This window comes from Vicugna pacos, chromosome 14, assembly GCF_048564905.1.
Source record: "Vicugna pacos chromosome 14, VicPac4, whole genome shotgun sequence".
Lineage (NCBI taxonomy): Eukaryota > Metazoa > Chordata > Mammalia > Artiodactyla > Camelidae > Vicugna > Vicugna pacos.
The window spans coordinates 29552670-29822322 of NC_133000.1; the positions used below are offsets into that span (position 1 = coordinate 29552670).

Here is a 269653-nt window from a genome sequence, read left to right on the forward strand (position 1 = left end):
TTGTCATACATAGAATTTGTATTTCACAATATTAGCAGCTTTACTTTAGAGTAAGTTTGAACATTGAATCATTTCTTGTCCTACATATATACTTTCAATAATTTATTTGGTTTCAGTGTGTTCTCTGCATTTATTTTCTTTATGGCAATTTTTTTTCTTATTATAGCTATATTATATCCTTTCAAATGGGAGAAAAGATGACAACAAGAGAAAGGAGCTTCCAAACCTCTCTATCAGAAATATAGTAAAAATGCTAATGAGAAAAAGGAGAGGAAAATATTTTCATACTGGCTAGTTTAAGGGAATTGGTGACTGCAAGGAATATACACATGATATAGCTCACTGGAAATAAGATACATGGGAATCTCCTCCTGTAATAGTTTGCAGTTGTTCTTCCATAAAATGCAGTATATTATTTCAGAAAGAGAGAGAGGTGGAGAGAGAAAGGGTTAAAGAAAAAACACTCAGCAGAGTCAGAGCTTAATTCTCTACAGCTAACATAAATATAATTTTAAAAATAATAAAGATATAAAACAATAGAGACATTGAAGTTGGTAACTTAAATTTATAGCCTTTGAAAAAATCATTAAAAATTCATTTAAAAACCTCTGAAAAATATTTTATTAAAGATGAAGATCAGAAATAAAAATGTGAACTTTCACCGACAACCTTTGGTGAAACCTACCCACCATAAGTGATTAGAAAATACTCAAGATATGTGAAATAAATAGAACTTGAATTCTTCCAGGGAAACTCTTCCCTATATTTGCTTCACTTGCTCACTAGAGTTGATCTCTTACTTAAATTTTAAGTTCACTGTTCATGTGTTTCATTTTTTATCCTTATGTATGTGTTATTTAGTTTTCCTTTGTTTTAAGCTACAGCAAATAAACATGGAATCATATATTTATCTGTAACTTGTGTATATTTTTTCGAGTTTCTGTTGATTCTGCATTTAATTTTTTCCTAATCTGCATAGCTAACAATTTATTTAGCTATTTATCTCTTGATAAATAACAAAATCTAAACACAAACAAAATAAAACTTGCTTTTTGGTTGATTTATTTTGGTCATTAGGCATAATTGGTGTTTTGTAAGATCCTCTGTGATACTATGTTCAGTGAAAATACAGTTATGTATCTCTTCACTAATTTTTTGAAGATTAATTATGAATTTAATGTGTATCATTAGTTAGTGTTGATATCTTAAACAAGGTCAAGTACACATATTACAATGTCCTTTAACTTTTGGCCACCTAAGTATACATATATGTGTTTATTTGTCCCTGGAGGTGCTGAATGAGACAGGCAATGAACATGGGCACAAGAGATTCACCTCCTCAACCCTGAACATGTACTCTCAGTCTTGACCCAATAACCCTTTTTCCTTTTTTTGTTCTGTAGTAAAATACAGGGAAGGAAAGAAGGTAATCGATAGAAGCTGTGGTAAAGACACATGAAAATATGAATTCTCTATGTGCAAACCAATCTACAGTATTTTTGACCTTGTCCCATAACAGCATCTTTCCTCTTTGGTTATAAGACACAAGCAGAGAAATATGATCTTTGACCTGTCTCCATAAAGCTAGCTCTGCTGCTGGGAAAAATATCAGTTTTATTAGTTTTATTAATTATTAATTATTAGTTTATTATTAGTTTTAAAATTAGACAATATTTTTAATTAATCATAATCTAATCACTTAAGTGGCATTTCACTATTATTTGATTTGGTTACCAAACTAAAATCTCATAGTCTCAAAGTGTTACTTGTCTTTTAAATAATGAGTAAAGTTTTTAACCAATTTTATTGAGGTATAACTTAAAATGTTTCCTCAAGTGAAGGGCAAAATTTGAAGATCTTTGATAAATGTACAATAATGTAACCACCAGAGAAATCATAATATTGAACATTTCTTTCACTTTGAATTTCACCAATTCTTTTATTAATGTTATCTTTTTGCTCCAGCATCCAATAAGATGTATTAATCCCTAGAGCAGCCATAAGAAAATAACATAGAATGGGTGACTTGAACAACAGAAATTTGTTTCTCACAGATGGCAACACTGGAAGTCCAAGATCGATGAACCATCAAGTTAAATTTTATTCTCAGACCTCCTTTCTTGGATTGTAGTGTGTCTTTTTGCCCTGTGCTCACATGGTCTCTTCTCTGCCTGCACAAAGAGAGAAAGAGATATCTCTGTCTGTTCCTCTTGTTATAAGGTCAATAGTTTTTACTGGATTAGGTGTCACTCTTATAAACTCACTCAATATTAAGTATTTGATCAGGGCCCTGTCCCCAAACATAGTGACACTGAGAGTTTGGTTTTCAACACATTAATTTGTGGAGGATACAAATCATCCCAAAGTACCAGGTTATCACACTAAATTTATTTGTGTTTTCTCCTCAGTCTCCTCTGGTCTGTGATACTTAAAATTTGGTTTGTTTTTTGTTTGGGGCTTTTTTACCTTTTTTTATATCTACTTTTATTTATTTATTTATTTATTTATTTATTTATTTATTTATTTAACAACAGTATAACTTTTTTATTGATTTATAATCACTTTACAATGTTGTGTCAAATTCCAATGTAGAGCACAGTTTTTCAGTTATACATGAACATATACATATTCATTGTCATATTTTTTCTCTGTGAGCTACAATAAGATCTTGTCTATATTTCCCTGTGCTACACAGTATAATCTTGTTTATTTATTCTACAATTTTGAAATCCTGTGTATCCCTTCCCAGCCTTCACCTCCTTGGTAACCACAAGTTTATATTTATGTCTATCAGTCTGTTTCTGTTTTGTATTTATGTTTTCTTTGTTTGTTTTTGTTTTTGTTTTTCTTTTAATTTTTCTACATTCCACATATGAGCAATCACATATGGTATTTTTCTTTCTCATTCTGACTTACTTCACTTAGAATGACATTCTCCAGGTGCACCCATGTTGCTGCAAATGGTGTTCTGTTGTCAGTTTTTGTGCCTGAGTAGTATTCCATCATATAAATATACCACCTCTTCTTTATCCGGTCATCTGTTAATTGACCTTTAGGCTGTTTCCATGTCTTGGCTACTGTGAAAAGTGCTGCTATGAATATTGGGGTGCAAGTGTCATCCTGAAGTAGGGTTCCATCTGGATATATGCCCAAGAGCAGAATTCCTGGGTCATATGGTAAGTCTATTCCTAGTCTTTTGAGGAATATCCATACTATTTTCCACAGTGGCTGCACCAAACTGCATTCCCACCAGCAGTGTAGGAGGGTTCCCCTTTCTCCACAGCCTCTCCAGCATTTGTCAATTGTGGACTTTTGAATGATGGCCATTCTGATTGGTGTGAGGTGATACTTCTTTGTAGTTTTGATTTGTGTTTCTCTGATAATTAGTGACATTGAGCATTTTTTCATGTGCCTATTGATCATTTGTATATCTTCCTTGGAGAATTGCTTGTTTAGGTCTTCTGCCCATTTTTGGATTGGGTTGTTTTGTTGTTTCTTATTAAGGCATATGAGCTGCTTATATATTCAGGAGATCAAGCCTTTGTCAGTTTCATTTGCAAAAATTTTCTGCTATCCCATAGGTTGTATTTTTGTTTTACTTACAAATATCTTTGCTGTGCAGAAGCTTGTAAGTTTCATCAGGGCCCATGTGTTTATTCTTGCTTTTATTTCCATTGCTTGAGTACACTGTTCTAGGATAACATTTTGAGATTATGTCAGACAATTCTTTGCCTATATTTTCTTCTAGGAAGTTTAATGCATCATGTCTTATGTTTAAGTCTTTGATCCATTTTGAGTTTATTTTTGTGTATGGTGTAAGGGAGTGTTCTAGCTTCATTGATTTATATGCTGCCGTCCAGTTTTTACAACACCATTTGCTGAAGAGACTGTCTTGATTCCATTGTATGTTCTTGCACCCTTTGTCGAAGATGAGTTGACCTAAAGTTTGTGTGTTAATTTCTGGGCTCTCTATTCTGTTCCATTGGTCTGTATGTCTGTTTTTGTACCAATACCATGCTGTCTTGATGACTGTAGCTTTATACTATTGTCTAAAGTCTGGGAGAGTTATTCCTCCAGCCTCTTTCTTTTCCTTCAGTAATGCTTTTGTATTTTTAGGTCTTGAATGGTTACATATAAAATTTATTATGATTAGTTCTAGTTCTGTGAAATATTACCTGGGTAATTTGATAGGGATTGCGTTAATCTGTAGATTGCCTTGGGCAGTGTGACCATTTAAATTATATTGATTCTTCCGATCCAAGAGCATGGGATATCTTTCCATTTTTTAAATTCTTATTTAATTTCCATCATCAATGGTTTATAGTTTTCTGTGTATAATTCTTTCACCTCCTTGGTTAGATTTATTCCTAAGGATTTTATTACTTTGGGTGCTATTTTATTGGGGATTTTTTTTTATTTTATTTTTCTTTTGACTCATCGTTAGTGTAAAGAAATGCAACTGAATTTTGAATGTTAATCTTGTAACCTGCTACCTTGCTGAATTATTTGATCAGCTCTAGTAGTTTTTGTGTGGACCTTTTAGGGTTTTCTATATATAGGAATATGTCATTGGTATAAAGTGACACTTTTACCTCTTTTTTTCCAATTTGGATCCATTTTATTTCTCTCTTTTGCCAGATTGATGTGGCTAGGACTTCCAAGTCTTTGTTGAATAAGAGTGGTGATTGAGGACAGCCTTGTCTTGTCCCAGATTTTAGTGGGAAGCTTTTGAGTTTTTCACCTTTGAGTACTATGCTGGCTGTAGGTTTGTCATATATAGCTTTTATTATGATGAGATATGTTCCTTCTATACACTTTGGAGAAAGTTTTTATCATAAATGGGTGTTGAATTTTATCAAATGCTTTTTCTGCCTCTATTTAGATGATCATGTGGTTTTTGTCCTTTCTCATGTTGATGTGATGTATTACATTGATTGATTTGCATATGTTGAACCACCCTTGTGTCCCTGGGATGGACCTCACTTGGTCATGATGTGTAATCTTTTTTATGTGTTGTTTGATTCTATTTGCTAATAATTTGGTGAGGATTTTGACGTCTATGTTCATCAGTGATATTGGCCTACAATTCTCTTTTTTGGTTGTGTCTTTGCCTGATTTTGGCATCAGGGTAATGGTGGCTTCATAGAATGTGACTGGGTGTATTCCCTCCTTTTCAATCTTCTGGAAGAGTTTGAGAAGGACTGCTATAAGATCTCTGTATGTTTGGTAGAATTCCCCAGTGAAGCTGTCCGGTCCTGGACTTTTATTTGTAGGAAGGTTTTTTATTCCTGTTTTGATTTCATTTCTAGTGATCAGTTTGTTCAAGTGTTCAGTTTCTTCTTGATTCTTATTGGTGGATGATATGTTTCGAGAAACTTGTCCATCTCCTCTAGGTTATCCAGTTTGGTTCCATATAGTTTTTCATAATATTCTCATATGATATTCTGTATTTCTATTCTATTTGTTGCAATTTCTTCATTCTCCTTTCTTATTTTGCTAATTTGTGCTCTCTCTTTTTTCTTCTTTGTGAGTTTGGCCATAGGTTTGTCAATTTTATTTACTTTTACAAAAAATCTGCTTTTGGTTTGATTCATTTTTTCTGTCTTTTTAAATCTCTATTTAAGTTATTTCCTCCCTAATCTTTATAATTTCCTTCCTTCCACTGCCTTTTGGGGATTTTTGTTCACTTTTTCTAGTTCTTTCAGGTGGTGGGTTAAATTGTTTATTTGAGATTTTTGTTCTTTTTTGAGGAAGGCCTGTATCGCTATAAACTTGCCTCTTAGTACTTCCTTTGCTGTGTCCCAGAAATTTTGTGTGGTTGTGCTTTCATCTTCATTTGTCTCAAGGTATTTTTTAACTTCAAGTTTGATTTCCTTATTGACCCAATGATGTTTTAATAGCATATTGTTTAATCATATTAATTTTAAACACAATAATTTGTGGAGGATACAATTCAGCCCAAAGCACCAGGTTATTATGCTGCATTAATTTGTATTTTCTCCTCAGTCTCTTCTGGCCTGTGATATTTCAAATTTGTTTTTGATTATGATGTGAGCTAAAAATTGATATCCTGTATAGTTTCTTCTTTTTTTGTGAATAAATGTAATTTTTAAAATTTATTTAAAAGACATTTCCCCATCAAATTGCCTTTCATTCAATTGAAATGTGGATCTATTTCTGGATTTTATATCTTGTTCCATTTACTAAAAATCTACCCTTATGCAAAAACTACAGTATCTTCATTCCATAGCTTTATAGAAAACACTTGTTGACTAAAAGAAAATCACACTATGTGAGAATTGTGGGTTAAGTTTTATTTGGGGCAAAATATGGACATTATCCTAGGAGACTGTGTCTTAGAAAGCTCTGAGAAACTGTTCCAAAGAGACAGGGAGAAAATTCAGTATTATTAGTGATTTCAGTGAAGAGGGGTACATGCAGTGAAGCTCACTTTTAGGCAGAGGCTTGTTATTAGTCATGAGGAACAGATGTCACAATTAATGATATTAGTGCTTTTCTAGATATAAGAAGATACACAAATTTGGGCTTATAAAATTTTCTCCTGAAAATATGTAAATATCTGAAGGTCTGTTCAGCCAATTTCCTCGGAGCACAGAGCTCCTCATTCTAACTTTCCATTCTGAACCCTTTTTATGGTGTGTTGGAGGTCAGTGCCGCAGAGGCTTTTGATTTAATACAAGCAGAGGTAGATATCAAGTGCTTATGAGGTCCAATCCTTGTAAAGGCAAATGGCAAGTGACAATTTTTAATTATCACACTGATATCAAGTATTTTGGATATCTAATTTTATTCTTTCTTTGAAATATTGTTTTCAATGTTTCATTTTATTTCACTTTTGAATGTGATTGATTTCATTGAATGTAAATAACAGTTAGGACAGAATTAACATCTAAACCATATTGAGTTTTCCAATTTCAAACATGGTACCTCTTTCCAACAAGATGTCATCTTTACTATTTTTCCATGTTTTGTGCTGTCATTTGTACACATTAATAAAAAAAAAAATTCAAGCCTGATGTAAGAGTCCTGAATTAGAGGCAGAGAGTAGTAAGATAAAAATTAAAACAATGAGGTGATCAGCCAAGAGGCAGAGTAGAAGGACACTTGTAGCTCACCCTCCCACAAATACATGAAAACTCATCCACAGACCCACACAGCCAACTAGAGCACAAGCTGAACTCTGAAAGAACATCACTTTGTTCAAAAGACCAAGACACCATAAATCTGGCAGAAGAAAATGGAAAAACAGAAGAAAGAAAAAGCAAAACAGTGTGAGACCGGTCCCGCAGGGAGAGAGTGGCAAAGGAGTAATAGTGCTCATTTGCTGGGTCTCCCCCTCTCTAACGGAGAGGTCAGAAGGACAAAGGGGGAAGCCTGGAGGCTCAGATCTGTATGGAACAGCCCTTGACTGACAGAACTAAGTTAAATGGAAACAGATGGTCTCTGTAACCCCCAGCACTAGACGCAAAGCAGCAGTTCAGGGGACAGGCTGCTATAGCAGGGTTAAGGTCTGAGGCTGGCTGAAGAGAGGCAACCCCAGGGGACTGCAGGGTGCTGTGCACCGTGGCTGGGAGGGTATACAGAGCAGAACAACCTGGGTTCTCCATTAAAAAAAAAAGAAACACAGCTGGTGTGCCCTTTGGGGAATTGTGCCATAGACTCCATCTATGGAAACCCACCAAACCAGTTTTCAGGAGTAGAGAGGTGGCTCGGGCAAATCCACAATATCCAATGTTTAGCACCCAGGTGATGGTGGGGTCTAAAACCTGAATCCGATTCTAGGGGCTTAGCAGTTTCATAGGCGAAATGGACACTTGTTACAGCTTAAGGAAGATAGGATATTTCTTCCCTGGTACCTCTGAGAATTGTGCCTCCAAGATAAACAAACAAGGAGCTGAGATCTGGCATGGAGCAGGGGCAAGTGCTGTTCTACCAACTCCCCAAAGCCTGCCTATGAAGCACGGATCTGATGCAGAGTGGGCAGCTGCACAGAGCAGGGTAGTGACCAGCACAGGAAGAGAGCAGGACCACCCTCACCCCCACCACCTGGGCAGAATGCACCCATATTTTGTCCAGAAGTGAAGCACCTGACTGTGGTGCTGGGAGGGGGAGCAACCTGACTGTCTACCTTGTATGAGTGCACCATCTGACCCTGCAGTCAGGAAAGATAGTGACCTGCTCACCTACCTGGCTGGAGCACAGCTTCTGATCACAGTATCTGGAGGTGATGTGACCCGCCTGACCACCATGTAAGAGTGCAGCACCTGACTGCACTGTTGGGAGGGATCACAATCTGCTTGCCATCAAACAACAAGTGCACCAGGAGAGGGCCTCTGGAAGCAGCAAGTTGAGTTAGAGCAGCAGGGTGAGGACAGAAAGACTGCTCAATAAAATCACTTAGTGCACAGAACATATCTACTTTTTATCATTTTTCTTTTTTCTCTGTTCTTATGCTTTAGATAGATAAACAAATAAACTCCTTAAGGACCACAATAGGTAACTGATACTCCAAAAGCCATAGTGCCGAGACACATGAGCAAGATGAAGAAGCAGAGGAACCACTTCCAATTAAAAGAACAAGAGAAATCCCCTAAAAGAATGATCAATGAAATAGACTTGATAGCCTACTAGATCAAGATTTCAAAAAAAAAAAAAAGGAGTGATCAAAGTACTGAAGGAACTAAAAGAGATAGTATTTTAAGACATACGATATGACAAAAATGAAATTGAAGCTATAAAGAGGAGCCAATTAAAATTAGAAACTTCATTGTCTGAGACGAGGACTGATCTAAAGACTGTATAAAGCAGGCTAGATAATGCAGAGGAACAAATAAGTGGCCAAGAAGACAGGACATCCAACCAGGCAAAGATACTACCAAACAAGAGAATTAAAGACCAATATCACTGATGAATATAGATGCCAAAATCCTTAACAAAATATTAGCAAACAGAATCCAACAGCACATAAAAAAAGATTATACAACACAATCAAGTGGGATTCATCCCAGGGACACAAGGGTGGTTCAACATATGCAAATCAATCAATGTAATACATCACATCAACAAGAGAAAAGACAAAAACCACATGATCATCTCAATAGATGTTGAAAAATCATTTGATAAATTCAACACCCATTTATGATAAAAACTCTCGCCAAAGTGGGTATAGAGGGAACATATCTCAGAATAATAAAAGCTATATATGACAAACCTACAACAAGCATAGTACTCAAAGGTGAAAAACTCAAAAGCTTCCCACTAAAATCTGGGACAAGACAAGGCTATCCACTATCACCACTCTTATTCAAAATAGTTCTGCAGATGACATGATTCTATACATAGAAAATCCTAAAAGGTCCACACAAAATTTACTAGAAATAATCAAAGGATTCAGCAAGTTAGCAGGTTATAAGATTAATGTTCAAAATTCAGTTGCATTTCTTTACACTAATGATGAATCAATCAACAGGAAAAGAAAATAAAGAAACAATCCTCTTTAAAATATCACCCAAAGTAATAAAATATCTAGGAATAAATCTAAACAGTGAGGTGAAAGACTTATACATGGAGAATTATAAATCATTGATTTAGGAAATTAAAGAAGAATTTAAAAAATGGAAAGATATCCCACGCTTCTGTATTGGAAGAATCAATATTGTTAAAATGGTCATACTGACCAAGGTAATCTACAGATTTAATGTAATCCCTATCAAACTACCGAGGACATATTTCACAGAACTAGAACTAATCATAATAAAATTTATATGGAATCACAAAAGACCTAGAATTGCCAAAGCATTATTGAAGAAAAAGAAAGGGGCTGGAAGCATAACCCTCCCAGGCTTCCATCAATACTACAGCACTACAGTAATCAAAGCAGCATGGTATTCATATAAAAACAGATATATAAACCAATGGAACATAGTAGAGAACCCAGAAATGTACCTACAAACTTTTCATCATTTAATTTTTGACAAAGTTGGCAAGAACATACAATGGGAAAAAAAAAAACAGTCTTCAGCAAATGATGTTGGGAAAACTGGACTGCAGCATATAAATCAATGATGCTAGAACACTCCCTTACACCATACACAAAAATAAACTCAAAATGGATTAAAGACATAAACACAAGACAAGATACAGCAAATCTCCTAGAAAAAAACATAGGCAAAACATTATCTGACATACATCTCAAAAATGTTCTCCTAGGGCAGTGTACCCAAGCAATAGAAATAAAAGCAAGAATAAACACATGGCACCTAATTAAACTTACAAGCTTTTGAACAACAAAGGAAACCATAAGCAAAACAAAACTACAACTTACAAAATGGGAGAAAATTTTTGCAAAAATGAAACTGACAGAGGCTTGATCTCCGGAATATATAAGCAGCTCATATGCCTTAATAAGAAAGAAACAAACAACCCAATCCAAACATAGGCAGAAGACCTAAACAAGAAATTCTTCAAGGAAGACATACAAATGATCAATAGGCACATGAAAAAATGCTCAATATCACTAATTATCAGAGAAATGCAAACCAAAATTACAATGAGGTATCACCTCACACCGATCAGAATGGCCATCATTCAAAAGTCCACAAATAACAAATGCTGGAGAGGCTATGGAGAAAAAGGAACTCTCCTACACTGCTGGTGGGAATGCAGTTTGGTACAGTCACTGTGGAAAACAGTCTGGAGATTCCTCAAAAAACAAAGAATAGACTTACCATGTGACCCAGGAATCCCACTCCTGGGCATATATCCAGAAGGAACCCTACATTAAAATGACACTTGCACCCCAATGTTCATAGCAGCACTACTTACAATAGCCAAGACATGGAAACAGCCTAAATGTCCATCAACAGGTGACTGGATAAGGAGGTTGTATATTTATAGAAAGGAATATTATTCAGCCATAAAAATGACAGCATAATGCCATTTGCAGCAACATAGTTGTCCCTGGAGAATGTCATTCTAGGTGAAGTAAGCCAGAAAGAGAAAAATACCATATGTAATCACTTATATTTGGAATCTAAGAAAAAATAGTAAAAATAATAACATAAATACAAAACAGAAACAGACTGATAGACATAGAATACAAACTTGTGTTTACCAGGTGTGAGAGGGGTACAACGGGACAGGCTGTGAGATTGAAATTTGTAGATACTGACAGGTATATATAGAATAGATAACAAGATTATGCTGTATTACACAGAAAAATACATGGAAGATCTTGTGGTAGCTCACAGTGAAAAAGTTTGCAACAATGAATATATGTATGTTCATGTATAGCTGAAAAATTTTTATTCTACACTGGAAATTGATGCAACATTGTAAACTGACTACGACTCAATAAAAAAAATTCTAAATATTTTCATGCTTCTGTAAGTGATTTTTTTATTCTAGTTTTTAATTTTTCATGAAAATATACAGACATTTTGTATTAACTTTGTGATCTTAATCGTACTCCCTAATTCTAGTAATTAATTTGTAAATTTCTCATGAGTTTTGAATAAAGACAATTTTATTTCCACTTTTCTCTAAAAGTCTGTCTTTTCTTTTTGCTGCCTTACTACAATGGCTAAAGCGTCCAATAAATATTGAATAGAAGTGGTGAGAGTGGATATCCTAATCTGTCCTGATATTCTTATCTTAATGTTATCTGGAGATTTTTCATAAATAACTTCTTAAAGATTAAGTTTAGTATCTTTATACCCCTAGTTTGCTGAGACTTATTGCAAATATGCTTTTAACTTTAGAAAGGTTTTAATTTTTTTCTAGGTAGACTAAGATAATCAAATGTGTTTTATTTTGTATTATATAATTATAGTAAACTACAGTCAAAGATATTCAAATGTTATATAAACTTTGAATTTTGTGATAAAACCTCTTGATCATAGCATAAGATCCTTAAAATTTATATTTATAAATTTGATTGCTAAGGTTTTATTAAGGATTTTTGCATTTATATTCATAGTTCTTTTAATTCCTTTAGCTTTGATTTCAGGGTATTCTGGGTCTATAAAATGAAATAAAAATGTTTCCTTACTTTTCCACATTTTGAAACAGTTTTTGTAGATTTCTTCTTATTTCTTTTCTTATTAATTTGTTAAAATTCATCTTTGAATCTATCATGTTGTAGAGCATTTCTTTTTTCAGTGTCAATATTTTAAATGGAAAATTTAATTTATTAAACATATATATAGAAAGAGACTGCTTAGTTGAACTGTATTTTCTTGAATGAATTTTGTAGTTTTTGTTTTTAAGTAAATGTATTCCTTTGATCTATCTTCATAAAAATTTGAATAGTTACTTATTCAATTGTATCCATTTAAAATTTATAGGATTTACTATTTGTTCCCCCTGATTTTCCTGAGAGTGTTACCATGTTGTTTTTCTTTCTGTTTTTTTTTTTTTTTAAGAACTTATCCGTCTAGGTTGAAGTGTTACAAAAGGCAAGTTCATATATCCACTGAAGCATGAGGCCAAACAACCTGAAACATCAAAGTTTGAAACAGAGAAAGGCTTATTGCATGTTTGAGCAAGAGGAATGAGGTTGCTCATGCCTAAGCAGACCCCAAGCTCCCTAAGGGATTTCAGCAAAACATATTTAAAGACCAGGTAAAGAAAGGGGTTGCAGGGTATGTGATCAGATCATGCACAATCCTCTGATTTGTTGACGTGGAAGTAGGGCGCTCAACGTCATCAATCCCTAGGTGCCAGAAGGTGTGGAGAAATGTACCCTTGATCATCAAGTAGTTAATTTCTTCCCTTTGATGGTGGTTTTAAGCATCTGGAAAACTCAGGAAGTGTACATGAGATACTATTATCTGGGTGCTTCAGAGAGGAGCTACAGTAGACGATATGGAGGAGGGGTCTGACCCTGAAAGGCCCCACAGGGTCCTGCTCAATTACAGAAGTTTATTACTTATAAAAATATTCAAATAACTAGTATTGAAAAACTAGAAGCAGCTTAGATGATTGATTGAACATTAGATTTCTCTTTCTTTCTAAGCACTAGTTTAGGTACATCCAATACATTTTACATTGTGATTCATTTTCACTCACCCATATTAAGTGGAAAATTGTATATATAAGCATATAACATATTTTCTTCTGATTGCTTTCATAAAACATTGGTTATTTAAAATGTGCTTTTTAATTTCAGATTATTTGTATATTTTTCATGTTTCCATTTTTGATTTGTAATTTAATTCCTTTTTTGATTTCAAACATTATTCATATTGCTATGTAATTAGATAAGTTGGGGAACTGGGCAGATATACAGAAGTGAAGGAGGCTAGTCCAGAAGATGGTGCTTATGCCTGCCTCCAGCATAAAGGGACTTTTCTTCTTTTAAATTAATGCCAGCAAGAAACTTGTCAAAACTTCCTACCACCAGCCAGGACTGTGTGGTAGGAAGAAGGACTTAACTGAACAGGACCCAATGCTCACTGTATTATAATTAACATTGCAGCTTAGGCCTACCCCATGGGTTCTCTTTTTTTTTTTTTTTCCTCTCTCTCTCTATACACCATGTTTAAAGCATGTGCAAATGGGCCGAACATGACTAAACATTCTAGTAACAAAAGTCATTAATATATCAAGATGTTGCTGGTGGATGTAGCTGGTATTCCAGGTTCTTGCTCCATCCCAGAAAGAATTCAGAGACAAGAAAATGTGGTTAAAAAAAGTAAGAATTTATTAAAGAATGGATAGCACATCCTCAAGAGGAAAGCAGGCAGGCTCAGGTGAGTGGCTGCCCTGTGTTTCTTTGGCAAGTTAGTTACATAGGGTGTAAAAATGAGTAGGGAGAATATTCATTATGGAGGGAAGGGTTTGGGGTCATAATCCCTGATTATCATCCCAACCCTGCCTTCCCAAAGGGAGAAGGGATTTTTGTCTTTATTTAGTCTGGATCAGAAGTGCCATGGGATCAGGGAATGATGGGTACTTCTAATCTGCAAGGCTAATGTTATTGAAATAAGGGCATAATGACAAAAATGTTACATTCAGACACCAGAAATTCTTGCCTTTTTTCACCTTTTTTTATTGATCTCCAGGTCACTCATTACCGCAAAAGATGTAACACTCCTTATCATCCCAAAGGTTGCTGCTTTCCTTTCTCTACCCAGGGACCCCTGATGCTTACATGATGTATGGTTCCCTGCATTTGGCCTGTGCCCTTCCTTTCTGCCCATTTTCTGCCATTTGGCCTTTGTCTCCTTTACTCTGCTCATATCTAGCTATCTCTCTGCTCTAATAAATAGACTGCCTCTAAACAAGTTTATAAGAGAAAGGGAAGGTAAATATCACTGCTTTTCCTCCCTTGGAGCAGCACACCTCCCATTCTTGGAAAGGTACTTCCCTTTTTTAAATAAATCTTTTAACGTCTTTCAATACATAGTTCACAATTTCCCCAAGGTAAATTTATCTTTTGGGTATGACAAGAACAAGCGTCTTTACCTATTAGGGTAACAATATGATTCAAATATCTTTGTAGTTTATTGAGATGTGGTTTATTACTCAGAATATAGTCTACTTTGGTGAATATCTTATGTAAATTTGAAAAAAATGTAATATTGTTAAGTTGAGTATTCAGTATCTAAAGAGACCAGTTTTTTGTTGTTGTTGTTAACTTCATTCCAGTTTTTCAGTTTTATTTATTTTTTTCTCTACTTGTTGTTCAGTTATTTAAAAAGGAGGTTTAAAATCTCAAACAGTAATTGTGGACTTACATATTTCTCCTTTTATTTCTTTTATTGTATTTTAGTTATTCTAAAGCTGCATTATTGGTTGCATGTACAACACTAGAATTGTTTTTGATTACTTTATTATTATGAAATATACCTCCTTATTCCTGGTAACATTTCTGGTTCAGAAGTCTATTTCTTCTGATGTTAGAATAGCTGCTCTAATTCTTGGCCAAGATTGTGGAGTAGTAGGACAATCATAGCTCATCCTCTCCCACAAATACACCAAGACTCAAATCCACGGACCCACTCAGCCAACCAGAGCACCTGTGGGACTCCAACAGAACATTGTCCTCTTCAAAGGAAAAAGACACCAAAAATCTGGTAGGAGAAAAGGAAAAAAGAAACAAGAAAAAGCAAAACAGTATGGGAACGGTCCTGCAGTGAGGGAGTGGCAAAGGAGGGCTAGTGCTCATTTACTAGGTCTCCCCCTGTTCAATGGAGTGGCCAGTAGGACAGAGGGGGTGCCTCTGAGGCTCAAATCTGTATGAAACAGCCCTTGACCAACAGAACTAAGTTAATCAGGCACAGAGGGTCCTTGCGACACCCAGCCCAAGACACAAGCCGGCAGCTGGGTGTGAGGACAGGCTGTCCAAGCTGGACAGAGGACAGGGACAGCTGCACTGAGGCAGCCCCAGGGGGCTGCAGGGTGCTGTGTGCCATGGATGAGTGGCCGCACAGGGCCGAATAATCTGGCCCCTCCATAAAACAACACAGCTGATGTGCCCTGGGGATAAGGATGCATACCCCTATCTCTGAAAACCCGTGGAAGGTTTTTGGGTGAAGAGAGGTGGGGCTCAGGCACAGCCACCTTATGCTGCTCTTAGCACGCAGGCGGGGGTGGAATTAAAACCTGAATCCGTACCTACAGACTCAGCAGCCTTAAAGGCCAGATGGAGACTTCTTTACAGCCCAAAGCAGAAAGGATCCTTCAGCCCTAGTACCTCAGAGAACTCAAGCTGCCAAGACAAACAAGGATCTGAGTTTGGGCACTGAGCACGGGTGGGGCTGTTCCACAGTATTTCCCAAGCCCTCCTACAGAGTGCCGACCTGAGGTAGAGTGAGCTGTTTCACAGAGCAGCTGAGCGACCTGCATCAGTAGAGGGCAGATGGCCACCCACTTTCCTGGCAGGAATGCAGCACCTGACCTCGGTGATGGGGGGAGGTGCTACCTGCCCACCTACCTGGCCAGTCTGCAACATCTGTTTGTAGTGTCGGGATGGGGAGTGATCCACCTCCCCACAGCGAAGGTGAGAAGCACCTGACCCAGTGTTGGGAGGGGTCATGATCTGCTTGCCTGCAGGCACTGGGAACAGCACAGATGAGGGTAACAGTGGAAGGCCTCTGGAAACAGAAAGCTGAGTTAGTGAAACAGGGTAAAGACAGAAAGACTTCTCATTAAGAACACACAGGCTCCAGGAGAACACCCCTTCTATTTTTTTTTTAATCTGGTTTTATGTGTTCTATTTTCTATTACCATTTTAATTTTTACATTTTGAATGAATATATATGCTTCCAGTTTTAATCACTTTAAAATATTTCTTTTAAAATATTTTTATTATTATTATTTTAAAAAATCCACCTCATTTCATTTTTATTTCTCTTGGTTTTGATCTCCTGTTATTGACTATACACAGGTTTCAAATATTTTTTTCCTCTTTTCTCCTTTTTTAAAGGATTTCAAAAGACACCTCAACCCGATAGCTATTCTGCTTCAACTTGCTCTTCTACTATTCATTATACATGATTTTCAAATCATTTTTTCTCCCTACATTTTAAATTATCTCTTTATTTTATCTTTTTATCTGTTCCATTTTCTATTACCTTTCTAATTTCTACTTTCTAAACAATTGTATATGCTTCTAATTTTAATTCATTTAAATTATTAAAAACTATTTTTATTATCATTATTTTTAAAAATCCACCTGATTTCATTTCCATTTCTTTTGGTTTTTATATCCTGTTAGTGATTATACACATGTTTCAAATACTGTTTTTTTTTTTTTTTTGCATCTTTCCCTTTTTTTAAAAGGGTTTTTAAAAAGTCGTCTCAATTCAATTGCTACTCTGATTCAAATTTCTCTTCTATTATTGATTATACACTGTATTCAAACCTCTTTTTCTTCCTTCTTTTAAAATACTCTCTCTCTCTCTCTTTTAAGTTTTAATCTTACATAGGCATTAGATAGTAAAATAAATAAAATCTTTATGGACCACAATAGATACCTGATACACCATAAGCCACAGTGTCAGAGAGATATGAGCAAGATAAAGAAGCAGAGGAACTATTCTCAATTAAAAGAGCAAGAGAGAGTCCCTGAAAGAATGATCAAGGAAAAAGAAATTGATAGCCAACTGAATCAAGATTTTTTAAAAGGATTGAACAAAGTACTGAAGGAATTAAAAGATATACTGCTGAGATATAAAATATTTCAAAAATGATATTGAAGCTATAAAGAAGAACCAAGTAGAATTGGTAAACTCATTGGCTGAGTTAAGACCTGATCTAAAGGCTATGCAAAGCAAGCTAGGTAATGCAGAGGAACAAATTAGTGACCTAGAAGACAGGACAATAGAAAGCACCCAATCAGAAAAGCTGAGAGAAAAACAAATAAAAACTAATGAAAACAACATGAGGGACCTATGGGATATAAAGCATGCCAATCTTCACATAATAGGGGTCCCAGGAGGGGAAGAAAGATCAAAGGGGATTGAAAAGGTATTTGAAGAAATCATGACTGAAAACTTCCCAAACTTAAAGAAGGAATCAGATATCCAAGTACACGAGGCTCAGAGGGTTCCAAACAGGAACTCAAACAGAACCACACCAAGACATAACATAATCAAATGGCCAGAGTCAAAGATAAAGAGACGATTCTAAAGGCAGCAAGAGAAAAGAAAAGAGAAGTTACAAGGGAACCACCATAAGGATCTCAGCTGATTTTTTACACAAACACTACAGGCCAGAAGGGAGGGGCAAGATATATTCAAAGTCCTGAATGAAAGAAAAGATGCAGCCTAGGATACTCTATCCAGCAAGTCTATCCTTTAGAATAGAAGAAGAGATAAAGAACTTCACAGACAAGCAAAAACTAAGAGTTTAGCAACACTAAACCCATGCTAAAAGAAATATTGAAAATTCTACTCTAAATAGAAAAGAAGCAAAATGTAACAGAATTGAGAAACTCATAACTAAAAGGCGGTAACTCATGAATTACAAATAAAATAAGCACAAAATTGTAAATGAAGACATCTAAATAATTAAGTGTAGGAGAGGGAAGCAGGAAAATATAGAGTTTTTTTCTATCTTTTTAAAGTTTTTATATTCTCGGTAGGATGTGTTTGAGATTATATTATTATCAGTTTAATAAAAGCAGTTATAATAATTGACTAACAGACTTCCAAAAAAAGGTAACCACAAGCCTAAAATTTACAAGGGAGTCACAAAAACTAAATAAAATCCATGATAATACAAAGGAAAATTACCAAACCACAAAAGGAAGAAGAAAGGAACAAAGAGTAAATACAAAATCAACTGCAAAGAGAAGTTCAAAATGTCAAGAAACACACATCTATCATTAATTACTGTAAATGTTAATGGACTAAATGTTCCAGTCAAAAGACATAGAGTGGCAGACTGGATAATACAGCAAGAACCTTCAATATGCTACATACAAGAGGCCCACTACAGGAAGAAGGACACGTATAGATTGAGAGTGAAAGGATGGAAAGGGATATTCCATGCAAATGGAAAAGCCAAAAAAGAAGGTGTTGCAGTACTGATTTCAGCAAAATAGACTTTAAAACAAAGGCCATAAATAAAGATAAAGAAGGACATTTTATAATGATTAAAGGAGTCATACAAGATGAGGATATTACACTCATTAATATATATGCACCCAATATAACAGCACCTAAGTACACAAAACAGTTACTAACAGAGAAAAAGGGGGAAATTGATGGGAATACAATCATAGTCGGAGATTTTAACACCATATTAACATCACTAGACAGATCTTCCAGAGAGAAAATAAATAAGGCAGAGAAATTAAATAATACAATAGAAAAATTAGATTTGGTGGATATTTTCAGAGCATTACACCCCCCAGAAATAGGATAAACATTCTTTCCAAGTGCACATGGAACATTTTCTAGGATTGATCATGTACTTAGGCACAAATCAAGCCTTAAAAGTTTTAAGAAGTTAGAAATTATCTCAAGCATCTTTACTGATCACAATGCCATGAAACTACAAATCAAATACAGAGAAACAAAGGAGAAAAAAAGGATAGCATGGAGATTAAAAAACATGTTAAAAATAAAATGGATCAATGAGGAAATCAAAGCTGAAATTTAAAAATACCTGGAGACAAATGAAAATGAAAACACAACCACACAAAATTTATGGGACTCAGCAAAGGTAGTGCTAGGAGGGAAGTTTATAGCAATACAGGCCTTCCTGAAAAAAGAAGAACAATCTCAAATAAACAACTTAACCCACCAACTAAAAGAATTAGAAAAAGAAGAGCAAAACCCCCAAAAGGCAGCAGAAGGAAGGAAATAATAAAGATCAGGGAGGAAATAAACAAAATAGAGATTAAAAAAAATCACAGAAAAAAATTAATCAAGCCAAAAGCTGGTTTTTTGAAAAAGTAAATACAATCAACAAACCTCTGGCCAAACTCACAAAGAAGAAAAAAGAAACCAAAAATAAGCAAAATAAGAAAGGAAAATGGAGAAATTACAAGAAATAACACAGAAATACAGAATATCATACTATAATATTATGACAAACCATATCAAAACAAAATGGATAACCTACAGGAGATGGACAAATTTCTGGAAACATACAGTCCACAAGGACTGAACCAAGAAGAAACTGACCACTTGAACAAACCGATCACTAGTAATGAAATTGAATCAGCAATAAAAATTCTCCCTACATATAAAAGTCCAGGATCAGACAGCTTCACTGGGGAATTCTACCAAACATACAAAAAACTCATACCAGTCCTTCTCAAACTCTTCCAGAAGATTGAAAAGGAGGGAATATTTCCAAACTCATTCTATGAAGCCACCATCACCCTGATATCAAAACTGGCAAAGACACCACCAAAAAAGAGATTTATAAGCCAATATCACTGATTAACCTGAATGCCAAAATCCTTAACAAAATATTAGCAAATAGAATACAACTACAAATAAAAAAGATTATGCGTCATGACCAAGTGGGGTTCATCCCAGGGACACAAGGCTGGTTCAACATATGCAAATCAATCAATGTAATACATCACATCAACAAGAGAAAGGACAAAAACCACATGATCATCTAAATAGAGGCAGAAAAAGCATTTGATAAAATTCAACACCTATTTATGATTAAAACTCTCTCCAAAGTGAGTATAGAAGGAATATATCTCAGCATAATAAAAGCCATAAATCACAAACCTACAGCAAGCATAGTACTAAACGCTGAAAACCTCAAAAGCTTCCCACTAAAATCAGGGACAAGACAAGGATGTCTGCTATCACCACTCCTATTCAGCATAGTCTTGGAAGTCCTAGCCACAGCAATCAGGCAAGAGAGAGAAATAAAAGGGATCCAAATTGGAAAACAAGAGGTAAAAGTGTCACTATATGCCAATGGCATGTTACTATATATAGAAAACCCTAAAAGGTCCACACAAAAACTACTGGAGCTGATTGAAGAATTCAGCAAAGTAGCAGGTTACAACATTCAAACATCAGTTGCATTTCTTTACAGTAAAAATATATGAACAGAAGAAAAATGTAAAGAAGCAGTCCCCATTAAAATAGCACCCAAAGTAATAAAATCCTTAGGAATAAATCTAACCAAAGATGTGAAAGAATTATACACAGAAAACTATAAACCATTGATGAAGGAAATTAAAGAAGACTTTAAAAAATGGAAAGATATCCCAAGCTCTTGGATTGGAAGAATCAATATCGTTTAAATGGTCACACTGCCCAAGGAAATCTACATAGTTAATACAATCCCTACCAAATTACCCAGGACACATTTCACAGAACTAGAACAAATCATAATAAAATTTATATGTAACCATCAAAGACCTAGAATTGCCAAAACATTACTGAAGAGAAAGAAAGAGGCTGGAGGAATAACTCTCCCAGACTTCACACAATACTATACAGCTACAGTCATCAAGACAGCATGATACTGGTGCAAAAACAGACTTACAGACCAATGGAAGAGAATAGACAGCCCAGAAATGAACCCACAAACTTTTGGTCAACTAGTCTTTGACAAAGGAGGCAAGAATATACAATGGAATATAGACAGTCTCTTCAGCAAATGGTGTTAGGAAAACTGGATGGCAGCATGTAAATCAATGAAGCTAGAACACTCCCTTACACCACACACAAAATTAAACTCAAAATGGATCAAAGACTTAAACATAAGACAAGATACAATAACCTCCTGGAAGAAAATATAAGCAAAACATTATCTGACATACATCTCAAAAATGTTCTCCTAGGACAGCCTACACAAGTAATAGAAATAAAAGCAAGAATAAACAAATGGGACCTAATGAAACTTACAAGCTTCTACACAGCAAAGGAATCTCTAAGTAAAACAAAGTGACAACCTACAGAATGGGAGATAATTTTTGCAAATGAAAACAACATAGGCATGATCTCTGGAATATATAAGCAGCTCATATGCCTTAATAAGAAAAAAACAAACAAACAATCCAAAGATGGGCCAAAGAATTAAACAAGCAATTCTCCAAGGAAGACATACAAGTGATCAATAGGCACATGAAAAAATTCCCAATATCACTAATTATCAGAGAAATGAAAATCAAAACTACAATGAGTTATCACCTCACACCAGTCAGAATGGCCATCATTCAAAAGCCCACAAATGACAAATGCTGGAGAGGCTGTGGAGAAAGGGGAACCCTCCTACACTGCTGGTGAGAATGCAGTTTGGTACAGCCACTGTGGAAAACAGTATGGAGATTCCTCAGAAGACTTAGAATAGACCTACCATATGACCCAGGAATCCCTCTCCTGGTCATATATCCAGAAGGAACCCTACTTCAAAAAGACACTTGCACCCCAATTTTCATAGCAGCACTATTTACAATAGCCAAGACATGGAAACAGCCTAAATGTCCATCAACAGATGACTGGATAAAGAAGAAATGGTATATTTATACAATGAAATGCTATTGAGCCATAAAAACCGACAAAATAACGCTATTTGCAGTAACATGGGTGCCACTGGAGAATGTCATTCTAAGTGAAGTAAGTCAGAAATAGAAAGAAAAATACCATATGAGATCGCTCATATGTGGAACCTAATTAAAAAAAAAATACAAAACAGAAACAGACTCATAGACATAGAAAACAAACTTGTGGTTGCTAAGGGGATGGGGGTGTGAAGGGACTGACTGGGATTTCAAAATTATAGAATAGGTAAACAAGGTTATGCTGTATAGCAGAGGAAAATATATATAAGGTCTTATGGTAGCTCACAGAAAAAAATTTGACAATGAATATATATATATATATATATATATATGTTGATCAATATATATATGCTGATGTAAAACTGAAATGCTGTGCTCTACATTGGAATTTGACACAACATTCTAAAATGATTATAACTCAATAAAAAATGTTTAAAAAAAAAAAAAGCAGATGCATGTAACCTAGGAACTAACCAGAGTGGTTGTATTGTTCAAATGATGCATATATAACACTACATGTATAAGGTTCATGAAGGATAGAATAGCTGCATCACTGGGCATTAGATGTCCAGTGAGGGAACTTGAGTGACTCAATTTTCCCTACATTTCACCCCTTTAGGATCACTCAGTATACATTCTACACATCGTCTTTCACAAAAGCCCCTTGATGAGGAAGGTAGATGCTTGCATCCATAATTCACAGTAACAATAGAGACTGCAACAGCAGGCCAGTAATATACAAGCAGATCCCCTCAAAATGGCGATTGCCAAGTGCCATTCAGAGGTTAGTGATCACCACCATTTTTGTAAAGGGTCTCCAGTCAGGTGTTTAATTGATTTTGTCTCTTTTTCCAAAACCATCAGATACTGGCTGACATTATGGTGAGCATCTGAAACATAAACACAGCAATTAGATTTTACAAGGGACACATCCCACCCTCTGAGGCTGTCAAAATATCAAATGTCATATGGTTTTGTAAAGCTAGCATTTGCGGCTGTTATACCTCATCATTAAGAAGACCCAGGGTTTTATGAGTCTGATTAAATATCCTGGCCATGTGCACTGCTAAAGCAGTGATCTTTTTTTTTTTATCATTATGATGGTTGCTTGGTTAGAAAGTATTGCATAAGTGTGAGCCTAATCAACTAGGATTTTAGTCCACACAAACCTAAGGGCATAAAGACAGGGCTGTTAGTGGTACACGCAGTGGTAGGTCCCATCCCTCAAGAAAGATGCATGCTAAATTCTTGTCAGCTGATAATATAGTGGCCATGAACATAAACCTTCCTGGACAGGCATACTACATTTGTTTAGCCAGAAGAGAGGCTTCTGCAGGTTTAATATGCAATAACAGAAGAGAATTTATAATAGGCTATATAGCCAACATAAAGTTTACCTTTAGTGGCTTGGTCTGTCACCCTTGGGTAAGTTACCTGTAAATTAGGAGGCCATTGTCCTGTAACCCACGGGGTTACTTGTAAATTAGCTTTTAGTCTAGGCCCCCATGGTATTATAAGGGCTACTCAGCACATGTGGGGTTCCCAAATAGTCCAAGACCAAGGCCACATTAAGGTCTGCCCCTTCTCAAATCTGGTTGGTGCCAGTAGCAATATATTACCTTGTTGTCCAAATCCAGGTTTTAGAAAAATATTCTTTGTCTGGACTTGGACATGTATGGGTGCAGTGGCAAAATGGATCAATGTCTCTACCAGAGCTAGGCCATTGTGTCCACAGCATTCATTTAGGGTTCACAGAACATCTCATAATATTTTAGTCTATCTTGCCAAAGTTGCTGTTGTTGCACTAGATCAGTTCTTGTTTCAATAGGATATTGTAACATTTTATAATACCTGTGGTCTTTGGGTTGTAAGGGACATGAAACCTCTATTTAGTATTCATGTCCCATGCCCACTTTTGTACTTGGGCACCAGTGAAATGTTTCCTGATCACTTTAAACCACTAGAGGGCTTTTGTATGCCCCACATAGTTGTACTAGCTCTTGAAATACAGCACTCTGAACTGGGTGTCGAGACGGATAGGCTGCCAACAGGCCTATAGCAGTTGTGATGGCATAACCTTCAGAGAGGGGTAGTGGGTCAATAATATCCACTTGCTAGCAAGTTAGGGGGATCTGACCCCTCAATACCTGGCCTGAGGTGCCTGGAGGTGGCCTGGTGTGTTCTTTAGAACACATCGCACATTGTTCACAGGCATTTTGCTCCTCTGCCAAAGTCATTGGCTATCCCCAGGCAAGCACATTGGCCCACATTGTCTTTTGACTCACATGTAACAAGTGTCAATGCAGCCATTGCACCATATAGTTTCCTGGAGCTCTATCACCCAGGGCAGTCTCTAGCCACCAGGATTTTGACAAGGTATCAGCCTCATCATTCCCCAGTGAGGCCAAATGTTCATGTCCATTCATAGGACAAAGTCACCTGCTTTTGATAATCTAGCTCCCATAGGTCCTGACAAAGGCTTAGCCTTGCAAGGGACTATATATGACTGATCATTTATTTAAATGCCAAGTAGAAATCCATAGGATCAGTCTTCTGTAGACTGCCCAACTATCAGAGCAGATTGCAATGCCTGATGCTTTATTGGCTACAACCAACCATACTACATGTAGTTCTGCCCATTGACTGCTTTGATCAGTCCAAGTATCATACCAAATGGTATCAGACTCAGGCTGGATGGAAACTGCCATCCAAGCTGGGGGCTACCCTCAATTTGAGCATCTGTATACCATGAATATTTTGGCATAGGAGTCCTACCTTCTTGGTAGGGACTAGCTTGTGGCTCAGTCTCCAAATGGTGCTCAGAAGAGAGCATGCTATCCACATAAGTCACTAACCCCAGGATGTCCTGGAGTTTTTCATGCAAGGGGCTAGTGGAAAATGTACTCCATTGCTGTAAAATATGCCCTTCATTTTGTGAGTGTAGGCATTTGGGCTGCTCCACTTTGGGGTTTTGTGGTCTACTCTTTACCAATCCACTATGGGGTGGATGGTATGGACCATAACAGGCATTGTGCCAGCAATGCTGCATATGTAGCAGCCAATTGTTTCTCAACAAGGGAGTACCAGTTTTCTGCTTCCTTTCATATTTGGGACCAAAACACTATGGACTGTTGCAAATGCTCTGAACACAAAACCTAGCAAAATCTCTCAGGAATAACATGTATGTCTAATTTACAGGGCCAGGCAGGGTGAAAAACATGTAAGGCTTGAGTTGCCTTAATTGATTTTTGGCATCAGCAAAGGCTCATTTTACCTCTAAGGTCCAATCCGAAGTGGCTCCCTTGTGCACCAGGGCATGCAAAGGCTGTATCAACTGAGCTAAGTGGGGAACAAAAGCTTTCCAGTACCCCAGAAAACCCAGAAATGATTGTAACTGTTTTACTGTAGCTGAGGTAGGACAGGCCTATATTTTATCAATAACTGTATGAGGAATAACTTTAGTCTTACTTGACCATATATCCCCCAAGAACTTGATAGACAATTCAGGTCCTTGCAATTTGCTCTCATTGAGCCCATGGTTATGTTTTAGCTGTGACAATAGAGGAGGACAGCATTCTCCAAATCTATAAGAGAATCACTGATTAACAAAACATAATTGATATAATGGTACATGGACACTGTAGGGGGCTATTCCCACTGGGCTAGGTCAGAAGTTACCAAATCATGGCACAACGTAGGATTATGCAAATATCCCTGTGGTAGGACTGTAAATGTCCACTGTTGTCCTTCCCAGGTGAAGGGAAATTGATCTTAACTCTTGGGGGTGATATCAATTGAGTAGAAAGCATTTGCTAGATTGGTCGTGAAGTGGTGTGAGCCAATCCATCAATTCAGCCACTGAGAGCACTGTGGCATGCAGTGGAGGGACCCTTATTTCACTCCTAGTATTCTACAGTCATTCTCTAAGAACCATCAGACTTATACATATGCCATACAGGAAAATTGACTGGATTATGGGCCAGCCTTATAATATCCATCTTTTAAAATTTTGCAATAGTATCTGTGATTTCATCATTATCTCTTGGAAATCTAAATTGCTTGGTATTAGTGACTCACTGGGGAATGGGCTACTGTACTGGAGTGTACTTTGTGTGCCCTCATTTTACTGCCTTAATCACCTGCACTCACAGGTGGAACTCACCAGGGGTTGTTCGTAGCCACAGGCCTTGAAGCACATATGTGCCCAGGTACTGGAGACACATGAACTTTATATTTTCTAGGGGGAAATCAACTTATTTCAAGGGGAAATTGTATAGCATTTGCCTGGATACTTTTCCTCCTATAGCCATCTATATATGACACCAGGCCTTGAATTTTATGTGGATTGCCATGTAACAGGATGCATTTAGCCCCCATGTCCACTAAGGCCAACATCCACCGCACATTGGTAGGGGGCCAGTATATAACAAGCTCTACTTTTAGTCTCCAGTTTCTGCTTGTCCCCTGTAGATGGTTTCTCAGCCTTTATCCTATTCAAAGGCAAATAAAGCATCTCCTCCCCTGGATACTTCCTGGGTAGCATGTAGTCTTCATGGTGCCCTGTTTACGTCCCCTGGGACTATATAGTGCTGTTTACAGAGGCATTACTTCTCATAGGAGTGAACTTCTAGACTTCCTTCAATCACTTTCATAACTCCAGTAAATGAGAGTTAGGGTTTTGTCTATCTTTCCTTGTCTACATCAGCTTTTACAAGGTCAACCCACAACTGGGCACAAGTGACCTTGAGGGTTTTAGTCTTTATTGTTAACTTTCTCATTTGTTGTGTGACAAATCACTTGCTGGTGATGGCTTTTTGCCTCATCCAAACATGCCATTATCATGGTGATGTTGTTAATCCTTGGCCCACATACAGGCCAATATAGCCACAAGGAACCTGAAGAATGCTGAGGGGGCATTTTGCAACATCAAATCCCTCATCCCTGTTGTAAACTGCTCCTCATCAGGGCCATGCACATCTGAATTGAACATGGCCTGTAACATCTCTAGCTCTTAGAGCACTTGCATTAGCTCCCTCTATGACTGTAATTTACTTACAGTGTTGGGCATGTCCCCTGTGTTGGCCCATACCATCTGCACCACAGCCATTACCCAATCCAACAAGGAATGGTTGCCTTCACCATTACACCAGCTAGTCTATAGCCTTTGCTGCAAAGATGGATGCAGGATCACTGAGGTTAATTTCTCCATTTCTTAGGAAGTACAATTCTGTTTAGTCCTAAATCCCACAGGCATAATAATCAGGCTCTCAGTTGCTCCTCAGGCTTCTGGTGGAACTGCTCACTGAATTTCATCAGTTCTGCCTGAGTATATGGGCAGTACATTGTGAAATCAGTCATCTGTAGGGGAAAAGTAGTCTGCCCTCCTGGGGCCATTGGCTGTTGCTACTTCATCTCGTGTGTTATGATTGATTGGACCTGCAGCCATGGCTCTTTTTCTTTTCCTTCAGAGGAGTGCACTATCACCATTGAGGGCAGTAGTAAGCTCTCCAGGGCCCATAAATCTTCCTTCAGGGCTCAAGTGTGGTTTTCCATAACCTGCTCCCTTGCTTGCAACACGTGGACCTTTGTTGCTTCTTGCAGCAAGGTCGTGGTCAAGGCCAATTCTTTATCTTGTAACTCCCTAACCTTTGCTGCCTCTCCCAGGAAAGTTTTGGTTTTTAGCCCACAGGGCTGTGAGGAACACCTATCCCAAGGCCCCGGCTGCCCTGCAGGCACTCTGCTTTTCTAGGGACTCTCCCCCCCTCATGTAGGGCCTTTTCTACCTGGGCTGGAGACCCATCCACCTCCAGACATCCCCAGGATGGTGCCTAAGCAGAAAGGATGTTCACTACAGAGTATCATATACTTGTCAGTGGCCACCCCTCAAGTCCATCCCCTGGGGGTTTAAAGGCCTCCATATTAGTATGTAGCAAATCCAACCCACTAAGACACACGTATTGCAAGTGCTCAAGGCCTGGCAGGTTCACTAGGGATTTGGGCAGACCAAAGAACACTCTTGGAGCTATATTATCTCTGACAAGCAATGAAGATTGCAGAGGAGTACACAGGAGATAATGGTGGCTGTGGCATAAAACCCCATCTGCCTTATATATCAAAGCAAACAAACCTGGCATTTAGCCAATTATTACCTAGGAGCTAACCAGTATGCTTGTATAGTAACAACCATGTTTATATAACACTACATGGGTGATACACATGTGAGGTAAGCTGAATCACTGAGCACCAGATATCCAACGAGGGAGCCTGAATGACTCCATTGTTCCTATACTACTTAAGGTTAAAAAGGCTAAAAGGACTGATACAGGAAAAATGGATGTGGGGCATGAGGAGGACCATAACCCTGGTCTTGGTTGAGTCCCAGGGATGTTCGCCACCAAATGTGGGTCCTTGGCTTCATGCAGGAAAGAATTGAAAACAAGTCACAGTTGAGTAAACATAGATTTATTTAGAGAGATAAATACTCCATAGAGTGTAAGCTGTTTCAAAAGGCAAGAGAAAGACCATAAGATGTGGGGATTGGGTGCTCAGATTAAGGTAAAAGTAGGTACACACTCTATAGACAGAGTGCAGGCCTTACCCAAAGAGGACAGAGAGAGGCAGCCATGAGGCACTGTGTTGCCAGTTTTTATGGTCTCCAAACTTCACACACCTAAAAGTAGGACGACTTTTCCAACTACCCTGGAGAAGGGACTGGGATTCCCAGGAATTGGGCCACCACTCACTCCTTGACCTTTTGTGGTTAGACTTGAGACTGTCATGACACCTATGGGCATGTTATTTATCATGCTAATATGTTTCAATAAGCATATGATGAATCTTAAGTTCTACTAGAAGTCAAACTTCCCACCATCTCAATTCTCAAGTTCAAGTGGGAGTTGAGTTTTCCACCACTTTGGTGTTAATTGCTGTCATTCCTTGAATGGCTGTGCCCTGCGCCCTTCACTCCTGTCTCAAGACTACCTACTGGTCCCCAACATTAATGTTTAAACAAGTTTGCTCTATTTACCCCAGTTTAAAATACATATATCTATAGAGCTAGAAAAAAATACACACTGAGATACTTGATCAACAATTGGGGCAACAGTTAGATCAATTACTCATATTTAAAGATTGACAAGGGTGGGATCCCAGAGACTTTTACATAAAATTAGATAAAATGGACAAGAGATAAAAGGAAAAAGCTTCTAGGACTCCTTCTATAAACAAGACTTATTGATTAAACTTAATAAAAACTGAAAGTAAAAGGGTAAGAGTTGATAAAATTGAGATAAAATTTTATAAACTTGGTATATTTAAATGGGCTTTATATAAAAATTTTTGCTTAATTATGTTTTGTGATCGATGTTTCAATGGGGAATGCTTCCCCTTCTTGGTATTTTAAGACTGGGCACATAAATCTGCCCCTCAGGAAATATTAATTAAACATACTAATACTAAAGGAAACCAATAGACTTGATTGGGCCTGCAGTCATGGATCTTTTTCTTTATAGTATAAAGTAAAATTAAAAACTAATATTCAGGGGCTAACAAAAATAACAATAGAGATTTACTCTGGGTTTAACTTTGTTGACTAAAATAAATGCACAGCTTAAAAGTTGAGAGTTATGTTTTATGTTGCAGGAGGACTCAAGCTGGGATGATAGCCTTTCAGATCTTTCTGAGGGACTGCTCCTAAGATGTAGAGGAGGAGCTAGGATATATAAGAATTTTAGAACAAATACCAGGTAGTTGGACCATTAAAGATATTACTTGTTAACTGAAGAAAACCAGACATTTCAAATTAAGGAATTTAGTGATTTTCTGTGTATGAGAGGGAGAAAACATTTGGGTTCATTGAATTCATTTCTTTGACAAGCATCTAGGTATCTAAGGTCAGTATCCTGTCCTTTCTTATTTTGAGTCCCCTCAGAGTGCACCATTGTGTGTGGCTGCAGGCTTGTATTCACTGGGGGGTGGCTGCAACTGCTGAAAACTTGATGTTTTCAGCATTTTTTGTTTACTCATAATTTGCACAACTTTTTGTTCACAACTTGTAACTCAAGAAAGTGAGCCTGTTAAATGATGTATGCAAGAATTTTAAGACATGATAAACACTTAAAACATAAAACTCTTTATTTAGAAATCTTCTCAATGATACAGAAAAGTAAAATAAGGAAATACAGTTGGACTTAGGTGACAGACCAATTATTTGGGGAACTAAAAGCAACTATCTTGTACTTACAAATCAAAAATATAAATACAATAAACAATGACCAGCCTAATTAGCTCAGTGAGGTAAAACTTAAAACCAAAAAAAGAAAAAAACCTGGCATTTTACAACTCAAAATTCTAACAAGTCCTTCAGTAAGGATTTAACTGTTGAGGAGTTACATTTTTGGGTTAAAATTTTGCTTGTGTTTCTGACTGAGCTTGAGTGATCTTATAAGAAAATTCATATTCATGGTCAGGCTCAGAGCAGGTATTATTAATTGGCAAGGTGAGGTCTCCCATCTTGTAATGGCAATAGTGGCCTAAACAGAACTATAATTTCTTTTTAGAATACATTTCCTGAGGGCTATCTAGTTAGAGCCTTGGAGAAGGGAAATCGACCAAGCTAACACAGAAGTACTAGATATAGATAATTTACCATAAACCTAGTTTATGATTAAAGGTATGAGCAATTATCAAAGTAACTATATACAGGACTGGTCTGGTGTCTTGGGTCAGCTGTCTACCTTAGATGCTGTCCTCTTCTCATACTGGCCTGGTAGCTTCTTCTCCACTTGAGAATTATTTTAAGGTCAGCAGTACTCTATAGGCCAGTCCACTGCAGGGGATCTTTAGGACTGGAAATTAATCCAAAAGTCAATTTCCTTTAGCTTTCACTGTGCATGGTCTAGTTAAGAGTACCTGGTAAAGGATCCTTCCATTCAGGTTGGAGACAGTTCTTTAAATTGTGTCTGTTCCAGTGTGTATAATCCCCTGGTTGCAAGCCATGGGGCATCGGATCTTTACCCATGGATAGATTACTGAGCTTCAGAAACAAACCTAGAGTGTCCTTTTAATAATTCAGTTAAACTTTGCAGCAATGCAACATAACAGCAAGGAATGATCTGGGTAAATATAGACATCAATCAACAAAACTAGAATTTAATATCCACTAAAATATAATCTTTTTCTCTCTAATGTTACCCTCATTTTTATAAAATATAGCCAAATCAAGATTAATGTTTTTAATAATTAAGTCTGATTATTTGATCATATAGGCTCTTTTAAATTGACTGTGTTGGAACTTTTAATAAAGAGTCTCAGACTAGAATTTTAATAAGGTTTCCTAAGACCAGAAAGGCACATCAACAGCTTGTCATAGATTTTTGTCTTACAGATTTAGGAGAATTGTTTTCTCTTTAAGGTCCTTAAACTACCTAGAGATTACTATATCTGTTAGGAAATGATCTTTCTAATTTATCTGAGAGAGCCACTGGGAACCTAAGTGTTTCCAGTCTCTGGAGGGATCAGATAGAGAGAAAAGATAACTGTTCCAAGTCTGCTTACATAGGTATAATTTATCAAATTGCTGTGAGTCATAATTCGCTTAAGGAGAAGAGTTTCTTTATATCTGGGAAACAGACTAAAAGCCAATAATATTTCAGACAAAATAAAAAATTATAAACATATTCATCAGTTTGCTCAGTTCCATGTAACTAATCCTTTTGTTAACAGTTTTATGAAATCAGAGTTTTCATTAGACCTTTAAAATTTCTTACCCAGTTTAGTTCAGTGCTATAATTTAAATTTACTACAAACCAGTAAATATCCTTGAAGAGAAAGCATTTTTTAAAATCATCAGAATAAAATAATAACTGTCTATAAATGACAAAAGATTTAAAAGTATGGTTAAACACTGGTACACTGTAATCGATAAAACACCCTGGTCACCATAACCAGAATTATGACTGGTAACATTTCAGATATACCGGAATTTTAAGGAGTCCATATAAATTCTAGAATATCTATATTAATAATATTTTCTCATACAATATAATCTAGGAAGATTTATTATTTATTTGACACTACTTCCCATGTTATTTAACATACAAAATGAAACGTATAACTTTACAATCTCTCTTTGCGATGTTCCGGGGCCTTCTGTAGCCTCCCAAAGTTAACTGGAGATCAAAAGAACTTTAATCAGAAATTGATATTTTAGAAGCTTGTTAAAAGGTTTTAAGACACTTGGTCAGATAAAAGTATAGATCACTGCAAAGTAGTACTTATTCATGAACAAGAAAATATTTCAAAGGTAAAGGCAGAACAAGTTACTTAATGAGTATGAGTAGCTTTACAATCTGTTACTGAAGGCAGATTAACATTTTTAGAAAACTTTGTCCTCTTAACAGAGAGAAAACCAAATCTAGTCTTGTACCGGCTTACTTCTAAGATTTATATGCTTTGACCAAATTTATTCTAAACTTAGACAATTCCGACCATGTACAAAACCCTTTCCTCAGTGTTCCTCTTCCACAAGCCTTCCACAACTTTCTATACTCAAATAAGCTTGTCCCTTATTTTCTCCTCCATTCAGAAGTAACCAGCTTCAGGACAAGGTCACTATTTTCCATTAATAAAATATAATTCTATTCCTTGTATCTTCCGTTACACATTCATCTTACTTTCCTAGAATACTGAGATGTTTCCCTTAATAGTAGAGAATATTTCACGATGGCACCATTTATTAAACCACATTTAGTTTCTCTGTAAGAGGAAGTCATATGTTAAATAATTAATATTCAATCTTATTTTATCTGAAAATGGCATAGCTTTTTAATAAACTGCCACCATTTAACTTAATTTAGCAAAACTCTAGAATTTAAAGATACTAAAAATTTACAGAGATTATCTTAAGTATACACTTTTAAAAATATATTTTTAAAGAATTTACCCAAAAGCTCTCATCTCATTTGCATTTAATTTACTTAGAATTTTATCACACACTGCTATTATTTTTTTTGACAAACCTGTAACAGTTATAATAGGGTCTAACTTGACTTTCATTAAACCTATGTACAGTAAAGGTATTATACTTAATATTGATGACTCTAAAGATGTCTATATTAATTAGAACAAACTTAAACTAAACTTAATACCAAGCATTAATTTAATATTGAATATTTTCCAGTTTACATGAACCTGAAAGTCAATTTGGTCAGTTTTTATTTTAAAAATATTTAACTTGTAAGCCCTTATTTTTAAGTCAGTTAATCAGATCTCTTTGACTGATTTTTTTTTTTTAGCAGTAGAAATACCTCATATGTATAATGTGTACACAGACTTATAAACAGACAAAACCTAGAGATCTCATAGCTTCACTTTAAAACTTACTTATGAGTTAGGTAATACAATATAAATTTACTGCTTATAAATAATAGTTGGAGTAAGCTGAATTTGCTTGCTCAAATCACTAAGGCTTACAATTTATGAAAAAGACATTTAAGATTCTTGACCAAGTCTGAAGGACTCCTCAGAGTTCTGAGTTCTAAAATGCCAAAAATGTCTTTGGCCTGAAGTTTTATCTCATTGAGCTAAGTAGGATCAGTCTTATGTCATTGTTTGCTGTATTTACATTTCTGATCTGCAAGACAAAAACAGTTGCTTCCAGTTCCCCAAAGAACTGGTCTGTCACTTAGGCCCAATTATATCTTCTTAATTTGTTTTTCTGTATCAGTGAGAAGAGCTCTAAACCAAGAATTCCATGTTTTAAAAACTTTAAGGTTTATTTTATCATGTCTTCAAAAGCTTGCATAAGGCATTAAGTAAGGTCTCTTTTCCTTGAGTTATAAGCTAAACCGAGGGTAAATCTCTTTTTTTTTTTTTATTAGCCCCTGAATATTAGTTTTTAGTTTTACTTTATATTGGATGGCTGAGATAACTGTATTGGTCTTCTTTAGTTTGTTTAATATTTTCTGAGGGACAGACATGTGCCCAGCCTTATAATTTCAAGAAGGGAAAGTGTTTTTCCATTGGAACACATCTATCCCACATCCTAATTAAGCAAAAGAGGTTTATGTAAAGCCCATTTAATTATAGCAATTTTACAAAATTTCCTCAATTTTATTCTCTTTAATTTTAATATTCATTAGGTTTAATCAATAATTCTTATTTCTAGAAGGAGTGCCAGAAGACTTTTCCTTTTATTTCTTGTCCATTTTGTCTAATTTTATACAAAAGTATCTGGGATCCCCAAGTTTGAGCTAAAGGACTTAAGACTTTGTCAATTTTTAATTTGATTAATTGGTCTGTTGCCCCAATCATTGATCAAGTATCTCAATCTATATATATATTTTTTCAGCCCTATAATATATACATTTTAAACTGGGGTAAATAAAGCAGATTTGTTTGATCTTTAACGTTGGAGACCAGTAGGTGATCCCTTTGGCCTTTTTTTAAACTTTAAGTAGTGTAGTATCAAAACCTTGTATCTTAATCCAAAAATGTCCATTTTATTTATCCCATTCAAAATAACCATCTAAAAATATTTATCCATTTGGAATAAGCTTTGGACATATTTTACATTCCTTTTTCCAGTTACTCAACCTAATTAACATTAATTATCCTAATTTTTTTATTAGCATCTCTAAAACCATTGAAGGGAAAGGGAAAACACAAATGCAGCTTTCCAAACCTTTTTTTTTTTTAAACTAATTTCTTAGGTTAATCATTAGATATATGTTTCCACCTTTAAACTTGATTCACTTTAATATGTACCAATAAAACAGCTGTTTATAATGAGAGCTCTCTTAACTTTCACCAATTTAGAAGTTTTCCAAATTAAAGGACCCAACATATGGACATCTATATATACATATACATATACATATACATATACATATACATATACATATACATATACATATATAGTGATTTTAAACCAATAAGAGGAAGAGGCTTTTCCACATGAGAGTGGGGGGTGTCACCCAAATAAAATTCAAAAGTACTCCCCAAAAGGTAAAGGCCTATCTGGTCCAGGCTGATGCAACAAAGGTTAAGATGGCAAAATGCCTGAGAATTGGTACAATCAAAGGATTTTTGAGAATCCCAATTTATTTGCTTGGCCACCATATGCACACAATACTTGTAACTTTTGAGTGTCAGAGTCCAAGTTTTCCTTAAAAAAAAAAAAAAACACACATATACATACATACACACACATAAGATGTCCAGAGAAAGATAAAACGTTTACATTTCAAGTACACAGGAAGAGAAATACAAATTCCCCCTAAAGGGGCTTTGGTTTTTATAAGGTCAGAATTCCAAAAAAAATAATGTTTTTATCAGGCCTGGTTAGTTATTTTCACGATGAGATTTTTTTTAATTCCCAATTAAAGTTGTAAGTTTTGTACATACATAAACCTGGCTGCAGTATTAGTTGGAGGCTGGCGATCTATCATTTCTTTTTCTTCTGTTTTGAAAGTTCATTTCCCCATTTTAAGGTCGGGTTGTCAGAATTAAATCACTGGTAGGTTTTCCCACAGGGACACCTGCAGGGCATGAGGCCTCTGCCTCTATCACTCCTGAAAGTTTCTCAGTCACCTGAGAAAGGTGTTGCCAGCCAGGAGGAGGGTCCCATTTTTGGAGTTGAGAGGTTCCTCATAAGATTTTTACTTTTATCCTGACAAATTCAATGGAGGTAGCCAAACTGAGAAAAGCGTTAGACCAGCCTCTTACCAAACCACTCAGTCCAGACCCCAGTATCGTTCAACCGGACCCCACCTGGGACATCTCCACTGAGTGGGTATTTCTCTGGTATCTTTCAACCAGCTCCACCCATGAAGTCTCCACTGAGTGAGTATTTCCCTGGTATCTTTCAACCAGCCACACCTCGGAGGTCTCCTCAAGGTGGATATTTTCTCCCAGTATCTTTCAACTGGAGGGCCAGATACCTGGATACACCGCCAAATAAAACTCAGGACCATCAACCAATATGGGCGATCCAAGAACCAAGAGAGACTCACCCAAATTCCTCTGGAGTCCCCAAGGAGGCAGATGGGAACAAAGGGCCACTGCTGGTACCAAGGCTCTGGTTCCTCATAGAGTTCAGGCGAAGGAGAGAAGTGTGATCTGGGTCCCGTCATGGTCGCCAAAACTGTCAACTGAAATAAATGCACAGCCTAAAAATTAAGAGTTATGTTCTATTTGACAGGAGGACTCGAGCCGAGATGACAGCCTCTCAGATGGCTCTGAGAGACTGCTCTGAAGAGGTAGGAGAGGAGCTAGGATATATAGGAGCTTTACAACAAAGACCTGGTAGTTGAAACAATAAAAGATTGCTTGTTAACTAAAGAAAACCAGTCATCTTAAGTTAAAGTATTTAGTGCTTTTCTATGTATGGGACAAAGCATACATTTGGGCTCACTGAATTCATTCCTTTGACAAGCACCTAGCTATCTAGGGCCAGTATCCTGTCCTTTCTTATTCTGAGTCCCCTCAGAGTGCACCATTGTGAGTGGCTGCAGAAGCTGGGCTGCAGGCCTGTCCTCACTGGAGGGTGGTGGCAGCTGCTGATGACTTGGTTTCAGCATTCTTTGATTACTAATATGGTTGCAGTATGTTCATTCACATTGCAGTATTTTAGTTCACAGAGTAAAAGTCAGTATTTTTCTCAAAAATCTCAGAAAAAAATCATATTATCAGCCATAGTTAACAGTTCTTTCAGTTCCATTTAATTAATTTCTGTTTACCTAGATGAAGTTATCAGGTTTCCATTAGAATTTTATAATTTACTCAGTTTAGTGGTATGACCTAAAAGTTATTAGGAACATATTTGTTTAAAAGTCCCTTTTTCATGAATCTTCCTGAAGATCTTCATTTTGTAAAAGCAAAGTAAAATAATGTTTATATAAATGACAGGACTTAAAATGGCATGGTTAAAGATTTGATTATAATGCAATTAAGAAGAAACTAGGATATGTTTGATATAAAATATTTTTAGATAATAATTAGTATTATGAATGATACCAGTGAAGTGGGAAGAAAAGGGGCAGGGCACAACCACTGAAGGAATGACACAGCAATTGAAGACAGGGCAAACTGGTTACAAGCACGATGGTGGAAGACTCACTCTCCAGCAGACCTTGAGCCTCATGGCACACCCACAGTTGACATGACAGTTCCTAGGCTGACCATAAAATGTACAAAAAGTGGGAAGATTTCCTGGAAATCCTCAACCCTTCCTCTAAGTAGTTGGAATAACCCCCCTACTCATTAGCATGTGAAATTACTGAGCCCAGAATAAGTAAATGCAGGAACTGTTAATTCCTGTGCCTCATAGTTACTCTTGCTTGCTCTGTCACTCTCGCTCTTGTTGTCACACTCACCCTCTGAGATGACCAGCACTCTATGAAGTGTGTATCTAATTTTATTTTAAACACCCCATACCTCTTGGCTTCTCTCCCTCTCATTTTTCTGAGATGGCTCACATTATGCCTATGAAGAGTGTATCTCCTAAGCCATTTTCCCTTCTAAGGGAGACAGACTGCACTCTGTCCACGGAATAGGTATCTCTATAAATAATTTTATGTTCACTTTAATATGTCTTGCCTGAATTCTTTCCTGGGTGAGGAAAGAATCTATTCTCCCCCCAACACCAATGTTAGAGCAGGCAGATAGCTAGCCACGAGCAGAGAAAGGGGGGCACAGACCAAATCGCAGGAATTGGACAGAAAGGATGGGCACAGGCCAAATACAGGAAACCACACATCATGTAAGCAGCAGGGATCCTTGGGCAGAGAAAGAAAAGCAGGAACTTTGGGGCTGATAAGGGATCATGCTATTTGGGATGACAAGTGGTCTGGAGAAGAACAAAGAAAGGTGAGAAAAGGCAGGAATTTCTAGTGTCTGAATGTGATCTTTTCTCATTATGCCCTCATTTCAATAAAATTAGCCTTGCAGATCAGAAGAACTCATCATGCAACGATAACATGACCCTTCTGATCCAGACTAAATAAGGACAAAAATCCCTCCTCCCATTGAGAAGGTGGAGTTGGGATGATAATCAGGGAATACGACCCCAAACCTTCCCTCCCCAATGAATATTCCGCCCATTCATTTTTACACCCTATATAGCCAACTTGCCAAAGAAACTCAGGGAAGCTCACCTGAGCCTGCCCGCTCTCCCCTGAGAGTGTGCTATCCATACTTTAATAAATCTTCACTCTATCTTTTTTTTTTTTTAACGACTACATCTTGTCTCTGAATTCTTTCTGGGACAGGACAAGAAACTGGAACACCGGTTGCGTGCATTGGCAACACCAGGACATACTATATTTTCAGGAATTGTATACAAATTTTAGAATAACTATATTAGCAACTTTATCTCCACAATATAACCTAATTTTTATCTCCAATTATTTGACAAACTTTTTTAAAAGCAATTTAACATACCAAATATGTCCATTTAGTTTACTATCTTTCTTTGGGATGATTCAGGGGCCCTCTGAAGCATCCCAAATTTAACTGGAGGTCAAAAGAACTTTAATCAAAATTTGATATTTGGGAATCTTGTTAAGAGGTTTCAAAACACTCGGTCAGAAAAAATCATAAGTCACTGTTAAACAATACTTATTTACTTAAAAAAAGTGACAATGGTTTTAAAAACAGATACAACTCATCCAAAGCACACTTACATAATCTGTTATTAAAAGTAGCACTCTAAGAAACTTTGTTTTCTTAACATAAAGAATTTAAACCCAGTCTTCTACCAGCTTACTTTTAACAAAATCCATTTAGACAATCCCAACCATACACAAAGCTCTTTTCTCATGATACCTTCCTCACAAACCTTCTATTTCTGTATCCATGTTTCATCCCTTAATTCTCCCAACTAGAAACTGCCAACTCTAAGTAAACAAATGTATTTTTATCTTTTATACTGTGAATGAAAATACTGCAACCATATCAGTAAACAAAGAATGCTGAAACCAAGTCATCAGTGGCAGCTGCCACCACCCAGTGAGGACAGGCCTGCAGCCCAGCCTCTGCTGCCACTCACAATGGTGCAATCTGGGGGGACTCAGAATAAGAAAGAACAGGATACTGGCCCTAGATAGCTAGGTGCTTGTCAAAGGAATGAATTCAGTGAGCCCAAGTGTTTGCTTTGTCCCATATATAAAAAAGCACTAAATTCTTTAACTTGAGTTGCTTGGTTTTCTTTAGTTAACAAGCAATCTTTTATTGTTCCAACTACCAGGTCTTTGTTGTAAAGCTCCTATATCTCCTCCCCTAACTCTTCGGAACTGTCTCTCAGAGCCATCTGAGGGTCTGTCATCCCGGCTCGAGTCCTCCTGCCAAATAAAACATAACTTTTCATCTTCAGGCTGCGCATTTATTTCAGTTGACAATACATTCTTTTGCTAAATATATACACTCTATTTTTCTACTGTATACCAAAAATGATTTCACTATTATCTGTAATAGCTTTAATTACATATTTAAATTAGAACACTTAATTCTTAAAATCCTTAATTTTCAATGCAAACTAGGGAAAAAGCAATTATGAACTGTCTTTAACATTAGCGTTCTGTATATTGACAAACATAGATACCAATAATTTTTAAAAGCATGTGCTCTCTGAAAGGAATCCCTTAGGGTGGCACCAAACATATTTATCAATAGTCCCAAATACCTTTAGCTTCTCTGTAAAGGGAAGCCTACATCTAGTAATTAATGTTTTAATATGTTACTTTATTTGAGAATGACCTAGTTACTTAATAAACTCCCATCATTTAACTTAATTTAACACAATTCAGAATTTTAAGATACCAAATATTTGTAGAGATTATCTTTAGCATGCATTCTTAAAATACAGTTATTTTTAAAGAATTTACCCAAAAGCTCTTATCTCATTTGCATTTAATTTATTTATAAGCATTTTTTCACACCAAATTACTATGATTTTTTGACAAATCTGAACCAGATATAACAAGATCTTATTTGACTTTCATTAAGTTAGGTCCCCTGAAAGTGTTACACTTAATATTGGTGACTCTAATGATGTCTATATTAATTAGATCAACAGATTAAAACTAAACTTAATACCAAGTATTTACTTAATATTGAATATTTTTTTCAGTTCATGTGAACCTGAAAGCCAATTTGGCCAGTTTTTATTTTAGAAATGTTTAATTTATAAGTGCTTACTTTTAAATCAATTAAATAGAGTCTTTCATAACTTTAATTTTTGTAATTTTCAGCAGTAGAGACATCTTATATCGATGATGCGTACATAGACATATAAACAGAAAAAAACTAGAGATCTCATTGCTTCACTTTAAAACTTAGCTATGAATTAGGTACTACAATATAAGTTTATTGCTTATAAATAACAGTTGGAATAAGCTGAATTTGCTTGCTAAAATCACCAAGGTTTGCTATTAATGAAAAATAATTTTAAGATTTCTATTTGTCCTTGACAAATTCTGAGGGACCCATCAGAATTCTGAGTTCTAAAATACCAAAAATTTCTTTGGCCTTATCTTTTATCTTATTCAGCTAATTAGGCTCAGTCTCTGGTCATTGTTTGCTGTGTTTAAATTTCTGATTTGTAAGACAAAGATAGTTGCCTTTAGTTCCCTAAAGAACTGGTCTGTCAACTAAATCCAACTGTATCCCCTTAAATTGCTTTCTGCATCAGTGAGAAGACAACAAAGAGTTCCATGTTTTAAAATTTTAGAGTTTATTTTATCATGTCTTCAAATGCTTGCTTAAAGCATTTAACAAGGGCTCTCTTTCTTGAGTTATAAATTAAACCCAGAGTAAATATTATTTTTATTAGCCACTGAATATTACTTTTTAGATTTACTTTATATTACACAACTGAGATAACTCTATTGGTTTCCTTTAGTATCTTTAATTAATATTTCCTGATGGACAGATTTATGTGCTCAGTCTTATAATACCAAGAGGGAGAAGCATCCCCCAATGAAACATATCTACCCCACAATGTAATTAAACAAAAGAGGTTTATATAAAGCCCATTAAAATATACCAATTTTATAAACTTTTATCTCAATTTTATCAACTCTTTTACCTTTAATTTTAACATTTATTAGGTTTAATAAATAAGTCTTCTTTTTTAGAAGGAGTGCTAGATGCCTTTTACTTTCATTTCTTGTCCACTTTATCTAATTTTATATCATTCTCTGGGTTCCCCAAGTTTGAGCCAAAGGACTTAGGCCCTTGTAAATTTTCAAATTTGATTAATTGGTCTAACTGTTGCCCTAAACGTTGATCAAGTATCTCAGTGTGTAATTTTTACCCCAGCCCTATAACTATATATTTTTTAAACTGGGGTAAATAGAGTGGACTTATTTGAACTTTAACATTGAGGACCAGTAGGTGATCCCTTTGGCCTTTTTAACTTTATGTAGTGTAGTATCAAAACCTTGTATGTTAATCCATAAATATCCATTTTTTATCCAATTTTAAATATTTATCTGAAAAATATTTATCCATTTGAGATAAGTCCCTTAATTTTTCCTTGTTAGGAAAAAAAATCTTTAGACATTTTCTACATTTCTTTTTCCAGTTACTCGACCTAATTAACATTAATTATTCTAATGTTTTTATAGCATCTCTAAAACCCATTGAGGGGACAGGGAAAACACAATTATAGCTTTTCAATTTTTTTAAACTAATTTCTTAGGTTAACCATAGATATATATTTTTCCACCTTTCAACTTGATTGATTTTTATATGTACCAATAAAAATAGCTATTTATAATGAGAGCTCTCTGAACTTTTAATTTAGAAGTTTCTCAAATTTAAAGGATCCATCACCTGGCCATCAAATATATATATATATATATATATATATATATATATATATATATATATATTTAATTTAAAACAAGTAAGATGAGGAGGCTTTCCCACAAGAGGGGGGTGTCACCCAAATAAAATTCAAAAGTTTACTCCCCCCAAAATAAAGGCCTTTGTGGTCTAGGCTGATGCAACAAAGGCTAAGATGGCAAAATGACTGAAGATTGGTACAATCAAAGGATTGTTCAGAATACCAATTTATTTGCTTGGCTGTCATATGTAGATCATACTTATATCTTTTTGATGGCAGAGTCCAAGTTTTCTTAAAAACAAACAAACAAAAAACATACATACACACAAAATGCCCAGAGAAGGATAAAACGTTTACATTTCAAGGACACGGGAAGAGAGATCCAAGTTCCCCTTAAAATGGCTTTTGTTTTTATAAGTTCAGAAGACCAAAAAAATTTTTATCAGGCTGGCTTTTTTTTTTTCTTCTTCTTTAATTTAGCTTCATACACAGTGAAAGAGCCCTGGCTTAGTTATTTTCAGGGTGAGATTTTCTTTAATTCCTAACTAAAGTTGTAAGTTTTATATATACATAAACCCAGCTGGGGTATGAGTTGGAGGCTGGAAATCTGTCATTTCTTTTTTCTTATGTTTTGAAAGCTATATTCCCCATTCTAAAGTCAGGTTTTCAGAATAAAATTACTAGTGGGTTTTTCCACAGGGACAGCTACATGGCATGTGGTCTTTGCTTCCACTATTCCTGCAAGTTTCTCAGTTCCCTGAGAAAGCCATTGCCAGCCAGGAGGAGGGTCCCATCATTGGAGTCAGTTTCTCATAAGATTTTACTTCTATCCTGACAAATTAAATGGAGGTAGCCAAATTGAGGAAAGCATTAGACCAGCCTCTTACCTAACCACTCAGTCCAGATCCTGGTATCTTTTAACCAGGCCCCACCTGGGATGTCTCCACTGGGTGGGTATTTCCCCCCAGTAGCTTTCAACTGGAGAGTCAGGTACCTGGATACACTGCCAAATAAAACTGGATTGTCACCCAATATGGGAGATATGAGGACCAGGAGAGACTCACTCAAATTCATCTGGACTCTCTGATGAGATTGATGGGCACAAAGGGCCTTTGCTGGTACCAAGGCTCTGGTTCCTCATAGAGTTCAGGCAAAGGAGAGAAGTCTCCTCTGGGTCCCTTTATAGTGGTCTCCAAAACTTTTGACAGAAATAAACGCACAGCCTAAAAGTTCAGAATTATGTTTCATTTGGCGGGAGGAATCCAGCCAGGATGACAGCCTTTCAGATCACTCTATGGGACTGCTCCAAAGATGCAGGGGAGGAGCTAGGATATATAGGATTTTTGCAACAAAGACAAGGTAGTTGGAATATTAAAAAGATTACTTGTTAAACTGAAGAAAACCAGACATCTCAAGTTAAAAAATTTAATGATTTTCTATGTATGGGAGGGAGCAAATGTTTGGGCTCATTAAATTCATTCCTTTGATAAGCATCTAGCTATCTAATGCCAGTATCACATCCTTTCTTATTCTGAGTCCCCTCAGAGTGCACCATTCAGAGTGGCTGCAGAGGCTGGGCTGCAGGCTTGTGTTCTCTGTGGGCTGGTGGCAACAGCTGATGACTTGACAGCATCAGCATTCTTTGTTTATTGATATAGCTAGCAGTATCTTTTGCTCACATTGTGAAATAGACATGTTTCACTGGGGAATATCTCCCATACTTGATATTATAAAATAGGGTGTATGAAACTGTCCCTCAGGAAATATTAATTAAACACATTAAAGGAAATGAATAGGGTTACCTGAATCTATACAATATAAAGTAAAATCTGGGATCAATACTCAGGGGCAAATAAAAACAATAATAGAGATTTTGCTCTGGTCTAACCTATACACTCCGATAGAAGGCCTTTGTTGAATGCCTTATTCAAGATTTTGAAGACGTATAAATTGAGCCCTAAAATTCTAGAACACAGAACTCTTGAATTTCAGTTGAGTTGGAAACCTCAGTGATATTAAAAAAAAAGTAAATTTAAGAAAATATTGATGGACAAACCAATCTTAATATCATTTAGTCAGAAGACCAGTTCTTTGGAGAATTAAAAGCAACTGTCCTTTTCTTGGAAATATCTACAATCAGAAATGTAAATACAGCCCACAATGACTTGAGACTGAGCCTAATTAACTCAATTAGATGAAACCTGAAAAACATAAAGAATGAGAAAGGGGAAAAAGGCCTTTTAAAACTCAAATCACTGGAAAGGCTTCCTCACCCAAAATTTAATTCACAGCTTATTTCAGGGTTTACAAAAGACAAATACAAATTTTAAGAGTCTTTTCTGCAAATAATTTTACTCATTCATCTAAGTAAGCAAATTAAACATATCCCACCTGTTACTTACAAGCTATTAAGTTAAATTATGGAAATTCATTGACTATCCAGGCCATTTCAAATAAGATAAAATACTGGAACATTACAAACAGGTCTAAAATCACCTACTTTTGTCTCCTAAGTAGAAGAAAACTAAAGATGTTTGGGTTTATATAACACATTGCTTGTATCCTATTTAGGAAAGAAATTATGCTATGAGACAATGTATGTTTCTAAAGGTGCTAGGATATTCCAATCAGAAATTGCTAGTATAACAAAGAGTTTACACTTCACTACAGATTAGGATTTTTAATGGTTAAAATTGTATTGTGTAATTAAAGCCACTAAAGATAATAAGGGGGACATTACAGTATGCAAGGGGTGTAGGATGTGTGTTTTCAGCAAAAAAGGTATGAGGAATGGAAACACATTTTGTTAATGGGAAAGAATGACTTTGTCCTAGAGCTGGCTGTTTCTGTATAGGAAAATAAGTGACAAACTAATATTAATACAGAAATTTGTAACAGGTTTGTAAAAAGGGAACCCAGAAAATCTTTGTACATGATCAGACTGGGATTAGATTAAATTCAGGTAAACCAATTTTGTTTTTAAAAGTAGGCTTATGCAAGACTGGATTTGTTTCCTTTCTCTCTTAACAGAATGTTTTATTTAAATACTGCTTTGGTTACAAATTGTGTGAGTTTCTTTACCTTTAAGTGTTCTGTATCTGTTTTTGAAATTTTTTGTCACTTTGGTTAAGTGAATAAGTATTGTTTTACAATAATTTATGATTCTATTTAACCAAGTGTTTTGAAAACATTTTTGATATTTTTGACAAAGTTCTCAAACATCAAATTCTAACTGAAGTTCTTTTGACCTCCAGCTAACTCTGGAATGCTTCAAAGAAATCCTGAAGCATCTGAGAAATTTTAAACTAACTAGATGTATTTGGTATGTTTAATTATTTGAGAAGCATTGCCACATGATTGAAGATAAACCATCTTAACTTAGATTGTATGGGTCAATGTCATTAATGTAGATCTTTTAAAATCTATATGGAATTTCTAAAATTCTGATATGCTCTGGTATAATATTATCAGTCATAATTGTAGCCATTATCTGAAAATATTACCTGTCACAGGAATATCCAAGTTTTTGTCAATTGCTTTGAAATTGATATTTAACCATATCATTTTTAAATTTTTGTATTTACACACAATCATTGCTTTACTCTGTTGCTTTTATTAAATGAAGACCTTCAGTAAAATTCATAAAAAGGACTTTTTGATAAATACAACTTTCTTATAGCTTTTAGATCACGCCCTTGAGCTGGGTAAGGAATTTCCAAACTCTAGTGAAAAACCTGATGAATTTATCCATATCAACAGGAATAATCTGGAATTGAATGAACTGAGAAATATGATTTATAATTATTTTATGGCATTTTTCTGAAATATACTGGCTTTTATTCTTTGTTTCAGAAAAAAAAAAACTTTCCTTTACACTATGACATATATGTTGATAAAGTATACCTGGTAAACAAAAATAAAACATTTATCTTTTTCTCTCTTCCTGATCCTTCCAGAATTTGGTTTCCCCAGCTGGCTACCCTGTGGAATTGATGGTTTGCTGTAACCACATTACAACTAGTTATACTAATCATTATTTTACTTTATTGTCTCTGGTTGTTTTTAAATTATTTATGACTTGTGCCTTTCTCTGCTCTACTGTGGCTTATTAATGTCACTCACTCTATTGCTTGTATACTATCAATTTTATAAGATTGTTGTCTCTAACATTACCCAATGTGCAACAATACCTCTGACAAAATTTATGTCAGCAAAAATATCTTGAAGTAGTTGATCATGTATACAGCCCTACATAGAAAAATTATAATACTGCAAATCTAGATATGGGAAGAAGCAAAAAGGGAAAACATAATTCCTGGATCATAATGGACTAGTAAGACAGGTGATTCAGAGAATTTAAGTTATCAACATGGCTTAATCAAAAGAAAAAGAATCAGCACATTGAAAGGCCTAACAAAGAATCCTTGCCTGAGCTAGGAATAAGCTTTCCTGGGCCCTTTTCAGAAGGTGAGAGCATAGCAGTAGGAAGATTATTTATTTGTTGTCCATTTTTATTTGGGTCACACTGAATATAAGAAAAACTCATTTGTTTCTATAGCATCTCAAAGTCATTGATTACCCAAAGTTATACTACCTATCTATATAAATAATTAACAATTTAACCTTTTGTTAACTGGCATGCTCTGGGTAAGACATGAAGCTTGTTGGGCTAATTTAGCTTGTGGGATATTGTCTTACTTAAGTAGTTCATATTGGGTAGTAACAGAACAGCCAGCTTGGGAATTTCCTTTTTTGTCTTTACAGTATGACCCAACAAAATTAGTTAAATGAGGTCTTGTAAATTAGAATACGGTGTCACAAAATGGGACTTTATTACCTCATAGTCATTGGGCTCACCTTGATCAGGCAGGGATAGTAACAAAGCAGGATCAAGAATGTTGCAATATTTAAGATGCAGATTAGCTACTGAAAGGAGAATTGTCTCATAGGAGGTTACTTTACTTGTAGAGAAATGTTGAGTCAAATCAAAATTAAAAAGAATTTGGACTGTGTGTGAAGTTTGTAAAGAAGTGTCATTTCCTTATGCTAAATCTGCTAAGGCTTCTACTAACTTTGCAGTTGCAGTTATAGCCTTAAGGCAGATAAAATAGTCATGAGCAACTGAATCAAGCTGGATGCTAATAGGTAATAGGCCAAAGTTTATTACAATGTTTTTCCATAAGAATTTTCAGGGCTTGTCTTTCTCTCTCATGCATAAATAAGAGAAAAGATTTTGAATAGTTAGGTAGTTGTAGTGCAAGTGATTCTTGCAGGTCTTGTTTTAGTCCTATAATTCCTATAATAGGGCTATTCATGATTATTTTTCCAAGGAAGGGGCTCAAGGACTGAAATCTTAGTAATTTCATAGAGTGGGGATGTCATTAGGAAAAAAATTTGGAACCTATACTCTGCAATAACCAGTCACCCCCAGGGATCCATGAAAATATTGCTTAGTTGTGGGTCTAGGAATCTCCTGAATTACTTTAATTCTTTTTAGAGGTAGCTGAAATTCTTCAACATTTAGGTTATGATGTAGGTAATGAACAGTGTCTAGAGATAATTGTTATTTTACCTTAGAGATTTTCTGTCTATTTTCAGCTAAATTGTTGCAGCATATTAACAAAATGTTTTGTGGATGTGTCTTTATAACCAAAACACAGTAAGAGGTTATCTACATATTGTAAAATAGTAGATTTCTCAAGGAACTGGATAATGTTTAAATCTTGGTGGAGTGCTTGGGAGATAGAAGAAGAGACCTCAATGAACCCTTAAAAGATATCTATTCAGGAACATTGTTGATTGTTCCAAGCAAAAGCAAATAGATATTGACATTGGGGTCTACAGGGATACATAATAAGACTAAACAGAGGTCCACAACAGTGAGCCATCTTGCATCTGAAGGAACTTGTGAGAAAAGATGTTTGTGTTTGAAACAACTGGGAAATGGAGAACAACTATCTTGTTAATACATTTCAAGTTATGAACACATTGCCATCCTCACCCATTAGATTTCCAGACTGGCAAGATCTGTGATATAGGGGCTAAAAAAGGGAATAGTTAGCCCGTGGGCAATTAGATCTTCTAGTATAGGTGTGAGGCCTTGTATGATATCACACTTTAATGGATATTAAAGCAAATTAGGAAGGGGTTTAGTTATGTCCATCTGAGCTTTTATAGATTCTGCACTTTTTATTCTCCCAATGTCATTATTGGAAGTAGCCTATAGATTTTGGGGCACCTCAATTAAAATAGGGGATTTTGTTGGATGTTTTTCTTCTTCTATGTCAAGAACAGATTGTAAAGAAAAGGTTTGGATTGGCCAGGAAATTCTAAGATGGGTTCTTCACTGGAGGCAAAATGTAATAGATATTTTTAATTTAGAAAGGACATTTCAAGCTAATTGACTGACTAGGGCTGTATCACATAGCAAAAAGTAATGTTTAATATTTTTCAGTAGAAGTTTCCAGAGTCATTAATACTGATTGAAATAGAGATATCCCTGACTTTTCTTAGACATGTCTACTATGGAAATTTCTTTTTCACTCTGAGGGATTTTCTTTTTTGGTCCTATGAGGCTAAGTAGAAAGTAAAAAGTGTAGCTCTGGTTATCTAACATAATTTGGCTAAGTTTTCCATTCATTTTAATTTTAATTTTTTCTTGACTTCTTATGGGTATTACTGGTACCAGTTTACAAAATGGTCCCTTGGATTTCTATCAGTTCTGAGAGGGTCCATGGGAGGACCTTCCTTTGGGAGTAGATATGACAGTATTAGGGTTGATGTTGAAAATTTTACATAGGGCCTTTGAGAACAATCTCTTTTCCAACATCCTAGTTGATTACAACTGAGACACTAACCCCTGGTCCAGTGTTATGATAATGTACCCCAGGAGGGTATAATGTAGGAGTTCCAGAAGTTGATTTAGGTCTCTGGACTCTTCTGAGTTCTTTTCTGCTTGCTAGATGGAGCACTGCTTGATTCATGAATCATTGAATTAACTCAATTTGATTTCTAAATTTGCTCAGTTTTGAATTTTGGCTTTTAACAGATTTTATGGTAGTGGAAGGGCCAAAGGAGACTTCTAATGACTTCAGAGACAATGAGAAAGAAAGGCTGGATACACTCATTGAGTTCTCTTTCTCTTACTTTTCAAGTTCCATAAGTAAGTTCCTCTTGGTTCTGAGCTTTGTTACACTTGCACCAATTTCTGAAGTCTAATTGACTTTCCACAGTTCCCCATTTGTTTGGAAACTTTCAGCTCTTTTTTCCTCTCCACATTCTGTGTTGGGAACTGCTGGTGGTTCAGCTGGCAGTTTCCCATTTTTCTAAAACCTCAGTATGTAGCCCACATTCTTTGAAGTCTGCTGGTTCTGTCCTTACACCATTTCCTAGATTCCATGTTGGATACTGCTGGTGGTTACCATGGTTATCAACCAGAGTCAGACTGTGTCTGAGTTAAAAAAGAATCTGAGTCTGGGTTTAGACTGGGTATGAATTTGGAATGAGTCCAGTATGTTTTTTGTAAGTAAAATCTATTGCTAATGGAAATCTAGGAAGCCAAAAAGCCACCAAAATTGGTGAGCATGGGGCTAGCACTTAAAAACTGTTAGAGCACTCACCATGAAACTCTAAGATGTTTTAGGATAATTTATTCATGAAACAAGTTAGAGTGATGGAGTCACCGGCCAAACTCAAGAAAATTTCCCTGCAACAATGTACATTGTAAAACATCACACAATCTTCAACCCAGCAGCACATCTTTCTTAGGTACTAGTTTGGCTTTTAGAAATATAAATGCTTAGTTAAAAAAGAATGGAATCCTTAAATTCCACAAAGTAAAGTGTGCCAACTTCCAGCCCACTTGCTTATTGTATGCCTAACAACTATGGTCCTGAAAGCTATGAATATTTACAAAATTGGCAAAATCTTACCAAAAACAACCTAGAATTACAATGGCTATTATGGGGAATATTTTAATTAGATAAGATCATTTATTTAAGAAGCACTCTTAACAGGAAGATTTCCTAAACTTAACAAATGGAATGAGGTAGTTATTTTAATTGGCATGCAGTAGTTTGCAGAAAGCTTCAAGATTACAAAATTGCTTTATTAAAAGATTTATTGCAAAAGGCTAGTAAAAAAAGACACAAAACATACCTAAGACAAAAGACAGTAAGGCTGATATGACTAATACTGTCCCATTCTATCCTGCTTTACCCACTACTGACATTTTAGTAATGCTATGGATATATTGCCTTTCTACTGAGGAGACTATTTAACAGTCTTTTAAAATAAAACCCCCTGAGGTTTCAGGCATTCTCCTCAGGTAACTTTCATTCCATGGTCAAAGGCTGAAATAAGGAAGGGCCATAGTTTAGAAATTTCCTAAACCCAGAGAGTATCTGCCAAAGTTTTTTTTAATTTAGAGTTATTATCAGGTTCTATAAACATTGGAGCCGTTGTCTCTTTTTTAAATATACAAAATCACAACAAAATTTTTATTTGTATTAAACATTAAAGAGGCTAATACAAATGGATGCTAACAAGAATGTTACTAGTATTTTAAGGTTCCCAGTTAAAATACAGAAAGTATTTTTAATTTTGCATAACTCCCTGAGATATTTCTATAGCTATGTTTCCCTGATTTGTTTTAGAAACAGAGATATAGATCTAACAAAGAGTTTCCAAGAAGTGTTTTTGCCAATACTAATTTACAGTGTTTATTTTTCTTATATCTAATCACTGGAAAAATTATATGGGTTTCATCCATCTACTGAAGACAAAACCTGGCCATCAATTTCATCCTTAAATTTCTACCTCTTAGAATTAAATGTGATTATTTTTTTTATCTTTTTATGAAACAAGAATCCATTTTATAGAATTATGTAGTCTAATGAGCTGTACAAATAAGTACATAGTTTAAAGTAGCCTGATAAAATTGATTAGGATAAAATACAGCTTTCTGGGAGAATTAATTTATTCATTTATTCAACAAGCAATTATTCAGAATATGTATATAAATTTTAGGAAGTTAGAACTCAAATATGAATAAGACAAACAAAATCCCTTCTTCCATGAATATTATACTCTAATAGGGATAAAAGGAAAAATAAGAAATTAAAAATAAATCCATATGTAATATAATTTCAATGTGCAACTAATGTAAAATGAGAAAGGAGTGAGGCACAGGGGTTGTTTGTTGTTGTTGTTGTTGTTGTTGTTGTTTTACTAGACTGCTTAAGGAAGATTTTCTCTTTTTTTAACATTTTTATTGATTTATAATTTTTTACAATGTTGTGTCAAATTCCAGTGTTCAGCACAATTTTTCAGTTATTCATGGACATATACACACTCATTGCCACATTTTTTTCTCTGTGATTTATCTTAATATTTTGTGTATATTTCCCTGTGCTATACAGTGTAATCTTGTATATCTATTCTACAATTTTGAAATCCCAGTCTATCCCTTCCCACCCTAGACCCCCCTGGTAACCACAAGTCTGTATTCTCTGTCCATGAGTATATTTCTGTCCTGTATTTATGCTTTGTTTTTGTTTGTTTGTTTGGTTTTGTTTTTGTTTTTTAGATTCCACATCTGAGCGATCTCATATGGTATTTTTCTTGCTATTTCTGGCTTACTTCACTTAGAATGAAATTCTCTAGGAGCATCCATGTTGCTGCAAATGGCATTATGTTGTTGGTTTTTATGGCTAAGTAGTATTCCATTGTATACATATACCACCTCTTCTTTATCCAGTCACCTGTTGATGGAAATTTAGGCTGTTTCCATGTTTTGGCTATTGTAAATAGTGCTGCCATGAACATTGGGGTGCAAGTGTCATCCTGAAGTAGATTTCCTTCTGGATACAAGAACAGGAGTGGGATTCCTGGGTCAAATGGTAAGTCTATTCCTAGTCTTTTGAGGAATCTACACACTGCTTTCCATAGTGGCTGCACCAAACAGCATTCCCACCAGCAGAGTAGGAGGGTTCCCTTTTCTCCACAGCCTCTCAAGCATTAGTCATTTGTGGATATTTGAATGACGGCCATACTGACTGGTGTGAGGTGATACCTCATTGTAGTTTTGATTTGCATTTCTCTGATAATTAGCGATATTGAGCATTTTTCATGTGCTTTTTGATCATTTGTATGTCTTCCTTGGAGAATTGCTTGTTTAGGTCTTCTGCCCATTTTTGGATTAGGTTGTTTATTTTTTGCTTATTGAGTCGTATGAGCTGCTTATATATTCTGGAGATCAAGCCTTTGTTGGTTTCACTTGCAAAAATGTTCTCCCATTCCGTAGGTTATCTTCTTGTTTTACTTCTGGTGTCCTTTGCTGTGCAGAAGCTTGTAAGTTCCATTAGGTCCCATTTGTTTATTCCTGCTTTTATTTCTTGTAGGAGAAAATTTTTGAAATGTATCTCAGATAATGTTTTGCCTATGTTTTCCTCTAGGAGGTTTATTTTATCTTGTATTATGTTTAAGTCTTTAATCCATTTTGAGTTGATTTTTGTATATGGTGTAAGGGAATGTTCTAGCTTCATTGTTTTACATGCTGCTGTCCAGTTTTCCCATCACCATTTGCTGAAGAGACTGTCTTTATTCCATTGTATATTCTTGCCTCCTTTGTCGAAGATGAGTTGACTGAAAGTTTGTGGGTTCATTTCTGGGCTCTCTATTCTGTTCCATTGGTCTATATGTCTGTTTTGGTACCAATACCATGCTGTCTTGATGACTGTAGCTCTATAGTATTGTCTGAAGTCTGAGAGAGTTATTCCTCCAGCCTTTTTCTTTCTCTTCAGTAATGCTTTGGCAATTCTAGGTCTTTGATGGTTCCATATAAATTTTATTATGATTTGTTCTAGTTCTGTGAAATATGTCCTGGGTAATTGCATAGGGATTGCATTAAATCTGTAGATTGCCTTGGGCAGTGTGACCATTTTAACAATATTGATTCTTCCAATCCAAGAGCATGGAATATCTTTCCATTTTTTAAAGTCTTCTTTAATTTCCTTCATCAATGGTTTATAGTTTTCTGTGTATAATTCTTTCACCTCCTTGGTTAGATTTATTCCCTGATATTTTATTACTTTGGGTGCTATTTTAAATGGGATTGTTTCTTTACTTTCTTTTTCTGTTGGTTTATCGTTAGTGTAAAGAAAGGCAACTGATTTTTGAACGTTAATTTTGTAACCTGCTACCTTGCTGAATTCTGCGATCAGCTCTAGTAGCTTTTGTGTGGACCTTTTAGGGTTTCTATATATAGTAACATGTCATCAGCATATAATCACACTTTTACATTTTCTATTCCAATTTGGATCCCTTTTATTTCTTTTTCTTGCCTGACTGCTGTGGCAAGGACTTCCAGGTCTATGTTGAATAGGAGTGGTGATAGTGGGCATCCTTGTCTTGTCCCAGATTTTAGTGGGAAGCTTTTGAGTTTTTCACTGTTGAGTACTATGCTGGCTGTAGGTTTGTCATATATAGCTTTTATTATGTTGAGATATGTTCCCTCTATACCCACTTTGGCGAGAGTTTTTATCATAAATGGATGTTGAATTTTATCAAATGCTTTTTCTGCATCGATTGAGATGATCATGTGGTTTTTGTCCTTTCTCTTGTTGATATGATGCATTACATTGATTGATTTGCATATGTTGAATCACCTTTGTGTCCCTGAGATGAACCCTACTTGGTCATGATGTATAATCTTTTTTATGTGTTGTTGGATTCTATTTGCTAAAATTTTCGTGAGGATTTTGGTGTCTATGTTCATCAGAGATATTGGCCTACAATTCCCTTTTTTTGTAGTGTCTTTTCCTGGTTTTGGTATCAGGGTGATGGTGGCTTCATAGTATGAGTTTGGGAGTATTCCCTCCTTTTCAATCATCTGGAAGAGTTAGAGAAGGACTGGTATGAGTTCTTCTTTGTATGTTTGGTAGAATTCCCCGGTGAAGATATCCGGTCCTGGACTTTTATTTGTAGGGATGTTTTAAATTGCTATTTGTATTTCCTTTCTAGTGATCAGGTTGTTCTAGTGTTCAGTTTCTTCTTGATTCAGTTTTGGTGGACAGTATGTTTCCAGAAACTTGTCCATCTCCTCTAGGTTATCCACTTTGGTTCCATATAGTTTTTCATAATATTGTCATATGATATTCTGTATTTCTATTTTGTTTGTTGTAATTTCTCCATTTTCCTCTCTTATTTTGCTAATTTGTGCTGTCTCTTTTTTCTTCTTTGTGAGTTTGGCCAGAGGTTTGTCGATTTTATTTACTTTTTCAAAAAACCAGCTTTTGGTTTGGTTGATTTTTTCTATGGTCTTGCTAATCTCTATTGTATTTAATTCCTCCCTGATAGTTATTATTTCTTTCCTTCTGCAGCTTTTTGGGGCTTTTTGTTCTTCTTTTTCTAATTCATTCAGGTGGTGGGTTAACTTGTTTATTTGAGATTGTTCTTCTTTTTTGAGGAAGGCCTGTATCGCTATAAACTTCCCTCTTAGCACTGCCTTTGCTGTGTCCCATAGGTTTTGAGTGGTTGTGCTTTCATTATCATTTGTCTCAAGGTATTTCTTAATTTCAGTTTGATTTCCTCAATGATCCATTGTTTTTTTCAATAACATACTGTTTAATCTTCATGCTTTCCTTTTTTTCTCCTTGGTTTCTCTGTTGTTGATTTCCAGTTTCATGGCATTGTGGTCAGTAAAGATGCTTGACATAATTTCTATCTTCTTAAAATTGTTGAGGTTTCTTTTGTGCCCAAGTACATGATCGATCCTGGAAAATGTTCCATGTGCACTTGAAAAGAATGTATATCCTATTTTGGAGGGGAGTAATGCTCTGAAAATATCCACCAAATCTAATTTTTCTATTGTAGTATTTAATTTCTCTGTTGCCTTGTTTATTTTCTGTCTGGAATTTCTGTCTAGTTATGTTAATGCAGTGTTAAAATCTCCAACTATGATTGTATTCCCATCAATATCCCCCTTTATCTCTTTTACTAATTCTTGTATGTACTTAGGTGCTCCTATATTGGGTGCATATATATTAACAAGTGTAATATCTTCATCTTCTATCACTCCTTTAATCATTGTATAATGTCCTTCTTTATCTTTCTTTATGCCCTTTGTTTTAAAGTCTGTTTTGTCTGAAATCATTACTGCAACACCTGCTTTCTTGGCTTTTCCATTTGCATGGAATATCCTTTTCCATCCTTTAAGCACTCTCAATCTATATGTTTCCTTCTCTCTAAAGTGGATCTCTTGTATGCAGCATATTGAAGTTTCTTGCTTTATTATCCAGTCTGCCACTCTATGTCTTTTGACTGGAGCATTTAGTCCATTAACATTTACAGTAATTAATGATAGATGTGTGTTTACTGCCATTTTGAACTTCTCTTTGCAGTTGAATTGGTATATCCTCTTTGTTCCTTTCTTCTTCCTTTTGTGGTTTGGTAAATTTCCTTTGTATTATCATGGATTTTATTTAATTTTTGTGACTCCTTTGAAAATTTTTGACTTGTGTTTACCCTTTTTTTTAAATCTATTAACCAATTACTATAACTGTTTTTATTATAGTGATAGTAATATTATCTCAAATCTGTCCTATTGTTAAAAAAATTTTAAAAAGAAATAAAATTCTATATTTCCCTGCCCCCCTCTCCCACTCTCAGTGATTTGTATGTCTTCTTTTATAATTTCGTGTTTTCTTTATTTGTAATTCATGAGTTATCACCTTTCCAGTTGTGAGTTTCTCATTTCTGTAGCATCCTGCTGCTTTTCTATTTAGAATAGCCCTTTCAGTATTTCTTTTAGCATGGGTTTAGTGTTGCTAAACTGCTGCAGCTTTTTTTTGTCTGTGAAACTCTTTATATCTCCTTCTATCCTAAAAGATAGCCTTGCTGGATAAAGTATCCTTGGCTGCATCTTTTTTTCATTCAGGGCTTTGAATATATCTTGTCACTCCCTTCTGGCCTTTAGTGTTTGTGTAGAGAAATCAGCTGAGAGCCTTATGGGTGTTCCCTTGTAGTTCACTCTTTGCTTTTCTCTTGCTGCCTTTAGAATCATTTCTTTATCCTTGACTCTGGCCATCTTGATTATGATATGTATTGGTGTGGGTCTATTTGCGTTCTTACTGTTTGGGACCCTCTGAGCTTCTTGTACTTGGATATCTGATTCCTTCTTTAAGTTTGGGAAGTTTTCAGTCATGATTTCTTCAAAAACCTTTTCAATCCCCTTTGATCCTTCTTCCCCTTCTGGGACCCCTATTATGCGAAGATTGGCATGCTTTATATTATCCCATAGGTCCCTTTTGCTATTATCATTATTTTTTATTTGCTTATCTTGTAGTTCTTCTGAATGGGTGCTTTCTATTGCCCTGTCTTGTAGATCACTAATTTGTTCCTCTGCATTAACTAGTTGGCTTTTCACAGCTATTAGATCATTCCTCATCTCTGTCAATGAGTTTACCCATTCTGCTTGGCTCTTCTTTATAGCTTCAATTTCATTTTTGACATATTTTATTTCTCTAAGCACTATCTCTTTTAATTCCTTCAGCAATTTGATCACTCCTTTTTTGAAATCTTGATCTATTAGGCTACCAATGTCTACTTCATTGATCTTTTTTTCAGGGCATTCCTCTTGTTCTTTTAACTGGGAAAGATTTCTCTGCTTCTTCATCTTGCTCATACCTCTCTGGCACTGTGGTTTATGGAGTATCTGTTGTCTATTTTGGATCTTAAGGATTTTATCTATCTAATGCTTTTTTAGGAATAGAACTTAGGGGAAAAAAAAGAAAGAGAAAAAAATAAGAGAGAGAGAGAAAGATTTTCAAAAGAAGGGAGAAAGAGGGTTTGAAAACAGTGTATAATGAATAATAGAAGAGCGAATTGAAGCAGAGTATTAATCGGGTTTAGACGTCCTTTTAAAACATTTAAAAAAAAAGAAAAAAAAAGAAAAAAAAGAAAAAAGGGGTGGGGAGATAAATAGATGTATTTGAAGCCTGTGTCTAATCAATAACAGGACATCAAAACCCAAGAGAAATAGAAATGAATTAAGAAGTAAAAATTAAGAGAGTAATTGAAAACAGAACAGGTAAAAACACATTTAAAAACAAACAAACAAACAAAAAAACAAAAAAAAAAAGGGGGTTTTCGGTGTTCTCCTGGAGTCTGTGTGTTTTAATGTGGAGTCCTTCTGTCTTCATCCCGTTTTGGAAGCCAGCTTGTTTTCATAGGCCCTCTGTTGGCGCCCTCTTCTGTGCTGCTCCCAGCACTTGTCGGCAAGCAGATCGCGCCTCCTAACACGGGGTCAGATGCAGCTCTCCTCTGCTGTGGGTGGACGGGTCACTGCCCCTCCGGATGTTGCAGTCAGATTTTGCAGACTGTCCAGGCAGGAGGGCGGGTCGTGCCCCCTCCCAGCACCCTGGTCAGGGGCTGTGTTCCTGCCCGACAGGTGGGGGGGCTGCTCTCCCTCTGCCTGCTCTGCCGGTAGCTCTGCTGCTCTGTGCAGCTGTGCGCTCCGCCCTGGTCGGCACTCAGCCCTGGTCGCGCTCCGTGGGTGAGCTCGGAGGGGCAGCCTCGTCCCTGCTCTGAGCCAAGACCCAGCTCCTTGTTTGTCTTTGTGGAGCAAGTTCTCTGAGGGACCAGGATGGAAGGATCCTATCTGCCCTGGGCTGTAGGCCCATCTCAGTCTGGCCCTTGAGGCTGCTAAGCCCTTCAGTGCGGATGCAGGTTTTGCCTCTGCCTCTGCCTGGGTGCTAAGCGCCAGAGAATATGGCGGCTGTGCCTGGGCCCCGCCTCTCTTCCCCTGAAAAGTTTCCACGGGTTTTCAGAGATGGGGGTATGCACCCTTCCCCCGAGAGCACAACAACCTTGCTGTTTTATGGAGGACCCAGGTTGTTCTGTCCTGTACACCCACAGCCACGGCGCCCAGCCCCTTGCATTCCGCCGGAGCTGCCTCCCTGCAGTCACCCCCGTCCTCCGCCCGGCTTGTGCAGCCTGGCCCTGCCCGCCGCTGCCAGCCCGCGTCTCAGGCTGGGTTTCGGGGGGACGCTCTGTGCCTGTTTAACTTCGTTCTGTCAGACAAGGGTTCCTCTGCAAAAATCCGAGCCTGGGAGGCTCCCCCTCTGTCCCGCTGGTGTCTCAGTTGGAGAGGGGAGACCCAGTGAGCAAGCGCCAGTCTTCCTTTGCCATTCCCTCCCAGCGGGACCCGTCCCATGCTGCTTTGCCTTTGTTCTTTCTTTTTTCCTTTTCTCCTACCAGATTTTTGGCATCTTTATCTTTTGAAGAGGGCGATGTTCTGTCAGAGTTCCACAGGTGTGTTGGTTGGCTGAGTGGGTCTGTAGATGTGAGTCTTGGTGTATTTGTGGGAGAGGGTGACTTACAAGCGTCCTTCTACTCCGCCATCTTGCCTCTCCAAAAAGATGGTGTTTTTTAAAGTCAGTTGAATTGAACAAAGCTAGAAATAATATTTTTCCTATTTTTTAAAGGAAATATATGACTTCTTGGGATAAGACAACTTTGATAGGTATTTTATATGTACAATTTTTAGCACCCACAAGATAGTATTTTGTGCTAATTTGATACCAGTTAAATCAGAAATCAAAATTGGATGTGGAACACAATTCCTATTATTTTGTATAACTTTCTCAAATTCTTTAACTTTAGTTAGTCATAAAGACAGTAATTCTCTATTGATGGTTATATAGATATGTGATACATATAGCATGAAGCTCAATAAATGTATTCCTCTTCATTGAAAACAGTTTATATTTCTAGTATTCAATTACATTTTTTCTCTTCAGTATAAAAATATGCAGGTAACAATTATCTCAGAAAAATGGCTAACACAAAATATTATAGTCATAGCAATATTACTTATACATTTAAGATTAAAGTTATAAAATTCAGGGCCCCTCCGTGGGAGGTAATTAATTAAACTGTTCACAAGGGTTATATGTTTCTATAAAATATGCATATAAAATGATTTTGTATTCATTGGTTTACAGTACAAGAAATTTATATATTTCGTATATATCGCATAAGCTTTAAGCTTTACAAAACTGAGACCTGCTTTTGGGTAAATAATAGACAAAAATATTATTGAACTACTGATTTTTTTTCATTTTCAGGTGAAGTTATAGATTCTTGGATTTCAAGGAATTTGAAGGAATCATTTACATAAGCCATACTTTATGACTAAATCTCTTTAAAAGTAATTAATGTGGTCACATTGATCATAAATTTCTATAGGGCAAAAACTGATAATACAGTTAAATTTTAGACAGTGTTTTTTTTTTTTTTTAAATTTAAATAGCTGACTGGATAACCACCTACCAGTTGATTAATGAATAATAAAATTATGTGAAAAAATGATTACAGTTATTTCTGCCATCTTTGTAACCAGACATGACAAATAAAGCAGTGCAAGTTTATAAGCAAGTATTGAATAATACCATTGGTTTTACTTGGTGACAATATCCTGTTTAGACAACAAAAGTACAATATAGATAATAGTTTAAAATATGTTCATTTCATGTATACATTGTGAGTATTTTATTAAAATTTTTCATAGAACTAAAATGTTGATATATTGATTTATTCAGTGTGTTAATCCATAAATAATTTATTGGATGTGTACTTTGTTCACAATTCTATACTAAAATCTGTGAGGAAAAACAAAATTTTCAGTCTCTAAGTGGCCTGCAATTTAATTGAAAAGATAAAACATGAGTGATTCTTCAATTAATCAAAATAATTTTCTATTTTTTCAAAAAGAATCAAAAACAAAACCTCCAGGGAAATAAATTGTATACTAAAAACTCAGAAAGCATTAAAACCTGAAAAATCCTATTCTAAATGTTTTTCTTTCCACTCTGTGGACATACTATAAATATTTAAAGCTGGTGAACATTAAAAACAGCCAGATGCCATATTAGTCTATTGTAATTTTTTAGGAGAACTGAATGCCTGTATTAGAAATGGCAGACACCTTGATATGAGCAGAGAAAGGGGGTGTAGGCCAAATGGCAGGAATTGGGCAGAATGGAGAGATTAGGCCAAATGTAGGAAATCATGCATCATGTAAGCATCAGGAAACCCTGGGCAGAGAAAAAAAAGCAGAAATATCTGGGATGACAAATGGTCACACCTTTTGGGTTGATAAGTGGCCTGGAGGCTACCAATGATAGGTAGGAAAAGGCAAGGATCTCCAGTGTCCAAATGTAACCTTTTGCTCATATACCCTTATTTCAATATTATTAGCCTAGTAGAATAGAAGTACCCATCATGCACCGATGACATGGCACTTCTGATTCAGACTAAATAAGAACAAAAATCCCTCCTTCCTTTGGGAAGCTGGAGTTGGGATGATTATCAGCGAATAAGACCCCAAACCCTTCCTTCCCCAATTAATATTCTGCCCATTCATTTTTACAATCTATGTAACCAACTTGCCAAAGAAACTCAGAGCAGCCACTCACTTGAGCCTGCTCACTCTCCCCTTGAGAGTATATTTATCCCTTAATAAATCCTCACTTTACTTTCTTAACCTTCCTGTCTCATTTCTGAATTCTTTCTGGGACAGGACAAGAACCTGGACACCAGTAACATCTACTGGCAACACTTTAACTAGAATGATTTTTCCCTCCTACCCAGTATTTTAGGATGTGTAAGTAGACAGAAAAGATATGAAAGGGCTTGATAAATCTAGGCATAAAAGTTAAAGATACATTGGACCCTCACAAACAGTAGTTTAAATAAAGAAGACATTTATTTTTAATTTAACAGAAAGTCTGGGGATAAGCCCTACTAGGTTTGGTGAATCCATTAAAGGATATCATCCTGGTACTTGACTTCACCATTCAAACTTTCATCCTAGTGTTTATATACTCATGGCTACAGAATGGTTGACTCCAGTCTCATGCTCCCATTCAATCCAGGAAGCAGAAAGAAGTGTCACATGCTTTATTATTGCAAGCATTCAACTTTTTATAATAGCTTTTTGGGTGGGATACTGGGAAGCTTTATAAATGCTTTTGGGGAAAAATGAGACACATATATTCCTCTTCAATCCACTTTGAGTACACTCATTGTGAAATAAATTACAATTTGGCTTATTCATCACTGAAACCAAAGTACTTATAATCTTGTTTTCCTCTGCTGTAGAGTGTGGAAAGTTAAATACTTCTCCTCTAGCAAATTTCCAGCTAGATATAACTTTTAAAATGGTGTTGGACATTGAATTGTATGCATTCATTTGCTTTCCTTCTAGATAAAAAGTTGATGTGCTAGCATGTGTAACCTCTTCTCACATGCTCTATTTTATAATTATTATTACTTTTGTATATATTATTTGATTACTTTGTCCTATACATTTTCAGAGAGAAATATCATTGCAATCGATAATAGCTTTCAGATTATTTCATATAATTTCAGTTACAAATATATTTTTTATAATAAATTGATGTCTTATATGGTGGTTACTAAAAATGGATGTGCAAAATGGTTTTAATAGGAAAAGGATTCCAGAATAAATAAAAACAATCTGAGCAGCTATATCTAGTTTATTCAATTACCAATTATAGATCAAAATGAATATACAAACATACTGAAAGATCAGATAGTATTTTTAAATGTTCTTTAATAATGACCTTGTGACGAGTTAAGTGTGTATACCTAGCTTAGGGAAAATCTATTTTATCCTGGGATAGTTAATTTTTTTAAAATATCTTAGGTTGAAATTGGAGCTTAATATAATTAAAAGATTTTAGTCCATAAATGTTCTTGTTATTTAATAGGCTCAAGCATCTTTGGTTCTAGTGTTCTTGATTACTCAACATTGTAGCTAACATTTAAATTGTACAAATGTTATACCAGGTATTGTTCTATGTGCAGTACTTATATAAACTCATTTAATTCTCCTAACAATTGTGTGAAGTAGTAACCATTATTTTCCCCATTTTATAAATTAGGAAACTGAGGCACAGGAAAGTTAAGAAAATTTCCCAAAGCCACATAGTAATTGGCAGGCTGGAGTTAAACTGAGGAAATCTGCTCCATGATCAATGTTCATACTCTACAATTCTGCTGATCTATAACAGGAAAGATGGTATTCTAAAAAAAGAAAATATTTTAATGCCTTATTAATTACTTTTCTCTGGACTGTATGAATAACACTTTTTAGGCATTTATCTTATTTATAGAAGAAATTTTTGTAACACTTTGCTAATGTCTGGAATTTAGGAAAAGCTTTACTCAGATTGTTTCCTTAAACATTTACTGGGACATATATATCTCATATTTATGATATTCATAATTTATAAACAAGTAAATATGTTTTGCCAATGGGAAACAGGAGTAAGCAATTTATATATCTTGCTTTTCTATTGCTAATCCCTTTGTGAAACTTCAGTAAACTGCAATAAAACCAACATATGGTAAATTTAATACAGTGGGAGAGAATAAAACATTTGCCACAAAAATATCCATCACTGTCTCCATAGACTCAATGGCTTCTGCAAGCTGGTAATAAGGAAATATAAATGATTTAACTCTGCCAATTTCTAGTTGTTCAGTGAGTGTAAAATATAGGGATTATAAAATGTTCCTCTGCCACATATTTTAGTGGTGATTGGAGTATTTAGTGAAATATGGGATTTTATTCTTAGCATTTTAAGGTAATAGCAATAACTCTAAAACTAATATTGTTCTATCCAGTAATTGCCATCATCCATCATACTGCTGAGTAATACAGAAGCAAATATGTGCTACTGTACATCAATGCAGGTTCCTAGGGAAAACTACAATATTGTTACTAATTTTCTTCTACTTAAACCATTAGTTAAATAAATTATATAGTAATAAAATCATATGTATAAAGATAAGCACAAAACTAAGGGTGTAATACCGATTTTATGTTTTATAGCAACCTTGCCACCTACACTCTGAACTGTTATTCTGAGACTTTCAAGTTCTTATGAATACAGTTGAACTCTTTGCAAAATAGTGGGTAATGATAAGGCTTTATCCAAATTATAGCTTCTTAATGTACACTGTATTTTTCAAAAGAGGAAATGAAAAATGCAGACTGTGGAATAGATTGTTTTTCTCAGAACTCTTACTCCCAAAGCAAAGACATTTAAAAAATCTTAATAAAATTATTTTATTTGAGTGTAAAACTATTACATAATTTTCTACTCTTTTAAAGTGGCCAGATAGAGTCATGACTAAAGAGGGAAATGAAATAAAGACATGTTTCTTTCTCTTGTTAATATTTATGTTTATAGCAAGTTATTAAGCAGAACATTTTTGGCTCTAAGTGCTGCTTCTTTCCCACTAGAGCTAGTAATAAGTGACGTTGTTAATGTGCAGTTTAAAAATAGCTCACCAGTCATATCAAATGCCAATTTCAACATTCATTTGAATTTTTCAAAGTATCTTGAATGTTAAGTCTCATTTCATAATGACTTAAAGATGAAAGGGCAGGTTGCTATGAAAAAGTAATTCAGTTTTCTCAGAAAAGATCAGTTGTGTAAGTTTAAGATCAAAGATAAATTAATATAAAGAGTTAGGGTAATAAAGACCATAGTCAATCAGGATTGGACTCAGAAAATAGCCAGACAAGGGGTCCTAGGTTATGAACAAATAAGAGGTTATTATTTTTTTTTCTAACTGGCTTTTATCACTGTTTCCTTTTGTGTAAATAGTAAATTTTAAAAATAAGCCAAACCAATTCTGGTAGGCACAGCACAGGATGTGTTCCCCACTCTCAGCACAATCAATGCTGGTCAAAGTAGTTGTAGTGAGTGCTCTAGTCTGGGTCTTTGAGATCCTATCTTTGAAACCCAGTTTGTTACTATGAACTTAGTGGTTCTGAATCTAAGAATTGAAGTGCTCTATTAAACTCTGAAGGGTGGCACATTTGGCTAAAAGCACTTGGAAAAAAGTAAATATAAGCAAGGTATTCTAATCTAATCTTTTCATCCTGAAAATGAGATAAAAACTCCAGTGTGAAAGATGCCCTCCCTAAACTAGGAAAAAAAGAAACATTCTTTGAAAGGGAGCCACTCACAGATGAGATAATTTTGTACAAAATAATTGTACAACACTTATTTTAAAATATTCTTGTTAAAATAATTCCTATCTTATTTTAGCATTTAGGTTAGTTACTTTTCCACAATTGTTTCTTTGTGTTCAACATATTATAAAGCATTTAGGTTTTACCATTTCTTTAGGTCTTCATTTCCTTATAAAAGCTTCCATATCATTTAAAGCATATATTACTTTCTATGTTTTTCTCCTGTTAATCTGTTGTCTTATTTCAATTTAATTCTCTGAGCCAGTTGATAAGAGGATATAGGTTTCCTATGTCAAGAGAACAACAGGCAAGAAAATAAGTTATGATCCTGGAAGGAGTAACTAATATGAGATTGTTGTAGTTTAATGTGATCAATAAAAAATGTATCTGGAACTCAGGTAATCCTCTTGAACTTATCTTGGAACTTCTCTGCTCAATTAAAAAAATAAATAAACATACAGCAGTCACAACATGAGAGGCTATGGTGATCAGAGTTCTAGCTGTCACAGAAATGGGGATTCTGGATCTCTCTCCCCAATCAAGGGAAGCAAAAGCAAAAATAAACAAATGAAACTACACTTAACTAAAAAGCTTTTCCTCATAGAAGGAAACTATTAACAAACAAAAATGAAAAAGCTTACTGGATAGGACAAGATATTGGTGAAGATAATTGATAATTATTATCCAAAATATAAAATGAATTTACACAAATCAACAGACACACACACACACAAAACAACCCAGTTGAAAAATGGAAAATGGGCAGAGGTTCTGAATAGACATTTTTGCAAATGCTATGTACATATAGCCAACACACACATTAAAAGACTGTCAACATCACTAATCATCAGGGAAATGCAAATCAAACCACCTCACACCGCTTACAATGGTTATTATCAAAAAGACATCAAAACATTGTTAGCAAACATGCAAAGAAGAGGAAGCCTCTTTGCTAATCATTATGGAGGTTACTAAGAAAACTAAAAACAAATAAAATAAAAAATAATAACACAGAGATTCAAAAAGTCTTAAAAGAATATTACAGTTATATGCCCAAAAAATGGAAAATTTAGGAGTAATGGACAAATTTCTAGAATCATACAACCTTCTAAAACTGAATCAAGAAGAAAAAACAATGTGAACAAACCAGTTACTGGTAGTGAAATTGAATTTGGAATCAAAACATTACCAGGAAGTGAAACTCCATGACCAACTGGCTTCATAAGGGAATCCTACCAATCATAAAAAAGAACTAATGTCCATCTTTCTCAAAAAATTCCCCCCCCCCAAAAAAAAAAACTGAAGAGGAGAGAACACTCCCACATTTTTCATGTCAGGCCACCATTATTACCCTGATATAAAAACCAGAAAAAAACACACAAAAAAAGGGAAAAATACAGGCCAATATCCTTGATAATATAAATGCAAAAATCCTCAACAAAACAACAGCAAATCAAATCCAACAATATAGAAAAAGGATCATACACTGTGATCAAGTTGGATTTACTCTAGTGTCACAAGGATAGTTCACAAATCAATCAATGTGATACACCACATTAACAAAAGGAAGGATATAAATCACATGATTATCTCAATATATGCAGAATAAGCTTTTGACAGAATTCAACATCCATTCATAATTTAAATAAAAGCTCTCACCAAAAGGGCATTAAGGGAATATATTTGAATATAATAAAGGTCATTTATGATAAATCCACAGCCAACATAATATTCAGTGGTGAAAATCTGAAAGCCTTTTCTCTAATTTCAGGAAGAAGACAAAAGTCTAAAAAGAAAAAAGTGTTGGAAAGTATGTGGAGAAAAGGGAATCTTTGTATACTGTTGGTTGGAATGTAAATTGGCACAGTCTCTGTTGAAAACAGTATGGAAATACCAAACTTACCTTGATCATCATTTTGTAATGCATAGAATAATCAAGTCACTATGTTGTACACTTGTAATTAACATAGCTTAAATATACTTCAAAAATGTTGTAAGGTGTTAACTGTAGGAGTTGCACTGGATGCATCATCCAGATCCTCCCTTTTTAAAATAAAGGCATTGATTCCCCAGGGCCAGCAGCATGACATGCTGATGGTTCACAGCAGAATATTTCCCCAGCAATTACCCCAGTCTAAGGTACTTCTTTGATCAAAGACATGGTCCCTTCAGTGAGCAGCTGTAAAAATGGTTGATCTATATAAAGAGGTACAAATTATGTCTCCCTTTCTTTCATTTAAATCTGAAGTGGTCTCTGGGAGACCAGCTGATGCCAACTGAGAAGAATTATTTGAAAAAAAAATAGAACTCAACTTCTCTATTTGCCCTTTACTGTCCTTCTCAGTAGGTTCTTTCTGAGAACACTATCCATTAAACTTATCTACACAAATTTCCATCTTAGTGTTTGTTTCCCAAATCTACAACCTGTTGGAATAATGCTGTGAGAATGAAGTAGTACACCATAATATCTGAAGTTTCTAAAGTTTTCAGTGTAAGATGTTGATGTAGGAAGATACTGAATTTATCTACGCCTAAAGATACACTGAATCTACAGTTATATGTGAAATAATTTCCTCTAGAAAAAACCATAAGACTGTTAGGTAGTTAGATAAGTGGAGGCACAAGGCAGATAGGTGGAAAAGAGGGAGGATGGTCCAGAAGATGGAAGTATGTCCCACCTCCAGCATAAAGAGACTTTACCTCTTCTAAATGAGTGCCCACAAGAAACCATTTAAAACCCTACAGCTATGACTGTGAGGTAGCAGAAAGGACTTGACCAGACATGACCCAATGTTCACTGTGTTATAATTAACATTGTAATTTAGTCTCCTCCATGGGTTTTTCTGCATACACCGTGGTAAGGGCATATGCAAAAGAGACCAAATGTGACTAAGCATTCCAAAGATAAGAGCTGTCAATTGATTGAAAAAAACCTCTAATTGAGAATATAAAAGAAAGAAGACAAAAGCTACCAATTTTCCTTCCTTGAATCAGCCCACCTCTCATTTCCTTTCTTAAGTAAATCTTTTAAAAATATTTTTGCTACACAATGATTTCCATCTTCCATATATAAATCTTACCTTTCAGGTAAAACAAGAACTGGCATCTTTACCTTTTGGGGTAACAAGACTAATTAAGAAACTCCAGTAAACTGGATAAATACAAAACAAACAAACACATTATCAAAGCTGATTGAAGAAGCTGAGTCTCATCATAAACTCCATTCCCAAAGTAGTGACCCATAATCAGAAGGAAACTGAAAACCCTGAGCTTCTCCCTGAGGAATGAAAGGTTTAAATACTACATCAGGTACCTCAAATTTTAAGATCTCCACCTGAGAGACTAGCCCATAAAAATTTAACTTTCAAAAACAATGGGGTTTGATGTCCACAAGACCCTCATGGCTATAGTGAGAAACAGTTAAAGGAATATTTTGTGGACTTACCCACCCCAAGGTTCAGTGCAGCAGAAGCCAATTTAAAGGTGCCCAGCCTTTCTGTGAAAGAGGCTCATTTTCTTATTTAAAGTGATGGCCTTAAATTGAGGGACTTACTGAAATACTCTCCAGGGACAGAGGCTGTCAAGCACCTTTTTATGCTTTCTCTCTGACTTGCTCCAGCTGACAGGCGCCATCTTTGCATTTCCCTTGTGCTGATTTCCAGAGCTCCAGTATCTTCTGGAGGGATATTTTACTAGAATTGATGCCAAATCTTTTGCAGCTGAGACTCAGGGGATGCCCCCTCATTAGCCTAGCTCTGTTGGCCAGCAGGGCTTGTGATTCTGGATCTTACGGAACCGTAACCGTCTGAGATAGTTCTTGGCTTGCTGCTATCCCTACAGATAACAGAATGAAACACACTCCTCTGTGAAACCGGCCTATTTCCTTATCCTGGAGTTTCATTCTGAGGGGAGGCCTTCTGTTATGGTATATAATTAGGGGCCTACTGAGCCGTTCTCAGGGAATAAAGGATGGTGGATGTCATTTTAGAAATCTCCCTCTACCTCACTCCAGCACACTAGTATCTCCCACAGAGGAGCTTATACCACCCAAAATAAGTGGCTGCTGTCTATGTGAGATAGGATGCAAAGGGACAGGGCACAGCCATTTAAGGAATGGTGCAGCAATTAAGATTAAACTGGTAGAAGATTCAACTTGCATTAGGCCTTGAGGCATAAGATGGTGAGCTATTTCATTTCTAGTAGAACTTGAGATTCATTATATGCCCATTGTAATATATTAACATGGTGAATGACATGCCCAAAGGCACCATAACAGTTCCGAGGCTAACCATAAAAGGTCAAAGAGTGGGCAATGGCCAACTTCCTGGGAATCCCAGCCACTTCCCCAGGGTAGTTAAAATGGTCCTCCCACTTGTTAGCATATGAAGCTACAGAGCACATAAAAACAGGCAACATGGGGATTTGTGGCCGCTTCTCACTCCTTCATCTTCAGAGATGGCCCACACACTGTCTATGGAGTCTGTAACTACTTTTACTCTAATCTGAGCACCCAACACCTTGTGGCCTTTCTCTTGCCTTTTGAAACAGCCTACACTCTATGCAGTATGTATCTCTGTAAATAAATCTACCTTTACTCAACTGTGGCTTGCTCTTAAATTATTTCCTGCATAAAGGCAAGGACCCACAATTGATGGGGCACATCCCCAGGGACTCAACTGAGACTTAGGACAACTGAGACATGAGACCTCTTCTCACACCCCAGATCCATTTTTCCTGCATCAAGTGGACATCTCTAGATTACTGGTTTTGGTGATCAATGAGGTGTGTGTTCCTGGGTCCCATGGAATTGTAATAAACAGGGAGTTCTTGGCTGGCTACCATCATCAGGGTACACAAGGGTATACATTCTTTCTCTGAAAGAGGCCTATTAGCTTATCTTTATAGCTGTGGCCTGAGGGGCAGCCTTCTACTTAAACACATAATCAAAAGCCTACTGTAACCCTCTCCAGAGACCTTGAAAGTCAGGCACAATATTCGCATTATTCCTCTACTGCCTCAAACGTGCCATTATCTCCCAGAGAAGAGCTTGTTCACAGGTGTATTTGCCCAGGATTTTATATCTGGTTCCCTGACTTATGTGGCTGCTGCCTAAGGAAAGCCCATTCTTCACCTGTTGTGGTGGCCAATGAGGTTTGCACCTCTGGGTCCCTTAGTACTGTAAATAACAGAGAAACAGATTTTGACTGGCAACAATCCCCAGGGAACAGTGCAAACAGCATGCTGAAGCACCTCATTCTTTCTGTGAAAGACGACTATTTGCTTGCCTAAATATTTGACCTAAGATGAAGGCATCTGGTTTGACATAGATCTAGAGACTTTCTGAAGGTTTCCCAAGGATGTAGGCTGGTAGGTACTATCTTTTTGCTCTCTCTCTCTCTCTGTTTCACTCTAGGTTGCTGGTTTCTCCCCAGGAAGAAGCTTTAATACTCATTTGGCAAGGCAATTACTGGAACTCTTTTCCAGGGGAGAACTCTACATTATCTAATTCTGGCCAGTGGAATTTAGGCTTATGGTCTCATGGGATTACAAATACATACATATTTTTAAGAGCTGCTGCCTGAGGGGTTCTGGCTTTCATTCAGCTTGAATCTAGGTGTTGACTGAGATTCTCCCCTCTGGGACACTGACAGGTCTTGACATACTCTCAACTCCTGGGAGCCACTAAAAATAAAATAAGCTACCTAGACAATAACAACATTCTGAAAACAATCAAAAGTTAGGGTAGAATTGAACTATAAGTTAATCTCCTACATGAGGTCATCCCTCAAGACTAAGAGGTAACTCATTTATCTTAATACATATAACCAAACCATACAATTAAGGAAAGTAAGAAACAGAGGGATATGCTTTTAAAAAGATAAAACCTCAAAAAATTCTCCATGAAACAAAGGCAAGTGATATTTCTGATAAAGAGTTCAAGTTATTGGTCATAAAGATGATTACCAATCTTGGAAAAAAAAAACAAGAAGGTATAAACACATGTGAAAATGTCAGCAAAGATAAAGAAAATGAAAAATTGCAAAATAGAAGTCACAGCTGAAGAACACAAAAACTGAACTGAAAAATACACTACACAGGTTCAACAGTAGACTGTATTAATAGACCAAAGAATCAGTGAAATCAAAGACAAGGCAATGGAAATCATCCAATTAACAGCAAAAATAGGCATCAGGAGGGGATAAGGGACTTATGGGACATCATTGGGCAAATCAGCATTTGCATTATAGGAGTTCTAGAAGGAGAAGAGAGAAAGAAAGGGGCTTTTTAAAAAAATTAAATGGCTGCAAACTCCTCTATAATCATAAATTAGACTTGAACATAAGATACAAAACAATAAAATTCTTAGACAAAAACATTGGCAATAAGCTCCTTGACATCAGTCTTGGTGATGATATTTTTTATAATTTGACACCACAAGTAAAGACAATAAAGCAAAAGTCAGCAATTGAGACTACATCAAAGTAAAATATTTCTGCACAGGAAAGAAAACCATCAACAAAATGAAAAGGCAACCTACAAAATAGAAAGAATTTGCAAATTGTAACTAAGTTAATATCCAAAATATATAAAGAATTCATCTATCTCAATAGCAAAAAGAAATCCAACTTAGAAAAGGGGTGGAATATCTGAATAAACATTTTTCCTAAGACAAAGAAATAGTCAAAAGATATTAAAAAGTATTTAACATCATTAATCACCAGGGAAATGCAAATCAAAACCACAATAAGATATTACCTCACATCTGTTAAAATGGCTATTGTCAAAATGTCAAGGAATACCAAGTGCTGGTGTGAATGTGGAGAAAAGGGAACCCCTGTGCACTGTTGGTGCCATAAAAAGGGAAATCTTGCCATTTGTGACAACATGGGTAGATTCTGAGGGCATTATGCTCAGTTAAATAAGTCAAGAAAAGAAAGCAAATGCTGTACAATCTCATGTACATGAAAAATGTAAACAAACAAACAAACAAAGCTCATAATACAAAGAACAGATTGGTCATTGTTAGAGGTGGAGGTAGTGTGAACAAAATGTGCTATGGGGATCAAACGTACAAACTTCCAGTTATAAAATAAATGTCATGGAATATAATGTACAGCATGGTGACTACACTGAACAATATGGTATTACATGTTTGAAAGTTCCTAAGAGAGTAGATATGAAAATTCTCATCACAAGTAAAGAAATCTTTATAAGTATGATGTGATGGATATTAACTAGACATTTCAGCAACCACATTCTTTATATAAAAATGCATAGTAGTGGATTCATTCCAATTAACTGCCTATGATATTTCCAAAGAATGTATAGAGTAACTCTAAGACTTAGTTAAGTATTTAGTGTATTTACATTCAATTGATTTTACTTTGATTTGAAAAGTCCATCATGTGAAAGTAGAGACATTTAGTTGAATGACATTTCATACAAGGATAGGTCAATTTTTGATCTTTTGTATTGAAAATATCTTAACACTCTGTGGGCTTTTCAGAAGAAGAATAGCTACAGTATTAAAAATTTCTAATATATCTTACTCTGTTATATTTGAATTGCCATGCTTACTACTGACAAAATATTTTATGAGGAAACAAACAGAATAACTCATAAAAGCCAATTATATATATGAATGACATCTACTATATAGAATATTAAAGATATAAATTAAACAAGTGCCATATTTTAGCATATTTTAATTTGTGCAGCTTTATTTTTTCAATTTGACGATATTGTGTGCATTTTAGAGACATAATGGTTTAATTCTTATTTTTAAACTCATAGTTATGTTATTCATTGTTACTATAATTTATGAAATATAAGTGGAATGTTCCCACTTAGGGAATCGTAGTGTTTGTAGAGACAGAAAATTTAAATCAGAACAATTAGATCTTACTTGAATTATTCAAAGCATATGAATCCATATTTACATAGAAATTACTTAAAATTCCTTTCTAGGAAATTAGTATTCAAAAGAAAATATCCACACTCTAAAATGGTTAGTCTGTATGTTCCTTTCAGAAACAGTTCATTTAAAAGAAAATGAATAGATACATTGTCAACAAACAATTTTAAATTATTTATTCAAAATCTATCATGTTTCTACCAAGATTTCCATAATTTAAAAGTTGGATATATGTCTATAATCTTCCTACTCTGGACCCAAGATGCACTTACTGAAATACTGACAACATAGAAAATGCACAATTAGAATACTACCACACAATTAGAATACTACCATCATGGAACTGGTATTCTCATATAGCTAAAACAGTTAAGGACTACAAGTGAAATATAATAGTCACAAGACAGGTGAAATATCCCCAAAAGACTGACCATCCAGATTCTATATTTTTTAAAGTTTGATAACAACTGAAATACACACAAGCCAGTCTTCTCAGCCATTTCTAGTTCAGGTGCTTTTTACTGTGTTATATAGTACCAAATATCCAATCCTTGCTACTGTTCACATGGACCTAGATTGCAGGAACTTATTACAAATTCTGTGTTACTCCTTAATATAAAGTTAGGCTGGAAAGAGTTGCTATTTTAATGATCAAAATACATTATATAATAACAATTTAGAATTTAAAATCAGGTGAAATAAAGAATATATATTGATTTAATAAATTTTTAGTACCTTTCATCTTTATAATATTTACTCATATAATAGTGAATAGTAGACTGCAAATCTTAGTTATATACATCATTATCCATGATACTTATTTTTCATCACACTATTAAAAGTATTACCTAGAGTTATACAATGATAATTTTGAATGTTTTAAATTTATGGAAAACAGCTAAAGTGTATAAGAGAAAAATAGAGAAAAGGGGAAAAATCTGAACTATTTTGTGACAGTGAAATGATTGCAGAAAAATAGAGAATAAAGTTATAAATTTATGAATAAATGGAAAGAAGCATATCATTCTGAAGAAATATGAGGGAAACCTTTAAGTGCAGTGTATTCAGTGTGCAGGGTGTAAGCCACAGAACAATTGTTAGAACTGATGAGGTCTGGCCTTTCAAAGCATTCAACATCAGAGTGAGAACACTGCTGTTATCTTTTAAAAAGACAATGGAGTTGGACAATTCCATTGCTGATAGTACACTTTTCCTCAAAAAATATGCAACAAAATATTTGTTCAGAAGGCATAAAAAATTACTACTTAGATTGTCTATATAAATCTAAATGTCTATCAATTACATCTTTTGGGGGGGACTCATAATTTTAACTTTTGTTTTTGTACCTTTAAATCAGGTCTTAATTCTTAATTTTTTTAGGTCTTAATTTTTGACAGTATTATTCAAATTGACAAGATGCCCAATGTCTGAAAAAAAGGTTGCCATATTTGTGTTATTACTTTATTTTCTAGGTAAGTTTGAAATACAATACAGGCTCCTTCAAACCTAGTGATTGACAGATTTGTAAAGGTGTGTGTTTCAGTGTGGGGAAGAGGAATTATTTGTTTCTACAAAGGTAAGCTTGTCACTTACTATGTCAGTGAGCAGCAGCTTTTCTTTGAGTTACCCAAATTGTCCAATTTTAGTAGGAAAAGAATTGCAGAGCCTGTGGGTCCATCATGAACACAGCTGAGAAGAATGAATTGGCCATGGTTCAGCATGGCATTTGCAGAGAGAAATTCTTGTAGTTAACATTTGTTTCAGAGAGAAAAAAGTTCATTTAATTGTTGCAGGGAATGACAATTTTGTTGTATATTTTCACTTCCTGACTATTTTAGAACACTAAGTCCTTCAGATAAAAGAATGGAAAAGTCACTGAAACAAAAAATATAATAATAAGCATGAACAATTAAATCAATCAGTATGATGTTATGAACTGCTTCATATGGGAATAAAGGGAATCATATGTGCTATCAAGTTCCTTCATACTCAAAAACTCCCATTCAGTCTCAATTCTGAATTATTGGAGGTAATAATGCATGTCTTCATTTAATGAATGTAGCGCTAAATATTATGTGTAATTGATTAAGCACTGAAAGAATTACATAGTAAAGAAAATAAAAATATATTTTTAAAGAGCTGGAAACTGATTTTTTATTTATTATTTTATGTAAATATTTGTGAAGGACAAATTATCAAACAAATGTGTTCATTTTAAATGCTGTACTGAAATAACAGTCTTTATATGCAACACATGATTAGTCAGGGGCACTACAAAACAGCACTTCTCAAACATTTTACATGGTACATAATATAATAAAAACATCATATTTCATTAAAAAAGTCTCTCTTTTTCATATGTATGATTCTATAAGCTAAAGGGAAATAAAGTTTGTTTTGCACTGATGTCATTTACTCTCTTACTTTTGAGATCATTACATTCTGGTCAGCTCTATGTACATTATTCTGTGGAAGGATCAATTTCATATCTCTGGGTCAAAAGAAAGCTTTCTGATTCAAATGTTTCTTTTTAATATATTTTTATTGAAGTACAGTCAGCTTACAATGTATACATTTCTGGTGTGCAGCAAAATACTTTAGTCATATAGGAACATGCATATATTCATTTTCATATTTTTTGACCATAAGTTACTACAAGATACTGAATATAGTTCCCTGTGCTATACAGTATAGAATTGTTGTTATCTATTTTATGTATAGCAGTTAGTATCTGCAAATCTTGAATTCCCAATTTATCCTTCCCTACCCCATTCCTCCCCTGGTAACCATAAGTTTGTTTTTTATGTCTGTGAGTCTGTTTCTCTTTTGCAAGTTTGTCCTTTTTTTTTTTTTAACATTCTACATATAAGTGATATCATATGATATTTTCCTCTTTCTGGTTTACTTCACTTAGAATGTCATTCTCCATTTCCATTCATGCTGCTACAAGTGGCATTATTTTCCTGTTTTTAATGGCTGAGTAGTATTCCATTGTATAATTATACCACAACATCTAGTCATGTGTTGATGTACTTTAAGTTGTTTCCATGTCTTGGCTATTGTAAATAGTGTTGCTATGAACATTGGAGTACAGGCGTCTTTTTGAATTAGGGTTCCTTCTGTATATATGCCCAGGAGTGGGATTGCTGGGTCATATGGTAGTCTATTTTCAGTCTTTTGAGAACTCTCCGTACTGTTCTCCACAATGGTTGCACCAAATGCATTCCCACCAACAGTGTAGGAGGGTTCCCTTTTCTCCACACTCTCTCCAGAATTTATTGTTTGTAGACTTTTGACTTGTGTTTTCCTGTATTCTAAGTCACTTATTCATTCCTCTGCATTGTCTAGTCTGCTTTTGACTGCCTTTATCTCAGCTTTATCTCAGTCTTTGAGATTTCTGTTTTTAATCAGCTCCTCTTTACAATTTCAATTTCCTTTTCAAAATATTCTCTGTCTGTTTTCATAGTCCCTTTTAGTTCCTTCAGTGCTTTGATCACTCCTTTTTATAAAGTTATGATCTAGTAGACTATCAAGGTCTCTTTTACTGATTGTCCTTTCTGGGGATTTCTCTTATTTTGTTAATTGGGAGTAGCTCTTCTGCTTCTTCATTTTACTTATATCTCTTTAGCATTATGGACTATGGAGTATCAATCATCTACTGTGGTTCTGAAGAGTTTTTTTTTTTTTTTAAAGGATACTTTCCTGTGTAAACTGTGTGCCATAATAATATTGTTCCAAGGTGTGCTTTCAGTATGGATGGTTGCTATGCCTTTCTTCCATGTGTGATGGCTGTTACCCCTTTGATTGGGGGTGTGGCCAAAGTTATGGTGACCAGAGACTGCCCTGGTTGTTGAGCGGGGTCTCCTTTCCATTCTGTGGTTGTCACAGCCCTGAAAGGGACTGGGCCCTTTTCCCTTTTGTTGAAATGGAGATTTCCAGACCCATTTCTGTGCTTTGGTGCATAGTAGGTGGGGTTGGAGTGCTTTAAGTACTCTTCATTGACTCTGCCCTTGTCCCCTCTTTAGCTATGGAAATGTCATAGTGCTGCTCTGGTGTCTCTGCCCTCAGAGCTACTAGTGCATTTCTGTTGACTTCTGGGTTTCACACCTGGATCATGGTGCCCTATCAGGTCAACACCTTCCCCAGTACCAATCACTGCTCCTGCATATGCTATGCTGTGCAAACTCCATTGGCTTGTCCAGAGTCCCACAGGTGACCCCATCAGGTCAGTACAATTCTCAGCCCAGTGTCTGATCACTGTGGGTGGCCTCACAGAAAATGGCCACTCCAGCCCTTGCCCTTGCTCTGTGCCAGAACTCCACTCCATGCTCATTTATCTTAGAGGCACAGGTCCAGCCTATGAAATTACAGAGCCCCTTGGTATGCATTCAAGTTTCAACCTCACCTCTGACTAGGAGATGGGAATATGGTGGCTATAGTCAAGCCCTACCCATCTTCACCCACGAATGAGCCAGCAATGGTGCCACAAGTTCTGTGGAGACAAAGGCTAGGGCCCAGCTCTTTTGTGTCCCTCCCTCTAATGTGCACTCACAGTATTGCCTTCTTTCTTTATTTCTTTCTTTTTTAAATGAGGGACCCAGGCTATTCTGTTCTGTATACACTCCCAGCCATGGTGCACTGTGTACGCCAATCTCCTGAGCTTGCCTTTGTGCAGTAGGCCCCAGTCCTCCACCTGGCTCAGACAGCCATCCAGGCCTATCCCTGATGGCTGGCATCTAGCACTGGGTGTCTCAGGGAACTTTTGTGCCCATTTCACTTAGTTCTTTTACTCAAGGGCCCCTCTGCACAGATCTGAGCCTCAGAGGTTCCCTCTCTGTCCCCACCAACCTCTCCATGCAGACAGCGAGTTCCAGATTAAGAAAGTTAATTATATATTCTCAACTAGTTGATTACTCTAAAGAATACTAAGAAACGTTATTATTTTCCTAAATAATAGTTCATTTCCTGATAGCACTTTTTTTAACATTTTTTATTGAGTTATAATCATTTTACAATGTTGTGTCAAATTCCAGTGTAGAGCACAACTGATATCACTTGATGAGGTTGTTTGTTGTTTTTGAGTGCCATTATGATTTCATGGGTTTTAACATTTTATGTGTTTAAATCCAACATTTTTTATCCCTGTTGATGCTTAAATGTAGCCAAATTTATCTCATGAAAACTTATTTAATTTGATTCCTGAATCCTGTTGACATGACTCTTGTAAATTTTTAGTTTCTTTCCATAAAATCTTTCTTTTGATATGAGAGAATGTTCCCAAATTATTTTGTACACTTTCTTCCCATGTCTGAAATCCAAGAATTGCTTAGTTAATCAGATGAGAAATGATATTTAGGGGTTACAGTGTGGACCTTAGTGGTGCTTTTTCCCTTTGGTATTATCAGTGCTTCTAGGCCTCTTCAAGGAAGGGAACTAGGAAATACATATTAAGTCTAAAATGCATGATTAGTTCAAATGTAAAATTTTAATTCAGAACTGTATATGTAATCATTATCTTTTTCTTCCCATATTAAATAGACACCAATATAATTACTCATCTGCATCTCAGAAAAATAGTTTTACATTACTACTAGCAGTGTGACTTTACAATTAGTCTTAACCTCCCTTTCTTACACATTTAAGACAATCTTGCCAAGAACCACAGCCTAATAATTTTATTTCAAAGTCACTTGAATTTTTTCCTATATTTGTGGTTATTGTATTAATAAAATACATTTGTGTAACTTTTCTTTTATAAAGATGTTACTCTTGGAAATTTCAATTTTCTTTTAAAACTTTGGAAAATGAACTGTATTGTTTTAAAGACAATTTTATAAAATATAGTACATCCAAGGAAGCTAGATTTTTATACCAAAGCCTTTATTTAAGTACATGTGTATACATACACACACTATAGCTTTCAAAATAAATTTTTACTCAGACACCGGTGTGGATACAAAATATCTAGGAAAAAAATCCATAGACTAGAATCATCTCATTAGTTACTCTTTTAGAGAACAGATAATGCTCTCTAATGTATTTTAACAAATATGTGAATCAGAAATTGTCAAATATTTTCAAAAGCTATCATAACCAAATGAGGAATCTTTGTGCTTCAACAAGGAATCTCCTCATTAGGTAATTGTTTATTTATCTACTTATGTTATATTAGGTTTTAAATATATATTCTAAACATCTAATCAATTTACAATTGATTTGTTAGATCTTTGAGTTAGCTTTTTTTTTCTATCATGAATACTAGAGCATTTTAAACTAACATGTACTTCTTTTTCCTATTAAAAGGTTTTTCTTTAAAAATGGAAGATTTATTTTGGGTCTCTGTGGGAATGTATATACTGGGAAAAAAAAGAAATTTCTTCTAGTATCTAAAATATTATTTTAAATATGAAAAGCAGTTGGAGTTAGAATTAATTAATGATCTGGCCTTTAATTTTTAACAGTTTTTAAAATACCAATCAATGTTTTCAAGTTCTTAGAGGTTTCAATTATTTTTAAAATTAGAAACAGCTGAATATCAATCTATTGATCTTTGATATTTAAAACAAATAAATGTGAAGTATTAGAAGAGAACTTCTTTTTTCCCAGAGTTATGTGATCTTGTACTGACTTCATGATATTTAGCCATAAGTTTAAACTCAAATCTAAGTATCCTGAAGACTCAAAATATTTTAAGCTACAGATCATGAGTAAAGAGTATGGAATGCTTTTACCACCTTCCCCATTTAGACAATACTAGTTTGATAAGAAGAATTAATTCACTAAACAATTTGTTTATTAGATCTATTAGAAAGATAATTCTGATAGAGGTACAGAAAACCTTGAATATCCAAAAATATAGAAAATTTCACAGGCCCCAAAACAACAAGTTTTATAATTTATCACTGGACTAAAGTAATCTATCAGCAAACTGGAAATGTAGAACTGTTAAGACTGAGAACCAAAAAGATAATTATAATGGTAAATAAGTTACATTTATTTTAAGACTATAACATCTTACTATTTTATCAGTATGTTATCAAAAACTAATTCTGTCTTATCTTGGTATGTCAGTCCCCATCTGAGAACATATACTTTTCCACCCAAGTCTGCAAAACTAAATATTGAACTCTTTTGGAAACTATATAGAAATAAATTTCTATATAAATACATGAAGATTCATATAAATAAATAATTAGTGAAAATAAAACTCTTATTTATATACTTATAAGTTCATAATACATCCAAAACTGATGTCTTGCAGGGACTAAAGATCAGTTTCTAGTATACTTAACTCTTCTATTCAATAGGTAAAACACAGATAGAAATATTTTATAGTAAATTGTAGTCTCATATTAATAAAAAGTAATCATTCTTTTGATAGAGCCCTGATTTACATAAGATAAAAAGATAAAGTTTATCATAAAGGCTGCTATATAAAATTGTATAACAATGAAAAACTAATATCTGAATTGTATAATTTTTAAAGATTTTTTATGATTTGGAAATACTATTTATTAGCTTGAAATATTATTTTGTCTATTTCTGTCTATATATATATTTAGATAGTTATCTTTTAACTTATAGAAAAGTTGATGCCATGGACTAAGCACATGACGTTAATCAATAAGTTTCACTTCATGGTTCTTAGCGGAAGCTTGGATACTGAAAGATACCACTTTTCCTGAGTTTAGCCTGTTCACCTTCTCAAAGAGATAGGAGTTGGCATCTACCTGAATGTGGCTCAAGAATAAACAGACTGCTATGCTGCATTTCTGTTCAACAGCCTCATCACAAATGACAGGTACAACTTAGTGCAGACTTTTGTGCTTGTCAGAATAGAAATCTACAAAAACTTAGACAAATGCCATAATGAAAGCAGAGATAGATTCATAGACAGTGCTTTGGAAAAAAGTCACAATTTACTGCCTTTTGACATCTTCCTACAAATTGACCATGAAAGCTGTTTCCATGGTGATTTTGCATTAAGCCATGACCTCTTATTCTCTTAGCATTTTAGATCAATCTTTCCACTTAATATAAACTTTGAGATATGTGTTATTATGGATAATGTGATATTTAGTTTGCAGGGTTTTATTAAACTCATTTTGATAATCCAAGTTAAAGAAATGGGGCAAGAAATAGCTTAGTTGTTTTCAGTGTTAAAAAAGAAATATTAAAGAATTTGATATTTTATACTTAGTTCATTCAAAATAGCAGTGAGACCTTGAAAATGTCAAGTCACTTATCTGGAATCAGGTTTCTATTTCACTGACAGTAGGCTTTATTATATCTGTAACATCTGCAACAAATCTTCCAAATTAAAAATTATAAAGTGTTATGACATGAATAGTTTTTCTTTTTGAAACATGCTTGTTATATACGTTTGTTGACTTAAATTCTCTTGAATAACAGAAACTCACATGCTGAAATATTTGATAATAACAGTCATCAGACAAATAAACAGCAATTTGATCACATGCATTAGAATAAGAAATAGGCCATAATATCAAAGGATAAATTGATTTAAACCCCATCATCATGTGTGCCTGAGAAAGTTGAAAGATAGTCAAATGCAGAATTAATATGAAAGAATGTTTCTGAGGCCAAAGCTAAAATAATAGCACAGAAAGTAAAATAAACAAAATGGAAATAAATCAACAATTAGATAACTGAAAAATGGCATGGTTTCTGACAATGTAGATGAGAAGATGCACTCTGAATGCTGTATTAAACTTAGGATAATAGAGTCCAGAAAGTCATTTTATAAGGTTTTGAAGAATACAGATTTGCATATTATATTTGAAATTGAAGCATAGAATTGAATTGTATGAGTTCAATTTGTTCTTGTTCCCCTCTTCCATCTTTTATGATTTTGATATTTTTATTTTTATTTATTTTTATTTACAGTTTCATGTTTATTCTCTTGCAATTCACTGTAGTTCTTGCATTTCCAATAATGGTTTTCTCATGTCTATAGCTTCCTGGTACTTTTCTATTTAGAGTAAAGTAATCCTCCATTAAGGGAGCACATTTTTCATCATTTTCACTATCTTCTTGACAGTCCATCTCCTTTAACAACCTTTTCTGAGCTAGCATGGCTCTCATCTGCATGTTGCTCTTCTACTCTGTCCCTTTGCAAAACTTTCAAAAATTTACTCTTCTTATCAGTGTGCATGCATGTCAGTTTGTTTACGCAAGACTGCTGATTAAGTTTGTCAACAGATGAAGAGGAATTTGAGTGACTACACTCTTTAACTGAAATTGTTGGTGGGTTAAATTCTTGGCAGTTGATTTAAAAGTATTGAAGTCACTAACACCATACGTAGACTCGTGAGGGAAAGAAATCCCAACTTTATTTTCTTTAGTTTGGCATTTCCATTGTGTAGGTTTTGCAGGTAGAGCAACAGGTTTAGGGACTAAGCCTTTATAAACACTTGGACCAGCCCCATTCTTAACTGCCTGTGATAGGAAATTTCTTACTACTGGAAAACCAGATAGCTGTCTTTCATATTACTTTTCTTAATGACCAGCATTCTTCGAGTTCTAGATTCAGGATTCAGGACATATTCTTGAAAGAAGTAGCACTGGAAAAGCTCTACTGAAATCCATCCTAAAATTCTCATGTCTTCCACAGGAACATGGCTATTTTAAATATTGCAATGAGGAAAATAATATTTGGGAACCCAGGGTGTAAAAAGCTGAGAAAGGAACAGAGAAGTGTAATACAATGAAAGTTTCAACATATTCCTATGGAAAGTACTGGGAATTTAACAAATAACCAAGCCACAATTGACCTTTTTTTCTAATACAAACACACTTTTTAGTTCACCTAAGACCCAATAAAGAGCACATCTTCCTTTGAAAGTTCTTTTCAACTATTGCTCAAAATCCTTAGATCAACCCCCATATATCTGCAGCTAAAGATTTGTTCTGATTTGTTTCTCTCTCATATTCAGGATTTAAAGGCAGAAAATACTCAGCCTCAAACTGTTTGAGTTCTCTCTCATCTTCTTTACTCCCATTTCATTGTCAGATATGTTGTTTGCATGTAGTCCTTGGCTTTTTCCAGAATGGAAAATACTGTTATGAGAACAGGAACTTCCACCATGGTGTCTCCCTTGATGATTTATATTTTCAGTACCATTTATTCCATGTGTACACCATTGTTCTTTTTTTTTTCCTTTCCTTCCAAAGTTACCTCCATCAGGACATCCAATACCAGAATCAAAGCCATCTGAAGAGTTGTGTCATTGATTAGTCATATCATAATGATTTTCTGTCCCTGAAACATTTTCAGAATACTTTTCAAAATTCAGTGATGACTCTTGATGATGGTGGGGTAGGAAAATTAAATGAGTCTGGAGCAAAGTCATGCTGTGCTGCTTAGGTCCGGTCTCTCCAACTCAATGAAACAAGACTTCAACACCTCATGGCAAGTCCAAATTCCAACAGAGCTGAACAAGAAGGTGTTGGGATTTTCTCTGTAATCTTTGTTTTCCAGGTTTTTAAAAAAATTTTGTATCCTCTGAAATAATATCCAAGTTCTCTGAAGATACTCAGTCCATGACTATTTGACATAGAGTTATTTCAATGAGTTACCCATACTTCTGTTTTAAAGTTCTATTTCCAGAATTAGCCAAGTTCCTTGAATTTAAAAATTTAAAGTCTTCTTTATTACTTCATGTACGTGCTACTATTATACTTATCAACTCCAGTTGAAATATCCAATTTATAAGCCAAAAAGCAAAAACAAAAAGAATATTTCATGTCTGAGAAGCAGTTCTAAACATCAGCATAAACCGAGATACATAGCCATCTCAGTACTACCATGGGGCTGGGAAACTACATCATAAACTTTGATGTAAATAACACATAAAAGGGAAAAATATATATTCATTCAATGTCTTCATTTAGAAAAGTTGTCACAATTTGATGTGAAAAGGGCTGATGTCAAAAATTCCTAAAACTTTTGATAAAAATAAAAACAAACTGCCATGGAACTTCAGCAATATTTAAATAGTAATTTGAAACTGCTGAAACTACTTAGTACACCAATCAAACATATCTTACAGTTCTGGCTGAAGAACACCAACCATAAGGGAGGGGTAGGGGAACAAAAAATATTACCAGCTGAAATACTTTACCCAGTTATATAATCTATCTGAAACAAAATACTGAAGAAATGCCTGGTTTTCTTTTTAAGTAGTTTGTAGAATTGTTCATTACTATCAATTCACTTCAGAGATGATTCTTATCAAGTTTAATAAACTTCTGGGGCAAAATTATCCAAAACCTCTGTAACACCAAAATTGCCACTTGAAATATCCCAGGAACTTTTACACAAAACTTACAACATGACCTTCATATCTGAATAATTCAATCACCTTCTGCCACACCAGAGGTGCCCCTGGCCTGGAAGTGCCACTGTGCTCAGTCCCAAGAGGAGGTTTTTGATAATTTGAATAATCCCCTTTTATGGCTTTTCCCTCCTCCACAACCAGTCTTGGTCCCAAAATGGTGCTGACCTGATGGGCAATGTTCTGGGCTAAGTCCCTTGAGATCATCACCAAACACACATTTTTGATGGTTGTTGTTCTCCCATTTTCAGAGATTCCTTTCTATCTAATATGGTCAAGAACAATTACATTTATCTTGTTCTATGACAGTTCTTAAATCTCTTTGATCCTATTTGGCTTTGATTATATTTTGTTAAAAATACCTTGAATTAATAATGATAAACTTTACCTGAATCCTATTTCCCCAGTAAACAGTGATGATTAACACCCCCAACATTTAGTTTCTAAAATTTTCCTGGTAAGAAATAGCTTACTGCAAAGAACTCTATTTTCCCACATGACTTAGATGAGACTCATGGATGACCATCTTATTTACCTGTGTTTTGGCAGGGTACAGTCTCTCTGAGTTCCCATTCACTGTCTTATAAATAATTAGCTAAATAGTTTGTCTCCACTTGCTGAAATTAGCCAGACACTGTGAGAAAGAATATATGAAACAGACAATTGTAATATCACATATAAAATTACCACATATAAAATAAATCTCTGACCAACAATCTGTAGCAATGAGTCTAGGAAGACAGTCTGCCAACTGTAGTAACTAGCCTAGGAAAACAATTCATTATGTATAACTCAGATTTATGGGAAATCAGACTATCTCTCACAAAATAGTCCAGAAAGCCAAACAATATCCCCTGTTACAATTGGTCCTACACAGCCAGAACTTGATTAATAACTGAAAGTTTCCCTAATTAGAACCAAAGAGAGAAAGCCAAATATGCACCCAAAACCCATGACATGTAATGCCTCATTTCTAGTTATTCTGATTACAGCATTCCAATGCCAGTAGTCTGAAATCAGGGCCTAACTGAAGCCTTCTTTTTTTTCCACAGTAAGATTTTACAATTATCCTATCTACTCTTGTGCCTCTGTCAAATGCAAGTGATAGTGACTGAATCAGTTGCAATGGCAAGCTCTGAATAACCTTTGTTCTGTTCTTATTTGGGTGGTCTTTGTTAACTTAACAAAATAGAGATAAACTTTTCTACCTGACTCAGATTTCCCCTGTTTAAAAAAAATTCTAAACTATAAAAGCACCCCACCTATAACTTTCTATTCAAGTAATTCCTATAAAAGTCTAAAGAAGGGAAAGGGCCAAGAAGTTGGAGTAGGAGGCTCACAGCTCACCCTTTTCCATAAATGCACCAAAACTGATATCCACAGACCCACCCATCCAATCAGAACACCTGCTGAAATTTGACAGAACATTGCCTTCTTCAAAAGACAAAATATGCCACAAATCTGGTAGGAGAAAGGGAAAAATGAAGGAAGAAAAAGGAAAAGAGTGCCAGATCAGTCTCTTAGGGAGGGAGCTGCAAAGGAGGAATAGTACTTGTTTGTTGGGTCTCTCCCTCTCCAATGGAGAGATAAGCAGGATGGACAGGGAGCCTCTGAGGCTTAGATCTGTATGGAATGGGACTTGACCAATAGAACTAACATAAATGGACACAAAATGTCCACATGACTCCAGCCCTCGAAGCAAAAGAGCAGGTGTGGGACAGGACAGACTACCTGAGCTGGGCACAGGACTCAGGACAACTGTACAGAGTCAACCAAGAGGGATTGCAGTCTGCTGTACACCATTGCTGGGAGGATATACAGATCAGAACAACATGGTTCCCTCATTAAAAAAAAAAGAACCAAAGCAACATTGCTGGTGTGCCTTTAGGGAAGGGAGCCCTAGTCTTTGTCTCTGCAGACCCCCAACACCAATACTGGCATGTTCTTGGGAGATGAGAGATGGGGCTCAACCAAAGCTACCATATCCTCTGCTGCTGGGCAACCAGGTTGAGGTGGGATCAAAACCTGAATCCATACCTAAGGGCTCCACATATCCATAGGTGGGACTGAGATTTGTTAATGGCCCCAGGCAGATGGGCACATTCTGCCCTGGTGCCTCTGTGAACTTGCACCTGTAGACAAATGAACAAAGAATAGAGTTCTGCCACAGAGCAGGGGCAAAGGCTGGTGTGGCTGTTTTCTTCAAGGCTGCCTGTGGAGTACAGAGGAGAGTCAGAGTGGGGAGCTGCAACTGAGGAGGGGCATGACCCGTCTGCATACAGTGCACTACTGTAGCACTGTAGTGTGCTGTCAGAGAGGGTGCAACTTGCCTGCCTACCTGCACTGGGAGGAGCACAGATCAGGGGCATGACTAGAGCACCTCTGGAAACAACAAGCGGAGTTCACATAAAAGGGTGAAGGGAGAAACAATGACCATCACAAAACAAAAAGGAGGCACTGTTCAATAGCCAGGGCAGGCTCTGACTACCAGGTTACTGATGACAACCAAAACCAAAGGGATAACAGGAAAAAGGCACGGAAGGAAGACTTGGTAACCACCCATACTTAAGAAGAACCTCTCAACAAAATTATTAACACACAACCTTCATGGGGACACATCCATTTTTCTTTCTTTTCTTTTCTTTTTTTCACTTTTGCTGTTTACTTTTAAAAAATTTCTAAGTTTCTATTTATTACTCCCTTTAAAATTTTTAATTTAAAATATTTTTATTATGATGATTTTTTAAAATGTGTCTAAATTTCATTTCTATTCTTCTTTGTTTTGTTCTTCTGTTAAGGATTACACTGTTTTCCAGTCTTTTTTTTTCTTTTAGTTTTATTTAAATTCTCTTAATTTGATTTTTATTTCTCTTTGCTTTGTTCTTCTGTTATTGATTATTACTGGTTTTCAAGTATTTTTTCTACTTTTCAGTTTTTTTAAAATTCATCTCAACTTGATTTTTATTTCTTTCTGAAATGTTCTTCTGTTACTGATTATACTGTTTTCAAAAATCTTTTCTTCTTTTAAATTTTTTAAAATTTTACTTACTCTTCCACTTTAAATAAATAAATAAATCATTAAGGACTAGAGTAGATAACTAATACTTGAAAAGCCATATTGCCAGAGAGATATAAGTAAAATGAAGCAGAGGAACCACTTCCAATTAAAAAAACAAGTTAAATCCCCTGAAAGAACAATCAATAAAATTAAAATTTATAGTCTACTAGATCATGATTTCAAAAGGAGTGACCAAATACTGAAGAAACTAAAAGAGAATGTGTATATATAGAGAGAATACATCAAAAAAGAAACTGAAACTATGAAGAGGAGTCAATAAAAATTTTTTAAAAACTCATTTGCTGAGATGAGAGCTGAGCTAAAGGCTGCAAAAAAGTAGGCTAGATAGTGCAGATGAACAAATGAATGACTTACAGGCACGACAACAGAAATCATCCAATCAGAATAGCTGAGAGGAAAACAAATAAAAACTAATGAAAATAAAATAAGAGACCTATGGGATAATATAAAGTGTTCCAACCTATGCATAATAAGGGTCCCAGAAAGAGAAGAAAGAGGAAAGATGATTGAAAAGGTATTTGAAGAAATCATGACAGAAAATTTCCCAAACCTAAAGAAGAAATCAGATATCCAAGTACATGAAGCACAGAGGGTCCCAAATAAGAAGAATACACACAAACAAATATCAAGGCATATTATAATCAAGATGGACAGAGTGAAGGATAAAGAAATAATTTTAAAGGCAGCAAGAGAAAAACAAAGAATTGGTTACAAGGGAATCCCCATAAGGCTTTCAGCTGATTTCTCTACATAAACACTACAGGCCAGAAGGAAGTGGAAAGATATATTCAAAGCCCTGAATGAAAAAATAAAGATGCAAACTAGGATAATTTATCCAGCAAGGCTATCCTTTAGAACAGAAGGAGAGATAAAATACTTCACAGGGAAGTAAAATCTAAAAGAATTTAGCAACACTAAATCTATGCTAAAGAAATATTGAAAGATCTACTCTAAATAGAAAAGAAACAGGATGCTACAGGAAGGAGAAAACCATAATAGGAAAGGTGATATGTAAAATGAATTACAACAGAATAAACATTAAATTGTAAAACAGGATATCTAAATCATTAAAGGTGGGAAAGGGGAGAAATAAAATAGTTTATTTTCATTTTTCTTTCTTTAATTATTTGTTCTCATTAGGATGAGTTTGTGCATATATTACTATCTGTTTAAAACAGACATATTATTTGTTTAAAACAGACAGATATAGTAATGGGTTATATATAAGAAGGAGGGTAATCACCAACCAAAACTTACAATAGAATCATAAATACTGAAAAGAAACCAAGATAATACAAATAAAAATGATCAATCCACAAAAAGAAATAGAAAGAAACAAAGAGAAAATACCAAATCAACTGCAGAACTAAATTCAAAATGACAATAAACACACGTCTATGAATAATTACTGTAAATGTCAATGGACTAAATGCTCCTATCAAAAGATACAGAGTGGTAGAATGAATAATGAAACAAGAACCTACAATATGCTGCAATCAAGAGACCTACAGTAGGGAGAAGGTCAAACTTAGGTTGAGAGTGAGAGGATGGAAAAGGATATTTCATACAAATGATAATGACAAGAAAGCAGGAGCAGAAATACTGATTTCAAACAAAACAGTCTTTAAAACAAAGGACATAAAGAAAGATAAAAGGAACATTTTATAATTATTAAAGGGGCAACATAAGATGAGGTTATTACACTCATTAACATATATGCACACAATATAGGAGCATCTAAATACATAAGGAAAATACTAACAAACATAAAGGGAGAAACTGATGAGAATACAATCATTCTAGGAGACTTTAACACACTATTAACATCACCGGACTGATCTTGTAGACAGAAAACCAATAAGGTGACAAAGAAATTAAATGATACAATAGAACAATTAGACTGGTTGACATTTTCAGAATATTACAGCACTTAAAAATAGAATATATATTCTTTTCAAGTGCACATGGAACATTTTCTAGGATAGATTATGTACTTGGGCACAAAAGAAAACTCAAAAATTTTAAGAGCATAGAAATTATCTCAAGCATCTTTTTTGACAACAATACCAAAAAACTAGAAATCAACTACAGAAAAACAACGGAACAAAGGAGAAAAGAAATACAGCATGGAGATTAAATGACATGCTACTAAAAAAACCAATGGGTCAATGATGAAATCAAAGAAGAAATTTAAAAATAATTTGAGACCAATGAAAATGAAAACACATTCACACAGAATTTATGGGATGCCACAAAGGCAGTGCTAAGAGGGAAGTTTATAGTAATACAGGCCTTCTTCAAAAAAGAAGAATCTCAAATTAGCAATCTAACTTTCCATGTAAAGGAATTAGAAAAGGAAGAGAAAAAAAAAGTCAACAGAAAGAAGGAAATAATAAAGATCAATGAGAAAATAAATAAAATAGAGATAAAAATAGAAAAACACAATCAAACCAAGAGCTGTTTTTTGAAAGACTAAACAAAAATGACAAACTTCTGGCCAAGTTCATGAAGAAGAGAAAAGAGAGAGTGCAAAAAACAAAATAAGAAAGGAAAATGGAGAAATTACAACAGATACCACAGAAATACAAAAGAGCATATGAGAATACTATGAACAACAATACGGAAACAAAAATGGATAACCTAGAAAAATGGACAAGCCTCTGGAAATATACAGTCCACCAAGACAATCAAGAAGAAATTAACTACTTGAACAAACTGATTGCTAGAAATGAAATTGAATTAGCAATAAAAAAAAAAAAAAAACCTCCTTACAAACAAAAGTCCAGGACCAGATGGATTCCCTGGGGAATTCTACCAAACATACAAAGAAGAACTCTTACCAGTCCTTCTCAAACTCTTCCAGAAGATTAAAAAGGAGAAAATACTCCCAATCACATTCTATGAAGCCACCATCACCCTGATACCAGAACCAGAGAAAAACACTACCAAAAAAGAAAGTCACAGACCAATATCACTGATGAACATAGATGCAAAATCTTCACCAAAATATTAGCAAATAGAACCCAACAACACATTAAAAAGTTCATACACAAAAATCAAGTTGGGCTTATCCCCAGAACAAAAGGATGGTTCAACATATGCAAATCAATCAGTGTAATACACCATATCAAGAAAGGAAATGACAAAAACCTCCTGATTCTATCAATAGATGTAGAAAAAGCACTTGATAAAATTCAACACCCAATTTTGATAAAAACCCTCACTAAAGTGGGTATAGTGGGAACAAATCTGAACATAATAAAAGCTATTTATGAAAAATCTACAACCAGCATAGTCCTTATCAGTGAAAAATTGAAAATCTTCTAAAAAAATCTGGGAAAAGACAAGATTTTCCACTCTCATCACTTCCATTCAACATAGTCATGGAACTCCTAGGCACAACAATCAGGCAAGAAAAAGAAATAAAAGGGATTCAAATTGGAAAAGAAGAGGTAAAATTATCACTCTATGCAGAGGATATGATACTATATATAGAAAACTCTAAAAGTTTTACACAAAAACTACTAGAGCAAATGAAAGAATTCAGAAAGGTAGCAGATTACAAGATTAATGTACAAAAATCAGTTCCTTTCTTTACAGTAATGATGAATCAACAGGAAAAGAAAGTAAAGATACATTCCATTTTAAATAACACCCAAAATAATAAAATAACTAGGAATAAACCTAACCAAGGAGGTGAAAGATTTATGCATGGAGAACTACAAAACATTGATTAAGGAAATTAAAGAAGATGTAAAGAAATGGAAAAATATCCCATGCTCCCAGATTGGAATAATCAATATTGTTAAAATGGCCATACTGTCCAAGGAAAGATACAGATTTAATGCAATCCCTATCAAATTACCCACATCATATTTTACAGAACTAGAAGAAATCATAGTCATATTTATATGGAATCACAAAAGACCCAGAATTGCCAAATAAATACTTAAGAAAAAAATGAGGCTGGAGGCATAATCCTCTGAGACTTTAGACAATACTACAGAGCTACAGTAATCAAAGCAGCTTAGTATTAGTACAAAAAATAGATATATGGTTCAATGGAACACAATAGAGGGACCAAAAATGAACCCACAAACTTTTGGCCAATTAATCTTTGACAAAGGAGGCAAGAACATACAATGTAATAAAGACAGTCTTTCCAGCAAATGGTTTTGGGAAAACTGGACAGCAGCATGTCAATCAATGAAGTTAGAATGCTCCCTCACACCATACACAAAAATAAACTCAAAATGGCTTAATGACTTAAACAGAAGAGAAGATGAAATAAACCTCCTAGAAGAAAACATAGGCAACATATTGTCTCATATATATTTCAGCAATGTTCTCTTAGGGCAGTCTACCCAAGCATTAGAAATAAAAGCAAAAATAAGTGAATGGACCCTAATTAAACTTACAAACTTTTGCACAGCAAAGGAAACAATAAACAAAACTAAAAGACAACCTACAGAATGAGAGAAAATATTTGCAAAAGTTGAACCTGACAAGGGTTTGATTTCCAGAATATATAAACAGCTCATATGGCTTAAGAAGGAAAAAACAGGCAGCCCATTCCAAAAATAGCCAGAATTCCTAGACAAGCAATTCTCCAAAAAAGACATATGAATAATCAATAGGCACATGAAAAAAATGCTCAATATCACTAATTATCAGAGAAATGCAAATCAAAACTACAATGAGGTATCATCTCACAGCAGTCAGAATGGCCATCATTCAAAAGTCCACAAATGATAAATGCTGGGGAGGCTGTGGAGAAAAGGGAACCCTCCTACACTGCTGGTGAGAATGCAGTTTGGTGCAGCCACTATGGAAAACAATATGGTGATTCCTCAAAAGACTAGGAATAGACTTACCATATGACCCAGGAATCCCACTCTTGGGCATATATCCAAATTTAAAAAGACACTTGCACCCCAATATTCATAGCAGCTCTATTTATAATAGCCAAGACATGGAACAACCTAAATGTCGATTGACAGATGACTGGATAAAGAAGTTGTATATTTATACAATGGAATACTACTCAGTCATAAAAATGACAACATAATGTCATTTGCTGCAAAATTGATGTCCCTGGAGAATGTCATTCTAAGTGAAATAAGCCAGAAAGACAAGGAAAAATACCATATGATATCACTCATATGTGGAATCTAAAAAAATAAAAATTAAAAAAGAAGACAAGTGAACTTATATATAAAACAGAAACAAACTCACAGACATAAAATACAGACGTTTGGTTACCAGGAGGGAATAAGAGTGGGAAGAGATAAACTTGGATTTTGAGAATTCCAGATACTGACAGGTATATATAAAATAAATAAACAGGTTTTTACTGTATAGCACAGGGAAATATATTCAATATCTTGTAGTAGTTCATGGTGAAAAATAATACAAAAATGAATATATACATTGTATATATTCATGTATCACTGAAGAATTGTGCTGTACCCCAGAAACTGATACAACATTGTAACTGACTATAACTCAAGAAGAAAAATATGTCCAAAGCAAAACCACCATACTGATGATACCTTCTGATCTTCAGGCACCTGTGCATTTTTGGTGCCATCACTATTACAATAGCCTGAATAAAACAATTTTCTACTTTCTCATGAATGGTATATTCTCCCTGCAATGTAAATATATATTTGCATAATTAATTTTAAAATATATCACTCAAAAAATTCATACCAACTTCATGTAAATATGTAAATGCACAAAAAAGGACAAAAGAATAAAGAAAGGGATGTATGTAGGAAGGAGGAAAGGCATGGACAATAGGGAAAAAATTGAGAGAAAATGACAGGGAAGTTTTGTATTTTTTTTTTTAAATGAAGTTCCTTTGTGTCAATCAAAGAAAAGAACATAGAATTTACAAATATCAGTGATACATTCTGTGGGGATTCTGTCTTGCTTCAAGTAGAATTTTCTCTGCCATTTAAAGAATGTATGGGCAATAGCTTCTGCTTTCATTTTGTCTTTTGTGTCACAAACTAAAGTTGAATATCCCCTTCAAGAAGGTATAAATCTATGTTAAGACAAGAATTCAGAATAGATGGGTATTATTTAGTTGTCTGCTCCTTTTACTTATGTATTGCTCATTTCCCAAATGTGAAGGAGAAAACTGAGCCTATCATTGTTCACATTTACCATTGATACATTCAGTTTACCCAATAAACCATTTTTTTTAGCAACTACTGTGTGTCAGGCACTACACATTTGATCTAGAAATTCAAAGATAAATAAGGCCTAGATATTTTTGCTACTAAAGCATACATTCTTCAATTCTGGAGACAGACTTGGAAAAAAATTCAATATATATTTCATTTTATCTAATTTTAGAGTATTTTATCTGTTTGACATTAATTTTAATTTGCTATTGTTAAACCTTATTTTTATCATTAATACAAAGTTAAAATCATTACATATCTCTGTATGTACAACCACTGTTCTCACATTTCAAAAGGATCACAAAAAGGAAAACATTTTAGACTAAGGAAAAAACTCACTTATTTACACAGTTCAAGAATTTATAGATTCATCATGTTCATCATTCAAACATACTATTTTCTTTTCAAACTTGCTAACATTCTTGGACAATAATACTGGTACATAATGCTCAATTACATGATATTTCTCATGTTTGAAACACTAAAATCTGCTAAAAGTCTTGACTTTCAGAAATTTGTTCAGTTTAGATTTGATGAATTTATTATAAAGAAAAGATATTTCTCTTTTCTATTTGTCAGTTTATATTACATATTTAGCTACATTTCTTTCATAGTGATAACTCCACCCACAGTTGCCTCTTTCAATGCTGAATGATTATAATTAGCTGATAACTGAAACTCTGTTATTTGCTCTTGAATTATCCATTTCTTTTTTTTGAATTATCCATTTCTTAAGTGAGAATACATCATTTTATGCATGTTTTATAAGTGAATAATGTTCCAGTTACCAATAACAATGAAATTCATAAGTTATATGCTTGATAAATATCACCTTGATTACAAGCAACATAATCTCCTAATTTTTTGCAGCCTAGTGAGAAAATGATTATTAGATGTAGTGAAAATTTCTACCACTCACTCACTCAAAACAATGAAAATCTACATGTCCCTTAGTCAAAAGGAGAAACAGTTTTAAAAGCCATCCACAATTTGTGTGAAACTTCCAAGGATAGTTTATTGAATTGTTTTCTGTTCAACTGCTCTCAGAAAAGCACTGGCATGTACTCTCAGCCACAGTAACAACATAATGATGTTCCTTATCATTCTTGAACTATTGGTTTATGCTTCTATAAACTTCTAGTGAAAAAAAGAAAAATGAAAAACTCTAAATCTGAATAATTGGCAAATGGCAAAGGGAGATTTAATTACCTCAGATTATTAACAGAAACATGATACATCTGTTCATGACTAGGTCTGTCCAGAAATATTTATCTTTCCACGTATGATTTGTTTCTCTAATGTATGAAAATGCATTTAATTTCATCTGAAATGCTTTTTCTCCTTAATTGCACAATTTAAAGTCAAGATTTGCAAAATGTAAAATAGCCCAGGAAAATACACCTGCACATGTTTAGCTTAGTTTTCCCTCCTCAATCTTGCCTCTGCTTCACTTGTATGAAGGAGAATGAGAAACAAACTGTATTCTTGCCTTTTGTTCATGGTCCTGAAGGAAAACCTGCTGGGATTGGCTGCAGATGGTTTCATTGCAAGAGAAGAATATGCCTGTTTCTGGCTGCCTGTTTTGTATGCTTGATCAAGCCTCTGTCAATGCTTCATGTGCCTTATTAACTGTGGGACAGGAAGAAACATAGTGTTCCCAAAATGAATGCCCTTTGCTCTAGCCAAGGCCAATATTACAAAAAGAAGACAACTTAAGAATTAAAAGTACTGTTAAAAATTTTTACTACCTAAGTCAGTCTCCTTATTGACTAAACAGTGAATGAATAGCTGACAAACTGTTATCGAAGAGGAACATTCATTCACAATTGATCTGTTTACTTTGAAATGGATAATAGTGGAAGGAAAAATACACTACAATTTATCAGAACCCTGAACATAAAATATAAAAGATCCTTAGATTGTATAACATAAAACCAGAGAGAAGAATTAAATAAAGCTTCTATTTGCCTATGGCAGTTGTGCATTAGAATGTTTGCTAAGTATGATTTTATGATTTTGCCACTCTAAGAAGCCTAAAGCAGTTTTAAATTTGCTTAAGCTTTCTGAACATAATGAAAGCATTATAAAATTATTTAAATGAAGATAATCAACATTTATTGATTAAATGTATATATAATTAACAAAAACAAACAAACAAACAAAAACAAAGCATAAATACAGGACAGAAATAGACTCATGGACAGAGAATACAGACTTGTGGTTACCGGGGGAGGGGGGCGGGATAGAGGGTGGGAAGGGATAGACTGGGATTTCAAAATTGTAGAATAGATAAACAAGATTACACTGTATAGCACAGGGAAATATACACAAAATGTTATGATAAATCACAGAGAAAAAAAAACAAGGAAATATAATTTTATATTTCCAATAATATTTCAAAGTAGTTATTATCATCTCATTTTATTAGGCAAAGCTAAAAGATGTTAAGTACTTTGTTCAACATCCCTTGGGAAAAATTAGGATTGGGTAAGGAAAGACTTTTATTTTCAAGCTGAGGAAAATCCTGAGCCTTCTTTATTGAATCATAGTTTTGGCTGGGGATGGAGTTAGAAGCAATTAAAGAGTTTGGTACAGGTGATTCCTAATCAATGCATCCTTCCATTTCATGGTAAAAAATTTAATTAGGATATTTAGAACAGACAATTTGTTCAAGTAATACCAGAGAGATATAATGATTCTTAGCTTTAAGGATTGGAATATTTGTTGTTTGATGTTTTTGTTATTTTTATTGATTCTTAATGAAAATAATGTAATGATTAAAATAAAAATGAAACAGATAAGCTAAATGAAATGCAGCCTTCTACAACCCAGTCTCAATCACCAGAGGCAACTACTCTTAACTCATCTTTTTTGACTTGGTTCCCTTCATTTATTTAAGTAATATGTTTATAAATTTTATCTACTAATTCACTACATTAGATAATCCCTATTGGCTTCTTAACATAATATTTTTCATAACATATAATACCCTAAATCTGTTTTTTACCTCCTTGAAAAATTGTGATAGCTGTATTATAATCTGTTGGCTGCACAGATATTCCTGCACTATCAATTGTTTCACATGATATTGGTACGTAGGAGAATAAAGTTCATACTAATAAGAAACTTGTTCGTACTTACATTTTCCCTAGGAATGGGGAGGCAGAATAGCAGGAGTAGAAGTATGATTTCACAGAGAAAAAAACAAACACACAAGAAAAACAACACTTTGCTCTCTGCTATACAAGCAAGACATCCTTTCAGCAGTATTTTAAGAAAATCAATTTTGAGCACCTATATATCTTATATATAACATAGACCTCTCAGCTTTCACAAAGTTTAGCAGGTTGCTCTTCTTGTGCCCAAAACTCCACTTTGATCTTCGTGTGTCCTTACTATGAAAGAAATAGTTCTAATCTGTTGTCTTTGTACATTCCCTGAGGAACCCTCCAGCCTGGGTTATCTTCTAAGGTATAATAATTATTCTTGTTAGCATTCCATTTAGAAAGCTAACTGCTTTTGATTTCCTCTTATTAAATTTATTCCTTATAGCTTATTTTTAAGGTGTTCAGTCTTACAGGGTTTTTTTGGGGGGGGATGTATACATTGTGATAAGGTAGAAATTCCTGCATTTATGTGTTACATTTTTCCTGACTCTGTAAACTTGATATTATACTTATTCTTTTTTTCCTTTTGACAAACGTCATCAGCAATCTCCAATTCTCTCTTCTTCTGGTTATTTGAGTATTTACTTCCCTTACACTTTCGTTCTCAAACATTTCTACTTCTTTACTTCTCTGGCTTTGTCTATATTTTACCTTTACTTTTATAAGTTAATACCATTTTCCTTTATATGTACTGTTTAAAGTTACAAAACATTAATAGATTTGCAGTATTATGCAATTTTCCTTGGCTGAAAACCCCCAAAAAAACCATGATTATATTTCCTTCTTCCTGGTTGCAAAATCATGACCAATTTGCCACTAAAATAAGACTATTTTCTGATATAAAAGCCTAAAGTATTATCTTTCTTATTTCCTATAACTACTTTAAATCAGGACTATTTATAGCTTGTTTATTTTTTTAAACATTTTTTATTGAGTTATAGTCATTTTACAATGTTGTGTCAAATTCCAATGTAGAGCACAATTTTTCCATTATAGAAGAACATGTATATATTCATTGTCACAATTTTTTTTCACTGTGAGCTAACACGAAATCTTGTATATATTTCTCTGTGCTATACAATATAATCTTGTTTACCTATTCTGCATATACCTGTTAGTATCTACAAATTTTGAAATCCCAGTCTGTCCATTCCCACCCCACCCTTGGCAACCACAAGTTTGTATTCTGTGTTTATGAGCTGGTTTCTGTTTTGTATTTATGTTCTTTTTTCTTTTTCTTTTTCTTTCTTTCTTTTCTTTTTTTTTTTTTTAAGATTCCACATGTGAGCAATCTCGTATGTTATTTTTCTTTCTCTTTCTGGCTTATTTCACATAGAATGACATTCTCCGGGGACATCAGTGTTGCAGCAAATGGCATTATGTAGTATTCTATTGTATAAATATACAACAATTTCTTTATCCAGTCATCTGTCAATGGATATTTAGGTTGTTCCATGTCTTCGCTATTATAAATAGTGCTGCTATGAAAACTGGGGTCCAGGTGTCTTTTTGAAGTAGTGTTCCTTCTGGATATATGCCCAGAAGTGGGATTCCTGGGTCATATGGTGAGTCTACTCATAGTCTTTTGAAGAATCTGCATACTGTTTTCCACAGTGGCTGCACCAAACTGAATTCCCACCAGCAGTGTAGGAAGGTTCCCTTTTCTCCACAGACACTCCAGCATTTGTCATTTGTGGACTTTTGAAAGATGGCCATTCTGACTCATGTGAAGTGATACCTCATTGTAGTTTTGATTTGCATTTCTCTGATAATTAGTGATATGAGTATATTTTCATGAGCCTATTGATCATTTGTATGTCTATCTTAGAGAATTGCTTGTTTAGATCTTCTGCCCATTTATGGATTGAGCTGTTTGTTTTTTTCTTATATAGACATATGGGCCACTTATATATTCTGGAGATCAAGCCTTTATTGGTTTTCTCATTTGCAAAATTTTTCTCCCATTCTGAAGGTTGTCATTTTGTTTTACTTACAGTTTCCTTTGCTGTGCAGAAGCTCATAAGTTTAATTAGGTCCCATTTGTTTATTCTTGCTTTTATTTCTATTGCTTGATTAGACCACCCTAGGAGAACATTTATGAGATGTAAGTGACATAATGTTTTGCCTATGTTTTCTTTTAGGTGGTTTACTGTATCTTGACTTCTGTTTAAGTCTTTGATCCATTTTGAGTTTATTTTGGTGAATGGTGTAAGGGATGCTATCCAATTTTCCCCAATCATTTGCTGAAGAGACTGTCTTTATTCCATTCTATGTTCTTGCCTCCTTTGTCAAACATTTGTTGACCAAAACTTTGTGGGTTCATTTCTGGGTTCTCTAATCTGTTCCATTCCATATGTCTTTTTTTGTACCAATACCTTGCTGTCTTGATTATTATAGCTCTATAGTGTTGTCTGAAGTCTGAGATAGTTATTCCTCTAGCCTTTATTTTTCTTCAGTAATGCTTTGGCAATTCTAGGTCTTTTGTGGTTCCATATAAATTTTATTATAATTTGTTCAAGTTCTGTGAAATCTGTCCTAGATAATTTGATAGGGATTGCATTAAATCTGTAGATTGCCTTGGACAGTGTGATCATTTTAACAATATTGATTCTTCCAATCCAGGAGAATGAGATATCTCTCCATTTTTTTCAGTCTTCGTTAGTTTCCTTAATCAGTGTTTTAAACTTCTCCATGTATAAATCTTTCACCTCCTTTGTTAGATTTATTCCTAGGTATTTTATTTGTTTGGGTGCTATTTTAAAGGGAATTGTTTCTTTACTTCTTTTCCTGTTGATTCATTGTTAATGTAAGGAAATGCAAATGAATTTTTAATGTTAATCTTGTAACCAGCTAACTTCCGGAATTCTTTGGTTAGGTCTAGTAGTTTTTGTGTGGACTTTTTAAGAGTATCATGTCATCTGCAAATAGTGACACTTTTACCTCTTCTTTTCCAATTTGGATCCCTTTTATTTCTCTCTCTTGCCTGATTGCTGTGGCTAGGACTTCCAAGTCTATGTTGAATAGGAATGGTGATAGTGGGCAGCCTTGTCTTGTCCCAGATTTTAGTAGGAAGCTTTTGAGTTTTTCACCATTAAGTACTATGCTGGCTGTGGGTGTGTCATATACAGTTTTTTTTTTTTTTAGAGAGAGATATGTTCCCTCTATACCTACTTTGGTGAGAGTTTTTATCATAAATAGATGTTGAATTTCATCAAATGCTTTTTCTGCATCTATTGATATGATCATGTGTTTTTTGTCCTTTCTCTTGTTGATGTGATGTATTACATTGATTGATTTGCGTATGTTGAACCACCCTTGTGTCCCTGGGGTGAACACCACTTGATCATAATGTATAATCTTTTTTATGTGCTGTTGGCTTCCATTTGCTAATATTTTGGTAAAAATTTTTAAATCTATGTTCATCAGTGATATTGTCTGTATTTGTCTTTTTTGGTAGTGTCTTTGACTGGTTTTGGTATCAGGGTGATGGTGGTTTCATAGAATGAATTTGGGAATATTCCCTCATTTTTAATCTTCTGGAGGAATTTGAGAAGAACTGGTATGAGTTCTTCTTTGTATGTTTGGTAGAATTCCCCAGCGAAGCCATCTGGTCCTGGACTTTTATTTGTAAGGAGGTTTTTTATTGCTAATTTGATTTCACTTTTAGTGATTGGTTATTTCAAATGGTCAGTTTCTTCTTGATTCAGTCTTGGTGGACTCTATCTTTCCAGAAATTTGTCCATTTCCTCTAGGTGTTCCACTTTGCTTCCATATAGTTTTTCATACTGTTCTCATATGATATTCTGTATTTCTGTTATTTGTTGTAATTTCTCCATTTTCCATACTTATTTTGTTGATTTGTACTCTCTCTTTTATCTTTTCTGTGAGTTTGGCCAGAGGTTTGTCAATTTTATTTATTCTTTCAAAAAAAAATAACAATTTTTGATTTGATTTTTCTATTATTTTCTAAATCTCTATTTTATTAATTTCCTCCCTGATCTTTATTATTTTCTTAATTCTGCTGCCTTTTGGAGTTTTTGCTCTTCTTTTTCTAATTCTTTTAACTGGTGGGTTAGATTGTTTATTTGAGATTAGTCTTCCTTTTTGAGGAAAGAGTATCACTATAAAGTTCCCTTTTATCACTGTCTTTGCTGTGTCTTATAAATTTTGTGTGGTTGTGTTTTCATTTTCATTTGTCTTAAGGTTTTTTTTTAATTTCAACTTTGATTTCATCATTGACCCATTGATTTTTTTAATAGTATGTTGTTTAATCTCCATGCTTTCTTTTATTTCTCCTTTGTTTCTCTGTATTTGACTTCTAGTTTCATGGCATTGTGGTCAGTAATGATGCTTGAGATAATTTTTAGTTTCTTAAAACTGTTAAGGCTTGATGTGTGCCCAAGTACTTGATCAATCCTAGAAAATGTTCCATGTGCACTTGAAAAGAATGTATATACTATTTTGGGGGAGTGTAATCTTCTGAAAATATCCACCCTAATCTAATTTTTCTATTGTATCATTTAATTTCCATGTTCCCTTATTTATTTTCTGTCTGGAAGATCAGTCCAGTGATGTTAATGCAGTGTTAAAATCTCCAACAATGATTGCATTCCCATCAATATCCCCATTTTCTCTGTTAATTGTTTTATGTACTTCAGTGCTCCTATATTGGATGCATATATATTAATAAGTGTAACATCCTTATCTTGAATTGATCCTTTAATCGTTATAAAATGTCCTTCTTTATCTTTCTTTATGGCCTTTGTTTTAAAGTCTATTTTATCTGAAATAAGTACTGCTACACCTGCTTTACTGGCTTTTCCATTTGCATGGAATATCCTTTTCCAGCCTCTTACTCCCAATCTATATGTGTCCTTCTCCTTAAAGTGTGTTTCTTGTATGAAGCATATTGAAGGTTCTTTCTTTATTATCCAGTTTGCCACTCTATGCCTTTTCATTGGAACATTTAGTCCATTGACATTTACAGTAATTAATGTTAGATGTGTGTTTATTGCCATTTTGAACTTATTGTTGCAATTGATTTGTTATTTCCTCTTTGTTTCTTTCTTCTTCCTTTTGTGGTTTGGTAATTTTCCTTTGTATTATCATGGATTTAATTTAGTTTTTGGGACTCATTTGTAAGTTTTTGGCTTATGGTTACTCTTTTTTTATAAGTGTATTAGCACATTACTATAACTGCTTTAATAAACAGATAGTAATATAATCTCAAACCCTTCCTACAGATAACAAAAAGTTTTTGAACGAAAGAAAAAAATACTCTATATTTTCTTGCTTCCCTCTCCCACACTTAATGATTTAGATGTCTTCTTTTACAATTTTGTGTTTGTTTTATTTGTAATCCATGGTAGTTATCACTATTCCAGTTATAAGATTCTCATTTCTGTGTAGCATCCTGCTTCTTTACTATTTAGTCAACCGTCCAATATTTCTTTTAGCATGGATTAATGTTGCTAAACCATTTTAGATTTTGCTTGCCTGTGAAATTCTTTATCTCTCCTTTTCTAAAGGATAGCCTTGCTGGATATAGTATCATAGGCTGCATCTTTTTTTCATTCAGGACTTAGAATATATCTTGTCATTGCCTTCTGGCCTCTAGTGTTTGTGCAGAGAAATCACCTGAGAGCCTTATGGGGATTCCCTTGTAACTCACTCTTTGTTGTTTTCTTGCTGCCTTTTGAATCGTTTCTTTATCATTGACTCTGCCCATCTTAATTATGATGTCTTGGTGTGAGTTTGTTTGAGTTCTTCCTGTTTAGGATCCTCTGAGCTTCCTGTACTTGGATATCTGATTTCTTCTTTTGGTTTGGGAAGTTTTCAGTCATGATTTCTGCAAGTATCTTTTCAATCCCCTTTATTCTTTCTTCCCCTTCTGGAACCCTTATTATATGGAGATTGGCATGCTTTATATTATCCCATAGGTCCCTTATGTTGTTTTCATTAGTTTTTATTTGGTTTTCTCTTAGCTCTTCTGATTGTGTAGTTTCTATTCTCCTGTCTTTTGTGCCACTTATTTGTTCCCCTGAATAATCTTGTCTGCTTTATACAGCCTTTAGATCAGCTCTCATCTCAGCCAATGAGTTTACCAATTCTACTTGGTTCTTTATAGATTCAATTTCATTTGTGACATATTTTATATATCTAAATACTATCTCTTATTTCCTTAAGTATTTTGATCACTCCTTTTTTGAAATCTTGATGTAGTAGGCCATCAATGTCTATTTCATTGATTGTTCTTTCAGGGGATTTCTCTTACTCTTTTAATTGGGAGTGGTTCCTCTGCTTCTTCATCTTGCTCATATCTCTCTGGAACTGTGGCTTATGGAGTATCAGTTATCTATTGTGGTCTTAAGGATTTTTCTAATTTATCTATGTAACATCTGTGCAGCATTAAAACTTTAAAAAAGAAAGAGAAAGATAATTTTAAAAGAAGGAAAAAAGGTTTTAAAACAGTGTATAATCAATAATAGAAGAGCAATTTGAATCAGACTAGCATTCACGACAAGATGTCTTTTTCAAAACCTTTAAAAAAAGGAAAAAAGAGCAAAAATTAATATTTGAAGCCTGTGTATAATCAATAACAGGAGATCAAAGCCAAGAGAAATGTAAATGATATCAGGCGGATTTTCAAAAATAATAATAATAAAAAATATTTATAGAAAAATGTAAAAGGATTAAAACTGGAAGCATTTACAATCATTTAAAAAGTAAAACTTAAAAAGGTAGTAGAAAATTGAATAGAAAAAAAGATAAAATAAAAAGACAAATTTTAAAAAACGGAGGAAATAAAGGTTTCAAAACAGTGTATAATCAATAATAGAAGAGCAAGTTGAAGCAGAATAGGAATCGGGTTGAGACATCTTTTAAAAACCTTTAATAAGGAGAAAATAGCAAAAGAAAATTGAAACCTGTGTATAATCAATAACAGGAGATCAAAACAAAGAGAAATAAAAATGAAATGAGGTGGATTTTTTAAAAACAATATTAAAAGTATTTAAAAGAAACATTTAAAGGGCTTAAAACTGGAACTGTATGTAATTGATTAAAAAATAAAAATTAAATGGGTAATAGAAAATAGAATAGATTTTTTAAAAAGATTTTTAAAAAGGGTGGATGTTCTCATAAAGACTGTGCACCCATAATGATTTTACCAAGTCTTTCTGTCTTTGTTCTGTTTCCCGAACTCAGCTTGCTGTTTCCAGAGGCCCTCTGTTTTTGCCCTTAGTCTGTGCTTCTCCCAAAGCCTATCAGCATGCAGATTGTGCCCCTTCCCAACACTGCAGTCAGGTGCTGCTCTCCTTCATAGTGGGCGGGCGGGTAACTCCCCTTCCCAATGCCGCAGTCAGATGCTGTGCTCAAGCGAGTTAGGTGGGCAGATCACTCCCCCTCCGAGAGCCATGGTCAGGTGCTGCACTCTTGCCAGGAAGGCAGTTAGCCACCCGTCCTCTCCTGGTGTCAGTTGCTCCACTGATGTGTGCAGCTACCCACTCTGCCTCGGGTTGGCACTACATAGGCTGGCTCAGGGAAGATTGTGGAAGAACCCTGCCTCAGCTCCATGTCAAAACTCAGCTCCTTGTTTCTCTTGGAGGTGCAATTTCTCTGAAGTACCAGGACAGAAAGATCCTATCTGCCTCAGGCTGCAAACAAGTCCCCATCTAGACTTTGAGATGGCTAAGCCCTTAGGTATGGATTCAGCTTCTCACCACACACCTGCCTGGGTGCTAAGAGATGAAGGATATGGTGGCTGTGACTGAGCTCTGTCTCTCTTTGCCAAAAAACCTTCTCAGGTTTTCAGAGATGGGAGTATGGGGGTATGGCACCCTTCCCCCGAGGGCACATGAGCCATGTTGTTTTATGGAGGGACCAGGTTGTTTTGCCCTGTGTACCCACTTACCCATGGCACACAACACACTGTAGTCCCTGAGGCTGTCTCAGTGCAGCTGCTCCAGTCCTCTGCCCAGCTTGGGCAGCCTGTCCCATTCCCTGCTGCCAGCTCATGTCTCAGGCTATGTGTCACAGGGATCCTATGTGCCTGTTTAGCTTAGTTCTGTCAGTCAAGGAGTCGTCTGTACAGATGCAAGCCTCAGAGGCTCCCCCTCCATCCCACTGAACTCTCCCTTGTAGCAGAAGAGACCCAGCAAACGAGTGCTATTCCTCCTTTGCCGCTCCCTCCCTGTGAGACTGGTCCCACACTGGCTTGCCTCTTCTTCTTTCTTTTCTCCTTTTCTTCTACCAGATTTTTGGTGTTTGTCTTTTGAAGATGGCAATGATCTGTCAGAGTTGGGCAGGTGTTTTGGTTAGCTGAGTAGGTCCGTGGATTTCAGTTTCAGCATATTTGTGGGAGAAGGTGACCTATGAGTGTCATTCTACTCCACCATCTTGGCCCCTTTCCTTTTAAGGTTTTTAAAATACATCTAAACTGATTTTTTTTCCTTCAACTTGTTCTCCTGTTACTGATTATATGCTGTTTTCTAAACTTTTTTCTCTTCTATAAAATTCTCTGTTTTTTTAAAGTTATATCTCCACATATGTTTTCAATAGATAAAAAAATTAACTCTTTAAGGATCACAATGGATGCTTGATACTGTACAAGCCACAATGCAAGAGATATGAGTAAAATGAAGGAGCAGATGAAAAAAATCCATTTAAAATAAGAGAAATCCCCTGAAAGAACAATCAACGAAATAGACATTGATACCCTACTAGATGTAGATTTTTAAAAAGGAGTGAAAAAAGTACTGAAGGAACTAAAACAGATTGCCTTTAGAGATACAAAATATGTCAAAAATGAAATTGAAGTTATAAAGAGGAGCCAAGTAAAATTGGAAAACACATTTGCTGAGATTAGCTGATCTAAAGGCTGTACAATACAGACAAAGATAAGGCAGAGGAACAAATATCTGACCTAGAAAACAGGACAACAGAAACCACACAATCAGAACATCTGAGAGAAAAACAAATAAAAACTAATGAAAACAAAATAAGGGACCTATGGGATAATATAAAGCATGCCAATCTATGCAAAACAGTGGTTCCAGAAGAGGAAGAAAGAACAAAGGGGATTGAAAAGTTATTTGAAGAAATTATGACTGTAAATTTCCCAAATCAAAAAAGGAATCAGATATCCAAGTACAGAAAGTTCAGAGGGTCCCAAACAGGAAGAACCCAAACAAACCCATACCAAGCCATATTATAATCAAGATGACCAGGGTAAAGAATAAAGAAATGATTCTAAAGGCAGCAGGAGGAAAACAAAGAGTGAGTTACAAAGGAACCCCCATAAGGCTTTCAGCTAATTTCTCTACACAATCTCTAGAAGCCAGAAGGGAATGGCAAGATATATTCTAAGTTCTGAATGAAAAAAAAAAAGATAAGATACTTTATCCAGGAAGGTTATCCTTTAGAATAGAAGGAGAAATAAAGAACTTCACAGAGAAGCACAAACTAGAAGAGTTTAGCGACACTAAACCCATGCTAAAATTAATATTGAAATTTCTACTCTAAATAGAAAAGAAGAAGGATGCTACAGAAATGAGAGCACCATAACTGGAAAGGTGATAACTACCATGAATTACAAATGGATTAAATATGAAATTTTAAAAGAAGACATCAATATCACTAAGAGTTGGAGAGGGAAGTAAGATAATATAGATTTTTTTCTTTTAAAAATTTTTTTGTTCCCAGTAGGAAGGGTTTGAGAATATATTACTATCTGTATAATACAAACAGCTATAGTAATGGATTAATGTACTTTAAAAAAGGTAACCACAAGCAAAAGACTTACAACTGAGTCACAGAAACTAAACCAATTATAAGATAATTCACAGCAATATTATCAAACCACAGAAGGAAAAAGAAAGGAACAAAGAGGAATTACCAAATCAATTGCAAAAATAAGTTCAAAATGGAAATAAACACACATCTATCATTAATTCCTGTAAATGTTAATGGACTAAATGTTCCAATGAAAAGACATAGAGTGGCAGACTGGATAATAAAGCAAGAACATTCAAAATGCTGCATACAAGAGACCCATTTTCAGGAGAAGGACACATATAGATTGAGAGTAAGAGGCTGGAAAAGGGTATTCCATGCAAATGGAAATGACAAGAAAACAGGAGTAGCAATACTGATTTCAGACAAAATAGACTTTAAAACAAAGACATAAAGATAGATAGAATGGGCATTTTATAATGATTGAAGGAGTAGAACAAGATGAGGATATTACATATATTAATACATATGCACCCAATATAGGAACACCTAAGTAAATAAAGCAATTACTAACAGAGATAAAGAGAGAAATTGATGGGAATACAATCATTGTTGGGGAGTTTTTAACACTACCTTAACATCACTGGACAGATCTTCCAGACAGAAAATAAATAGGGCAACATAGAAATTAAATGATACAATACATAAATTAGACTTGGTGTACAGTTTCAGAACATTACACCCCCCAAAATAGAGCATATATTCTTTTGAAGTACAAATGGAACGTTTTCTAGGATTGATGATGTAGTTGGGTTCAAAAGAAACCTCAACAGTTTGAGGAAAATAAAAACTATCTCAAGCTTTTTTTCTGACCAGAATCCCATGAAACTAGAAGTCAATTACAGAAAAACATAGGAGAAAAAATTGACAGCTCAGAGAATGAACAACATGCTAAATCTATGGGTCAAAGTGTCAATGATGACATCAAAGTTGAAATTAAAAAATATCTTGAGACAAATGACAATGAAACAAAACCACACAAAATTTATGGGATGCAGCAAAGGCAGTGCTAAGAGGGAAGTTTATAGTTATACAGGTCTTCAAAAAACAAAAACAAAAACAGAAATGAACAATCTCAAATAAACATTCTAACCCACCAACTAAAAGAATTAGGAAAAAAAGAGGAAAAAAAATCCCAAAAGTCTGCAGAAGGAAGGAAATAATAAAGTTCAGGGAGGAAATAAATTAAATAGAGATTAAAGGAACAATAGGAAAAATCAAACAAACTGAGAGCTAGTTTTTTGAAAGAGTAAAGAAAATCAACAAACCTCTGGCCAAACTCACAAAGAAGAAAAATCAGAGAGCACAAATAAGCAAAATTAGAAAGGAAAATGGAGAAATTACAACAAATAACATAAAAATACAGAATAATATATGAGAATATTTTAAACAACTATATGGAAACAAAATGGATAACCAAGAAGAGATGGACAAGATTCTGGAAACATACGGTCCCCAAGGCTGAATCAAGAAGAAACTGACCAGTTGAAAAAACCAATCACTAGAAATGAAATCAAACTGGCATTAAGAAGCTTCCTACAAATATAAGTCTTGGACGGGATAGCATTCCAGGGGAATTCAACAGAACATACAAAGAAGAACACATACCAAACCTTCACAAACACTTCCAGAAGACTGAAAAGAGGGAATACTCCCAAACACATTCTATGAAGCCACTGTCACCCTGATATCAAAACCAGGCAAAGGCACTACCGTAAAGAATACTACAGACCAATATCACTGATGAACATAGATGCAAATATTCTTATCAAAAACTTAACAAATAGAATCTAATAATATATAAGAAAGATTATACACCATGATCAAGTGGGGTTCCTCCCAGGGACACAAGGATAGTTCAACATACAAAAATCAATCAGCGTAATATATCACATCAACAAGAGATAGGACAAAAACCACATGATCATCTCAATAGACACAGAAAAAGCATTTGATAAAACTCAACACTGATTTATGATAAAAAAAAAACTCTCACCAAATTGGGTACAGAGGGAACATATCTCAACATATTAAAAGCTATATATGACAAACCTACAGCAAGCATAGTACTCAATGGTGAAAAACTTAAAATCTTCCCACTAAAATCTGGGACAAGACAAGGATGCCCACTATCACCATTCCTATTCAACATAGTCTTGGAAGTCCTAGCACAGCAATCAGGCAAGAGAGAGAAATAAAAGGGATCCAAATTGGAAAAGAGGTAAAAGTGTCACTATATGCAGATGACATGACACTATACAAACAAAACCCTTAAAGGTCCACAGAAAAACCACTAAAGATAATCAAAGTATTCAGCAAGGTAGCAGGATAGGACATTAACATACAAAAATTGCATTTATTTACACTAAAGATGAATCAATAGGGAAAAAAAGTAAAGAAACAATCCCCTTTAGAATAGCACCCAAATTAATAAAGTATCTAGAAGTAAATCTAACCAAGGAGGTGAAATACTTATACACAGAAAACTATATAACACTGATTAAGGAAATTAAAGAAGAATGAAATAAATAGAAAGATATCCCATGCTCCTAGATTGGAAGAATCAATATTGTTAAAATGGTCATACTACCCAAGGCAACCTACAGATTAAATGCAATCCCTATCAAATTTACCCTTGACATATTACACAGTACTCAAACAAATCACAATAAAATTTATATAGAACCACAAAGGATCCAGAATTGACAAAGCATTATTGAAAATGCTTCTTTCTCTTTCTCTTTCTTTCTCTTTGAAAATGCTGGGGGAATACCTTTCCAGACTCCAGACAATACTACAGAGCTACAGTCAACAAAACAGCATGGTATTGGTACAAAAACAGACATATGGATCAATGGAACAGAATAGACAGCCCAGAAATGAACCCACAAACTTTAGTCAACTAATCTTTGACAAAGGAGACAAGAAAATACAATGGAATGAAGAGAGTCTCTTCAGCAAATGGTGTTGGGAAAACTTCACAGCAGCATGTAAATCAAAGTAGCTAGAACACACCCTTGCACCATACACAAAAATAAACTCAAAATTGATCAAAGACTTAAACATAAGACAAAATACAATAAACTTCCTAGAAGAAAACATAGGCAAAATATTACCTCATATACATCTCAAAAATGTTCTCCTAGGGCAATGTATGCAAGCAGTAAAAATAAAAGCAAGAATAAACAGGTGGTACTTAATTAAACTTACAAGCTTCTGCACAGCAAAGAAAACCAAAAGTAAAGCAAAATGACAATCTACTGAATGGGAGAAAATTTTTGCAAAAGATGACACTGAGAAAAGCTTGATATACAGAATATATAAGCAGCACATACGACTTAATAAGAAAAAAAACCAGAAAAACAAAAAAAAAATCAACCCAAAAAATGGGTCAAAGACCTAAACAAGCAATTTTTCATTCAAGAAATATGAATGAACAATAAGTACATGGGAAAATGCTCAATATCACTAATTATCAGAGAAATGCATATCAAAAACTTCAATGAGGCATCATCTCACATCAGTCAGAATGGCCATCATTCAAAAGCCCACAAATGACAAATGCTAGAGAGGCTGTGGAGAAAAGGGAACCCTCCTACACTGCTGGTGGGATTGCGGTGTTGCAGCCACTGTGGAAAACAGTATGGAGATTCCTCAAAAGACTTGGAATAGATGTACCATATGACCAAGTAATTCCTCTCCTAGGCATATATCCGGAAGGAACCCTACTTCAAAAAGACATCTTCACCCCAATTTTCATAACAGCACTATTTACAATAGCCAAGACATGGAAACAGCCTAAATGTCCATCAACAGCTGACTGTATAAAGAAGATGTGGTATATTTATACAATGGAAGACAATTCAGCCATAAAAAATGACAACATGGATGTCCATGAAGGATGTCATTCTAAGTGAAGTAAGCCAGAAAAAGAAAGAAAAATATCGTATGAGATCACTCATATGTGGAATCTGAAAAAAAAAAAAAAAGAAAGAATAAAAAGACAAATGAACTTCAAAAGTTCAATAGAGAATGAAGATGCAGAATCTTAACAAGGAGGTTACCTATACTCTGAAAACTGAAATGACACCAAGAAATGGAAAGGTTTCTTGTGCTCTTGGATTGGAAGAATAAACATTATCAAAATGGCCACACTACCCAAAGAAATCCACAAACCAAACACAACCCTCATAAAAATACTCATGACACTCCTCACAGAACTAAAACAAACAATTCCAAAATTTATAAGGAACCACAAAAGACCTCAAACAACCAAAGCAAATTCTGTAGGTCTCTTTTTTCATTTTCTTTTTTTTTTTTTTTTTTTGGTTGTTCTCTTTTCTTATGCTTTGATCACAAGACAATGCCCTTTAACATTTGTTGTAAAGCTGGTTTGGTGGTGCTGAAATCTTTTAGCTTTTGTTTGTCTGTGAATCTTTTGATTTCTCCATCAATTCTGAAAGAAAGCCTTGCTGGATAGAGTATTCTTGGTTGTAATTTCCTCCTTGCATCACTTTAAATATATTGTGCCACTCCCTTCTGTTATTGAGTTTCTGCTGAAAAATCATCTAATGACCTTATGGGAGTTCCCTTTTGTGTTATCTGTTGTTTTTCTCTTGCTAACTTTAATATTTTCTCCTTATCCTTAATTGTTGTCAGTTTGATGACTATGTGCCTTTGTGTGTTCCTGTTTGGGTTGATTCTGTGTGATATTCCCTGGGCATCCTGGATTTTGGTGACTGTTTCCTTTCCCAAGTTGGGACATTTTCAGTCATTATCTCTCCAGAAATTTTCTCAGGTCCTTTCTCTCTCTTTTCTCTTTCTGGGATCCCAATAATTTGAATATTAGTGTGCTTAATGTTGTCCCAGAGTTCTCTTAACCTATTCTCATTTCTTTCCATTCTCTTTCTTTCTGAAGTAGTGATTTCCACTAATATGTTTTCTAGCTCACTGATCCATACTTCTCTGTCATTTAGGTTATTCTTGTTTCCTTCTAGTGTATTGTTCATTTCAGTGATTTTATTTTTCAACTCTGTTTGGGTATCCCTTATATTTTCCAACACTTACCTAAAAACTCTGCTCTGTGCATTTATATTCCTCTTGAGTTCTCTAAACATCTTGGTCATCATTACTTTCACACTTTCTCAGATAAATTACCTATCTCCTCATCCCTTATTTTTTTTTCTGGTTATTTGTCTTGTGCCTTAGACTGAGAAATTTTCATTTGCCCCCTCATAGCATCTATCTTTCTTTGTTTTTGTGGATTCCTTCCACAGGCATTGGGATTATTGTTTTCTTATTTCTAATAATTACCTCTGGAGGATGAGGCTAACCTAGAGGCTTATGTTGGTTTCCTGGCAGGAGAAGCCAGTGCCTGCCCACTGTGGGTGAAATCTGGTCCTGGACTCTGGTGGGTAGGGCTGTCTCTAGAGGCCTTTGTGGCTTAGGAAGTCTACTGATGGGTGGGTTGTATTCCTACCCTGTATGTTGTTTGGGCTGAGGCTTCCCAACAGGTTGTTGGGTGGGGCTAGGTCTTGGTGCTAATGATTCAATCAAGATATCAGCCTTCAGGAAATCTCATGTAGATTAACACTCCTGGAATGTCTACCACTGGCTTTTATGTCCCATGGTGAGATGCAGCCATCACAAACATCCCCAGAAGACCCTCCAAATCCAGCAGGCATGGCCCAGGTTCTTATGAAATTACTGCCTCTGACCTTTGACCTGGTGCATATGAGTTTCTGTGAATGCTTCCTGATGAATAGATACTCCATGTCCCACAATCCCATGAGTCTCCCAGAGACACTCCTGGCCTTCAAAATCAGATGTCCTGGGGTCTCCTTCTCTTCCCAATGTCAGAACCCAAGCTAGGGAGCCTGACATGGGGCCTAAAGCTCTCACCCCTGTGGGAGGGCCTCTGTGACTTAACAAATCTTCAGGTTGTGGGTCACCCACCTGAGAAGTATGGGGGCCCAATTGTATCATGAGCACATCCCTTCCAGCATCCTGCTGTGGTTCCTTCTTTATATTTCAAGTTGCAGAAGATATTTTTTGCTAGGTTCCAGTCTTTTTTTGATAGTTGTTTGCATTCAGTTATGGTTTCATTTTACTCACAATGAAAGGCAAGTTTGTGGTCTTACCACTTTGCCATCTTGACCAGAAATCCCCCAAGCTAACTTTCTTAGAAAAGTCTAAGGGTGCATTTTCATGGAGTGTCTAGATGGCTGTTGTACCTAAAGTGGCTCCCCAGATGTCAACACTGGCCCCATCATAGCTTTTTTTTTTTATTTTCTCAAGTACAATATAGTAAACAAAATTTGTTCATTCTCTTCTCTCAAATGAATAATAAATAAGCTGAATGCCTTAAAGAATAGTACACCTTTATGCCAATTCAGAATTCAGCCCTTCTTATTTGAGGAAGAAAATACAAAGGAAATTTTAATATCATTATTTTCCATACTTTTATTATCCACTTTACAACTTTAATTTTACCCCAATTAAAAATTTTCCCAATGTTTTAAAATGAATAACACTTCTAATTTATAATGTTATTAACTTGAACATATGTTTTTCAATAAATAGCAATAAAAAAGTTACTTCTACCTACAAATTAATGGTTACTTGTGGGGAGAGAGAGAAAGGAATTTGTATTTCTTTTTCTCACCCAAATTTTAGGAGGAAAAATTTTAGTTTGTGATTGAAGTTATAAATGATTTTAGACTTTCAATGTATTTTGTTTTTTAAAACTCTACTTTCTCATAAACAATGAACTTTTAAAAATTGTGAGCAGAATGGTAATACCAAAATAAAGTCATACAAGTGCATTAAACCATAATAAATTTAAAATAGTGACTTTCCAATGTAAGAAATTTCATATAAATAAGATGGAATAAATCAAATTAAAAACTCTTAAAGTACTAAAAATACTCCTGTCTAGATCTAGATATGGCATTCAGATTTGCAAGCAATGGGTTAGAATGGAAAAGGTAATGAGAATTATGGCACTGTTATTTTGACTATAAATTCTCATTAATAGACACCACTACTAACATTCCACTACTATGTCCTATATGATATGTTTTAAAGAATATTTTCTAGTAGGTAGTTCTGATCCTAGGAAAATCATACAGATAGCAAAATGTTACTTCTATCTATGCTCCCTCTCACCACTTTCCATATGAGAATTTAGTTTAGAGTGATTTGGAACTGATGTTCATCCTGCAGGTGAGTCTGCTGGAATGATTACAAGTTCCATTTATAATATTGAAACAGCTAGAGGAGTTCTATGCATTATGGCTTTGGATATAATTTCCTCTCTAGAGAATGTTATCTTTACTTAAGTGACCAAACTAACTCCTAATTTATTTTTTGAATCCTCTAAAATAATATATTTTTTTTAATGAATGGGTTCTGGAGTACCTTGTCATATTTAAAATATTTGACACAAAGGTCAATATTCTTATAGCTGTGATATTACAGATATTTAACTGACATAAAATCCATTTAAAACAAAGTAAAAGACAAATTATTATATGTTTGCTGACATACTGTTAGTTGTATGCTGAGCTTAATTTATTCTTCTATTTTTTCTGCCATTTTTCAAGTCTATCAGTATTAAACCTCAAGTATGTATTTATCCCAAGGAATGTATGAGAATTCATTCACTCTGTGGAGTTTGTAGATCACTGTGAGACATTTTATAACCCTCAAATTCCCTCCTTAAACCAGAAGATTTAATAACTAAAGGATCCCTTCTTATGATATCCTAGCACTATGATAGCACACACTCACCATCAACATATTTGGGATACAGTCTTCAATTTAAACTCAGCTCTGAAAACATGTATGGTGGCATATTTTTGTCCACAAACTGGAGGTAACAACTTGGAGGGTAAACAAATAGAATATAAGCTTGATTATTTTATTTTAAATAATTTTACAGAAAATAAGACCTATGCTTTATGGAAGGTTCTGTTCTAAATGCCCTACTTGGAGCTATTGGTAAGTTCAAGAATTTTCCACTGAAGAAAAGCTGAAATGGTACTGAGACAGTTTTGGTGGGCTGATAATATCCCTACTTTTGGTCCTCCTGAGAATTTAAAAGATATAAAAATTTGCTTCCTCATTACTTCAATATAAAGTGTCAGAGAATCATAGTGAATCTGACTTACTCATCTTGAATTATTTATCATAAACCCTTACTGATTAAAACTTGAAAAATTATTATTTTAAGTACTTAGGGAGTCTAAAAACATTCATAACTCTATTATACAATTTAACACAAAATTTTAGTCAAGTAGAAAATTAATTCTGCAAATTATAATCTCTAAATTTAGGGAATAACCTTGAAAAAGGAACAATACAATCCAGTTGCAATAGTAAAGATTTATATCCTAATTTCTTAAGTCTCAGAGTGACAACAGAAATATTTCCTATCATCTAAAATTACAATAGGTACATTTTGATTTTTTAGTCAGAATGTAAACTTTTCCTCAGTCATAACATTTAATAAGTACTGTCTATAGACACAAAGACTTTTTAATTCTTAAGAATTTTAGGCTTTTTGATAAATATAACAATGATATATTTTAAAATTCTTATTTAAAATGTAATCACATAGTTTATTCAGACTGTAGAAACTTTAAAGTGGTGTTTAAAAATATTTTCTCTCTCTTGCCTGGTCAAGATGGCAGAGTGGTAAGACCACAGGCTCTCCTTTCCTTGTGACTACAACAAAACCACAACTGACTGCTAGACAATCATCAAAAAAAAAAAAAAGAGAGAGAAAGAGAGAGACTAGAACCTAGCAAAAAGAGTGTCTTTAACCTGGAAACATAAAGAGGGAATCACATCAGGATGGTAGGAAGGGCTGGCTCATAATTTAATTGTACCCCATACCCCCCAGGTGTGCAACCCACAAGCTGAAGAATAATTAACTCACAGAAACACTCCCACAAGAGTGAGAGTTCTAAGTCCTATATCAGGCTTCCCAGTCCAGGGTTGTGGTATTTGGAGGAGGAGGAGACCCCAAGACATCTGGTTTTGAAGGTCAGTGGGGCTTAAGTCCTAGAAGCCTATGACACTGAGGGAAACAGAGACTTTACTCTCTTGGAAAGCTTACATAGATGCTCAAGTGTGCCAGGTCCAAAGGCAGAGGCAGTAATTTCATACAAACCTGGGCTAGGCCTTCCTGCTGGCTTTGGAGGTTCTCCTGAGGATGTATGGGATGGCTGTGGCTCACCCAGGGGACATAAAATCTGGTGGTGGACAATCTAGGAGTGTTCATCTACATGAGCTTTCCTGGAGGCTGACATTTTCATTGTATCATTAGAACCAAGACCTAGCCCCACCCAATAGCCTGTAGAGAAATCTCAGGCCAAACAACAAACTGGGTGAGAACACTGCACCACCTATCAGCAGACTTCCAAAGCCACAAAAGCCCCTAGACAAAGCACTACCCACCAGAGACCCAGGACCAAATTTCACACAGCAATGGGCAGGCATCAGTTCCTCCTGCCAGGAAACCTTCATAAGTCACTAGTCCAGCCTCATGCTCCAGAGGCAGATACTATAAATAAGAAAGCAACAATCCCAAAGATAGTGGATCCACAAACACAGACAATACTCTACATTAGGACCAGCTGGACCCTAGGCCTTGGAGGACAAGAGAGAAGTGTTCTGCTGTGATGCATAGGACATCTCCCACAAATGGCCACATCTTCCACAGAGGGCAACCTCTCCAAGGTCAAGGAATTTAACCAACTTACCTAAAAATACAAATAGAAATATAGACAATATGAGTTGGCAGAGGACTATCTCTCAGGCCAAGGCACAAGATAAAATCCCAGAAGAACAAATAAGTTATGAGGAGATAGGCCATTTATCTGAGAAAGAGTTTAGAGTAATGATGATGAAGATATTCCAAAAATTCAAGAGGAGTATAGTTGCACAGAGTGAAGATTTTAGCAAAGAGTTGAAAAAAATAAAGAATACCTAGAGTTGAAGAATAAAATCACTGAAATGAATAATATTAGAAGGAACCAAGACTAGACACACTGAGGCAGAAGAATGTATCAATAAGCTAGAAGACAGATTAGTGGAAATCACTACTGAAGAACAGAGAAAAAAGAAAAATAATGAAAAGAAATGAGGATAGTTTAAAAGAACTCTGAGACATCATGAACTCCACAAATATTTGTACTATAGGGGTTACAGAAACAGAAAAGGGAGAGAAAGAATCTGAGAAATTTTTTGAAAAAAATAACCAAAAATTTCCCAATTTGGGAAAGAAAACAGTCACCCAAGTCCAGGAAGCCCAAATAATTCCAAATGGGTTCAACCAAAGAGGAACACACCTGGACACTTAGTCATCAAATTGACAAAAAATTAAGAATAAGGAGAAAATATTAAAATTAGTGACAGAAAAGCAACAAATAACATACAAGGGAACTTCCATAAGGTTATCAGTTGATTTTTCAGCAGAAACTCTGTAAGCCAGAAGGGAGTGGCACAATACATTTAAGGTGATGAAAGGGAAAAACCTACAACCAAAAATACTCTATCCAGCAAGGCTTTTCTTCAGATTTGATGGAGAAATCAAAGCTTCACAGATAAACCAAAGCTAAAAAAAAGTTAAGCACCATCAAATCAGCTTTTCAACAAATGTTAAAGGAACTTCTCTAGTCATCAAACCATAAGAAAAAAGAAAAAAAAAGAGACCTACAAAGATTGCTCTAGCAGTTCAGGGTGTTACAGTTCCATATACATTTTGGAATTATTTGTCATCATTCTGTGAAAAATGTTGTATTTTGTCAGGGGTTGCATTGGATCTGTAGATTGCTTTGGGTAGTACAGCCATTTGAATAATGTTGATTCTTCCAATCCAAGAGTACAAGATATCTTTCTATTTGTTTGTATCATCTTCAATTTCCTTCATCTATATTTTAAAGTTTTCAGAGTATAGGAAACCTATTTGGTTTAGTTTATTTCTAGGTATTTTTTTGTATTCAATGTAATGGAAATGTTTATGACAGTTATAAAATTCTGTTCTTTTAAGTAGACAAAAAAAGTGTTGCAAATGGCAAAATATCCTTCTTTTTTAGGGATGAGTCATATTCTGTTGCATGTGTGTGCTGCATATTCTTGATCCATTCATCTATTGCTGTGCACTTATGATGCTTCCATATCTTGGCGATTATAAATGATTTTGCTGTTAATAATGGGTGCATGTAACTTTTTGAATTAATTCTTATTTTGTGGTTGACTTATTCCTTTGATAACTACGTAAATTTAAAAAGCAGAAGCTCTAAGCATTTTTAGAAACAATGAACAGTACATATATGTAAATTTAAAAACATATGTGCAGTATATTGTGTATATGTATTTACATGCAATACATTTTATACGTGCAGTCAAATTATAATCACTCTAATGAAAAATAAATAAATAAATAAAATTTTCTCTCTCTTATGATGGTTTTAGGAAGTCCTATGCCCTAAACTACTAAAAAGTTTCTTTTCTTTTCTTTATTTATTAAATCATGGTTTCTATGTTCGAATATCTTTTTAGCTTATACATCTCAATAAGTTAATGAGTTACTCTAGTTCACTTCCTGGGATACTAGGAAGAGTTATCCTTTTTAAAAATGTGGTGAGATAAAACGTTTTTGAAGTTTCACAACTCCTAAGTCTCTCTCCAGATGCTATTTTCTTTAGCTTTGATATTCATACTTAAAAGATATTTATTTTATACAAGACATCTTTATGGGTACTAATAAATCAGAGGCATAAATTCTACCATAAAGGGGGAGTATAGAATGAGCACACACAAAAAGGCTACAAGTACAACTGAATCTATTCAAACTTTTATAAAACACTTTACATATTTTAAAAAGTTGAAATTCAGGAAGACATAAGGATGACATTTCTGAAATCACTGAAACATTTTGAAAATTGTTTCATTCACCCTGTTTCTGAAAGAGTCAATCAGACTATGAGACTATTAATTACTAAATTATTAAATTATCATTATTTAACAAGGCAACTTCTCAGGTCTATGAACTCTATCTACATACAAATGTAAGTTAGCCTTTAAAGTTTCACTGGGTCATTATGAAAATTTGACATCAAGGTATACCCCAAAATAATTCAACATCTATTGACACAGCTGGTTCCTCTTTCTTTACTTATCTTAAGGGTCAACACTGTCATATACTTGGTTGCTCAAGCCAAAGATTTGACAGATATGTTGTGGGTTTTATCTTTACACCTATTTAATCTCATGATTTCAGTCACATGATTATAATTCTACTTTCTTGTTAATAATAGTAATGGTTATTCCCATGCCCAGTCTTTTTTTTTTTTTTATTTCAGATCCTCATTTCTTTTTTGGTTGAAGTACAGTCACTTACAGTTGGTCAAATTCTGGTGTACAACACAATGTTTTAGTCATGCATATATATACATATATTTGTTTTCTTTTCTCATTAAATGTTATTATGAAATATTGAACATATTTCCCTGTACTATACAGAATAATTTTGTATCTATTTTTATATATAACAGTTAATATTTGTAAATTTCAAACTCCCAAATTTATCCTTTCCCACCCCCTTTTCCCAGTAACCATAAGATTTTTTACTATGTCTGCAAATCTGTTTCTGTTTTGTAGGTGAGTTCATAGTGTTCCTTTTTTTTTTTGAGATTCCATATATGAGTAATAACATACAGTATTTTTCTTTCTCTTTCTTGCTTACTTCACTTAGAAAGATAATCTCTAGATCCACCCATGTTGCTGCAAATGACATTTTTTATTGCTGAATAGTATTCCATTATATAAATATACCACAATTTCTTTATCCAGTCATCTGTTGATAGACATTTAGGCTGCTTCCATGTCTTGGCTATTGTATATAGTGCTGCTCTGAACATTGGGTTGCAAGTATCTTTGTGAATTAGAGTTCCCTCCAAACATATACTGAGAAGTCAGATGGCAGGATCATATGGTAAGACTATTTTTAATTTTTGAGGAATCTCCATAAATTTTTCCATAATGGCTGCATTAAATTACATTCCAATCAGCAGTATAGAGGGTTTTTTTTCTTTAAACCCTCTCCAGAATTAATTACTCATGTATTTTTGAATAGTGGCCAATCTGACTGGTAGGAGGTGATACCTCATTGTAGTTTTGATTTGCATTTCTCTTATCATTAGTGATATTGAACATTTTTCCATGTGCCTATTGACTATTTGTACGTCTTCACTGGAGAATAGCTTGTTTAGGTCCTATGCTTATTTTTGGGATTGGGTTATTGTTGTTGTTGTCTTTGTTGTTGTTGTTGTTGTTGTTATTAAGTTGTATGAGCTGTTTAGATATTCTGGAAATTAAGCCTAGTCAGTTGCATCATTTGCAAATATTTTCTCCCATTCTGTAGACTGTCATTTTTTTGTCTTATGGTTTCCTTTGCAATGCAAAGGTTTATAAGTTTAATTAGATTTCATTTGTTTATTTTTGCTCTTACTTCTATTGCCTGAGTAGAATCTTCTAGAAGAACATTGCTAAGATTTATGTCAAAGAATATTTGGCTTATGTTTTCTTCTAGGAGATTTATCATGTCTTGTCTTAAATTTAAGCCTGTAAGCATTAAGCATTAAGCCTGAGTTTATTCTTCTGTATTGAGTGAGGGAGTGTTCTAAATTAATTGATTTGCATGCTGCTTTCCAGTTTTCCCAAAACCACTTGCTGAAGAAACTGTCTTCTCTACTATATATTTTTGCCTCCTTTGTTGAAGATTAATTGACCATAGTTCTGTGGATTTATTTTTGAGCTCTCTATTCTGTTCCATTGATTCATAAGTCTGTTCTTATGCCAATACTATGCTGTTTTGATCACTGTAGCTTTGCAGTATTGTCTGAAGTCTGGGAAGGTTATTCCTCCAGCTTCATTCTTTCTCTTCAATAATGCTTTGGCAATTCTAGGTCTTTTGTGATTCCATATAACTGTTAGAATTGTTTCTTCTAAATCTGAAAAAAAAACAAAGTCCTGGGTAATTTGATAAAATTGCATTAAACCTGTAGATTGCCTTGGGTATTATGGCCATTTTAAGAATATTGGTTCTTCCAACCCAAGAGCATGGGATATCCTCCCATTTTTTTGAAGTCTTCCTTAATTTCCTTCATCAATGGTTTATAGTTTTTTTGTGTATAATTCTTTTACCTCTTGGTTAGATTTATTCCTAGATATTTTATTACATTGGGTGTCACTTTAAAGGGGATTTTTTTTTTTTACTTTCTTTTCCTGTTGATTCATAATTAGTGTAAAGAAATGTAACTGATTTTTGAACATTAATCTTGTAACCAGCTACCTTGCTGAATTCTCCAATTAGTTCTACAAGTTTTTGTATGGGCCTTTTAGGGTTTTCTATATATAGTATCATGTAGTATAGTAACAATTTTACCACTTCTTTTCCAATTTGGATCCCTTTTATTTCTGTCTCTTGCCTGATTGCTGGGGCTAGGATTTAAGACTATGTTTAATAGAAATGGTGAGAATATGCATCATTGTATTGTTCCAGATTTTAGTGGGGAGGCTTTTAGTTTTTCACTATTGAGTACTATGCTGGCTGTATGCTTGTCATAAATAGCTTTTATTATGTTGCAATATGTTCCCTTTCTACGCATGTTGGTCAGAATTTTTATCACAAATGAATGTGGAACTTTATCAAATGCTTTTTCTGCATCTATTAGATGTTTATGTGATTTTTGTACTTTCTTTTGTGGATGTAGAGTATCACACTGATTGATTTGCATACATTGAACCGTCCTTTTGTCCCTGGTATGAATGCAAGTTGATCATGGTGTATGACTTTTTTATGTACTATTGGATTCTGTTTGCTAATATTTTGTTGAGGATTTTTGCATCTATATTAATTAGTGATATAGGCCTGTAACTGTCTTTTTTGGTAGTGTCTTTGTCTGGTTTTGGTATCAGGGTAATGGTGGCTTGATAGAATGAGTTTTGGAGTACTCCTTTTCAATCATTTGGAAGAGTTTGTGAAGGACTGGCATGAATTCTTTATGTATTTGGTAGAATTCCCAAGTGAAGTCATATTTTCCTGGATTTTTGTTTGTAGGGAGTTTTCTTTTATTGCTAATTCAATTTCATTTCTAATTATCAGTCTGTTCAAGTGGTCTACTTCTTCTTTATTCAGTCTTTGTGGACTGTATGTTTTCAGAAATATCCATTTCTTCGAGGTTGTCCAATTTGTTTCTATATAGTATTTCATAGCATTCTCTCATGACATTTTGTATTTCTGTGATATTTGTTAAAATGTGTCCATTTTCCTTTCTTATTTTGTATATTTTTTCTCTCTTTCTTTTATTCTTGGTGAGCCTGGCAGAGGTTTGTCAATTTTGGTCAGTCTTTCAAAAAAGCCAGCTCTTGGTTTGATTGAATTTTTCTACTCTTTTTTAATCTTTACCTTATTTATTTCCTCCCTGATCTTTATTATTTCCTTCCTTCTGCTGACTGTTAGTTTTGTATGCTCTTCTTCTTTTAAAAAAAAATTAGGTGGTTGATTAGGTTATTTATTTGTGATTGTTCTTGTTTTTTGAAGAAGTCCTGTATTGTTATGAACTTCACTCTTAGGGTTTCTTTTTTTTTTTTTTTTTTGTACTGTATCCCACAGATTTTGTGTGGCTGTGTTTTCATTATAATTTGTCTCAAAGTATGTTTTAAATTGAAGATGTGTGTTTATTACCATATTGAACATACTTTTTCTGATCATTTGGTATTTCCTCTTTGTTTTTGTTTTTGTTTTTTTTCTTTTTTGTGGTTTGATTTTTTTTTTCGTGTGTATTATCTTGGTCTTTTTTTTTTTTTTTTGACTCTATTTCATGATTTTGACTTGCAGTTACCTTGCTCTCCAAGTATATTAACCCATTACTATATCTGTTTGCTATAAACTGATAGTTATATAAGCACAAGCACATCCAATAAAGAAAAAAAAAGAAAAACATCTTTACTTTCTTTCTCTCCTTTCCCACTTTTAATGATTTTGATTTCTTCTTTTATATCTTCATGTTTATTCTGTTGAACTTCATGGTAGTTATTGCCTTTCCAATGATGGTTTTCTCCTTTCTATAACATCATGTTTCTTTACTATTTAGGCTAAATTTTTCAATATTTCTTTTAGAATAAGTTTAGTATGGCTGAATTCTTTTAGTTTTTGCTTATCTGTGAAATTCTTTATTTCACAGCTTGTTGGATAAAATATCCCTTCTGGCCAGCTGTGTTTTTGTATAGAAATCAGCTGAAAGCCTAATGGGGGTTCCCTTGTAACTAACTCTGTTTTCCTCTTGCTGCCTTTAGAATCATATATCTTTAACCTTGGCCATCTTAATTATAATATGTCTTGGCATAGGTCTATTTTGGTTCTTCTTGTTGGGGTCTGTCTGTGCTTCCTGTATTTGGATATCTGATTCCTTCTTCAGGTTTGGGAAGTTTTCTGTCATGACTTTTTTTCAAATACCTTTTCAATTAACTTTGCTCTTTCTTCTATTTCTGGGACCCCTTTTATGGATAGGTTGACATGCTTTTAATTATCCAATAGGTATCTTACATTGCTTTCATTGGTTTATATTTGGTTTTCTGTCTGCTGTTCTGATTGGGTGACTTCCATTATTTTCTCTTCTTAGTCACTTATTCATTCCTCTGCATTGTCTAGTCTGCTTTTGACTATCTTTAGCTCAGCTCTTATTTTTGTCATTGAGTTTTCTGTTTTTAATTGGCTTCTCTTTATAGTTTCAATTTCCTTTTTAAAATATTATCTGTTTCTATTTACAGTATCTTTTAGTTCCTTCAGTGATTTGATCACCTCCTTTTTGAAGTCATAATCTAGTAGACTATTGAAGTCTATGTAATTGATCATTCTTTGAAGGGATTTCCCTTGTTCTTTTAATTGGGAATAATTCTTCTGCTTCTTAATTTTACTTATATCTCTCTGGCACTATGGATTATGGAGCATCAGTTGTCTATTGTGATCCTGAAGATATTTTTTTTAAAGAGGATTCAGAAATAAACCTAATTTTTTTTTTAATTTTGAAAAGAAGGAAAAAAAAGATAAAATTAAAAAAAAATGCTCTGTAGACTATGTGCCCCTAATAATTTTGTTGTTAGGTCTGTTTTTAGTATAGATGATTGCTACATCTTTCTTCCATGTGTGTTGGCTATTTTCCTTTTGATTGTGAGTGTAGCTGGTGCAGTGACCAGAGCCTGCCCCAGCTATTGAGTGGGAGATGATTTCCAAGAGACATCTTCAAACTGCCAACTTCCAAATAAAAGAGTAAAAATTTCCCTGAAAGTAATGTTCAGCAAGAAGCACTGTGAAGAAGTATTAATACTTAACTAAAGTTTATATGCCTATATAGTCATTGGATGGATGTTCCTAATTCTACCTTTGGAGCACCAAAAAAGGACACTCACCATTATGCATCATGCATCATGCATCAAATTCTCACATTATTCTCTTAAGCAGGTAGCATGCTATCCCCATATCTCCTCCTTTTAACATTTTTTTCTGCTATAAAACCAACAGTTTTTTTAGTCCATCATGTTTTACTCTTATCCCTGCCATCCTCCTCAAAATATTGCTACCATTTCTTACCTTAAACTTCAAAATATTAGTCCTTTTTTTAGTTTTTTTTTTTTTTTAGGGGGAGGTAATTGTTTTTTTGTTTGTTTGTTTGTTTCTTTGTTTATTTATTATTTTTAGAGGAGATACTGGGAATTGAATCTCAGACCTCATGCATTCTAAGCATGTGCTCTATCACTTGAGCTATGTATCTCCTCCTCCAGAATATTAGTCTTGATATTGTATATACATTTTCAAATATCATTAGTGAAAGTCCAGGGCTTAAAATTTACCTTTAATGTTGCCCAAATTATCATCAGATTGGTTATCTGCAATTTTGAGACAAGGTTTGAAATTTTGAAATCAAAGTATGTAACACAGATAAAATGAAAACTTTTTAAAATGTACACCATGATTTTTTTCATATTTTTGGCAAAAGTTGTGAGCATTATCTAAAATTCATCAAGGCAATGATACATTAGTTTGTTTCTTTGAAATTAGGTTGGATCACAAACAGAATATGATGTTTAGAATAAAAACCTAAAATATATAACAAATGTTTGTGATATTTCTAAAAAAGAAATAAATTTGCCTTAGAATGGCGGTATAGTTCTTCTTAAGATTTTAAAGTTTTTAAAAATGTTTCATGAGGAAAGCATAGATTTTCTAAACAGCCTTTATCCTCACATAGATACAAAAACCTAAAATTAGGTAAATGTAATATACATAGAGATTAAAGTAAAAGTCTAGACAGTGTTAATAAGTGAAAACATAAGCACTGCATATCTGATTTACATGTAGTTAATTAAAAGAAATAAAGAGAAAAGGTTTTGGATCGTGAGGGAAATACACATAGTGACAAGTTTTCCAAATTATTTTGTTTCAGTGAAGAAGGAAGAATCAATAAGTGAAATTAAAAATAAATAAACAAAATCCTTCAGGAAATTATTCCATGTGACTACATGTAGTGAAAATACCAGCTTATATAGAAAATACCTATCAGGCAGAAGACAAATTAAATATATTAAAAACAGAATACACAATTGTGTGAAAGAGTAAAGGTTCCTGATTATCAGTTCCTGGGGAGTACTTTTCACACAAATTTCATTAACTTTCAGTGTAGTTTATCAAGATTTGGTCAGAAGCCTTACAAATCTTACAGACTAATTTGAAATATAAAATGCAGCAACCCTTATTTCTTCAGTTTCTGAGTTACTCAATAGGCTTCATAAACATTTTCAACATGCAAGTCAAAATTCTAATCTAGAGAATAAAAATGACAATGACTTTGCAGTCTTATATAGGTCACATATATAAACAAAGCAAGCAAAAGGACATTCTGAAGAAGTTCATACATATAAAAAAGTGTTTTTAGGAACTATATGCCAGGTTAATGGAATTTAACATTAGATATAATGTATTGCATCACTATAATGGCTTACTTTATACAGTCTGAGCTCCAGGATTCTATGGTCTGTATTAGTCTTTTAGCATTTTATTGCCTTTTGAATCAAATGTAAGTTTTTAGTTTAATGTTGACTGCCCTACATGTGTCAGGCTTTCAAACTTCTCCCTCACCTGCCTTTATACCTAAACAGCATGAAAACCAGTATATATGACTTTTTTAAAATTATATAATAAATATAATAAATATACCTATTGTACTTTTTTAAGGATATTTTTCTACATAAGATTTACTTTCTATAAAGTTTTTTTTTAAATTAGATTCATATCTTTTCTGTAATACTTACAGCATTATCCCCTGTGCCTTGAGACTGCTCTCCAGACAACAAATTATGATTAGCACATATATTCACTTAACATTAAAAAAATACAAAACCAGTGTACAGAAAAAATAGATGAAATCTTAAGGAAGGAATTATAATAAATAGTTAGAATAAATAATTCAAACAGGGAAAGTAATTTGAGAGAGTGCAGATTAATAAGAGATTCAAGTTAATGCCATCTGCCCCTCCCCCCTTTGCATAAGACTACATGGAGTCAAAGAAATTCACAGAATGTGAGACTTTATTCAGAAATTAGAGAATTGTTTGGTCAAACTCTTCAAATGCATATCTTTTTGGCCTTCATTAATGGTGATTTCACAACTTACATTAAGCAGTTAGATAGAAATGAGCACCAGGCAGGGGGAGAGGAAGGGGAAAGGAACAACCCAGAGAATAATAGTATGCCTGCACTCAAGATAAGAGGCTCCAAAAACTTTCTCTAAATGAGGACCAGCAAAGAAGCCAGCTAGGATCCAACACTACAGCCACTCATTAGAGGGAAGAATCTGGCTTAAACTGATATAATGCTCATTATAATGAAATAAACTTTACAGCTTGAGCCCCCTCCTATAGGTCTTTCTGTGTGCTTCATGGGTAAGTGCCTGCCCAAAAGCGGATGAGCATACTTGAGCACAAGGAACCTGAGCTATCAGTCAGCTGAGCACTCAAAAGAACCCGAGCCACAAATCAATCAATCATGAAAATACCCTTAAGCCAGGATATAAAAACAGGAAAAACAAAGGAGCAGCACCATTTTTCCTCACTTGGATTGGCCTGCTCCCAATGCTTGGGAGTGTAGTATATTTTACTACCTTTTTTACTTAACTAATAAAATCTTATTTATGTCACACTTTCCGTCTTCCATTAAAAATTCTTTTTTTTCAGATGACTAAGAACAGAGATAATTCTTATTTCCCTCCTCCTGGTAACACTTCTACAAAACATCTTGCCCATCATAAGACAACTCAAATTCTAAGCACGTTTGCTTTAACTTCAAATTGCAAAATAACTTCCTGAGACATGTAGATTTCTTCATGCTCAGCAGCTCAAAGTCACCTCAGAATCAAGCTGTCTTGGTTGCCTCTGTCTCTTCTCACAACATCCATGATAAACTGTAGTGTTTTGTTTTGTTTTGGGGAACATGTATTTCTTTCATCTAGGAAAGATAATGGAATTCCACTATGTTAAGTTCTCCTATTAAGAAAATTTATTTGACACTTGAAAATAAAACAAAAAGATAGGCAGTGCATTCTTTCTTTATATATGGGCTTTGCTTCCATATATGTAGTCTAGGGAAAGGAATTTAGTTCATCTCTTTGTTCATTATTAATTAAAGGTCTAAGACTTAATGACATCACTTTGTATGTGTATGTAAGTGTGTGTGTGTCTAGGATTTTTTTTATTTCACTTTTATTGAGGTATAATTAATATAAAATTGTAAGATATTTAAAGTGCACTTCATGGTTATTTGATTATGTATATATTGTTAAATGATTCCCTGCAACTAGTTAGTTAATACACCCATCATCACACACATACATACATATGTGAGAATATTAAAGTTTAACTCTCTCAGAAAATTTCGCTTATATAATAGAGTGTTACTAACTATAGTCACCACACTTTACATTAGCTCCTCAGATCTTATTCATCGTTTGGCTGAAAATGCGTACTCTTACCAATTCCTCTCTATTTCCCCAACCCCCGGTGTTAAAGTATCCATTGTAACAAATAATACCAAATCTTAATGACATGAGGGAAATTATCTAATTTGCAATCTAATTTAGCAATTTAATCCTTCTATAACTATATACCTGGCTTCTGAGTTTTCTTCTTTAAGTGATGTGTTAGAAATTTTAGCACATGTTATTTTCATATTTGCCTAAGCGATCATTTTGACATTTTGACATTTTGACATTTTATGTACCTGTGTCTATATCCAAACTGTATTCCCTATCTGGCAATTGTCTTTTATCTGGTTCCAAGAGTCTCTTGTAGTTTAGCTGAGTGTGCAGTTTGAACCACTTCATGGAAGGTACCAGGTCCAAATGAAACTCTGAATAGAAAAAGTATTATTGTTCACAGAATACATTACCATATTTCCTAGCATTCATAATAGCTTAGTTCACTACTTCTTATTGTGCACTACTCATTATTCAATGGCCAGTAATATATGAGCTACAAGGGTGATATTCTTAAATTATGACTTATAGGTAATTTATAGTCTGCTATCATCAACAAAAATATTGCTGATATATTCATAACACATTAATTCTTTATCTGGAAGACAATATAGATTTGTAAACTAATAAAGTAAAAAATTATTTAAAATCTTATGTGTTATCAATTCCATCAGATCCAAATTAATTAACATAACTTTTCAAAAACTTTCAGCATTAGCACAAATATCTTTCTATTTAGCCTTTTTAACATAAATCCATACCTGTTCATTTGCAAATTATAGATTTGAAATCTGATGATATGTACATAGATGATCATTAACAACACCACTTGCAATAGTTACTTAGCAATATTTTCCTAATTTATATAAATTTAATTCCTAAAGTATTTTTGAAAGATAGACCCTAAAAAAATTAAAATAAGAGTCAATATTAAGTGAAATCTACTAATAGGAAACAAAATGGAATTTGGATATTTACATGTATTAGATACATGTCAATTCAAGAACAATTTATCCTATCAAATGCACAAGTCAAAGTAATATATAATACAGTTAAAATGTCAATTTGTGTTTGTATGTTTTAATTGCAATTGTACACAACTGAATTCTGATAGCACCATAGTCACAGTATTTGTTATAAGCAGAAAATCTTGAATCTTCCTAAATTATAGATTATACTCATGACTGATACTACAAAGTGTTACTCTCCATTCAAACTTTTACATTGCCTTATAGGCCAAATCATGTTCCCTCATTTTCAATCTTTATTTATTTATTAGTGCTATATTTTTGTTCTTCTTTATTCTATGTTAATATTATCACCATTTTATAAATTCTATTGCCATATCCATTATCCTTAATGAAATATATAATCTATTTTTTAAACTTCTTTTATTGAGTTATAGTCATTTTACAGTGTTGTGTCAAATTCCAGTGTAGAGCACAATTTTTCAGTTATACATGAACATACATACATTCATTGTCACATTTTCTTTTGCTGTGAGCTGCCACAAGATCCTGTTATATTTCCCTGTGCTACACAGTACAATCTTGTTTATCTATTCTACATTTTGAAACCCCAGTCTCTTCCCATCCCCCATCCCCCTGGCAACTACAAGTTTGCCATACCCAGTATCCATATTTAATCTAACACCTAAGAAAGACAAAATATAGTTACTTGATTGTTTAAACTTATGTAAAACTTGTGACATTGGATGTAAATTATCATTATACACACACACACACACACACACACATACACACACACAGAGTTTAGAAGTAAATTGGTTTTCTCCATCAATTTATTCAGAATTGTTCCCCTTTAAATGCAAATGAAATGATTGCTGATAAGTATTATCTGAAAGTTATTCAAAAATCTTTATGAACTATTATTCTGGAAGTTGATTTGTATATTCTGATTTCTCTCCATTACCATAAGATTGTGTTACTTCAGGACCCTTACTTAAAAGTAAGTTTTATTGCCAAGTATTCTTTTTCTGGCAACACTGGAAAAATGTTTCTTTGTTTTCCTTTTCTCTCAAATAAAATTTCACTATTAGGCATTTGTCCGACATGATCCTGGACTTTTGCAAAATAAAAAAAACATACAATTTGACCATGGAGCATCAATTGACATAATACAGATGTAGTGATGAGAGATGAAGACAGCTCCATGCAGCTGACGTAGCAAAAAAAAAAAAAAAAGAATTAACTTACTGCAAGTGTTGTGAATATTATGAAAGAGAGGTCACAGATAATTCTGGATGTTTATGGCAAAAAGAATTAGCCCACTTGGGTTATTATGACACTTAAAAGCTAAAGAATAAACAGAAATTATCTGTGCTATATAAAGGGTTGAAGTGAGAGATGGGGAAGGAAGACAGAATCCCTGAAGATGCTGAGTTTTGCATGATACCTGATGTCCAGGATGATGAAAAATGGATAGTGCAATGAGATGAAGCTGGAAACACAGGAAGCGCTTACCAGACAGTGTGTTAAAAGAGAGAATGATCCCTTTATACCTATCCTGAAAATACAGAAAAAAGTTTTAAAATAGGATGTGATGTGATCACATCTGTGTTTTTAAAATTTCACTGTCAAATCCACGAGCAGAATGAATGAGACAGCAGCAAGTCAGACAAAACAAGTCTGGATGAGAGTCATGGAGACATAAAAATACTGTAAAATATATGAACTCTCTTTTTCTACTTTCTTTGGAATCATCTGCTTTTATATCTGTCCTCTCAGATATATTTAAAGCTGTATAGTTAAATACAAATTTATAAATTAGTTTTACAAAAGAAAAAATGAGTTTGGATCCATGGAATATTTTTTAAAGAACAAAGTATATGAAAGAGGTGAGCAGATTTAAGATAAGAACCACATTACACTTGCTGATGCATCACTAATGTACAGTGCCCTCTCTCATTCTCTCTTTCTCTTCCTTCCAATTTACATTGGAGGGATTATGCCACTTAATTTATGTTTGATTTACACTTTCCCTTTGTATGGATGTTATTGATGCGACCCTATGAGAACATTTTCACATACTCTGTTGATTCTTATATTTCTGAAAATTAGTCAACAGAGAAAGAAGCCTTCATCAGATTCAGGATTGAGTTTTCTGGCAAGATTTCTTCATGGTCTTGTGTATCTCTACAAAGAGGCCCATAATATCTGATTGACTTTATGTTCTTTTTGAAGCCATTGGTGATTATTGATTAGAACAATTATTTAATTGGGGTTACATCTGTATTCATTTATTAGTTAGAATAATTACATAAAAATAAAATCAAATGCATTAATGTTTGGCTACACTAAGATAAAAGTCACAAAACTTCATAAAAGAAAAGTAGGATCAATGATTGAATATTTTCTTTCAAGTTTTCCAACTTCAAGTTTTCTGATATATAAGGAAAACTACATGATTCTTAAAATCATAACACTTAGGTCACAACTCTACACTTGTTGGGAGACCTAAAAATACAGAGATTCTGAATTTAACAAAATATGTCCCTAACTGAGTCTTCTTCCAAACTAAGAGACAGTCACAGTATTTTTCAAACAATTGAGAAATTCAGTACTATACTGGCTGAATTTGTTTAGCCAGAATAATTCAGATAATAAAAGTTTTGACCAAGGAGCACATGCTACATATATTTTAAAATGTTATATTAATGCACACACATGTATAAATTTTTTAGCTGAACAGGAATTTAATAGTTCTTATTGATACGCAGTGATATATAATACTCATTTATGTAAGATATATGTGCTGTTTTCATATGATTTGTATTCACAAATCAAGCTGTATTATACTCTTTCATGCTTGTTCAAGATTATTGTCATTATTTAATTTTTTTCTGTAAAATTTTCCAAAAAACTAACATTACACATAAATGTTCATTAATTACAACATTAATGAATGTTCCTTCATTAAATAACCTTGAATTTGAGTGTGCAGCCTTGCTTTCACTGAACTGTGTAATTTTTATGTGTATCTCAGTACTGTCAAATCAGTTTCCAAGCAACCAAAGATCCTTCTAAGCATTGTTTCACTTGAACATTTAACAAGTTATATTTTAAAACTAACATCAACTCATTTTATTTTTATGTGGAAACATTCCTATATTTTTCCAGATATGTTAAAATATTCTTCAATCTTAGTGATTGTATTTTCTTGCCTGGACAACTAAAATTGTCCATTCAGCTGCTAACATTTTTATCTTTTGATTATGTGGATTTACTCCTCAGCTATATGTCTCAACTTTATGCATATCATTCAGAAAATCTAAGATTTTCATAATTTATTATAGCTAATCTTTAACAATATTTCATTAACTTCTCCATTATCAAATTATCTTAAATTTCCTCACCATATGTGTTGTATAGATTTGCATGCCATTTTCCTATAGGAATGTGAGAATAACAATTGAATTTGGAAATAATTTATTTTTTAAAACATCTAGTTTAAGATGGGATATAAAAAAGCTATGTAGAATGACATATTTGGTAGCTTAAAAATTAAATAATGGTAGCTATTATCCACTCATTGCACAGTACCTATCAATTTTACCCTGAACTCTAGTCACTAAAAAATACTCGTTAAAAATATTCTGGGTCAAACCTGCATCTCAGAGCAAAGTTCCATCATTCAAATATTTGAGTTCTTGCCAGTGGTATGAACTATCTTTCCCAAATAAAACATGACTTGAGTTCCCTGCATTATCCAGACAAAACACAAGGTTTGAATATTTTAAATGATAGGAGTTTCCTATACTGATTTCTCATCTACAGTGATTAAAGATTTGGCTTACATACTAGGTATGTAATAAGAGAATGATTTCTTGAATGCACAGCTCAGTACTAAATTATAGAAAAGTTGGTAAAATTTTATTTAAAGTGCCTTTGAAATTCACATTTGTATTGCAGGAAATTTGGGAAAAAGATATGAACTGACACTATTATCTCGATAACTTTCAGGAAGCTGGCTACTGTCATGAAAAAAGAACTACTCTGTCTTCCCAAATACTAGAAAGCTCTTTGCATTTTAAAATGAAAGCCATTTACTAGAAAGTCTCTGAAAATGATGTTTCTATGGTTTAAATACAAATTAGAAAGGCAAGTAATCATTTCAACTGGTGATAGGAGTAGGGAGACATTTGTGCAATCACAATCTCTATTATAAGGATCTTGCTATTGGGCCATCATTAAAATTGAGTTGGCTTTGATTATAATTTACTATGAGAATGGAAATTATTCCTAACAGTACATTTAATTTTTAACAGTTTAATTTTTCAGTTTAAAAGTTCAAAATGTCTGGAAGAATGTGTCAGACCTAATGATATTTTGAAACGATTTTAGTTGAAAAGGTATAGCAACTGAGTTTTTTTAAAAAATGCATAGCCTGATTAAATTAATAGATTTTTCTTTTTAATGTCTGAAAAAAAGGAGAAAATTCAGGGAAAAAACTACTTTATATACATTGTTATAATTTATCTTGAGGTAACCAAAACTTAAAAGTCTAAGTGAAATAAACAATATCTACATTTAAAGGTGTTTATTAAATTCTGGGGTCTATTTCACAATGGGTTTAATCTGTGTATACTGTGTGCTGATACCCAAATAATCTGCTTCTTATAGGCAATGATTTTGCTAAATTTTTACATGCTTACATAACATTTATAGACATTTTTGAGTTAAATGATGTGCCTGATTATGGTGAAATCATAATCAAATGTGAGATTAATTGGTAAATCAATAGGTAAATATTGTTTTTCTTGAACAATTTTAAGCTTAATATATTTTATATATTTTTTAAAATCTGAAAAAACTTCCAAAACTCTTTACTGTTGAAAATCTAAAATTAAGTCCTAAAGAAGAAGCATGCAACACACAGTATCATGATTTAATGCTTGTTTGAATTAGCAACTTCAAGAAGAACAATGTAAATTATGAACCTTTGTCAAAAAATCATAGATAACAGTTTAGTTTGGGGGTAAAGTAAACTGAAATCTGTCATAAATTTGTTTTTGTAGTTTTGTGTTGTCAAGCCATATGCTAATATCTGAAAAATTAGAAACATGCAGTAATCAAATCATATATATTTGACAATTAAATAAAGAGTTATAACAAGTGCCGAAGACATAGAGTCCCTATTCTGAAAATATCAGATATCTATTTTGAAGAAAGTCAGAATGTAAAATAAGAATTAAGGCATCTGTGGCTGATGAACAGCCGGGGTGCAGGTCAGGAAGTGGGCCAGGAGGCCCATAGCCCATGCAGATAAATAAATAAATAAATAAATAAATAAATAAGAATTCATAAATTTATTAAGAAATAGAAAGGTTGTTTCATTTAGTGCTCTTAATAAAAAGTGAGAAACTGTGGCTTATTGGAAGTTTTTTTTTTTTAAATAAAATGTATGTGGATAAATGAGATATATATTTGGGAAAGAAAAGAGTGGGATAGTTTAGCGGTTCAAGGATTAAATATAGCAGAATCCTTGTATTTTAAAGGCAGACCTATTATGTCACTACATTGCATATTTCTAGTACAGTCTGATTTTTATAAGTTTAGGAATCAAATAAAAGTATTAAGCTTCAGTCATCATACACACATTTTTAAGCTTTTAAAATGCAACACATTTTCAGAAATTATTTTTATCTGGATACCTATGTACTCTACTAATAATATATCTATATTTATTTATTTAAGAATAAAAATAGTAGAACTTAAAATCACATTACTCTAAAGTTGACTGGTTTGTTCTTCTGATCTTGTCTAGGCCAGCCCAAATAGTTGCACCCAACTAGTAACTTCACTAGCAATAAAGAGTCTCAGACAGTCTTAATAGCACAGGTTGAACCTTTGTGGAATGGGTATGTGTCTATCTACATGTGCTTACTCATGGGGACCACTTTACATAATGGAAGTAGTAATCTAGGACACCAAACTGGAAGTCCTCCTGAAGCCACTACATTCTGTTATTCAAAGCCAGTCAAAGGATGAAGAAATGGACTAATAGACTCTACCTTAGAAGGGACAAGCTACAAAACACAATGCCCATGGTTTTCAATCTATCACATAAACGAGTATAAAATTGTGAGAATTTTCTAGAAATGATAGATGTGTATCAAAAAGAGAGATACAGAGTGGTAAAAAGCGTTTATTTTGAAGACAGATTTGGGCTCAGATTCTCTCAATTAACTTCACTAGCTCTGTAAAGGTGGGCAATTTAATAATTCTAAGATACTTTATGCTTCAAATGGGCATAATAACACTTTCAAAGATCAATAAGATAATCATCTTCTCAAACGGAATGTAAAGCACTTAGCAGAATATTTAGCACATAGTATAAACTCCAAAATAATAGCAATTGTTATTATTTAATCAGTTTGGAATTGAGTTAGATTCTGTAGGGTACAGGCAGAAAGACGTTATCATTTTTATAATCAAATGTTTTATCAAATTTCCTTTACTCCCATCCCCCATCTCCAACATTATCTTGAGTGAAACCCCTAGAATTTTCTGTTATTTCAGATATTGACATATCTATCTTATTTCAAAATTTAAATATTTCAAAATCAAATATATAAATAAAAAGTGAGTCCATAAAGATTAGGAAAAGGAAAAACATGATTGGACCTGTTGACTAGTATTTAGAAATTCATAGTAAGAACTATTCTGGGTCAAACTCTAGACTCAACTGAAGTATTTTCTTTAGGGATTATGCAATGCTAAATGTGCTTTTGGATCTATACAGAAGTAGCTAAATGAACTGGATTTAAAAATTGAGAAATCCTAATTGGAGGCTTTTTAAAAATTATAGGTTGATTTAAACCACAAAAATTTCATTTACTTCAAAAAATTATTTCTTATCTGGGAAAACTGTTTTGACATCCTTTAAAGCCCAATCCCAACCTAAAAATACTTTGAAGATGGGTGACAACCTGCACACTAAATTAAATTAGAGCAATAATGATCCAAAGTGCTACCATTATATTGTATTAAATTTTAAGAAGCTATATTTTATCAATTTAACCACTCTAGAAAGCATACTGGTATACTAGCAAGAGTCTTAGAATTCACTCTTTTGAAAGAGGACTGAAGTATCCTGAGGGGTATTATAAATAAAAACATAGCCAATTTTCCATAAATGAAGATATTAAAAAAAATCAGCAGATGTATCACATAGTTCCACAGACTTTGATTTTAAAGGTGGAAATAAAATAACTTTCTTCTCCAAAAGGAAATGTAAATATTCAATGAAAATGCACTTCAATAGGTAAATATGCAGGGAAACAAAAATTACAGCATAAAAGCAGAATTATGTAATATATGAAGAATTGTATAATTTAGGAAGGAAAAAGTATACAGATTTAATGTTGGTAAATTAAGGAATAGTGATAATAGGGACAAGATGTAATATTAGTGATTAAATATTGGTTATTAGTTGACATTGAAAAAGAAAATTACAGAAAAAAAACATTATATTGAAATATACATAGTGAAAACAAAATAATGAAATTAGGGGACAGGGACAGATGATTTAAATATATGTTAGCAAATGAAAAATGTATGTTTTCTTATACAATGAGATTAATAGTTATTTTAATTAAATTGTTTAATATTAAATTGAGAAGCCATCTGAGAAAAATGGAGACAAGATATTTTTAAAAAAATATATTGCAGAAATGTAACTATAAAAGAGTTACAATAAAATAATTTTAAAAGTTTTTGTATGATTTTTCTCATGAAAGTAATGACTGGTCATAATATAATGAGGAAGTAAACCTATAATTTCTAACTATAAAAAATGACAGACAAAGAAATATCTTGAAAATAGATATAGACAATTATTATAATAGCTGCTATTCTAAAATAATACACAAAAAAGGTAGATGTACTATTATAATTCTTTTCCTCATTGAAATTGGTGTGACTGTACAAACTTTCAAGTCCCAAAATCTGCAAAGTGTAAACTTTGGAAACAACAAATTAAATGACCTGCAGATAAAAATATATTTTCTATATATATGAGAGCACATTGATCTGGTATGATATAATCAAGGTAGACTGAAATATAAATTCTGTAAATTTGGGGTAGTGTCAAATAGCTCAAATAATATTATGTACAATATTAATTTATAGAACAGAAAGTTCAAAGAAGTAGGAATGAGGAATGTGAGAGGAGTGTTGAATGTGAACTACAAGTTTTAGCTTGCTATGATGTTTTATGTATGGGAAACAGTGCTATTTGAAAGCATTCAGTAAACTATGTATGACAGTGCTTAAGAAACTGAAATACATTATGCAAAACAGCTTACAGTGTTTTAAGCAATAGAAAGCATATTTATATTTTATCAATCAAATGCAGACTTGGTAAAAGGCAGACAAAGGTAAACTTGGTAAATAGGAGCTAAATAAAGAGATGGGTACCATACCTGTTGAATGATATTTGAATAATTATAGATGCTGAATCATTTATGTATGCCTGGATTACAGTAGAAAATATATGACAATTGATCTGTCCACTAAATTGTAACAACTGTGGATCCACTGTATATGTGCATACATATAAAAAAGAATTAAAAAGGCAGGGGTGGAAAGGAGGCATGGCTATCAACAGTATTTCAGTAGCCAGTTAGTCTAGTATATAGATGACATAGCAATGGTGCAAATGACAATAACAATACATTATTAGTGTCACCATTGGGAAACTGGTAGAACGTAAGCTCAGAGGTAAAGAATGCTATAATTGGAGATCAACTACCATAGTTAGTTATGAGTAAAGGAATAGGGATGTGACAACAAGGAAAACCATACTTATTTTCCACCCCTAGCCTAAATTGTTAGTATATATCATAGGAAATAGGCAAGAGTTTGACTAAATGAATTTGTTGAACATACATCAAAGTTGAAATCAAATCTATTTTAGCTTCCAGTATTACATCAAAGTAACATGTCCAGCGTTGATTAAATCAAGCCAAGTTTTCAATTAAACCTACTCATAAGTCTTTGGTTAAGTCTTTCTGTAAATTTTTGTATAAAACTTATACATTTGTGGGAAGTATCAGTGATAACAGGAGGGAGTATTTAATATTCATGAGATTAAACTCCTTACGGATTTTGATAACACTTATGTCAAAAATAATAATTTATTTGTAACTAAATCAACAAATCAATAAGAAATTTCTTCTGTTATGTATTTTACACTCTAAATCATTCTATATAAGTAAACATTTAAATTTTACCATACTTATTTATACATAAGCATGCACATAATATTTTCATGTTTTTCTCATATATAACTTATGCTTTTAAAGTTGAGTAAATCAACTTTTAAAAATTTAGTTGAACTTTTGTGTTTGAGCTGGCTAGCTGAATATATGTGTTTAGATTTCAATCCCAAAAATATCATTGGAAAAATAGAGAAAATATAACAATAAATATAAAATCCAGAATGAGTGCCACAAAATGATTCAAGTATTAAGAACTTTCTGGAATACACTGACATGATTGAAATAGACATAGACACTCATCAGAGCCAGGAAATCTGAAATCCATAGGATTGAAAGAGGCAATTTCCAGAAGAGTAAATAGAGCTTGATAACATCCAGCATATAAGAAAGAATACTGCTGGCAGAAAAATAGATACCCAGCAGTAATTTAATTATACAAAGAATGATGTAACAATTATTGAAAGTTCAACTATCAAAGGTATGGTTTGCTTACTAGTATAAACTCATAGGTACCAGCTCTAAGCAAATCAGAAAAACAAATCATAATCAAGTGAAATGAACATGTGCTTTAACAATAAGGCCAATTTAGGTATACATACTTTAACATTAACCTGCACACACATCAACATACATAAATGGACACCTACTTCTTGTACATTTATACACTCATCTATATACAAACATACATGTATATATCCATGTGCACCCACACACATATGTGAACGTGTGTATATGTACACACATTTAAATATATGCACATATATATCTAACCTTAAATACATGCATGCACACATGCACATCCATCTGCAAATGTATAAATGTACACAAATGCACACATACATACAAAGTAAAAATCCCTTGTAATCAGAGCTTGCATGTTGAGACAGATAAAACATTCTTGAATGAAAAGACTCAGCATTATAACTATTTCACTTCCTTCCACAGGGAAATGAGTTGAAATTGCATACTATTTAGGCATGATCTATCACAAAAATCTATAATATATGCTGAATATGATATTTAGATATATAAAATGGCCTTAAAATAATTTTTAGGAAACAATTAATGCTGAAAAAATGAACCAGATATTAAACTAGTAATGCTAAGAAAAAGAATAATACTTTTGAAAATATACTAGAGAATTTAATAAGTGCCTAAAAAATTAAACTGAAAATTTTACAATAGGATTTATCAATAAAACAAAAAGTTGATTCCTTGAAAAGAGTTCTAAAGTAGTAAAACCTTGAAAAATTGGTTGAGGAAATGAGAAACCTGAGAGAGAACTATAGGAAAAAATAGTTATGTGTATATATATATTATATATATATATATAATATATATATACACACACACACACATAAATAAAGAAGTCAATGGGTTAAGAATATTTCTAGAGATGTTTACCTTTAACATCATGACAATTGATCTACTGAATTATGAAAAATGTTGAATTTTACATATATACATTTGTTCAATTTTCTTTTATAGATTTTGTTCTGTCTTACTCATGACCTTAATTTTCTAACTTCTAAAAATATTCCACTGTTTTCTACCAATGTTTTCAATTCTTTTATTATTTATTATTAGATCTTTATTCTGTCTGTAATGTAAAAATGACATTTTTAGGTTTATAAAATATAAATTGAAATAAAACTTTCTTAAGTTGAAATAAACTTACCTAAATCACAGTTTTTATGTAGTCCATCATTTTTCCTCTGATTGCTTGCTGCCTTTAAGTCATGTTAATCCCCATATATACTTTAGTCTGTGTTTTAAATATCTACTTATTCACCTAATTAAAATTTCTATCCATTGGCTAATTCCATATTTCTTCAAATGCTATAAATTTATACTATATTTTTTACTGTTTGAATATATGGTTAGATAAGGCTGTATGATGCAAATGTACCTTTGCTTCACTTTTAAATTTATTCTTCATATGAAATTTAAAATCAGCTTTTCAGTATTTTTTACTTCTGTGGTAAGTTTTATTTGACTTCATGTTATTTATAGCTTAATATGTATTATGTAGTTATCAACTGTATGTGGGTTTACTTATTCAGGAATATGTTGTGTCTGTCTATTTTTCTATATAGACTGTCAAATCACATGAACTACTTATGTTTGCCCTTCATGAACTAATATCATGGACATTGATTATTTTAACAGTAATGGTGACATTTCTAATTTATGGATTCAGTGGAAATCACTATAATTTTTAAGAATGATTTAATCAGAGGTTTCTTTTTAGACACCTGTTATCTCATTTGAAAAATATACGTATTTATATTTTTATTTAAAATTGTATTACATAAATGGACATTTAAATGTTATGCATCTATCTAGATGATAATGTGATTCTCCCTCTCCTACTCCTACTTTTCTCTATTATTGTAGTGAATTATACTTAGAGTTATTTATCTTGAATTATCTGGAATTCCTTGGATAAATTCTATTTATTTAAAATGTACTATTTGAGTGAGTACTGGATTTAATTTACTAGAATACATTTGGTAAACTGCATACTTACTTACATAATACTATATTTTTCTCTATGTAACATATTTCTTATATTTGATGAAAATCTGTCAAACACAAAAAATCATTTGAAAAACTGTCCTGATTTTTCTTTTGCTTTGGAATAAGTTGAATCATGAATTTTTATTTTGGTGTTTATATAACTAATCAAATTTTCCTATATATACTGAAAATTTAAGGAAATTATTTTGTAAATATATGATGACATTCCATCAAATTAGAGTGCTATGACATACTTGAAGATAGAGAAATTTTTAGATTTCCTACCCCCAGCACCTAACATAGTACATGACTCAAGATTTTTCTGGAGTAAATATTAGTTTAATTAACTCATTTTTAAGTATAAATAATAATTATCTCTATATTTTACAATATTTCAGGGAAGTAATATTAACCTACTCAATTTTTTATTGAGTAAGAAACAAATGAAAAGAAAATTTATTTTTACTAAGTTTGGCATAAATAAACTGGAACTTCTAAATACAAAAGTGGGGAACAAATTGTCTGCCAGGAAAACAAGAGGCAATGAAAAATTTCCTTACAGCTGTTACTAGATCTCTTAATGAGTCCCTTTGGTAAAAGATACAAAGTGAAAAGCCAACAAAGAGCATGATATAAATAAATCACAAGCTTATTAATAGTAAGATATAATATAGACATTTAATTCCAGAGTTTATCCTAAATTTAAAAAGTACTCTATTTCTAAAAATTGTTACTAATGGAGGTGGTATGACTTATTCAATTTCAGGAAAATATAAAATATGTTGTCAATGTCTGTGCCTGGTTGGCTCAGTTGGTTAGAACATAATGCTAATGACAATAAAATCATGGATCAAGTCTCATGTCGTCAGCTAGCTCCTCCACTTTTTTGGTCTTATAGCACACTCTCTAAACATAAGCCTAGCTTTTAAAGATTCACTAGTGTTCATAAGCAAGAACAAAATGGATTAAACAAATTCAATTCTATCATAAAAAAAGTGGCCATAATTTACTGATGGTGGGTGAAGAATTTTTTATGAAGTGTTGGGCATTAATCATTTTTATACAATGATGTCTTTTATACTCTTATTACTTCTATATTGCTCAAGATAAAGGAACAAAGAAAAAATGTCGTTCCTCCAAGAAGAAACTTTTAAGAAAATAGATTGGTCTTTAAGTACTTGAGTAACTAAGTTAAAGTCATTTAATATAATTCAAAAGTATGACATGATTAAAATACATTTTAAAAATTTTGCTATTAAATTTTCAAAATAAGTTTTTGATTGAAGTTATGGAATCATGGTTGAGTCACTCTAGTTTTGAGAAAGCATGATAAAACCAAAGTAACCCATTATTTGTTCCTTAATTTATTCCCAAATTAAAATTAAATTAACATTATTTTCCTATTACTCTACTCAGCATTTGGACAAATATATTTCAGCTGTTTTTTGTGGGTTTGCTAGAATTCAATTCCCTGAAGAAGCAATTCATAAACTTTTCCAGTCCAGTCATTTAAGCATAACACTTGACCCAACTGCCTTGAATTCAGTGCTATTTAAATAATATCTCCCAGCTTTACTGGGAAAGATACTACAGCTCCAAATTATCCTTTGGATAATCTCTGTATAATAATATGAAAACTCCTGACTCTTAAAATTTGAACACAAGAATCATAAAGGGAAGGCTTATGAGAACAAAACAATTATATGAAAGAATGAGGAAACTGAAATATTAACAATGGAAATGACACTTCCTTAGACTTTGATCTATTTTGATAATTTCACTTATAGAAAAGTGATTATTGTGCGTGTGTAAGGAGGGGGGCTGGTTACTTCTCCTATATTAACCACCCTCTTCAAGTGCATCAAGCAACAGAAAAAACACATTGACAGAGCAGGGATTACAGGCATGACAGATACTGTTGTATATATACACTTATGCATCTTGTCAGAAATGCTTTTTATTTACTTAATTTTCCAAATATCATTATATGCCACATTTTTTATAGTTTACTGCACTGATAATAATCTTAGAAAAGGAGCAAGACTATTAGGCTCTGAAATTTCAAAGTTTGATTCCTGTCTCAGAAACATGCCTAGAAAATATCGTGTTACTGAGCTTTAACAAATCCTGTGGATAAAGTAATACTAATCTCAGCAGTAATCAGTAATATTTATAATTTTCTTAAATATGTGAAAAGAATCATCCAGGTTTCATTATAGTTTTATATATGCTTCTTTCCCTTTTCATAGTTATATGTTATATGCTGTTCTTTCTGTCATCCCTAAAAGCTTTAGAATTATTTTATTTTCATTTTACTAATTATTATTTCATTGTGTTGCATTTTTTCACTACAACTTCTCAGCTCCAAGCTAACTTCTCAAAACTACTGGATTTTCAACAATTTTTTGAAGCACACATAAGGTTTATTTTAATATATAGGTGTTATCAATTAGGATATAACACTTAAAAGTAGGCTATATCAACCAATATATTCCTTTTTGTTAAAGTCTTATGTCTAAATATGAATCACAGAACATAGCATTTTATTTCTTCAGGAGACTTTTTTAAAGGTCAGTATTCTATCTTTTATAGAGATCTCTCAGTAGAAATTTCTAAAGTACTAAAAAGTAATTGAATTTTTGGTTATTAGCGTATCATTAAAATATGTCAATGATGTTGCTTTTATACAACCATTTAAATTTTTCTGTCTCATAAACAGTCATTGTAGTAATTAATTTAAAAGTATCCATTAATCATGATTAAATTACTATATTCAAGGCCCAGTGAAAGCAGATGGTCATAGAATATTATTTAAAATGCTGAAAGAGTTTACAGAATATTTTGTAGCAAATTCAATAATTAGTTAAATTGTTAAGTAGTTTTACCACAGCACTATATAGTAAGTAAATATAAAGTCATAGCTCAGAGATATGGTGGGTTCATTTCCAGACCACAGCAATAAAATGAAGATCACAGTACAGTGAGCCACAGGAAATGTTTGTTTTTCCTTTGTATATAAATGTTATGCTTACACTATACTATAATCTACTAAGTGTGCAACAGCATTATGTCTAAAAAATAATGGACAAACCTTAAAGTAAATTACTTTTACATTGCTACTAAATGCTAACTATATCTGAACCTTTAGCAAATCATAATCTTCTCACTGTTGGAGTGTGTTGTCTTCACGTCTGGCTGCTGTCTGATCAAGGTGGTGGTTGCTGACAGTGAGATGGATGTAGTGATTTCTTAAAATTAGTTAACAATAAAGTTTGCCACACTGATTGACTCTTCCTTTCATGAATGATTTCTCTATAGCATGTGATGCTATTTGATAGTATTTTATCCAAAGTAGAACTTCTTTCAAAACTGAAGTCAGTTCTCTCAAAACTTGCCACTGATTTGTCAGTTAAGTTTATATAATATTCTAAACCCTTTGTTGGCATGTCAACAATCTTCTCAACATCTACATCAAGAATAGTTTCCATCTCAAGAAACCACTTTTTTTTGCTCACCGTTAAGAAACAAATCCTCTTCCCTGAATGATTTATCATTGATTACAGAAATTCAGTCACGTCATTAGGCTTCACTTCTAATTCTAGTTATTTTGCTATTTCACAACTTGGAGTCAACTTCTTCCAAATCCCTGTTAATGTTCATATATTTACCTCTTCTCATGAATCTCACAAATTTTCTCAATGGACATACAGAGTGGTGAATCCTTTTCAGAAAGTTTTCAATTTATTTACCCAGATCCATTAGCATAATCACTATCTATGGTAGTTACAGGCTTGTGAAATATATTTCTTAAATAATGAGACTTGAAAAGCTAAAGAACTCCTCATTCATGGACCATAAAATGAATGTTGTGTTAGCAGGCATGAAAACAACGTTAATCTCATTGTCCATCTCCATCAGAGTTGGGTAACAAGTTGCATTGTCAATGACCCATAATATTTTGAAAATCATCTTTTCTAAGCAGTAGATCTCAACAGTGGGCTTAAAATATTCAGTAAACAAATGTTTCTGGTCAAGATGGTTGAAGTAGTAGGACCATGAGCTAACTTCTCCTCAGGACTATAACAAAACCACAGCTGGCTGCTAAGCAACCCTGAAAAAAAAAAAAAAAGACTAGAACATAGCAAAAAAGTTCTTCTTCAATTGGAAACATAAAGACGGAACCATAGCAGAATGGTAGGAGAGTAATGCTTGTGATATAATCAATAATCAAGCCCCATCTCCCCCAGGTGAGTGACCCACAAGCTGAAGAATAATTAATTTGCAGAACTTTTCCCACAGGAGTGTGTTGGTGTCACAATATCAGTGTACACATACACACCACATGCAGAGAGAGCTGATGGCTACTCTAAAGCTTTATTAAGTTACATAGTCTTATATAGCAAAGAAGAATGATGCGGAAAATGGTTAACAGGCAGTGTCTGGCTCAAGGTCATGAGACCCTTGATGTTTTTGTAAATCATGTCCATCTTGGCGCCAGTGAGACTTACAGCTTATCAGGGCAGAATGTATGAGAAACAGCTGCTTAACAACATTCTTCTTGGACTCAGGCAGCTGTGCCTGTCTTAGGTTGCCCCCCTCTGTTGATCTTACCTGTCATTGGCTAACCAGCCTTCTCACCTCTGAGTCTGTAGGCTTTTATAACTTGTTTACCATTCCAGCCCAAGGCTCATTCCTTTGTTCACACAATCAGGGGGCTACAGGAGTGAGAGTTCTGAGACCCACATCAGCCTCCCCAGCCCAGGGTTCTGGCATTGGCAGGAAGAAGAGACCCCACAACATCTGGTTTTGAAGGCCAGCAGGGCTTAGCTCCAGGTGACCCATGGGACTGGAGGAAACAGAGACTTCTTTTTCCTGGGAAATGTAGAGACTCTGACATGTGCAAGGTCCAAGTGGAGAGGCAGTGATTTCATAGGAAACTGGGCCAGGACTGACAGCTGATTTTGGAAGGTCTCCTGGGTACTAAGGGATGGCTGCAGCTCACTCTGTGGATATAAAAGCTGGAGGCAGACATTCTGGGAGTGTTTATCTACATGAGATTTCCTGGAGGCTGACATCTTGATTGGATTATTAGCACCAAGACTTAGCCCATCTCAACAGACTGTAGGGAAGCCTCAGGCCAAATAACATGTTGAGTAGGAATATAGCCCCACATATCAACAGACTACCTAAGCCACAAATACCTCTAGTCATAACCCTACCCACCAGAGGTCCAGGACCAAACTTTATGCAGCAGTGAGCAGGCACCAGCTCCTCCTGCCAGGAAATCTACATGTTTCTTTTTGACGTGAGGCCTAGCTTTCAGCTTTATCTTTTGACATACCTTTCTCATTAAGCTTAATCATTTCTACCTTTTGACTTAATGTGAGAGATGCACAACTATTTCTTTCACTTGAACGCTTTGAGGCTATTGTAGTTATTAATTAGCCTAATTTTAATATTATTGTGTCTTAGAGAATAGAGAAACTTAGGAGAAGGAAAAGGATGGGGAAATGGCTGGTTGATTGAGTAGTCATAATACACACAATATTTATGAAGTAAGTTAGCCATCTTATGTGTATGTGATTCATGGTGCCCCAAAACAATTATAATGACAACATCAAAGATCACTGATCACAGATCACTATAACTAATAAAATAATAATGAAAAAATTTAAATACTGAATTACCAAAATATGACACAGAGACAAAATTGATCAAATACTGCTGGAAACATGGTACCCATAGACTTGCTCAATGCAGGGTTGCCACAAACCATCATTATTTTTTAATGCAATTAACTGTGAATTGCAATAAAGTGAAGTGCAATAAAATGAGATATGCCTGAGGTATGCAAATAATCTTTGTTTAAGGAGATCAGATCTAAACTATGGAAATCAGTATTACTTAAAATATAGTCCAATCAAAGAGAGTTTAATATTAAAAGCAAATCTGAAAACAGGATATTATTATATTGCTGCTTAGCAAATCAATTTGCCTAGATTATTGCTATCACAGAATATCCCCACTTTTTTTTATTACCACTTAATTGCACTGTTTTTCTTGAATATCAGTTAGTGAAATAATCATTTAGTATTAATTAGGCATTTTAGGGATACTGAATTCAAATTTCTGTCCAGCAGAATTTTATTACAAATGTTATAAAAACAGTCACTAAGCACAAATTAAAGATACTTGGCAGAAACAAAGCCCAAAACGTAGCTATTAGTAGTTTTGTCTGACAATGACTATTTCTTTTGTTTCAATCTCTTCTCACTCTTCCCTATCAGATATAATTCAGACAGTAAATGATAGAAGATGATTTCTATGCTATGGAAGTATAAAACTAACCTTCAGAGAAGAAGTAAGCCCTACATAATTGAAATAAAAATATTGAAAAATAGAGATGAAGTAGATCAATTACACACATAGCTTTCTATGACAAATTTATTACTCATATATTTTTATTTACAAAAATATTTTATTTCCTAGTCATACAGAATTTTATTCCTAGTTTTGTCTTATTTTATAAATCTGTGTTGATCAAGATATACCATAATTTTCCCTTGTAATTTCTAATTTCTACTTTATAAATCTGCCTTGCTACTTATTAATATTTTTATAATTATATTTTAACTATATTTATTGTTATTCAAAAGATACACTTTTTCTCATTTTCTTTACTGATAAATCTTGAATTTCTTAAAAGAATATGAATTGAATTTCAAGCTATTTTGTTCATTTTCCATAATCATGCTTAAAAAATTATTTTTACTATAAAATGTGGTTCATATTCTTTTCTTGATTGTGCAGTTCTCAGATCCATTTTTTCACTTCTTTAAGAATATTTGCTCAATTTAACATTTATTTATGTGTACAATGTACAGGTGATATCTTATTTTAAATTATACAGTTAATTGAGTAACTATCAATTTTAGTTATTTTCAACTTGGGGACAATAATTTTTTCACTGAAACTTATTATCATTTAAGGTGAGGAACTGTATATTTTATAAGGCTGTGTATAATGTGTGTGTTATATATATTTTTTTCTTAGATTTGGTTCACTATTCTCAATTTAGAAATCTGAGCTATGCAATAATTTCTTTGAAAATAGTAATTCTCATTTTAAAACATGGAAAGCTTTGGGTAATTGAAGATAGATAAAGAATGCTATCATTATTTTCCTAAAGTATTAATATTGCCAGTCTATTGTCAAAAATAAGTTCCCTAAAGTACACATTTTCCACTCATCAAAATTTGTTTAATTTTTAAGAAATTGCATATGCTTAAAGGTTACATTTCTGTTATTTTCAGTGTAAACTTTATTTCTTCATTAATTTAAATGGTTTTCACTATCTGTGTTTTATAATTGTAGATCAAACTTAATAGGAGGTAAGCTTGAGTGCTTTTTTAGTATAGTAAAGATACATCAATTAAAAAAATAAATTATATTTGTCAAACTTCTCGTGCTCAAGAGAATTAGTATTCTAAAAAAATTATGTATAAAAATAAACTGAGTACCTTCAATTTTATATATTATAACTTAAGAGCTATTGCTCATGTCTAGTTGTTACATTTCTTCCTTTGATGTTCCAACAATAAAATCAATATCTAAATTCTCAGTAAATCAGATTATCACATTGGCTTCTTATCTAGTGCCCTTTCCTTCTTGATATTCCTGAGTTTTTAGAGTACTTGCAATTAAAACCATGGCTGATTTCTTTCTTACAATTGCCCAAGTATACAAATAATAAATACCTAAACTGTATATGAGAATAATCGCTTGCATATAAATAAATAATTACTGATAAATATGACCTATTTCTATTTCCTTACATAATATTTTTCAAAGTTCCACTCTTTGCTATTCTTGAATTCTATTAGTATTTTGTATTTTTAAGTAGTATATACTTTCTTTCTCCTAGGACTAATAAATCATTTCAAAATAAAATGCTTCAGGTTAATACTGTGTAACAGGCTATATCATGAGTGAAACATCAATAGACAAGAATACAGATGATGTGAGCTCTAAATTCTAATCCTGATACTAGAAAGACTTAGCTGCCAATTTGGGGGCAAGTCTTGCTTGCAATGTAGTTGGCTTGTAGTATTCTTAATAGTAAAATGCAAAGGTTAGGCTAGATAATGTCTAAGCCAGCTCTTATTTTCATAGATAATGACAGTTATATTCTTTCTTTTTGACAGTTATATACTTAATCTTGTATATACAATTTTAAAATATTTATGACTTCAGTAAATAGTTAACAAAATTCAACATATTTTCTAAAAGAAAAATGACAGTCTTATTTTAACAAGAAAAATATGAAGTTATAACTATCCTTCTCAAACTATTCCAAAAAAATTGAAGAGTAGGAAATACTCCCAAGTTCATTCAACAAGATCACTATGACTTTGATATCAAATCCAGACAAATACACTACAAAAAGAAATTACAGGCCAATGTCTTTGATAAACATTAATGCAAAAATTTTCAACTAAATATATAAACCAAATCCAATAATACAGAAAAATGATCACATACACTGATTAAGTGGGACTTATTCCATGGTCACAAGGATGGTTCAACATATGCAACTCAGTGTGATTTACATAATATCTTTGAAGTTCCACTCTGCTATTCTTGAATTCTATTAATATTTTATATGTTTTTTAAAGTGGTACATATTTTCTCTCTCTTAGGACTAATAAATCATTTAAAAAGGAAATTCTTCAGGTTAATATTGTGTAACAGGTTAACATTAACAAAAGGAATGACAAAATCGTATGATTGTCTCAATAGATTCAGAAAAATCACTTGATAAAATTCAACATCCATTCATGATTAAAACTCTAAATCAAAGTGGGTATTGAAGGAATATATCTCAACATGATAAAGGCCATTTATGAAAAATTGACAACAAATATAATAGCCAATGGTGAAAAGTTGAAAATTTCCCTGCTAAATTGAAGAACAAGATAAGGATGCCCACTCTTGCTACCTTTACTGAACATAGTTTTGAAAGTCCTAGACACAGCAATCAGACAAGAAAAAAATAATAAAATAAAAGGTACCCAAATTGGAAGGAAAGAAGTAAAATTGTCATCTTTCACAGATGACAGTAGTCTACATAGAGAACATTAAAATGCCCCCCCAAAACTAACAGAAATAATAAATCAGTAAGGTTGCAGAATACAAGATTAATATACAGAAATCTTATTTTTTCATTTCTATAACTAATAATGAAATATCAGAAAGTAAAAGAAAAAAACACCAATTAAAATTGCATCAAAAATACCCAAGTATTAACCAAGGAGGTGAAACATATATATGCTAAAAACTATAAAACACTGATGAAGGAATTGAAGATAATTCAAAGAAATGGAAAGACGTCCTGTGTTCTTGGATTGGAAGAATGAACATTATTAAAATGACCATACTACCCAAAGCCATCTGCATGTTTAATGCAATCCCTATCAAAATACTTAAGATAATATTTTTCACAGAACTAGAGCAAATAATCCTAAAATATACACAGAACCACAGTACTAGAGAATTTTTACAGTATTTTGATATTACAGTAATCAAAACCATTTTGATATTGGCACAAAAAATAGACATATAGATCAAGGAAACATGATAGCCCAGAAATAAAACTACAAATTTATGTTCAATCAATTTATGACAAAGGAATCAAGAATATACAATGTATTTGTCTCTTCAACAAGTGGTGTTGGGACAGCTGGACAGTCACATGTAAAACACTGATATTAGACAATTCTCTCACACATATACAAAAATAAATTCAAAATGGTTTAAAGACCTAAATGTGAGACCTGAAACCGTAAAACTCCTAGAAGAGAATATAGGCAAAACACTCTTAGACATAAATCATGGCAATATTTTCTTGGATCAGTCTTTGAAGTCAAAATAAATGAAAGAATAAATAAATAAAAAAGACCTAAGTAAACTTAAAACCTTTTACAGATCAAAGGAAATCATCAGAGAAATGAAAAATAATCTATTAAATGGGAGAAAATATTTGCAAATGAGGTGATCAACAAAGGGTCAATATTTAAAATATACAAAGATTTCATACAACTTAATATAAAAAAAAATCCAGTCAAAAAAGGGGCTGAAGACTTAAATAGACACTTTTCCAAAGAGGAGATACAGATGGCTAATAGGCATATAAAAACAAGCTCAACATTACTGATTATTAGAGAACTGCAAATCAAAACCTCAATGAGGTAACTCCTCACACCTGTCAGATGGCTATAATCAAAATCTACAAATAACAAATGTTAGAGAAGATGTGAGAAACACTTGTGCACCATTGGTAGGAATTTAAATTGGTATAGACCTTATGGAAAACAGTGTGGTGATTCCTTAAAAAACTGAAAACTACCATGTTATCCAGCAATTCCATTCCTGAGTACATATCCATAAAATATAAAAACATTAATTTGAAAGATATATGCACCCCAATGTTCATATCAGCATTATTTACAATAGTGAAGACATGGAAGCAACCCAAGTGCCCATCAACAGACGACTGAATTTTAAAAGATGGTTTATGTATACAATGGGATACTAGCCATAAATAATAATGAAATAGTACCATTTGTAGCAACATAAGAGGACCTACAGAATGTTATTCTTAGTGAAATAAGTTGCACAGAAAAAGGCAAATCCTATATGATGTTACTTATATGTGGAATCGAAAAATCAATACAAACAAATGTATATACAAAAGAGAAACAGACTCACAGATATAGGAAACAAACTTGTGGTTACCAAAGGGGAGAGAGAGAGGAGAAGGAAAAATTTAGGAGTATGAGATTGACAAATACAAACTACTATACATAAAATAGATAAGCAACCAAGATTTACTCTATAGCACAGAGAAATATACCCAATATTTTGTAATAACCTATAATGAAATAGAATCTGCAAAAATATTGAATCACTACCCTGTGCCTCTGAAAGTAACACACTACTTTAAATCAAGTATACTTTAATTAAAATTGTATTATATTCACGCACATTTACCCATAAAAATATAAATAAAAATATATTTTAAAAAATGTTATACATTTAGCATGCAGCTTATTGGAAAGCTAAAGTATAACTTATACCATGGGAGCTTATGCTTGAGGATTATTAACAACAGTGTTCCTACCTACAGGGCATGATGCACATGGCAATCTGTAGGGCAATCTCATTAGATCAGATAACTCAATTCTAAGGTAACAATTTACTAGAAAAAAATAGGAAAATTTAGGAATAATGTTGAAGACATTTTAGGTGATCCTTGAAATTCTGAGGCATTTTTTTAAAAAATCCCAACAAGATAAGAAATAATTGACTATAAAAGAGCTACTAAATTTTTATAATACCACTATTTAATGTATCATTGAGTTCAGTTCAATCCAATTTAATTTAGCATATGTTAATTTAATACCCATTGCAAAACCCTGAATTAGAGTAGGTATTTGGAATAAGCAAATTATATTTATATATAACAGTGAAAGGCAGGCTAATGGTTGGGAACCCAGATTTGGATTCAGGTTGTGTTAAACTCCAATTCTGCCCTCATTAACTATGTGAATTCAGGTAACTGACTAAATTTTCCTATCTTTAAAGTAAGGATAATACTAATAGCTACTTTATAAGGTTGTTGTGAGCAGTAAATGTATTAAAGTGCATCTTTATGCATATTTAGAGCATTTCTGTCACATAGTAAGATTTTTAAAAGCATTAACTAACATTATCATGTATACATGGTCCTTATTTACTTCTCTCTGGCACTTGTCATTTATTGAGGAGAGATATATAAATTTAATATTATAAAAGTGTTGTTAAATTAAATATATGTATATATATATACACACACACATATATATACTCCCAGGGAAGCAAAAAGATCATTTATCTATCTCTGAATTATTGCTCTATATAGAGCAGAATCCAAGCCACATATTCTATGCCCTTAACATCAATTTGTAATAACTGAAAATGCTTTTAATCACAATTTAAATTGCCTTTTATAAGTTAAGTAACATTAGCAAAATGATAGCATTTCAATCCATCTATACATATTAATGTGAAATTTCAACTGAAAACAAATAGCAATGCAATTTAATAAGGAGATATTGAAACTAAGTTGAACATTGACTTATTAGACACCAATATACTCCTCTACTGGACACAGAAGAGCTTGTAGTAGTAAGATGACTAAATAAGATACATACCACAGTTATAATTATTCTTAGTTGATCCTGACAACAAACCTATATAGAATAGAAATTGTTATTGTTATTCCATTTTACATAACAGCAAGTCCATGGGTCAAACTGATTTTGATTTGTCAATGATCATAAGGCTGGCAGTTGCAGAAACTTAACCACATTTTTTGACACCAATTTTGAATCTCTCCATTGCATTAGTAGTTCTCAAACTTGGTGGCAATCATAATAATTTCATGATATTAAAAAAGTTAGCTTTGTCTGCTTCACTCTAGATTAGCTGAAGTAGAATCTGAGCATTTTGGGGAGTAAAAACAAACCACAATTAAACATTTTCTAATTCTAATGTGACAGTCAGTTTTGAAAAAGCAATATACTTACAGTAGGACTTTTAATAAATCTAGCTGATGAAAACCACTGGGGGCAGGGAGAGAGGAGGGATATGCTAATACATACAACAAACCTCTTACCCACACCGACATAGTAAAGCTTAGAGCACATAGCTAGGGACTCTGTCACAAGTGGGAGAGAAGAACCAAAGAAGTTTGTTTGGCTTCATGGGAGCAAAAAAATGTGTGCCTCTAGGAAACAGATATTTCACTAGGGTACTGGTTGTACCTGATAAACAATTGTTCTTTCCAATGTTGAAATATTTTCCTTGAAATTATTAATTTTTGTCATCATTACTTGGGGATTCTGACTTCTGTCACCTGCTCTTTCTATTTTACCTTGTATTTTCATTACTCTCTTCATTTCTTTTTTTTTTTTGCAATTTTCAAATGAATTATTTGCTTTCAATTTTATAGCATCAGCTTGTCCATGTTTAAAATGCTCTGTAAAGAATCTTGAAATCTTAGGGGAAAAGATGCAATAGCAGTCTAATCAATCCACCACACAATGCAGAGCTGTGTTGAGACACTATACTTAGAGTATTAATAAGAAACTCGAGTACTTATTTTCCCAGACTGCAGTTTTTCCAAAAAAAAAAAAACAGGTAATCCATTCTGCCAAGTTCACTACAAATTTCTTGCTACACCATTGCTAGCCAATAAAAAAATTCCTTTCCTTAGCCAAAAAGCATGTGTTTATATTCTTTTGCATGTTTTTACATCCACTTTGGTCTAGAAGAGCGTAAGTGATTTTGCTTTGAGGCAAATGAGAATGCAAATCTTAATGTTTATCTCCTCTTATTTTTTAACTGGGTGGTTTCATTCTTTCCTGAATGTGCTTGCATCAATTAAATTTAAGCAACTAAGAAAATCTTTGCTGATTATTTTGGGAAAAATAAAATAGTTCCACTAGGTCTGTAGTTTACTCAAAGTTCAGTATGTGTAGATCAACAATTTTTGATGTGCAAGCATTTGAGTTTATGAGCTCCTAAAATTATAAGAAACTTGGCTGGTTTAGGATGACTAGTTAATACTATCAGTAACAACATCTAAGGTAACAATTGTATTTCTGTGGAATCATTTAGAAATTGTTGCTTTGTGGAATTGTTGAGGAAAAAAATTTGTACTATAACATTTTTTTGATAAAATCATCTCTTGAACTCATCTACAAAACAGAAACACTCACAGGCATAGTAAACAATCTTATGGTTACTGGGGAAAAGGGAGTGGGAAAGGATAAATTTGGGATTGGTAAATGTTAATCACTATATATAAAAATAGATAAAAATAAATTTCTGTATAACAGGGAACTATATTCAAAATCTTGTAATAACATTTAATGAAAAAGAATATGAAAAATAAATATATGTATATATATATGCAGGACTGGAACATTATTTTGATTAATTTTCTAAATTTTACTTCAGAATTCTATTGAAAGTTTGATATTTATAGACACATTGGATATTGGATTAGTAGTAAAACCCTTGGAAAAGAAAGATTGGAGAAAATCACTTAAAAGTACAAGAGTGGTACATTCTCTACACTTCAATGAAAATTCAATCCTTAACCCTACAGTGTACTATACTGGAAAGCAAAATGGCATTTTTTGAAAATAAGCTGTGTCATCATTTACCTGCCAAATGCCACATTGGCCTTGAGGGATGTACATCTAGCCATCAAGTTAACTAATCAAGGATTTGGAAATTGTTTTCTAAAGTAAAAACCTTTGATGTTACAGGTTATGACATGGCAAGCAGAAAACAGTTTTGAAAGAACAATATTTGACTTCTATTTCTGAAAAATGTTGCAATGTTTCCATATAATTGGATGGAATTTAAAGGCACATACTTCTTGATTATATGATTAACACTATATGACAGCTTTCAAAAGTGAATATAAGTGCATATCTAACAGTGCATTTCCAATATTAAATGATAAAATTTAATTCTGTATTTCTGTTCACATTAATAAAAGATAGTCAGGTCCCCATTTTCTTTCCAGAAATTCTATCCCTAGTAAATTAAATATAATTTTAGTGAATAATTTATGGTAACTTTCATATCTGTCATTAAATATCTAATTGCCGATAGAAGTACAGAATAGACCTCCATTAATGCAATATTTTATTCAAGACAAATTTTCTGTAGCCTGAGGTTGAGAAAACAAAACTAAATTTTGTGACTTGTTTGCATCAGTCATTTTATTTCTAGTAAAGTTTTATCCTCATATTGTAAATGTAAAAGCATATGTTATCTGTCAGACAGAATTTGATATTATGTATTCAAAGATGAATGAGGAGGGTGCTCACCCCCAAGTGCCACTGGCCAACATTGTGGGGAATGGGGATGGCACCGAAGTAAAGAAAAATTTCTATATTTCACTGAGTTAGGAAAGTATAGCATATGAAACTCTTCCTTGGATATTAGTCATTAGATTTTCAAACTGCTGATTTTCAGTAAAGATATACACTAATTATCACAACATTTTATATATGGATAATTATATCTATGATTCATAGAACTATATATGCATGTTTTAGAGTCTCCTTATGTTATCATTTATGAAATTTACTTGTATTAAAACTTAGATAACAACTTAATACAAATTTAAAAACATATATTTATATTTTAAAACTTCCTTTCAGTCAAGTTCCAGCTTTATTAAATGATACATATTTCAAAATCAGTGTATGTTATTTTAGTGAATCTCATACTTTAACTTCCAACATTTCAAAAGTTATTTTGTTATAGCATATTTGGCAGTTAGAATTTAATTTTTTTCAAGTTAATCTAGTTACATGTAGATGTTTCACAGTTCTATATGACATATATTATAAAAATCATAAAATTTTAAGAAATGCTGTATAGGTACTTCATCACTGTTTCTTAGGGCTATCATAACAATAGACTCAAATCTGAATCACATAAAACAATATAAATTTATTGTTCACAGTTCTAGAGACTATAAGTTTGAAATCAAGTTATTGGAAGGGCCCTACTGTCTCTGCTCTAGGAGGAAATAATTTCATGTCTCTTATAGCTTCTAATATTTGCTGGCAATCTTGGCATTCTTTGACTTGTAGAAACATCAAACCAATCACTTGGCCATCTGTTTTCTATGTATCTCCACAGAGTTTTCCCTCTGTGCACATTTGTCTCTCTGCTCAAGTTTCTCCAAAACTGAGTAAGGGTTCAGGTCATCTTCAATTGTAACCCACCCTAATGACCTCATTTTAACTTGATTAACTCTGTATAGACTCAATTTCCAACTAAGATTACATTTTGAGGTTCTAGAGTTAGGACTTCTACATACAATTTTGGGGTGACACAATCAAAGAAGCTGCCTAAGCTAATATGAGTGCAAAAAAAGAAAAAATGTATTAATTCTCCTTGACAAGTTTTACAGTAATTTGAGAATTTTAAAGAATCTAAACTTATGTTATCATTTATTTCTGGATAATTATAACCAAAAAATATTTCTCAAAATATAATGCTTTATTAAAATGAATCTTCACCAATAATTTTTTGATTTCTTTATATTTAAAAAGCTGGTTTTACCCAGCACTAGGTTTTATCTTCAAAAAGCATAACCAAATCATTTTATCCAGAGTGGACCAGACCTGTGTAGAAAATCTTTGCAATTATTCTGGTCTTTAACAATGATGTAGGCACCTGCTTCTACCTATTGGGAACTAAGCCACATGGCATAAAATTGGAGGAAACACAGAGGCCATATAAGAAGGAAGCTGTCTAAAGCATATTTATATCTTTCATTTTTATAAGTTATTTCAAATTCAGTATTTTATCTTTGAATATTAACATGTATCATTGGTACATTACCTATCACTTGTGTTTCTTTAGCTTGTTAAATATATTGATTAATCTTCATTAATCCTGAAAATTAAAATGTTAAACTGAGTGAAATTTACCCAAAATAGATATCAGAGAAAGGAAAAGTTAAAGGTCTACAGATCCAAAACATAATTACTGAGTAAAAAGGTGAAATTTGTGATTAGGTTGAATTATATTTTATGGTACATGTGTATGCTCATATTTTTGCCAAAACAGAAAAATAGACTCCCAAAAGAGGCTATTTATTAGGACTCTACACTGTACTAGAGGGTTTAGATATAAATATACAATCAAATATTGCATCTTTAAGTTCACATTCTAATGATCAGACATTCCCAAAGATAAATAATTACACAATAATTGTGATAAATTTTATATTTAATATATTAAAAGTACACTGTGGGTTTAAGTATTGAGGTAACAATTATCATAGATCCAGTTATAAATATCTATATTTGCAACATTTAGAAAAGTGTCTAAAGCTCCAAAAATGTATGGTATGTAGATATTAGTTTCAACAATAAAATTCCTTTAAAATGATTGGTAAAGTGATAGTTCATTTCAATTATGTCAGCTTAAAATTGCCTATGGACTATTCCTTGTGGTGACAATTATTTTGAAATTGGTCTAATGTGTACCACACTGATATATTAGTATAGTGTTTACATTTCTAATTCAGTGCTTCTCTAATGCCTTCTGTAACAACTGTATAGATTATATTTTAGAGTTACTGTGACATCAAAGTAAGTATTTCCTTTAACTAATTTATATCATTGTTCTCTATTATGTCAAACATCTAGAAATTGACATCTTCACAAAAACTATAAAGAAGTCCAAAGATTTATCTTTTTAAATAAGACATTATAAATTTGCTCTGGATTTTGAGTGGCAGGAAGGAAAAATAAATAAAGAAGGTTGTTCAACATATAGTAACATTCTAATACATGGAAAAAAGTTACATTGTGACACAATTTGTTAGAGTCTCATTGGTTTTAGATTGCTGTAAAATTGATTTTTAGTGCTTTATATAGCTTCATCTCTCCTTTCTTTGTGCCATATGTTTCTACCTCCTTACTTTCAATCAGGCTTACCATACTGTGTGAATAAATAAAACTCAAATTGTTTTATAACTGTTTAAGCCTAGAGCTTTTTATGTTCCTTAACTATGAGCTTTTCTGATTATTCAAGTAGGGACAGATGGCTTTCTATTGAAAAAATAAGTCCCTGTAGGTTATGTTTTCAATATTTTTCATCTAATTTAAATTGATGTATTTCATTGGTTGGCACATATTGATTTGCTATCAAATTATATCTGTATGATGTGCAGCATTCTATCTAAACTGTTTCTTATAAACTGATATACAAGCACCACTACACTTTGAAGTTTATTTTATGAGACTACTAGAAAAATCACTACAAAAAAAGAGAATATCTTTACAGGAAAAAAAAACATTAAAAAAGTAGACAGTCAATTGACAGAGAATAGGGAAATAAAAAGACAAAGTATCCAAACTGATTCTTTTCATGCTATGAAGTAGGTATATGGAAATATTACTAACACAATATAAGCAACAAGATAGCTTGGTGAAGCAAAATTTTGGAATTATCTTTTGACTGTATCTATAGTACTCCTTGGAATTGATAAAAGAACATCACTTTGATTTGCATTTGTGTATTGGGGTGTATTAGTTTGTGTGTATGTGTGTATATATGAGTGTACTCACCAGTAGAATATATTATGGAGCATACAGACAAGTATAGCCCATATTATTAGGAGATCTTATAAGTTCTTAGAGCATTTAGTGCTAGTGTGTATTTTTAAAGGACATTATATGATGATTAAAAAAGAAAATTATTACCTAATATGAGAATATAATTAAATAATGCAGTTATATGTCTCATATGAGACTGATCAAAAAGTGAGCAGGGAATTCATGACAGGCCTCTGTGACGTTTTTTCCTTTGTAGGAGTATATCATCAGCATTTTTCCATAAAAATAACACTAAGAATGTAAGACCAAAAAACAAATGCTGCTGCCACAAGTAGAAGCCCCTTTCTTACATGTATCCCACCACCGGGAAATATTAGTGAATGCTTTATTTTCAAATCATATATTATAAAGTACAAATTTATTTATAATATTTATATGGTAATAGATTTAATATTTTCCAAGTATATGTCTTGCATACAAAACTTCAAGATGGCTGACTATCAATAGTTACCCAATTTTCCTACAAAACTTATTTCAAATGACATTAAAATATTAGAAAATTATAACTTCAGTGAAAATAATAAATTTCCTGCCACTAAAATTCCATCAATTTTGAAAGATTTCTGAAAAATAGTTATTGAAAATAGTTAAGTTGATTGAGAAAAAAGTAGAAAGAACTAACAGAAGATATTTGAACAGCTTTTAAGACTTTGTACATCCAGGTCAATACATAAAGGTAATAGGAATTGATTCTGGGCTTAACATCAGAGTAGGTGACTACTGCTGAGTCAGTACTCCATAGCTTTCCAAAATATTTGAATCATCTTACAGTAAAATGTTCCCTTTGTCTACAGGAACAACAAATGATTATCTTAAGTATAATTTAAATATCAGATTAGGTGAATTAGTAGTGTGGATGTTTTACCACACTAGAGATAGGGTCAACACAAATAATTAAAAATAAGATTTTGGTTTTAAAAATGCAAAGTTGACATTTGTCGGGTAGAGGATAATATGCAGTTGTTATTACTATTATTAAAATTTAATAATCAGGAAAGTGATTCTTCTACTATTAGTATACCATGTTTTAAAATAGTACTCTGCTTAGAAGAGGTAGCTATGTCAGAAACAAAAAATATTAAAAATTTAAGTAATTTTCATGAAGTTTTAAAATTAGGATGATATGCCAAAAATGTATTAGTATCTTGCCACTCCCTTCTGGCTTACAGTGTCTGTCTAGAGAAATCACCTGAAAGCCTTATGAGGGTTCAAAATATATTCAAAGTTCTGAATGAGAAAAAGCTGGAAACTAGGATACTTTACTCAGCAAGGTTATCCTTTGGAATAGAAGGAGAGATAAAGAATTTAACAGGCAAGTGAAAAATAAAAGAATTCATCAATATTAAACCTATATTAAAAGAAATATTGAAAGGTCTACTCTAAATAGAAAAGGAGCAGGATGGTATAGAAAGGAGAAAATCATAATGAGAAAGGCAATAGCTACAATGTGTTGAAACAGAATAAACATGAAGATGTAAAAGAGGACATCAAAATCGTTAAAGACGGGAGAAAGGAGTAAAAAATTATGGATATTTAAATTTTTTTTAATTATTTTTAGGATGTGTTTGAGCTCACATGACTAAAAGTTTAAAGCAAACAGATATAGTAATGGGTTAATACTTGAAAAACAGGGTAACCATAATTCAAAAGCATACAATAGAGTCACAAAAAATAAAAAGAAACTAAGATAATACAAAAAATATATCAAATCACACACACAAGAATAAAAGAACAAAGAGAAAATAACAAATCAACTGGACAGACTCAGAGAGTTAGAATTCAAACTTGTGGTTGCCAAAGGGGCAGGGGGTGGGAATGGACAGACTGGGATTTCAAAATGTAGAATAGATAAACAAGATTATACTGTATAGCACAGGGAAATATATACAAGATCTTATGGTAGTTCACAGCCAAAAAAAAAGGGACAATGAATATATGTATGTTCATGTATAACTGAAAAAAATTGTGCTTTACACTGGAATTTGACACAAACTTGTAAAATTGCTATAACTCTATAAAATATTTATAAAATAAAATAGAGCAACTTTGGCAGAAGGAAAAAAAATCAACTGGAAAACTAAGTTCAAAATGACAATAAACATATGCCTATCAAGAATTACTGTAAATGCCAATGGACTAAATGCTCTAATCAAAAGACATAGTGAGTCAGACTGGATAATAAAATAAGAACCTACAATATTCTGCATACAAGAAACCCACTTTAGGAACAAGGACACACATAGATTGAAAATGAAAGGATGAAAAATACATTTCATGCAAATGGAAATGATAAGAAAGAAAGAGTAGCAATACTAATTTCAGACAAAATAGAGTAAAAGAAAGGCTATAAAGAAAGATAAAGAAAGACACTATATAATGATTAAAGGCACAATGAAAGATGAGGATATTACACTCATTAGCATATATGCATTCAATATAGGCACACCTAAATACATAAAGCAAATACTAACAGATTTAAAGGGAGAAATTGATAGGAACACAATCATAATAGAAGACTTAAACACCCCATTAACATCACTGGAAAGATCTTCCACAGAAAATCAATAAGGCAACAGAACTACTAAATGACACAATAGAGCAATTGGATTTGATTTAGAACATTACATCCCCCCCAAAATAGAATATACATTCTTTTCAAGTGCACGTGGAACATTCTCTAGGATAGATCATGTATTCAAGAACAAAAGAAACCTCAGCAAATTTAAGAGGATAGAAATTATTTCAAGCACCTTCTCTGACCACAATCCCATGAAACTAGAAATCAACCACAGAAAAAATGACAGCATGGAGATTAAACAACATGCTACTAAAAAAACAATAGTCCAATGATGAAATCAAAGAAGAAATTAAAAATACTTTGAGATAAATGGCAATGAAAACACAACCACAAAAATTCTATGGGATGCAGCAAAAGCAGTCCTAAGAGGGTAGTTCATAGAGATATACACACCTTCAAAACACAAGAACAATCTCAAATAAGCACCTAACCTATAACCTAAAAGAATTAGTGAAAGAAGAGCAAACAAAACCAAAAGTCAGTAAAAGGAAGGAAATAGTAAATATCAGAGAGAAATAAATGATTTACAATTAAAAAATGGAAAACATCAATCAAACCAAGAGCTGGTTTTTTGAAAGACTAAACAAAATTGACAAGCCTTTCACCAAGCTCCTGAAGAAGAAAAGAGAGAGAACACAAATAAACAAAATAAGAAAGAAAAATAGAGAAATTAAAACAAATACCACAGAAATACAAAATATCATAAGGGAACACTATGAACAACTATATGGAAACAAATTGGATAACCTAGAAAAAATGGACAAGTTTCTGGAAACATATAGAGTCCACCAAGACAGAATAAGAAGAAATAAACCACTTGAACATACCAATCACTAGGCATAATAGAATTAGCATAAAACAAAGCAAAACACCTCCCTGCAAACAAATGTCCATGACCAGATGGCTTTACTGGGAAACTCTATGAAACATAAAAGAAGAACTCATACCAGTCCTTCTCAAGCTCTTCCAAAAGATTAGAAATGAGGGACTCATTTCCCAAACTCATTCAATGAAGCCACCATCACCCTGATAACAAATCCAGGCAAAGACACTACCAAAAAAAGAATATTCTAGGTTAATATCACTGATGACCCCCAAAATCCTCAACAAAATATTAGCAAACAGAATCCATCAGCACATAAAGGTCACACACCATGATCAAGCTATATTTATCCCAAAGACACAAGGATGGCACAACATATGCAGATCAATCTATGTGATATACCACATCAACAAGAGAAAGGACAAAAATCACATGAACACCTAAATAGATGCAGAAAATGCATTTGATAAAATTCAGTATCTATTCATGATAAAAATCTCTTACCACAGTGGGTTTAGAGGGAACATAACTCAACACAATAAAAGCATTTATGACAAATCCACAGCCAGCATAATGTTCAATGGTGAAAAACTGAAAGCCTTCCCACTAAAATCTGGAAAAAATAGGACACCCACTCTAACCACATCTATTCAACATAGTCTTGGAAGTCCTAGTCACAGAAAGCAGGCAAGAAAAAGAAATTAAAGGGATACAAATTGAAAGAGAAGGGGTAAAATTTTCAGTATGTGCAGATGGCATGATGCTATTTATAGAAAACTCTAAAAGGTCCACACAAAAAATACAAGAGCTGATAAAAGAATTCAGCAAGGTGACAGGATACAAGATTAACATAAATTGTCAGTTGCTTTTCTTTACACTAAAAATGAATTAGCAGGAAAAGAAAATAAAGAAACAAGCCCTTTTAAAATTGCATTCAAAATAATAAAATATTTAGGAATAAATCTGACCAAGGAGGTGAAAACTTTATACATGGAGAACTACAAAATATTGATTAAGGAAATTAAAGATAACTTAAAGAAAAGAGAAAGATAACCTATGCTCTTAGATTGGAAAAATCAATATTGTTACAATGGCCATAATGCCCAAGGCAATCTACAGATTTAATGTGATGCCTATCAAGTTACCCAGGACATTTTTCACAGAACTAGATCAAACAATCCTAAAATTTATATGAAATCCCAAAACACCCAGAATTGTCAAAGCAATATTGGAGAATAAAGCTGGAGAAATAACCATCTCAGACCCAAGATAATACTACAGAGCTACAGTAATCAAAACAGGATGGTACTGGCATAAAAACGGATATATGGATCAATGGAACACAATAGAGAGCCCAGAAACAAATCCACAGACCTATGCTCAATTAACCTTTGACAAAGGAGGCAAGAATATACAATGGAGAAAAGACAGTCTCTTCAGCAAGTGGTTTTGGGAAAACTGGAAAGTAGCATGTAAATCAATGAAGTTGGAACACTCCTTCACACCATACACAAAAATAAACTCAAAATGGCATAAAGATTTAAATATAAGACAAGGCAAAATAAATCTCCTAGAAGAAAACATAGACAAAACATCCTCTGTCATAAACCTTAACAATGCCTAAGGCAGTCTATACAGGCAATAGAAATAAAAACAGAAATTAATAAATGGAACCTAATTAAACATATAAGCTTTTGCACAGCAAAGGAAACCATAAGCATAACAAAACATCAACCTACAGAATTGGAAAAAATATTTGTAAATGATGTAACAGACAAGGGTTTAATTTCAAGAATATATAAACAGCTATTACAACTTAATACCAAAAAAAAAAAAAAAACCTAATCCAAAAATAGGCAGAAGACCTAAACAAGCAATACTCCAGTGAAGACATACTAATGGCCAATAAGCACATGAAAACATGCTCAATATCACTAATTATCAGAAATGCTAATCAAAACTATGATGAGACATCATCCCACACCATTTAGAATGGCCATCATTCAAAAGCCCATGAATGATAAATGCTGGAAAGAGTGTGGAGAAAAGGGAACCCTCGTACACTGTTGGTGGGGATTCAGTTTGATGCAGCCATTATGTAAAACAGTATGGAGATTCCTCAAAAAACTATAATTTGACTTACCATATGATCTAGGAATCCCATTTCTGAGTATATGTCTGGAGGGAACTCTAATTTGAAAAGGTACATGCACACCAATGTTGATAGCAACACTATATACAATAGCCAAGACATGGAAGCCACCTAAATGTCCATCAACAGATGACTGCATAAAGAAAATGTGATATATTTATATGATGAAATACTTTTCAGCCATAAAAAATAATATAATAATGCCATTTGCAGTAACATGGATGGACATATAAACTGTTAGATTCTAAGTGAAGTAAGCCAGAAAGAGAAAGAAAAATACCATATGATATCACTTCTATGTGGAATCTTTAAAAAAAGGAAAAAATGGATTCAATGAACTCATCTACAAAACAGATACAGACATGCAGACAGTAAACAATCTTATGGTTACCAGGTAAAGAATGTGAGAAGGCAAAAATTTGGGAGTTTGAGATTTACAAAAGTTAGTCACTATATGTAAAATTAGATTGTAAAAAAGGTTTCTGCTTTACAGCACAGGGAACTATGTTCAATATCTTATAATAACCTTTAATGAAAGAAATACAAAATAAATATATGTATGTATATGCATGACTGGGATATTGTATTGTACACCATAAATTGACACACTGTAACTGATGGTACTTCAATTTTAAAAAAAGATTATAAAAAAACTGATTAGTAAAATGAACTTTAAATATTTTCATTGTAATTTAGTGATATAGGATAAACTGTACTATAGAGACAAGTTGTGGTTGAATATACATTTTATTTCATTGTTGATGTTGATCATGGGATAAAACATTTATCTTGTGTTATTTAACTAGTGTTATGAAGAATTTTCAAAACATTTCTTAACGTTATTTTCAGTTTAGAACGTTTAGTATAGTTTTACTTTCACCCAGTAGAGATTCATTAGGTGAGTATGTTCTTGACTAGAGATGGAAAAGCCAATTAGATTGAAAGAAGGATCACAAGTCTTTCCAGAGAAACTAATATATATATTAAATTTTCTGTTTTATTGAGATATGATTGACAAAAGTGTATATGTTTAGGCTGTACAATGTGATATAAAGTGTACAATGTGCTGATTTAATATACATATACATTGTGAAATAATTACCACACTCAACTTATGATATCATCATCTTAAATAATTACTATTTTTTATGTGATGAGAACACTTATTTACTCACTAAGCAGATTTCAAGTATAGAATACCATTTTATTAACTACAGTCAATATGCTGTATATTAAATCCCCATAATTTATCCATTTATCCAAAAGTGAAAGTTTCTACCCTTTGACAAACATCTCCCCAATTCCTCCACTTCTCAGACCTTCACAACCATCATTTTATTCTGTGGTTCTATGTCAACTTTTGATTGAAGACAGTAAGAAAAACACAAAAGACAGAATAAATGAGTATTAATTTACTTCTGGAATCGGCCACATTTTTTAACGGTTCTACAATAAGAAATACATAAGGCTGACTCAAAGAACTGGTATGGGAAGAAAATCACACTTAATATTTTAAAATGTAGATTTGTGATTTTGCTCTGTCATTCACTGCTGAATGGCCTTGTCAAGTGCAACAGTTCAGTAAGTGGAATATAGCAGAAAGGATGGAAGTGACAAGATATAAACTATTTTGACATCAATCTGTTATATGTAAAATGAAAGTCTTATTCATGCCGCCCTTCCAGTTCTTTTATTCTACTTTGGTGTGTACTGAGTCGCATACTTTCCACTAAGCAAAATTACCTGGCTTTCTACTCACACATTTTGCTCAGTTATTTAACTGAATGCATCTGTGGGTAAGAAGAAATAATTTTTGTTTCAAATTTTTTAAATTTGTCTTCTTTTTTTATCAGTTTTATTAAGAAATGCATGATATTCAGTAAGCTACACATACATGAAATGTATACTTTGATAAATTTTGATCCATGAAATTGTCACCATAATCAAGATAGTGATTTATCACCCCAGAAGTAGCCTTCTGTACCTCTGTAATCACTGCCATTCAACATTCCCCATCCCTTCCACCAGGTAAACACTGTCAGTATAGGTTTTAAGTGATTTTATACTTCATATTAAGAATCTTACAGTAGTATATATAAAATACTCTGCTCTCCACATTTATGCTACTGTTGTCATACATTTTGTTTATAATATGTTGTAAACTCCACAACTCATTGTTAGTTTTCTTTAAACAGTATCTTTAAAATATTTTAAAAAATAAAAAATATTTTTAGATACTGACCCATGTAGTTACCATTATTTGTTCTATTATTCCTTTCTTTAGCTCCATAATTCAATCTTGAGTAATTTTCCCTGTAAAAGTCTTACTTTAACATTACTTGTAGAGCAGGTCTAGTGGTGATAAATCTTTCAGGTCTAAATAATATCTATTTCTATTTTAATTTTGAAAGATATTTTCTCTGAGTTTCAAAACTCTAGGTTATCATAGTTTTCTCTTTCAATACTTAAAGATACTGTTCTGTTTGCTTAGAAAGACCAATTGGCATTCTTGTTACATCAAAGAGGGGAAAAGTTCCTCAGTTCTTTGTCTTACATGAGAAAAAGAATTTAACTGGGAAACTGAAAGCATGATATAAATGGAAATTTTGATTAGTAAAGCAAAAGTTACTGAAAAAAAAGTACACTTTTTAGAATTGAAGGTGGGCCAACCCAAGAGGAAAATGGTGCTGCTCCTTTGTTTCTCCTCTTATATCCTGGCTTAGGGGCATTGTGATTGATTGATTGATGGCTCATATCTCTTGAGTGCTTAAGTATGCCCATCTTCTTTGCACATGCTCAGACCTATGATGCACACAGAAAAACCTACAGGAGGGGGCCCAAACCACAATGTTAATTATATTATAGTAAGTATTAGGTTTTGTTAAGTCAGGTCCTTGTCTCTACTGCACAGCCAAAGCATCCAATTCTAACTGGCTTCTTTGTTGGTACTCATTTAGAGAAATTAAAACTCTTTGAAGCCCTTTATCTTGAGCACAGATGTACTGTTATTTTCTGGATTGTTCCTTCCCCTTTCCTCTCCCCTTGCCTGAAGCTCATTTCTGTCTAAGTACCTAACAGTCTTACTAATGTTCCTCCTTTGGCATGGGTGTTCTCTCCTTCCATCTAAGCTGTTTTGAAGGTTTTCTCTTTATGATATGTGTTGGCATGAATTTCTTCATATTTCATGTGCTTAGAACTTATGTTGCTTTTTGGGATTGTGTATTTATTCATTTTTAAAAATTAGGTAAAAATAGGCTGTGAGTTACTTATTTTTTGTGCCCTTTCTCCAAGTCTCCATTTACCTGTGTGTTAGGCTGCTTGAAGCTGTCCCATAGCTGACTCCTGTGCTGTACATTTAAGATTTCTTTCTTTTGTTTAATTTTTATAGGTTCTGTATGTCTTCAAATTCACTAATCTTTTCTTCTGCAATGTATTTTATATTTTTAGTCCCATTCAATTTTTTCTTTATTTTACACATTGTAGTTTTTATTCCTAGAGGTAAAACGTGAAGCTTGCTTGCATTTTTCCATGTCTGTCAACTTTTGAAAATATGGAATATGTTCATACTGGCTGTTTTAAATTCTTTTGCCTGCTAATTTTAACATCTGTGTCAATTCTATGTCATTTCATTTGAATGATTTTTTCCATTTATATTAGATCTTAATTTCCTACTTATTTTGATATCTGATTTTTTTTATAGAATGTAAAACAGTTAGTTTTATTTTTGGAGCGATTAGGTATTTTGCATTGCTACACTATTCTACATTATTCTGAGCCAGTTCAGTTAATTAGAAAGAGTTACATTCCTTTTGGCCTTGCCTTCAATATTGGTTAATTAAAATCAGAGAATATTTTAGTCTAGGGCTAATAGTATTCTCTCCAATGCACTGCAAATTACAAGGTTTTCCTGATTCCATACCTTCTGTGAGCACACTGTTTCCTCTAGTCCTTTCCAGCAGTTCTGCTCCTGGATAGAGTTAGTTTCCTCCCTCACATGTGCTTATCAGTCCTGGATTAAATATTTGAGGAGGAATCTCTGCATATCTCTGGGTTCTTTCTTTGTGTGTCTCTTTCCTCTACAATAATCTGCCCTGTAATTTTTGTTGCTTTGGTCTGCCTACACCTTCAGTTCTGTCTTCTTAGTAGAGTATCTTCTGGGCTCCATCTATGTTTTCCCTCTCAGGCTGAAAACTCTGTCAAGGCAGAAAGTTTGGGCAATCAGCTGGGTCACCTCATTTGTTTACTGTCTCAAGGATCACTGACCTCCACTGCTTATCCCAGTACCTTGAAAAATGTTTACTTGTTTCTTTTCTCCTTCCTTCTTGCCATGAAAAGTAAAATGTTAGAAACCAAAAAAGAAATAAATAAATAAACACAAAAAATATACAAATACACATGGTTGTTAACTTTAAAAGTGGGAAATATTCCAAATAGTCATTGAAAATTGATTAATTTGACTGCTTTCAGGAGATCTTAGAGTGAAACAGAATTTATTAACTGTTAAGTGGGATATGTATTTAGTATTTATGAGTTGGTAGTGTTAGAGTAATCTTAATTTTTCTTTAAAATTAGATACATTCTTATTGAGAGCTTCCTTTTGTTACAAACTGAGGACTATTTAAAAAAAAAGACCTAAAATAATATAAAAATGTTTAAGATTTTAAAGTTGTTTTATTATATGTTGTTTTTAGTATAGAAGCTAATCCTATGCTTTGTCTTAGTATCTTTGGCCAGTGTATCTAACTTTTCAAATCATAGCATATAAATAAATAAAATCAATTTCAAGGTGTTAAAAATAGGGTGATATGTATAATAAGTGACAGACAAAATCCCTTTTGGTTCTACAGAAAGTGCATGATTATTACACACCAAATAGATTAGATCTAATTCAATGCATAAAAGTTGTTCAAATTATCTACTGAAAAATATAGTCATTCATCACTGACAAAGATCTGCTTCCTTTAATGACTATTCCGGTTATGAAGATGAATAACAGGCTTCATCTTAGAAAAATTTAATGGCAACTACTGTATGTTTCTAATCATTATAGATTTCCTGGAGTTATAGCAATTAGAGGTGAAAAAGGACTGCTTGGTCATCTCTCCCATTATTCTGTATGGGCAGGCTTTTATCATTGAGTAAATTCTCTAGTGCTTTCCCTAATATAGTTTTACATAACTCAAATGGAAAACTTGGAATACTTTACCACACTCCAAAAGAGCTTGCTGCTGGAAATTATGATAACCATACTTTGTTCTGCTTAATTTCCTACTAGTTTAATCCATGCCTCTGTGGGACAGTCTTGAGCAAATCTACACACACTCACCTCCCTCTTGATATGCCACCATTAAAAAAATCATTAATATTGATCATGCCCAACTTAACAGATTTAATCATGTTTGTCAAAATGATTTGTATATCTTCTAGTAACTTTATATATGGCAATTCTTCTAGTATCTTTGAAATTAATGAGAAACCTAACAGATGAAGATAAACTAGTAAAATACAGGATTGATGATCTTCATTACAAGACCTGTTTTGAACATCTGAAGTTTTAGAGTCAAGTGAATTCTAGTGATTATTTGCTAAGGATACCAAAAAAAAAAAAAAAAAGAGAGAGAGAGTATATGCCAAGAACATCTTCAGAATCAACTCTATTTCAATTTATGCATTTTTACTTCCTTAGCTTCCAAGGACTCATTCTATTTTCATTGACTTCTAGCCACCTTCCAAAAATGTTTTTTTTTCCCAAAACGTCCCTCTGCCCAATGAAAAATTGTTGTCTATGAATAGCCCACTTAGTGGCTGCCTTGTAGATTGCAACAGTATGTTCAAATCAAAATGGCATTGACTGCCATGCCTCTCTTCTAAGAAACATTTGAATATGACCATTACAACTTTAATTTTATGAAACAATATTACAAGACATTTAGGCAGAATAGAGAATTGGCAGTATATGGGGCAATTTTAAAGGGACTATCAATAGAAAAAAAGGTTTTTGAGGGTAGAGATTTTTGTTCCACTGACATATCCCAAGTTCCTAGAGCCATATGTATAATTTCAACAGACAAATGCTTTCCCCTCTAATAACTCAAATCAGAATAAGCAACTGAAAACAATACTACTTATTGCTTAACATTGAATCAATTGGGGAAATTTTCTTGAGCCAACATAACTATCTACTCTTACTCAAACACTAATGATTTAAAATAAACCTAGAATTTTACTATGGAAGGAAGGGAATGGCTATGAGAATCTAGTGCTACTGCAAGGGGAAGAATTGCCTGTTAATAGTTAATATGTGATATGCAATCTTAATAACATTATAAAGAAGAGTTAGAATAAAATAAAGAAGTCAACCACAGAAATTCTAGAGAAATGTCTTGGCCTGCTTAACAGCAAATGTATGGTATAAACTCTGGAACTTATTCAATTAAACTTATCCAGAGTTACAGTAGATCTTAACGGTTAAGTCATCAACTCATCGACAACATGGTTCAACTTTCTGTCTTGACCAAAAGGAGCTTATGAGACACAAGTGTGTTCATTATTAAATTAAGGAGAAGGGCTTCTTATGTCTGAAACTGTGTACTCAAAATAAGTTAGAACTATGTTCTCTGAAAGTAGTAACTTCAAAAAAATGACTGCTGACTGTAAAAAATGTGAAAATAAAGTGAACTTTATTTCAAATTGCATTTTTTCTTTAAAGAAAAGTAAATTGAAATCAATCTTATGTAATCTGCTATATTCAAGGAATTAAATATAAGATACCACATAGATTTTCACTCTTTTATTTCACTCATTTTATTTGATCCAAAAAAGCAGGACATTCAAAATAAACATCCATTTTAGTAGTCACAAAGCTTTATAGCCACTGTCAATATCAAGAAGATTTAAAATAGAAAGCTGTTTTATGTTCAAAATATAGCTATGTTTGATCAGTTAGGATTTATAGAGATGGAAATCAGTTTCTTTTATTTCTGCTACTAAGAAAAATGTGTGTGAATTTTATAATAGAATCTGTCACTTGTCCTAAGTGCTGACCATCTCACTTAGATTGCTGAGAGCAAAATTGGGAATTTTTCCTATCAAAACATTCATTCCAATAGGGCAGGATTGGAAGACTATGACTAATGTCATAGAGAATTATTTTAAAAAGCTTTAGGTTTAATCCCTTCTGGCTTCATTGAAAGAACCAATGTCTTAACCCCCAGGAAGATTTATTAGGGGGGAAATCTCTCTTACTTTCTATTTAATTAGCACAATCTGCAGAGGGAACTTGATAGCAGGGAAATTTCTAACTCTGACACAAGACATTGAACAATAAAACATAACTCAACCTAGTAAAAGAGAGGCAAAGGCATTCTAATAAATTAACTACTAAGGAGAAAATATGACCATCAGGTAATAATATCTTTAGAATGAGAAGCTCTGTCTACATCATTAACATGATTCAAAATGGGCAGAAGACCTAAACAAGCAACTCTCCAAGGAAGATATACAAATGATCAATAGGCACATGAAAAAATGCTCAATATCACTAATTATCAGAGAAATGTAAATCAAAACTACAATGAGGTATCACTTCACACCAATCAGAATGGCCATCATTCAAAAGTCCACAAATGACAAATGCTGTAGAGGCTGTGGAGAAAAGGGAACCCTCCTTCATTGCTGGTGGGAATGCAGTTTGGTGCAGCCACTGTGGAAAACAGTATGGAGATTCCTCAGAAGACTAGGAATAGACATACCATATGATCCAGGAATCCCGCTCCTGGGCATATATTCAGAAAGAACCCTAATTCAAAATGACACCTGCACCCCAATGTTCATAGCAGCACTATTTACAATAGCCAAGACATGGAAACAGTCTAAATGTCCATCAACGGATGACTGGGTAAAGAAGATGTGGTATATTTATACAATGAAATACTACTCAGACATAAAAACCGACAACATAATGCCATTTGCAGCAACATGGATGTTCCTGAAAAATGTCATTCTAAGTGAAGTAAGCCAGAAAGAGAAAGAAAAATACCATATGACATCTCTCATATGTGGAATCTAAAAAAGTAAATAAACAAACAAACAAACAAACAAACAAAGCATAAATACAAAACAGAAATAGACTTATAGACATAGAAAACAAACTTGTGGTTGCCAAGGGGGCAGGGGGTGGAAGAGATAGACTGGGATTTCAAAATTGTAGAATAGATAAACAAGATTATAGTGTATAGCACAGGGAAATTTATAAAAGATCTTATGGTAGCTCACAGAGAAAGAAATGTGACAATGAATGTATATATGTTAATGTATAACTGAAAAATTGTGCTCTACACTGGAATTTGACACAACATTGTAAAATGATTATAAATCAATAAAAAATGTTTTAAAAAAATTAAAAAAACACTTAAAGAAAAAAATCATTATCATGGTTCAAAAGCTTAGAGGTTGTCCAATTTTGCTAGAAACAAGAAGTGGGAAAACAGGATAAATTGGGGCATATAGGATTATTGATAATCTGCATCCAAATTGTTACAAAACTTAGTTATGGGAAATTGACCATAATTTAATCTGTATATATATCATGTCATTATTAAATTACTTCCAACACCAGCAACAATGTAAAACTGATTATAAATCAAATAATATAAAAATTTGATCAATGAAGACAAAAAAGTTAAAGATTATTTAAATAAATGTGATAACCCAATATATTGAAAATAATAGGTTTCATGAATAAATTTTTACCACGTTATCTCAGAAACTTTTAATATTCTCAATGTATTTGTCAAATAAGTGTTCTTTGATCACTAGCAGTTAAGTATTTTAAGCATATGATAAAAAACAAAACAAACAAAAATAAAAACCATTAACTAACAATGAAAGAGTCCCAATGAAAAGCAGTATACTCAATCAAACAAGAAATGCATATTTTTTAAGAATCATGTATTATTGAGAGAAATTAAAGACACAAAAAATGGATGGATCTAATGTAATCTCAATTAAAATCTCAGCAAAGTTTTTAAGTAATTGACAAATTCTATTTTTTGCTTTGAATGCAAGAGAACAAAAAACCAAGAAAATCTAGAAGAACAACAAATTTCTAGGACTTACAGGGCCATATATCAAGAAATCATAATTAAGAGAATATAGTGTTATATTAAGAATAACAATTAAATCAATGAAACAAAACCAGAAAAAGAAAACCAGAAAACAATATCTTTATCCAAACTCATACAATAGATGAAAATCAATTCCAGGTGAATGAAAGCTTTTAATGTGTACTATCAAAATTTCTAAAGAATTATGTAGTGAAAAATCTTCATAGATTGGGATTGGCAATTTTATTTTAAAACAGAATAGACAAAAAAATCCTGAAAGGAATGATTAGTAAGTTGGCCCATATTTATATTAAGGATTTCTTTTTCAAAAAGGAATATTATAAGGAGTTTCTAAAGGCAAATCAGTGAAGGCAAAGTTTTACCTTACCTATATCATTAGTCATCAGGATTATGAAATTAAAAACCACAATAAGATAACAATATATGCCTATCACAATTACTAAACTTAAAAAGATATAAAATGCTATGTGTTGGCACTGATGTGTGGTAGCTGAGAAACTAGTACTTTACTAGGGAAAAACAGCAGTATTTACTAAAAGCTAAACATATGCAGACTTCAGGAAGAAGCACTTCTATTCCTGAATACATATCAAGTATAAATCTCTATATCAAAAACAGCAAAGAAACACTGATGATAGTGTTCAAAGCAGGATTATTTGTAACAGCCCCAAATATTCATTAAACAGTAGCATGGAAACTGCACAATAAAAATTAACAAATTATTCCTGCCTAACACAACATGGATTGATCTTACAAACATAAAGTTGAGCAAAATAAGCCAGATAGACAATAGTACCTACTTAAAATCCATTTCTTTCTTTCTATCAATATATCTATGTATCTATGTATGTATGTATGTATGTATGTATCTATTATCTATCTATCTATCTATCTATCTATCTATCTATCTATCTATAGATATAATTAAAAAACAGAGAAAACCAATTAACTTTAGTAGAAATGAGATATTGTTTACTTTTAGGCAACAAATACAGGTACCAACTGAAAAAAAAAATGACTTAGCACAAGAATAGTTCTAGTCTCTGGTAGCATTCCAAATTCTAGCAGGAATATTCATATAGGAATAAAAGGTTTATATACCCTTATCCTTCAACTTTTATTGAGCAATAGTTGATGTCCAGCACTGTATATGTTTAAGGTGTACAGCCTAATGATTTGACTTATATACATTATGAAAGAATTACCACAATAAGTTTAGTGAACATTCAATATTTTATATAGATAGAAAAATAAAATTTAAAAAAATTACCTTGTGATGAGAATTCTTAGAGTTTACTTTATTAACAACATTCATATATAACCTAAAGCATTGTTTAATTCTATTTATCATGTTGTACATTACATCCATAATATTTATTTATGTTACAACTGGAAAGTTGTACCATTTGAAAACCTCCAATTCCTCCTCCCACCATCACCCAGGTAATTACAAATCTGATATCTTTTTCTATGAGTTTATTTGTTTTAAAGTATAATTGATCTACAACACTATTTTAGTTCTTGGTGTGCAAAATAGTGATTAGGCATTTCCATACACTATCAAATGCTCACCAAAATAACTCTAGTTGTCATCTGTCACCATATAAGATTTTTTTATCATTTTTTATTGATTTATAATCATTTTACAATGTTGTGTCAAATTCCAGTGTTCAGCACAATTTTTCAGTCATTCATGGACATATACACACTCATTGTCACATTTTTTTCCTCTGTGAGTTATCATAACATTTTGTGTATATTTCCCTGTACTATAAAGTGTAATCTTGTTTATCTATTCAACAATTTTGAAATCCCAGTCTATCCCTTCCCACCCTCCACCCCCCTGGTAACCACAAGTCTGTATTCTCTGTCTGTGAGTCTATTTCTGTCCTGTATTTATGCTTTGTTTTTGTTTGTTTGTTTGTTTTTGTTTTTGTTTTTTAGATTCCACATATGAGCGATCTCATATGGTATTTTTCTTTCTCTTTCTGGCTTACTTCACTTAGAATGACATTCTCCATGAGCATCCATGTTGCTGCAAATGGCATTATGTTGTCAGTTTTTATGGCTGAGTAGTATTCCATTGTATAAATATACCACCTCTTCTTTATCCAGTCACCTGTTGATGCACATTTAGGCTGTTTCCATGTTTTGGAACATGTTTCCATGAACATTGGGGTGCAGGTGTCATCCTGAAGTAGATTTCCTTCTGGATACAAGCCCAGGAATGGGATTCCTGGGTCAAATGGTAAGTCTATTCCTAGTCTTTTGAGGAATCTCCACACTGTTTTCCATAGTGGCTGCACCAAACTGCATTCCCACCAGCAGTATAGGAGGGTTCCCCTTTCTCCACAGCCTCTCCAGCATTTGTCATTTGTGGATTTTTTAATGACGGCCATTCTGACTGGTGTGAGGTGTTACCTCATTGTAGTTTTGATTTGCATTTCTCTAATAATTAGTGATATTGTACATTTTTTCATGTGCTTTTTGATCATTTGTATGTCTTCCTTGGAAAATTGCTTGTTTAGGTCTTCTGCCCATTTTTGGATTGGGTTGTTCATTTATTTCTTATTGTGTCGTATGAGCTGCTTATATATTCTGGAGATCAAGCCTTTGTCGGTTTCACTTGCAAAAATTTTTACACTATTATTGACTATATTCCCACCCTGTACATTTCATCCCCATGACTCATTTATTTTGCAAATGGAAGTTTGTACCTCTTAATCTCCCTCACAAATTCACTCATCCTCCTACCCTCTGCCCCTCTGTTTGTTCTCTGTATCTATGACTGTTTCTGTTTTGTTATATTTGTTCACTTGTTTTGCTTTTCAACAGTCTACATATAAGTGAAATCATACAATATTTGTCTTTGACTTATTCTTCTTAACACAATACCCCCTAAATTTTTATATGTTGTTGCAAATGGCAAGATTTTATTATTTTTAAGAGTGAGTAATATTCTACCACATGCGCGCGCACACACACACACACACACATCCCACAAATCTTTCTTCTGTTTATCTGCCCATGGGAATTTACATTGCTTCCATATCACAGCTATTGTGAGTGATGCTTCAGTGAACATAAGGATGCATATATTTTTTGAGTTCATGTTTTTATTTTCTTTGGAAAAATACCAGAAGTGGAATTACTAGAACATGTGGTAGTTACATTTTTAACTCTTTGAAAAACTTCCATAATATTTTCCACAGTGGCTGCACCAATTTACATTTGTATCAACAGTGTACAAGTGTTGTCTTTTCTCCACATCCTTGCCAAAATGTTATTTGTTGTTTATTTTATTTATTTATTTATTTTGATAATAGCCATTCTGACACATGTTGTTCTGGTTTGGATTTCTCTGATGATTAGTAACATCTGTCATATTTTCATATGTCTGCTGCTATCTGCATGATTTCCTTTGAGAAATGTCTATTCATGTTGTTGAATAAATATATTCATTGTATATTTTGGATATTAACCACTTATCTAATATATCTTTTGTAAAAGATCTTCTCTTATTCAGTTGGTGACTTTTTTGTTAGTTGATAGTTTCCTTCATTTTGCAACAGCTTTTTAGTTTGATGTAGTCCCATTTATTTTGTGCTATTGTTTCTCTTGCCTGAGGAGATACTTCAAAAAATATAACTGACTCAAGGCAATGAGTGTACTGCCTATATTTTCTTCTAGGAATTTTATGTTTTAAATACTTATATTTACATCTTTTATCCACTTTAGGTTTATTTTTGGAATGAAGTGAGAAAGTAGTTCAGATTGATCCTTTTGTATTACCTGTCCAGTTATTTTTTTTTAATATTTTAATGAGTTATATTCATTTTAAAATGTTGTGTCAAATTCCAGTGTAGAGCACAATTTTTCAGTTATACATTAACTTACATATATTTGTTGTCACCTTTTTTTCACTGTATATATACACAAGACCCTATATATATATATACCCCTGTGCTATACAGTATAATCTTGTTTATCTATTCTACATATGCCTGTCAATATCTACAAACTTAGAAAACCCAGTCTGTCCCTTCCCACTCTCTGCCCCCTTGGCAACCACAAGTTTGTATTCTATGTCTGTGATCATGTTTCTTTTTTGTATTTATGGGTTTTTTGTTTTGTTTTGTTTTGTTTTTTTAGATTCCACATATGAGCGATCTCATATGGTAGTTTTCTTTCTGTCTTACGTCAGTTAAAATGACATTCTCCAGGAGCATCCATGTTGCTGTAAACGCTGCTTTGTTGTTGGTTTTTACGAATGAATAGTATACCATTTTAAAAATATACCACCTCTTTATCCAGTCATCTGTTGATGGACATCTAGGCTGTTCCTGTGTCTTGGCTATTGTAAATAGTGCTGCTATGCACACTGGGGTGCAGGTGTCTTTTAGAAGTAGGATTCCTTATGGATACCAGGAGTGGTATTCCTGGGTTATGTGGTAAGTCTATTCCTAGTCATTTGAGGAATCTCCATACTGTTTTCCACAGTGGCTGCATGAAAATACATTTCCACTAGCAGTGTAGGAGGGTTCCCTTTTCTCCACAGCCTCTCCAGCATTTGTCATTTGTGGACTTTTGAATGATGGCCATTCTGGATGATGTGAGGTGACACCACATCATAGTTTTGATTTGATTTCTTTGATAATTAGTGATATTGAGCATTTTACATGTGCCTGTTGATCATTTGTATATCTTCTTTGGAGAGTTGCTTGTTTAAGTCTTCTGCCCATTTTTTGATTGGGTTGTTTGTGTTTGTATGTTATTAAGTAGTATGAACTGCTTATATATTCTGGTTTTTAAGCCTCTGTCGGTTTCATTTGCAAAAATTTTCTCCCATTCCATATGTTGTCATTTTGTTTTACTTATGGATTCCTTTGCTGTGCAGAAGCTTGTAAGTTTCACTAGATTCCATTTGTTTATTCTTATTTTTATTTCTATTGCTTGAGTAGACAGCCCTAGGAGAACATTTTTTAGATGTATGTCAGACAATGTTTTGCCTATGTTTTCTTCTAGGGGGTTTATTGTATGTTGTCTTATGTTTAAATCTTTGATCCATTTTAAGTTTATTTTTATGTATGGCATAAGGGAGTGTTCTAGCTTCATTGATTTACATGCTGCCATCTAGTTTTCCCAACATCACTTGCTGAAGAGACTGTCTTTATTCCATTGTATATTCTGGTCTCCTTTGTCGAAGATTAGTTGACCAAAAGTTTGTGGGTTCACTTCTGGGCTATCTATTCTGTTCCATTGGCCCATATGTCTGTTTTTATACCAATACCATGCTGTTTTGATCACTGTAGCTCTATAGTATTGTCCGAATTCTGGGAGAGATATTCCTCTAGCCTCTTTCTTTTTCTTCAGTGATACTTTGGCAATTCTAGGTTTTTTGTGGTTCCATATAAATTTTATGATTTATTCTAGTTCTGTGAAATCTGTCCTGGGTAATTTGATAGGGATTGCATTAAATCTGTAGAATGCCTTGGGCAGTGTGACCATTTAACAATATTGATTCTTCCAATCCAAGAGCATGGAATATCTTTGCATTTTTTAAAGTCTTCTTTGACTTCCTTCATCAGTGGTTTATAGTTTTCTGTGTATAAGCATTTCACCTCCTTGGTTAGATTTATTCCTAGGTACTTTATTACTTTGGGTGCTATTTTAAAAGCGATTGTTTCTTTACTTTCTTTTTCTGTTGATTCATCTTAAGTGTAAAGTAATGCAACTGATTTTTGAACATTAATCTTGTAACCTGCTACCATACTGAATTCTTCAATTAGTTTTGGTAGTTTTTGTGTGGACTTTTTAGGGTTTTCTATATATAGTATCATGTCATCTGGATATAATGACACTTTTACCTCTTCTTTTCCAATTTGGATCCCTTTTATTTCTCTCTCTTGCCTGATTGCTGTGGCTAGGACTTCCAAGACTATGTTGAATAGGAGTGGTGATAGTGGGCAGCCTTGTCTTGTCCCAGATTTTAGTGGGAAACTTTTGAGTTTTTCACCATTAAGTACTAAGCTGGCTGTAGGGATGTCATATATAGCTTTTATTATGTTGAGATATGTTCCTTCTATACCCACTTTGGTGAGAGTTTTTATCATAAATGGGTGTTGAATTTTATCAAATGCTTTTTTTGCATCTAATGATATGATCATGTGGTTTTTGTCCTTTCTTTTGTTGATGTGATGTATTACATTGATTGATTTTTCAAATGTTGAACCACCCTTGTGTCCGTGGGAGGAACCCCACTTGATCATGATGTATAATCTTTTTTATGTGCTATTGGATTCTATTTGCTAATATGTTGGTAAGGATTTTGCATCTATGTTCATCATTGTTATTAGTCTGTAATTCTCTTTTTTGGTAGTGTCTTTGCCTGGTTTTGGTTTCAGGGTGATGGTAGTTTCATAGAATGAGTTTGGGGGTATTTCCTCTTTTTCAGTCTTCTGGAAGAGTTTGAGAACGACTCATATAAGTTCTTTGTATGTTTCATAGAATTCCCTATTAAAGCCATCTGGTCCTGGACTTTTATTTGTAGGGAGGGTTTTTGCTGTTGTTGTTTATTGCTAATTCAATTTCATTTCTAATTACTGATTTGTTCAAGTGGTCAGTTTATTCTTGGTTCAGTCTAGGTGGACAGTATGCTTCCAGAAACTTGTCCATCTCCTGTAGGTTATCCACTTTGGTTCCATATAGTCTTTGATAATATTCTCATATGATACTCTGTATTTCTATGTTGTTGGTTGCAATTTCTCCATTTTCCTTTCTTATTTTGCTTATTTATGCTCTGTCTTTTTTTCTTCTTTGAGATTTTGGGAAGAGGTTTGTCAATTTTATTTACTTTTTAAAAAAGAAGTTTTTGGTTTGATTGATTTTTCTATTTTATAATATCTTTTTTATTTATATCCTCCCTGATCTTTATTATTTCCTTCCTTCTGCTGCATTTTGGGGGTTATTGCTCTTTTATTTCTAATTCTTTTAGCTGGTGGTTTAGAGTCTTTATTTGAGATTGGTCTTCTTTGAGGAAGGCCTGTAATGCTATAAACTTCCCTCTTATCACTACCATTACTGTGTCCCATAAACTTTGTGTGGCTGTGTTTTCATTTTCATTTGTCTCAAGGCATCTTTTAATTTCAACTTTGATTTCATCATTGACCTATTGGTCTTAATAGCATGCTGTTTAATCTCCATCCTTTCCGTTTTATCTCCTTTGTTTCTCTGTAATTGATTTCTAGTTTCATGGCATTGTGGTCAGTAAAGATGCTTGAGATAATTTCTATCTTCTAAAATTGTTAAGGCTTCTTTTGTGCCCAAGTACACTATCAATCTTAGAAAATGTTCCATGTGCACTTGAAAAGAATGTATATCCTATATTTTGGGGGTGTAATGCTCTGAAATTATCCTCCAAATCTAATTTTCTATTGTATCATTTAATTTCTCTGTTATCTAATTTATTTTCTGCCTGGAAGATCTGTCTAATGATGTTAACGCAGTGTGAAAATCTCTGACAGTGATTTTATTTCCATTAATTTCCTCCTTTATCTCTGTTAGTAATTGTTTTTTTGTACTTAGGTGTTCCTATATTGGGTGCATATATGTTAACAAGTGTAAAATCCTCATCTTGTACGACACCTTTAATCGTTATAAAATGTCCTTTTTTATCTTTCTTTATGGCTTTTGCTTTAAAGTCTATTTTGTTTGAAATCAGTACTGCTACACCTGCTTTTTGGGCTTTTCCAATTGTATGGAATATCCTTTTCCATCCTTTCACTCTCAATCTATATTTTTCCTTCTCCCTAAAGTGGGTCTCTTGTATGCAGCATATTGAAGATTCTTGCTTTATTATCCAGTCTGCCACTCTATGTCTTTTCATTGGAGCATTTAGTCCATTAACATTTACAGTAATTAATGATAGATGTGTGCTTATTCCCATTTTGAACTTACTTTTGCAGTTGATTTGGTATTTCCTCTTTGTTCCTTTCTTCTTCCTTTTGTGATTTGGTAATTTTCCTTTGTATTATCTTGGATTTTATTTAGTTTTTGTGACTCACTGGTAAGTTTTTGGCTTGTGGTTACCCTTTTTTGTAAGTCTATTAATCCATTACTCTTACTGTTTTTATTAAACAGAAATTAATATATTCTCAAATCCGTCTTACCGAGAACAATTTTTAAAGAAAGAAAAAAAGATACTCTATTTTCTTGCTACACTCTTCCACTCTTAATGATTTAGATGTCTCTTTTACAATTTCATGTTTATTCTATTTGTAATTCATGGTAGTTATCACCTTTCCAGTTCATTTCTGTAGCTTCTTGCTTCTTGTCTAGAGTAGAAATTTCCATATTTCTTTTATTATGAGTTTAGTGTTGCTAAACTCTTCTAGTTGTTGTTCTATTTGTGAAATTCTTTATCTCTCCTTCTATTCCAAAGATAGCCTTGCTGGATAGAGTATCCAAGGTTGCATCTCTTTTTTTTTTTTTTTTCATTCAGGACTTTGAATATATCTTATCACTCCCTTCTGGCCTGTAGTGTTTATGTAGAAAAATCAGCTGAGAACCTTGTAACTCACTGTTCATCTCTTGCTGATTTTAGGATCATTTATTTATCCTTGACTATGGCCTTCTTGATTATAATATATCTTGATGTGGGTCTGTTTAGGTTCTTCCTATGTGGGACCCTCTGAGCTTCCTGTATTTGGATATCTGATTCTTTCTTTAGGTTTTGGAAGTTTTCAGTCATGATTTCTTCAAGTATCTTTTCAACCCCCTTTGCTCTTTTTTTTCCCTTTTGGAACCCATATTATATGTAGATTGTTATGTTTTATGTTATCCCATAGGTCTCTTATGTGATTTTCATTCATTTTTATTTGTTTTTCTCTCAGCTGTTCTGATTGAATGCTTTCTGTTGTCCTTTCTTCTAGGTCACTTGTTTGTTCCTCTACCTTATCTAGCCTGCTTTGTACAGCCTTTAGATGAGCTCTCATCTCAGCAAATGAGTTTACTAATTCTACTTGGTTCTTCTTTATAGCTTCAATTTTATTTTTGACATATTTTATATCTCTAAACTCTTTTAGTTCCTTCAATATTTTGTTCACTCCTTTTTTGTAATCTTGATCTAGTAGGCCATCAATGTCTACTGCTTTGATCATTCTTTCGGGAGATTTCTCTTTTTCTTTTAATTGGGTCTTGTTCCTCTCTTCTTCATCTTGCTCATATCTCTGTAACACTGTTGCTTATGGAGTATCAGTTATTTATTTTGTTTCTTAAGGAGTTTATTTATTTATCTATAAAGCCTATGCACAAATAAACTTTAAAAATGAGAGAATTTTAAAAGAATCAAGAAAAAAGGTTTGAAAACAGCATATAATCAATAGAAGAACAAGTTTTTGCAAAATAATAATCGAGTTGAGATGTCTTTTAAAAAACCTTTAAAGAAGGAGAAAAGAACAAATAAATATTTGAAACCAGAGTATAATCAATAGCAGGAGATCAAAATCAAGATACATAAAAATGAAATTATGTGTGTTTTAATAATAAAAATCTTTTAAAAGAAAAATTTTAAAGCAATTAAAACTGCAGACATATACAACTTTTTAAAAAGTTAAAAGATAATAGAAAATAGAACATATAAAAAGAAAAAAATAGTAGATGTTTCTCTTGGAGATTGTGTGCTCTTATTGATTTTATCAAGAGGTCTTACTGTCCTCACCCTGCTGCACAAACTCAGCTCACTGCTTCCACAGCCTCTCCGTTGGTGCCCCTTTTCTGTGCTGCTCTCAGTACCAGTTGGAAAGTAGATCGTGCCCCCACCAGCACCGCTGTCAGATGCTGTGCTTGTGCATGGTAGGCAGACATGTCATGCCCCCTCCCAACAGTATGTTCAGGTGGTGCACTCTTGCATGGTAGGCAGCAGGTCACTACCCTTCCCGATGTTGTGGTCAGATGTTGCCATTGCTCAAGGTAGGGTGTCAGGTAGCACCCTCTCCTACTACTGGAGTCAGGTGCTGTGATCCTGCCAGGAAAGTGGGTGGAGACCCTCCCTCTACTGGTGTTGGTTGCTCCCCTGTTCTGTGCAGCTGCCCACTCTGCTTTGGTCCATGCTCCATAGGCAGACTTGGGGAAGATTGCAGAGTAGCCTCTCCCCTGCTCCATTCCAAAATTCAGCTCCTTGTTTATTTGTCCTGGAATTTCGAGTTCTCAGAGGTATCAGGGCAGAATGATCCTATCTGCCTCAGGCTGTAAACAAGTCTCATCTCGCCTTTGAGGCTGCTAAGTCCTTAGGTACAGATTCAGGTTATGACCCCACTCCTTCCTGGGTGCTAAGCACTGGAGGATATGGTGGCTGTGGCTGAATCCCACTTCTCTTCTCCTGAAAATCAGTTTGGCGTGTTTTCAGAGATAGAGGGTATGGCACATTTCCCCCCAGGGCACATCACCTGTGTTTTGTTTTTGTTTTTATGGAGGGCCCAAGTTGTTTTGCCCTGTGTACCCACTCATCCTTGGTGTGCAGTACCCTGTAGTCCCCCAGTGTTGCCTCTGTGCAGCCTGCCTTAGTCCTCCATCCAGCTTCAGCAGCCTGTCCCATCACCCACCTGCCACTTTGCTCTTAAGGCTGGGGTTTGTGGAGACCCTCTGTGTCCATTTAACTTAGGTCTGTTGGTCAAGGGCTGTTCTGTATGTTCTGTACAGATCTGAGCCTCAGAGTTCCCCCCTCTATCCAGCTGACCTCTCTGTTGGAGAGGGGGAGGCCCAACGAATGATGAATATTCCTCCTTTGCAGCTCCCTCCTTGTGGGACTGGTCCCATACTGTTTTCCTTTTCTTTCTTTCTTTTTACTTTTTCTCCTACCAGATTTGTTGTGTCTATGTCTTTTGAAGCGGGCAATGTTCTGTCACTTTATCAGGTGCTCTGGTTGGCTGGATGGATCCTTGGATGTGAGTTTTGGTGTATTTGTGGGAGAGAGTGAGTTATACGCATCCTTCTATTTCACCATCTTGGTCAATTTTATTTATCCATTTTATTGGTTGTTTTTTCATGGTTTCCTTTTTTCCTTATTTTTTGTTTGAAACAAATTCCTATATCTTTCATTTTGCTTATTGTTCTCTATCTATATGAAATTAGATGAAACAGTTACCTATCCCAGCCTTAGAAGATTGTCCTTGTGTAGGAGTGCCCTTATGCACTCAGTGTGTATCTAGCGGCTTTGATGGTAGAGCTGGATCTGAAGTTAGCATGGGTCACATCTTTCCCCAGGGTGTGCTGGCAGCTGTCACTTTAGTGTAAGATGGGTTTGGAGTGGAGATGGAAGGCTAGAGTCAGAACCACATGTAAACTGTGGCTTCTCCTTTGCTCAGTGGTTATCACCACACTACTGGGGACCTAGTCAGATCCCAAGTTGCTGGAGCAGAAGCCCTGAGTGTCAGTTCTGAGCTGATTCCCTCCCCCTAAATTATACATTCACCCCCACCCCCAGCATTGGCTCTTTTGCCTCAGAGGGGAGCAGCACTGAGACAAGAGACATCAAAGCAGGTGCTAGCTATGGGCCAGGTTGCATGCTGGGGTGGCACCAGCACATCAATCAGAGCTCCAGACAACTCCCAATTCACAACCTTCTTGAGGGCCAACTGAAGCTGCCCCTCCCCCAGTAAGATGCAGTGCTTTGTCTGAGCCAGATTTATCTCCCTCAAGTGTACGCTCTCTTTAGCAATAACTGCCTTCACCTTGATAGGGGGTTATGTCAGGGCTAGAAGGACTGGAGTTTACACTTCACATAGGCTAGGGTGCACTGGGTGGCTTGCAGGAATCTGGCCAGTAGCCCAGGCAGTTTCAATCCCCTTCCTCTGCCTTATTTCTGGGAGTAAACAAGCATGTGCATGCTCTTTACAAGTGAAGTCTAAGTTTCTTACAGCCCTCTTGTAAGTCACTGGTTTTAAAACCAGCTGAGGGGACTTATCTTCCTGGCATCAGACACCAGGGCTGGAGTGCCAGTGTGTGGTTTCAACTGCTCACTTTCGAAGGAGAATCTCCAAGCCTGTGATATTCCCCTCCTCTTCTGTGTCCTTCTAGAGATGCAGGTACTGATCTGATTGCTACTTTTTCCTTCCTCTCTGACTCCTTGTGGATCTTTCTTCACAGCCTTCTTGTAAAAGAGCCTTTCTGCCAGTTTCTATTTTGTTTTATGTGAAAATTCCTCCATATATAGATATTTTTGATGTGTTGGTGTGGGTTGGAGGAGATTAACTTCATGTCCTCCTAATCTGCTATCTTCATCTTCTCCTCTGTATGTTCACAAACTCTATAATACTTAACCATCTATGCTGTTTTATTTTTTCCCTAAGAATTTTAAGTATGGTATTTTGGCATTCAAACCTAATTGTAAACTCATACTCTCAGTTCCATAGATAACATCTTATCCTAGATATCTACTATTTCATATTTTGAGAAGATCTATATAGTATCACAGCTTTTAGGTTTGATAAAGTCACCATATTTATATACTTTCTACAATTTCCCTAACTATCTTTGCACTTATTGCTTTAATTGTTTTATTTCTTATTTTCATTTGTTTTTGGCCATTGATCTACAAGCTCAGGCAAATTGCAGGCTATAAATAATCCAGAACACTAGAACTTGACCTGAAGGGTGACTACTGACAATGAGTCTCAGAGAAAAATAACTTGATGAAAAGCCTTAGGAATCCTGTAAAAATATTATGCAGACAAGGAAATAGTTTCTGGATATCAAGTGTATTCCAATACTTCCAGTTATTATCTGGATGTGGGAATGGATTTGAATATTTGACAGAAATGATATATCAGAATGAATCTGTGGAGATCCAGGAAGAATTCAGTTTTGTGGATCAGATTTATATGGGTGGTTAAAAAGGAAAAGTAATGAGTCCTACAAATTTGTGTTCTAGTTATTCAAATCAACTTGTCAGTCACTAGCCACTATAGTGATTCAACTGGCAAAAATGTAATTGTTGGGAAGGTAGACTGGAAATTGTGGATACTATTGGTTAGTGACTTATTTTAAGGCCAGTGACTCTTAGCTTTAGATACTTCATGCCCAGATATATTGCACTTGATGTCTGTTGGATATACATGTTAGTCACTTCTCTGTAAATTGCCTGTTTTATTTTGCATAGGGGTTAAGAGTTTAAAATAAAATGAAAACCATAAAAAAGGAGTACACACAGTCAACCACATAACTGAAATCAACCACATATTAAACAAACAAGGAAACAACAACAAAACATAGTTTTATATGGGTTTAATTGTTAATGCTTTTTCTAGTAAACTGTATCATCAACTACATATACTTTGGAATTAAAATAATTATGTCTAGAGGGAGGGTATAGCTTAGTGGTACAGTGCATGCTGCACAAGGTCCTGGGTTCAATAACCAGTACCTCCATTAAATAAATAAAAATCTAACTACCTGCCCCACAAAGTGAAAAAAAGGCCAAATTCTGTTTTTGTTCAATGCAATCTGTTCAAGTCTTTACAAATTATTTATTATTTATTTATTATTTATTATTAATTTATTATTATTATTGTTATTATTATTATCCAGAATTAATAACACAATTTATTGGTATTTTGAGCACTAAATAGAATAATGAATAGAAAGTGCTTAGAATAGTGCTTGGTATATAATATGTACTTGTGTTAGGAATATTAAAAACCACCCTGCACACTTGGGATTCACTAAGGGATCCATAGGACTCAGATTATAGTTATATTCATGGGTAAGATTTATTTGGAGAGAACCAGGTACAAGTTTCCAAGAGTTCTCTCCCAGTAGAACCACACAGGGCATGCTCAATTACTCCAGCCACAAGTTTTGAAAATATGTGAGAATTTCCATTTATCCAGGAATCTCATTAGAAACTCAGGACTAATAATTTTATTGGGAGCTTGAACTCCTTGCCTAGAAAAATTCCAGAGTCCCAGAAGGAAAGCAAGTATTCAGCATAAATAATGTTGTTTATATTATCCACTTAGGCCCAGCAAGCCACTCTTTCCAGTACAGTCAAGAACATTATTACATTCTAAGTAATAAAAGTAAAATATAAATATTAGCTGAAAATCTATTTTTATTGTAGCACTGGTAAATATTGAAGAATATTATTGTCAATAAACAACTTCTGGATATTTATGGCATTCATTCTTGCTAAAAATTGTGGAAAATATTGTGCTATTGAAATAGGCTATGAAACATGACAGCTTCCATGACTGGATTAAAGACTACTGTGTGTTTTGTATTCCCTGATGAATGTAATTATTACAATATTGGAAGGATGTAAATCATCTGAGAGTCATCTTATAAATACAAATGCATAATGAAGCCTCTTAGGTTATAACGTTTCACATTGTCCTCTTAACATGGTATAACATATGTATCGTGTTCATCATCTATACAAAGATGAAATGCTGTATTGTGTGGTTTAGACTAGTTCTCTTTTAGTCTATTGGGACTTAGTTATTTCCTATTTCATGAAAAAATTTCATGACACTATACAATAAAATTTTTATTTTAGATACACCAATTTCTTAATAGTAGCTTTAATCTTTATAATAACATTCCAAGTCTTAATGGAAGCAGCATTAATTATTTTAAGATCTTCATATTGTTAAGTTGTGTCTCCAGATTCCCTGAATTCATTCAGGGTGAAGGCTATTATTTCCAGGAGTCAGAACAACTCCTAGATGTTACCTTTTGTTTGACAATTTTGGCCTTGGACCTGGAAACTTTATATCCCCACTCAGCCAAGAAGTTAAGAGTTTGGATTGCATGCTGGATGACCTTCTTGAGTAAGGGAGCAGATGAGTAAGTCATCTACATATTGGAGAATAGCTCCTTTTTCAAGCTGTAAGTCCTATCTATTATCTTGGGCCAAAGCATGTCCAAAGATGTGAGAACTGTCTCCAAACTCCTGTGGTAGTACTGTCCAAGTTAGCTGGCATTGATGCACATTGGGTGAGTACCACTAAAAGGCAAAAAATATATATACATATTGGGAATAGGGACTAGGGATATACAAAAGAAAATATCTTTCAGGTCTAGAGTAGTCTGCCACTGGGTTCCTGGAGGTATGTTTCCCAGTAAAAAAAATTGGAGTTTGGAACCATTGGATGAAGAGGTACTACTGCCTCATTTATTTGTAAATCCTGGACCAATCTATATAAGTCACATTTTTTTAATGACCAAAATAATAGATGTATTACAGGGGAGGTTAACAGGAATTAAGAGTCCACACTGTAAGAATTTTAAAATTATTGGCTAAAGACCCTCTTTTGCCTTAGATTTTAAAGGATATTGTTTTCAATTAGGGAACCAGGTAGGATCTTTAAGGGAGATGACAACCTGAGTAGCTGTCTTTGCTTGCCCTGGGATGCCTTGATCCCAGACAGCAGGATTAATTTTATTCTCCCAGGCCTCTGGGTCTGATGGTTTTTCTCCCTCCCTAGAAAACAATAAGAGTTATAAAGAGGTAAAAATTTGGGGATTTTCTTCCAGGATAAATCAGGTTCCCAACTTGTAAAGAAGATCTCAGCCTAAAACTGGGCTAGGACATTCTGACATGCATAAGAAAGAATATGAGAATGAGTGTTCATCCCATAAAGAACAAAATGGGTGAGTAAAGAACCTTAAGATCAATTTACCTGTGACTCCCATAATGGTACAGAATCTAGAGGAGAAGTTTCCAGAGAAGGAAGTTAGGACAGAGTAGATGGCCCCAATATCCAAAAGAGAAGTTACTGACCTGCCACATCTATTTGTGGCTCCAGCCCGTGGCTCCAGCCGTGGCTCCAGCCCAGTGATGGAGATCTCTTGTTTTGGGGCCAACTGGAGGGGGCTTCTTCAGTCCTGGGCAATCATCTGCAGGTCTTGGGACAGTTTTCCCCCATGAGCCATTTGGCTCAAAGGACAGAGGGCTGCCCAATGACCCTGTTGGCTACACCAAAAACAGGCAGATCTTGGAGGTTTGTCTCCTTAAGGACATTCTTTTGCCCAGTGACCCAGTCAGCAGCAGATGTTGCACTTGTCATTGGACTTACTGCAGGCTGTTGGGGGCCTGGTATGTAAAGACAGTAGCTGCCCTTGAAGGGCCACAATTATCTGGGTATACCTGGCCTCCTTCCTTTTTTCTTCCTCCTAAGCTTCGGCCTCTTGCACCTGATCTCAATTATAAAAAACTGTGGCAGCAATGGTTAACATTTCATCAAGGGTTACTCCAGGTTCCTGGATCCCCTTTTGGAGTTTTTCTCTAATATCAGGGGCAGACTGAGTGAGAAATTTAACCTTTAAGATGATTTGTCTCTGATAGGAGCAGAGGTCTAAGTTAGTATACTTAGTAAGTGCCTCCTGGAGCCACTTTAAAAAAGCAGTGGGGTTTTCTCCAGGCTCCTGGCTAAAAGATAACACCTTAGAATAACTGATATTCTTCTGCTGGGTGCTCTGGAGTCCTGCCTTAACACAGATTTTAAAATGGTCTCTTTCCCACTTTGGTTAAGTTCATTATAATACCTTCTGAGGTCCATTGGGAGAACAGCTGTTTCCTCTATGGGATAATTTTCATCAGATAGATGTAGAGTGTCTGCATATTTTTTGGCTTCTCTGAGAACACTTTCATTTTCTGTATCAGATAGGGTTTGACCAAGGATAATATTAACATATTTCCAGATGAAATCATATATCAGAGTGAGGTGTTGAAATACCTCTATGTACTTATCTGGGTTATATGAATAGCTTCCCAGATCAGTCTTAATTTGTCTTAGTTCTACCTGAGAGAATGGCTTATGTATGAATTGGGGACCAAATTCTCCACCTGTTTTTACCAAAGGACAGGTCTTAGCTATCAAAGGTAATGGAGGAGCTAAAGGCAGTGTCTTTCCTGAGTTTAAGGGAAATGAGGGATATACGGTAGGGAGAGCAGAGCAGGGCATAGGTTTAGGATAGTTCCCCTCTCTAGAGGGTGAGGGGGACAGTAGGTTATTAGATCTAACCATTATCTGAGTGGTTAACTTACATTCTTCTAGGAGATCATTACTGTCCCTCACTAAGTAGAAAGTATGAATGTATGGTATTTCAGACCATTTGCCTTGTCTCTTACAGAAGAGGTCAAGCTGAAACAAGATGGTTGATTTTATGCTCCAGTTTATAGGCCATTCTTCCTTGCAGGGAAGTTGATATTGTGGCCAAGCAACATTACAAAGGAATATAAGTGTTTTTCTTTTGAAGGTTTGTAGATTAAAATGGTCCCAGTTTGCCAATATGCAGCCCAGAGGGGTCCCAGCCAGGTTAGACTTTTGGTTTACCATCTGAAAAACAAGGGTAGGATACAGAGGGATTTTCAGAGCTTCACATCCTAAGGTGAAAAGCCCATGGACGAGGCTGGTATCTCAGCCTCTGTCCACAACCACATACATCCTAGAAGGTAGCCATGAAACAGCAATGCCTAGCATCCTAGGGTCCTGTTTCAGGGATGGAATCTGACATCTCAATATCCACTCCAGAAAGTGGGAAATGGCCATAGTCTTACTATTTGCTGGGTATCTCCGTGGTCTAAATGGAATGATCTCATATAGTTTAGCCAGTGGCTGGTCACCCTACTATGCCTTGTATTCTCAGTTCAGCTGATGCAACTGGCCCCAGGCGCTTGTGATCCACTGGCTGGCCTCAGGGAGGGAGAGGGAAATGAAGGAGGAAAGATTAAGTTTAAACACATCATCTGAGTCACAGCACCAAAATTAATGTTACCAGGAAAAGGGAAATAAGAATTACCTCAGTACTTAGTCACCTGGAAAAAAAAGAAATTTTGATGAGAGACAAAAAAGTGTGATAAGCCAGAATTGTATTAGTGAAATAAAAAAAATAGTGAAAGATAGTACACTTTTGAGAATTGGGAGTGAGCCAATCCAAGAGAGGGGAAATGGCACCATTCTTTTGTTTTTCCTATTTTTATATCCTGGTTTTGTGATTGCTAGGTCGATTAATTGATGGATTGATTGACTGACATCTTAGGTTAGCTTCCCTTTAGTTGATTGACCACTCAGGTTCCTTGTGTTCTGGATTGTTCCTTTCCCCTTTCTCTCCCCCTGCCCAGTGCTCAATCCTATCTAAACTACCTAACACTTCTACACATCCTCAGGGTCTATAACATGCCAGAAGCCTTTTCTTTGGGGGCTCCCTCAGCAATGGGACATTTTCTCTCATCTGTGCTGATACATATGACCTTTGCCTGGTGTCATTCATGAGAAAAATGAAACATTGTTGGGGAATATATCTTTTTTCTGGCCTCCTGTTTGCATGCAGCACATGAATAAAGCCTTGATTGATACTTTCATTTGGCTTGTTGCTTAATCAACCACCCTAATTTTTGACAATTTTTCTCATTCTGGCTCAGCTCTTGACAATGAAAATAGGCAGAGGGATCTCCAGATTATTTCTTATTTTTGATTGATTGCTTTTGCTCAGTTAAAAAGAGAAATTAAGGCTAGATAACAAACCCAGTTTTTTTTTCAATAATAAAAATGATTTTATTTTAAATAATTAAAATATTTTAATTGTTTCATAATTTTATTTTGAGATATTTTAAAATGCCATATAGCAACAGTTTTAAATCCTATTTCCATAAGCTAATGAGCATACAAATATTTGCTTCCTTGTTGTTTTTCTACATTAAATCTGTAATTACAAATATGTGTTTTTACCAACACAGCTTTCCTGAATTAAATGACTCTATCATCATATAGAAAAAATATCCAGTATAAAAAAATCTAGTATTTACAGTTTGTGTAAGTCAACTCATTAGAAAATTCCTAGACAAACTTACGGTAAGATCAGTCAGACCATGTAGAACACTGAATGAGGTAGAGAACAAAGCATTACACTGAATCAAGGAGAAATGATGACACTTTGGATGCCACAGTGATTGCTTCTCCAGAAATGTATAATGATCACATATATATTTCAGTTAATTCCCTAGATAACTCTTTAATAAGGATACAGAAGAATTTTTAAAAGTTCAGAAGAAGTGACCAGGCTAGTGAAGATTTTCTTGTTATTCTGAGTCATTTTTTCCCTTTATCCTACACTGTTTGTATTTTAAGTGATATTTAGGAAATACTGAATTCTGTATATTAATTCTGTATTTCACCATATTACATAAAGCTATTAGTTCTATTAATTATTCACCTTGGTTCTCTGGAATTTTCTAGGTATATAATCAAACAGTATAAATAGTATGATTTTGTTTCTTCCTTTCCAACGTGTATAGCCCACCTTTTCTTTTATGTTTGTTTGTTTTGTTTTTGTTTTTGTTTGTCTGTTTTTTAAAGACTTTATTCTGTTTGAGCAGTTTCAGGCTCACAACATAATTGAACAGCAAATACAGAGTTTGCACATAGCCCTCCCCACTAACACCTATATATTTCCCTACCCTCAACAGCCTTCATCAGTGTGGCATATTTAGTACAATCGATGAACAAATATGGGCACATTATTATTAACCAAAGTCCATAGTTTGCATTAAGGTTCACTTTTGATGTTGTATATTCTTTGGGTTTTGACAAATGCATAATGATATGTATCCACTACTATAGTATCATACAGAATAATTTCATTGCCCTAAAAATCCCTTGTGCTATATTCATTCCTCCCTCTCTCTCTCTCCCCCAAACCCTAGAAATCATCATATTTTTATTATTTCTGTAGCCGTGCCTTTTCCAGAATGTCATTTGGTTGGAATCATACAGTTTCTAGCCTTTTCAGAGTGGCTTCTTTCATTTAGTAATGTTTTTTATGTTTCTTCCATGTGTTTCATGGCTTGATAGTTTTTTTTTACTGCACATATATTTTTATATTTACATATATATACTGTTCATTGTTTCTAAAAGCATTTAAAACTTCAGCTTTATAAACTTACATAGTTATCAAAGGAATAAAACCAAAACAAAATAAGAATTAACTCAAAAAGGCATATATACCCTGCTATTAACAGCAACATTATTTATAGTTGTCAATATATGGAAGATTCTTAAGTGCACATCAATATTTCAATATATAATGGAGATGCAGTATATATATAAATAGAATACAACTCAGACATAAAAAGGTTATTTTGCCATTTGTGGCCCTTCATTCACTTTTTTTTTCATTTCAAAAATCAGAATTTTATGACCAGCAGTCATTTCCATTACATCAAAAACAACAAAATACATAGAAATAAACAACCAAGGAGGTTATCTATACTCTGAAAACTGAAATGACACAAAGAAATGCAAAGATTTCTTGTGTTCTTGGATTTAAACAATCAACACTATCAAAATGGCCACACTACCCAAAGCAATCCACAGATCCAATGCAACCCCCATCAAAATACTCACGACATTCCTCACAGAACTAGAACAAACAATTCCAAAATTTATAAGGAACCACAAAAAGACCCTGAATAGCCAAAACAATCATTTGTAGGTTTCCTTATTTTTTTCTCTTTCTTCATTTTGTTCTCTTTTCTTATGGTTTTATAACTAGAGAAGGTCCTTTAACATTTGTTGTAAAGCTGGTTTGGTGGTGCTGAAATCTTTTAGCTTTGTTTATCTGCAGAGCTTTTGATTTCTCCATCAAGTCTGAGTGACAGCCTTACTGGATACAGTATTTTTGGTTGTAAGTTTCCCCCTCACATTACTTAAAATATATTATGGCACTCCCTTCTTACCTGTAAAATTTCTGTTGAAAAATCAGCTGATAACCTTACAAGAGTTCCCTTGTGTGTTATTTGTTGCTTTTCTCTTGCTAGTTTTAATATTTTCTTCTTATCCTTATTTGTTATCAGTTTGATGGCTATGTGCCTTGATGTGTTCCTCTTTGGGTTGATTCTGTTTGGTACTCTCTGTGCTTCCAGGACTTGGGTGACTGTTTTCCTTTCCAAATTGGGGAAGTTTTTGATTATTATCTCTCCAAAATTTTTCTCAGGTCCTTTCTCTCTCTCTCTTCTCTTTCTGGGACCCCTATAATATGAATATTAGAGTGCTTCATGTTGTCCCAGAGTTTTCTTAATCTATCCTCATTTCTTTCCATTCTTTTTTCTTTTTTCTGTTCTGAAGTAGTGATTCCCATTGATTTGTCTTTAGGCTTACTGATCTGTTCTTCTGCTTCATTTAGTCTATTCTTGGTTCCTTCTGGTGTATTGTTCATTTCAGTGATTTTATTTTTCAACTCTGTTTGGATATTCTTTATATTTTCAAACTCTTTGCTAAAAATTTCATGCTGTGCAACCATACTCTTCTTGAGTTCTCTGAACATCTTGGCCATCATTACTTTAAATTCTTTCTCAGATAAATTAGCTATATTTTCATCACTTTTTTCTTCTTCTGGGATTTTATCTTGTGTCTTGGCCTGGGAAATATTCCTTTGCTGCCTCATATTGTCTATATTTCCATGTATTTGTGGATTCCTTCCACAGGTTTTGGAATTGTTGTTTTCTTATTTCTAATATCTGCTCCTGGTGGCAGCTTATGCTGGTTTCTTGGCAGGAGAAGCCAATGCCTGTCCAATGCTGGGTGAAGCTTGGTCCTGGAGCTCTGGTGGTAGGGCTGTATCTAGAGGCCTTTGTGTCTTAGGATGTCTGATGATGGGTGTGGCTGTGTTCCCTCCCTGTAAGTTATTTGGCCTGAGGCTTCCCTACAGGCTGTTAGGTGGGTCTAGGACTTATTGCTAATGACCCAATCAAGATATAAGCCTCCAGGAAACCTCATGTAGATGAACAATCCCAGAATGTCTGCCATTAACATTTTTGCCCCCTGAGTGAGATGCAGCCATAACCCACATCACCAAGAGACCCTCCAAATCCATCAGGCAGGTCTGGCCCATGTTCCTATGAAATCACAGTCTCTGTTCTTGGACCTGGTGCATGTCAGTTTCTGTGTATGCTTCTCAAGAGAGTGGAGTCTCCATTTCCCCCAGTCCTATGAGGCTCCCAGAGCTAAGGCCCCTGACCTTCAAAACCAGGTATCCTGGTGTATCCTCTTCCCAATGCTGTAACCCAAGCTGGGGAGCCTGACATGGGGCTTTGAGCTCTCACTCCTGTGGGAGGGCCTCTGCAAATTAGCAAATCTTCAGCTTGTGAGTCACCCACCCTGGGGGGTATGGGGCGCAATTATATCATGAGCACACCCCTCCTACCATCCTGCTGTGGTTCCCTCTTTATGTTTCCAATTGCAGAAGATCTTTTTTTGCTAGGTTCCAGTCTTTTTTTCATAGTTGTATAGCATTCAGTTGTGGTTTCATTGTAGTCATGAGGGGAGGCAAGTTCATGTTCCTTTCACTCTGCTTTCTTGACCAGAACTCCCAAACCCAGTTTCTCACAGAAAGAAAGGTAGGAAACAGGGAGGGATTGAGGGAAGGAGAGAGGGAAAGTAAGTCAGACTATAGGCCTTATAATAAATAACATTTTTTAATAAGGTCAAGCTATACTCTAGCTGATATCATAACATAAATGATATAATACATCATAATAAGAATGAATAAATAATGCACCCACTACAATTGCTAGCATAATACCCTATTTTATATGAATGTATGTATGTAAGTGTATATATATATAGTTCTAAAAGGGAAGCAACTATAGGAAGTATAAATTACATCTTAACAACAACAAATTTTGACAATGATTTTAAATTATACTTAGCCACAAAAAATGAGGAAAATTAGTTCACATACTATGTTTTGTCATCTAGGCTGCACATAGCATTATACAGAAATCATGTTCACAAAAATAATTGATAGGCCCTTGGCAAATAGATAAATCCATAATGTTAATGTAGTCTGGGAATCAAAAGTTTCTAAAAAGGCTACCACTTCAAAACTCAAACTTCTGACTATATAATCTGCTATCCAAAGTTATGGATTTATGTCCTATATACATCCCAAATTGAGACTTTTTAAACTTCCTTTTTATTGAGTTATAGTCATTTTACAATGTTGTGTCAAATTCCAGGGTAGAGCACAATTTTTCAGCTATACATGAACATACATATATTCATTGCCACTTTTTTTTTTTGCTGTAAGCTACCACAAGATCCTGCATATATTTCTCTGTGATATACAGTACAATCTTGTTTACCAACTCTGCATTTTAAATTCCCAGTCTGTCCCTTCCCACACCCCACACCCCCAGCAGCCACAAGTTTGTATTCTATGTCTATAAGCCTGTTTCTGTTTGTATTTATGTTTTGTTTTGTTTTCTTTTTGATTCCTCATATAAGCAATCTCACATGGTATTTTTCTCTCTCTCTGGCTAACAGAATGACATTCTCCAGGAAAAGCCATGTTGCTGTAAATGGCGTTATGTTGTCGGTTTTTGTGGCTGAATAGTATTCCATCATATAAATATACCACTTCTTCTTTATTCAGTCATCTGTTGATGGACATTTAAGCTGTTTCATGTCTTTGCTATTGTAAATAGTGCTGCTATGAACATTGGGGTGTAGATGTCATTTTGAAGCAGGGTTCCTTCTGGATATATGCCCAGGAACAGGATTCCTGGGTCATATGGTAAGTCTGTTCCTAGTCTTTTGGGGGATTTCCATACTGTTTTCCACAGTGACTTTCCTTGACTCCCCCTCCCACTCTTAATGATTTAGATGTCTTCTTCTACAATTTTGTGTTTATTCTTTTTGTAATTCATGACAGTTATTTCCTTTTCAGTTATGAGTTTCTCATTTTTGTACCTTCCTGCTTCTTTTCTATTTAGAATAGACCTGTCAATATTTCTTTTAGTATGGGTTTAGTGTTGCTAAACTCTTTCAGTTTTTACTTCTCTGTGAAGTTCTTTATCTCTCCTTCTATTCTAAAGGATAACCTTGCTGCATAGAGTATCCTAGGCTGCATCTTTTATTCATTCAGGACTTTGAATATATCTTGCCACTCCCTTCTGGCCTGTAGTGTTTGTGTAGAGAAATCAGATGAGAGCCTTATGGGGGTTCCCTTGTAATTCACTCTTTGTTTTTCTCTTTCTGCCTTTAGGATCATTTCTTTATCCTTGACTCTTGCCACCTTGATTATGATATGTCTTGGTGTGGGTCTGTTTGGGTTCTTCCTGTCTGGGACCCTCTGAGCCTCCTGTACTTGGATATCTGATTCCTTTAGGTTTGGGAAGTTTTAAGTCATGGTTTCTTCAAATACCTTTCAATCCCCTTTTTTCTTTCTTCCTCTTCTGGAACCCCTATTATGCATAGATTGGCACTCTTTATGTTATCCCATAGGTCCCTTATATTGTTTTCATTGTTTTTTATTTGTTTTTCTCTCAGCTGTTCTGTTTGGGTGCTTTCTATTGTCCTGTCTTCTAGGTCACTTATTCATTCCTCTGCATTATCTAGCCTGCTTTGTACAGCCTTCAGGTCAGCTCTCATCTCAGCAAATGAGTTTACTAATTCTACTTGGTTCTTTATAGCTTCTATTTCATTTTTGACATATTTTATATCTCTAAACACTGTTTCTTTTAGTTCTTTTAGTAGTTTGATCACTCCTTTTTTGAAATCTTGATCTAGTAAGCCATCAATGTCTATTTCCTTGATCATGCTTTCAGGGGATTTCTCTTAATGTTTTAATTGGGAGTGATTCCTCTGCTTCATATTGCTCTTATCTCTTTGGTACTGTGGCTTAAGGAGTATTAGTGATTATTTCTCCTGGAGATGCTGTGATTTTATCAAGGGGCCTTTGTGTCTTTGTTCTGTTTCAGGAACTCAGCTTACAGTTTCCAGATGCCCTCTGTTGGCACCCTCAACTGTGCTGCTGCCAGTGGCTGTTGGTTAGCAGATCGCACCCCCTCCCAACACTGGGTCAGGTGCTGAGCTCTTACCCAGTGGGCAGGCGGATCACTCCCCTCCCAATGCCACAGTCAGATGCTGCGCTTGGGCAAGGCAGGTGGGTGGATCATGCCCCCTCCCAGCCCCATAGTCAGGTGGTACATTCCTGCCAGGAGGGAGGGTGACCACCTGCCATCTCCAGGCACTGGTCGCTCCACTGCTCTGTGCAGCTGCCCACTCTGCCTCAGGTTGGTGCTCCAAAGGCGGGCTTAGGGAAGACTGTGGAATGGCCCACCCCTGCTCCATGCCAAATCTCAGCTCCTTGTTTGTCTTGGTGGTGCCAAGAGCAGAAAGATCTCTGTGGTGCCAGAGCAGAATGATCCTATGTGCCTTGGGCTGTAAACAAGTCTCAATCCTGCCCAGGAGGTTGCAGAGCCCCTGGGTGCAGATTCAGTCTTGGCCCCTCCCCACCTGGGTGCTGCACACAGGAGGAGATGGTGGCTGTGGTTGTGCCCTGCCTCTCTTCTTGTGAGAAGCACCAGTAATGGTGCCATGGGTCTGAGGAGACAAAGGCTATGGCACCCCTTCCTGCCAGGGCATACCAGCCTGTTGTTTTGCTTTTTCCACCCATCCTCCACCTGGCTTGGGTGGCCTGTCCTGGGCCCCAGATGCTGGCTCATGTCTTGGGCTTGGTTTCACAGGAACCATTTAACTCAGTTCTGTTGGTCAAGGGGTGCTCAGGGCAGATGTGAGCCTCAGAGGCTTCCCTTCCATTCTGCTGGCCTCTCCATTGGAGGGGGAAGACCCAGCAAATGAGCGCCAGTCCTCCTTTGCTGCTCCCTCCCCCTGGAATCGGTCCTGCACTGTTTTGCTTTTTCTTCTTTCCTTTTTTCCTTTTCTCCTACCAGATTTTTGGTGTCTTTGTCTTTCAAAGAGGGTGATGTTCTGTCTGTGTTCTGCTTGGCTGAGTAGGTCCATAGATGTGAGTTTTGGTGTATTTGTGGGAGAGGATGAGCTACCAGCATTCTTCTTCTCCACCATCTTGCTTCTCCCCATATTGAGAGTTTTAATCTCACGCCTCAAGTAACTGTTTTCTTCTAGATTATTTCTCAGTAGAGTGCAAGTTCTAATCTCTATCCAAGGTTATTAACTTTTAATTCCACAAATAACACAAGTTCTTAAATGTGTATCCACTTCAGAATGCATGATGTTCATATTTCTGATATAGACAACATATAGTAGAAAAAGGAAACAAAGTCTATTTTGCCACAATCTATTCTTTTGCATTGAAGAATTTGTAGATGATTCATCCTATAGCTACATAACATTTAAATAGATTATTTAGGCAGAATGAATAGAGTGATTCCACTAATTATTCTGGTGAACAATCAAACATCAAAGCAAATGACTAATGAGCAGAAGCAAAGAAAAAGAGGGAATACAGACCTGACAACTTCTGCAATAGAGAATCCTGTCTGAAGTCCTTTCCATAGTAACCAGATGGAGATGGCTAAAGAGATGAGCTTACTGACATGCAGGCTTTAGATAACATAGTAGTGGAAATTTCTACAACTATCACTCTTGTCAGTAAGTCATCTGAATTGACTGGAGATGTGGTGGGGAAATTATAGAAGTTTACTGTCTTTCTGAAAATTATACAGCATATTTCTATATATATTTCTAGTTTTGAAATATTTTACATTCACGCTCTAGAAATATTCAACATACATTCTTCAAAGATCTATTAATTCATTATTTGTAGTAAATGTTGTTTATAACAGTGTCCAGAATCTTTACCATTACAAAGAACACAATGTTGCTGAAGATTACACTTTAACCTAAATATATATTAGAATTGAAGTCCTTAAATTAGATTATTCTCCCTGAATCTCATTTTAGCTAGTTTCAATGTTTATTTTACAATCAGATGCTAGCTTCTAAATCTAGACTAAAATTAATGTTGTTCCAAATGGGAACAAATTTATTTAATTCAGTATCTGGGAAGATAAAAATCATACATATTTCTTTTACTACTTCATATACTATACATATTTATCTGCACAGTCTAAGTCATCATAAATAATTTATTTGAATTCATAGTTGCATACTTGGAACTTGATTCCTTTTTAAATGTTTTGTATCTTGAATGGGTTGTACTTCATCTTTTTAATATAAAAATTATACATTTTTATAAACCTTATATTCCCTGAATTGTCTTTTCCCCTCCTTATATTTAAATATATATTCTAATACATATTGTTCCTGAGATTCAGTACATAGATAAAAGTAAAAAATGTTATTTATAGCATAGAACAGAATAATCGAGTTTAATCCACATTAATAAAAATTATGTATAAGAGAAATAAGTACAATTTATTCTCAATGGAGAAAATAATCTCAGTATTACACTTTCAACAGTGATTAAGAGTGTCAGATTTTTATTCTATTTGCAAGATCATAAGTTAAGATACCACAGTTTAATGTAAAACCAAGACACCACTAGAGCTAGATCTGCTGATTTCTTGAATATACACACCATTTACATTTGTTAAGTGAGGCTTGGTCAGGGTTTATCAGTCTTCTGGGGAGAAGTGATAAAACTACAGTCAGGCCATTAAGACTGAGGCTTCTGATTTGCCAACCAACAGGAAATCCCCTGTGTTGTGAAAGCTTTTGGCATCAGAGGGCAGAGATATGTACACTAGTAGCAAATAATAGGACAATCTGTCTCATTAGCACTTCTTTACCTTTTCTCAGTTCAGGATAATTGTCCTCTGGCACTAATGGAATGCCATGTACAAGAACATAACACATAAATCCCTACTATATAACGCTTAGATGTACAAGCAATAATAATCTATTGAATTGGCCTGAGGGAATTCTTCCTACAAAGTTGCATTAGTTTTTCTTTCTTGTGTATTATTAATATTTCTCTTTATACTTGTGATAAAGGCATTTATTGCTCACAGAAAATAGGCGTATAAGCTTTATATTCTCTTCCTAAGTTGCACAGCAAAGATGTAGAGGTGAGCTCAAATGGATGTTGTGCAAATCATGGGTTTGTGTCACAGTTCAGAAACTGTGACCTTAGAAATTCAAATCTTTTAAACAAGGTTGTTAGTAAATCTATTCAACCTTTGTCTTGGAGGAAGACAGTATCATTATTCTTGTCAGGAAACAAATTTTCCCTCTTCCTGGGATGGAGACACTTCTCTATCTTCCAGGAATGATACACTAACATCTATGAAAACATTATATGGGTCTAAAGCTGATACAAGACATAGAGAAACAACAAATCCATGGAGATCTATATGATTAGAGACAATATTTTAAGTCTGGATTTCTCACTAAGGAAAAAGCCAAGTCACTTGTCATTGTTTTATCTACAGAAGTTTTCAAATTTCTTGGAACATAAAAGAGACTCATATTTGATAATGAATATTTGACAATGAATAAATGAATTGAAGTGCAGTAAGAATAAGATCTCTATTTATAGTAGACACTGACATATATTTTAGAATTCTAGTGTCACCAGTAGTCTGAAATGTATGAAAATCTCCACAGTAAAAATTATCAGTATTAAGCATAATTTATTGGGGGTTTGGGGTTTGTTCTGTTGTTCTGTTTATTTTTTACTTCTTGTACTTATACTTATTTATTTATAATTATATTTACATCTCTAAGTTGACTTACAATATTATATTAAGTGTACAATATAGTGGTTTTATTTTTTTCATTTTTCAGTTTTATTAGGTAGAATTGTTACAATTTGACTATACATATACGATATATTGCATGTAAATACATATACACAATATAATGCACATCCTTTTTTAAAATTTACATATATGCACTATTTTTTGTTTCTAAGAATGTTTAGAGCTTTAGCTTTTTAAAAGTGATTTGGTATTTTTATAAAATATACACCATCAAAATTTATTATAAAATATTGTCTATGTTCCCTGTTCTGTGACTTATTTGTTTTGTAACTGGTAGTTTGTACCTCTTAACCTCCTTCACATATTTTGTCCCTCACCTCACCTATCTTCCTGTGGTTACTACTAGTTTATTCTCTGTATGTGAGTCTGCTTCTGTTTATATGTATTTATCTGTTTCTTGGATTACACATATAGGTGAAAACATATAGTATTTATCTTTTCCCAACTGACTTATTTAACTAAGCATAATACCCTTCAGGTCCATCCATACTGTCACAAATGGCAATATTTCACTTTTTGAGTGATGGGGCTGAGTAATATTACACTGTTATATACAACACATACAAATATACATGTATATATGTGTATATATATGTATGTATATATATACAGATATGTATATATATATACAAATACAGATATATATAAAATCTTTATCCATTTATTTGTCAATGGGCACTTAGGTTATTTCCATTTCTTGGCTAATGTAAATAATGCTGCCATGCACATTGAAGTACATATATCTTTTTGAATTAGTGTTTTCACTGTCTTTGAATAAATTCCTAGGAGTGAATTACTGCATCATATAAGAGTTCTAATTTTAAATTTTTGAGAAAACTCCCATAATGTTTTCCATAGTGACTTCACCAATTTGCATTCCTACTAACTTTGTACCAGTGTTCCCTTTTCTCTACATCCTCACCAACACTTGTTTTTTGTTATACCAGCCAGTCTGACAGATGTATAGTGATATTTTATTGTGCTTTTGATTTGCATTTCCCTGATGATTAATGATTTTGAGCGTCTCTTCATATTCCTGTTGGCCATTTGTATGTCTCCTTTGGAAAAAATGTCTATTCTGGCACTCTGCCCATTTTTTAATTGGGTTATTTGTCTTAATGTTGGGTTTTTTAACATATTTTGGACATTTCCCCTTATTGGACTTGTCACTTGCAAATATCTTCTCCCATTCAGTAGTTTGCCTTTTAGGTTTGATGACGCTTTCTTTCAGTGTGAAAAAGCTTTTTAGTTTGATTATGTTCCATTTATTTATTTATTTTGTTGCTTGCCTAAGAAGACATATCCAAAAAATTATTGCCATGACCAAATCAAAGTGTGTATTGTTGCTGCTTTCTTCCAGGAATTCTATGGTTTCAGCTCTTACATTTAAGTTTTACTGTATTTTATGTTTAATTTTGTGTATGGTGTGAGATAGTAGTCCAGTTGGATTCTTTTTTAACTACCTGTCCAGTTTTCTCAACACCATCTATTGAAGAGGCTCTCTTTTTCCTATTATATATTCTTCTCTCCTTTGTCTTAGACAAATTAAATAAATATAACCATATAAAATTGACACATACAAGTGTGGTCTCATTTCTGGGCTCTTGAGTCTCTTCTACTTATTCATGTGTTTGTTTTTGGTTTCTATGTGTGTGTGTGTGTGTGCCAACACAGTACTGTTTTGATTACTGTACTTTGTAATATAGCTTGAAATCAAGGAGTGTGATATCTTCAGCTTTGTTCTTTTTTCTCAAGATTGCCTTGGCTATTTGGAGTCATTAGTGGTTCTATCCAAATTTTAGAATTATTTGTTCTGGTTCTGTGAAAAATGCCATAAGTATTTGATAAGGATTACATTAATCTATATATTGCTTTGGGTAATATGGATATTTTAACAATATTTAATTATTCTTTTCCATGAATGTGGATTATTATTCCATTTATGTCTCATCTTCCATTTCTTTGATCAATATCTCATAGTTCTCAGAGTGCATATCTTTTTTGTCTTCATGAAGCTGGCTAAAATTTTATTAATTTTGTTTGTCTTTTCAAAAAAAGCTCAGTTTTATTGATCTTTTTCAAATTTTTTGTCTCAATTTAATTCATCTCCATTCTGATCTTTATTTTTTCCTTCCTTCTGCTAATTTTCAGCTTTTTTTTTTTTTTCTAATTCCTTTAAGTGGAAAGTTAGCTTGGTTACTTGAGATTTTTCTTTTTTCTTGAAGTAGATTTGTATCATTATAAAATTCCTTTTTTGTGTGTGTGTCCTTAGATTTTGGAAAGTTTGTTTCTACTTTCATTCATGTCAATATACTGTTTTAATCTCCTCTTTGGTTTCTTCATTGACTTTATTTATTTATTTATTATTTAAATTGAAGTGTAATCAGTTATAGTGTATCAATTTCTGGTGTACAGCATAGCCCCATCTCAGTCATACACATATACATATATTTGTTTTTATATTCTTTTTCATTGACCCATTTATTTTTGAGTAGCATGTTGCTTAGTGTCTATTATTTATGTTTTGTCTAGTTTTCTTCTTGTAATTGATTTCAGATTCATATCATTCTGATCAGAATAGATGCTTGATACAATTTCAGTAGCCTTAAATTTATTGAAACTTGTTCTGTGGCCTAAAAAGTTACCTGTCATGAAGAATGTTCTAGTACACTTTAAAAGTATGTGTATTCTGCTTTGGTATGGAATATACTGAAGACATCTATTATCTACTAAGTGTCTCTGGTCTAGTGTATTATTTAAGTCTTCTATTGCCTTATTTATTTTCTGTCTGAATGATCTTTCCATAATGTAAGTGGGGTATTAATGGCTCCCGCTATTATTGTACTTCTGTCATTTTCTCCCTTTATGTCTGTTAATATATGTTTTATATATTTAGATCCTCCTATGTTAGTTGTGTAGGCCCCCGACTGTGGGAACAAAGGAATGAGCCTTGGGCTAGAATGGTAAACAAGTTATAAAAAGCTGCAGACTCACAGGTGAGAAGGCTGGTTAGCCAAGGATGGGTAAGATCCCCACAGGGGGGCAACCTAAGACAGGCACAGCCACCTGAGTCCAAGAAGAATGCTGTGAAGCAGCCGTTTCTCATATGTTACACCCTGATAAGTTATAAGGCTTGCTGGTGCCAACACGAACATGATTTACCAAAACATAAAGGGTCTTCTGACTTTGAGCCAGACACTGCCTGTTAACCATTTTCTTTGTCATTCTTCTTTGCTATAAAAGACTGTGTAATTTAATAAAGCTTCAGAGAAGCCATCAGCTCTCTCTGCATACAGTGTGTATGTGTACATGATATTGCAACACCAACAAGTTGCGTATGTTTACAAACGTTATATCTTCTCTTGAATTGACCCTTTTATCTTTATATAACACACTTCTTTGTGTTTTGTTGTACACTTCATTTAAAAGTCTCATTAATCTGATATGAGTATTGCTTACTCAGTTTTTTTTTCATTTTCATTGGAATGGAATATCTTTTTATATCTCTTTTCTTTCTGACTGTATGTGTATTTAGCTCTGAAGTGAGTCTTCTGTATGTAACATTTGATGGGTCTTGTTTTCCTGTTTGTTTTTGTTTTTGTTTTAAAAATTCATTCAACCATCCTATGTCTTTTGATTGGAGCGTTTAGTCCATTTACATTTAAAGAGATTATTGATAAGTATGTGCGTAATGCCATTTTCTTACTTCTTTTCTGGTTGTTTTGTAGTTCTTCTGTTCTAAATTTAGTCTCTTCCTTCTTGGTTTTATGAATTTATTTCAGTTTTAAGTTCTGATTCTTGGTATTTGATTATGTGTTGTTTATCTTTCTGAATATGTCCTATGCTTCCAAATTTGTTACTAAGTTCTTTCTCTGCCTTCCATTCACAATAGACTTCTGCTCCAATTCTAATAAATAGTAACACTGGTTCAAGGGCAATTTCAAATGCTAAGTTTTTAATAAAACATGTTCTAAACAGTAGCATTCCTCTCTGGAACATGTAAAGTACGTTCTTAAATTTTTATCTTCTCTCTTTCCCCCTCTTTCTCTTTTATTTTCTTTCTTTTTTAATATGAATATTGATTTTTCTTGTATTATTGTACCAGAAACTCTTGTATTACATCAATGGCTTATTTAAAATCTGTACCAGTTTTTTCAGGATAAGATTGTATCTTTTCTATTTGATGTTAATTTAATTGAGTATTGAAGATATTTTCTACTCTTTATTTTAGAATCTTAATGAATCATGTCTTTCAAATAATTAAGATAGTATTTACTACTAAAATGCAACATAGATAAATTATCACATTCAAAATCAGTAAGTAAAGAATCAAGTCTTTGGTATAATTTAGAGCTAATATCATTCTAAAAAAAAGAAGCAACTGATTAAGTAATGCTTGTAAATAGCATATCTTTCAGACAATTTGCAAACACTATAAAATATCAAGAGAAAGCATATTGAAAAATATTCTGTTAAATTTAATAAAAGTTCAAAATTAAGTGGCATATATTTTTTCATTGTGTGAACTCACTCTTCTCAGCACATTTGAAGGCTCTTTCAACTTTTTAAAACTTTGGGCTAAGTCCCATAAATATGTGAAGCTAAAAATTTATTCCTGAAATCTGTAAGGCTATTTTACAATTCCTAAGATCACAACATAGCTTTATTCTAATGAGAACATAGACCTTTATTTGTATAATTATCTACAAGATACATATGTGAAAAATTCATTGACAAATGGTAATTAAGGAGCCTTCAATGTATATAAAACTCTCTGAATATTATATCTAATCCTTATTGAAAACTCATTTTGCTCCCATAGATTTTTATGACATCATTTAGATAAACTTTTGTATATTTTCTCTAGCTTGGACCAGTCTTGAAATAAATGTGCAGCCTAAAATTCAAGACTTATGTTTCATTTGGTGGGAGGACTCGAGCTGGAATGACAGCCCCTCAGATGGCTTTGAGGGTCTGCTCTGAAGAGGTAGGGGAGGAGCTAGGATATATAGGAGCTTTAGGACAAAGACCAGGTAGTTGGACTAATAAAAGCTTACCTGTTACCTAAAGAAATCCAGGCATCTCAAGTACAAGAATTTAGTGTTATTCTATGTATGGGAGGAAGCAAACAATTAGGCTCATTGCATTCATTACTTTGACAAGCATCTAGCTATCTAGGGGATTTGATTTTGTCCTTTATTATTCTAAGTCTGCTCAGAGGGCACCATTGTGAGTGGCTGCTGAGTCAGGGCTGCAGGCTTGTCCTCACTGAGGGGAGGCAGCAGCTGCTGATGCCTTGGCTTCAGCATTTTTGTTTACTATTATGGTTGCAGTATTTTCATTCACAGTGTTCCCCCTTTGTTCTAAATTTGGCCAATGTTTTGGGAGGGATTTCATGACCAATTTTGCCCATGGTGCTAGGAAGGCTCATTCCTAGATCAGGTAAAGAAACTGTTGACATGCCACTCAAAAATGCTAGCTTTTGGATCAGGCCCTGATGATACTAAAAATTCTCTGGATCATCTGTCTTACTGTTCTATTATGATACAGGAGATATTTACCCCTCATTGCTCATTCCCATACCTAGAATCACACTATTACAATTATTCTATGGAGGGTTGTAAATTTTGTCTTTTCGCTCAAGATGTTTAACCATCATCAATCTTGTTGGAGGCCTAGTTACACACTGGGAAATGGAAGAGACAACAATCTTACAAAATAGACTGGATATAAGTAATACAGCTAGTAATATTAACAAAGTTACAAGTAAGCATTTAATAGTTGAGGAGTTAAATTTTTGGGTTACAATTTTCCTTGTTTTTCTGATTGAGCTTGAGTGATCTTATAAGAAAATTCATATTCATGGTCAGGCTCAGAGAAGGTAGTATTAATTGGCCAGGTGAGGTCTCCCACCTTGTAATGACAATAGTGGCCTAAACAGAACTATAACTTCTTTTTAGAATAAATTTTCTGAGGGCTATCTATTTGGAGCCTTGGAGTAAGGAAACCAAGGTAACACAGAAGTACTACATATAGGTAATTTACCATAAACCTAACAATTGGATTAGTTTATAATTAAAGGCATAAGCAATTATCAAAGTAATTGGTATACAGGCCTGGTCCAGTGTCTTGAGTCAGCTGTCTACTTGAGATGTCTTCTTCTCATCCTGGCCTGGTAGCTTCTTCTGCATTTGAGCATTGTTTTAAGGTGAGCAGTATTCTACAGGCCAGTCCACTGCAGGGCCTCAGCTCTTTCTGACTGGAGGCAAAAGTCAGTTTCCTTCTGCTTTGCTGTGTATGGTCTACTTAAGAGTACATGGTAAAGGGTCCTTCCATTCAGATTGGAGATAATTCTGTAAGTCATGCCTGTTCCAGTATGTATAATCTGCTGGGTGCAGGTGATGGGGCATTGGACCTTCATCCAAGGAAAGATTATTTAATCTGAAATGTCCATTTTACTTATCCCATTCAAAATAACCATCTAAAAATATTTCTTCAGTTCAGGTAAGTCCCTTAGTTTTTCCTGTTAAGAAAAAAAAAAACCTTTTGACATTTTTTATATTTCTCTTTCCAGTTATTCAAACCTAATTAACATTAATTACTATAATGATTTTATTAGCATCTCTAAAACCCATTGTGGGGAAAGAGAAAACACAATGTAGCTTTTCAAAGGCACCAATAAAACAGCTGTTTCTAATGAGAGCTCTCTCAGCTTTCACCAATTTAGAAGTTTCTCCAGATTAAAGGATCCATCATATAGCCATCAATTGTGTGTGTATACACACACACACACACACACACACACACTCACCCACATACACACACTCACACACACATATATAGTGAGTTTAAATTGTAATGTACAAGTTAGCTTGCTTTAGGGTGGTCTGCATCATACTAGAATGCTCTTTGGAAATTTGGGGTTGACAGCATAGACTTTGCAATCTGGTAATTGAAATTTGGACAAACCACATGCTCAACTTTACAACAGACATAGGGGACATAAGTCCCTTATGGAACTTAAAAGATCCCTTATGTGATCATATAAGAATCCTTAGAAAAATGAAAGTTTGTCAAGATTTATTAATGCATCAATTTGCTTCTAACTAGGATCAGTGTAGATGTTAAATAGTCATTTGGGAGTTGAGTGAGTTTCAATGAAAAAAACTATAATTCACAGCAGCTTAAAAATAGATTCTGTAGTGATTGAAAACTCCAAAAAGTCACACAGAATTATGGTACTGGATTTCTTAAAGAGGAATTAAACCAATCAAATATATTTAATCTACAAATGCAAATAAATAATCCTGTCCTGATAAAGATAAAACAAAAGAATCATTAAAATGAAAAAAAAACAAAATAATCCAAAATTAAATAAATTTATTATATAGCACCTACTTATAATGCAAGAAGTGCAAACACCAATTGTCAAGTTGTGGTAATCATTTGTGCATTTTCCTAAGTGTGGCTGTTTCAGGCTACCTGACCCCATTACAGAAGATTTTCATCAAGTTTCCTGGACATTTGTTGATTCATGCCCAGATATAAAAAAATAAAACTTCATTATTAAAAGAACCAAAGGAAAATTAGTATAGAAGAGATGGTACTACCAAGGTAAATTCATAGTCTGTCTGTTTACTCAGAAAGTGATGAGCATGTGAAAATTGAAGTTTGAGTCATGGCATCACCCCCTTGTTAATTATGTCATACAAGCAAGTCTCAAATGCTTCAACCTCAATTTTCTTCTCTGTAAAGTGGCTCTCTTATTAATATATATGTCATAAGTTGCTTTGGAGGGTCAAGTACTGTTATGTCTGTAGTCCCCTTTTTGACCCTCAGATACCTCTTTACACAGGTAGAAAGTCTGCAGTCTTGATTGCTGGAATCTTTCTTTGAGCTACAAAATTGTCATATGTAAGATAAAAAAGGCATTTTGTATACAAAGGCAAAGTATTATCACTCTCCTAATCAAAATTGCTCCAAAAAAAATTCAGATGTTAATTGTGTATCTCTCTGGGCAGATGGCATGATTTTTTATGTATAAAATCATAAAAATTCTACACACAAAAAAATGCTGTTAAGAAATTTTTTAAAAATCAATAAAATTTTACAATACAAAACCAAGAGACAAAAATCAGTTGTGTATCTATAAACAACAAACAATATGAAAAGGAAATTAAGAAAACAATCCCACTTATAAGAACACAAAAAAGAATAAAATATTCAGGAATAAACTTAATTAATGAGGCAGAAGACATGTGTACTGAAAACTACAAAACATTACTGAAAGAATTTAAAGAAAGACACAGAGTAATGTGTTCATGGATTGGAAAACTTAGTATTGGTCAAATGTTATCCATACTACCCAAAGAAATCTACAGATTCAGTGCAATCCTTATCAAGTTCCCAGTGGCATTTTTTGCAGAAGTGATGGGGGGAAAAACTCTTACAGTTCATACAGAACCACAAACCCTAAAAAGTGAAAACAATCTTGAGAAAAAAGAACAAAACTGGAAGCCTCATACTTCTTGACTTCATATAACAAATCTACAGTAATCAAGAGTATGGCATTGGCATAAGATAGGCCTATAGACCAATGGGACAGAATAAAGACCCCAGAATAAACCCACACCTAAATGGTAAAATGGGATCTTCAACAAGGGTGCCAAGACTACACAGAGGGGAAAGGATAGTCTCTTCAATAAATGGTGTTGGGGAGACTAGATATATACTTGCAAAAGAATAAAATTAGACTCATATTTCATGATACACAAAAATCAACTTAAAGTGGATTAAAGTCTTAAAAATAAGAAGCAAAATTGTAAAATCCTTAGAAGAAAAAACTTTGAGGAAAAGCTTCATAACTGTAGTCTCAGCAATGATTACTTGGATATGACACCAAAACCACAGGCAACAAGAGAAAAAATAGACAAATGGGACTCTTACAACTCAACAGGAAACAAAAGCAAAAAATAAAACAAACAAAAACTCCAAATAACCAAATTTTAAAATGGTCAAAGGACTTGAATAGACATTTCTTCAAAGAAGATATACAAATGGCCAGCAGATTAAAAAAAAAAAAAAAAAAAGCTCAACATCACTGATTGTCAGGGAAATGCAAATCAAAACCACAATGAGATTTCATTTCATACCTGTTAGGATGGCCATTATCAAACAAACAAAACCCATAACAGAGGAAGGAACAAGTGCTGGTGAGGATATGGAGAAAATGGAACAATTTGGCACTGTTGGTAGGAATGCAGAATGATGCAGTCACTGTGGAAAACAGTGTGGAGTTTCCTCAGAAATTAAATATAATTACCAAATGATCCAGCAATTTCACTGCTGAGTATTGTTCCAAAAGAACTGAAAACAGAATCTTAAAGAAATAATGTATAGTCATATTCACTGAAGCATTATTCAGAATAGCCAAGAGGCAGAAACAACCTAAGTGTCCATTATTGGATAAATGAAGAAAGAAAACATGGTATATACACACAATGGAGTATCATTCAGCCTTACAGCAGAAAGAAATCTATCATGTGCTACAACACGAATGTACCTGGAGGGCTCTATTCTAAGTGAAATAAGCCAGTCACACACACAAGGCTAAGTACGACATGACTCCACTTATATAAGGTTTCTAAAGTAGTCAAACTTAGAGAACAAAGTAAAGTGGTGGCTGCAGGGGCTGGGAGGAGGGGAGTGGGGAGTCGCTGCCCAATAGGTATAGAGTTTCAATTTTAATCATGCAAGATGAAAAAGTTCTGAAAGATCTTCTGTATAACAATGTACAGAGAGTTAACAGTACTGTACTGTGCAATTAAAATTTTATTAATAGGATAGATCATGTTATGTGTTTCACCAAAATTTAAAAATAATTACTAATGAAAGAGTTAAACTTCTAAATACTTCATCATATGATTATTCTCACTTTTGCACAGATAATTCTCATGTATCTTTCTTCTTACAAGATAGAAAGTTGTTTGAATTGTATAAGTGCTACTTGGATTATGTATGGCTGAGCAATTATTACAAATTCCTGTGTTTTTAATAATATGGTTAAATTTACAGCTGACTGTATTTCCACCTACAAATATATTCCCCAGCAAATGTCTACAACATTCAGCAAATATCACAGGTTTAGAATCCTTTAACCATATTCTGTAAGAACATACTTATAATTTTACTAAATCTAAAGAAAGCACAATAACTTGTACTAAATAAATCTCTTCCCAAAGACTCTCAATAAACTCTAAAGTTGGAGTAAAATAAAACTGAATTTCATCAACTTAGCACTACCTAATTAACTTTTTCTTACTTCCATGGCTTTTGTTTTTGTTTCTGTTTTTGTTTTGCATGGGGGAGGCAATTAGGTTTATTTATTTATTTGATTTTTCAGTGGAGATACTGGGGGTGAACCCAGTACCTCAGGCATGCTAGGTACGCAATCTACCACTTGAGCTATGCCCTCCTCCTGCTTTCTTAAACTTTTATACATAATAAAATAGAGGCTTAAAGTGACTTCAAGGGAAGAGATGTTAAAAGGAATCCTAAATCATTTGAACCATAAAGGTGAGATTAATTACTGAAATATTTTAAAATATATTCTAATAGTAACTGCCTGACCAAGTCTGAATCATCATTTATACTGAAGCACAAAAAACAACTCCAAGGAGCCTTCCTCATCCAGGGTGCAGGTCAAGTTAGGTCCCCTCTCAGAACTGCTTCAGTGTCCTTTACTGAAGAGACTTACTTCCTCACTAAGTGACATTGTCTGTATGATCCTGCAGGTGACTGCTATTTGTGTGTATGATCTGTGCTTCCTTCTCTGTGGCCACAGTATCTGGTGCAGGGCCTTTCACACATTAAAGCAATTATTTCACTCAGACAGCAACTACCTATCAAGCATCTAATTTATATACAATTCAGAAAACCATGAGGAAAAAGCCCAACTCCAGTACTAAACAACCCTATACTCTAACGTGGAAAATGATAAATGACTTGATGATTATAGGAGTCAGACATAAAGGCCAGAATCAAACAAGGCATTTACCACCATGGGAATCCTGGGAGAACAGGAAGTTTTTAATTAGGAGGTTACATAAAAGCCAAATCCTGAATAGGAGTTAGGATTTAGCCACAAGTCAGTTATGAGTGCTATGGCTGGAGGAAGAGGCAGTAGGCAAGCAAACAGTGGTGTCAGGGGCTGAATGAAGTAGGGGTGAAAAACTGTCTGTCAGGGGGATACCCAGAGAAGAGGCTGACAGAAGAGATGGGACAAGAGCGGATGGGGAATCTTGAAGAAGACATTGAAAATCTTGAAGAAGACTTTCTCCTAAAATAATCAGAGTTAAGATTTCTATATTAAAAAGTCACTTGACCAGCAATGTGGCCAGAGAACTAGAGAGATGTCAGACTGGACTTTGTGTGCTGCCCACAAGCACGGAGCCCCTAGACCAGCTGGACAGAAGGTTGATGATGCTGATTCCCAATCACCTCACCACCAGCCAGTCAAGAGAATGCCCATGAGCTGATCACACACCTACAATCCCCCGCCTTCATTTCGCCTTTAAAAACCTTTCCCTGAGAGCCTTCAGGGAGTTCCGGGGCTTTTAAGCACTCGCTGCCATGGACTCCTTGCTTGGTGCCTACAACAAATACTGCACTTTCCTTTACCACAATCTGGTGTCAGTAGATTGTCTTTACCGTGTGCTGGCAAGTGTATGCAAGTTTGGTTTGGTAACACGGCTACACCTTGGAGAACAATGGAAAGGAAAATAAAAGTGGAGGACTAGCAAGCCAGTTAGTGTGGAAATCCCACACTAGGAGTCTGAGAGCAAGGTAGTGAAGACAGGACCTACACACAGAAGGGGAACCCACTGTATCTGATCCTGGTTGAACTACGTGGGAGGATGATAAGGAAGAAAGTGTCACCAAGGAGGATTTCCAGGCATCTGGCTCATATGTTCAATGTGTCAGGGTCCAGAGAGCCAGCTCATGGGCTGAGGGGAGATGAGGCTAAGGAATTAAGCTAGAATCAGACCACGAGGAGAGCATCACATGTCATATTGAACAAAGTGGAGAATTTGAAGAGTGACACGGTCAGATCTGTGATTTACAAAGTCCATTCTGCATTAGGGATAAAAATTTGTTGCCTAAAGCTTAGAAAGAGAGGTCATAGGCCACTGAATTCTGTTAGGGGTGAAAAGAGGGCTAAAGTGAAGAGCAACCTTGGCTGACATCAAAATCAACTGGAAGCTCTTGAAAACCCCAGTGATCATAATGTGTTGCAGACCAAGTACATCACAACTGGGGTTAAGACAGCATCAGGTGATTCCAACATGCAGTGCTAGCTTAAGGCATCATCTCTTCTAATGCAACCATGGATAACAGGAAGTCATGGCTGCTGCACTTCTCATACTCTGGTCCCCACTGCTGAATCATTCATGGCTGTGAGATAAGGGCACTGGTGGTCTTGGCCTGACATTATTTGGTATGTATTTCATCTAACCCTCTAGTTATGATTCCACATGTATCAACACACCTTCGGATGATCACACAGCTTGACCACAAGGAAAGAAAGAATTGATCATGTTGACTTGAATATTTAAGGATTCCATGATAGTTACATTTCTGGTGGGAACAAGGTTAATTAATAAGTGAGGATTTCCATTTCCTCCCCATCCTTAATTCATCAGGAGATGTTTGCTTTCAGCAGTCTTATTTTTAGGCCTTTTATGTTACAAAACCTGAAAAAAGATTTTGGAGTATAGAAAGGGGGAAAAAAGTAGCTCTACAGTGGAGAAATCTGGCAAACACTATTTCAACCAGGTGATCTAGGTCAATATCAACTTTAATAAGACATATTGATTGCATGGGTTCTTAATATGATGTAATAAAATGATACATTATCTCTGCAGTCTTTTCCACAAAAACCCATAACTCTATTCTAATCAAAAGAAAAATACGAGCAAAACCCCAATTGAGGGATATTCTACAAATATGAACTTGTCAAAACAAAATCATCAAAAAAAAAAAAGGAAAGTCTGAGAAACTGTCACAGTCTAGAAGACACAACCTAAGACGACATGGTGATTAAGTGCAATATAGTATGCTGAATGGGATTCTGAAACAATAAGCGGGCCCTAAGCAAAATTGAAGAAATCTGAATAGTCTTTAGTTAATAAAAATAATAATAATGAATCACTATTAGTTCATTAGTTGTGACAGGTATCCTAAGGTATTAATAGTAAGGGAAACTGAGTATAAAACATATGGAAAATCTCTGTATTATCTCTGCAAAAACTTCTCTGTAAATCCAAACTGTTCTAAAATAAAAAGTTTATTTAAAATAATATTGGAATTAATTCAAATCGGGTAATAGATCTAAATGTAAAATGTAAATTATAAACTCCAAGATAACACAGCAGAAAATCTAGATGACTTTGGGTATGGTGCCAACTTTTTAGATACAATACCAAAATAATTGATGAAAGAAATAACTGATAAGCTTGGTTTCATTAAAATTAAAAACTTCTGTACTGTGAAAGATATTGCCAAAAGAATGAGAAGATGAATTACAGACTGTGGGAAAATATTTGCAAGATGTATCTAATAAAAGGCTGTTATTCAAAGTACACAAAGAACACTTACTAACTTTAAAACTGATTAAAAAATGAAAAAAGTCTTAGTCTATTCTGGCTGCTATAAGAAAATAGCACACACTGGGTGGCTTAAAAACAACATAAATTTGTTTCTCATAGTTCTGGAGATTGAGAAGGTCAAGAACACATTCCCAAGAGACTTGGTGTCTAATGAGGGCCCACTTCCTAGTTCACAGACAGTGTCTTTCCACTCTGTGCTTAAATGGCAAGGAAGGGGCAAAGGATCTCTCTGGGGCCCCTTTTATAAGGGCACTAATTCCATTCATGAAGGCTCTTCTTTCATGACCTAATCACCTCCCAAAGGTCTCACCTCCTAATAACATCACATTGGGGATTAGGATTTCAACATAGGAATTTTGGAGGGGACACAAACATTCCATTCCTAGCAGACCTGAACAAACATATCACCAAAGAAGATATACAGATGGCAAATAAACATAAAAAATGCTCAACATAAGTCATTAGGGAATCGTAGATCAAAACAAAAATGATATACTTCCACACACCTATCAGAATGGCCAAAATTCAACATATTGACAACACCAAATGCTGGTGAGGATATGGAGCAAAAGGAAATCCTGATCATTGCTGCTGGGAATGTAAAATAGTACAGCCACTGGGGAGAACAGTTTGGCGATTTCTTACCAAACTAAACTTATTCTTACCATATGATCCAGCAAATGTTCTCTTTGGTTTTTACAGAAATAAATTGAAAATGAATGTACCTGGAAGTTTATAGCAACTTTATTCATATTGCCAAAGCTTAGAAGCAACCAAGGTGTCCTTCAGTAGATGAATGGATAAAGTATGATACAACCAGAAAATGGAATATTGCTCAGCACTAAAAACAAATGAGATATCAAGTCATCAATAGACATAGAGGAACCTTAAATGTATATTACTAAGTGAAAAAAGCCATTATGAAAGGCTGCACACTGTATGATTCCACCTATATGATATCTGGAAAATGCAAAACTGTAGAGACAGTAAAAAGATCAGTAGTTGCCAGAGGTTAAGGAAGAAGGAGGAATGAACAGGCAGACCATGGAGGATTTTCAGGGCAGTAAAACTACTCAAAATACTATAATGGTGAAGACATTTCAAACATTTGTCAAATGTACAACAGCAAGAGTGAACTCTAAAGTAAACTAAGGACTTTGAGCAATAATGATTTTTCAGTGTAGTTCATCTATTGTAACAAATGTATCACACTGGTGGGGGATGCTGATAATGGAGAAGGCTGTGCTATGCTTGTGCGCATATGAGAAACCTCAATATTTTCCAATAAATTTTGCCTTAAGTTCTCAAAAAATACAAAATCCATTAAAAAAATATTTAGTGTGGGAGTCTGCTGGAAAAATGAAGGGAGGTAGACTAAAATAAAGATATGACTCTCTTAAGTGAAATATTTCTTGTCTCTAGGCTCAGTTCATTCAACTGTATTCAGCTCAATGAGGGCAATGACAGTGTCAGATTCACTTATACCTTTCTCCGGTGTCTGTCATTCTGTCATAGCACCTAGAACATGTTCAACCCCCAGTAACTATTAATTAAATGAATGAATAGATGAAATGTCACTGTCCCATGGAATTCCCTAAATATCCTTAACAAGATTAAATTATTCCATTTGTATTTCTCAGGTACATTTCTTTATTTCATGTTGTATTGTCAGTTGCCTCCACTTGTCCCGTATTACCCACATCAAACCTAAATGATTACATATACATGCACGTGCACGCTCACACACATACACAACTGCAGGCTTCTTGAAGACAGACTGAGCCTCATTTATGTCTTTCAACTGTCAATACTTAGCTTGGGCTTTGTATGTGGTGAACACTTATATGTGATTGTCGAATTGCATTTACTTTGCCATGATACGTTCAGAAGTTCTTTAGTTGTAATCACATAACAAATACAAAAATTTTAATTATTAAGTTGATATCCAATAAATGTACTCATTAATCTAATTAATGTCTAATGACATTTGGCAAGAAATTCTCTTCTGTGTTTGTACCTTTCACACTGCTGGGAGAAGATTCTGAAAGTGTTCATTATGCTATTTGTAACAGCAGGGCCATTGTTTAGCATTTATGTGCTCAGACACCCATTTGATTTGCCTGTGGAAATTTTCCTAATTCAGCAGCAGGTTAGGTGGAAACAGTATGAGCCAGTAGGGATCGGAAACTGGGTTCTACTCTGGTCCTTGAATTTGGTGAATTACATGGCCATTGTTAATTCATTTCACTATCATGGCCTGAGAGACTTATTTTTAAAAATGGACTAGATTATCTGTAAGAATCTTCTATCACCAATATTCACTGACATTTAAAGCTCTTTGACAATCAAACTGGATCTCTAAATTACAGGCCAGTTTTCCAGGTCATGCAGTTTTCTGGCCACAAGATGGTGGACTTTACGCTGTTTTCTTCATTCTACCAGTAGAAAGAACCTTAATCAACTTGCAGTTGTGAACGTTTAAAGCTCCCAATGCATTCAAAAGTCTGGTAAATGCAACAAGAACTTTATATTCTGACTCTAAAAAGTGTCTCAGATTCTTTGGATTTTCATGATAAAGATTTCCTCTTTTGTGGGTGCATACTGATTTAGACGATATTTCTATACAAATACAAAAATCCCACGATGAGATCAAAGACATTACAAGGGTTTTCATTCATTTTTCTTTTTCCTTACATAGCCAAAGACAATGCTTTTGGAATCTAGAATTGATAAAAACTTTACCATGGAGGCTACTGGATAGAATACTTACAATATACTGTCACTCTTGTATTTTAGGCTTTGTCCTTGACACTTCTCAAGTATGTATCCCAATCTTATTTTGCACCATTGAGCTCTAGCATTTTATTTGAGACAGAAGAACCAAGGCAAAAATCTATTTCATGCACCCAATGCAGATTTAGGAAGAACAAGATTTGCACTTTAGAAGTTTGAAATAATATTCCTTAATTGTATATAACCTATCTGCTTTAAGAAGAGGCATGATTTTGCCAACTTACCCTGGTCAGAAGTTCATTCATTTCTGTCACCAGCATATTCAGACTGCCTTCTGCCAACTGAATGAGCCTCTCTGTGGCCCACTGAGGCAAGAGCATATGCTGAAATAGATTTCATTCCACATGCCTTTTAGTAAATGGTCTTGCAGTGATCATGGGGTTGAACATTTAACAGAATGAATTTTTCCTTCATATACAAAGACATTAGACTTCTCACATTCAACTAACAGAGAAAGAAACTATTTCAACACACATACCACTGTGCAGAATAATCTGGCAAATAATAAAAACTACTGTAATTTACTGAGACACTACTAAGTGCCAGGTCTTTTTGTTTTGTTTTGTTTTCATTTAGTTCTTACAACAGTTCTATGAGGTAAATGTTATTTCATAGGAAACTGGCTTAAAGAGGCTTAACAACTTACACAAGATCACATAGCTGGGAAAGGGAGAGACAAGATGAATTCTGATTCTTTAAGGCTCCCATTTCAGTCAACAGAGTTACAGTTTACAGGCTTCATACTTCTTTCTTAGTGGACAGGAGCTCTGACAGAGGGTCCTGGCTGGACTCTAAATGACATGGCATCTGTGTTGTAGGAGCAGGCCTGGAACTCACAGCAAGGCCACTTTCTTCTACTGAGCATAATCCACCTCACAGAACACTAACATTAGGCACCATCACTCTATGACAGTGATGAATGGAACAAAAAAATGAGACCACTCCACAATCTTGTCTAAACACAGACAAAATCCTGGTCTCCTGGGACCCCAAATCCCATTTCCTCACTAATATGAGTGAACACTGCCTCTTTCCAAATGGTAGGTTTAGTCTCCTTGTCCCTTCCCTCCTTCTGGATAAGCTTCACTAGGATGTTCAGTTATAGAACTTGTCTCACTTCCTGTCAGCACCCAGTCCAACACAAACACCTGCTTGAAACTTTCCCCCAATTCCCCAGCATAAACCAAACACTGTAAGTTATTCCTACTCTCCTGTTATGGAGACACCCCAAATACCCCAGGGTGTGCAGGGTCCCTTGTTGCAACAAGTTCACAAACCCAACTTTGTTCTACCCCATGTGTGTTCCTGCTGGTCTCTGGCTGGAACCTGGGGAGTACTGACACAGTTAAAGAAACTGAACAAAGAGGGTGGATAACTTACCGAGGGATTTAGTGGATCAAAATGGGATCCCAAGTGTCCAGATAGTCAATAAGTTATGGAAGAACACAAACACAGAATCAAGAAAGACTGAGACTTAAGGCAAGTCAAGGTCATTTTGGACAAAACCTAGCCATCAGGAAATAGGTAACCGAACCCTTTGGCCTGGCTGATGTCCACAGATTGGAACTCCTTTCAGAGGGCCTTTCAGTAATTCATCCATAGCTTACAGGTTCTTTAAAAAAAAAAAATTTACATCCTACTCAAGTATTTGCTACTCTAGATTAATTTTCTTTCCTTATATTCCTTCCATGTAGAAGGAAAACTACTGGCCAGCATTGTCTTTATTAGAACTTTTCACAATCCTGAATGCTGGGCCTGCAAAGTAAACTCAGATTCCCCTGCTTGGCTTTCAAGGTTGTCCTTCATGTCACTGAGTCCAACTCAAGTCTCAAGCCTTCTCTTCCACTAGCAGACCTGACTTCTAATGCCTGCTGAATGGGCTGTGCTCATCTACACCTCTGTCTCTGCTCACGTGGCTCTCCCAGATTCAGTGGCCAGAGTATGAATGGACAGGCTGGGGGTCAAGGAGCCCTCACCCCTGGTGGCCCAGGTCCTTCACTTTCTGAGCTGTGCAAAAGTAGTTTCATTCTCACAGGTCCTAAAGTTATGTTGCCTCCTTTCAAATTCCAGCTCTGCATCTAGTAACCATGTGACGCTGTGTCTCACATGTAACTTCCTGTGCCTTGGTGTCCTTACCTGACTACCTGAAGGAAATGCAGATAATACAGTACTCTTTTCCTGGTTCTTGGAGTTGCTGTAAAATTTATGCATAATTCATGTAAGACTTTACTTGATTGCCTAGCACAGAGGTACTCACCAATAAATGTTAGTGATCCTTGCTGTCACTGTGACTGATCTCTTCTTCCAGTAAATAGGGCTAATAGTCCTTACTTTAAAGGCCATGGTCCAGATTAAAGAATTGACTCCCTTAAAGAGTGTCTGTCAGTGCCTAAAGAATAACTCTTAGATTTCTTCCTCCAGTCCTCATCAATAATTCTCTGTCTATTAAAATTGTTTCTATCCTTTAAGTTCTAACACAAATTACACTTTCAATAATGATGCATTCTCTGGTTACTCTGAATCTTACTGTTTCTCCAATTCTAGTATTCTATGATATAAAATAATTTCACAAATTTTCATAAATCACATGGTTATTGTACATTGTTGTTAATTATTTATTGTTTAATTGTTTTTTAACCACATAGACTCTAAGCTATAGAGTTGTGCCTACATTTTAGGGGCCACAAAACCCCCAGGGAACCGAGTGCACTCCTGGGACATTCCAGAATCTCTCAATAAATAGCTGATAATTGACCAAATGTGTATAAGTAGTCACTTTTCATGTTTTTTTTTAAATCAGGTAAAACAACCCCAATTTCCTTAACATTTCCTCCCTATCCCACTAACTACTGAAAGCTTTCACAACATCTTAGACTAGTGTTTCTCCAATTAGTTCTTGTTGAAGTACATTCAAAAGTCTACTTATTCTCAACTATGAAATTTAACCTTGTGTTTTCATCTCTCAGTTAACTTAAATGTTAATGTAGGCATTTCTGGAACCCAGGCTGGGCACCAGAGAGAGGAACACAGCCTGACCTCAGCACCTCCCCTCACATGCCTGCTTGATTATAAGTCAGACGGAGCACATGAGTCATGTGCATTTGTCGAGCAATGCCAGATGTCCTCTGAGGACCCTTTACAAAGGGCCCTCTAGTTCAGATGGTGGGAAGGTGGGAGAACTGAATTATCATGTGTCACATGCTGAAGAAAGAACCTGGGTGGAAGTGCTTGGTATCATATTCTTGTTGCAAGTAGCAATCGGCTTTCAGCAAAAATCCTGTTATTTTATATTAATGTTTTTAATTTGATTTTTATTTTTTTGGTATGCTTCTGTAAGGATTAATTTGTTTTTAATTTACAGAGCTATTAATTATAAAGAGTTCATATCTGATTTTATGTTTGTACATATTTAAGAAACATAATAAAATTGATTTAGGCCAAACACTGGGGGTACATGAGCCTGTTCCCTTAAAATCAATTGGTAAATTATAGTTCTCAAGTTTGAAAAACACTGGCTTAGAAAGTCTCTGAATTTCCCTAGTGGCTGCTGATCTTGACTTGGGACAATGGGAAGAGCATTTACCAATTATGGCAGTTACTGCTCAGGAAGCTCCTATCATCTTTCCCCAGGCTCTTGCTGTTTCTGCTCCATCCTACCTTGAGTTCCTGAGACAGATTTTCAAGACCATACAGAATTTTATACGGAGCAGCCAGCGGGCCAGTGAAGCTGATGTTCATGGACATCTGTTCCAGGCGACCCAAGTCACTGAGAAGAAGGCTGGCGTGTTCATCTCCACAAACTGGGAAAGGGAAATGACAAGGCATGTTTACTTCTGCCAAGCATCCCAGGCATATGTTCAAAGACTTCAGCTATGAAATATTTTATGGCGCAAGTATAATTCCATGAAAGGTGATGTTTCTCATCTCTGATAATTAACTCTTTCAAATGGATGACAGTTGAAAAAAGATGAAAAGAACAACAAAAGAGCAGACATGCCTGTCACCTGGAACCTGAAATATGGAGGATGATACAAACTGAATAACCACAGAGAAGGAGCAGATGGATTTTGAGGGGAATGAGTGTATTGCCTAAGTATGAAAGAAGAGCTCAGATGTGGAATATAGCATTATAAATGCCCCAGAAATCCACACATGAACAATCTAGAGGAAATCTGTAATTGGGAATAAAATATGCTTCGGAATCTAAAAATGTATACAAGCTCACACTGTTCCATTAGGTTGCACTGTTGTGTGTCTGTAACAATTGAGTCTCCACACGCTTCATGGATTACATATTCAAAAATGGTACAACTCTTTAGCCACTAACAACGAATCAACAAGAAAAGAAAGTAAAGAAACACTCCCTTTTAAAATTAAATCAAAAACAATAAAATACTTAAAGAATAAATCTGACAAAGGAAGTGAAAGAATTATATGTGAAGAACTACAAAACTTTGATTAAGGAAATTAAAGAAGACTTAAAAAACTGGAAAGATATCCCATGCTCTTGGATTGGAAGAATCAACATCATTAAAATGGCCATCCTGCCTCAGTTAATCTATGGATTTGATGTGACCCCTATCAAATTACCCAAGACATTTTTTACAGAACTGGAACAATGATCTTAAGGTTTATATGGAAACACAAAAGAGTCAGAATTGCCAAAGCAATGTTGAAGAAAAAGAATGAAGCTGGAGGAATAACCCTCCCAGATGAGACTTTACAGAGCTGCAGGCATCAAAACAGCATAGTATTGGCATAAAAAGAGACATACAGATCAATGGAATAGAATAGAGAGCCCAGAAGTAAATCCACATACCTATGGTCAATTAATCTTCAACAAAGGAGGCAAGAATATACAATAGAGAAAGGACAGTCTCTTTAGCAAATGGTGTTGGGTAAACTGGATAGCAGCAGATAAATCAATGTTAGAACATTCCTTTACCCCATACACAAAAGTAAAGTCAAAATGGCTTAAAGACTTAAATATAAAACAAGACACAACAAATTTCCTAGGAAAGAAATAGGCAAAATATTCTAACATAAATTTTAGCAATGTTTTCCTAGGGCAATCTACCCAGAAAATGGAAATAAAAGCAAAAATAAACAAATGGGACATAATTAAACTCATAAGAATATACACAGCAAAGGATACCATAAGCAAAATGAAATGACAACCTACAGAATGGGAGAAAATATTTGTAAATGATTCAACTGACAAAGGCTTGATTTCCAGAGTATATTAACAGCTCATACAACTTAATAACAAAAGGAAAAAAAAACCAAACAACCCAGTCCAAAAATGGAAAAAGCATCTAAACAAGCAATTCTCCAATGAAGACATACAAATGGCCAATAGGCACATGAAAAAATGCTCAATATCGCTAATTATCAGAGAAATGCAAATCAAAACTACAGTGAGGTATCACCTCACACCAGTCAGAAAGGCCATCATTCAAAAGGTCATGGATGCTAAATGTTGGAGAGGACGTGGAGAAAAGGGAACCCTCTTACACTGCAAGTGGGAATGTAGTTTGGTGCAGCCATTATGGAAAACAGTATGTAAATTCCTCAAAAAATTAAAAATAGACTTACCCTATGATCTATCAATTCCACTCCTGGGGGAACGATACCTGCTTCTCAGTCTTCACAGTACCACGAAATACAATAGCCAAGACATGGAAGCAACCTAAATGTAGCCAACAGATGACTGGATAAAGAAGATGTGGTATATTTATACAATGGAATACTACTCTGCCATAAAAAGGATAAAATAATGCCATCAACAGCAACATGGATGGACCTAGAGATCTTCATTCTAAGTGAAGTGACCCAGAAAAAGAAAAAAATACCATATGATATCACTCATATGTGCAATCTCAAAAAAAAAAAGACACTATGAACTCTTCTACAAAACAGAAACAGACTCACAGACTTAGTAAACAATCTTATGGTTACAAGGGAAATGGATGGGAAAAGATAAATTTGGGAGTTTCAGATTTACACATGTTAGTCACTGCATATAAAAATAGATTTTTTTTAAAAGTCTCTTCTGTATAGTACAGAGACCTATGATCAATATTTCATAATAACTTATAATGGAAAAGCTGCTACAGCCACTACCTAAAGAAATGAGAAGAGGAGAGTGAGTTAACCTGGGCTGGAGCCCAGTCCTCTTAAAGTCCTTGTCGGCTGCTGATGCTGCCCCCTGACCACACTGTGCCCTCCTCCCAGGAGCAGGCTGACATGAACACATGTGACCAGTGAGCCTAGGGCAGCACAGGCTGCCCCCAGGACAGCCCCGGGGGAGATGGGAGCATGTCCACCTGTTCCCCCAGGGCAGCCACCTTCCCAGCTGCTGCTGATGACCCCTAACAGCACTGCACCCACTTCCCAGGAGCCAAATCACCTGGAAACAAGTGTCCATGAACCTGGGGCAGCAGTGGGTACTTGGTCTATTTGCTCCCATCTCCCCTGCATCATGGCCTGGGGGCAGCTCTTGCCCAGGTCAGCCTGCTCCTGGAGGGTGACTACAGTGTGGTCAGGGAGGTGGCAGCAGTGGGTTGGGGGGGCTGCCGTGCGAGCCTTTAGATTTTCTTCAATCTCCCCCACAGCCTGTCTCAGGGGTGGCCTCTGCTGCCCCAGATTTGCGGGATATACGTCTTGGGAACTTCCTGCTCCTGGGAGGCAGGCGTGGTGCAGTCAAGGTGCAGAGGCTGCAGTAGGGACGACAATGATGATGATGACAGCTGCAGGGGATGGGGAGATGCCTCGGAGAACCAGTGGACTTGCTCCCATCTTCCCCGCAGCCTGGCCTGTGGGCGGCCTCTGTTGCCTCGGCTTCCTGGAAGGCAGGTCTCCTTGTCAGCCTGCTGACCAGAGCCGGGCATGGTGCGGTCAGGGGGCAGCGGCAATGGGTGTAGAAGGGATGCCTCTGCGACCCTGTCCATTTGCTCCCATCTCTCCATGGCCTGGCCTGGGGACAGCTTCTGCTGCCCCAAGTTGAGGGGACTCAGGTTACATGTCGGTCAGCTCCTGGGAGGCTGGTGGGTGAGGTCAGGGGGCAGCAGTGGTTGTAGCAGCGAAGAGAGAGGTGTCTTCCCTGAGAGAGCCAGTCCACTTACTCCCATCTCCTCCGCTACCTGGCCTTGGGGAAGCCTCTGCTACCCCAGCTTCACGGAACGCAATTCTCCCTGTCAGCCTGCTCCTGGGAGGCAGGTGCAGTGCGATCAGGGGGTGGCAGCGGTGGTGGGGTGACTGGGGCTGCCCCATGCAAGCCTGGGGATTTGCTTCCATTTCCCGCTGCAGCCGCCCCCGCACACTGATTGCACTGGGCCTGCCTCCAAGGGGCAGGATGACCTGTAACCTGCGTCCTGTGAACTTAGGGCAGCAGAGGCCAGCACCAGGGAGCAAGTAGACCAGAGAGTCTTGCGCAGGCCCCCTACCTGCGTTGTCAATGCTGCTACCGCCGCCAGACCCCTGGCAGCACCGTGCAGGCCTCCTGGGATCAAAATAACCCTAAGACATGCATCAGGTGAACCTAGGTAAGCAGATGCCACCCCTAGGCCAGGCCTCAGGGGAGATGGGAACAAATCCAGGGATCACAACAGGCAGCCCCCCTCCCATAGCGGCTGCCTCCGTCCCCATCCCCTGACCACACTGCGCAAGGCTCCTGGGGAGCTGGCTGACCTGGGGCTGTGCCGCCAGCGAACATGGGGCAACAGAGGCCACCCCCAGGCCAGGCCACAGGGAATTGGGAGCAAATCTCCCAGATCACAAATGGCAGCACCTTGTTATTCCCTACTCGAAAGCTGCCACAGTTTTCATCCTCCCCGCTGTTCCCTGACTGAACCACACAGGCCTCCAGGGAGCAGTCTGACCTAAAGAGGAATCTGGGGCAGCAGACGCCACCCCCAGACCAGGCAGCAGGGGAGATGGGAGCAAGTGACTGGCTCTCAAGGGGCAGCCCCCCTCCCTTCACCACCACCTTCAAGGCTACTGCCTCTGCCATCTTCCGAGTACCCAGGCCACACTGCAGCCATGGTCTTACTAAAGTTGGTATACTGGAAACATATCTCAACATTATAAAAACTATTCATGACAAACCTATAGTCATCATAATACCCTACCAAGAGAGCTGAAAGCCTTGCCGCTAAAATCTGGAACCAGACAAGGGTGCCCTCTCTCATCACTTCTATTCAATATACTATTGGAAGTCCTAGCCATAGTAATTAAATGAGAAAAAGAAATATAAGTGATTCAAATTAGAAAAGAAGAAGTAAAATTGTCATTATATGCACATGGCATGATACTACATATAATAAACCTTAAAAGCTCCACACAAAAACTACTAGAGCTACTACTCATCAAGGTAGCAGGATACAAAATTCACACACAGAGATTAAAGGTATTTCTTTACACGAAATAAATCCCTTTTTAAATTGCATCCAAAAAATAAAGTACTTAGGAATAAACTGACCAAGGACATGAAAACCTTATATGCGCAGACCTACAAAACATTGACTAAGTTAAAGAGGACATAGAGGAATGGGAAGATAGCCCATGTTCTTGCATTGGAAGAATTAACATTGTTAAAATTACCATACTGCCCAAAGCAATCTACAGATTTAATGCAAACCCTATCAAATCACCCAGTTTATTTTTCACAAAACTACAACAAATGACCCTAAAATTTATGTGAAATCAAAAAAAGACCCAGAATTACCAAAGCATTGCTGAAGAAAAAGACCAATGCTGGTGGAATAACCCTCACAGACTTCAGACAATACTACAAAGCTAGTACCATGGTATTGGTACAAAAACAGATGTATGGATAAATGGAAGAGAAGAGAGAGCCCAGAAATAAACCCACAAACTTCTGGTGAATTAATTTTTGACAAAGGAGGCAAGAACATACAATGCAGTCAAGACAGTCTCTTCAGCAAATGGTGTAGGGAAAACTGGACAGCTGCATGTAAATCAATGAAGTTAGAATACTCCCTCACCATATACACAAAAATAAATTCAAAATGGCTTAAAGACTTAAACATAGGACGAAACACTATAAACCTCTTAGAAGAAAACATCTGACATACATCTCAGCAATGTTCTCCTAGGGCAGTCTACCAAGGAATAAAAATGAAAGCAAAAATAAAGAAATGGGTACGAATTGAACTCATAAGCATTTGAAAGCAAAGGAAACCATAAGCAAAACAAAATGACAACCTATGGGAGAAAATATTTGTAAATGATTCAACTGACAAAAGCTTAATTTCCAGTTTATATTAACAGCACTTACAATTTAGTAATAAAAAACAAACAACCCAATCCAAAAATGGGGAGACCTATTCAAGCATTTCTCCAATAAAAGACTACAAATGGCCCATAGGCACATGTAAAAATGCTCAACATCACTAATTATCAGAGAAACACAAACCAAAACTACAATAAGGTATCAGCCCACACGAGTCAGAATGGCCATCACTCAAAAGTTCATGAATGGTAAATGCTGGAGAGAGTGTGGAGAAAAGGGAACCCTCTTACATTCCTGGTGGGAATGTAGTTTGGTGTAGCCAATATGGAAAAAAGTAGGGAAGTTTCTCAAAAAACTAAAAATAGACTTACCCTATGATCCAGCAGGCCCACTTCTGGATATATATCTGGAGGGAAGTCCAATACAAAAAGATACCTGCACCCCAATATTCATAGTACCACTGTATACAACAGCCAAAACATGGAAGAAACTTAAATGTAGTAACAGGTGACTAGATAAACAAGATGCGGTATATTTGTATAATGGAGTACTACTCTACCACTAAAAAGGACAAATAATGCCATTTGCACAACACGGATGGACCTAGAGATCATCATTCTAAGTGAAGTGACACAGAAAAAGAAAAATATCAGATGATAACACTCATATGTGCAATCTGAAAAGAAAAAAGACACTATGAACTCATCTACAACACAGACTTGCAGACTTAGTAAAAAACCTTATGGTTACCAGGGAAAGGGGGTGGAAAGAGATAAATTTGGGAATTTCAGATTTACAAATGTCAGCCACTATACATAAAAATAGGTTAAAATTTTTTTCTGTATGTCACAGAAACCTATGTTCAATATCTGGTAATAACCTATAATGGAAAAGCCACTACAGCCACCAACTGAGAATGCAAGAGAAGAAAGGAGAGTGAGTTATCCTGGGCTAGAGCCCAGTCCTCCTAAAGTCCTTGCCTGGTGCTGACGCTGCCTCTTGACCGCACTACGCCCTCCTCCCAGGAGCACGCTGACATAAAGACATGCGTCCTGAGAACCTGGGGCAGCTGAGGCCGCCCTGAGAACAGGCCCCAGGGGGAGATGGGAGCAAGTCTACCTGCTTCCCCTGGGGCAGCATCCCTCCCTGCAGCCGCCGCCCCCTGACCAGACCAAGCTTACCTCCCAGGTGCCAACTGACTTGTTAACAAGTGATCCTCGAACCTGGGGCAGTGGCGGGGAGAGGGGCGCTGCCCCTGGCAAGCTAGTTGATTTGCCCCATCTCCCTCATGGCATGGCCTGGGGGCCAACTCTGCTGCCCCAGGCACGTCCCCAGGTCAGTCTGCTCCCAGGAGGCTGGTGTGTTGTGGTTGAAGGCAGGGGCGGCAGCAGCTGGTTACAGAATCTGCCCATGTGAGCCTGTGGATTTGCTTCAAACTCCCTTGAAGCCTGTCCTGGGCTTGGTCTCTGCTGCCCCAGGTTTGCGGGACTCAGGTTACAGGTCAGCCTGCTCCTGGAAGGCAGGCGCTGTGCTGTCAGAGGGCGGGGGCAGTGGCGGGACTGGGGCTGCCCTGTGCGAGCGCGGGGATTTGCTCCCATTTCCCGTTATCACTCCTGTCGCTCCCGCACACTGATCGCATCGCGCCCGCCTCCCTGGAGCAGACTGACCTGTAACCTGAGTCCAGCGAACTTGGGGCTTTAGAGGCCACCCCAGGACAGGACTCGGGGAAGATGGGATCAAATTCACAGTCTCGAAAGGGCAGATCCCTCTCCCCGCCGCATCCGCCCCTGCATCCCGACAACACCTTGTACGCTCCTCAGGGGCAGGCTGACCGTGAGACATGCACCTTGTGAACATGGGGAAGCAGGGGCCACCCCAGTACGGGCCTCGGGGGAATAGGGAACAATCCAGGGGCTCGAATAGGGCAGCCCCCATCCCACCTACAGCCGCCACAGCGCCCCGAGACCGCACCGCAACCGCTTCTCGGGAGCAGGTTTTAGTTTGAGGGCCAGTCAGAGGTGCTCTGGGGCTGTCAGGCGCTCTCCCACCTCCTGGGGCTGTACCACTTTTCCAAACCCAGGTACAAGTGGTGGTAAAGACGCGGGGTCCAGAGACTACTTACTAACTTTGTGGGGGTGAGGCACGACGAACCAGGGCGGTGGCCTCGGACCTGCATCAGGGTCCTAACCGGCTGTGTGGCCCCCCGGGCCTCACCTACGCACCGCTACCCATGAGCCTCCCTAACTGCGCAGCCTAGGCCTCACCTGCCAGCCCCTCAACCTGCGCGCCCTCACCAGCGCCCCCTTACCTGCCCGGCAGCGACAGGGGAGGCGAAAGCAAGCAGCGGCCTGGACCCCAGGCCATTTCCTCTTCTGGGAGCTGGTCTAGGATCACCCAGCTCCCACCCAGCTTCCACACGCTCTGGGCGCGCTCCTGCGTCCGCGCGTCTGTGCATGCGTGCCTCTCCTTCTCCCTCCAGCAGCGCGAACGCTCAGCTGGGGCTACTGCTATGCCGGCCATGGTGACTCTGTCCAGGAGGGTCCAGGAGGGGCCGGGAGGGCCCAGCGGTGGAGCCGTGGGGCTGTGGAGCTGCCCTCTCCACTGCCCGCCCCACTGGGTCTCCATCCCCGATGTCCCCATCCTGCCACTGAGTCCTGGCACTCTTCCAGAACCACCACCGCCCTGGGCAGGTCACATCCCCCAGTCCCGCTTCCCATAATCTCCTCCCCCTTCCCGTTACTACTCTCCAAACCCAGGCCAAGCTCTGTCTCCCATCAGATCTCGAAGACAAGGCTTCTCCTCACACCGAGGTCCCAGCCCCCACACTTCATCCTGCTAGGTCCTAACCTATGGCCCCTGCACCCTAACCTCACCCCACATGCTTTACCTCTAGACCCCCAACATCCTGAGATGTTCTCCCTCACCTCTTAGCCAGGTCAGTTCCACTCAGAGCAGCCCCTCACCCTTCAGCCTGTATCCCTTTACTGCGATATCCCTCCTCACTCTGAGTGCACCCCTACCAGGAGCTGATCCCCTCACCCCTCACCCCGTGGTTTGGTGGGGAAGTCCGGGCTGCAGTTGTTGTGGAAAAGTGTGTTACAGCTCGGTGTTATAGCTCAGTGTTACAGCAATCTGGATCCAGGCGAGAGACCAAGCAGCACTCAGAGAGTTGGAGAACTCAGGTTTATTACACCAGCAGGCCCAGAGGAGTTAACACTCCAAGCTCTGGACCCCGTCTATAGGTTTACACAGGCCTTTTATAGGCTGCCAGTTTTACACTTTGCAGCACCATATGCAAATTAAGTACAACAGAAGTTGACCAACCAGGAACAAACTTTGTAGAAATAGACCAATCAGGAGTGAGCTCCATGCAAATGAAGTACTACAAATGGACCAATCAGAAGTTAGGGAAGTGGGCCAATCAGAAGTGAGAGTAATAACCAATCAGGAGTGAAGGAAATAACCAATCAGAAGTGAGCTCAGGGAACCAATATAATTCTAGGTGTAAGTTAGCTGCTTTAGAGGCAAAAAGTGAGATAGAGCCTCTGGGCCAGGAAACTGGATGGTGCTAAGAGGAGAGTAGCAGCCCTGCCTAGGGATCCTGCCGGTCTTTTTGTGGAGCTTCCCACCTAATTCCCCTCTTCTGATGCTCTCTTTAACATCTGTAGTGAGCATCAAACTTAGAGTTGTGTCCCTTATTTATCATCGGGTTCTTCCTGGTCCAGGGGCCTGTACTGAGTAACTAGTAGCTGTAGTCTCAGTGACTATTTGTGAGCTAATGAAATGGGTAATGAGATTAAGGATGTAGGGACCAAACAGTAGTGCTAGAAAGATTATAAGGAGGGGACCTGCTAGAGGGAGGACCCAGAAGGCCCAACTCCAGAGGTTATTCCATTGTGTCCAGGAGTTTGTTAATTTCTGGTTCTTGTGTTCAGCTCAATTTTGTAGTTTTTGGACCATATTTTTGACAATTTCTGATTGATATACATAGAAATAGCATTTTTCATTTAGGAAGAGACACAGTTCCCCCTTTTTGGTGGTGAGCAAGTCTAAACCCCTCCTGTTCTGTAGGACTATTGCTACTTAGGAGTCTAACTGGTTTTGTAGAGTCATTAAGGACTCAGCCACTTGTTTTAAACCTTCAATGACCTTAGCAGATAACTGCTGGTAATAGTGGGATGATGAGGCTATTCCTGCTTTTCCTGTGCCTACTCCAGTTGCTATTCCTAGCCCAATGAGTAGTGGTATTAACTGGATGGCCCTTTTTGATCGAGTATGGGCCATCAGGGGTACAGGAAGGCTCTGGTTATTAGGTATTATGTCCATCTGAGGGGTAAGGGAGGCCAATGTGCAAGTACCTGTTCAACTGGCTGGCAGGCACCGGTAGGCATGTGCCCCACATTCAAAAAAGGTTCCTAGGCTCAGTGTGCACCAGAGTTTGGCAAGCATATAACCATAAACAGTTGTACAGTTATGGGTTTGGTCACACTGGGCAGTGGCCAGATTTTCTACAGAATGTTTTGTACCCAAGTTGTAGATGCACTCAGGAGCTATATGGGCCAGCTGTACACTATCTGAGTTAGGGCTTATGTCTGTAGGGTCTGGGAACCACCCAGGGTGGATATTAAACTTGGTTAGATTTGAGAGACCTATTTGGCTGGCTACATGCTGGAGGGGGCTGGGAGGCAGGCAAAGCCAGCAATCACTTGTTAGTTTTGGGTCAGTAGCATTAAGAAGTTGATGTTTATTAAGGGACTTAATTTGGGGTTCTGGTTATAGAGCATGGACCTAGGTCTAGGTCTATTTTTCTTTTCCCAATCCTTGCTAGGTCTATAGAAGGGCCCTGAGCGTGTGGGCCAGGGATTTTTTCTGGGGAGTAGTTCCCTATCAAATGCAATTTGGTGAATGGGTCTCATTGGAACCCCCGTCATGGAAAGAGATATGTCAGTAACTACTTATATAAGCAGAAGAAAGGTTTGGGGTTTCATCATTTTTAACAGGGAGGTATGGTTCCTATTAGTAGACACTGACTGACCATTAGGTTTTCTATTGTAGAGAGATAGAGTACAGTTGGTATTAGTTTCTGGCCTATTTTCCAATTCTGGGGTGCAGTGGCTATTAGTCCTATAACTAGTAATAAAGTAGCAATACTCAAGAATGAAATTAAGGGCAACAGTTCTTTTTATGTCTTGATTGGTGGTTCCTCAGGCTTCCGCCGTGCATTGACTAGCCAGTTTCCGGGTGTGGCTAGAGCAAGGCTTGGTGCTCTCTGGCAGGTGAGGCGGGTGTCTCTGGCTCTGATTTTAAGTGGCTCCTCTAGGTCTTGGTTGATTCACCAGACGTCCTTGTCTCGCATTGTTGCTTCTCTCTTTACTCTGGTATGATGAATTCACGGGGTGATACCTGCAAATTTAAGAGCTGTTGGGATGGTTAGTTTAACTGTGTAGGGGCCCCACCAAGTGGGTTTGAGGGGCTCCTTTTTCCAATCTTTTATCCAGACCTGATCTCCCGGCTCATATGGGTGTAACATTGTTCCCAGTGAGACTGGGATCCTGTCATTTACCCACCTATGGACTTTCCGCATAGATTTTTTGAGACCCTTCATTTGTTTATGAAGTTCTAAGCTTCCCACCTCTCTAATTTTTTCTCCTAGTAACATCAGGGGAAGGGATTTCCCATATAAGATTTCAAAAGGGGAGAATCTCGTTTTGGAACAAGGGGCATAGAGTATCCACTGGAGAGCCATGGGCAGAGTGTCAGTCCAAGGTAGATTAGTTTCTCAACCGAGATTTATCATCTCCTTTTATAGGGTTTGGCCCATGTATTCTATCCTCCCTGAATGCTGGGGCCTGTAGGCTTCATGTAGATTTCAGCAGATGTTTACTGTTTTTGGACTTCTTGTACTATTTTTGTTGTGAATGCAGGTCCATTGTCTGACCCTATGGTTAATGGCATCCCAAATCTGGGAATAATTTCTCTGAGTAAAGCCTTTGTTACTTCTCTTGTTTCCTCAGTCCGTGTTGAGTATGCTTCTGCCCATCCTGAAAAGGTGCAGATAAAAACCAGCAAGTAGTTTGCCCCATTTCTGCAAAACCCATTTCCATATCTTTAAAAGGATCCTGACCGTAGCACTGGATTTCTCTTAGTCCAATTGATCTCCATTGTGAATTATTCTCAGCACATATGAGGCAGCGCTCTGATGAGGCACAGAGGGGTGGAAGTTGAGGGATCAGACAGTACCGTTCCATCAGAGCCTCTAGGGCAGTCTTTCCCAGGTGGGTGAGCTCATGTTGAAGGACCACCTGGTGGGCTAATCGTTCAGGTATATATATATCCGTTTGTCAGGCATCACCCACCATCCTTCCTTTCCGCTGGGTCCTCCTTTTGCCCATGAGTTTTCCTCATAGCTGTATGCTGGAGACATTGTCAGCATTTTGGGTTTGAGTGCTGGTCGAACTTTTGGGATGGCCCCAAGATCTCTGGCATGGCCTGATTCATTTACCGCTTTGTGTGTAGCTTGATCTGCTAGTTGGTTTTTTTTCCTGTTTATGGTCATTTTCCTTTATGTTGTCCTTTATAGTGGATGACTGGCATGTCTGTGGGCTCCCAAATTGCCTTTCACCATAGTACATGGGGGAGTTTTCTGGCTTTTGCATCATGGTGGTCGTAGACATGTTGGCTGTCTTTTTTGCCACAGCTTGCAACCCATGTAGGAGGGCTCTCCAATGTGTCCACAGAGTCTCCTGTTCAGCTTGGAAGTTAAAGTTTCATTCTGGTCTTGTGTCTGGGGCTGCATTCCGGGCCCATTCCTCCACATCGATGGTTTCCTCTGGGGCCTCCTCTTGTAGCCATTTTCTAGTTTCTGTTATGATCTTCTGTCTTTCTTCAGAATTGAAGAGTGTCAGGAGCAGCTGTTGAATGTCATCCCAAGTCAGCCGGTGGGTCTGGAAGATGGAATCTAGGAGGTCAATCATTGCCTGGGGTTGTTCTGAATATGGCGGAGTGTGGTGTCGCCAGTTTAGGAGATCCGTTGTACTGAAAGGCTGGTAGTACAGGATAGAGTGGCAGGGCTGTGCGGGGCCACCACTGTCAATTTGTTGAGGCTCTTGGGTCTCCTGGAAAGGTATCCAGAGGGTGGCCCCTGGCTGGGCAACCTGCAGGACCGAATGGAGTTTCCTCCCCTTGGCCTCTTGGCTGTTAACATGTTCGGGACCTTGGGTTTCCCAGAGAGGCCTCCAGAGAGTGGCCGCTGGCTGAGCGGCCCATGGGGCTGAATGGCATTTCTACCCCTTTGGCTCTTGGCTAAGATCCCGGGGCCACCATGGCAGTACAGGCGGTGGTGGATCGACCGGTAGAGGCAGCTGTGGTGGAGCTGCAGAAGCAGAAGGAACATTTGGCAGGGGCAGCATTGGCAGTTCTTCAGGGTTGTCCCGAAGCATTGGCCTTGGCCTGTCTTTTTTCATCTTTAATGTCGGGACCATGAGGATCTTATATTGTCCCTGTCCATACGTGTAGATCCGGACCCACGGAGGCAAGGTTTGGGCAATTGTTAGCCAAGAATCAATATATGGGAATTGGTCGCGGTACCCTGGGGGTGTGGTGATTATCCAGTGTATGGCCCCTACAGCTGACAGGTCTAGTGTACCTTCCGGGGGCCATCCCACTCCAAAGGTGAGCCACTCTGACTCGCAGAACGTGCGCAATTTTTGTGGTGTCAATTTAATTCCATAGTTTCCTGAGAAACACTTTTTGAAAACTTTAATCATGCAGTCCAGAACTGTTGACTTTGATTTTGAGGATCCCGTTACTATTAGTTGATAGATTTTATGGTCTATAGGTGTGCGTTGGGTCTGCTTCTGGCATTAAGGACTGTGACCCCAGAGTCTTTGTCCCACTCCTCAAAACAGTGGAGTTCTCAAAAAGCTGGCTGCCTCATTGGGCCTAATATCTATCTGCTTGGCTGCAAGTGCTGCCAATGATTTGGGGTTTCCACATTAGGCAAGTAATCCTGAGATTCCCTCAGGCCTGGATGAGCTATAGGGATCCCTGTATAAATTCTTTTTATAGCCTGAATTGACAAAATCTGAGGCCGGGATGGCTGGCTGGTGGCAGAATAAATGAACCAAAATAAGGGGGGGGGGGCTCAAAAGAGATTCCAGCCAGTCCTGAGTTGGCTCCCTCTGGCTCAGGTCTTGTGGTCTTAATTTTAGACAGAGAAGTATATTGAGGCTGATTAATCATGACAGGATATTCTGGGGGACTGGTGACAAGGCTGAGTCAACCTCTTTAACGTAGTCTCATCTTAGTCCCTAAGGGCACAGAGGTCATTTACTCATAGGCTGTTCTATGTCCCTTTCCCTCCCTGTAATAGCCACCCTGTGCTGGTGTCGCAAACGAGACAAAGGAAGGGTTTTTGCTGCATCTGCCTGGCCACTCTCCTTGTGGGGATGAAGGTGCCTCTTAGGTTTGGCAGATCAGTATAAACCGCTGACTCTGATCGATAACCCGAGGGGCCAATACCGCCATGAGCCATATGAGGTCACCATGGAATCGCAAGTTGGGACTCACTCAAACTCCATAGCAGAATGCCGTGGAGCAACAAAAGAACCTGATCACATACTTTTCAGGCAGCACACACACACACACACACACACACACAGAGATTATTTGCATATTCCCTCACTATCACCCGGGCGTCCCTTATCTAACCTAATCTAACCAGCTCTCCCCATTGGACTACCGTCGGGCAGGGAGCATAACCAGGTCTCCCCACCCAGGCAGGGAGCATAACCAGATCTCCCCATCTAGACTATTGTCAGGCGGGGAGCCTGTAGGAGGTAATCAGTCTCCTCTTCTGTCCACTTGGACAGAACCTGATTACCCTAACCTAACTATGGACTCTTCCCGGGGCTCCTACCTTGTTCGGCTGTGTTGCCTCATGAGTTGGTCCATTCCTCCACTGAGTCTGGTTGGGGCACAGCTGTCTGGAGGACTGAATCACCTCCGCAAAGAAGGACCCGGAATACTGTCGGGTAGTGCACCTCCTCATTCGCTTTCAGAACTCCCGATCTCCAGGCAGTTGCTACACTGTCCCAGAGGCTCAAGGGGCCGGCGTGGTTGGAATCTCGCTGAGGCCTCCAGAAATGTTGCGTAAAAATGTGTTACAGCTCGGTATTACAGCCCAGTATTACGACAACCTGGATCCAGGCGAGAGACCAAGCAGCACTCAGAGAGTTGGAGAACTCAGGTTTATTACACCAGCAGGCCCAGAGGAGTTAACACTCCAAGCTCTGGACCCCGTCTATAGGTTTACACAGGCCTTTTATAGGCTGCCAGTTTTACACTTTGCAGCACCATATGCAAATTAAGTACAACAGAAGTTGACCAACCAGGAACAAGCTTTGTAGAAATAGACCAATCAGGAGTGAGCTCCATGCAAATGAATTACTACAAATGGATCAATCAGAAGTTAGGGAAGTGGGCCAATCAGAAGTGAGAGTAATAACCAATCAGGAGTGAAGGAAATAACCAATCAGAAGTGAGTTCAGGGAACCAATAAAATTCTAGGTGTTAGCCGCTTTAGAGACAAGAAGTGAGATAGAGCCTCTGGGCCAGGGAACTGGACAGTGCTAAGAGGAGAGCAGCAGCCCTGCCTAGCAGTCCTGCTGGTCTTTTTGTGGGGCTTCCTGCCTCACAGTCACGATGGCGACTGCCACCAGCGGGGGATCCAGCCTAGTGTGCACCTGCATAGCTAGTATCTGAGGCTACAGAGTGAAACAGGCTGGGCTGGAGGTGGTTCCAATTTTGACCCTGGCACCCTGAGCCCCGCCCCCTGTGCCTCAACTGAGCGGGTAGGTCAGGGTGATACCAGGCTGCCTGCCACTGGCCTGTGGGCCTTGGGTGGTTGATGGTCCTGATGGTGATCTGGACCCCTAGGCGGAGGCATTGGGCACACGGACCTGTGGGGGTGGGGGAGTTCCGAGGGTGCACTTGAGCCCAGGGGTGGACAGCAGGCAGTGGGCTGTGTACATGGGGCTGTATGCGTGGCCTGGGCTCAGCCCAGGTGGGTGCAGGGACCTTGTTCATTCACACAAGTCCAGAGGGAAGAGGGACGGGAGCTTTGAAAGTGTCCACGTTAGGAAGCAAAGGCTGGAGAGCAAAGCAGGCAGTTGCACCGGCCAGGTCACCTTGGAGCCCGCCACGACGCTGGTCCATTGCATCAGGGGAGACTGACTGTTGACTGGCCAATGAGACATCCCCTGCTGTAGTATAGTTTACAGGTAATTGAAGGGTATTTGACTGGCAATTTTAATCACCAATAATTGTTACTTTCTCTGTGGGATATTAGGTCCACAGTCATGGTGAACATGGCTGGGCTTCTGCCTGAACCCCAGCCTGGGGCAGAGGAGGACCCGCAGAGGAAACATCCTCTTAGCTCTCACCAAAAGGCACTGTAATAGAAAAGAACAAAACTGACTCCATATTACTTCTGTTCCTTTTCCTTTAAAGCTGTGCCCTGTTTTCTAGGCTTAGTCTTGCTAGCTCTGCACCTTTTGTAAAACAATGTTGCCTTTAGCCTGAAATATACAGGAGACCCTATTCTCAAGGCTGTGACGCTTAAGGATATTAACACTTTTGCACTCCTATAAAGACAACAAGTTGCAGAATAGAAAATAGCGTTTGTTTTGTTGGAGGTTTTACAGGGACACCATGATCTGGCCCAGGTGGACAGCTGCAAAGGATTCCAAGAACAAAGAAATCCTACACCAAGAAGTTTGCAACAACCAACCACAGCTCTTCCGCTTTTTAGTAGAAAAGGAGCCTGAAATCTGACTTGGAGTAAATGGTTCTCCAGGACCTTAGTCTGCCATTATCTTGGTCTGCAGCTGTCCACGTGGATCAGGTCATAGTGCCTCTGTAAAACCTCTAAGAAAACTAAAGTTACTTTCTATTCTGCAACTTGTCTTAATATAGAAGTGCAAAAGTGTTAATATCCTTAAGGGTCAGAGCCTTGAGAATAGGCTCTCCTGTATATTTCAAGCTAAAGGCAACATTGTTTTATAAAAGATATAGAGCTAGTAAGACTAAGCCTAGAAAATAGGGCACAAGGTTAAAGCCAAAAGAACAGATCTAATATGGAGTCACATTTGTTCTTTTCTATTATAGTATATTCTATTTTTATGTTTTAAGTTTATAAGAATAAAGTTTAGCCTTTTACCATTTTAAATTGTGCAATTAAGGATCATTAAGTGCATTCACAATGCTGTGAGACCGACATCACTGGTTTCAGACTATTTCCTTCCTCAAAGTGAAAGCTTGTATCCAACGCACACCTCACATCCTCCCTCCCCTAGGCCATGACAAGCCCTAATCCCTTTTCACTCTCTGTGTCTTTATCTATCCTGGAGGTTCCCTATCAATGCAATCATGTAAAAGGTGGTTTTTTAGTCTGCCCACATATCTTAAGCAGGAAATGATGATTTTTTTTGTTTTTACATAAATTAGCATTTTTGTATTTTGAGAGGAAAATCCAGATGGATTAAAGATGAGACGTACTAAATGAAGCCCTTTTAGTAACTATGGTGCATAATCTCAGGGTAGACATTGTTGTTCTAAGGGTGAAACCAGAGCCAGAAAGGAGATGCTTAAATTTTCCTGTGGCAAAATAAAACAAACAAACAAACAAACAAAAGCAAAGTCCAAGAAAGACAGCTGGAAAGACAAACCACGACCTGGAAAAAGTGTTCCTCATGACCCAATGTTGGAGAAAGCTTTCACATCCCTGTGGTCCAAAAACCTCTTGAAACCCAGTGTTCTGAAAAGAAACAGAACACACACAGGCAGTTCCAACAAAAGGCAGTGCAGGTGGCAGGTGTGTGTTAGAGATTCTCGACCTCTCAGATGAGGACACAGGCAGACAGACACACTGTGTAGATAGCACTGATCACTATCACACTGGCAGATTTTTAGCCTGGTGACAAAATGAGCAGGCAGAGTCCCCAGCAGGTCCCCTGGAGGGAAGAGCAAATGGACGCTCCTCTCTGGGAGAACAGGGTGCAGGACACATCAAAGGGCCACAGGTGCATCCCTTCCCCAGCAGTGCTGATCCTCAGAGCTGATTCCACCAAAGTTCCTGCACAACTTTCAAAGATGTTTTTTCTTCAGTAACATGAGTTCAAAATAATCAATATGTTATCAAGGCATTTTCAGAAGTGACCTGCCCTGGGCCCTAACATTACACACACAAAAATAAACACATATACACATAAATGTATATACACATACAGTCAGGAAAGAGACAGACTGAAACACAGAAAGGCGGAAGGAGAGAGAAAGACAGAGAGAGAGAGAGACAGGACAAACAGAGAGGCACTGAGAGACAGAGAGAATGAACACTGGAGCTGGGAATGAGTGGAAGTCATGCACATTTTCATAAGTCAGCCTACATGTCAGGACCCGGGCCCAATGTCCATCTACCCTGCAGGGGAGGGTGTGGGGATCACACAAGGATGAGTGACCAGAAGGCAAAAAAGCAGGGAGCCATTGTGGGGCAGCCCACCCCAGAGGTTGAGATGAGACACTGGGCCTGAATCTGAACATGACAGAATGACCTAAGAGGTTATATGCCAGAGCGGATGATGTCAGAGTTGTAATTAACTTCAACCTGCTGACAGGGAGCTGGGAAGCAGGCAGCAAGGAGAGTGACTTTCCCCAGACCCCAGGGCAGACCCCGGCCTGTGTGGGGTGTGGTCTTCCCTCTGACAGCCCTCTGTGGGGTCCTTCCTTTGCTAAGTCTGTGCACGGACTCCCTGTGATGCCAGCCCGAGAGGGTGACAGATGTGGTAGGTGTTTATGGGTCTAGAGACATGATGGCTTCCCTAGGAAGCAGGGGCCAGAATGATCCCTAGGAAGCAGGGGCCAGAATGATCCCCACTGTGCTGACAGGGGATTGGGGAGACCCTGAGAGGCAGGTGGCTTGTTCAGGATGACAGCACTGTTGAGGATGGGGAACCTGGTCTGAACCCCACTGTGTCCTCAGAGCTGAGGCCCTGGCTGCATCCAGGCCTCCCCAGGGCTATGGGGGGCGCTGAGTTTGTGTCACTGTGTATGGACATGGCATGGGGTGGGAAGTGAGCCATCAGCAGCCCAGGAAGGCCCTTGGGAGCTTTGTGTCAGGAGGAAGCTTGGGGAAGCAGACCCCAGGAAGTGACCTCACTTCCCTGGCAATAGAGCCCAACAGAACTTTGAACCTAGGTCACGAGGCACCCCCTCTGTAGAGAAGTCCCTACTCAGCTCACTTGGTTGGAGACAGTGGCATATTCTGCTGCATCCCAACGTCCCGAGGCCGCAGCCTCTGGAAAGCCTGCAGCGAGGGTCTGTACCAATGCTGCCGGCACTGGGTCAGGTCTCACCCAAGGAGCCTCTGGCCTTTTGGCCAGAGGGACCCAAAGGTAACACAGGGAGGCCCAGGGCAGGCCTGCCTAGGCTGGGCCACCACTCAGATACCACCCAGGTAGCCCCACAGCCCCTTCCTGGCTGGTGGAAGTGGTGCAGTCATGTTGGTGTGGGGGGTCCTGCCTTAAGCAAGAGCAGGCTGAGGAAGGGTCAGAGGCCTGGGGGCCGGTCACATCCACAACCTGAGTCCAAGCTGGCTGGCTGGGATGTGGAGAGTCAAGGCAGGGCCCTGCTGCCTGAGGTGGAGCCCATGCCCTCTGGGTGTGTCTCTTCCCTCCTGGGTGACTGAGCTGACCAAGGTCCCAGTCTGATCTGGCAGTACAGGGTCAAGTGGGCAGAAGCAGGAGTGATCCTGGCTGGACAGGACTCTGAGACCTCTGGGCCGGGCTGGCTGCCGGTCACTGTCATTGCAGAGCCAGACACCGCAGGAGCTGGTGGACGAGAACACCCACGCCACTTCCCTGAGTGAGGGGCTGGTGCGCCACGCTTCTGAGGGCCAGTGCAGTCTCTGGTTGAATCTGAACATGGAAGGGTCCCCACCACCTTGGCCTCCTGTCCAGACACCATCCAGGCCTCTCCCCAGGGACCTGCCTGGGGCTGGCGGGCAGCTCAGCACCCCTGGCTCTGACCTGAAGCACCGTGCCCAACTCCCTGGGAGTCAGGTGGAGGAAAAGGAGCCCCCCAAGGCCAAGCCCCAAGGTGAGAAAAGCAGGGCTGGGTGCATGTGTGTAGGTGAGGGAGGGACGAGGGCTGGGCCACACAGGGAGGCGTCCCCAGAGGCTGCTTTTGGGACCAGAGCAAAGACTGGCCTCAGACCACCTGTCTGGAAGAATTCAGTCACAGAACACATCCTATGGGCAGTTCCTGGGTTGGGGATGTCTGGAAAGCTCTAGGAAGATTTCTGTCCCTGAAAAGTTGCATGGAAAGGGAAGCACGTGGGTAAATTTGTCTTCTTTTAGAGCATGAGCACTTCCACAAGACTTAAAGCTCTCTCCACTTCCAACAGTTACAGATCCAGGGGATGTGGGGGCAGCGGAAGTTGCCAGAGACCAAAAACAAGACCGTCTGGATCCCGCAGAAGACCCAGAACGCCCTCCTGCAGCTCCTGCTGCTCCTCCTGCACCTGCACCAGCACCTGGACTGCTGGGCAACAGAGAACCAGTTCAGGCATCACCACCCCCTAGAGCTGAGCCCCCTCTGCGCCCACCCACACCTTCTCCAAAATCCCATCAATCCCATCCCCCACTAGAACTTGACTTCCCTTCTCCTGGAGATGTTTTTGTTTGCTTTTTCGGTAACTTCCTTTTTTTGCTTCACATCATTTATGGCATCCTTTATTTTTCTGTTTTAAGTTTTCTTTAATAAAATACAGACTTTTTCCCTTTTAAATTGTGCAATTCAGGAGCATTAAGTGCATTCACAATGCTGTGCAACCATCTCTACCACCTAGTTTCATAGTATTTCTTTCCTCAAAGTAAAACCCTGGATCCAGAGCATGCACTGCCCTTCCTTCCTCCCCTAGCCCCTGTCAACCCCAAGTCCTCTTTCTCTCTGGGTGTCTTTACCTCTCCTGGATGTTCCCTGTCATTGAAAATATATGTAAGATGGCTTTTTGTGCCTGCCCACATGTTTTAATCTGGGGCTGGTGATTTTTTTGTTTTGTTTTCACTTGAAATAGCATTTTTATTATTTGAAAGGGAAGTCCAGGTGGACTAAAGATGTGATGTACAAAATGAAGCCCTTTTAGAAATTCTGTACATAATCTCGGGGTAGACACTTCTGTTCCCCCTGTGATACCACAACCAGGAGACAGAAGGGAGATGCTTAGCTCTTCCTGTGGCAAAAACAAAACCAAACAAATCAAAAAACAAGCAAAAGCCCAGAAAAACAGATGGAAAGACAAACCACAATGTGGAGAAAGCGTTCCTCATGACCCAGTGTTGGAGAAAGCTTTCACATCCCTGTGGTCCAAAAACCTCTTGAAACCCAGTGTTCTGAAAAGAAACAAAACACACACAGGCAGTTCCAATGAGAGGCAGTGCAGGTGGCCAGTGTGTGTTAGAGATGCTCGTCCTCTCAGGTGAGGACACAGGCAGACAGACACACTGTGTAGATAGCACTTGTCACCATCACACTGGCAGATCTGTAGTCAGGTGACAACCAGCCCTGGTGACAATGTGAGCAGGCAAAAGCCCCAGCAGGTCCCCTGGAAAGAAGAGCGAACAGACCCTTCTCTCCAAGGAAACAGGAAGTAGGACGCATCAAAGTGCCACAGGTACATCCCTTCCCCAGCAGTGCTGATCCTTAAAGTTCATCCCACTAAAGTCCTTGTAGAACTTTTCAAAGATGTCTTTTCAAGAGTGTTCATCACAGCACTTTTTGAAACAGTGGGATTTAAAGCAACAGTAATGTTTATAGAGAGGGGATGGGGTCCATCAGTTCTGGTTCACGTGGATGAATGTATGCTGTGCAGCTGGAAAAGTGGATGTCGTGTCTCTACCCAATGTCAGGGGAGGCCTCAGGGTGGAAGTATTCAGATCCACCGCCTGCATCCAGGGCCCCATCTGGAGGACCACATATGTATGAAATCAACATAGACATAAATGAATCTGATTGTGAGTGTGTGAGAAATAGAGATAGAGACAGACTGAGAGACACAGAGACAGAAAGATGAACACCAAACCATTCATGACAGTCACCTTCGTGGGTGGGATTTGCAAATCTCTTCTCTTCTATTTTAGGCAATATTTCAATGTTTTATAATGTGTCTGTATTGCTCTACTAATTTTAAAAGGATTAAAATCCTATGCTAATGTGACTCATTCATAACTCATCTCTGGAGTAATTAAAGTACATTAATCCTATTTTTAAAAGATTTATTTTGAGGACAATAAGCATTTATGAGAATAAAAGAATGAATTCCACAGCAGTTAAGAATCAGTAAAGAACAAAGCTTTCTTAGGACTTAGTTCCAAGTCAGCTCCGTGGCATAAGGGTTTCTCTAGGAGGTCGTGTACGTTCTGGATCTGCATCCAATAGAGTTGAGGAAGAAGTACCAGACCTGGACACTGAAGACTACAATAGATGAGAGATTTTGTTGAGAGAAATTAAGACCTACATTCACAGAAAATAACCCCATATTCATGGAGCAGAAGGCTTAATTCCACTAAGGATTCAAAGAATGCCTACCCAAATCCCAGGTGGTGTTTTGCAGGAATTGACAATCAATCTAAAAGTCATGTGGAAAATCTAGGGGCTCAGAATAGATGAGTGAATCTTGAAAAAGAAGAACAAAGTTCGAGGAATGGAAAGCCAGATGGAACCCATGGTTGATACAAAGACACTTTAAGCTGAAGATACCTGAGATTAGATAGATGCAGAAGGAAACCTGACATGGAAGCCAGTTCTCTCCTCCCCATTTGCCCTATTAAGTTAGGTTAATAAAAAGCCTTTAACTTTCACCATTTTACATGGTAGTTACTTTTCTGGTTGGCTCCTGTGTGTGTATAAATAAACTGTTTCTCTCGTTCATCTCCTATTTACTTCTGTGGGCTTTTGGGAGGGACTCTGGATGATGGGGAACTGCTCTTTTCTCACCTTCTTTAGTGATATCGTTTGTCCAGGGTGAAATGATAAAAAAAGGCTCCTTGGTTTTGGGCAGATTTGGAACATGTGTACCTTTTGAGATCTCCTGGAGGAAAAAAGGGGTTCAATAATGCTGGGAGAATTTACTGGTTGTCTTGGCCAAATGCCCAATAAGACGCTTTTGCAAGGAATTTTTAAAGGTTCTAAAACAAAGCTCCTATCTAAACCTCTTGGATGATCAAATAGAAAAAAGACAAAGGAGAATCATGGCTAGCCTAAGAACTCTTGCTTAACAAAATGGAAGGGCAGAATCAGATTCAGAGCAAAAATTAATATCCATTTACACCATCAACCCTCCCACACTTTTGTAGACTGGCTTCATGTAATCTTCCAGATGGCCCCTGGATAAAGCCCTCACCAAGATCACAAATGACCAGTTCCTTTGCCTGGACCGCATGCTCATTTTCAGGGCTTAGCCCAGTGGGAGGCTGGTCCTCAGGGCCTGAGAGGGGCTATTTGTGAAACCTCCTCCACTAAGACCCACCAGAATAAAGGGGAACTGTGCTCTGAGGGAGAGAGAGCACACCGAGCCTCTGTGGAAGCATCTCTGAGAGCATCCCAAAGGCACACAGCTCTAACTCTGGACACAGGAATCTTTTGATTGGCATCTTAGTTGGCAATCACCTCCTAGACAGAAAGAAGCAGATTCAAGATGTTTCATTTGATGGGCATGTCGGCCTCTCAAAATTATCGATGAGGAGGATATTTAATTCTCTGCAGAAGTAGAAACACCCATCCCTGCTCTGCTGACCTCATCTACAGAGAAACAGAGACAGGGCTGTAGGGGTGATTAAATACCCACACACCCTTCTTACCGACGTCAACATCCCCACTATCTTCTCCTGTCAGGACCCTGCACAAAAACTGTGAGTCAGTACCAAATATCACATAGCCGTCACCCTGAACACCTCTGTGTATCTCTGTGTCCAAATCAAGCACTAAGGCCTGTGACCATTACTGTCAAGTCGTTTCTACCTTTCAGCCCATCTTCCACTGTCATCCCAGCCCAACCTCGGTGTCTCTCTCCAGGTCAGCAACACTCTTCCCCACTGGCTTCCTATCAGCTTACCTTGCCCTCCTTCCATTGTTTATTCCCCATACATTACCCACAATGGTCTTTTTAAAGTACAAATCAGATCATGTTGCTCCCCTGTACAAAATACTCTGGTGACTTTCCCTTCTATTCAGAAGAAAATCCACAATCCCTAACATGACTCCCAAAGCCCTGTGTGATCTGGTCCCTCACCCATCTCTCCAGCCTCAGTTCTAATTGTTCTGCTCCAGCCCATCTTCACCGTCTAGATAATCCCCACCAGGAAACCTATGTTTGTAACTCCAAGTCTTGTACTTCTCCCTGCCTGGGAGGCTTTTCTCAGCTGTTACCTACGTGGCTTATTCTCTTAGTTCATTCAAGACTTTGCTCAAATTGTTTTACCCTCAGAGAGGACTTATCTAATCACATTATTTAAAATAGCATGCACATATATATTATTCAATTATTTTCTATCCTATCATGATTTATTTTTCTCTGTGGCAATTATTAGCACCTGGCAGTATATTATATATTTATTTACTTACTGGTTTATTGTCTGTCTTTCTTACTAGACCTATATTCATGGAACCACAAATAATGGGTTTAACCAGGAACTTTCAAACTGCCTTTAAATGAGTTATTTTATAAGATGAGAATTAGAGGCTTCCGCGGGTTGCTTAGAGGAAAAAAGAGAAAGGATTTAGGTTGAACTAGGTTATTAAGGACCTGGGAGTTGATGGTTACGTATTTTATAGATAGTAGTGTGTATCTGTTAATACCAAACTCCTAATCTAGCAAAAGACCGAGCTGATTACTTTTTTTAAAAACCTTTTTTTCTTTTTAAAGTTGGGTTGTTTGAGATCTCTTTTCTTCTTTGTTCTTTTCCTTTTTTTAAAAGAATTTTTTCTTATTATTTTTTACATTGAGGTACTGGAAATTGAACCAGCACATACTCTACCCTTTGAACTATTCCCTCCCTTCCAAAGTTGATTACCTTTTTACTTTGACAATACCATATTGAATTAAGATTTTTTATTCCATTTTCCCTTCAGAGACTTTACAACTGAGTGAGAGAGAATCAGAGGAAGCCCTGGGCCACCCCTTCCTTCTCAGTGGGTTACTACACAGCAGAGGAACTTGGCTGTCGCCAGGCCCAGCTCACCTTTCTGCTCTGAGTGCCAACTCAGGCCACTTCTCTAAACAGAGGCATGTTAGAAGCAGCAGATAGCCAACTAGTGAACAAAAATTACAAAACTGACCCAGCCTGCAGTTGGACATCATTTACTCTGAAACAAACCTCTTAAATCTCTCCTTCCCATTATTGGATGGTTTTCAGAAATATTCTGATGGAGATGAATCTGGCTCTTTGTTTTTCTGTGTTTCTTAGGCCTTCTATGACTTTAACTGCTGGCTTGATTTTCTGCACTACTTCAGGGAAGCCAGGCAGAACACGTGAACAGACCCTGCAGGCCATGGCTGAGGCATCTTGTCAAAGCATCCTTGTTGTGCAGAGCCTGCATTCATGGGACCATTTTTATTGCTCCTGTAATTAGTTCTGATACAAGTGTCCCACAGAGAATGAGGTTTCTAGATGAAAAGTGGTCAGACACAGGTGAGTGGTGGGGATGTGGAATGCAGATGGCAGATAGACTGGAAGGAGAGATGGGAAATGTTTCTTCAGACTTTAGTTCAGAACATTTCTGATTTTTATATGGACATTAAACTTGGTCAGGCTGAAGTGCCATTTGCTCTAAGAGGGGGTGATGTACACGTATCCCTATGACTTCTACAGAATACATTGAAGCTGGTCGTGGCAGCCTAGGGGACGGACAGATTAGAGTGACACTTATGTTCCAGGATGCCTATGATCTTGGACTCACAAAAAGGATAAGAATACACATATTTTGTCTGTGTAGTTCTAGGTGAAATTATTTTCACCCTTGCCAGATGGCGTAAGATCAGAGATCACGTAGTGTTTCTTACATCGCCAAGGTCGATAATTTTTCTTGATGGGTCAGCAGACTGTTTCCGATGGCCCAGGATCTGTGCCAGGCATTAGCTGTCTAGACAAACACCACACAGCCCCCATCCCTCAAGGAGTTCAGTGTATCATGGAAGAGACAAATTTAAATAGACTTTCAAAACAATGCGTTAAGAGGCTCTTGGTATCACGTATACTGTTATGTACAGAGGGCCCTTGTACTACCTGGGGCAGGGTTCTAGAAGGTAGGGAAGGTGTCAGAAAGGAAATACCTCCTGCACTGACATCTGACAGATGCCCAGAAAACTCTAGACCAGGAGGGTGCGTGGTGGGGACGGGATTCTAGGCAGCTTGCGTGTCTCGTGCAGAGGTCTGGTCATGTCTAAGAGCACTTTGCACTTAGGGAAGGAAGGTCAGTGAGGCTAGAGGCTGTGAGGAACTAACGGAAGCTGAGGCTGAAAAAAAGCAGCAACTAGGTGATGAGAAGGTGTGACATTAATTCAGGGAGTGTGGACTTCCTCACATATGCAGCGGGGAATTATTTGGGGTTTTAAGGAGGAGAGTGACACAGATTAGTCATTAAAATTTAGAAAAGTGGATTGTTCACTCTAAAGAACAGCACTGGGGAGAGTAGAAAGTGGGGTGTGAATTAATGCAGTGGGGAGCGAGGGGCGGAAACTTAATTGGGGGACATTAAGGAATAGAATTGTAGTACTGATGGGGGATAAGGGAATGAAGTAAAGGAAAACTCCCAGATGCATGGCACGGAAAATAGATGGGATGGTGATGCCACTGGTGGAAAAAGTAAACCTAATTCTGAGCGAGTGTAAATTCAAACATACAGAGCATTAAGATTTTTATGGGCTAATCAAGTGGGAATGTCTACTTGTCAATTATAAATGTATTTCTGGGATGGAAATGAGATGTCCATGCTGGAGATTTGACAGTTAATCAGTGGACAGAGAGCGGTTGAAGCCACGGGAATAAATGCCACCCACTGACAGTTTACCAAGGAAAAGGGAAGGAGGGCACTTCTGGTTCAGAAAATATGGCAGACCGGAAACTTGAAGACCCACTCACTGAAGACACATAAAAACATAGGACACAATGCAGCCAATCTGTTTTTTTTAAAAACAACTTTATTGTGGTATAATCCTTGTTCAGTAAATTACACATATTTCACATGTACAATTTGATGAATTTTGATAGATATCTACACCCAGAAAACCATCACCACAACCAAGATAGCTACCACTTCCATCACTCCCCAAGAGGGGCACTTTTCAAATTCCCATATTTATCCCTTCCCACTCCCTTCTCTCCCTGGTAACCATAAGTTTATTTCCCTATGTCTGTGGGTCTATTTCTCTTTTGTAGTTAAGTTCATTTGTGTCTTTTTTTTTTTTAGATTCCACATATAAGTGATATCATATGGCATTTTTCTCTTTTTCTGGCTGACTTCACTTGAAATGAATATCTCCATGTCCATCCATGTTGCTGCAAATGGCATTGTTCTATTCTTTTTAATGGCTGAGTACTATTCCATTGCATAAATATACCACTACTTCTTTATCCAGTCATCTGTCAATGGACAGTTTGGTTGTTGTCATGTTCTGGCTATTAAAAATAGTGCTGCTGTGAGCATTGAGGTACATGTGACTTTTTGAATTAGAGTTTTCTCCTGACATATGCCCAGAGTGGGAAGTCTGGATCATAAGTCCATTTTCAGTTTTTTAAGGAAACTTCACACTGTCGTCTCTAGTGGCAATGCACCCCATCTTAGTGAAACAGAGCCATGCTCAGAAAGTAATGGGTATTCCTAGGGGCCAGACATGAAGTGCAGTGAGCTTGGCCTGTTCAAGAATCAGAGGGCAGTCTGGCAGGGCTGGAGGAGAGTGACCAGGGGAATGTGGTACAGGCAGTATTCAGATCATGTGGGGACCTGCCAGGCTGGAATCAGGAGCCTGGACTTCCAGCCATCCCTTGGTAACCATGGGGCACTTGTTCCAGGACTCCCCCCAGATGCCAACATCCACGGATGCTGACGCCTCTTGTATAAAATGCATAGGACTTGCATGGAACTTATAGGCATCCTCCTGTATACTTTAAATCATCTCTAGATTACTCATGGTATCTGATGCAACATGAATGCTATGTAAATTGTTGCTGGCATGTGGCAAATTCAAGTGTTGCTTTTTGGAACTTTCCATTTTTTTCCAAATATTCCAACTACAGGTTGTTGAATCTGCTGGATAGGGAGCCCTTAGATATGGACAGTGGTCTGTATTCTCAGTCTAATCTAAAATATGAACACATTCTGGAGTGATCTATCACCTCATTTCTGAGCTTCTGTTTCTTCATTTGCTTCCTTAAGCTGAACTGCATTGTTACCCAGAAGCTCCTGATTTTCAGCACACCACTGTAATCTTTTCTGCAGGAAACTCATTTCTTATGTGTTTTTTCTAAAATTTTTATTTCATAGAATTTTTCACCTATAAGGTAAAGTAACTCAAGAACCTGAATATAATTTTTCAAAATATGGAAATAACTAAATTAAAAGATTTCACATGAAAACCAATACCTGTTTAATGAAAGCATTATGAAGAAATAAGACAAAACAAACAAACAAAAAATGGATGTAGCAAGATTGTGTCCAGTCGAGTGTGTTAGTAAAAGAAGGCTGTGTTCACAGTCTCAATTCTCAAAGTTTGTATGACTTCATTTAACACAACAAACACATGATGGGAGTGATGATTATTATTCTATTTTACAGACCAGGAAAGTACATTTCTTATAAACAGATTAGTGGATGTTTCTGTACATATCTTACACTGAAGATCATAAAATCACAAAGAAAAGATCCTTCCTCTGGCAAACAAGGGCTCCTCCAATCGACCTTTCTGGCCCTATGCCCTGACTGCATATGGCCCAGGACAGGTATGCTCAGTAACACGCCCATGAGACACAGCTGAGTGGCCTCCCTCCTCTCCTCCTGAATCCCTCCACCTGCCAGGACCCAACTCAAATGCTTCTCCTCCCTGAAATCCTTACTAGCACTCTCTTGTTTATTTCTAATATTTTTTTAATATTAAACTTTCTGCATTCTTATCTTACTCCTTTGTTTTCTCCAGTGAGGAATGCCATATTCACCCTTGTGTCTTCTACAAACATAGCACGGTGCTGTCTGTTCATTTGTCAAACACTTGAGAGCTTACGTTTCAGGCCCAGGGATAAAAAGGGAGACCAGGCCTTGGAAGGTCGCAGTCTGGCTGGGAGGACTGCAAACAACTGAACACACAATGCCATGAATTCAAAATAATCTTTGAGTTTCTTCAATCTTGCAATTATTGCTGCTGATACCAATCAAACGCACATACCTCTTAATAACTAATTTTTTAAAAGTTTCTAAAATTACAATATACTTCTAGGAATAGCATTTTGCTTATATTATCCAATTGCTTTTACTTAAGTTCAGAACAGTTACTAGTATAAAGTAACCATACCAGCTCGGCATGTTCCCTGTGGTGTACGCACCTGCTCTCTGGCTTGGTCTCTTTCTCTCTTAATTTTTTCCAAGTCTGCTTCAAAAGCTTGCTTGTCTTGCTTCAGTCTTTTGAGATCTTCCAATAAACCATTTTTCTCTTTCTTGATATTCCTAGAAGTACAAAAAAAATTATTCCTAACCACTACAGATTGTGGTAAAGGCTCTCTTTTACCCCATGCACCCGAAGTTCTGCTGCTGATCATATTTCCTAAATTTTAGCTCTGATTTTATTCCGCCCCCTCCAAATGATGATGAGCTTCCCAGAGCTTCCCGGAGTGAGCTATGAGCATGTAGCTCAGCACAGCTGTAGGGCCCTTCCCACGAAAATTCTCACTGCTCCCGGATGACAACGACCTCCTAACTAGCCTGGCTCTTCCACTCCCGGCACCTGCGGTCTGTCCTCCACACAGGAAGAAGTGAATTGTTTTGAAGAGTCCATTAATATCACTCCTCCATCTGAAATTCCCTGGTGGCTCCCCTCTCTGTTAGGGTAAACCCAAAGTCCTTATTACCATGACCTTCAGTGTTACCCAACCCAGTGTTGCCTGCTCCTCTGATGAATGTCCCACAAATCTTCCACCTCCTGCTCCACTCCACAGCAGAGACCTCCTGGCTATTCTGGGAACACACCCAGCACACTCCTACCCCAGGGTGTTTGCACTGACCGTTTCCCCTGCCTGCAGCTCTGCCCCCTGGAGCCAGGTATATTGCTCCTGCACTGGCTCAGGACTTATGCTCAGGTGCACCCCCAGGAAGGCCTTCCCTGATCCCTCTTTCTAAAATGGCAGCCCCCAACCTTGGCCCCTAGGTGTGCTGCTTTATTTTCTTCTCACAACACTCATAGGCACCTGACACAGTATATATTTACTTGAAAGCAGAACTTGATTTTGCTCACCCTTGTGTCACAAATGCAGGAAAAAAATAATGTTTGGCCCAACATTCCACACAAATCTCAATACCCTCATTCCTCTGCTTCACAGAGTCAAACTTATCCTTCAAGACTGAGCTCAAGTGTGGCTCTTCCTGATAACCCCTCCCCACATCCCCATGAAACTTCCAAGTCCCTCTAGCACAGTGCTCAGGGCTTTGTTTCCAATGACCCTGACCTATGTGCAACCATTTCTCTTTAATAAGCTGCAAGCTCTGTGGGGACTGACACTGATGTCACCACCTGGTTACCTGACAGCACTAAGGTGCTCAGTAAATGAACATGGGACTCAACTCAGAGCTGCTGAAGAAACTCAGATTCATGGCAGGACACTTGGTACAGTTCAGTTTCAAAATAAAAATTGTCAGAAGTTTTGTATCACACTACCTTAAAATCCAGTCTTACCAAGAAAATAAATCCATCCATAAAGCCTTGTATTATCATGGGTTTTGGCTGCATCATTTCATTGTTGAATCTTCTGTGTGATATTCTGTGGATGTCATTTTAGAAGAGTTACTGAGGTTCTTCAAGATTTTAATGTCAGACACACTCAGGGGCCTCTGGCTGCCTCTCTGACCTTATCGTCAACCACTCTGGTCCTTACTCCTTTCAATACAAAATATTCAGTTCTTAAAAAATAAAAACTAATTCACAGTGGAACTCTGTGTCACTGAAGATAAAAAGTTTATTTTCTCTAAAGAGTAAAATACTAAATGAGGAGTATAATCTAAGGGAAATGTTTATGTGGAAACTAAAAGAACAGAAACCCTAAGAGTGTTGGCTTATTAGGAATATAAAAATACTTCCTGCCAATTCTCAGAGATAAAAAACAAATCAATGTCCCACAAAGATTTACTGCATTTTTCCTGTGGTGTCTGTACTCCCTTCATATTATACTAGACTCCTTTCTGAGAAAAACAAATTGCCAGTCATATACATGGAAACTAACCAACCAAATACAGTCTACTACCTGAACCTTAGAATCAATTTTTCTGTTTTTCCAGAGACATTATAAAAGGACTTTAGGACTCCATATATGATCATCTAACCTCAATGTACTAAAGGAATCATTTATTTAATTGTGAAAATTATTTAGAGCTCCAGTTTTGGACCCTGGAATAGATCTTCTCTTTTAAAAATCAGGCAATACAAGATGTGAAATTTTGAAAAACTTTACTGAAGCATTTGGGAAGAAAGCAGATGTAAATCTTCATGCATCAGAACTGCGCATCATTAGCCTTGGCCTGAGGAAAGGAGCCTTTTTTTCCCCCTAATTTACACAAAAGTGTCCTTGCTTGCCAATCTGTGTACTTTCTAGCTTTGTCTGTACAATGTGTGTCTTTTTTTTCTATTTTGCATGAAAGACCAGTGTGAGCTACCAGCAACCCTGCCTCAGTGCCCTACATTATCTTACAGAAAAATGGAAGAAGTATGTGAATAAATGTAACACATGTAACATTCACAGCCAAAGAAGTTTCTTCTGACAGCAGTCCTATTTGAAAGTTTACGAAAAATGATTAGTCACTTCCTAATAGAAGACAGGACCCTAGCTTGCCCATGGCTGTTGGTTCAGCTCCTTCACTTAACATGTTAAAGGTGGGTGTAGTAACATGCAAAAGCCCTTACAGTGTGAAGCATGATTCCTATGTAGGTGCTGATGCTTCACCAGCTGGCCACAGTGAGTGCTGGTTCTCACCACTCAGACTCTCCTTCTCTGGAGAAACATCCTCACCAAACATCAGCCCCTGCCCCTGTTCCAGAGGATACCCCCACTCACTTCCTGGGACATACTTCAGCCAGGAACTGACTGGCTGGGGGGATCAAATGGCTTTCCCCTAGTTGCCTCAGTTGGGAGCCAACTCTGGAGTGCAGTCTGTTCTCCTGAGCTTCCTGGTGAGAGAAGAATAATGCCAGCCTCTGGCTGAGACCATGGTCTCACTTGCCCTCCCTCCCCCTGCCCACCCCCACATTGCTTCTCTCATTCCCCTTCTCCTGAGAGTTACCCTCCAGAAAATCATTTCCATAAGGACCCCCAGCTCAGGCTCTACATGTTTGGAACCTGACCTAAGACAGTAAGTGATACTGTATATTTATTTTACTATTATTACTAAAAATATTATTACTGAGATGTATTACATAAGTATCCCAGGCTTAATGACTGATCAAAAGGGCTGTTCAATTTCCTAAAACTGATGTCAAATTCAAATATGAATATGCTGAAAATATTGAAGTATGTATTAGTTGTCTAATGCCAAAAGAAAACCCACTAAAAACTAAAAACATGAAAGTTATAAAACTGAAAATCAGTGTATAATTTTTTAAATTTCCAAGTATAACTACATGTATTATTAATATAACAATAAAATGCTTAGAAAGAATTGATTTGATTTTAAGAATTTAAAAAGGACTTACTTTCAGGAAGTTAATTCACTGAATAAGCTCTGGTTTTCTGTGAACATTCACTCCCCATTTTTCTTGTTTTGTTCATGAAGATCTTTCACTTGAGTATACAACTTTTTATTTTCCTTTTCATAAAAAGAAAATTACATTTTAGTTAAGTCAGTAGGACCTATATAACATTAGTATATGTGCTCATGAAAGATACATCCTTTAAATATTTTTAGTCTTTAAATTTCCTCAGTTTTTGAGTAAGCTTTAAAATCTTTTTCAAACTGTTTCAATCTTCTCAGAAGACAATTTGTTAGCTGAAAACAACTGTTTCCAAATTGCTCAAAATTCTTAGTAAACAAAAAAGTTGCAGAACTTCCCAAAGCCAGCGAACCAATCAGTATAATGTACTGTGTTTCACAAGGGTAAGTGGGCGAGCAACTGCAGGAACAACCACTTCCTGATTTTGCACACCAGGAATGCAAAGGACAGGGGGGCTGTTTGTGTGATAGAAAAGAACAAACCAGACTCCATATTAGATGTGTTCCTTTGACTTTAACCCTGTGCTCTGTTTTCTAGGTTCAGTCTTGCCATCTCTGCACCTTTTGTGAAATAATGTTGCCAATAGCCTGAAATATACAGGAGAGCCTATTCTCAAGGCTCTGACCTTTAAGGATATTAACACATTTCCATTCATATAAAGATAACAAGTTGTAGAATAGAACATAACATTTTTTTTGTTGGAGGTTTACAGGGACACCGTGATCTGAAACACATGGACAGCTGCAAGAACACAGGATTCCAAGAACAAAGAATTCCTATGCCAAGAAGTTTGAAACAACCAAGCAAGTAGGAAAGGAGCCTGAATTCTGACTTGGGGAAGATGGTTCTCTAGGACCTTAGTCTGCCATCTTCTTGGTCTGCCGTCTTTCTGAATGGCTTTCTAAATAAAGTTGCTGTTCCTTGCCCCAAGACCCTGTCTCCTAATTTACTGGTCTGTTGTGCAGTGAGCAGGATGAGTTTGGGCTCGGTAACATTTGCACCTTCTTTTTTTGTTTTTAGCTCATCTTTCTGTGGTGAGGTAACTGGATGGAGCCACAATGGGTAGCCAGGCTTGTTTCTGAATTCTCTGTAAACAAGGAGGTAGAGACGAGGTGTTTCTGGAAGATCAGGATGAGGCAGAGCAAAGCCTAGACCCAGCTCAGCACTTGGTTTGAGCTAAAGAGGGGCTCAAAAACTGAGATCAAAAGAATCTGTGCCTAGATGCTCTGGCTTATTAACCTCTTTAAAATTAAGAATCTGATGAAAACCAAGGAACTTTAAGAATCTAATGAAACTCTGAACTGTCTCACCATGCCTGGCCTAATGCCTGGCAGACATTCTGTGCTTAATTCTGCAGAATTCTTGAAACCCAGAAAAATACGTACATATGTTGACATACAAGTTTTGTGTTCTGTGTGTGTGTGAGGGGTGGCTGGCATACTCATGCATCTGTTCCTTAAAACGCATGCTGCATGCAGCAAACTCAGAATGATAGGCAGAGAATCTGGACGGTTCTAACTCTAGAGCTGTGTGTCCTGCAAAATCAGTACTATCTCATTTGCAGTAAATGCTGTCATCTCTGATGCGGTAACACTTTCTCTGGGTGTCCCTGGAGTGAAAATGCTTCTTATTGGCAGGCTCAAGGCTTAGGCTTATACTGTCAAAGGGGAAAAAGGTAATGAGACAGAGAGAGGGGAGTGGTGCGGAGGAAATGAAGGTAAAGCTCATACTGGAGATCACCAAACCTGTCCTGCCTGTCAGGTCAACGTCACCAAGATGCCATTACACAGAAAAAATGTCTGGCTTCTACAGGACACATACATTTTCTCCCAATTTTAAGTCAAATTTTTTTCAATCTCAGGGTAATGGCAATTGATTTCAGATTCATATTTCTGAATATAATATCAAAACTAGCCAATGTTATCTACTGAAAAACATTACAGAAAATGAAAGAAAAATAGGACAGTTTCTAAGGAAATATGGCTATAAAATTAGTCACAGGCAACACGCATTAACTGGTTACTGTGTAGAGGGCATTCAGGTTGGTCTGCACTTTTTTTATGATTCAAATATATATATACTCCCTAATGTGGCTTTAATGTCACACAAATGGCTTTTAAGTGTAAAGCAAGAGAAAACAGGGGTAGCCAAGGAAAGCTCACCCGGGTCTCTCTTCTCCGAGCCTGTAGAAGGCCTGGTTGGCCCAGCTGAGCCCTGACCAGCGGGTTTAGCAGCAGCTGTGACAAAGGCCCCGTGTCCCTCAGGGACAGCAAGGATGTAGGCCCTGCACCCTCAGAAGCCTGGTTTCCCACGGAGGCATGGGCCCCTCTGGGCCCCTGGCTCACTACACCAGTGAAAACCCCCTTAATCTGCATTCTTTTGACTTTGACTAGGGAAGAAGTCTCCCCCGGCAGGCAGGCCGGGGGCAGAATCAGCCTGCCTTTGCTGCAGGGCTCCAGGAACTGAGGCACTGTCATCTTAATTTCACAACCATCTTATGAGACAGGTACTGTCATTCTCATTCCCATTTCACAGATGGGAAAACTGGCTCAGAGAGGGGATGTGATTTGCCCAAGGTTGCACAGCAGGTAGTGAAGCAAAGCCTAAAACCAGATTTTTTGAATTCAGAACCCATGCTCTTAATCACTTCAATTCTGCACATAACAAATGTGCAGACCAGTCAAATGATTACTTCCTCATACTGCCAGAATTCCCACTACCTGTTAAATGGACACAAATATTTTAAATGCCTTCTTTTCACAACCAAAGGATCTCATAACAAACGCATTATGTGCTGAAGAACTATACCTGTTGATGTCCCTGAACAAGTGTCTCTTGTTCCTATTTCTTTTTGGATTTGCTTCAATTTTCCCTAGTGACAGGAGCCAATGTTTCCTCAAAATGCAACCACCTTTGTTTTTTGTTTGATTCTTCAAAGCTACTTCACTGAGAAAATGCAGAAATTATTTTATTTGGGAAAGGAAATGATGAAGTGAGGAAGAATAAAAGAAAACACAAGGTGCACAGACCTAGAACTGTCTTACAACCACACTGGAATTAGCTTAACACCAGTGACATTTAATTCATTACAGGGTGTTTTGTGCTGATGGTTCTGATGATGCAATTAACTCAGATATGCTACATAGTGTTATTCTCTGAACTTAGACCTTCTACAGCAATCTCTGAAACTGTCTTCCTTGAAAGTCACCGTGAACTAAGGGATTTATTTTCAAAAAGGACCGCTAACAAGAGAATGATCAAAATGAGCCGATTTAAATTCTGATTTTTCCCCAGGGGTTCAATTTAGGCTTTTCTGTTAGGAGGCACTCTCAGGAACCAAGTCACTGGCAGCAAATGCATCGAGTCAAAGAGCCACAGGGACAGAGGGTGACAATGCATTTAGTAGGGGTACTAGTTCCTTTTCCATAAATAAAAGGAAAAGTAGGACAATGTGTCTAGTACCTTGGCTCAAAGAATATAATTGTCTTGATTCAGTTGGAAGAGTTCCTTCTCCTTCTGTCTCTGTAGTTCCTCCATCTTATCTTCCAAAGCTCTCACTCTTTTTCTGAGAATGTGACTTTAATCCACTCCCTGAGGGCTTGTGCACCCAGCTCCATTTTCCCTCTGCTTCCTGAACTCTTTCAAACATAGTCCTGTTTCCTTGTTCCCACTGCCGTATCCTGAAGAATCTTTTAAGGAAAAGCATTACTTCAGTATGTAGACTTACATATTAGATTTGAACACAGTGGGTTAGGGAAAAAAATTCACAAATGAAAATGACAGTTAACAATGTTCTACTACACAAGAAAATCAATAAATGTTCAGTAAGAGTGAGTGATTGGGGTTATCACTCAGTGCATAAGAAATTTCATATATTTCATTATTTATAATATAATTTTAACATATAATTATAGACCATACAACCATTATGAATATTACTGTGAAAATCAACACCTACATTCAGAAACTGAACACAGGGGTCAGTTTCTGTGGGGCCCTCAGACTTCTAAGGTAGCCATGCAGCTTTCACCATGGGAAGCTGGAGCTGCAGGTTGGGTGAGTCCTATTCCAGATATTCCTAAAAATTATAAACAATGGATAAAAGCACCACAAATACAAACTACGTTGAATGTGTATTCGGCAATTGCGTAACAAGAATCACTAATACAACGGGAGCTCTAAGACAAGTGAGGATCTCACAACAGGATGGTGCAAAACAAACCCCTTCACACAGCTGTCCCCCTGCACACAGGACCTGGACGCAGGACCCCTGCCCGGGACTGGCATCTACTCCATCTGACGTGGAGGCCCACTGACCCAAGGCTCATGTCCAATGACACATGGAGCTAAATAAATGTGAGGAGGGTGTGGATCGGGATAATTTCAGGTTTCATCACTTTTAAATAAATTACTCTTTTAAATGTTCACAGTAATAACTAAAATTATCTAAAAGAGGAATCAAAGAGCAGCTGATAACTTTATGAAGCATATTAGTTCAGATTAAGTGGGCTTTAAAGCACATTTTTCTATATAAAGTATATCAAGTTATAGTATCACTGAAATAATATAAATTGCATGGAAACTGTAGCAACTAGTTTAAGTTTGATTAAAAAAATCAGTGATAATATTGCTCTAATACTGTGATATCATATGTCACATTAGAAAAAATGTTATTCATGTATATTTTGGTCAAATTTTTGGCTTTTAAGGTACCTCATAAGTCACCAAACAGCAGAAATAGTTCTAAGGCCAATAAATTATTCAGTTAATAATCCAAAAAGAAAGTTTAAGGGAAATACCTAGAAGTGATCCAGAGGCCCATATTCAAATCCTACAGATCCTGAACTGAACCCCCAGTGAACGTTTACCTTACTGCCTTTGAGGTAAGTGAAGAATTAAAATTTTATATTTTTAATATAATTTCTTTAGGATGTTAACTTTTTAAATACAAAGTTTACTTCTTTCATTAAAAATGAAATAAATGTCTCTTAAAGATTTGGAAACTATAGAAAAGTCAAAGGAGAAACAAGTCCCCAAAAGTACCTCACCCCAAGATTTCCTTCAAATCTTTTCTAGGTTTTTTCCTTATAGAGTAGTAATCATATTTAATTGGGCAATTTGATGTAGTTTTTCTATAGAAACTTCTTAAAGCCTCCTTAAAGGATGGTTTGAGTCATTGTAAAATCAGGCCATTAATCCTTCCAAGTCACTGGAGGACCATTAACATGGCCAGTGAAGGGGTCAGAACTACCAGCACTGTGATTCTCCCCAGGTTGGGGTGGCCGGGAGTGTGGCAGGTGATTCTTTCTCCAGCTGCAGTTAGCCAGTGCTTTTACACCAGAATTCTCCCTTCCTGAGTTCTTAATTTTGACTTCTCTAAGTTGTTATTTTAAGTAATAGTACATTTTCATTTTATACAGGAAAGAAAAGTTGCTTAGATCTAAAATTCAAACATGAAAACACTGCAGAATTTGGGACTTTTGAGCCCTTCTTAAAAAAATAATGGATTCAAAAAAATCAGTCAAATTATAAGGCAATCAAAATAATTCCAGAATGGAGAAACAATACCTAATGGACTGGTGAAAAGCATTCTGGCTGTGTAATAATCAGAACCAAGATCTACTTTCAAATGCTTAAGGGAATTTCAGCTGCTGGAGAGAATATAAAAAATATATTGATAATAAATAATATAATCACATAAATATATATAATATGATATATGACACATACATTATATATAGTATATAAAATAAAGTTATAAATAATGTACTTATTAAAAAATAAAACCAACAAAAATGGGTAGGAGTCCTGCGAGTGGAGTATGTAAGAGTTTTACTACATATTTAATAAAAGGGAAAATTGATAGTGTATAAAACTAGAAAAAACAGCTAAAAATAACAATAAGGTTTTGGCAATCTTTCAGGGGTTTTCATAATCTATATACATGAAGAGACCTTTTGGAATGTAACATTTCTCAGGATGAAGTTTCATTTTCTCCTTATAGATTTAAGTAAAATGAAACCTAATGTTTTATTTAAAAGAACTGATAAAGTATGATCTGTTCTTATAAAATGCTTTGTCCATTTTTACTTGTCCACGTGCCTGCCTTTCTCCTTCTTTACAGCTCTCGTCCCCGCTTCCTTTCATCTGCAGGACACACACAGGAGAGGCATGGAATGAGGCTCACCCACTATGACACCAGCTATTTCTGGCTAAATTATTGCTTCCTTTTAAGTTTTCTGTATTTTTCAATTTAAATAATGAGCAAATATTCCTTTTATGACCATAAACATACCAATCTAAAAATAAAAACACAGGAGTCGACAGTCAAAGAAAATTGATTTAGAATAAAAAGGAAAATCACCACATGGTAGACACTGCTAGCTGCCAACCTCCTCTTCCTCCCCATGACAATTTTGCCCCAGGCAGCAATGTGCCAGTTAAAAACACCCCTCTCCCTGGACTCCATGCAACTGGGGTGGGGTTGGGGGCAAGGGCACAGGATCAAAGTTCTGATGAATAATATGAATGCAAAAATTTCCAACATGGGGCTTCCAGGACATTAACTACTTCTCTGATTAAGCTGCTGAGTTAACAGGCATGGATCTTTTAACTTTCACCTCTCCTCCTCCTGACAGGGCTGGATGTTGTGCAGCCATCTTGTGACAAGGAAGACTAAAGTCACAGACTAGGGATTTTGCAGCAGGAAAGAAGGGGGGGGTCTGCTTCCTTGCACAGGTGCATGAGCTCTGAATTAACTGGCCCAGGCTTCCTGGTCACGTGAAAAAGAGACGACTTTGAGCTGCATCAACCCCAGTCACGAGGAGCTGCTTCCTCAGAATCAGTGTTGATGCCAAGCACATTCTCTAGACTTTCTGTACACTCATCTCTGACTCAGAGGCTGCTTCTCTGACACCCAACCTGTGACAAGTAATTACCACCCCCAAGGAATTCCAGTTCTTTGGAATAAAACTAAAAGCACTCTGAGCAATTTTCTAACAAAAATACAGAGCTTTGTTGTTGTTTGTTTGCTTGTTTGTAAATCCTACTTAACAGAGACTCTAATGAGAAAAAGTAAATCAGTACAAAAACAAAAAAAATCATAGTTTGCCATTGTACTTCAATAAATATGAATTTTAGTGATGTGTTTTTATTTATTTTGGCAGTCACAAACACTATGAAATTTTGAAATCAGGGAAAATGCTCATAAAAATACTGTTGCCTTCACCTATCAACCTCTATGCTATCCCCGTCATTTCCATCCACTGTGGCCTGATGTCTGGCTTCAGTCTTAGTAATTTCCAACTGCTCACCAGAGACCCTTCCAATCCCTCCCTGTTTATATCTCTCTGCCCCAGCTGCTCCCTCCCACTGGCTTTCCAGGTCTTTTTCTGTTACCAGAAAAATCTCAGTCTTAGGCATTTACTCTCTGGCAGTCCTACCCCCCACCAGGCATGAACTCTGGTATCTGGATGCCCACAGTGCTCGGGCCCCTGGGACTCACTCTGTTGATCCTGTGTGTCTCACACTGTCCACATCCCCGATGTCTCTTCTTCCTTCATGACTCCGCTTACATCCCATACACATAAGTAGCTCCTTCCTTCTCCTCTCAGTCTGCTGCACTCATTTGGCAAAAACCACTCTTCTTGGTAAATCCAACTATACAACTACCAGCACCTGTAGTCGTGTGGGAGAAAGTGGCTGTTCACACATAGATACACACACAAACACACCCCTCCTGCCTGCCTGGTCCCAGCTCACATTCACGGTCACCAACTTGGAGCAGACTTCCTGCTGCTGGGAGTACAGCCCTCCAGGATAGCTCCCCAGTGCCTGCTCCCCTCTAGATCCCCAGCCCCATGCTCACTGCTACCTCATCACAGCACCATTTTACTTCTCAGAGGAAGTGGAGGCAAACAGAGGAAATCACTCCCATCACTCATCACTTCTACCCTTCCCGGTATCCACACCCATCTCTCCCCTCCTCCTTTCTGCTTTTCCACAGATGAACTGTCCACGTTCCCACCTGAAGCCAACCCTCCCACTGTGCACTGGACCCCATTACAGCCCCTCCACTCGAGGACTCTGCTCTATGACTTCCCTCATCATGCATTTCTTCCTGGCTACTGCATCTTTCCAAAAAGTGTAAACATTCTATTATTCATTCATACCATGATTTCTCATTAAATTCAGAACAAGGCAAAATAAATGCTTCCCCTGACTCCACCCTCCTGCCAGCTACTGCCCCTTCCCCCACCTTTTACACCCTTTCCTCCAGGAGGTCTATACCTTTAAGTAGCCAATTCCACTTCTCCTGTTCCCACCCAGTTTGCCTTTCACAGCCACCTGCCCATGGAAACTGTCCAATGCCGATGGCCTCCTTCCTGCTAAACTCAAAGGTCAGCTGTCAGTCCTTATCTCTCTCTCTCAGCAGCAGCGGACACAGCAGATCAACTCTTCTCTATATACTCTCCCCACTTGGTTTCAGGAGTGCACATGCTCAGGTTTCCTCAATCTTACTCTGTCCTTGCAGGTTACTCCTCTCTCTCCTGACCTCTTTAGGTCAGCATGCCCCGGGCTTAGGTCTTGATTTGCTTTTTCTCTCCAGATATGCTCCCTTGATAATCTTTGTCAAGTCTCAGAGAATATTATGTGTAATAAAATAAGTCAGAGAAAGACAAAAACTATAGATCATTTGCATGGGAAATCTCAAAAATAATACAAATGAACATATATTAAAACAGAAAGGCTCACAGACAGAAAAGAAACTTGTGGTTAACAAGGGGACATGGGGGGAAGGACAAATTAAAGGTACAGGATTAATGGACAAACTACTGTACATAAAATAGTTAAGCAACAAGGATTTACTGTACAACACAGGGAACTCTACCCAATGATTTGTAATAACCTGTAACAGAATATAATCTGCAAAAAAATTGATTCACTTTGCTGTACTCCTGAAACTAACCCGATACTGTAAATCCATTACACTTCAATTAAAAAAAAAACAACCCATGGCTTCAAAAATATTCATTTTTAACAACACTTGATACCTACAGTCCACACCTCACTCTGAGCCCTAGACTCTCCCATCTAACTGCCTCCTTGTCATCTCCACTTGCACACAGAACAGGCATCTCAAAATTAGCATCTCAGCAGCTCAACTCCTGGTCTTCTCTCCACCCTCAAGCCCACTCTGCCTCCCCCCACATCCCAGCTGGAGAGGAACTGCATTCTTCCAGCTGCTCAAGCCACATAACCTGCTATCACCCATGACGCCTCTCACAACCCCAAACCAATCTTTTAGACTTTCAACTCTATCTTCTAAATACCTCCCCATCCAACTGCTTCTCCTTACCACCACTGCCACCACCCTGGATCGGGCCCCATCACTCCCAGCCCGGATTCCTCAAACCCCCTTTTAACTGGTCTCTGTGCTTCTTCCTGTGCCCCTATTGTGTGGGTCTATATTTGTGTGCATATGGTCAATGGCATCAGACCAAGGAATCTGTCTAAAGGATGCATCAGGTAAAGTCACTCCCATGCTCAACACTTTCCAGTGGCTCACCTTTCCACACTGAGAGTGAGAGCCCAAGGCTGCTTAATGCCCTAGAAAAGCCGACTGTGCCTGTTCCTGTGATGCCCTGATCTCACCTCCCCCCCGCCCACTCTATCCCAGCCATGTGGGCTTCTATGCTGACCCCCAAAATGCCAGGTATTCCTCCCTCTTCGGGACTTCTGCACTGACTTTCATTTTTCTGGAATATGCTTCCCCCACACATCCACACAGCCAATTCCAATTCCTCCTACAAGTCTTTGTTCAAAGGGCTCTCTCATCAAGGCCGACCCCATCTTATTTCAAATGGTGACCTGCTGGACTCCACTGACTCTCTTGCTCTGCTTTCTATTTCTCCTTAGCATGTAACATCATTTACTGATTTGTATGCTCATTGTTAAGTGTCTGTCCCTCCTCATCAGATGACAGCTCGACAAGATGGGGGAGGGGAGGTGGCAGTGCCTTGTTTACCAATGTACCTGGAGGGCATCCAACAGAGCCTAGACCCAAGTCAGTGTCCAAAAACACTTGTTATATGAGTGAATTTGGATAAAGTAAACCAGAAATGTTGGGGGTTAGTTTATCTAAAATAAATATAATAGAATAAATAATGTTAAAAAAAATTTTCATTATTTTGCTCTCAGAGGTAAAGACAGGATGAATACTCCTAAAACATTAATGAAAAACCTCCACACTCCTCATGATGATTCTAAAATTTGGGAAATATTCTGAGTGTTTTTCATAACATTAAGCACTAGATCCAGTGGAGGGTTAGTTATTAACAACAATGAATAGATGACAGCAGCATAAGCAGGTGGTCCACAGAAAAGGAAGAGAAAGTAATTTGAAGGAAAAGCAGGGCTGGTCTAACAAGATAACTCATAGGTCTAGGAATGTGAAGGAGAGGCTGGGCTGGGCTAACAAGATAACACAAATCTAAGTATTGGAATACAGATTGATCTAAGTTCTGCTAGAATAACTTGTAAATCTAGGTTAATTAGTGTTGGTTTGCTGTTCATGTATTTTTGCTAGCCAGCTGGATTTTCAAAGATACATATCTGGCTTTGGAATGTTGGTTTGCTGCCTCCCCACCTCCACTTTTGTGATGATGCTGCTGCTAAAGCTGTTCCATGACTATTGGCCTAATAACCCAAGCTTGTACTTTACCCTATAAAACCTCATGTGCACATCTTAGAGGAGCTCAGAGATTCAGAGCAGAAGCCCCTCTGAGTCCGCCGGTGTAATACATCTGAGTACTCCAACCCTCCGAGTGGTGCTTGTTTCTTGACTGGCCTGTCGTTTCCGTAACAGTAAGAGAACACAAGGCGCCTCTTAGAGGAAGGGATCTGAGGTCCTCACATTAAGAACAGGAGGGAAGGATGCTGCATTAAGCCAACAGAAGAATCTGATTCCTGTGTGTACAGAACAGCCACCCTCCTGCTGCTCTCCTGCTCATGGACAGAGACGAGATTTACATCTGACATGCACAGGCTGCTGCAGCGGACGCACAGCCACACAGACAGAAGAGGGGAGACTTTAATGCTGGACAAACTTTAATAGAGTCCAAGTGGTCCTGGGGTGGATCGCTACAAGGAAAGGCAGGGGAGGCACTTTAAGCTGGAAGTGAGTTTCCCAGTGAGGCTAGCTCTCCTCCATCACAGCAGGCAGCAGTGATGGCCTTGGTCACCTATTCAGCTGAACCACAACAGAAAGCACAAAGCGCTTCTGGCTCTACTGCCCTCCTGCCCCGTCGGAGTCTAAAGGCAGCAGGAAAGCCGGTCTGACTTGAGGGTTTCTATTCCTATTAATAGTGGTGTGGGGTCCTATGTGGGAAACCACCCTTTCCTCCCACCAAGATGGATGATTCCTTCAGGAAATAACTCAGAGAGGCACTGGGATGTATAAATGCAAGCAGGTGACTGATAAAACATCTGGATTCCCCAATACTAGACCGAATTCACATCCAGATATTTCTCTCTGTATCCACCTTCATTTGTACGTTGCCCTTTGCATTCTGAACTTATGGCTGTTTTCTGGCAAACATTTTGGATATTACAAATCCAACTAGATGAGGAGGGGTTTGACTCTCTTATCTTATATTCACTTCCCATTCTTTCTGGGTCTCATTCAGGAAAACCTAGAACTAATTATGAAAAATGAGGGTTCTGGCCAGCAGAAGTCCCACGGAGATGGAATGAATTATTCGAGACTGTTGAAAAAGTCAAGAGAGTGAAAGGGAGTCTGGAGCCAACTCCATGAGCCTCTCAAATGCTCCCACATTTATTGTGTACAATCAAAGGAAAAATCATTAACAGTTGTGTGATGAAATGCAGGAATTTAGGGAAAGAAAAGATGGGTTCAAGATTGTAGAATCCACAATGAGTACAAAGGCTTTGTTTATCTCTTGGGAAGTCATGGGGAGAGAGGAACAAGATACATTCTTTAGATAGATATGTTAATTACAGAGCAGACCACCAGACCAGCCAGTTCCTTGTATTGGGGGTAACAGACTATCTAACAGCAGACATGCCCAGTGTTTGTAGCTGAGGTCCTGGGTCATGTGAGCAGAGTGCTGTTTAAAACCTCAAATATGCAAGCAAGGCATTGTCTCCGCTTTTTACGCAAGGAGACAGGAGTGCAGACGCACAGGCATGTGCTTGCAAAGCAGTTTCTATGCACATTTGTTCTTCTTAAAAGTGACAGGTGGCTGGGGTCTGCTACAATTTGTTAACCCAATCATGGGTTCCCACAGAAAAACCCTCTGAACTAAACTGAATGTGTCTTTCAGAAATGGAATGTAGCACCTTAATATTAATTTCTTCTACAAATAAGGAAACTTCACAGAAGGAAAGAAAGAAATAGGGAAAGTAGAGAATAAGGAAAATGAAATAATACATTATATGTACAGAATTTTATTATGAAAAGTGCATATAATTACCTTTTTTCCTAGCTTGATTTGAGGCAGGGATGGATCTCAAGTTTTTGCTTTTCATAATATCCTTTGAAGTTTTATTTTCAAGAGTAGAAAATGTCTTGAATGGTGAACTGGGTTTGCCATAGCCTGAGCTTCTCACTGATGCATACAATCCACTCTGGGTTCTCTTTTAAATAAAGGAGGGACACTTCTGGCTTTCCTGTGTGGTATCTGTGTACCAATCCCAGACTCTTCTTCTCCAGAACTCAGTCAAGATCTAAAAGTCTGTGCACAAGTATAAACTCTTTAGTACTTAAATAAACGTTAGTGACAGTTGTAAATACGATTTAACAGAAGGCAAAACCATCATGATTACTGAAGAACACGGTTTGTAGAAGGCAAGTCATGACATTAGAGTTCTCCAAGCCTAATTCATCAGAAATTTAGTATTCTTAAGCACATCTTCAAAGTCAGTAGTAAAAAACAAATCAAAATAATAAAACAAAGTAGGCTTGCCAGAGAGCAAGACATGTAATTACAAGAATGAACATGGAGGAGAGTGGGGAAGAGCACAGTTGAAAAGACTTAAAATCTTATCTTTTTTCTCCAGATTTCTCAAGGTAAAAACTGATCAGCACCCTGCCTTATTCCACAAGGAACTAGAGATAGTTTATGATTAGTTTATGGTGAATACATTAATCAAAACCATAAAATAAAAATGAAATACTGGAGTCATGGAGACTATAAATCAGAATAAATCAAGAACACAGAAACAAGGAGCAGAGATGTGGAAGTTTCTCAACAGTCGCTAACAGCATTTATATGAAAAGCCAACTCACCTCCTTTGGTATAACACAGACTACTGTTAAGATTGAATAAAAAGTACTAGAATAAACTTAATTTTCTTATGCTAGTCAAATTCTGGACTATGTTTATTTAAAAAATAAAAAATGTAAAGAATGGCTTCTAAGAGAAAGCTAATGCATTTTAAAATCTGGGGGACAGGGTGTTGTAACAGATACTGCTCACAGATACCCAGGATCCACATGGAGGTTAGTCTGTAATCAGTCCAGCTGGCTCATGAAGTGCATACCTATCAGCAGTATTTATGTAACTTCATTTATCAATATGTCAAATCAATATAAACTATAAACACTTACCTTATGTATTTTGTCATCCTAGGGTAATAATCAAGGACCAATAGATTTTTTTTTCTTCAAAATATCAAGGTACATTTTATCTATTTGTTCTTCCACAGTATTTACTCTTGGACGGTTATTTTCTGTACCTTCATTTGTTGACTTTTGTAAAACTATATGCTCTTCACTTTTGTCCAAAAATTGGTTCACATTTTGTGTTTCTTGATACATAACATCATAACATTTGGATTCATCTTAAGGGGTAAAGGGTTAACAAATTCAGCTTCTTTATTCTCAGCCAATTTCTTATAGCTATAAAACAAGCAGGACACAGAGGATGAACCCTGTATGACTCCTCAAAATTAGTTTTATTAACATATATGTATACACATGATATACATGAAAACACACTCAATTATTAACATATATAATACTATTAAATATATTTAATACCTGTAACTCTCAAATTAGGTCATTAATGTTAACTGTATTACTTACAATTCTGGATAGCAGAGTATACTCACATAGTGTCACATAATTGTTTTAAATTTCAGATAATAATTTTAATACAGTATAATATTAGAGATTTCACGGTTGACTCGAAGACCTACTTCAAAGGAAAGCCAAACCAAACCAGACTGAGATTGCTTTTGCTTAAGAAAAATGGAAAATGAATCTAAATGGCCCTTTTCTAATATATCTTTTATCCATATTATAAAGTCAACATACATTTGAGGCAGAAAAAACATTTCATACATTTCCAGTAGAAACTGAAGAAGCAAACATAATTTATATCAATGAAGCACAAAATATAAATATTAAAATGCATGAATTTCATCAAAGTATAGGGAAATCTTAAAACAAAATCACTAGAATTTTTTAATGAAGTAATTCCTGTGGCTTAAAACACTTAAATGCAATGTAACATTTCAGAACATTACATTTTTTAAATATGAGAAATACCCCTTAAGGAAATGTTATAAATATGGTTGAACATCAGCATATTATGGGAGCTCCAAAAATACAGATATTGTCATTTTCAAATTACCTTAATCATGGTCAATGAGGTCGATTATTTAATTTTGTAATTTATAAAATAAGATTAAAGAAAACTTTAAGAGGCTACCAATTCAATGAGGCAGATTGTCTTCTCAATAATTGCTAGAAATAACTGTTAGAAGTAGCTGGTATGATCAGAAAGCCTAAGAACTCTTCCTTCTTCGTGGCGGCAGAACCTGGCTGGGCGCTCACCAACACTGCTCCCCGTGCTTGCCGTGCACCAGCTGAACCTCACTCCTCTCCACCTCCAGTCTAGATGGGACCATCACCAGTTCTGGCCTTTAGAATGTGAGGCTATGGTGACCAGAAGCTAAAAGTGTCTTGGGCTTAGTGGTCGGGTTCTGGGTGGCAAGGAACTGATACTAGAGGCTGGAGAGGGGGAAACTCACATTTTATGTAAAGTGACAAAATATTTGCTAAGCTGTCACCTACAGTGGTTTATAAGTATGGCAATCGGCTCCCGAGTCTGGTGTCCTCAGCAGAGTCTGAGAATAGCAGGAGAGGACAGGAAGTGTTGAAGTGCCAGCTACTACTGGCTACTGCTGACAAGATACTATGGGAAAAAGATGAGCTCAAGACAGAATGGGCTGGTTTTTATAGAAGGAATCCAAGGGAACAGAGTCTAGAAACTCAGGGTCTCTAAGGTTCACTCTCTGCGTCTGGACTCAAACAGTAAGATTCAGTGCTGAAAAATGCTATGATAAAGCAAGATTTCATGGGAATTCTTCGTTGAAAAGAGTGATTCATTTCCTTGGCAAATATCACGTTAGAGTTGTCATCTTCAAACGTGAGATTATTGCTCCTCATAATAACCAGACAGCTGCAATTAAACAGATAAAAAAAAACCCAACAAAAACTAATGTTCTGTAATTGTAGTTACTGGTACATAGGACTGGCTGGAACCAAACAGATCAGAAGCCTAAAAACTTTTTGAAGGAGCTGTAATGACAAAGATGACAAAGAAACCACAACCCTACAAAAAAAGAAAAATAAAAAAGGCTAGAGACTTGTCTTGCAGCCTTAGAACCACCTACCTGCAGGCAGAAAGTGGGTGGAGAAAAGAGTGCATCCTCAAAGATGGGCATACCCCACGCCCCCCAAAACCCATATCAGTTGAAGCCAGTGGTGAAGAAACAAGACCACTGGAACCAGGAACTCCATGGAACAACATATTTATAAAGCAGTTCCTCCTTAAGAGCATATTAATGGCCAAATTAAGAAAAATGCCCAACTTGAAGGTAGGGGGTCTTTATAAGGACTTTCAGTGGGTCTCAAAGCTGCACTGCTGATTGCTATAGCTTCCTCATTGTTTCCTTTCTGTATAGGAGTATTCATACAAATTCACCGTCACATATTGGGTAAGGTGAGGAAGTAACTTTTCTTTCAGTTCACCGATTAGTAGACAATGAGGAGCTACACTGAAACCTGAAAAAGAGAACTGTGATTCACCTGGAAATCCTGGTCTTTCAGGTGGATACCATTT

General features: G+C 36.0%; 1 pseudogene; it reads right to left on the reverse strand.

The window, feature by feature from the left end:
- Window positions 1–80891: 80891 nt before the first annotated feature.
- On the reverse strand, window positions 80892–224201 carry LOC102544643 (vasculin-like; annotated as a pseudogene).
- Between the last annotated feature and the right edge of the window lie 45452 nt (window positions 224202–269653).